General features: G+C 41.4%; 7 protein-coding genes across 12 annotated transcripts; 5 read left to right on the forward strand and 2 right to left on the reverse strand.

Moving 5' to 3' along the window:
* Positions 1–1,872: 1,872 nt before the first annotated feature.
* Positions 1,873–69,983, forward strand: LOC310987496 (rho family-interacting cell polarization regulator 1-like). 2 transcript variants are annotated; one of them, XM_083973784.1, is made up of 24 exons: positions 1,873–2,076; positions 32,456–32,579; positions 38,103–38,240; positions 39,466–39,544; positions 40,042–40,065; positions 40,505–40,558; positions 43,026–43,175; positions 44,206–44,269; positions 44,781–44,824; positions 46,158–46,283; positions 46,599–46,747; positions 46,888–47,020; positions 51,206–51,331; positions 53,143–53,318; positions 54,721–55,399; positions 57,308–57,444; positions 59,154–59,274; positions 60,093–60,228; positions 61,294–61,455; positions 61,546–61,704; positions 61,805–62,001; positions 63,569–63,652; positions 64,005–64,095; positions 64,753–69,983. In XM_083973784.1, exons 2-24 carry the CDS (start codon positions 32,482–32,484, stop codon positions 64,848–64,850), a joined length of 3,225 nt encoding a protein of 1,074 aa, XP_083829910.1. In that variant the 5' UTR covers positions 1,873–2,076; positions 32,456–32,481; the 3' UTR covers positions 64,851–69,983. The 2 variants fall into 2 exon arrangements, with proteins under 2 accessions (XP_083829910.1, XP_083829909.1); XM_083973783.1 differs by lacking the exon at positions 1,873–2,076 and adding an exon at positions 17,046–17,354.
* A 5,073-nt stretch (positions 69,984–75,056) lies between these two features.
* Positions 75,057–84,295, forward strand: ctcf (CCCTC-binding factor (zinc finger protein)). Of its 2 annotated transcripts, XM_083973797.1 has the most exons (15): positions 75,057–75,234; positions 75,339–75,496; positions 75,689–75,799; positions 75,900–76,079; positions 77,315–77,518; positions 77,656–77,818; positions 78,114–78,284; positions 78,424–78,557; positions 78,749–78,869; positions 79,012–79,161; positions 79,254–79,414; positions 79,957–80,139; positions 80,242–80,374; positions 80,462–80,701; positions 81,378–84,295. In XM_083973797.1, exons 1-15 carry the CDS (start codon positions 75,069–75,071, stop codon positions 81,620–81,622), a joined length of 2,520 nt encoding a protein of 839 aa, XP_083829923.1. In that variant the 5' UTR covers positions 75,057–75,068; the 3' UTR covers positions 81,623–84,295. The 2 variants fall into 2 exon arrangements, with proteins under 2 accessions (XP_083829923.1, XP_083829922.1); XM_083973796.1 differs by lacking the exon at positions 75,057–75,234 and having other exon boundaries at positions 75,361–75,496.
* Positions 84,296–86,101: 1,806 nt separating this feature from the next.
* carmil2 (capping protein regulator and myosin 1 linker 2) lies at positions 86,102–149,796 on the forward strand (the record flags this gene model as incomplete). Its single annotated transcript, XM_083973462.1, has 41 exons — positions 86,102–86,129; positions 92,593–92,696; positions 93,164–93,214; positions 95,231–95,290; positions 95,376–95,497; positions 95,817–95,914; positions 97,062–97,132; positions 97,371–97,444; positions 97,599–97,674; positions 98,541–98,629; positions 98,843–98,937; positions 99,870–99,956; positions 101,920–102,029; positions 102,528–102,605; positions 103,529–103,605; positions 103,898–104,002; positions 104,703–104,772; positions 105,668–105,749; positions 106,090–106,186; positions 106,904–106,958; positions 108,190–108,362; positions 108,630–108,698; positions 110,306–110,399; positions 110,629–110,715; positions 111,314–111,442; positions 112,561–112,677; positions 113,828–114,003; positions 114,765–114,852; positions 117,701–117,784; positions 117,865–117,931; positions 119,091–119,581; positions 131,650–131,753; positions 137,912–138,836; positions 142,159–142,263; positions 143,921–143,957; positions 144,485–144,553; positions 145,554–145,816; positions 146,814–146,949; positions 148,190–148,279; positions 148,399–148,512; positions 149,297–149,796. The coding sequence occupies 41 exons, from the start codon at positions 86,102–86,104 to the stop codon at positions 149,794–149,796; spliced, it is 5,547 nt and encodes a 1,848-aa protein (XP_083829588.1).
* A 10,259-nt stretch (positions 149,797–160,055) lies between these two features.
* ric8a (RIC8 guanine nucleotide exchange factor A) lies at positions 160,056–179,786 on the reverse strand (the record flags this gene model as incomplete). The annotated part of the gene is made up of 14 exons (XM_083973463.1): positions 160,056–160,197; positions 161,082–161,201; positions 164,152–164,296; positions 165,087–165,231; positions 165,334–165,429; positions 166,270–166,420; positions 166,520–166,614; positions 167,782–167,969; positions 168,173–168,272; positions 169,320–169,400; positions 169,505–169,656; positions 172,641–172,854; positions 174,672–174,719; positions 179,691–179,786. The coding sequence occupies 14 exons, from the start codon at positions 179,784–179,786 to the stop codon at positions 160,056–160,058; spliced, it is 1,773 nt and encodes a 590-aa protein (XP_083829589.1).
* A 1,928-nt stretch (positions 179,787–181,714) lies between these two features.
* ppp6r3 (protein phosphatase 6, regulatory subunit 3) lies at positions 181,715–210,748 on the forward strand. Of its 4 annotated transcripts, none has more exons than XM_083973791.1 (25): positions 181,715–181,910; positions 185,937–186,103; positions 186,254–186,487; positions 187,258–187,444; positions 187,672–187,809; positions 188,291–188,356; positions 188,716–188,828; positions 190,277–190,390; positions 190,912–191,038; positions 191,360–191,512; positions 193,266–193,415; positions 193,801–193,865; positions 194,056–194,171; positions 194,429–194,514; positions 194,834–194,920; positions 196,457–196,554; positions 200,452–200,506; positions 200,910–201,040; positions 201,578–201,693; positions 201,977–202,193; positions 202,322–202,419; positions 203,182–203,377; positions 206,289–206,396; positions 207,899–207,970; positions 208,543–210,748. In XM_083973791.1, the coding sequence occupies exons 3-25, from the start codon at positions 186,261–186,263 to the stop codon at positions 208,592–208,594; spliced, it is 2,772 nt and encodes a 923-aa protein (XP_083829917.1). In that variant the 5' UTR covers positions 181,715–181,910; positions 185,937–186,103; positions 186,254–186,260; the 3' UTR covers positions 208,595–210,748. The 4 variants fall into 4 exon arrangements, with proteins under 4 accessions (XP_083829917.1, XP_083829919.1, XP_083829918.1 ...); XM_083973793.1 differs by having other exon boundaries at positions 196,508–196,554; XM_083973792.1 differs by having other exon boundaries at positions 191,363–191,512.
* Positions 210,749–216,235: 5,487 nt separating this feature from the next.
* LOC310987509 (carbohydrate sulfotransferase 1-like) lies at positions 216,236–227,749 on the forward strand (the record flags this gene model as incomplete). Its single annotated transcript, XM_083973810.1, has 5 exons — positions 216,236–216,586; positions 218,913–219,126; positions 219,212–219,438; positions 223,497–223,714; positions 227,413–227,749. The coding sequence occupies 5 exons, from the start codon at positions 216,236–216,238 to the stop codon at positions 227,747–227,749; spliced, it is 1,347 nt and encodes a 448-aa protein (XP_083829936.1).
* Positions 227,750–231,962: 4,213 nt separating this feature from the next.
* On the reverse strand, positions 231,963–236,690 carry LOC310987087 (transmembrane protein 263). The gene is made up of 3 exons (XM_083973257.1): positions 236,610–236,690; positions 234,774–234,903; positions 231,963–233,121 (listed from the first exon to the last, which is right to left on the reverse strand). The coding sequence occupies exons 1-3, from the start codon at positions 236,613–236,615 to the stop codon at positions 232,841–232,843; spliced, it is 417 nt and encodes a 138-aa protein (XP_083829383.1). The 5' UTR covers positions 236,616–236,690; the 3' UTR covers positions 231,963–232,840.
* Positions 236,691–240,475: the final 3,785 nt, after the last annotated feature.

The raw sequence follows: 240,475 nt of genomic DNA on the forward strand, positions 1-240,475 counted from the left end.
CTGGAGCCTATCTCAGCTAACTTCGGGCGAGAGGCGGGGTACATGCTGGACAGGTCGCAGGGCAAATTAAATTAAATTAAATTAAATTCAATTCAATTCAATTCAATTCAATTCAATTCAATTCAATACAATGTTTATTGTTATTAAAAGTACAATGTAGCTACAACTTGCAATGAAATGCAACATCTTCCCCCGGCCCTCAGCTACAATAAATGATAATAAATAAATATGAGAATAATTCCATTGTACAATTATCCTATGTGTCATAAATAAATAAATCAAGTAAGTAAAATAAATAACTGTTGTAGTGCAAACATCTAAGTGCTGCTTTTCAAAATAGGCCCCACAGTAAAAACTATTTGCTGGGTTCAGAGTTCTTGCACATTCTGTGTTTTGTAGTTCTATGGTGCTGTAAAGCTTAAAACGTGCAATGTGTAAGATTTGCCAGAATTTCAAGTTTAAAATGTTGGGGGGAAAAAATGAATAAACACTATTTATAGCATGTGAAAGAGTTACAATGATTATGTCATGACCAAGACCTCTAATGATAGATATCTAATGAAAGGAGCATGCTAACCAGCTAGCCCGACCTGTTCTGTGTTGTAGTACCACTCTGTGACACTGGATTCTTTGGGAGTCAGTGTAGTCTGCCCCCAGGCTGGCAATAGCTACCTCCCTCCTATAAGCCCTAAACCCTGAACCCTCACAGATTTAAGTGAATCCAGCTGGTAAGTGATTGAGTGTGAGAGGCTCCAAGGGCTTGAAATGGCATAAATAGGGTTAGGACAGCAGTTTGTTACTTTGACGTCACAAAATACTGAGAATGATTGTAGGTTTGGGACTTTTCATTTCATATCATATTGAATAAGTATTTTTTGAAATGGTTTATGATGAAAGTTGGTTTCTCTTATTTCATTATGCCAGGCTGAACATCTGGTCATTAGGGTGCTCTCAATGGTCTTTTGAATATTCCACACTAGGACAGGGATCATGGCTGAGGACATCACTTGGAGGCCCTATTTCTCTTTACTGTGTTAAGGCTCATAAGGTGTTATGCATCATCGCCTGTTTTTAGGGCTGTTCACAGGATTACTGGGGAGGTTTGCAAGATGCAAGTCCAAGGTCATCCGAGTCCCATCACTTCGGAGGAAGTTGGCCAAGTATGTGCACAGCTGGCATGAGGCCTAAGTTAATAAAGCTGTGAGAGTCGTAGATGAATGTCACCTGAGAATCAAACTCTCAAATATACAAGTTGGACAATTAACAGTATCACTCCACTTAACTGCAAGGTAAGGTAAACTGAGGTAAAACTTTAAGGTATCTGTGTCTCTGTGAGATTTCTAGTCATTTTGGAGGTTCAGTACACAACACTTCCTTGGACTCAAAAATGAACTAACTAGGCCCTATATTTTATTAGTCAAAGGTCAAAGGTCAAGAGGTCAGTGTAACCATTATTATTAAGTCTTCATTAAATAATTTTGATTTCACTTAAATGGTTCATTTCATATTTGGGATGTAGCCTAACCTGAACAGCTAGGCTGCTTTGCACATGCATGTGACCACCAGTAGCTAATAGTTGGAATTAACAGCTTGAAATCACATAAGAAAATAGACCCACCTCATCATAGCACTGGATTTTGGACTTAACAAATCACATTAAACCACTTGCCGAAAGGTAAAGTTGAGGTGGTGTTTGCCGGATGTGAGCAGACTACCACAGTAAAACACCTCCGCCTGCAGCGCGCACGAGCGGTGTTTGACTTTGAAAGAGCCGACCGGAAGTGTTGACATAGCGGCGGCGCCATTGACGACGCTGGTGGTGGTGAAGTGAGCGATGCACTGCTGCTGGGCTGGCTGCATGGAGGAGAGCTGCTCTCTGAACCAGCAAACTGGACCTTATTTTATTTTATTTTTGTCAGCGGACAGGAGCCTGTTAACTGGAGCTTAATGGACTGAGAGAAGAGCCGGAGCGGGAGTCGTCTGCCCGTCTGTTCCTCTCCGGGTTTCTCATTTTGGATAAAGGAAGATTTGAGTGAGCTGTCCGGGGGAGACGAGCCAGGACACCGCAGCAAACATGTATGTTGAATGTTCCCTCCTATTGGTGTTTGTCTGTCTGTTTGTTTGCTTTATGCTTGTCGAAGTAGCGGGAGCTCTTGTCTCCGGCTGAGACATTGTAGTCTGGTGTGTCCGCCGTCCTGTCCTCTGTGTCTGTGAACTAACTGCTGCTGCAGTCTCAGACTCGTCCAGCTCTCACCTGCACGGTGAGACCGACCCGTGCCAAACGCTCTTTGCAAATCTCTTAATTCTGCAGAACTTCCCGGCTGAGCTCCAGCCTCAGCCTCACAGCCAAGCGGCTTCAGTAGCACAGCACCTCCGATGCTGCTGTTGTTGTTGTTTTGCTCGTTGGCTGACGGAGGAGCAGAGCTAGAAACCCCCGCATAGTCTCTATCTACGCCGTTATCACGCTGTATGGACCTTAAGTTTTCGACGGGTTTCACTTGAATGTGTCACTTCATGAATGTGTCGGTGCCTGTATGTGTGAGGGAGGTGAGGTAGAGGACATGATGAATTCAGCTGGGCCCAGTTTCCCCCTCTCAGTTTTATTCTGAGGGTGATGAAGTAGTGTCCTAAGAAGAGCAGCATTTAATTAGAGACTCTGACTCAACAAATCCCCACTGGTGAATAACATGAGGTGACTAATTTAATCTCTAATTGAATTATCTGTAAAATGGTCAAATCTTCTGGTTCCAGCTGCTCAGACATGAACATTGGCATGTATGGCTACATCTCTTCCGCTTTCCTATCCCATGATAGATTTGTTTTATTTCTACTTTTTCAGACTTAATCTCAATATAATTGAAATCTCTATGCAAGCAAGGTGCTATATAACCATGCACCTGCTGTTTTGTGATGAAGGTAAAATGTGTCTCAACATTGTTGTGCATGACAAGAACTGTGGTGCTACAGAGACCCCCCCAAAATACAAATCTTGTAAAGGAAGTGGAACATGCCCAATATCCAACAAAAATAGTGAAAAGGAACTGCATAAATGACCATTCACAAGTGAAACTGTATTTGCACACTGTCCAGTCCTAGAAGTGAATCATTTATTAATTATCTGGGAATGAAACAGACTCATTTGCAGCCCTTTTGCATCCCCCATCCATCCCCAGTGGTATGACAACTGACAGGCTGTCTGTCTCCAGATGGAGTGACAACATTCCTGGCATAACTTTGAAACACACATACTGTAGTAGCTCTCTGCCTGCACACACACACACACACACACACACACACACACACACACACACACACACACACACACACACACACACACACACACACACACACACACACACACACACACACACACACACACACACAGTCCCAAAGGAGGAAGGTCATGCAACCCAAATGTTGGTGTAATAGGTGACAGAATCAGACTCGGTCAGGCCGACTATGGGAATGCAGCTTGGAAACGACAAGCTCCCTCTGTGTGCCACTCTCCCAGAGCCAAGTGAACAGTGCAGCCATTGTGCCATGCCAGGTCTCACTGTTAGAAGACCTAATTCAGCTAATGATCAGGCCTGAGCTAACAAGTGGGTGAAACAGATACAGAGCAGAGGGCAGACACTGTGCTCACTCATTTGATTCTCATGTCATTCAACATTTATTGTGTTCAATGCACAAAGCAAGATGCGCCGTTGTCCTTGAACACATTTCACTTCCAGCTGATGTTGGTTGCGGTGCAGTAATAAAAACTGGTTAAATCTGGAAAGTGCTCTTCAAGGAAGACGAGCTGACAGGCCTTTCCTCCGCTTACAGTGAAGGCACATTTCAGTCATACTGGCTCATGCCCACAGTTCCTGAAGCTCAGACAAGTCACTGCAAATTACAGCTTCATGTTGTTTTGGCCTGAGTGAAAATGAAAAATAAGGATGGCAGGCTGCAGTCTCATGACTCATTTTCTAAAAACTCCTTCAGTTTCTACTCTAATGCATTAGGACTGCATGCAAACAAACAAAAACATTTTTCACAGATCTTGGAATTTCTGTAAATGATTTTTTAAAAATTGAATTCTCTTCAAATCATCTTCAATCAAACAGATGTTCCTTTCACATCTGGAAAATATGATTTGTAGTCCAGGGTGTCTCTGAAGCATAAACAAAAACGGGGCCATTGGCATTTTTTCAGAAGTCTCCTTTTCTGAAACAGTCTGGATGAAAGAAGACTGCAGAGCAAAAGAGATCAGTCACAAGCTGCAGGTTGCTTTGGGAAATAGTAAAACTGTCAGTGAGTGTTTCCCCCGCGGCCACACTGATGAGTTTGTCTGGTTTGTTTGGTTCATTGATGCTCGTGTGTGTCGAAGCTGCCGGTCTAGTGGACAACTGATTGCAACACACAGGATGATGCCAGTGTGCTTTTCCTTAATGTGGCGTTTCTATGTTGATGTTCTGTGTTTGTGTTGTCAGTCGTCTTTGATTATTTTTCTGCACGTACATGTGTTGGTGGGCAGTGAACTTGCTCTGAGGCAGTTTTTTTTTTCTAGTGTCCTGGGTGTCTCAGCCAAAGTCCTTTGTAGTTAATGACTTCCTGTGCTGGAGCAGACTTCCTTGAAAAACTGGACAAACAGCCAATTAACACACACGGACTCAAAAACATGGACATGCACACACACACACACTACATGCTCGCGCACACGCATGCCAGCACTGACCATTAAATTCAGAAGGAGAGTGAATGTTTTCGACTCCTCAGACAGACGGTGGTGTGAAGCAGCAAGACTCTGTTGTATTTTGTTGAGGTTCAGTTCTTCAAAAATAAAAGTTGTATTTTCTGGCCTGGGACATGTTTGGACTCCTGGTGGTGGGTCTTGGAGCAGTCATGGTTCATTTAGGTTTTGGAAAAGATCCTGATATAATTAAAGCTCAAGGTCTTCGTTGTCGGAACAGTCTGTGGTCAAGGTTGATGAACGGATGCTAAACAATTTAAAGCAGAAGTAAGCGATCCGGTCGTTTGGGCTAATGCTGCGTTCCAGGCAGGCTTTTGAAACCGTAAGTTACAGCTTCAAGTCACGACTTACGACTTTGTAGCGTTCCAGGCAACCCTTAACTCGTGTTTTTCCGACCTGTTTTACTTGTGAAAGTCACTATAACGGCCACTCGTAACTTCCGACCCGTGAACTCGTACCAGATCGAACTGGTACGACTTCACAGGTCGGAAAAACACGAGTTACGGGTTGCCTTGAACGCACTATAACTTCTTGTCCCCGCCCTCGTCATGAATCTATTGGTCCTCGTCCCTACGTCACTCACCACATTCACGCGCATCCCTTGGCTGCACACACAGCCCTGCATGCCGTTCTCTCTCCTCATTGGATAAAACTTGTAGGATACAAGAAAAGTTTTCTCCTCGGCTTACAGCAGAGCAGAGTGACTGACAGACCCGTGTTTCAGACCAAACACTCTATATAAGTGATTACTGTCGGAAGATATAACTATTTAAGACTTATATATTAACACAAAAATATCGCTTACTTCTGCTTTAAAAAATAATGTGAGCAGTTGATCCACACAGAAATGAAGGACAATCTGACTCTCCTTTCTAACAGTTGTGGTTGGTTGGCTCATCCGCCCCACGTTGCTCTTAGCACTGAAGTAACTAGCTGATCTGAATAGCAACATCAGTGAAAGTCTCTCTAAGCAGTGAGAGTGCTGGAGCAGAACTAGTGTATGTAACAGCAGGTAGGCTAGTGAGTCATTGTTTAGATTAAAGGAGCAACATTAAAGGAGACATATTATGCCCCCTTTCCACAAATTAAAATAATTCCCAAGTGTCTTAAAGACATGTCTGTGACATGCTGTGGTCAAAATCCCCCAAGGATCAAACATCACAGCTCTTTTCATCCTCTCAAAACAAGCCTGTTCAGAACGGCTGGTTTCAGTGCCTGTCCCTTTAAATGCAAATTAATGAACAACTGCTTGTCCAGCCCCACCCCTTCTACCGATACCAGGTAGAGGTGGTATTAAGCAAATTCGAAACCGAGTTACGTCACTGGAAGACAACTGAGGGAACAGCTTGTAAAACCACATGGATTTCAACCTAGGGAGCCTGTGTATATTAGATATTTTTTTGTCAATTCTCACATTTTGGGGGGCGGAAGGCAAGACAACATCCAAATATCAAAAAGTGATATTTCCATAATATGTCCCCTTTAACTGTGGCAGGACAGAGCAGAAATATACTGTACCAGTAACTCCAGAGACCGGAGATGAGACACTATCACTGATCAGAATATTGACCAGTGTCAGTTTTAGACAGTTGTTGACTCAACTGATCATTGTGGATAATGTAGTTTTAGAGCTCTTGAACTGTATTACATTATATGTTTTGTTTTAGCCTGTGTTTATTTCTATCGGTGATGTGGACAAATCACCTGGACAGCAACAGTCCTCATAGTAGTCTTGTGTTGGCGCACCAGTTTCAATTATTGACATTATTGTCTGGCAGCACAGAAGCAGAATGAGGTGAGATTAAGTCTGATTCATAAGCATTTCAGAAGGAGCTCTAAAGATTTTCCCAGGAAACTGTCAAACTGAAATGACGGAGAGAAGAATTTAGATCGATATTAGAGCTTTTAGTCAGTGGTCAACAACACTGGGTTTAGATGATTATAGTTGTGGGAGCAGTCATCAGTCATGAACACATGGGTGGAGCCCTAAAACAGCCAGACTGAAGCTGGATCACTGTTATTATCAAACCTCACAGCTCTACCTGGCATGACCTCTGACTCAGCCGAGTGTGTGTCCACGCAGCGTGGAGTCCTGCACACTCTGACTCCTGACTCACTCTAATAACAGAGCTGCTGCAGTAATCGTATATTGCACTGACTAGAACAGCTATTTAGCCCCTTGCTGACCTCCAGTCTGTGCCCTTATGGAGGGAGCTTTAATCGCTGGTCAGTCGGTCGCTGTTATTTTCAGCACTGGTCCTGGCCAGATGGCTTTTTACATTAACTACAGGTTTACATCACACGATCTCTGCTTTTATGTCTGTCCCTGCTCAATCTCACGAAGCTCAAGCTCAAAATGCCCCAAACTGCAAAAGATGGAGGAGATGTAGCAAAGTGTGAGTGAAGACACACACTCTTAAAGGGATAGTTCTACATTTTGGCAAATTGGCCCATTGCCATAATCCCTATAGTCAAAGCAGTAGGTACGTTACCTTTAATTGTCGGTGTAAGCTTTTTTTTAGAATGGCGGAGCAGAGCCGCGAGCTGCTCAGAGCTACGCTACGGAGGCTAATGTGATTTCATGGTTTCCCTCATCAAACTCATCAAATACACAATCACACAACTCCACAACGCTCTGGTGGACAAGTTATGACCTGCACATTCACCACGCTATGAGATAATAACGGAACGTTATGAGACAGAGTTGTTTTTGAGGTAAATTCATGCAAAACCACTGATGTGCATTCCCGTCGGGGGCAGTTTTTCAGCAAGCAGTCTCTGAATTTGCCTCCTTTGATGATGGAAACCAAGAAATCCCATGAGCCTCCGTAGCGTAGCTCTGAGCAGCTCGCGGCTCTGCTCCATCGTTCTAAAAATAGCTTGCACCGACAATTAAAGGTAACAAACCTACTGCTATTATAGGGATTATGGCAATGGGCTGATTTGCCAAAATGTTGAACTATCCCTTTAAGTTTGCTTACATTACATTCCGAGTGAGTGATCACTGTGTAAATGAGGGAAAAGTTGCATCGTAAAAATAGTTGTAATCATTTTTCTAAAATAAGATTTGTGCAGACTTCTAAATCTGACCCTGTCGCCCCCAGTAGACCAGTAAATCTAGATGAAATACTGATCCCCTTCATAAAAAGGGATTTATTACTGCACTGTTGTGTTACACTGTATTAATCTTAGCTGGGGTTCTTAATGGCGAACTGAGTGTATCATGATGATTGTCCCCCTCTCTCTTAGTCTCTGTCCTCCTCTCCACCTCTGGTGGTGTCTGCAGATGGTCCAGGTAAGAGAGATTATAAGAGGATTACCCATTAGGCCTTTTGCTTGTAAGACCAAAGCCATGGCAACAGATAGCGAGAGGAAAGATATTGAGCATATACGTACGTGCATCCGTGTGTGTGTGAGCACTGAAACAAGGAGATTAGTGGGGCACATGAATATGTTATGATTAGGTGAACTATATACGGTAACTGCAGTGATAATACAGCTGCAGTCATGTTGCCTTTGTGTCAGTGATTGTAATGTAATCAGTAAATATAAATATGTCTGTGTTCTGGCTGATGTTCGTTGACCTAGATCATGCAGTGTGTAGGACTATCCACGACCATGTTTTGAGTCAGGGTCCACAATGGGTTTGCAGTGGTTTAGGCCCATACAGTAGAGGAGCCTGTCTGTCTGAAAGGTTCATAAATACTAAACAGAGATGTTTAGTTATCTCTGGAAAGCTCTGAAGCTGCTCATGTATGTGGAGGTTTAACAATAAGGCCAAAAACACTGAGGAGCGACGTTGCTCTGGCTCACATTATAAACACGGTGAAGGAACTTGACATTTCATACTGAGGTTTTCATGTGAGCCATTACTTTCTCTTCTGACTCTAATCCATAACAACTGACTGAATGTATCCAACTTATTAATAATACATTTATTGAAATATTCCTCTAAATCACTGACAATGAGATGTGGTAACATAATGACATTTGGGTTTATATTGCCCGTGAGTTTGATAGAGCTGTTACAGACCATTTAGAGACACAGCTCACAGTTTTGTAGTTCTATCCATAAGAGGATTATTATACCCTGTATAGTGTTCTCGTTATAACCCACAATGCACCATGAAAAGTGCACAATCAATATCATGCTTTGCACACTGAAAGAAAGGAGGAAAGGCGGAAGGAGTGAAAGAGTGAGTGATTTCAGACACAACCTTAGTCTTATGAATCCTCAGTGGTGGTCTAAGATGTACTAATATTATGTGAACATAATATGGCACACAAAACAATGATCAATAAGTCTATAGAATTGCTCTTCTGAAAGTTGGATAGGAGGAAACTGTCACATCTGGGGCATTAGCAGCCTCAGTGAAAGAGATGACTTCAATCCTCCAGTCTATTTTAGCTAGAGTATTAATGTACGGGTTATTTTCAGGATGGTTATGTGTCACTCTGAACCATATTAGACTAGCTACAAACTAGTAATTAGCCTGCTGCACTCCAGTGACAGTTAAGCTGCTTATTGGCCAGCTGGAGATTAACCAGAAAGTCCCCACTTCACAGGGGTCCACACATACACACATACACACATGCACACACACGCGCGCGCACACACACATACACACACGCACACACACGCGCACACACGCACACACACACACAGCCAGTCATGCGGTGCTTAGTGAAGTAGGAACAGTCTGTCAGCTCATTACCAACCTCATTCTACTTCACCAGAATGAAACATGATTAAAATGATTTAGTTCAGGATCGTGCAGGTCTCGGTCCTACTGGACTAAATCTAAAGCGGGGCCACTGAGACCACAGAGACTGGCAGAAAAAAACACATGAGGATGGAGTTACTGGAAAACACAACTAAGGAGGAGCTAACCTTTGACAATTTTAAGTATGCTCGTTAAAGCAAAACCAACGCTTCCTCTTGCTACTTCACAATAAAAGCCGTTAAGGAAAGAAAACTTTGCTGACAGGTTTGGAGATATGAAATGTTTCGTTAGCTGGACAGAAGAACATGTTTGTGCTGAGCTGTGACTGTGGCACCATCTATAAGGGAATAACATGCCTGTGTGGCTGCTTACAGGAAAATTACACCTGCACAGTCATCACAGAGCAGTCAGGGTTTTTGGAAGAAAAGAAAGAAAGACATTGAGAATGATAGCTTGGCATGTTTATGGGTTAACTATCTCAGGTGACTCTCCAAATCCAGTCAAGTAACAGGACAGAACCTCTAAAGAAGCCTTAGGTTATGTTGTAACTGTGGGTGATGAGCCTGACATGGTGACATCTTCTTTTAAATAAGGTAAATATACACATCCCAGAGCCAAACAGTGGATCTGGTGAACTGTTCCTTTTACAAAGTGAGAGTGATTCTCTGGACGAGAGGTGACACACCTCCTGGTTGTGGTTGCTGAGCTCTAATCCTGTAGGAGGAAGGGTTTAGAAACTGATCAGGTGACGGTGAATGAAATGCACGAGATACATGTGAGTAGGGATGTCACGATTGGTATGATTATTGTCAGATAAATAATCGCGGTATTACGATTATTATGCATCAATACATTCCACAACACTATGAATGTGTAAAATCAAATTTAGTCAAAATATAATTACATTAGGCTACTAATCTCTTAATATATTAATCCCCCGGGGGAAGTGTTTGAAATATTTAAGTCATTAATTAATTGTCATCTATACCAAATGTTTAACCAAAAGTTAATTTTAATCATTTTTCTAAATTACAAATGACACGCTAACATTTGAATTCCTACCAATTCAGCGCTACGTTAGATAAATGGACCAGTATCTGTGCATTTTCCTTTACTTTGGTGCACATCTGTCGACTGTGTTTAGGAATCTTTAGATCAATCAATTGTGGTGTTTAATACCGCGATTGATTGTGAAAACAAGTAATCGTACATGTGATGACTCCTGGTCAGACTTTCTGAATTTGTATTCTGATGTGTAGGTTTGCACAGCTGCAGGAATCAGCTGTGGAGAAAGGAGCAGGTGCAGGCTGGTGATCTGAACACAATTTCAAGTTATTTTACTTTACCCCTTGATTTTTCCTCACTCAACATGACAAGCTGTCATAGAGGAACATGCCCTCTGTAAATTGTAACTGCGTAGTAGGCCGGAGTCTCAGGCAGTGTCGTCCTAACCTCCAGGCAGACACTAGTTTGAGTTTATTTCTGTGCAATATAAAAATCTTGCAGAGGCTTGAATGTTCCAGCAGATAGTAAATCCATTATGGTGAAATATTGCTGTAGCTACAGTACATTCTTGTCCAAGCGGAGAGTTTCATCCTGTGGTATCACACTGGTGAGTACAGACAGTTTTGAGGCCTCCCTCTGCTGGTGCATTCAAGGTCAATCCACTTCCTGAAACTCCAGCTGTTTTGAGGAAAACAAGGCACATTATAATGAGACTAATTAAGTGGCATCATTTTTAGTGCCTTGGACTTTTTAACCTTGGTAACATCATGTTTTATGATGTTATAATGTCATATATGAATATATGATGAATGAAAAAGAGTGTTTCAACAACAGTGAACCAATGACAGCCTCACCCACCTGCTCCACCTGAAGGTGGGCGGGGCTCAAGGCCTAATCCAGATGATTCAGGAAGTAAAGGTAGATGATCTTCAGACTCAGACCTCTAGTAGATCTTTTTTTTTTTTTTCAAAGTATATTTTTTGGCGTTTTTGCCTTTATTTGATAGTACATAGTGAGATAGACAGGAAAGGGGGAGGCAGAGAGAGGGGGAATGACATGCAGGAAAGGTCTGCCCGACGCGGGATTCGAACCGGGGACGCCTGCGACGAGGACTGTAGCCTCTACATGGGGCGGCCGCCTTAACCACTGCGCCATGTACCGCCCCCTAGTAGATAATTTTTACTTTTGCGCGACTTTGTATTACAGCTCAGTCTCTTGAAGTAAACAAACCCCTCGGTGTATGTTTGAATAGCCTGATGTTGTCTGTGGGAAAGAAATAGCGGTTTTGTGGGGTGTAAACAGCCTAAGATCTACTGCATAACAGGAGACATTAAAAGGAAAATCTTCAGATTCATTCTTTTCGACCTAAAATATTAGGAAACTACAGCCCCAGGTTGAATTTGCCTGGAATTTCCCTTCAAATTATTTCTACTAAAAGAAAGCTACATACACAACTTAAGTAAGTAAGAATGCCAACATCTGTCACTGACTGACTGACGACTGAAGTTACACTAGCTGAAGCTGGATGATGCCTCCGGGGCATCCCCTGAGGGAGGTGTTCCTGGCACTTCCAGCTGGGAGGAGGCCACAGGGCAGACCGAGGACTAGGTGGAGAGATTATATCTCCGGCCGGGGCTGGAAACGCCTCGGGATCCCACAGCCAGAGCTGGCCAATGTAGCCAGGGAGAGGGAAGTCTGGGATCGCTGGTGGATCTACTGCTCCTGTGACGGATAAACGGTAGAAGGTGAATGGATGGATGGTATTGTAATAATGTGGTATAAGCTCTTTCTGTTATGTCACCAGGGAGGCGTTAACAGACAGTGCTCTCGACTTAATGTCTTTCCTCTTAAAGGGACATTGTGTAACTTCTCCTGTTATCTATTCACCAAAATTGATTATTTCATTCAAAAGTCTGTTTCTCATTAATCAGTAATCCCCCCCATCAACAAAGTGAAGTGTTCCTTTCAGCTCTGAATTATCCGTTCATATCATTCATATCTCCATGGAGCGGGTAAGCTCGGTGCTGGCTGCCATGTGGTGTCTCCATGTTTTTACGTTCAGTGGCAGCGTGACGGTAGGAAACCACGGAAACTCAGCGGAGACACCGGAGCTGTCGGCTCAGGTCGAGGTGGCGTCTGTGAAAAGTCACCGCGGTAACGCAGTGAGGAGGAATGGAGCATTACACTGATGCTGCACTCACCTGCAGTCGGGCAGACGGCCGTCGGTAACAAACCAGATGTCATTTTAGTCACAGAAGTCCAGAGAAAGACGGTAAAACGTGGGTCAGGTAAACAATACCACATCGCCATGACAACATATTGTCACGTGTATTGTTTTGCCTCGTGCTGACGGACCACTTGTTTACATAGAGGCTTGTTTATGCCGTTACGTGCAGCAGCTGTCGTCCGTCTGCCGTCTGCCCAATTTCACGTGAATGCAGCATGAAAAATACGATTTAGTTGCTTGTGATATACAACCACAACGCTAGATGGGAGGAATTCCTACACAATGTACCTTTAACATCAGCTGACTTTACTCATTTAGCTCAGATGCACACCCTGTGAATCAATGGCCTCGATCTGACTGTTAATATGGATTCTTAATAGGCTGTTTTTCACCATTTCATTGTGTGACAGTCAGACCATCCAAAGCTCGACCTCTGAACATATTCCATTAGTTTCTGTGCTGATGTTGCACTTCATTTCTAGGGGTGGGGGGTTATCTTTAAAACACTGACATAAGAAGAAAGCAGCAGTTTTTCATTGTGCTTTTGACAGTTCACAGATGTATAAAAACAGACCTGCAAAAACAACACAGTAAACTTTTTCTTGACTTAACAATTTGAAACTAAAGGATTTTGATACCAGCATCAACATCATATAGTACTGTGGCTGGTAAGAGAAAAAAAAACTGAGAGAGAGGAAGATGCAGAGGGGAGGATTTCATAAAGAAAAAAAATCCCGAAAATGTCCAAGTGAGGAGTCATGGAGGCTGGCACAGCATGAGACTGAGATGAAACACAGACACACTGTCCATACCACAGCAGAGCCTTCCTGGCCTCACGTGTGGCCCACATTCTTTCAGCTGTGTGAACAGGGAGCAGTGAAGGGCGGCCTACTCTACTGACGTCTGACGACACAATGAGATTAGTCCAAACACAATTTATTGTTGTATTATTTCAAATGAGTTTAATCTTATTTGACTAAAGCTGGGTATTTATTCACTCAACCCCCCTCCCTCCTTGCATCTCTCTCTTTCTCTTTCTCTTTCTCTTTCTCTCGCTCTTTTTCTCACTCATACAACGACATTAACGATAGACCTGTCTTATTGGCTAAATACAACAACATACTTGTTTGTGGAGACATGTTTTACAGCAGGTGTGGACAGGGGGTCTTGGAGCTGAACATGTTATTTGATCACTGTAGATGCATGATAATACCTGTCTGACCGGAGCCTGAGAACCCGAATCCTGCAAAGAGGGGGAAAGAGCGAGTCTGCCTCTGTTTGACGGTTTCAATCCACCTATCAGAACCTCTAAAGCTCACTTCTGTGCAAAACCACACTGCAAAAGGGACAATTCACCTTTTTTTCAGGAGCTTCTGTGAAAAGCCATTTGTTTGCAAGGACCACCAGAGATTCCAGGAAGTCACTCATCTAATTTTAGTCAAAAAGGTCAAGTGACTTGAGAATAGTGGCAAAGCCTGTCTATCTGGAGTCCGTATGACCTGTTTTTCATTGTAGGGTTAAAAATACCCACTCTCTAGAGAATGTGAAGAGAGCTCCACTATGACCTGCTTCATATAAATCAGACGATTTTACTACCTACCTGTACAAGCACTGATGAGTGATGACTCTATTATTACTGTTATTATCATTATTATAACGTGCAATTTCTTGCTGGTAAAAAGCTACAAGTTAGGATGTGACATCTGATTGTGAATCATCATCAGTGACTGTCTTCCATCCTATTTATATACTTTTTTTTACTTGTTAACTTTTACTGCTGTAATCATTTAAACAATTGTTTGCTCATATGTGAAGAAGATTATGGTATTGGATATGATGAATTGTGTACTGATGTTATAATAACGTGTCTGGAGTGTGATAGTGTGATATAGTCTTGTCTATAGTTTATAGCAGTTGATAGATGCATCAAGGTCTGAACTAACATGGATGTAAATAAAAAGTTGTGTGTTTCTTTGAATTCTGAAACATTGAGGCATAAAGATCAACTGAGCAGGAAAAGAACAAGAAAAGGAGGCAGAGGAAAATGAGATGGTTGACAAGCATACCTGGTCAGCCAGGATATTAGAAATATGATGGGAATAAAAAGAATGTGGCTTCATTTCAGCACCGTGTGTGTGTGTGTGTGCGCGGATGATGATGCAGAAAATGTCTTTTGAGGGGGTGTAGACGCGTAACTAAATCTTTTAGAGCTGTCGGTGTGAGTTGACAAGCTAGATGTGTTGGTGTGTGTGTGGTGGCTGTGCACATGTCAACATGTTACAGCTGACACACTGCAGAGATTTGACCTTTGACCTATTTTTTTGCATGTGAGAAAAATAGACAGAGGAAACACCTGTTGATGTCATAATGACATCATAGCAGCAACATTGCATCAAACCGACATCTGGCAGTATCATTTCTATGTCCAGGCTGAATCTGAATATACCACTTGCCAATATGTATATTTATATATATGCAATATATATACATATTATTTTAACCATTTTATCAGCTGCATTTGTAGATGGTGGTTCTTTGAGTAAAGCTGTAGTGAAACTGGACTAAAATACAATACAAATACTGTGCAATTTTAAACTGTGAACAAATAGCAAAACATGTCAGTTGTGCGACTATATAAGAGGAACTGAACTGCAGCGGTCTGTGTTGGTGTGGACGTCCTGTTTCCTGGAGGTCAAGTTTGAGTGATAGAATCACCGCACAGTGGGTTAGAACGGTTTAGGACAGGATTTCAGTGTGGCAGTGGTTTTAATGGTCTGCTTTGTTTTAGCAACCACAATGCCATGACTGGACATGGACTAGTGAGAACCAGTGTTGATGCACACTAGCATAGCTTTCATTAGAGGGCAAGAAGCACTACAGTTACCCTGTTTGTTACATGCAAGTACCGGTAAGTAAACAGTGGTTAATAGGGCTCACTCACTATAATGGAAACTTTAAGAGGAGGAAGGCACATTTTAAACTTTCATGTTTTGTTTACACATAAAAAATGGCACACAAAAAAAATCAAACTTAATTAAAGGTACATTGTGTAGGAATTACTCCCATCTAGCGCTGCATTGTATATCGCAAGCAACTCAATCGTATTTTTCATGCTGCATTCACGTGAAATTGGGCAGACGGCAGACGGACGACAGCCGCTGCACGTAACGGCATAAACAAGCCTCTATGTTAACAAGTGGTCCGTCAGCACGAGGCAAAACAATACACCTGACAATATGTTGTCATGGCGATGTGGTATTGTTTACCTGACCCACGTTTTACCGGCTTTCTCTGGACTTCTGTGACTAAAATGACATCTGGTTTGTTACCGACGGCCGTCTGGATGGCTTTTTATGAAATAATCTATTCATGTCCGTTGATCTCATATTGTTATTCGAATGAAACCATATGACATCTGAAGTGTGGAAAAGGCCCAAAGCAAACACTGTTTTGATTGATTGGTCTTAAAATGTTGGATTTAAAATTTTTAAATCTGTGTGCCATCTGTGAAATATAACTATGTGGTACATATGAAAGATGAAGTGAAGATGAAATACAAGCAGAAAGACATTTCTCAAAAGTACTTGATGGCGGTAATTAGTTACAGCAGCCAGCACAATAAAAGCCTGTAGTTTTTTGTTGCCTGAGCTTGTCACAGGCCATGGTTTCTGTGACTGACTGACTGACTGACTGACTGACTGACTGAATTATAGTTATGTGAGGTGCTGCCAAGTGTTGGACTTTCCTATTGGAAGCTGCTTTTTCAGAATGAAAGCGGTGGGGGTAACGAGTCATTGTGTCTAATTCCTTCTGTGCGATATGTATCTCGTTTGGATCTGTTCCCGTTTGCCCTAGTTAAAGTTACTGTATTATGTACTAATACAAACTCAGCACTTCCTGTGATTGTTCAAATTAAAGGCTCTTTACTGTTTACCTGATTGAGTTTCCTTAAATCCCGTGAAACTGCCACTTGACCAAAACAGTGATTTATCTTGTTGTCAGGGGCAGGTGGTGTTTTCATAACTCTTTAAAAAAATCCAGTATGTTATTATATTATCCATTTAGACGACTGTTTGGAAGCATGTGCATATTGTAATGTATTAATTTCATCATGTTTGGCATTTAAGTCTTGCAGTGATTCCTTACAATGAGTTATGTTTGAAAAAAATACACATTGATTCAGTGATGGGAGGATGTTGGGTTAAGAATTATGTAGTGAGTGTGTGTGTGGTCAAAAACAATATGTTCAACAGGAAGAAGGAGGAGCAGGAAAACTGGTGATGTCAGCAGAAGAGATGGGAGCACTGCCTTTTCCTCCCCCCCGCCCTCTTCTTCTTATCACCGCGGTAGAGCGAGAGCAAAAGAGGGGATCAGTAGCATTAACAACTGTGTCAGTGGAGATGGGGGGAGAGAGAAAGGGAAACAGGTCAGGAAAGAGAAAATAGAAGTAAAAGAAGTAAAAGAAAAGAAGGACTCTGAGTTATCGGTACTGTCAGAGGAACAAATGCCACAAAGAGAAAGGAAAGCAAGAGATCAGAAAGTACAGCAACTCAGCACCAGTCCTCTTGGAGTGAGGACAGAGAACCTATTTCTGGAATCGATCGGACCCATCACAAGGAAGAGTCGACATCCACCACCACAGCTACCATGTACAGTGGATATGGAGGTATGAAGCAGAGCAGCTCAGTGAGGCGAACTCATCTCTAATCATTAACTCTGTGTTTATCTGGATGTTGCTGGTTAACGGGTTTGTAACTTATTATGTCCAGAAGAGAGGAACCAACCAAACCTGAAACCTGTTTGGAGCTGTTTATCTCTCTTTACCACAAAGTGTCTAAAATGTTTTGCACAGAATGAGGAGAACAGGTGTCTGTTTCGATATCTAAACAAGGGCATTAGTGGGGTTGCTCCACCTTAAATGACCATGCGCCACTGCCACTTAGCCTACTGTATCAGCTACAGTATAGCCAGAGTTGTGTTTTAAAACTTCCATTTGCCATTTGGTTTATAAATATTCAGATTTTAAACTGAGGATGGGTTTTAGTTTACTTTTCATTTCCCTTTCGTAAGAAAACCTATTTATACACTGACAGGATTTGATCGCTGTAATAAATGGCTACCAATCTCCACTAAACTCCATTGTGACGATCCACTTATCTTTTGTTATGGAGGGGGAAAAAAAGTTTCCACTCTATTGTGACAAAGTGTTCACAGTTAGTTTCCGTTAACTAAATGAACACTGTTCAGAGTCCAGAAGATGGTGCCAGTATTTACACTGCTGACAGATGAAGACATCGCTTTACTGTATAGTACATGGCCATATGAAAAAGAGTCTGTCTATGAGAGGTTACCATGACAACAAGTACTAGGTGAGACCAGGGCATCTTGTCACAGGTTGTCACAAAGGAGGGAGTTATGTAGAAAATCCAGCAGTTCGATGTCACTCATTGTTTAAAAGGTATTTAGCTCTTTACAAGTGGCATGAGTCACTGTTGTCTCAGGTGAAAACAATTTTCCAATCTCGAGCCTAAAAGTAACAAATTGCTCACATTGCTGTTTATGTAGGCTAACAAAAATTGTAACAATGTAAAGGTGTTATCTTGCAGAATACAGGAGATTACAGGGGTATTTTGATACGTAAACCCAAAGTCTTGTAGCCTACTTAAACTAGCAATACCAAAAACGTCACACAATTATTTATTTATTTATCATTATATTTGTCCAACAGAAGGAAGGAAATAAAGAGGGAAAGAAAGTCAAAGTGAAGATTAAGTTTAAATGATTTGATGACTATAACAGAAGGACAGAAAAGGGCCTCACGCCACCTGACAAAATGCTGAATGCACTGGTAAAACTTCACAATAAATCCACAAGGTGCACTGCAAAAGATACTTTTCATTTAATAATTAATTTTCATTGTGGTTGAAGTTTGATATTTCCAGGATGGCCGGCATCAGCAAAAGTCCTTGAGCTGTTTCTTCTAAGAAATATAATGTGACAACTTACACTGCATATTTGTGACAGCTATTAAAGTAAGGAGGGAAAATCAATAAGTAATTCTACAATATAATATGGAAATTGAGTGACTGGAACCTGAAACCAAGAAGTTGAAGTGAAAGCAGGAAGTGTGACAAGATGCCCCAGCCCCCCCCCCCCCCCCCCCCTACGCAGTAAATTAGCCCCAGAGATCTGGATTATGCAGCACCACCTGTTTTTACCAGTTCATTCAGTCAGTCGGTCCTGGCCGTCTCTCTGCTCACTCAATTAGTCCACGTCTGAATGTCTGTCCTATTCTGACCATCTCCACAGCTAGCTCCTAATTTACCTGCTCCTCATCCAACTCTATTGATACGAGTATGTTGTGGAATATTTTCTGCCACTGGAATGAAAGACTTCCATGTCACTTCCCCTCCCCTCAGCCACGCTGTCAGGCAGCGACAGAAGGCCAGGCTGCTCATTCCTCCTGCTAATCCTCAAACTAACACTCTCTGTTAGCATGTTAGCAAATACCATCACCACCTCCCCTCCTCTCTATTTCTTTGATGATTGGCTTGAATGAGCCACATTTTACATTTTACATTTACAGAACCAGGGTTGTGCAGGAACATAGTATTTTTTTGCTGATAACGAGGAACTACGAACTGAATTTCATAGAATGTGAATTCAATTGCTCACTCGACCTTTAGGATTAGTATGATGTTTCATACAGTCAAGGTAGATGTCCATGTGCAGGTTCTATGTTGTGAAAGTATCACAGCCTCAGTCCTGTGTAGCCTGAGATTAGAGATGTAAAACTACACACAGATGGTTTCTTGTTCTCAAAACCACAGATATGGATCTCAAAACTTCAAAATATAGAAACAAAATACAGAAACATAGCACCTTCTAATGGTATCATTACTCAGTGTGAGTTGTTAGCAGCTATAGTAAGAAAATCACACTTGAATCAACTTTCAAATCAGCTTCCCGTATTGGTTGTGTTTCCTTATGTTTGTGTGTGATCTCTATGTCACACATGGAACCACAGTGGACAAAATGTTCTGTCCTATTTTCACTACGTGTTCAGTTTCATAGCAAATAAATGTGTATTTTGAGTGAAGAGCTACAAACATTTTCACATGCACTCTCTCATTACCACTGGTCAGTGAGTTGGTTTGAGTTGGCGTGGTTTTAACATATTAACCTTAAAGCTATCATAGCAGTGAATCAGAATATCATGGGCTGCAGATAGTAAGATACAGCAAAACCCCATTTACTTGGTTGTTGTTTGGTCATTTTCATAGCAGGATTTGATGATGGTGATTTAGCTGTTCCTTCCTCAATTCCAATTCCTCAATTCTCCATCTAAATACTCACTATTCTGTTTTTGTGCAGATGAAATACACAGAATACAAAATGTTTGTTATTAAAGGGATAGTAGCAGTACTTTAATTGCAGTAGAAGACTCTCTGCACTCCTCCCGTTAGCAATGCCAGCCCATAGCCCTGCCCAGAGATTTACAACATACAGTGTTGTGAACAGACCCAAAGAAACGGCCTATTTTCACGGCCTAAAAGAGGTTTTACCTGAAAAAAAAATACACAGTTCCATTGTTCGCTATAATATCATTTTTTCCAGCCCCTCAAAGTGCAGGAAAAACGCGGTTTTTATTTGGACCTAACCAACTGCTGATCGGCGGGCGCTAAGCCTGGGCCGAGGGATACGTGATATGTGAGTTCCTGCACTTTGAAGGGCTGGAAAAAATTATGTTATAGCGAACAATGGAACTGTGTATTTTTTTTTCAGGTAAAACCTCTTTTAGGCCGCAAAAATAGGCCGTTTCTCTGTTCACAACACTGTATGTTGTAAATCTCTGGGCAGGGCTATGGGCTGGCGTTGCTAACGGGAGGAGTGCAGAGAGTCTTCTACTGCAATTAAAGTACTTAGGGGCTATTTGTAGATCATACAACCCCACTTTAAAAAAAAAAAATGATACTATCCCTTTAAGATCAAGAGGCCTGTTTCCTCCAGCTTCTTTATGCTAAGCTAGGCTAACCACATCCTTACTCCAGGTCTGTACAACAACAGAAATCACCTCATTTTTCATTTTCCTTTGTGAAAACCTGACATCTACCCACAGACGGGCCAGCTGTGTTTTGCTAAGAGAATGTGGTGTAGCCTTGAACTGCTGGTCTGGAGCAGAGTTGAGGAGCAGGCCTCAGACGCCTGGGAAGTCTTTCAGACATAATGTAGTAGTATGTGTGAAATCACCACAGCACCTTTCATTCACAGAAAAGAGACTTTCATCTCAGTCTTGTGAAGAAAACAATGAAGACTTGTGGATTATTTTCAAACAGTCCAGACTGACATTACTGCTTTGACCGATGTCAAAGTGGCATCATTTTTGCTTTGTAAAGCAGCTGTGAGTTATCAGACTGTGCTTCTGCACAATAGCAACGTGTCTGCGACTAAAGATAGGCATTATGCTCTTTTAGCCTTATAATAATTTTTCAGACACTTGTATCCTTTTCCTGGAAATGAGCAAGCATGGCTCTACAGTAAAGCTGGTGGGATATTCCTGTGACTCAGTATGGCCATAAACTGTGCTAGTCTCTTCCTGACCCTGCCCTCCGTGCAGGATGTTACTCCCTCCAGGGATTTTCTTTTCTTAAAGACAGTCGTATGAGGGAGGCAAGGCCCTGGAGTCATGGAATGAAACGCTATGTATGTTAGACAACAAGCAGTGTATGAAATAATGATGTTGTGAGGGGAGGAAGCAATTAACATCAAATGAAGCGTTAATGATCCCAAGAGGAATACTAAGGACTGACCCACTTTCTTACCTTGCTCTGTATATGATATCATCAGTTCAGCATTTACTCACTTATTATGTCACTGACTGTAGTCGGATCCTTCAGGTTCTTATCTTAAATATATAAACCCTGACAGGTAGAAGACGTAGGTAACCTTTCTGCTTTAAAAGGTCTAAAAACAACTTGACCTTCACAATGGCGACGGTCTGGGCTGGAGGGCTGTACGCTCTGACTTTCTATAATAATATCTAATCTAATATCTCAATAACACACTTTAACTTGAACTAATTAGATTTTTAACACAGCCCTAATTTTGTCATATTTTTATTTACTGCACTGCTGCAGGCAATAATAGGCGGTAATGGACAGAGTTGGAGGTAGTTGACTTGTCTCTGTTCTCTGCTGAAACTTTTCCAACTACAGAACTGAAAGTACAGACACAAACTCCCCTGCTGTGATATCAGTGCTATAGGATTTATTTACTGAGCAGTTGACTCACAGTTAAATAGTTGAGGGTCAGTAGTATTATGGCCTGTTTGTAATTATGCTATATTTTTAGGCAGTATCACAAAACATTATAAATAGCTCAGTATTTTATCCTCTATAGAACTTAAAGCAGAAGTAAGCGGAATGTTTGTGTTAATATAAGTCTTAAATAGTTCTATCTTCTGACAGCAATCACTTACATAGAGTGTTTGGTCTGAAACACGGGTCTGTCAGTCACAGCTGAGGAGAAAACGTCTTGTATACTTCCTTGTATCCTACAAGCTTTATCCAATGAGGAGAGAGAACGGAATGAAGGGCTGTGTGTGCAGCCAAGGGATGCGCGTGAATGTGGTGACGTAGGGACGAGGACCAATAGATCCATGACGAGGGCGGGGACTGCTAACTAACGAAGTCAGCCAAAACGACCGTATCGCTTACTTCTGCTTTAATAAACGCAACATTTCAGCCTCTGATGCATCAAGGCTCATCCGTCACTCTGCTGCTTTGTGCGATATATAAAGAGCTGTACTCAGCAAAAATAGACATGAAAATGTTTGTTGATAGTTAACAAAATATACATACAATGCTGTATAGGGATGTCACGATTATAGATTTTCTTTGTACGATTATTGTCATAGAAATAATCACGGTATTACGATTATCATGATTATTATGCATTAATTAATTTCACAACATATGAAAGTGTAAAATCAAATACTGTCAAAATATACTTATATTAATAATTATTTACACAAAATATTTGAAGTAGCTACTGTTAATATGAATACCGCGATTAATTGTGAAAACAAGTAATCGTGACATCCCTCCCCTAACCCTAACCCTAACCCTATACCTGGAACAGAGAAGCAGACTCTGTTGGCAGAGTGAATGAGTCAATCAATCATCCTCTTAGCAGACTTGCAGTTAAAAAAAACACATACTTTGGTGTAAACAAGTTTGAGCATCACTGTCACTGACCTCCGCCATGTTCTGGGGTTCTGACTGACACACAACAAGCCCATTTGGAGAAGGGGCTGTAGCCAGATCAGTAACCACAGTCCCACTGGTTCCTACCACTAGGGGCGCTGAAGATGGTTCTGACTCCTGACCAGTTAGTGAGTGGTTCTAATCCACCTTTTCTCTTTTCTGGACATGTCGGCACTGTTAGCTAAATAAATATCAGACATCACAATGCTATACTGATGAATTGTATTATTGATTAGGCTCAGCAGGAATTGTTATCTGGTTAGGGTCGTATTGCAGTTTTTATAATGTGTTTATAATGTGGTCCTGGCCAGTTGCCCATTGGTCCATATTGTTGCCCCTATGTTACATTGTTACACAGAGAGTGTGTGTGTGTGTGTGTTAACAAAGTGTCACTTTCAATACAGGCAACTTTAAACTTGTTCTCAAGTGAACACAATTTAAGCTTAAACTCCTACAATGTAAAAGCACAGAGCCAACCTCCTCTCCGATATTTAGTTGTATTTCCTGTCTTTGTTGGCCCAGTTTTCTAAAGGTTCTCGAAGCAGCTTGTTCATCCACTGTGTAGCCTATAAAAGCAGCTGTGAGTCTTTCTCACACCCAGCTCAGTGTACAAATATTGGATTACAAGTAAACATATGAGTAGTCCTATAGGAACCACGATTATACATTATCTCTATCATAACTGGTTAGTAAGTGTTGAGACAGCTCAGATATCTCTGACCTCCATCATCAACATTCTAGATATCACCAGATTATAGTGACACATAGTGTAATTATACATTCAGGTTTCTATTTGTGTTGTAATACAGCTTTTATACAACAGTAATTGGTGAACAGTAGCAACAACAGGTCAGATACTGTAATGGACTGTTGCCAGTCTTTTCTTCATCCTCTCGTGACAACCATTGAATCAAATGTTATTTTTTTATTTTTATCTTTGCAGCATTTAAGAGATAGGTAACAGTTTTTAATGTAACACTAAATAACGGTTAATAAAGCCCCTGTAAAGCAGACTGATACATGTAAAGTCAAAGTCTCAGTGCTGTTGTTCTCAGCTCTCATTGAATGACTCCTGTCCAATCAGATTATTTGGTCGGGCTGTATAGTATAATCGGTAACACTTTACTTGAAGGTCTGATCATAAGAGTGACATGACACTGTCATAACAACATGTCATAAACATTATGTCAATGTCATAACATTGTTATTAAGTGTCATTCAGTTAACCCTAACCCTACAAACCCAGGTGTTATGACATTGACATAATGTTATGACATGTTCATGACTGTGACTTATGACGGTGTCATGTCACTCTTATGATCAGACCTTCACGTAAAGTGTTACCATATAATCTTATCATTTTACTTCATGTTTATGATATTTTATATACAATAAATGTTTCTGGTATAAGTGATGTTGCCACTTAAAGGGACAACGAGGAGTTTCTCCATCGGCAGAACGAAAAATTCCGCAACAATATAAAAGTCTCATAATATTAATGTGGATGAATCTACGTTACCCACACTTGTTAATGGCTCCATTTTTGATAAATATATCGTTTTGTCTCTATTGTTATTTTGTCATTATTAGTGGTGGCAGAAATGCTGGGCGAGCCGATCAGTTTTCTTTACTTTCAGTTTCACGGCGAGTTATGAGAATAACGCCGCCGAATCACCGTTTATGGTCGGAACTACGACGGTATCTGATCGTCTTCGAACTTCTGACTTTAATTCTTGATGAATGAAAACATGAGTCTGTCTTGCGCCGGTCAAAGAATTTCATGGTGCGCGCGGATGTAGTGTGAAAACGCTTCGCTTTTCCAAAACTCCTCGTTGTCCCTTTAACAGCAGTTCTATTTGGCAGATGCTAAGTTATAATATATGTTAAGTAAAGCAGTGGAATGAGTATTTATTTACCCAGCAGCCTGTAAAAAAACACATTTTAATTATTTATTTTTATACAAAATTATTTTGTGTATGGCAGGAAACATTTTTTTACTGATATATTTGCCCCTCACTCATCACACACAGCACAGTCCTGTGTTGTGTGTGTGTGTGTGTGTGTGTGTCTGGGTGCAGGCTGCATTTTTCCAGAACGGTCTGGTAGAGCAAGGCCAGAGAGCATCAGACAATAGGTGCGGTGTCACACGCTCTCTTTCCACTTCCACTGGAAGGCTGAGTGTGTGGCACAGAGCCACGGCCCCCAGTGTTTATACCAGAACATCAATAGCAGAGGAGATGGTGTGACTGGACTGTTATTATCACTGGGCAGGACTGCACCACTGTTTGGATCAGGTAGGGAACGCACTGATCCACCTCTGGATGAACCAGCTCCAGTTTGAGCGGAGCTGATGGAGGTCTAATAATAATAATAATAAGGCCGGAGATTACAGAGGAGACAGGACAGTGGGGTGTGACAGGGAGAAATGTGCCGACTATCACTGCCCTGTCTGAACGGGAACTCTGACAGAGACACGGAGCCCGGTCAAGGTTGGTGTTTGGTTTTATTAGCTTGAAGTGGTTGTTAACAGTACTTCAGCTCCACTCCTTCCTTTTTTGGTTTTATGGCTCAGTAAATTTGGCACAGGAAAACAGGAGAGGTACAGATGATGATGTCATTTGTTTTGAAACTGTAAGTCAAGTCATTTTTTTGTTTATATTGTGCTAATTCACAACAGAAGTTATCTGAGGGCAGTTTTACACTAAAGCAGGTCTAGACCTCTTTATAATATTACTGAGACTAATGCTGCGTTCAAGACAACTCGGAAGTCGGAAAAAAACGAGCTCCGAGTTGTAAAAAATGAATTGAACGGCGTCGAAAAAACAGGAAAACAGGAAATTACAGGTCGGAAACTCGGGTATCATATCAGAGCTCCGACTTTCCGACTTGACGTCACGAAAACATGGCAGCCCTCGTCCTAAACGGTTAGAATTTAGACATTTTAATTTATTTGTTGAGGTTTGAATGCATATTTTTGTGTATTATTGCAGTAGCCTATATGGAATACGTTTATATTAAGCTGTGATTGTTGTATGGTGTGAAACTGCGGTCCTCGTAGGCCTATGTGACAGAAATAACGGTTAACTGTTATCAAGGCTGTAACATTATATGTGCACTCATCTGCAGCGTCTCCTCTCCTCCAAAATAAACATAATTTACTGCTGCATTGATTTTTCGTATTCAGCTATGAGCCACAATACGCCAAATTTCCTTCAGGTATCCATGTTTTTTTTCTCCCAAGTTCCTGCAGCCTGAACGCAATGATGTCGGAAGTCGGACATTTTCGAGTTGGGAATTCCGACCTCCGAGTTGTCTTGAACGCAGCATAACACAATAATTCCCACTTGCTGACAGTGGTGATGGGAAACTTCACAGCCTCAGTTGGTTAGTAAACACTGAATGGAGGCTTACAACTCTTGGAAAGTTGAGTATCATGTTTCTCATTGGCTTATTGTAGATAACCAAATACTGAGGAGGATGACACTCCATCCACCATCTGCTCTGTGGGTGAACATGTGAAGTGTGAACTGTTCATAACAATTAAAATCCACTGCATCAGCCCTGAGGAGAGTCTCTGACAGCTGCAAACACTATAACTAATGTGACAACCTGCTTTTTTGGTCATTGTTAGTTTGCTGTTTGTCTGATCATTGATAAGAGACCACAGACCAACAGGCCAATAATTAAAGGGATAGTTCACCCAAAATTGAAATTTCACTCATTATCTACTCACCCTCATGTGGACTAAGGGCTGGGAGAAGTTTCAGAGTCCTCCGTGGCTTCTCTGAGTTACAGGGGGTCTCGGCGTAGCAGTGCATGTCCATATAACGGTTGCAAATGGATACCAACTGTCTTCGTAACAAAAAGACACACCAAAAAACATCCAAATACCTCCATGCTGCTCGTATGTAATGTCCGTCTTGTATTGAAGCCCCGAAATGCGAAATTGTCCCGAAAAATATTGAATAAGTCTATATTTCAAGCTTGTTTTGTAGCGGAAGCTTCTCGAAGCTCCTCTTCCCGGTTCGTCAAATTTGGACGAACCATTGTCCGTCCTCTTCCCAGTTCGTCCAAAATTGACGGACCAGGAAGAGAAGCTTCCGCTACAAAACAAGCTTGAAATATAGACTTATTTAATATTTTTCGGGACAATTTCGCATTTCAGGGCTTTAATACAAGACGGACATTACATACGAGCAGCATGGAGGTATTTGGATGTTTTTAGGTTTTAGGTTATATGGACATGCACTGCTATGCCGAGACCCCCTGTAACTCAGAGAAGCCACGGAGGACTCTGAAACTTCTCCCAGCCCTTAGTCCACATGAGGGTGAGTAGATAATGAGTGAAATTTCAATTTTGGGTGAACTATCCCTTTAAAGAGCTGTGTGCAGATGATAACCGATAATTGTAGAGGTTTGTGGAGCTCAGAATGAGAACAATGCAGCAGGCCTCAGTCAGAGATGGATATTTCCACGTTGTCAGTGCATTATGAAATTGAAAACCACATTCAGTTTGCTGCTGATTGGACATGAAACAGTTACCAGATCCGTGTTGTATCATGGTAGAAATAGCAATAGCAATTTTAATCATCCCCATAATGATGGTTGATTACAGTGGTTAATTAGCACCAACCAGCAACAGTTTCTCTGATGCATGCTCAGCCAACAGCGTGGGTTTGTTGTGTATCAGTCAAAACACGGTGGAAGACAGTGAGTGATGCTCCAGAGATTTGTCAGCCTTCCCGTTTGTCACATGACCACAGAGCTCACACACACACACACACACACACACACACACACACACACACACACACACACACACACACACACACACACACACACACACACACACACACACACACACACACACACTCACATACACACAGCAGGCAGTGTGAGCTGTAGTCACTGAGCCTCCATGTGAAACGTTCAGTTGCTGATTATGTGTTTTTGAACAGAGCTGCTGCTCAGTGTTTCATCATAAAGCGGTGTAGAGACTGTGTTTCTGGTTTAAAGAGGGACTATGCAAGATGTTCACCTTAATTAAACAGCTTCAGAGTAATTGTGATGATTAAATGACTTGTTACAGGAAGAATGGAGGCTCTCTTGGCGAGATCAGCGCCTCCTTTATCTCTTGTTAGCATTACCCACGGTTTGCCTTCTCGTCAGCTTTGTTGAAAACAAATGCACATGGCCAGGGTGGGAGGGAGGAGGGTTAGCAGTGAGTTTTTTTATCACGGTGAAAATATACACTCCGAAACTGCGGGGGGAGCTCTGTCGAGAAAAAAGTGACCAAAACTGCGAAAAAGTGTTCTTGCCTGCATACTGCATAGTTCCCCTTTAACCCACAACACTGGGTAGGTGACAGGTGTGTCTACTGTCTGACATGTTACAGCACACACACAAGAAACTGTGAATCTGCCATTCTTTTGTTTACAGAGTGATTATTCAAACTCAGTACTGCTACTGGTTCCCTACCAGAGATGTTTTGGACATGTTATAATTTTAATTTTTAAATGCAGACATTCACTTGGTTAAAGTGATAGTTCACCCAAAATTCAAATTTCACTCATTATCTACTCGCCCTCATGTCAACTAAGAGCTGTGAGAATTTTCAGAGTCCTCCATCCCATCTCCAACTTTCTTCGTCCAAAAAGACACACCAAAAAACATCCAAATACCTCCATACTGCTCGTCTATAATGTCTCTCTTGCATTGAAGCCCCGACATGAGAAATTGTTCGAGAGATTTTCACTGACACAGGAAGAGCAGTGAACTGAGAAACTGGGAGCTTCCGCTACAAACAAGCTTAAAATATAGACTTATTTATTTTTTTTCGGAACAATTTCTCATGTCGGGGCTTCAATACAAGAGGGACATTACAGACGAGCAGTATGGAGGTATTTGGATGTTTTTTGGTGTGTCTTTTTGGACGAAGAAAGTTGGTATTCATTCACAACCATTATATGGACAAATACTGCTGCGCGGACCCCCCCGTAACTCAGAGAAGGCACGGAGGACTCTGAAAATTCTCACAGCTCTTAGTCAACATGAGGGTGAGTAGATAATGAGTGAAATTTCAATCTTGGGTGAACTATCCCTTTAAATGATTTCAGGTTGTACAGTATTTGATCACTTTATTGATAACTGTCTTCATTTTGGATCACTGTTAGACTTGATGCTGCTGATGTGATGGAGGTTTATCTGCTGTTATCAGCTGACGTCAGTGTAGATGCAGCTGCACCTCGCTCTGATTCGGTATGTGGGGGGGAGAGAATCTGATCCAGAATGAACTCATCATGTTCAAAGGGTTAATCATTGTTTCACTTTTCATCCATGTAAATGAAAGCAGCCTCACACCTGCTGTGGTTTGAGGAGTTAGTGTTTCTGTTTGTGACCAAGACGGCCGACATGAGCAGCACTGATGCTAAACACTTCAATTAAGAGGAAAGAGCTGTGAATTTAGAATCGATGCAACAGCAAAAACAAATGCAACAGAAAAAAAACACCGCATAGAACACACAACAGAAGTGCTCTCGGCCTCTAGGGGTTGGTTTTGTCTCTGTATTCGCTGAGTGTTGGTTGTTTTTTGTTTTTATTTGCAGTATGTTTCCATGCTTCATTATCTGTTGGTGAATCTGTAGCATCTCTGAACTTGCAGCTGCCGTTGTTGGCCACGATACTGATATCAGAGGAGCTGACATCACTGGATTGAAAGTGTCTGATTGGCTCCAACTACATAGCTCATTTATGTAACAATCAAAATGTTTCACAGAGGCCTGCGTGAAACTCTGTATAGCTTCTTGATTAAAACTATGTGTTTGCATAGTATGCCATTTTTTCAGTAGAATCATTGTTGACATGGTTCAACTATATTTTCAACTTAGTCAGAAATTAGTCAGAAAATGTAGACTCCCCTTCAATCAGGTCAATAAATAGCACAGTTTCCATAACCAATGATCAGACATAGTCAGAGGAGAAAGATGAGACATAAGAAGAATATCACTGATGGTGAAACAAAGGTAAAAAAAAAAAAAAACTGTAGTCCAATCACTGCAAATGTAAAGTCTTGTTTTACTATGAACTTCATTTATCAGGACTAGAAAGATATTAATTAGACTCAGATACTGTGGTGAGTAAATATTAAGATAGTGTGGAACACACAATGATCAATAAGGACATTAATGATGATTAAGGAAACACTGAACATAAACACAACCATCTCTGTTTATGAACTGTAAGATAGTCATGGTTTTTGACTGAGAGACTGAGTTATCACTTGTTAGCTCTCGATCCAGAGCCGTAGAGACGGCGGACTGTTACTGTCACAACAACCTCCGATGATTTAACTGGAAATCAAAGAGGAAGGTGTCTGCGTGAGACAAAACCCAGCGTGACCCGACTTTTCCACTGGGCTCTGTTTGTCCACTCAGCACCTCCATGTCTGCCCCAAAACTGTTTTCTTCCTTTATCACTCACTCCCCTTCAGCTCGTCTGTCTGTGTGAATACTTTAACTCTGTAAAGTCAACAAATGGTTGAGCACAGAGCCCGCCCACCGCCACCACTACACACACACACCCACACACACCACTTGTAATGAGTTTTGAGGGTGGAAGTTAGAACTAATTGGATTAGCTCTGCTGTTTTTGTATTGTCAGCACTTGTTTTAGGTCAAAAGTAAAATTAATCTTAAGAAGAAGATGTGAAGGTTGTACTATCACATTATCTCTACACTGTCGGGCTCTATTTCCATCCCTCGTGAGTTAAACTCCAGCAGAACTGACCTTTTCTGTGCTGCCCTCAGGACTATCTCCCTTTGTTCAATTTCCTGTCAGGAGAGGCAGTTGCATCTGACTTCCTGTAGGATTGTGACATTTCCTGTCCTGTGGGAGGGAGGGGTGTGTGTGTGTGTGTGTGTGTGTGTGTGTGTGTTTGGCAGTCGTCTTGTAAAGGCTTTTCAGCTGTTTGAAGAAACAGGATACAGGACACTGAAAGGCCACAGTAGGAAAACACTGCTTTAGCTGAAATCCACGACCGACTTTCAGCCACAATAACAAAATGCCGCTGCAGGTCACAGACACAGATGTTAGGGAGAGGACAGACTATGAAAAAAAAAGATTAACTCTCAGAGACAGTTTACTTCAAAGTGCTGCAGGGATTTAAGATGAAGCAAAAATGAGTTTAAACTTCAGAACTGATTCACATTAAGAGTTAGAGTCAGAAGGCAGACTGTCAGACAGCATCACCACACACACAGCTGGCAGTGTCAGTGTGTGAGCCGCAGCTACGGAGTTAAAGGGATACGGCAACATTTTTTTTCTGTGTCTTGCCTCACTCCCGAGTCCATGACCAGCAGATAGACACCATCCTTTCGACTGTGCGTGCAGTAACAAGGGAGATAGAGCCGTATCGCCGTAATTAGCTTAGCTCAAACACTGGAAGTGTATAGGTAGTGTTAGCCTGCCTCCTACCCGAGCCGAAATCAGCAGTCAGAAGCTGATTTCATTTTAGCTCTAAACTCTGTAAATATATCACTTTATCGACATTTCAAACATGTTTAGGTGAGAAAGTAGCCGTTTAGATCAGCAGTGTGTCGTTAATTTGTCTAAATACCAGCTGTTTACAATTTTGTTCGGACGAATTCGGCGCTACTCAAGCTAGCCGTTGTGACCAACGCACTTCCGGTTACTTTCACAAAATAAAACACCCGTTGCCCTTTACATACAGAAAACCATGACGATAGAATTTGTGTTTTTACGTTGAACTAGGAAGCTAACCTACCCTCGATGTAGCTAGCTTGAACCTAAATAAACCGTCTTTGCTTGAACTCTCCGTTTTGACCGATCTCGTCCCGTTAGCGGCATTTGACCGCTCAAGATGCCTTACCGGAGAGTTTTGTCAGCTCTCTGAGACGAAGATCGGCCCGCCGGTTTCCGTTTAGAGTTGCTGAAGAGTTTCTCTGATGACTTTAGGTGGAGGCAGGCTAACACTACCTATACACTTCCAGTGTTTGAGCTAAGCTAATTACGGGCGATACGGCTCTATCTCCCTTGTTGCTGCACGCACAGTCGAAAGGATGGTGTCTATCTGCTGGTCATGGACTTGGGAGTGAGGCAAGACACGGAATTAAAAAAAAGTTGGCGTATCCCTTTAAAGACAAAAAACAACAACACAAACTCTGAACAGCAAGTCTCTGACTCTTACTGTAACTAACTTACTGGTGTTCAGATGATGGTGGTGGTGAGATCACTTGCTTTATCATCATTCTTATTCTTATCATCATTTATCGTCATCTAGTTTCTTCTCATTCTTGTAAACAGCCCTCACACTTCAACATGGTCTAACTCTGTGTCATTTTATCTAAAAAACAAAAAAAGGCACAGAGTGAGTAAAACCAGGTGGGAATGGGTTGGAGTGAAAAGGATGACAGCCAGGCCACCATGGCTGCTCATGCTGTAGTATGAGCAGATGTTGATGTTTCTGTTCTTCTGTCCTCCACAGGGAGACCGTCCCGAACTCTCTCCACCATGTCGCTGTCCGTTCGCCCAGTCAGACGCCTCACCTCCAAATCCATCACTAGGAGCCAGAGTTTCACTGGAGTCAACACTTACGACAAGTCCTACAGGTATACACACACACACATAGACAGTACAAACTTGACAGGACATCTGACAGACAATTTGACTGTTCATACATTGTGGACATGGACTGATTGGTTTGTAATTTAAAGGGATAGTAGCATTTTTTAAAAGTGGGGTTGTATGATCTACAAATAGCCGCTAAGTAGCCTACTTTAATTGCAGTAGAAGACTCTCTGCACTCCTCCTGTTAGCAACGCCAGCCCATAGCCCTGCCCAGAGATTTACAACATACAGTGTTGTGAAAGAAACGGCCTAAAAGAGGTTTTACCTGAAAAAAAATACACAGTTCCATTGTTCACTATAATATAATTTTTTCCAGCCCCTCAAAGTGCAGGAAAAACGCAGTTTTTATTTGGACCCAACCAACTGCTGATCGGCGGGCGCTAACCCTGGGCGGAGGGATACGTGAGTTGGTTAGGTCCAAATAAAAACAGAGTTTTTCCTGCACTTTGAAGGGCTGGAAAAAATTATATTATAGTGAACAATGGAACTGTGTATTTTTTTTTCAGGTAAAACCTCTTTTAGGCCGTGAAAATAGGCCGTTTCTTTGGGTCTGTTCACAACACTGTATGTTGTAAATCTCTGGGCAGGGCTATGGGCTGGCGTTGCTAACGGGAGGAGTGCAGAGAGTCTTCTACTGCAATTAAAGTACTTAGGGGCTATTTGTAGATCATACAACCCCACTTTAAAAAAAATGCTACTATCCCTTTAATATTCAGATAATCAGTACAGTTACTGCAATATATATACAGTACAGGCCAAAAGTTTGGACACACTCAATGCATTTCCTTTATTTTCATAGTATTTACATTGTAGATTCTCACTGAAATTCCACTAATTAACCCTGACAAGGCACACCAGTGAAGTGAAAACCATCTTCAGGTCAGGTTCATCTCTTGAAGCTCATCAAGAGAATGCCAAGAGCAAAAAGCAGTAATCAGAGCAAAGGGTGGCTACTTTGACGAAACTAGAATTGGTGGGGGCAGAGATAGAGGAGGAGGAGGAAGAAGGAGAGGAAGAAGAAAAGAAGAAAGAGAAGACAAAGAAGAAAAGACATGTTTTCAGTTATTTCACACTTTTTTTGTTAGTTCCACATGTGTTAATTCATAGTTTTGGTGCCTTCAGTGAGAATAAAGGAAACACATCGAATGAGAAGGTGTGTCCAAACTTTTGGCCTGTACTGTATATGTATTTTTTTTTAAATTATTTTGTATGAGACAATCAACACAGACAAGATGATTACTCTACATACCCTACACTATGATCACAGGAAACTACAAATTGGCAAAAATATTTACAATAGTTGCAAAATACATTAAATAGTAGAGCTTTTCAATCTCTAAGGGAAATGTAAGACTGTGTGGCTGGATCTGTATCTTTCTACTCTTGTAGATGAACTGTTCACTTGTGTGATGATGTTATGTTTGGATTATGAGACTCCAGGCTGGACGGGATCATGGGCTCAGCTCAGATGATCACAGCTGAGGGGAATGGTGGTTCAGCTCTTCAGCTCTTCTTTGTTAACTTGCCAGATAAGGCTGTGTAACCACTGACGCTCAGGCCCGTGTATTGTCTTGACGTCAGTGTTGTTTCAGTCTCGACCATGACCTCACTGACATTCCTGACTGACTGTGAAAACCTGAGGCCTTTTGATTGACAGATGTGACCTTCTCTTACCATTTAATTACAAAGGTACCGTGTTAGTTGATTTGCATGAGATAAGGTCACTCAGGTAAGTGTGTGAGGAGTTGTGTGTAGACTTGTAGGATAAAGCAAGGCCTGAACAGGCCACACAATTGCGATTTTAAATCTGTTATTAGTTACAACAAAGAGACATTACAAATGAAGAGAAATTAGCTGAGGCTTTGTAATTATTCTTTGCATATGAAAAAGGACAGGAGCCTCCACATTGGGGTATACAGAAAACCCACACATACAGACCAATATCTACTTTTCGACTCTCACCACCCTCTGGAACATAAGCTTGGTGTTATCAGAACCTTGCAACACAGAGCTGATAACGTGCCCACCAGCTCACAGGCCCAAGGGGCAGAACACAAGCACCTGAGAGGCGCCCTCACAACTTGTGGTTACCCTAACTGGACCTTTGTGAAAACTGCAGCTGCTTCCAGAAAGAAAACCAGCAAAGTGGTTGAGAAAGAAAGACAAAACAAGAGAAACAACATAGTCATTCCATATGTGTCTGGAGTATCAGAAAAACTCAGGAGGATCTTTAACAAACACCGTATCCCTGTGTATTTCAAACCCAGCAACACACTCAGACAGAGACTGGTACATCCCAAGGACAGAACACCACACACCCACAAAAGCAACCTGGTGTATGCAGTCCAATGCAACGAGGAATGCAAAGACCTCTACATTGGAGAAACAAAACAACCACTGCATAAACGCATGGCCCAACACAGGAGAGCAAACTCCTCAGGACTGGACTCTGCTGTCCATTTACATCTCAAGGAGAAAGCCCACTCCTTTGAGGACGGCAATGTTCAAATCCTAGACAGAGAGGACAGATGGTTTGAAAGAGGAGTTAAAGAAGCCATTTTTGTAAAAATAGAGAAACCTTCCCTCAACAGGGGAGGTGGCCTCAGACACCACCTACCTCCAATTTACAATGCTGCCCTTTCATCCCTTCCCAGGAGACTCAGACCCCATCCACACGAAAACGCGGCTTCACTGAATCCGATCTTTTTCTTAATCGTTTTGAAAAAAATCTCCGTAAACACGGCATCGTTTTCAAAAATATCTGCGTCCACACGATCACCTGAAAACGACCCAAAACGCTGTAGTACCTACATACTGCAGGCGTGTGTGTGGAGTGTATGTGTCGCTGTAGCGCTGCCTGCCACACATAAGACAGCTGAAGAAGACGGGAAGTCCCCGCTGTAATTCAATAGAAGAAGTTCCCCGCTGTATTCAAACTCAAACATGGGATTAAATGTTGACAGGGAGTCGTGTCAGAGTAAATATGATGATCAGTGATGATTAAACAGGAGCGATTCAGCCGCAGCGTCTGAGCGACGCGACGTTAGTCGGCCGTTGTTGTTGTTACGTGCATAGACTGTCAGTGTGCAGCTGCTGCTGCAGCGGTGTGTGTGTGTGTGTGTCAGTGTGTGTGTGTGTGTGTGTGTGTGTCTCAGGTTACAGGTAGAGCGGCGGGGGGCATGACATCATCGTTTCAGAAAAAGTCCGTATTGGCCGTCCAGACGGATACGCTGGGGCGGCGTTTTCAAATTTTCCCACTCTGGGACCCGTTTTCAAAAAATACCGTTTTCACCCCCTGAAAACGCCGGATCCATGTGGACGCGAGGCCAATCCGATAAAGTATTTATCCGGATTTGAAAAAAAACGGCCTCGTCTGGACGGGGCCTCAACCATCTAGCCTCAAAGAACAACCACTGTTCACAAGTGGCAAGTGACTCCAATGACTGTCGTTAGAACACAATAGGGCACTAACGAAGTCAAAACCAACTTCCCACCAACGATTGTCACTCCAACGACTGTCGTTGGCACTTGGAGCACAAAAGGGAACCAGTGACATCATCACCCTTGTGAAACGCCCACACAAGAGGTTAAATAGTGAGTCTCCACACCAGATAGTTGGACCAGTCCCAGCCTGGTCAGCTGCTACATGAACTGATGAAGCCTCTTGGATGAGAGGTGAAACGTCTTCCTAGACAAATAACTAAGTCCAGTTGCTTTCGATTTAACCTCCTTTGAAATTTGCATAGTGTTGTTTTCAATAAAACTTTATTTTTTTGAGATATGTCTGTTTTGTTACATCTCAAAGTCACTCAACTTTGGTTTGACTGATATCACCGTATATAAATAAAAAATGAAGATTCTAGAATTTTTTAAAAATTGAGTTATCTGCTTTTGCAAATGAACTCTTCAAATACAATAGATGCACTACCATGCAACTACTTGATTTTTCACTGCTCTGTCCAGTGTGTGAGAACAGATTTGAGTCCAAGAGTCTGGACAAGAAAAGTGGTTCTAAAAGCTGAATAGACAGATTTAATCAACAGTTTGTACTGGTGCCACATGTTGTCACCTTGATCTCAAAGCCCACATCTGACTGCATGACAATACGCAGGCTGAATAATCAAAGCACTTTATAATTTAATGATAATGGTCAAACATTCAGTCCTGACTTAAAGCTTTTTTTTCTTGTTGTTATGGATATCACTTGTTGATTTACCATCTGTCTCTCGACCCTATTTCCTTTGAACGCTTCCTGTTTCTAATCGGCTATTCCAGATTCTCTAGTTTTTACAATATTTGTGGTCTTTTAGTGCACAATCCCACTGAGATAGGAAACAAGATATGGTCCGATGACATAAAACTACATATCACAGTCATTAATAAGTCTTTAAAACAAATTAATTCAAAATTCAACAAAACAGGAATGCTTTGCAAATGATTTGCTAGCCAACTTGCAAAAGCTTCATGGCCCTCAGGTTGCGAACCACTGGACATTAGTTTATTGAACAGTTTCTGGCCCTAAACTTCAGCATTGAGGCCACTATTTTACTTAGACCCTTTTTATGTGAACATGACATCCTTCTGCTATAATGACATTATGTTTTTGTTGTTGTACTCGTTCATCAAACTGTCTCCTCACTACACAACATTACTCTTAAATACGATGTGATTAGTAATATAATCTATTTTTTTGATGAATTGCCCTGCTGTTGATTCCACTGACTCTGAACTGATGCAGCTGGATGTTAAGTGTGTTTTACACATTTTGTTCACTTACTTCACTGAAATTCTATTTGGGGTGCTACCGAGCAATTTTCCCTCCTGCAGTCCTGAGACCCATGTCCCCTGTCCCCTTCTCAACAACAACTTATGGTTTAATGACAAAACATCATCTGTCTCCAGCGCAACGCTGTTCATTGAAAAACTTCAAAATAAAGCCTAAGTGAAAAAAAGAGAAAAGCTGTCCCTGTTGCCAGCAGGTGGCGCTATGACAGGATCAGACTTGTAAAGTATCCGGCAGGTATCATAAGGTATAACTGAATTACAACAGACTCCTGTTTTTAATTGCAAAACATGTATTAATCAGTCATATGATGTCTGAACCAAAAACGATGAATCAAGTGAGAGAACTGAGAATGAAACATTTTAAAAGCTGTAAAAACACTACCAAACATTAAAAAGTGAACGATAAAAGAAAAGAATGAAATAAAAGTGCCCACTATCTAAAACCATATTTAGTTGAAAGCCAGGCTGAAAAGGTTTTGAGTTTACATTTTATCATTTTAAAACGTCAGATTCCATCATATCACCAGTGAAACGCTGTTTAATGAATTCCCTGATGAACAAAGCCGTCTCATTAGGGTTCTCATTCAGGCTGGTGCTCAGTGGTATGCATGATGGAGGAGAGACAGACTGGGTCAAGGTCAGTGTGTCAGTCTGCTGTGACTGGTTCAAGCTGCTCCGTTGGAGGATGACGTTGACCTCGTGTTGCTGTGTTGTTGCAGGAACCTCTCGGTGTTCAGCACTCCGGGTCTCAGCAGGAAGCCCAGCAGAGCCAGCAGGATGTTCACCAACCAGCCGCCCAAAGTTCCTCAACCGGAGCGACTGGATCAGGTGTACGAGGCGCTGAAAAAAGGCCTCCAGTGAGTACGCTCATGTACACAGACGGCAGCTGTACACAGACAGTTGAATGAGAGCATCAGCAGATCAGCAGAGCCGACACTTCTAGAAACAGCCACTCAAACAATCCAACAATCCTTTCTACAGCGGTGGTTTAATATACTGCACCTGTGTGTAAGAATACACTAGTTCAGCAGTAAACCACTTCAAATATTCTACATGGAAATCAGAAATTTACCAATTCTAGGACTAATAGAGGAATGTCTTATCTTACATGAAGGAAACATTTAATTTGATATAATGAATACACTGCAAAAACTCAAAATCTTTCCAAGAATAAGTGTCTTATTTCTTGTCAAAATGTCTCATTTCTAGTCAAAACAACCCCTTTCCACTTAAAATAAGACTCATTACCTAAAAATTAACTTGTTTTTAGATCATTTTCACTTGAAATAAGTAGAAAAATCTGCCAGTGAAAGCAAGTTTTTTGTGCTTGTAATAAGGAAGAAAAATTTGCTCCACTATCAGATTATTTTAAGTGAAAATCTGCTTGAAAGAAGTAAAAAGTTTCTAAAAACAAGCTGCTTTTTAATGTGATGAGTCTTATTTTAAGTATAATTAGATTTGTTTTGACTAGAAATGACAGTTTGACTAAAAATAAGACAAATATTCTTGGTAAGATATTAGATTTTTTTTGCAGTGTAGGCATTTTTTGGTGGTCTGATGCCGTGTTAAAGTGAAACTAACTAATTTCATCTGTCTAATTCAAGTAAAATTATTTTCATACACCAGTATTTATTAATTAGTTGTTCAAATTCACAAAGAAACAATAATTGCATTGATGCTAACATGAAACGTAAAGATCTCATGGGATTGACAACTGATCCTCTAGGAAAAATGAAAAGTGAAAACATGTCATCACCACATTTTCTCCAGAAGCAACAGACTAGTGGTTTATCCTGACCACTAGGAAACACACACTGACATTTAGGAAGATAATCTTAGTCACTCTCCTGCTAAGAGTTAGATGAGAAGGTCAGTATCAGCAGCCAACAGTCTGTTATCTTCACTTAGCAGCACTAAGTGAGTCATTGTCTAAAGGCATTAACACATGTTTGTTTAACTACTGTACTGTTGTAACATCAGCTGCCAGTGGTAGAAAGACACAGCCTTCATCAGCTCACCAAACCAACATCATGGGTACAACCTACAGTGTGTGTGTGTGTGTGTGTGTGTGTGGTTTCTCAGGTCTTACCTCCAAGTTTATCAGATGGACTCGGACAGCCTGAGCAGACAGATGAAAGAATCCAAGAGGAACTCCAGACTGGTACGTCCTGACATGTTACCGTTTGATTTTACCCTCTACAACTAAATTTTACACTCATAAGACGATATACAGTAGTTGTGTTTTCAAAAACCAAAAAATCATCTTGGTGTAGTTTTTACATCTCCTCTCCCAGACTTCTCCTTGCAGCTCTAATAACAACAGATTGGGGAGCAAATCTGAAGAGATGAGACTCTCCTCTGATTGGTTGACTTGTTTTATGAGTGGTCAAATAAATAATTGAAATAAAAAAAAATAAGAAAAAAGATTTAAGCTGAGAGAAACCAAATCCTGCAAGGTTAGATGATGGGTCCAGGTGGGCGGGGCTTGGTTGTGGCTGAGGGCAGTGACTGCTTTGCTGTTAATGACAAAGTCACAAGTCCTGACAGCTGGTATCAATATGGCTAAATATTATAGATGGTAAAAATATCACTTAACATCAGAATTGTCACTCTCATTGTGATGTTCCTTCAATAAACACCCCTGTTCTCCCTTTTCAGGGGTTCCTGTATGAACTAGACAAGGTGAGTTACTTTTCCTTTGTTTCAAACATGTAGGAAGTCTTGATGGCAGCTTAACCCAAGCAACTATTTGTGTGTTCTGTGTTGTGTTGTATTTTGTTATGTGGATAAATGTTATTTCATTGGAGGTTATTTGACAAGCTTCAGTATTTTTGGAGGCTGCAGCTTTTAATTGTTGTACTGCCCTGATTTCACACAACTTTCTGCTTGAATATGACACTTAAATTTAACTGAGGAAGTTAATTTTCAATGTTCAATGTTGCAGTTAAGACAGAGTCAGAGCTAATTTGAAAAAGTCTTAAGTGATTCCTCAAGTATATGATCATTATGAACACATAACTGTGTTGTTTGCAAGCTTTAAAGTTTCCTGGGGTTGATGTACTGTCAACATATTTCAGTCTGAACAGTCGGACTAAATGGGTCCTGTGCTTTACTCCAACAGCAAGTCAAAGTGACTGAGCGGTATATAAGACGACTGGAGTTTCACCTGAGCAAGGTAAGACCATGATGGCACCTGTCAGACTACATTTATATTTAGACAAGATGTGTTTAGTACTTATAGTCATTTGTATTGTATCCATGTAATGTGTAGGGGTTACTCCATGAGAAACATCATACTGTAGTACATATTAGTCGTAAAATAAGACATTTCTGCTGCAGCTGCCAGATGTTCTTAGTCTGAATTTACTGACTGTCAGTTTATTAAGTCGACTCAACACAATGATGAACTGCACTTAATGATGAACTATGCAAGTCCGGTCATTTTCTGCTGATTTACTAACCCTCCTCCTGGCCGTGTGCATTTGTTTACAACAAAGCCGGTGAGAAATCAATCAATAGAGTGGTAGGCTACATAACATTTTATATATATAGGTATATTATCATCGATCTTGCAAGGCTGGTTTTCAGCAATGAGATGCAATAAGTGACACACAGAGCCTCCATTCTCCCTCGTAACAAGTTAAGCCATTTATTAAACCATCACAATCATCACAATTACTCCAAAGCTGTTTAATTAAGTTAAAAATGTAGCATAATTAAGTTACAAATCCTGCATAGTTCCTCTTTAAGTATTTAGAGCTTTTCTTGTTTTATAATCCCAGACATAGTGTTTTACATCACAAGCAACATTCAGTCACACACTCAAACAGACCAACTTCATGCATACATTAAGGACAAAGTGAGGTTCAGTGTCTCGACCCAGGATCAGGTATTTTTGTGGTCTGTTTGCACTGTTAATCAGCTTCTGTTCATGGCTTCCTATCTTTTCTCCACTAGCAGGGGAAACACTGGACCTTCCTCTACAAAATTCCTTTTGTCAGCAATATTTATAGACACGCACCATGAACATGCACGGAATGATCCTGCTGAGCTCCAAATCCATAAATATAGATTTTCTATTCATTAAGATGGCATCACAGAGAACAAACATATTGAATTTCCAGTTTCTAGTTAATCATCATAACAATAAGTAAACCGTCTCCCCTTGTGTGAAACATTTAAAATCTGTTTCTCTACTTAACAAATGCATTTAATTTAATGTCAAAAGTGTCTATGCCATGGAACAATGCATTTAAAGCCGTAGATAGTTCAGTCAGATCTATTGTTCAGTTCATTATTTCTTTTAAATTGTTATTTCTAATGATAACTTTCTTTTCTGTTATGTTATCTCATTACAACATTTTAATCGTTTTGTTTTTGTAGTTAGAAAAGGGGGATTTCTCATACAAGTCTTTTTTCCTTCCTCTACCTCATGATGTTTTCCATTGAGGATGAGGAAAGGATGTTCGAGATAAGATACTGACTTTTCCAGCACAGACCCTCTCTGACTATGTTTTTCGAGGGAAATCAGGGAGAAAGTGTTTGTGCTCAGCTGCTGGTAACTGCAGAGTCGCTGGGGTTATTCTGGGTCACAAAGTAGACAAGCCTCAATTTTACATGCTAATACATATCTACTTAACTGCATGGCCTCAGATTATGTACTTGTGTGGATTTAGAGACGCTATATGTGTAACATCACCAACTTTCTTGCATCTATAAGTAATATTTGACACATGACTCACCTGCTGAACAGGGAACTGTATGTCTTCTTGTCTCACACATGAGCACACTAAGTAGACATTAAAATAGAGAAATATACAACAAAGAACACATGAAGACAAAGTGACACATTAAGAAGAAAGCATTAAAAACAAGCAAAACCTGTAATAGTACAATGATTAAAATAGCAAAATGAGTATATGGTAGAAATTTGGGGTGGGAGAAAAAATCGATTCACATAAATATCGCGATATCTTTTTTGACGATTTTTAAATCGATTTTTTTTTTCAAAAATCGATTTTTTTTTTTGAAAAAAACATTTTTTTTTTGTTGTTGAATTTTTTAAAATATTGTGCAATGTGCATTTGTTAGCCTTTTTTACATACAGAGAGTACAGGTTTTGAAAAGGGTTATAAGGGTATAAAGTTCACTTTATAATGGAGTATGTTAATTTATAGGCTCCTACAGTATTTGTGTGCAGATAAATGTTAAAAATACAGACTAAAAATCGAGAGAATCTGCAATATCGTAGAATCGCAATTTGAATCGAATCGCCATCCAAAAAATCGTAGAAGAATCGAATCGGGAGAAAAGCATATTGTCCCAGCCCTAGTAGAAATTGTATAACTTATGTAATAAATAACAATAGACATAAATGACTGCATTACATATAGCCCTAGTTTAAGGGAAACTCATATTCCCACAGTATAGTGTGCATATGTCCTATGTGATAATATGAACATGGGTAGATAGCAGCAGGGTCTATGTGGAGGAGGTCACTGAATGAGTGTGTGTGATCGGGGAATGATGAAGTGTGAGTGTGTGATGATACTAGCAGCCTGGCTCTAAAATGCAGATGGTGCTTTGTCCTCTTTGCATAGTTGGACAGGATGAGATGTGTAATGTTTGGCCTCTTTTCCCAGATTGAGGAGCTGTATGAAGCCTACTGCCTGCAGAGGAGACTCAGGGATGGAGCCAACAAGATGGTGAAGGCGTACACTGCTTCTCCGGGCAGCAAGGAGGCCAGGGAGAGTTTAACAGAAGCTAATAAAGGATACAAAGAGTACACAGAGGTGAGACACTGAGGATAGGGGGTTGGAAGGTGGGATGGAGAAAAATGACACAAGTGTACTGTTGCATTAACTGGTCTGTTGCATAATAAGCATAATAGGATGTGCAGTAGGATGTTAGCACTATAGACCAGGAGCCCATTGGACAAAACACCTAAGTTTTCTACTGAAATATGGCACTTAAGGTTTAATTTCCCCATCGATGAGGGAGTTGATTTCCTTAATTTGGTCACTAAGGTCTGGTTGAAATGACTCCTTAAATTTCCTTCTTGTAACGTTCCATTATTATCTCATAGCGTGGTGAATGTGAAGGTCACAACAGCGTTTTGGAGTTGTTGGATTGTGTATTTGATGAGTTTGATGAGGGAAACCATCAAAGTTATCAAATACACAATCCAACAACTCCAAAAGTGGACAAGTTGTGACCTGCACATTCACCACGCTATGAGATAATAAGGGAACGCTAGAAACAGAGTTGTTTTCAAGGTAAATTCATGCAAAACCGCTGATGTGCGTTCCCGTCGGGGGCAGTTTTTCGGCAAACAGTCTCTGAATTTGCCTCGAAAACATCTCCGCCTCATAACGTTGTGTTATTATCTCATAGCGTGGTGAATGTGCAGGTCACAACTTGTCCACCAGATCGTTTTGGAGTTGTTGGATTGTGTATTTGATGAGTTTGATGAGGGAAACCAAGAAATCCCATTAGCCTCCGTAGTGTAGCTCTGAACAGCTCGCGGCTCTGCTCCGCCGTTCTAAAAATAGCTTGCACCGACAATTAAAGGTAACAACCTACTCCTAAAACTATAGGGATTATGGCGATGGGCCAATTTGCCAAAATGTTGAACTATGCCTTTAAGATATGGAGAAATAGAATAGTGAATAGTGTCAGTTTTAAGAAAACCTTAAGAAGAAGAATTACAAATGTTTGTGAAACCATTTTTATTTTTAAGAAAATCTTAACACAGACTTAAAGGAAAATGTGAGCATGTCTTATTCAGCAGCTCACTGAAGTCTCTCTCAATCTTCTCTGTAGAACATGTGTGTGTTGGAGAACGAGCTGGAGAATCAGCTGGGGGAGTTTCACATTAAGATGAAAGGTAAGAATGACACATCGATCAACTTTAACAATATGTCTTTACTCTTTCCTCTCCCTGGTATGATTCCTCCTTCTCTCCTCTCTGTGTCTTCTTGCCATTCTCCCCCTGAAATCACACACTGGTATAAACACACACTCTCTTTTGGCTCTGCTCTGGATCAACAGGAAATGAAATATGCCAAAACTTCTAGTATTAGTGTGATACATTTTTAATGGGTTTTTCCCCCGACAGTCAATCTGATGCCTGAACAAACATGGCTGCTGCTAAATACTGTAGTATTAAGTCACTTTACTTGTTGCAACAAGAAGGTAGAGTTAGTCCATGCACTTTGATTTAGTCAAAACCATCAAACCATCAAATGTACACAGAGCAGCAGCTCCTATGTGCTCATGATCTCATCATAGGTGATTAACATGTAATTAAGTGCTCTGTGGTATTTCCTGACACCTTTGATGCAGCTGGACCAGTTCAGCACGTTCACAGTTTTCTCCTGTTTCTGTTTGTCTTTCAGGTCTTGCTGGATTTGCTAGATTATGTGCTGGTGACCAGTATGAGGTTAGTTCATTTCTCTCACTCTCTCTGGATTTTTCCATCCTTGATTGATCCTTGAGCCTAATTTATTTTTGACGGAAAGCGTCGTTAAAAAGTCACAGAGAAACTATAGAGGACATGAGCACACTGGTTTTAGAGGAATGCAGAGGTTTTTAGAAAGTTTTCAGTAAACTTGGCAGGACAACATGAACTCTGCTGTACTAGAATTAGGTTTAATGGATTCTTTGAGATTGAGGCCGAGGCACTGGCGGGAGAACAGGGGCATAAAGGGACATGGCCTGAAATGAACTAAATGCTATGGACCATTGACCTGGACCTCTGAAAGCACTGTATTAGGGGTTCATTGAGTCCCATTGCTACAGGCATATACTGTAAAATCAAGCACCTGTCTTTGCAGTCTGACTTAAAAACACCTGTGAAAGAATGCATCATTCTAAAGAGTTGCTGGACTGAAATAATTACAACTACTTTGTTTGTGAAATTTAAAAAGTAAAGTGGAAGTGTTTAGGAACTACAGCAACTCAGCCCCAAAGTGGCCTGATCATGGAGAGTTGCAGAGCAGGGTCACTGAGTACTGAGACGAAGAGTGCGTGAAAGTCACAAATGCTCTGCTGACTCAGTTACTGCAGAGTTACTGCAGCCTTTTTGATCCAGTATGTGTGTATGATCATACAAGTGTGTCTCTCTCTGTGATCTAGCATCTAGCACCCATAGCTTAATGTTTAGGAAAGAAAATGAAAAAGGTATAAAAGAGAAGAGACAGAAAAGAAAAGGTTTAGATTAGGGATGTCACAATTACTTGTTTTCACAATTAATGGCGGTATTAAACGCCACAATTAATTGATCGTAAAGATTCCTAAATACCGTCACTTTCCAAAAAAGATTATGTTGATACCATATCGGCAGATGTGCGCCAAAGTACATGCACAAATACTGGTCCATTTATCTAAAGTAACACTGAATTGGTAGGAATTTAAATGTTGGCATGGAAATTATTAAAATGAACTTAAACATTTGGTATAGATGACAAATAATGACTTAAATATTTCAAACACTTCCCCCGGGAGATAAATAACTGGTCCTATATTAAGAGATTAGTAATGTAATTATATTGTGACTATATTTGATTTTACACATTCATAGTGTTGTGAAATGTATTGATGCATAATAATTGTGATAATTGTAATACCGTGATTATTTCTGTGACAATAATCGTACCAAGAAAATCTACTGTATAATCGTGGCATTCCTACCTTAGATGGTTGTTGTGCCACATATAATATAGACACAGCTCTGACTCAACATTGATGAAGTTTGTGTTTGTGTGTGTGTTCAGATCTTTATGAAGTACGGTCGTCAGCGATGGAAGCTGCGCGGCAGAATCGAGATCAATGCCAAACAGGTGTGGGACAGTGAGGACATGGTGTTTCTGCCACTCATCCATGACTTCCTCTCTGTGAAGGTCAGTTCCTCCTGGTGTCTCTTTTAACATCTTTGAATTTATTTCCACTGCTGCCTTAGACCTATCTGGCATCTGAAATAACTTTTTCCTGCAAGATCGTCTCCTTTTGTCTTACTCTGGTCAGTACACCTCTGGTTCCAGGCTAGTTGATCCTGTCTCTCACTGTTTTTGTCTGAAATGTAATGGGACAATAAAGTTATTACTTCCTCTGATTAATATGACAGTGTGTGTGTCAGTCTGGTTGAGACACTCTGTCTGGAGAAGGCAGGAGACAATGGTTGCATGATCAAATTATTTTTCTTTGCGGTCTCCTAGGTGACAGAGCTGAAGAGCTTAGCCAATCACGTGGTCGTTGGAAGTGTTTCCTGCGAGACCAAGGACCTGTTTGCCGCGCTGCCCCAGACGGTTGCCGTGGATATTAATGACCTTGGGACTATTAAGCTGAGCCTCGAAGTCACCTGGAAGTGAGTTTTTCCAACCATCCACTCCTGAGGTTGTACTGTTTGTCCCTTTAATCAGCCAGCTGTTATTCAGTAACAGAACATCACTTAAATATTATATGGAGTGGTTATTTATACACACTCATCCACTCTCCCTTCATCAGTCCATTTGACAAAGATGACCTGGGGTCAGTGGCCAGCACTGTCAACAAAGCCCCGACCGTCAGTAAGAGATTCTCAACAATCTTCAACCAGAGTCCACCCGACACGCCGTCTCTACGGGAACAAGCCTTCTATGTGAGTGTTTGACTAATGTTTTCTCAGAGCAGAGACACTCAAGTGTTTGTCTTCCAGTTGCTGACTGGTTGAACTTTGTGCTGATATTCACACAGTCACCTTCATATTAATGTCTTATAAAACACGAGAGAGTGTAGTTGTGCCCAACCTGTGGGCTGCAGCCCCCCGACGGGCCGTGTGGCAAGTGGGTCAATATATTTTTTGCAAAAGAATGCAGGTTTAGTGAATCGTTTTTTTTTAAGTTTAAAAAGCGTCCAGTGTTTAAAGGGATAGTTCAACATTTTGGCAAATTGGCCCATTGCCATAATCCCTATAGTCATAGCAGTAGGTTCGTTACCTTTAATTGGTGCAAGCTCTTTTTAGAACGGTGGAGCAGAGCCGTGAGCTGCTCAGAGCTACGCTACGGAGGCTAATGGGATTTCTTGGTTTCTCTCATCAAACTCATCAACGTTACGAAACTGAGCCGTTTTCGAGGTACATACAGAGACTGCTTGCTGAAAAACTGTCCCTGAAGGCAACGCGCATCAGCGGTTTTGCATGAATTTATCTCTAAAACAACTCTGTCTCGTAACGTTCTGTTATTATCTCATAGCGTGTTGAATGTGCAGGTCACAACTTGTCCACCAGAGCGTTTTGGAGTTGTTGGATTGTGTATTTGATGAGTTTGATGAGGGAAACCAAGAAATCCCATTAGCCTCCGTAGCGTAGCTCTGAGCAGCTCGCGGCTCTGCTCCACCGTTCTAAAAATAGCTTACACCGACAATTAAAGGTAATGAACCTACTGCTATGACTATATGGATTATGGCAATGGGCCAATTTGCCAAAATGTTGAACTATCCCTTTAAAACCTCCTTTTATTGCACTGGTTATTATGACTGTACGCACCACCAGACCCAGATGAGGTGTCATGGTGTAGAAAACACTGCAGAGGGAGTTCAGGGAAACAGCCTCTAACTGCTCCCACTGCGCTTTGCTCCACCTGCTGCTCCTCCCACTTCAGTCTCTGCCTCGGAGTCTGACCAGGCGGCAGCACTGGCCACTGCTGGACATCTTCAGAGACACACTTAGCCACAGCTGTTCCTGTAGTGACAACTCGCCAACAAGACACGTCACATCTGTAAGTCATGTTGGAGACGTAGATCCCCTGCAGATTGTAGAAGAGAGCCCCCTTGGACATGGACTAGTAGCAGTGATGACGGTGTAGAACGTCACAAACCTAGAACTGTAGTCTCCATTTGTGGAGCTATGATGTATGTAGATGATGTAGATGGTACTTTTAGCACTTTTTTAGTGAATTTATGATGATAGACTCTATCATCCACCAGTGAGTTTACCACCTAATTTAAAGGGATAGTTCAACATTTTGGCAAATTGCCATAATCCCTCCAGTCTAGGTTCGTTACATTTAATTGTCGGTGCAAGTTATTTTTAGAACCATGGAGCAGAGTTGCAAGCTGCTTCAGATGTTTTCGAGGCAAATGCAGAGACTGCTTGCCGAAAAACTGCCCCTGACGGGAACACGCATAAGAGGTCAACAACTCTGTCTCGTAACGTTGTGTTATTATCTCATAGTGTGGTGAATGTGCAGGTCACAATTTGTTCACAAGAGCATTTTAGAGTTGTTGGATTGTGTATTTGATGAGTTTGATGAGAGAAACCAAGAAATCCCATGAGCCTCGGTAGCGTAGCTCTGTTCCACCGTTCTAAAAATAGCTTGCACCGACAATTAAAGGTAACAACCTACTCCTGAAACTATAGGGATTATGGCAATGGGCCAAAATGTTGAACTATCCCTTAAAGTTATGACAGTGCAAAAATATAAATACCTGTTCCACTCTTCTAAAAACAGCTTGCACCGACATTTAAAGGTAACGAACCTAGTCGTAAAACTATAGGGATTATGGCAATGGGCCAAAATGTTGAACTATCCCTTAAAGTTATGACAGTGCAAAAATATAAATACCTGTTCCACTCTTCTAAAAACAGCTTGCACCGACATTTAAAGGTAACGAACCTAGTCGTAAAACTATAGGGATTATGGCAATGGGCCAAAATGTTGAACTATCCCTTTAAGTTATGACAGCGCAAAAATATTAATACCATTAAGACAATAAAGGCACTGTAATTGTGTGTCTGTATTTGCCTGATTTTTTGCAATTGCTATTGACAAGAAAAGTGAAAGGATTCATCCACTGTCATGTACAGTGAAAAGTGTGTGAAGTGTGTCAGTCTGGAGTGTGCTGCTGATCTCTATCAGCCTGTACGCTGTTGGACTATTGAAGCTCATGGATGCAGAATTGACACGAGGCCTTCAGATGAATCTTTCTGGCAGCTAGTTTCCACGATGTCCACATCTGGACGTGCAGTGTTCATGAAGGCAGCGGCAAAAACTCAACGATCATTCCAGCGTGTTGTAGCTCATGCACCTGCACCTCAGACTTCACAAGATCTAGTCTGTGAGGAGAAAGTGACCAGTCTCAATAGAGAGTTTCTATTGGCTGTTGTAAAACATATCTAATGTTTAAAGGGATAGTTCACCCAAAATTCAAATTTCACTCATTATCTACTCACCCTCATGTCAACTAAGGGTGTATTCACACCTGTTTAGTGCGCACCCTGGTGCGCACCAAATGTTAAAATGATACATTGTTTCATTTTTCAGTTAGTGCGGTTGCTTTCACACCTGCTTTTTGTCACTCGGGACCAAACTTGGAGAACGTCACGTCTCCATGACGACCGGTTGGAATCTCGAAGCGCTGATTGATAAAACTTTCCTGATGGAGACTCCAGTAGGGCCGGTTGTTAGTAGCTCTGGTCATTTATTTCTATATTGTTTGCATGTATAACTCTGTTTGGTACTTCCGGCTGGTTTCCGGTTGCGTTCACCCAGCTCGGTCCCGTTAGTTCCCGGTTAAACGTTAAACACGGACCTCCGCTGCTCGGTAATCAGCTGCTCCGCGGACCCGAGGGACGGACCCGCCGACCTGAGCGGACTCAGCGGACACGCACCGACCGGCTGCCCCGCTGCTGCTGCTGCTGCTGCTGCTTCGTTTGTGGGGACAGAGCTCCGCAGCACCGGAGCACCGGGCGATCTCCCCGCTGCGTTAACCCGTTGTCAGTGACTACGGGAGCCCTTTTAGCTCAAACTTGTTGAGTTCGCCTGGCAGTTGGCTCGCACCAGAGTGCGGTTGCTTTCACACCTAAACTAGTGCGCACCAGAGTTCGGCTGGAGCCGAACCGAGACCACCTCCTCAGGCCGCACTAGTTTTGGTGCATTAGAGTGCGATTTGCTTTCACACCAACCCAAACTGGACCAAATTTAGTGCGCACCAGATTTAGTGCGCACTAACACTGCAGGTGTGAATACACCCTAAGAGCCGTGAGAATTTTCAGAGTCCTCCGTTCCTTCTCTGAGTTATGGGGGGGTCCACGCAGCAGTATTTGTCCATATAATGGTTGTCAATGGATACCAACTTTCTTGGTCCAAAAAGACACACCAAAAAACATCCAAATACCTCCATACTGCTCGTCTGTAAAGTCCCTCTTGTATTGAAGCCCCGACATGAGAAATTGTTCCGAAAAAAATTAAATAAGTCTATATTTTAAGCTTGTTTGTAGCGGAAGCTCCCAGTGTCTCGGTTCACTGCTCTTCCTGTGTCTGTGCAAATCTCGCGTGATTTGCACTGACTGGCAGAACAATTTCTCATGTCGGGGCTTCAATACAAGAGGGACTTTACAGACGAGCAGTATGGAGGTATTTGGATGTTTTTTGGTGTGTCTTTTTGGACGAAGAAAGTTGGTATCCATTGACAACCATTATATGGACAAATACTGCTGCGCAGAGCCCCCGTAACTCAGAGAAGGAACGGAGGACTCACAATTCTCACGGCTCTTAGTCGACATGAGGGTGAGTAGATAATGAGTGAAATTTGAATTTTGGGTGAACTATCCCTTTAATTAATTTTTGTACAGTGAGTGTACAGCCTCCTGAGGTGAGGCAACCAGCCTGGCTACCATGATCATGTCTGTACAGTGAGCAAGAGCAAAGCCTGTGGTCACAGTCCACATTTGCATAGACATTACTGAGCGGATAGAAAACCGTTGTTGGTCAAGCAAAGACTCACACAGCCCTGTCTTGTGTGTATCCGTGTGTCAGTGTGTTTGATCGGTGCTCTTCCCTTGCAGAACATGCTCCGTCGACATGAAGAGCTGGAGAACGGAACGGCTTGGTCCAACTCGTCTGAGTCCTCTGACGACTCCTACAGTCCTCAGCTGTCTACAGGAGGGCAACACAACTCCACACAACATACGGTAACACACATCATACAATATGTGTGTCCAAGTATGTATTATATACAAAGAATGAATTTACCGAAGACCAAACTCTTCAACTGTCAGTCATAAATCTGTTGTTTGAAAGGCTTTCTCAGTCATTTCCTGAGCAGTTGGCGTTTAATGTGCGTTTGGTTTTTGTGCTGTTCTGTTACACTCTGTCTGTTATTGTGAACCTAAATCATAACAGTATTTTTTATATCAAAAAGTAATGGCTTTTAGATGAGTCTGTCACCTCCGTCCTTCCTGTCCTGCCGCCTCAGGAGATAACCTCTCCTGAAATAAGAGTTGACCCTTTTATTTTGGAACAGTGAAACTCCACTGACTTCAGGTTGATTTGAACCCGTGGGGGGGGCTGGGTCTATTTCCTGGTTAGAGAGAATCAGCACACTGGAGATAAAGGTGCTTCCTACATTGCTGTATCCTTAATACAGATGCAGCCAAATCCTCTTCTGAATAACTGCCATTTGATATGCAAACTATTTGGCAGGGCAAATTTATGAACTGCAATTACCCGACCAAGGTGTTCAAGGAAGGCTTAGTCGTAAGGTCGTACTCCTATTATGACAAATATAGTACATGAAGTATTGCTACACTTGCTGTCTTAAAGGGATAGTTCACCCAAAATTGAAATTTCACTCATTATCTACTCACCCTCATGTGGACTAAGGGCTGGGAGAAGTTTCAGAGTCCTCCGTGGCTTCTCTGAGTTACAGGGGGTCTCGGCGTAGCAGTGCATGTCCATATAACGGTTGCAAATGGATACCAACTTTCTTCGTAACAAAAAGACACACCAAAAAACATCCAAGTACCTCCATGCTACTCGTATGTAATGTCCGTCTTGTATTGAAGCCCCAAAATGCGAAATTGTCTCGAAAAAAATGAAATAAGTCTATATTTCAAGCTTGTTTTGTAGCGGAAGCTCCTCTTCCCGGTTCGTCAAATTTGGACGACCTGGAAAGAGGACAGACCCTGGTTCGTCCAAATTTGACGGCATAGAGGTATTTGGATGTTTTTTGGTGTGTCTTTTTGTTACCAAGACAGTTGGTATCCATTTGCAACCGTTATATAGACATGCACTGCTACGCCGAGACCCCCTGTAACTCAGAGAAGCCACGGAGGACTCGGAGGAAAATTTAATTTTGGGTGAACTATCCCTTTAAAACGCTAGAAATGATTGATTGATGACTTTATGAACTCAATACCTCTAACACAAAAATTGTTTAAAAAATCCTGTGTAAAGCAAGTTGTAAAATAAGTAAATCAAAAACATGTCACACACAAACACATTAAAACACATTAAACGAGTCACAATAGTGCTCACGGGAACACAACCAATGAAAAGAGAAGGACATCAATAGGGAGCATTAAACCCAGGTTTGCTGTCATGTTAAAGCACATTCAGGAAATTATTTTAGAATCTATTGTGAATAAAACAGCAGCAGGGCCATTTGACTGACTGAATATATTTCCACCACTGGTCAGGCTACTGAGCTCTGGTTTCCTGGCTGCTCGGGAATGGCAGGGAAGAGAAGGAGCACTTCCAATACACTGAGTCTTATTTCCATCACATCAGATAAACTACTCTCATTAACACGTATCATTATCACTAAAGGAGGTAGAGAGAGAACTAAACATAAGTCGATCTCGAGGCAGCTGATGTGTCTGCTCCACTCTGCATCAAACTGACTCGGCTTTTTGGACTGTAGAAAATTGTGTGTTTAAACTACGTTGTATGTAAGTGTTTTGGGTGCAACCCTCCTGATCAATAAGCATGTTCATGTCTCTAGGCCGGGGTGACGACCCCAGAGATCCAGCCCGCTGTAAAAGGAAGTCCCTCCACACAACCTAACATCTCATTTAGTCCCAGAGACTCCTCCTCCTCCTCAACTCCGAAGCCCACACACAGAGTCAGCGCCATCAGCGAGGTTCCTGATACGCCCGGACACCAGGCAGAGAGCAACAGGTGCTGCTTCATTCGCTTTCTCTATTCTTTTTTTTTTTTTTTTTTTTTATCCAGGAGAAACGTAGAAAGTCATTTCAGTACCATTACACCCATACAGAGCTAAACAAAAACATGTATTTGGACAATTGTGTTAACATATTCACCAAGCTATTACTGTACTCTCCCTTTCATTTTACAATGTTTTAAATAGGAACATTTGAACAAAAGAAGTCACTTACTAATTCTTCCATCAAGATTAATAGACTGGTACTTCAAGCCATGTAATAGTTACTTAAAGGTACATTGTGTAAGAATTACTCCCATCTAGCGGAGCAACTCAATCGTATTTTTCATGCTGCATTCACGTGAAATTGGGCAGACGGCAGACGGACGACAGCCGCTGCAGGTAACGGCTTAAACAAGCCTCTATGTAAACAAGTGGTCCGTCAGCACGAGGCAAAACAATACACGTGACAATATGTTGTCATGGCGATGTGGTATTGTTTACCTGACCCACGTTTTACCGGCTTTCTCTGGACTTCTGTGACTAAAATGACATCTGGTTTGTTACCGACGGCCGTTTTTCCTACTGCACCTGAATGCAGCATTCACGTGCAGTCCTCACAGTCCTCACTGCGTTACCACGGTGACTTTTCACAGACGCCACCTCGACCTGAGCCGACAGCTCCGGTGTCTCCGCTGAGTTTCCGTGGTTTCCTACCGTCACGCTGCCACTGAACGTAAAAACATGGAGACACCACATGGCAGCAGCACCGAGCTTACCCGCTCCATGTAGATATGAATGATATGAACGGCTCATTCAGAGCTGAAAGGAACACTTCAGTTTGTTGATGGGGGGATTACTGATTAATGAAAAACAGACTTTTGAATGAAATAATCAATTTTCGTGAATAGATAACAGAAGAAGTTACACAATGTCCCTTTAAAGCAGTTCAGGTCTCTGTGATTTTATATATCTGATCCACTTGGACCACCAACTCTTAAATTTCTCCGAATGCAGTTTTAGTCAGTCTCTCCATGATGTAGATTTCGTGAACAGTCCCTTGCCAGTCTTCCAGTGTCGGTGCGTTGGGTTGTAGCCATTTCCTTGTTATAGCTTTCTTTGCTCCAGTCAATAATATCTTCATTAGATATTTGTCTGCTATTGATTGGATATGTAATGCCATGGTACAAAAATACATTGAGCTGACATCAAATTGTATAGTCATTTGAAACATATACTCCAGACAATCAAGAATGTCATGCCAGAAAGATGTTTCGGAGTTTCGGACTCGGTTTCTCTATTCTATGTGCCGACCTTTTGACATTTGTTGACATTGCTATTCTCTTTATTACGTAATGTGGTATACACAGATGATGATTTTATATAATTAAACTAACACATACATGAACTCATTTACAGGAAAGAGGAGAAGGTGACAAAACCTGACAGTGAGGAAGACAATGCGATGCAACAGTCTCCGATAGCAACAGCGGATGGCGCGGCCACCAACAGCCACGCTTCGTGCAGTTACTTGCGCTCTCTGAGCCACATCAGTGAAAGCAGCGCCGACGGCGTCGTGTTGACGGACAAGTCAGCCGGCGAATCAGGGGAGGTGGTGTCTCTGGTTTCCCTCATCTCCATCAACGACATAGAGATGGAGATGCCCAGCAGAACTCCTGAGCCACCCAGCCCTGCCGCCGCGGACGCATCGCCAAGGAGACAAGCTGTCGCCGAGGAAAACACACCGACCGACGCCGTCGTAGATCAACAGCCGACAGAGGTGAGACAGGACACGCCCAGCCCCGTCCTCACGCACTCCTCTGCCAACACCGAAGAGACGGACGCTCCATCCAACCTGGAGTTTGACATCCTCCCAGAAAGCGGAGACGTGACGTACGTGGCCCGGCGCGTGGCCGTGGACGAGGAGGGATCCGCTGCGGGCGCAGACTGCCTGTCCATGGCGGACGATGGTCCAGTGGACTGTGGGCTGGAGGACGCCCTGGGAGCTGTAGTGTCCTCTCTGGATGATTACAGAGGACAGTTCCCAGAGTTACAGCTGCTGGAACAAGAGCTGAAGCTGCTGCAGGTCACACTGAAGGTGAGGACACGTGTGTGTGAGAAACAAAGGTACTCAGAGCATGGAATCACATAAAACAGTAAAAGTTATGTTTTAGTATAAAAACAAATGATTGCGATGGTTAGTGGACAGATATACAAACACTACTAGGGCTAATAATATACTTTAATATATTTTTATGATGCATGATGCTTCCAAAAAGACACATTTTTATTTCTCAGCTCCTGACAAAAACCATCTTCTGATCCAGTTCTGGGTTATTTCTCAATGTACGTTACACTAGCAACTTACATAGGACAGAGACTGTCTTAATATAATCAGGAGCGTTATCCTGCTGTCTGACACTCACATATCTTTAAAGGGGACATATTATGCAAAACTCACTTTTTCATTGCTTTAGTATGTGTATTTGCGTATCCGGAGTGCCTCCTCACCCCTTAAACGTAAGTTTTGACAACTACGTCAACATTTTGTAAACTGCATCTGAAAATGTGTCTCTTAACAAGCCGTTTTTCACCCGGCTTATTACATCACAAGCCGGGTGATGTGAATATTCAAGCCCTCGCTCCCATGGTTACCATGGTTACCTCAGCTACCAGAGCGAAGATTCTAAACCGACCGTTTAGAGCAGGGCTGTGAAACTGGTGTGTAGAGAACCCAGCTGTGCTCAATCTTTTGGTTTTTCTGACCAAAGCATGTTACTAACATTACTTTTAGACATCAAGGTACCATGTCAAGAAGCAAAAATGAGCGTAATATGTCCCCTTTAATTTATATCTGTAGAACTTCTTAAACTATACAGTCTTTTTGGTAATGGTTGCTTTACTATCAACCAGTCGATGATCATATTTATATATTTTATACTGTATAATACATTGTTTTGAAATCTTTTTGCATTGAATTGTATTTAAAGTTCAACAAATTCCCCTGTTATGTGTGTTATGTATGTGTATTTTCAAAGTTAGTGAGTAATTATGTAAATTATTTGCAACCTCAGCGCATTCATGAAAAATTGCAAAATTGCAAAATTTAAAATCAATATCACCCACAGACTCAAGCAATGTGAACATTGTTTGGATTAATGCAGCTCTATCATTCTACTAACACTCCCACCACTCCCAAAATGATCAGTTTCTCTGGTTTACTATTTATGTACAGTATGTGTAAAATTAACATTTTTTTTTTTTTATTCTATCAACTACCGACAACATTTCTCCCAGAATCGAAATAAAAATATTGTCATTTAGAGCTTTATTGGCTGAAAATGACAACTGGTCAAAATAACAAAAAATATCAAGTCTTTTCAGACCTTGAATAATAAAAATGCAAAGAAAACATGTTCATATTTATTCCTAAACAAAGCAGCAAGAATATTTTAACTCAGGAAGAGTTTATAAATCAGTTTTTGTGGGATAATGTCAATGTTTAATCCCAGCAGTGGTTTTTATAATCTTCCTATAAAACCAGATGTGGTTCAGGTGATGACCTCATCAGTGTCTCATTAAGTAGAATGAGTTGTGTTTGTGTTGGTGTTTAAAAAAGAAAAGAAAAGAATGACTGTCATACATGTAGAGATGCTTTTAAGAAACATTTGTGAAAGTGGTCTCTTAAAACTATTTTATTCTGAGCTCAGAGAGAAGAGAAGGTTGTATATACTGTAGGGTGTGTATGTTTCCTATTGTCTTTCCATTTTGTGTACAGAGATCTGCATATGCATGGACTGTGAATCTAAAGAGTGTGTGTGTGTGTGTGTGTGTGTGTGTGTGTGTGTGTGTGTGTGTGTGTGTGTGTGTGTGTGTGTGTGTGTGTGTGTGTGTGTGTGTGTGTGTGTGTGTGTGTGTGTGTGTGTGTGTGTGTGTGTGTGTGTGTGTGTGTGTGTGTGTGTGTGTGTGTGTGTGTGTGTGTGTGCGTGTGTGCGTGCGTGCGCAGGGTGGCAGGCACAGCCGTTCGCCCAGCATGGTCAGCCTCACCGTGGAAACGGCTCTGGGCAGCTTTGATTTCCTCAACACGTCTGACTGGGAGGAAGATGAGGAGGACAAGGGCGACAGTCGGAGCAGAAGTGTCCGGTCAGTGCTGCAACCCAAACAAACAAACATACATACATTCATAAGATCAGCTCGAAAACACACTCTTTTGTCAAGTAAATGACCTTGGTGTCAGTAATCTGCAGATATGGAGAACAGTCTGATATTGCAGGATGTTGCTGACATCTAGTGGATGTGTGTTATATCATCAATGTGGCGCAGATTCGTAAACTCATGCAAAGTGATGGTGGAAAAACAATTTTACAGTATACATGTAAGCTTAGAATCTTTCATTTTTAGTGCTTTACACATTAATCATGTCTCGGCAGCAGTTTTTTTTTATGATGATGTTATTGTTGACTATTAAAGGGATAGTTCACCCAAAATTGAAATTTCACTCATTATCTAGAGAAGTTTCAGAGTCCTCCGTGGCTTCTCTGAGTTACAGGGGGTCTCGGCGTAGCAGTGCATGTCCATATAACAGTTGCAAATGGATACCAACTGTCTTCGTAACAAAAAGACACACCAAAAAACATCCAAATACCTCCATGCTGCTCGTATGTAATGTCCGTCTTGTATTGAAGCCCCGAAATGCGAAATTGTCCCGAAAAAAATTAAATAAGTCTATATTTCAAGCTCGTTTGTAGCGGAAGCTTCTCGAAGCTCCTCTTCCCGGTTCGTCAAATTTGGACGGACCAGGAAGAGGAGCTTCCACTACAAACAAGTGGAAGCTCCTCTTTCGCATTTCGGGGCTTCAATACAAGACGGACATTATATACGAGCAGCATGGAGGTATTTGGATGTTTTTTGGTGTGTCTTTTTATTACGAAGACAGTTGGTATCCATTTGCAACCGTTATATGGACATGCACTGCTACGCCGAGACCCCCTGTAACTCAGAGAAGCCACGGAGGACTCTGAAACTTCTCCCAGTCCACATGAGGGTGAGTAGATAATGAGTGAAATTTCAATTTTGGGTGAACTATCCCTTTAATTCACCCTGCATGTTTTTCATAATAACTCCAGAGTTGACAGATCTGACAGAAAACAATTCTGTATTCATAGATTTGGGCTTCAGGCAATCAAACAAGGTCTTCTATCAGTACTGGATAATGTCATAAGTCTATAGCTTTCTACAGGCAGACAGGCAGGCAGATAGAGCTTCCTCTGTGATGATTCCTGCTGCAGTAGGTCTCCATGACCGCATTTGTATCATGATTAGACAAACAGACTCACAAGGTCAACTGCTCCATCAGATGGTCGACCAGCTGACCAACAGACAGACAGATATTGCCACCTCTGCAGCCATGAGTGAAGCTAAAAAGAAAGTCAAGGTTTTGACATAGGCTGAGGTTAACTGCTTGTAATTCAACAAACATCATGAAGCAGCAGCTACAGATGCCAGCTGATGAAAACAAAGAAAGCTCAGTAACTAATGATGCTGCACATGTCATCTAACATGTTATAACAGCTTATATATGTTAAGAAGCTAATAAAGTAGTTTTATAGGGGAGTTCTCATTGTAAAGTGGTACCTAGATAAAATAATTGCCAGTGATATTTCTCCCTCTTCAGAGAGAGTTGCATCTGACACCTCAATACTTTTCTTTATTTTATCAAATGATCTGTGCTGCTACTATAACAATGTGACACATTTCACTTTTATGATCGTGATCGCGCATTGCGCGTTTCATACAGCCTGTTGACCCATGTGTCTGTTCCTCTGGACACTCTTATGTGTGTGTTTGTGTAGGTCTCTGCAGGACAGAGGCTGGCACGGGCCCTCCTCTCCCCCCTCCCCCCTCACCACAGGCTGCGGCACGCTGGACTGCTCCTTGGTGGTCCATCTGAAGAACTGCAGCGCTCAGTTATTGGTAACCAAGCCATGACTTCTACAGCATCTACAGTGTATCCCCCACTTGTCAAAGACAATTAAATAAAACATAAAATACACAGAAATGGGACAAGATGGAAGATAATAACAAATAGAAAACAATTAATATACAAAGAGTTCATTTGAAAAAGCAGTTAACTGTTTTAAAAAAAAATTCAAAACAATTTTTTTGAATTAATTATTATTTACACCAGGTGATATCAGTCAAACCAAAGTTGAGTGGCTTTGACGAAGGAGATGAGATGTAACAAAACAGACGTAGCTCAAAAAAATAAAGCTTTATTGAAAACAACACTATGCAAAGAATAATTCAAAAGCATCAGTTCATCTTTTTCAAAATGGCATTTACCTGCTTTTGCAAATGAACTCTTTAAAGATATAATTTATAGTGGAAAACCAGAAAACAAATGGATAAAAAGGGAGAGGGAGTGATTTCCAGAAGAAGAATAAAAGTTTGTTACATAGAATTTAATCAGATTATTTTATGATCTCAAGTAGTGACATGCTCACATTCATCCTGAACAGCTGCCAAAAAAACCCTCTTTTGAAATTTGTTATAGTTTTCAGTATTGTAATCTGCTTCCACTTGGCACTTTAATCAAATAGCGAAATGTTGTTTTATGTATTTCTGTCCAAAACATATAAATAAAGGTTAAATGGAATAAGAAAAATAAACCTTCCTGCCGCCCATGAAGCTGTAGCAGCTTCATCAGTCAAAACTAAGTGTTCTGACCAGTCAGTTCTTGACTTGACATGCTGTAATAATGAACTCTCTCTGGTTTGCCATTGTGCGTGTAGCGTCTGGGTATGTTTGGTCCTCTGCGGTGTGGAGAGATGTATGCCTTAGACCGGCTCCTGAGGGAGGCCAGGGTGCTGGAAATCATCCGACGCATCACCAAAGACAACCCGAGACGCCTCAGACAGCCTGCTGAAGGTATGTCCATGTGAATATTACATGTTGCCATCACTGTTCCCCTGATAGCACATGAACATCTGCACCTCTTTTACACTGATTCCATGTTCTGTTAACTCAAGTTGAAAATATTTCAACTCATTCTCATTTACACTTTGTCTTCCATGATGACAAAGCCAAAACTGAATTTGTAATTGAGTTTCAGCTCAGTTTCTTGATCAGCTGTTGGATGTATTATTATTGATACAGTGAATGTGTTGACTGTACATTGAGAGACACATTATGCATCATCTGGCACCAAAACACCAGTCTTGTTCACAGTCATGCAAATACAGCTCTGGAAACAATTATGAGACCACTCCAATTTGTTCTTAAATAGCATCTCTACATGTTTGGCAGCCATTCCATTCAGGGTTCTATTGAATTCCAACATAAGCAAAGCTCATTCTTAGCTGATCACCTGAACCAAATCATATTTAATGAGGATGTGAAAGGATTAGTGAGGTTATTCCACCAATGCTGATTTCACAACTCTTCCTAAGTTTAAATAAAATGGACTAGTTGTAATTTTCTACAAATAAATGCTCTTACTGACAATATTTATATTTTGAATTTGGGAGAAATGCTTTCAGTAGTTTATAGAATAAAACAAAAGTGTTCATTTTACTCACACACATATCTATAAATAGTAAAACCAGAGAAACTGATCATTTTGAAGTGGTCTCTTCATTTTTTCCAGAGCCGTAGATTTGTCTTGTTTCCTTTTGAATCAAACCTGCTTCATTATGTGAAAGTGACAACAAGCTACATTATATCAGTACAGAACATTTTTTTCAGTTTTCATCTCATTTGACAGACAAACTTGGCTAGAAGGAAGAAGGCTGTGGTGGTGAGGTGCTGACACTGTGTCAGTGCAGTAGACTGAAGGTTTCTGTCACCACCAAGTCTCAAAATATGTGTTGATGTTCCTGTATGAATAATAACTAAAATCTCCAACTGCAGCTATGTCTCAATGCCCCAAGCTGGATATAAAGCTTAAACTTCAGAAGCCTGATTCTTAACCCTCCCACCCTCTTTCCATCACAGTGATACCTCAGCTGGGTTCGTGCCTTGGTGCTGAGTCACTATGGCAACAGTGTGTGGGGCAGGGGAGTGTCTACAGCGCCTCTGCTGAGAGCTTCCTGGTTGCGCTCTCCACGGCTTACACCAGATTACTGCCGGAGAAGGCCAGCGGCATGGCCGACACAGGTACATCAGCATCCACGAGTGTGCGTGTCTGTTTGTGTGTCGTTAAAGCAGGTGCCGTGTTAACATGTGTATTGATTTGTGTGTATCTAGTGTTCTTGTCTCTGATTGAGCGAGTACTGGATCAGAGGTTACCACGGCGAGGCACCAACAGAGGCACAGTGACGGGGACACTGTTCCAGCTGTGGACTTACTTAGATGCCAACGACATCAGTGACATAGAAACACACATCACAGAGCTCGCAGAAGAGGGTATCTATGTCTCACACACACACATTCAAAGCGAAATGACTGCAATAAATCCTCCTGTCCTGTGTGTGGTAATAAACAGCGCTAACCTTCCTTCCACCAGTGTGGCTGATGCAGAGGCTGGCGTCCTGTGACCAGGATGTGATGGTCCAGGCGCTGAAGCGGCCTGCAGAGTGCAGCCTGAGGAGAGCAGGACTTCACGCTGTAGCTAAACTACTGAGAGACCCACGAGGCAAAGTGTCAGCATCTGCCAGCTCCGTGCTGAGGAGTCTGGCTGCTCAGCCCCGGCAGAGAGAGCAGGTCAGAGGGGTCACTTCTTTTCTTAACCCTCCTGTTGTCCTTCTGAGTCAAATCGACCAATCTGTTCCCTTCCTCCATCCTTCCTTCTTTCCTTCTTTCCACAATCCTTTTCCCCTTCCTTCCTTCCTTCCTTCCTTGACCTAATCTGTTCCTTCCCTCCATTTTTCTTTCCTTCCTTTTCCCCTTCTTTCCATCCTTCCTTCTTTCCTTCCTTCCTTCCTTGACCTAATCTGTTCCTTCCCTCCGTTTTTCTTTCCTTCCTTTTCCCTTTCCTTCTGTTCTTCCTTCCTTCCTTGACCTAATCTGTTCCTTCCCTCCATTTTTCTTTCTTTCTTTCCTTCCTTCCTTCCTTCCTTCCCTTCGTCCTGACTTCTTCTTCCTTCCTCTTTTGATCCAATTGACCTAATCTGTTCCTCCCCTCCATTTTTCTTTCCTTCCTTTTCCCCTTCCTTCCGTCCTTCCTTCCTTCCTTCCTTCCTTCCTTCCTTCCTTCCTTCCTTCCTTCCTTCCTTCCTTCCTTCCTTCCTTCCTTCCTTCCTTCCTTCCTTCCTTCCTTCGTCCTGACTTCTTCTTCCTTCCTCTTTTGATCCAATTGACCCAATCTGTTCCCTCCCTCCATATTTCTTTCCTTCCTTCTTTCCACAATCATTTTCCCCTTCCTTCCTTCCCTTCGTCCTTACTTCTTCCTTCCTTTTTGACCCAATTGACCCAATCTGTTCAACTATCTTACCTTCCTTTTTCCCTTCCTTCTTTCCTCCCATCTCTCCCTTCGTCCTTCCTTCCTTCCTTCCTTCCTTCCTTCCTTCCTTCCTTCCTTCCTTCCTTCCTTCCTTCCTTCCTTCCTTCCTTACCTGACCCAGGAGGACAACAGGAGGGTTAAATATTGTTTTGGGCTAGAAGAGGGACCAGCCCTGTGATTGCTAATGTCACTGACTGACTGACTGACTGACTGACTGACTGACTGACTGACAATATTTGCACCACTGGTCAGTGGAGCTGCAGCGAAAAGGAGGAGTGCTTCCAATACAGTGAGCCTCATCTCCATGTTATTGGCTGTGAGGCTGAGTGCAAACATAAGACACACCGGACAGAGAGAGAAAGAAGTCATCCATAATGAGGCTTCGTAATAACTATGTCCAAATCAAACAGAGGGAGTTACATAAGGACCTGCCTCTATTCAAAGTGTTTTATGTTCTGGAGTTGAGTAACTAATCAATAAACTCTCTTTCTACTCATAAAGGCAAAAGCCTGAAAAGATCATTTATAAAGTCTGTCTCTTTTAACTTTTGAACTGTTGACCCACATCGTTCATGACTTTGTCTTTAAATGTGATCCTTTAGTCCGTTTAAAGTCTGCTGTAGCATATTTATGACACTATTTGAGTATTTTACTGTGAAGACACCATCTCATGACACGTTTATTGTTTATTTATGGACAGTGTGAGACTGCGACATGGTTTACTTATTATCTTCCTGCCTTTACTTTTTTAAAATAAGATATAGAATAAAAGTTATTGGACTCTAAGGCTTCAATTACACAAACACATGACATGTTGTGTTCTCCTCAGGCTTTGGTCAGCTGTCTGGAGCTGCTGGAAGACCAGAGTGTGGACACCAGAGTCTGTGGCTGCAAAGCCTTGGCTTGTCTCAAGGTACAAACACATATTTGAATGATCCAGTTGAAAGCGACACAGGCAGCAGCTCTGTGTGTCTGAGCGGCAAAGAAGGGCTGAGTGAATCAATGTGCTTCACACAGCAACACTACAGATCACATTAGACATTATTAATATAACGTTTATTATGTAGATAATGTTCACTCATCCAAACCTGTTCCATTCTGTCAGAAAACATTTAAAGGCAATGTTGGCTCGAGAGATTATAGCACAAAGATGATCAAATGAAATCACTGTCATACAATTACGTATGTTTGCATTTTGTTTGTTCTTCATAATACTGTCTGTCTTGGTGTTACTGACCACTGTCGTCCATCTGTTGCCTCCCCAGGCCAAAGAAAGCATTGACCAGTTAGTGTATCTCTGCCGGACGGACAAGGAGGAGGTCCGCGACGCTGCCAAACAAGCTCTGCTCGTGCTCGGTAATAACAACCTTCGTATTTGTCAGAGTGACAGAACAGGGCGTACAAAGAGAGTAAAATGAATGTTAAACTCATTAAACGTATCACTAGAAAGCAGCACTGCCTTCCTGACAGTAGTGAAGGGGCTGGTTTTTAAAGTTCAGGGGTTTACTGTATGACTTTGTTGTGACCTTTTAAATAATAAAAGATTTTCAAAGTAATTTTTTAAGCTGGAGCCAGTGTAATGAAGCTGACCCAAATCTGAGCATTAATGTCAGTTTGCATAACTTCACAATGTTGGCTTAAACCTATTAACTAAATAAGACCCATGTTAAGACATAATTAGCCTAAAATGGCATTTGTTGGGTAGGCTCACTTTGAATATGTTTTAAATTTGCACAGAATGCATTTGTTGCATATATTTGTGGCTATGGTGACTGAAACATGCTTTTTTGTTATTTCATCCATTTGTTTTTTATTCCATTTCTTTCATATGTTTGTGACATAAGGCCATAACTAGGCAGAAATAAGAAATGTACATCTTTCCTGTTATCTGCCTGATTTTTCTTTTTCCAACACATATGTCTCTGGGGAGTGTCGACACATTTGTTCATTTTTTCATTCATTCATTCATTTTCTTTTTTTCCATTTTTGTTCTCTATTCATTGTGTGGCACAGGGGAGGAGGGGAAGATGGCCCACAGGCATGTGGAGACATCTCAGGACAGCATACCGAGACTCTTCGCTCCAGGAAGCATGGCCAGCACAGCTTTCTAACAACACACACATGCTCACATGCACACACACACACACACAAATGAGAAGGTCAGTCGCACAATATGAATCCTGTGTATTGTGCGGTGCTTTGACATTTCTCCCATCCCATCATGAACCAATGCTGAAACTTACAAAGACAAAATATGATCTATAATACACATTATGTACACTGTCAGAGAGGTTACATTGACGTTCACATATAGGACAGTGCCTCTGCTTAACACTGGGCAAAACATTTAAAGTCAGTAAGCTACAAATCCACCAGTTCATGTGATAACTACTCTGAGAACATCAGCTGGAAAAGATGCTGGGAAGAATGTATAATGTGAGCAGGAATTATAGGCAGACGGATACTGAAGGAAGAAGATGTGGAGGAGATGAGAGGACAGGGAGTGTCTGTATGGACACAAAGCTGTTTAAAGGCACTTTTCATGGTATACTAAATGCCAAAAATGTACAAAATGTTATAGTTTCTTGTGATTGTTGCTATCAAAGCTTTTTTTTTATTTCACATGTTGAGCCAGAAGACTCTCTACAGAATAATACATCTTCAAACTCCAGCTCCTTTTCTTATAGTGGATACTGTTGACTCTGGCTCAGGCTTAAAGGCTGTTCGAAAAATCCTGTTTCAGATGGAAACGGCTGATTCTGTGACATGTTGTCAAACTTCAACAGTAAGAACACCAATTGGCTTCTCTCATACAGCTCTGCTCTGCACTGTAGCCACTGGCTCACTTTACACTTGTTGATTGCAGTTTTTGCCAGATTACCTTTCTGTAGGAGTTGCGCCGAGGCTGTTAGTCAAGATCACTGGTCCAGTCCACATCTGACTGGTCCCCAGAAGTCAGGATAGTCCCTCTGAGACCAGATTTGGACAGAAAAACAACAACAATGTAAAACCAACAAAGCTACACTGCACAGCGACAGCACAAGACTGAGGCCAGACTCAGACCAGACTACAGCCCTGACCTGCAACGTTGTGAAATGCACTCGCAGGCTGAGACTGTAGAGGAAGTTTCCGTAGAGACGGTGACTGGTTCTCTGACCTGGGATAAGTATTAGTTTGTGCTCAGAAGACAGATATTCAGAAAGGATTGATCTCGTTGTCATGAATTTCTTTTTCACTGCAGGAACAAACAGCAGATTATTGAGACAGTAAACTCATAAAGATCTACAGAAACATAACGAAGAAGTATTTTTGAGATTTTATTCTAATCTCTTTTATCTGACTTTAGTACTTGGTGGCTGTTTGTTGCTCCTGTGTGTTCCACCTCTGTTCCTTTGTAGCATGATTGCACTCACTTGTCAAAACAACAGCACATCATCTGGCAGTGTCAGCAGCAAAAGTGTTACTACCTGTTCTGAATGGCCTCGCCAGAAGGAGAAAAGCCTGTTGTCATAGCAGCCTCCTCGCTACATCCCTCTGCCTCCCTGATCCCTCTACAAGAGCTCTGTGTGTTTTGTGTGTGACAGATAGAATATTTTAAACCCTGCCTACAGGAGGTGTGATGAGTCCTGATGCTGAGGAGATTTTTATAGAAGCCAAGAAAGAACATATTTGCAATTTTTTTATCCCATAATTATAAAAATATTTTTAGTAGGAAACATTTTTTTATGTACGATGATGTATATCCTTAATTAACAGGAAAAAATATATATTTTTATCATCTTTTAGGAGGATTTTTCTTTAGGAGTTATTCAAATGCTGTGAAAGCTATTGCCCTATGGAGGCACATCAGAGTGAGGCGTTTGTTCCTGCATTGAAAAAGAAAGAACAAAATTGAAAACATCTTGAAGATTTTTATTTGGACTTGTCAGCCTCGTGCATGCTGAATCACGTGTATGAGCTTTAAAAAAAAATGTAGATGTAGAGTTTGGACTTTGGATTGTTATAGGAGAGCCGCAGCCCGGGAAGCGAAGAAATGAATGAGATTTTTATTGGATTGTATTGGTGGATTTGAGGACAGGATATATGTTGTGTTTTACGTTCTTCCTGGATCTTTCAGTGGAGCTGGAATCCTTTAGCCAAATGTATTTTAAAGCTGCTGGTGATGGGTGAGCAGTTAGGCCTTCACTGTATTAGCCAGCGTGACATGTTGTTTATGCATGCAGTAGTAGACTCAATCAGCTGTTAGTCAGGTAGCCACCGCCGCCACAGGTTTATCAACCATGAACCGTCTTCCACTTCAAAAGAGAAAATCAAAAGCTTTCCAATCTCTGTCTTGTAGCCTTGATGTTTTATGTTGTCGACACACTGGCAACAGGTTGAAGAGACGAGAAGTCAAACTGTTGCTCTGCACAAAGACTGAGAGACTGGAGAAAATAGAGAATAGTTGAAGCAATTCAGTGCCATCACTCTTTATAATTATGACATATCTTATTCTTAATGGAAATACATATAATATGATTGTAAATTGTTTTTATCTAGCACAGTCTTTGTAAATGTATAATTTGTTTTATCAAATGCATTTTTACTGTAAAATTATTTTTCATTCATTCATTCAATCAACCAATCAGTTTCACAAATTGATTTATTGAATGAACACTAATTTCTGTATCACGGTCACTGCTGTAAATGGGAGTGGAGTCAATGAAAGGTTGTGTTGCTGTCACAGACTGCTGGGGAGGAGCAGACATGTGGATCTAGTACTGACAGACTGGTCCATGGAGGTCTGGGGTCAGATGGAGGTCTGGGGTCAGATCAAACTATATAACATAACCTATGAGGATTTCTGGCTTCTAGAAAGAATAAGAATTTCTGTTTTTGTTGAACTATTTATATCCCTCAACATTTGATCAGGAATAACGAGAACAGAAGTGGGCTTCATTTCTGAGCCCAGACATGGGATCATGAATAATTAAAGGGCCATACCAGTGTTTCTGCAGGTTTATGCCATGGACTACAAAGCACCACTTAAATCTACTGATTATTTTGCAAAGAAAGCACAAGTACCGCACGCTGGATTCACCAAAGAAAAACACTGACAACCTTCTTACTGACCTCACAGTAACTCAGTATTTCAAACTTACATAACTGACTACCGGTATCTGTAACAATTAGATGTTGTAAGATCTTGTAATGTTTTGGGTTAACCGATTTCCATTTATTTAAACACTGTAGCTACTATCACACTACACATACAGTATGTACAACAATAATGTAACAACAATTTAAACACAACTGTTCTGTGAGGGATTTACCAAACTCAAACTGAAGCATGAAGTGAAGAATGTGCTTTTATTTTAGAAAATGGGTAACTAAATGTTGCAACAACACTGGTATCATTCTTTGAGCATTGGAAATATTATATAAAGATTTAACTAAAATCACACAATGTGTTGAAGCTTCATACATTTTTTATTTTTTCATAGTCCAGCAAGTATCCCCCACAAAGTTTGAGCAGCCCCGGTGACGCCAGTCTTTCCTGCTTCAGGACTTTCACAGTGACTCTGCTGACAGTGACGCTGCCACTCTGCCTTTTTCCTTTCCTGAGCACTATGACTTGAGGGTCATCTCAGTCCGATGACTGATGAGAGTTTATCAGTAGCATATTTACAGTATGTAGATGGGTGGCAGGTTGACCCTTTTCTAGTTTCATGCTGTAAACAGGATGTATTGATTTTGACTGCGCTGTTCTGACAGTAAAAAACTACAATCACAATCTTGTGGTTGTTTGCCAACCAATCACACTGCAAGAAATATGGTTACAGCCTCTTGTAGCAACAGGCATGTCACTCCTGGAGTGTTAGTGTTATAGATGGGGCTCTACTGATCAACATCAATATCTGTAACTCCTCAAGGGAAAAAAATGTTTTGCACAAATGTCCACTTGGACTTGAGGACAATCTGATAAGATTTTGTTGGTCAAAGGTCAAAAGCCATGGTCAACTCTTAAAAACACTTTCTAGCCATTTCTCAAAACTTCACACAGTAATTATGACAATATTTCACATAAATTGTTCATATTTCATATCACTGGAGAAATATGGATGGAACTTGGAACTATAGTTTGAGTGACAAAGGCAGACAACCACAAGGAAGTGATTCTAGTCTTTCAGTCTCTAGTCTGAGCTTTCATCCCACTGATCAGTGTCCATCAAAGTCACACCAACATGTTGCAGTTTTAGTTTTGACTGCTGACATAAACTTCACTGTATGATTCTTACCCAGCGTGTGAACTTCCTACATGCTCAGAACAGTAGTTTGAGTTCATGTAGAATATGCAAATGTGACACAGGTATTGTCTTTAAGTGTAAGGGTTCAGGTTCTTAATGTAGCTACAATGTGCCAACCCTGTTTACTCTGATGTTATCAGCACCACTGAAGTGGGAAGAGAATCGACTTCCAAAGACTGTTATGAGAAACAAATCAGTGCTTGCTGTGCTTGGAAAGACAAAATAATCTTTACAGAGGACTATTCTTTAAAAAAAAATCAAGTTATCACTTCTAAAATTAAATTAAATAGCTTTTAAATTATCTGAATTTGTCCGAAAGGTAAATTAAAACAAGAAATCAGAGGTTTTTTTTTCTATGAATCTAAGATTAATCTCAGAAATGTTTTTCCTAATACCCCAAATCCTCTCTTTGTATCCCAAATGTACAATTATTGAAAGCAATAATGCATTTTTGATGTACTGTGGTGGTTCAGATATGATTTTCAGGTGTTCAAGGAAGGTCTGATTGGACTACGAGCAGGTTGTGTGTTGTGTTCAGTTTGGATGTTTTCTTTGATAGAGCATATTATAAATGACAGGCTGCAGTGTCACTGGAGTCAAAATATAGGACTGATGTTTTGGGGGGGGACTTACTGTTTGTAAATATGATGGCTATCACTGTATGCAATGTATTTAACACTATTAATTTCTATAGGACAGCAGCAATCTGCAGATATACTTCTGCATCCATAAAGCATCTCACAGTGTTAAAGTGCCTCAAGGTTGGATAGTAACCGAGATGCAAGAAGACATAGATGAGATACTTTATTAAGAATGAAGAGAGGGTGAAGCTGTGGAAATCCACTGCAGCACATTATATATTTTTTCCATAAGCTTGATAAATTGTGCAGCATTGGACACAAAATGTTTTATTCTTTTTCTTTCTTTTTTTTCTAAAATACATTTCCAGGTATTCTGGTGTCAAATACATACAAACTATTAAAACTGTGTTTAAAAATCTCTTGTACCATTGTGTTTGTTTATTATATCATGACCTGCATACGCACATGAAAGGAACTCGCATATTCTGGCCGAGATCTGTCTTGTCATAAGTTTATAGACAGGTTGTGAAGCGGCATTAGTAGTAATCTTTTGTTTATTGTTTCTGGTTTCTGTAGCACTTTGAGATTACTTTATGAAAAGTGCTTTACAAATAAAATGTATTATTAGACTGCGTCTCCTACAACAGTGAAGGACAGCAGCTGTAAACAGCTCACTGGCCTCAGCGAGTTAATATGTTTTGCTGACAGTCACTTGTGCCGGTAGGATTTTGCCCAGGGAGCAGCAAATACTGTATGCTGCGTTCACTGCATTTGTGAAAGTTTGGATACCCAATTAAAACGGGATACCTCTTAGCTCAGCTCAGATATGAAGGTGAATCACAAATGATCAAGGCTAAAGTGATTCAGTCACTGAATGTCTGTGTCTGTGAACTTCACTTTATGCTTGTCACGTTTTACACACACATGCACAAACTGACGTAACTGCAAGCAAAACTCAACAGTGCACACACCACAATTTGAGCAATCTTGCATGACATTGAACAGATGCACTGACGTCATTTGAGTACATCAATGTACGTTTTATTTGAAATTAAATTACCATAATTCCATACACAAGTTTAACTGTTGTCCTTGCTCTCGTTGTACATGATGTTGCCCTTTCTAAATGTTTTTTTTCCCTCTGATAGTCATGGTAATCTCCGAGGTTCATGAAAGCAGCCCTATTCTCGCACATTGTGATAAATGGCCTTCAATGTATTCCAACGGGGCGCCCCTCCTGGCCAATCAGGGTGAGTGCAGCAGCTTCGACACCACCCCCCAGCGGCCGCACAGGCGCACTGAGCTCCCAACTGCCATTTTGTGGCAGAGGCTACTCTGCTAAAGCGGGAGAGGGATTAAAACAAACTGCGAAGAAGCCTGCATTTCTTTTAGGCCGCCAAACTTTGTAGCAGACACTCTGTGCTCTCGGTCGAGTTGAACAGGAGGGGAAACACACGAAAAAGAGGTAAAGTATCACTACTTTTCTGATAAGGGGGAGTTTGCAGGATCTTTAATCGGCCTCTAGGTGTCACGATGGGGCTCTGGGTCCGGGCAGCAGCTCGTCGAAGAGTGTTTGTCTCCCTCTATCGTTATTGAAAACCCCGTCAAAATACGTTTAAATAACCGAAGTTATCATAAATGTTCGTACAGCCTTCTGTATTTCACGCATATCTGTGAAAACGTCGTCGAGGATAAGTTACGAATACTTCGTCGATTTGGTTGGAGAGTTTAGGCCGAGGCGTCCATTTTCTCTCCTCTTTGTTTCTTTACAGGCTCGACGACATGGAAACTGGCGGGTTTAACTTATCGCCCACAGCTAACCTTAGCCTGGTAGTATTAGCATACGCAAAGTGTAGTCTCAAACGAGCATTCATCACATCACTACATTATTATACACATGACTTGGTCACATCTCCCAACAGATGCTTCTTTATTGTTTAGCATGTTACACCACGTTAACGCATCTTTATTTGAAGAAAGTAACGATAACGGAGTTAGCTCAGATTTAAGGCCTACCCCACCCACTGCCTTCCGTAACGTTATCTGTCCGATTCCCTAACGAAAACCTGTGCAATGAGTTGTTTTAGTGTGTCCTTTTGCAGACCCGGTGGTCATCGAGCTGTTGAATTGTAGCCGGTGTTAGATATTTTCCTTGTAGAGAGGCGCGCACACGGAAATGGCAACACGAAGGCCGACGCGGAAAAAGAGCATGACGCGGCATTCACAGCAAAACGATCCTCGGTGATCATCACTGCGGCCACTGATTCACTAAAACCAAACGCTTGATTTTGTGCTCCCCCAAACTCTGTCCTCCTCCGTAGAGTATAAAACGGCTCTTCTTTCCCCCCCCGGTCACCTCGGCCGTGGTTGGATTTGGCAGTTGTTGTTGTTGCACCCGCCGCCCGCTTGTCTCTTATTCTAAGCCCACCTAGAGAGTCACAGCCACAGATATATATTACAGCAGAGAGCTCCCTCTACGACTCGGCTTGGAGAGCTACAAAAATACCGCTGGATAAATGCTGTGCATGGAGGCGACAGTTGCCCCACTGGACGCTGATTACCTTCACCGTGTTGTGACAATTTTGTTTAACCATATGTTAGTCTGCGAGGGCCTGTACCAGAGCCTCTTCATCTATTTAGCGACATTAAGATAAGCATTATGTGAAAACCTAGACACAATCAGACGCTGGACATTGTTACAAACATGACTGTGCTGCTGTTAACTCCCCTTGTCAGTGTTTTTACACTCAGTTTGCATTTTCTAACTTGATTGTATCCAGTCTGTTCAGGCCAGGATGCAATTCTAATGTTTATTAGTCAGCTGAGCAAATATACAACCACCATTTGATATGCTCACAAGTGTCCATCTTATTAGGTGCTACTGATAGTCAATATAAATAAACTTCTACTGCTAAGTGCTAACTAATATTTTACTGGCACATGAAGTATATAGGGATGGTTTTTACTCAGTTATGTATACAGCTTTTAGATCTTAATGAAGACCAGTTTTGGGATAGTGGTGAATATGTCACAAATCAACATGGACTAAAATCTGGTTAAAATGACCCCTTAATTTTTTTAAATTCAAGTCTGAATAAAAAATGATAAAGTAATGAAGCTATTCATATGTTAATCTCCTCTTGAGAGAATCCTTCTTACTTCTTCCAGATACAAAAGGACTTGGTCTTACTGAATATAAACCTGTCTAGATCCAGAGGGCTAAAACAGAACTTGTCTGGTCTGCTCATGATTGCAATAATTTTAATCAATATTGTGGTTATTACACACAATTTCTCAATAACTTCGGCCACATGTTGCATGTATTGAAGTTTAGAAAGAGGAAAAAACAATACATTACAGAAGAAAGATCATTGTGTCCATGACGTTTTTCATGCACAATATAAGTAGGTTATAAGTTATCTGCGTAAGATATTGGCCCAGTACGCAGCATCTCCTGACTTTATATAGAAGAGCAAACCACTTAAATGTTGCACTTCTATTTACAGAGATGGGTATTGTCAAGATTTTACTACTAGTTTTATTGATCTGGTACTCAAAGCTACTGTTTGTTATTTTGCAAGTAGAAAAAGATATGACACAATTCCCATGCTCCAAGCGATTACTTCTCTCCACCCACCCCACCTACAGCAGGGTCACCCCATCTGACCACACTCGGTCAGAGAGGGAGTGAAAATGTATCACAGACATGTCATTCAAAAACAGTGTTGGCTTCATTTTGCAATAACAAACTCTTTCTTCAGCACTGAGAGTAGAACCGCTGACGTCTGGTGGAAAAGAAGGTGCGTCTCTGGGATGCATGGATAATGCATTAAGATGCAACAGAGACGTATGATGCATACCTAGCAAAATCGCTGCAGTGTATACGTTTAGCTGTGTAACCCTGTGTATCCCTTTCCCCCCCTTCAGGTTGGCAGGGACAGTCAGGTTACAGACAGTTGACCCAGCAAAGCTCAGGGCCGTCGGCAGCAGAGCAAGCCTGCAGGCCCCAGTGTACAGAAATCATGAAAACAGTCAGTTTGTCCTTGCTAGTCCAGGTAACGCCACCGTAGTAAGTGCTCACAATTTTACAACAATGGGTTGTTTGAAGTATGTGACACTGGAGTCAGACATTTCCTTAACTTTTCACCCTTTCATCAAACGTGTGGCTCAGGCATCAGTAAAGGTCAGTCACTTGACCTGCACTCAGCCAACTCACAGCAGGGTGTCACCACGGATGATTGGATCACTCAAGAGGCACAAAAGGTCGGACTGTCTTGACAAGCTTAATCACAACACGAGGGATTTCACATTTTCTTGTAACTTCAGAACAACCATTTGTTGGCAGATTACTTTTTTACAGGGAATCTGTGAAAAAACATTCAGCCCTGAACAAGGCCATGCAGGCTCTGCACTTGCTCCACTCACATAACGATGAATACCACTGCTGTGGGTTTGCTGACAGCACTTAGGTCACTGCCGGTAATGTAACCCAAGCTTAATCATGATGCCAGCGATTTCATGTTTTATTGTAACCTTAGAATAGCTAAGTGTTTGTTAGCAGTTCATTTCCAGCGGTTACGATAAGGTTCATTATTGAGCAGCTTATAGCTCGATTCACTAATACCCTCTTTGCCCCTCTCTCACACCAAGAGAGATCCCAGCACATCAGTGGGTTTTGAACTATTTAAATATTTGCAGTGGAGCAGCTTTTGTATAATAGTTTTAGCATCCCCTGTTAGCTACCACCACGTGGTGATAAGCTGGTTAGCTGTTTTCTTGTAAAGTTGCTGAGAAAATCTGCATATAGGCTTTATACACAGCTCTACTACTTCCTGAACTTAAAGCAGAAGTAAGCGGAATGTTTGTGTTAATATAAGTCTTAAATGGTTATATCTTCCAACAGCAATCACTTATATAGAGTGTTTAGTCTGAAACACGGGTCTGTCAGTCACTCTGCTCTGCTGTAAGCCGAGGAGAAAACTTTCCTTGTACCCTACAACCTTTATCCAATGAGGAGAGAGAACGGCATAAAGGGGCGGTCCTCTCTGTGTGTGCAGCCAAGGGATGCGCGTGAATGTGGTGACGTAGGGATGAGGGCGGGGACTGCTAACTCCATCTGACAAGAAGTTAGCCAAAACCACCGGATCGCTTACTTCTGCTTTAAACAAGCTCCTTTATTTCCTGTCTTTCATTTTTGGACAAACCGATTAATCCAGACCATTGTTGTGCCTACTGAGGCCAGAGTCAAACACACCTGGATTAATCAGTTTGTCCAATAATATAAGACAGGAAATAAAGGAGCTTGTTTAAGTTCAGGAAGTAGTAGAGCTGTGCATAAAGCCTATTCTCCTGCAGTGTAGGAATGAACACCACTGTCATAAAGACGACTGTGGATGGCTAAAAAACACCTGGGGGTGACTGACACTGCTACTCCCACTCTATGTTTCAGTTCCTACCCACCATGGACAGAGGGCCGACAGAGGGTGTAGGGGTGGTGGAGGTCCCTGCCAAAGACTACCCCTCCATCCAAGCTGTTCACAGCCAGGATGCCATGGTCGCCGACCTCCTCCAACAAGCCGCAGAGGCCGGAGGCGTTGTAGAGGGACAAGCTGGGGTCGTCCTTGAAGGTTTTTACTAACTGAACACAATGTTATCCCACAGTCCAACTGTAAAAAGACCACAGTCTTATAATTTTCTATCGCACGTGTTGTGCAGATGATTAATCCACCAGCAATGTTGTGTGTCTCAGGTCACGGGGAAGGACTGGTGTCGGCCACCCAGGCCCAGCAGCAGCTGATGGAAGCCGCGGTTGGAGTAGAGGGCGGAGGAGGAGTTGAAATGATGGTTATGGACTCGCTGGACCCCACCCTGTTGCAGATGAAGACAGAGGTACAGTCGCTGTTAAGAGCCAGTCTTAGCTGCAGGTTGGAGCTCACAAGAAGGCGTCACTGATGCTGATGTAGTTGTGATTTATAAAAGAAATCAGGTGGAAGTGAGAACAGCAAACCTGTCTGCTACGATCTGTTTCTTTGCGCCACTACTATTTAATTGAATGCAGTTTTCCATAACATGGTTTTGCAGGTGATAGATGCTGCAGTGGGGGGATCAACGACGACAGTGGGTGTCGTGGGAGGTGGCGCTCACCAAGCAACTGTAACAACAGTGGACCAGACCCAAATCATCACACTACAGGTCGGTGTCATTTTGAATTCTTGTGTTTGTTTCACAGAGGCCTTTTTTAAAAATTATTTCCCGGATGTGTACTCAACCATCAGCTTCTCTCTGTTTGCAGGTAGTAAACATGGAGGAGCAGGCAGCTCTGGGCCTCGGGGAGCTCCAGCTGGTCCAGGTACCTGTTTCTGCAACCACTGTGGAGGCTTTGCAGCAAGGCACTTTTGTGGACACCACTGCAATGCCAAAAGATGGAGACCCAGTCATCTGCCACACTCTGCCACTGCCTGAGGGCTTTCAGGTAGACAACAGCCCAACATGTCTCATACGACACTAATGCAAAACTGCTGTGGAATACCATGGACTGCATCGTCTGCTGTGTATTTCATTACACAAATCTACTTTTACTTTAAAGGGACAACGAGGAGTTTTGGAAAAGCGAAGCGTTTTCACACTACATTTATGAGCCTCCGTGCACCGTGAAATTCTTTGACCGGCGCAAGACAGACTCATGTTTCATTCATCAAGAATTAAAGTCAGAGGTTCGAAGACGATCAGATACCGTCGAGGTTCCGACCATAAACGGTGATTCAGCGGCGTTATTCTCATGACTCGCCCGGGCAGCGCCCGCGAAACCGAAAGTAAAGAAACGCTGGCCCAGCGTTTCCGCCACCACTAATAATAACAAAATAACGATAGAGACAAAACGATATATTTATCGAAAATGGGCCCATTAACAATTGTGGGTAACGTAGATTCATCCACATTAATATGATACTTTTTTATTGTCGCAGAATTTTTCGTTCTGCCGATGGAGAAACTCCTCGTTGTCCCTTTAAAATATTTCCAGTCAAACTTTTGTCTTAATCTTTCAGTTCAAACCTGGTTCTGTTGGTCAAACATCACAGACTTGATAATAATGTAATGCTTAGATATAGTCAAGTGTTACATACAGTACAGGCCAAAAGTTTGGACACACTCAATGCATTTCCTTTATTTTCATGACTATTTACACTGTCGATTCTCACTGAAATTCCACTAATGAACCCTGACAAGGCACACCAGTGAAGTGAAAACCATGTTCAGGTCAGGTTCACCTCTTGAAGCTCACCAAGAGAATGCCAAGAGCAAAAAGCAGTAATCAGAGCAAAGGGTGGCTACTTTGAAGAAACTAGAATTGGAGGGGTCAGAGATAGAGGAGGAGGAGGAAGAAGGAGAGGAAGAAGAAAAGAAGAAAGAGAAGACAAAGAAGAAAAGACATGTTTTTAGTTATTTCACACTTTTTTTGTTAATTCCACATGTGTTCATTCATAGTTTTGGTGCCTTCAGTGAGAGTAAAGGAAACACATTGAATGAGAAGGTGTGTCCAAACTTTTGGCCTGTACTGTATGTGCACAACTGGTTTTGTCGTGTCAACATTACATAAAAGGGCAAACTGCTGCTTTTAGCACATTGTTGATCTTTTTCAGAAGAAAAGCCCAAGCTATTTGTCAGGAGTGATTAACTAAAGAAGCAATTATTGTATTCAATCTGTAGGTGGTCAAGGTTGGTGCTAACGGGGAGGTGGAGACAGTGGAGCAGGAAGATGGAGGAGAAGCCCACCATGAAGTGGAAGACCATGTGGGTAACCAGCTGCTGGTGGAGGGGGATGAACCCATGCAACCTGTGACTGATGACACAATCTGGAATAAAGACCCAGACTATCAGCCTCCATGTGGAATAATCAAGAGGAGCAAAAAGGTGAGAGTGTGAGCTATGAACGACCTTTGTTACTGGGGGTGTGTCCCTGTATTTGAACTGGACCTGTCCAACGTGTTGAGTGTATTTTAAGTTTCTGTCCATTAAAGATGAGGTCTTAACACATGTTGTTTCTCCAGGGTAAGAAGAGTCGTCTACGTTACGCTGATGGAGACAAGGACATGGACGTCAGTGTGTATGACTTTGAAGAAGAACAGCAGGAGGGTCTTCTGTCTGAGGTCAATGCTGAGAAGGTGGTGGGCAACATGAAACCACCCAAACCCACAAAGATCAAGAAGAAAGGTGAGGTGCTTGACTCAGCGCACGATAGAAATGACTAGTCATTTAGCTTTGAACATGCTTGATACACACACACTTGAACACTTAAATGTTCTATTGAGATGATCTGATGTCATGTGAGTTCACCTGGAAGTGTGTTGCTAAAGTATTCAGGCCTATTTCCTTCACGTCAACTTCTGACAATCAGACATCATCAAGAGCTTCATCCTATCGGTGCTGATTGATAACGACCATTGTTTTCTGCTTAGACCGCGGCCGTGGGATTCTCATTCAAACCATGTTGAACGTTGTGTTTCAGGAGTGAAGAAGACATTTCAGTGTGAACTGTGCAGCTACACCTGCCCACGACGCTCCAACCTGGACAGACACATGAAGAGCCACACCGACGAGAGACCCCACAAGTGTCACTTGTGCGGAAGAGCCTTCAGGACGGTCACCTTGCTAAGAAACCATCTCAACACACACACCGGTACACACTACCCCAGATTCTCATAAAAGTATTAGACTGCAAAGAGACTAAAAAGATGAGTGAGGAATGTGAAGAGTGAGTGTGTTGTATACCATTTTGAAATCGAAGCTTACACAAGTTTTGCTCTGTATTAACGCAGGAACTCGTCCACACAAGTGCACAGACTGTGATATGGCCTTTGTGACCAGCGGAGAGCTGGTTCGTCATCGTCGCTACAAACACACACATGAAAAACCCTTTAAATGCTCCATGTGCGACTATGCCAGTGTGGAGGTAAGAGAAGCTCCTGTCTGCTTTATGTTTTTGATATTTTACTGAGATTAATGTCTAGTTTTGTTGTTGACGTATTACAACTGCGGCACTTTTCTGCATCCACATCTATTCATTCATGGCTGTAGAAGGGTCATTGTTTTCTTGCAGTGTTCTTTAATGTGACCATGTTTGTGTGTGTGGATTTTGTGTAGGTGAGCAAACTAAAGCGTCACATTCGTTCCCACACCGGTGAGCGTCCATTCCAGTGCAGTCTCTGCAGCTACGCCAGCAGAGACACGTACAAGCTGAAGAGACACATGAGGACACACTCGGGTAAATAAAACTGCTCTACATGCATGCAGCAGGATAGGGGACAAATGGATACCTCTCAACCTTATTTTGCCATTCAACTTGGATTATATTAGAAACATAAATTCAGCAGTGATGAACTTGTGTGTATTAAACCCTTTTGCAGGAGAGAAGCCTTATGAGTGCTACATCTGCCACGCCCGGTTCACCCAGAGTGGAACCATGAAGATGCACATCCTGCAGAAACACACAGAAAACGTGGCCAAATTCCACTGTCCACACTGCGACACTGTCATTGCACGCAAGAGCGACTTGGGTAAAAACAGACACACATGGACACACACATAGTACTTAACTTTGTCATCTTGTTTCATTCTTGTAATTTGTTGTTGTTTTGTGCGCCTGCAGGTGTTCACCTTCGCAAACAGCACTCGTTTATTGAGACTGGAAAGAAATGTCGTTACTGCGACGCCGTTTTCCACGAGCGCTACGCTCTGATCCAGCATCAGAAGTCCCATAAGAACGAGAAGAGGTTCAAATGTGACATGTGCGACTACTGCTGCCGCCAGGTCTGTACATTAATTTTCTCTGTGAAGACTAACCATTCAGGTGGCAAGTTGTTGTTGCAGTTTCACCAGAGTCAGTGTCTGATCAATGAAAACGTTCAGCCTTTTAGATTGATTATCGGTCCACCATCAGTGGTAGATTTAAGTTAACGTGTCGAGGCTGAAAATGCCTTGAAACCGAACTCCATCAGTCCGTGTTAATTTATTCACTGCTTCAATATTACTGATCACCACTGTCAAGTGATGCACTGTGGACACAAATTGCAAAATGGAGAAAAGGATCGAAAATGGTGGGGGGTGAAGAGACGGATCAGAACAGAGACAAGTGTCCACAGTGTCCACGGTTGGGATCATTTCAAACTGGGGGGAGCTGCTAATTCACCCTCTGATGACAACATCCATCCAATACTTCTGTTTCAACCAGGCCCAAAACACTGGGCAGGCAGATCTGACATCCACAGGGCTTTGTTGCTAGCATAATAAATCTGTGTAATGGTCTGTATACAGTCCTAATAACTGTGATATGTGCCGTGCTGCTTGTTCAGGAGCGCCACATGGTGATGCACCGTAGAACTCACACCGGAGAGAAACCGTACGCCTGCAGCCAGTGTGAGAAGACCTTCAGACAGAAGCAGCTGCTGGACATGCACTTCAAACGCTACCACGACCCCAACTTTGTGCCCACCGCCTTCGTCTGCCCCAAGTGCAGCAAGACCTTCACCAGGAGGGTGAGGAGGCTCTTCCACCTGTCATACACCTCAGTTAATTCTTAGCATGTTCAACACAGGCTACAGTTGATAGGTTATTAAAGTTTAACTGTATCCTTGTAGAACACCATGGCACGCCATGCGGAGAACTGCAGCGGTGAGGTGGAGGACGCTGAGAACGGAACTCCAACACCGAAGAAGGGAAGGAGAGGAAGGAAGAGGAAGATGAGGAGCAGGAGAGATGACGACGACAGCGGTGAGAACTTGTAGTTGTGTAGCCGATCTAATGCATTTGTTCAGCTTTGATTAGTGTGTCTGAACTCCGTCTTTGTTCCCTTCACAGAGGAGGATCACATGGAACCCGACGAGGAGGACGACGGCGAGGGCGAGGACGAAGCTTCGCTGCTACAAGAAGAGGAGGAGCCAGAAGGCATGGAACTGGATCAGGCCCCCGCCGCCATCCCCGTACCGGCCCCCGACGAGCCACCGGTCAAGAGGAAACGAGGCCGACCCCCGAAGAACGCCCCTAAGCCTCCGGCAGCCAGCAAGACGGTCAGGGTGGCTGCCAAGACGACCACTACAGGTGAGAATAACGACTGGGTTCAATAGAAACAGCAGACATAAGGGGGGGGGGGTCACATGCTGAGGTTGCAGAGGACTTCTTGTCCGTCAGTTTTGAAGGAGAGCTTGATAAACATGCAGTCACAATCTGTTATCATCTTTTTATATTCATTTTCAATGATAATGAGACATTCCTAGTTCAATAATGGGATTATTTATTCATAAAGACATAATGAGAAACAGTGAGTTGGACAATTTAAATATAAAGAAACTATTGACGAGACATTAAACTGAACTCAAATGACACACTGCTAACAATGACAACAATGTGGCACGTGATCTTACTTTTATTAAAAAGATTGCAGATTGCAGCTCCTGTGATTTAGATTTTTGCACCTGTCCAATAGATTGTGCAGCACATTTCATTGCAGATCTGACGATAAAGAAGATAAACATTAGAATAGGGGCTAGGGGCAAGGCTGTTGAAAGTGCTTCACACCACAGGGTGACGTAGTGTATTGCAAGACATAAAGATTTTTGGTTTGTATTGCCACTCAAATGTTTCCGCTGACACTAACACAGGTCCTCATGTGTTAGTGTCAGCGTAAACATTTGAGGAGTCGTCAAACAACAAAAACAAAATGAGCAGGATAAATGTCTGAGTTGTAACCTGACTGTCTTTGTCTTGTGCTGCACAGCTGCTGCCATCATCCAGGTGGAGGACGAGAGCACCGGAGCAGTGGAGAACATCATAGTGAAGAAGGAGGAGACCGACGTCTCCGCAGCAACGCCCTTGGAGGAAGGGGTTGCCCTGACTGTGGAGGGGGTGGGGCTGGACGGGGACGGGGTGGAGACTGTTGAGCTGGCCGTGAGCGAGGAGACGGCAGCGGCCGCGAACGGAGACCTGACGCCGGAGATGATCCTCAGCATGATGGACCGGTGAACACACCACAGCCGCGCGCACGCAGACGGACTTTCTCTCCAAATCGGCGAATTTACAAATTACCATTTCCACGTTTCCTCGGCCTTCACCTCCCGTTCCATCTGTGTGCACGCTTCAGCGGCAGCCACCTCCAGTGGCTGCAGAAAACGGCGACGGCAAAATCAACCATGCACAATAAAGGAAGCCACATGTAAATACTTAGGCAGCAACTTCACACCAACGTATGTCAACCCGCAGACTGACCTTTGTGGGTGTCATACACAAAATCCCCCCCTGCACATACCTGTGTCCTCTCCCACACCATATACAGATACTGTCCAAACTAATGACTGACTCTGCCCCGAATCGCTTTTTTCAATCTGAATGTCTTCGAATGAATCATTGTGTGTTTTGGTACTTTTGACTACCCAAAGCCACATCCTGTGTCAGCCCCCACCCACACCCGCTGCAGTCAATGTCTCTCTATGTTGCTCTGCCACAAGGAGTCATTATTTCGCCCTCCCTCCGTCTACGCTTGAGGTTCTTGAGCTGTGCCGATTTAGCAGATTCCAAGCTTTTATTTGTGTACGTATAGATCTAAATGTAGTTATTTCCTAATGAAGACGTATTGTACGGTACTTTAGTTTGCCTCTGAGATATCACCTGCTCTCAGTCATATGATCTGAATATTTCTCTCCCAGAGGTATGACTTTATTCCTCGGCCCGCGGAAAGTAAACACTCTGTTTATTGGTCGGCTGTTTGTTCATTTCTACTGGGGCAGGCGCCGTCTCTCAGCTTCCACATTGATCAGCTAACCTTGTTCTGATGGAGACCTTCCCTCAGTGCGCTCGTGTACATTAAATGCGTATGGTAGCTGCTACATTAGTTTCCCAGAGCCAACATAGTTTGAGATGAAGTTATTTTTTGTTTCCTGTTTTCTAAACCTGTCACTGGTAGATGATGCTCATCATCCACAGTATCCAGTGCCCCCCCCCCCCCCCCCCCCCTGTTTGAAAGAGTGCGTAGCTAATTTGCCATCACATAAATTCGCCGATCCCTGCTGGATGATGTAGAAGACACAGAGGATCCTGATGATAAACATGTTATGATTGTGAACATTCCAGATACTTCAGTCAATATTAAATTATGTCTGCATTACAGTCATCTCACCTGAAGAAGCAAAACTCAGCGTATTCACATCCCAGTTCACACTGTTATAAAAGACTCCCCTCACCCCCACCACAACACATCCAAACACACAATATTCAATGATCACTAATTGTGGCAGGTGATTTGCATGTATATACATATTTTAAACCCTTTTGCTATTTGATTTCTTGTGAACCTTTTTAATGTGTTTAAATGGCTGTTGGAGATGTGTTGGTTAAAAGGACATTGAGGTTTCACTGCGTGGTGAACTTGTCAGCACCGCACCGGGCCCTTGATGTCTTGAGCCTGTAAAGCTGGTCTCTCCATCATGTTTTTTTTCTTTCTCAGATGAACCCGTCTTAACCAAGCCGACTTGAACTAATCTGAATCACTATGCTTTTTCTGTCCGTCTTCTGTTGCTCATAGCCATTTTCTATCTGCTTTGATATTGTTTTTACAGTTTTCATTTGTAGCCATTTCTCTTGTAGTGTCACTGGGTTTCTCACCAGGCTGTTTGGTTTGGTTCAGTCCAATGACAGCAGCTTTGTCTCACTCTGTTCTCCTTAAGCCTTTGGCCCAAAGGTGTGAGGTTTTCATCCATGAAGGAAGGAGTGGCTTTTGAGCATCTGCCGAGAGACAAAACTGTCCGACTGAATGAAGTTCAGCTTGCAAATTGTTTGTAAATGACAACAGAGCAGCCTTCATTGTTCTCTGAGAGGTTTTAAAACTGTTTTTAGAAGGATGGCAGGCGACAGTGGAAGCTGTGTATTTCTTCTGTACTAAGTTTTAACTACGTAATCACGAGGGCTAATCCATACTGTTCTCAGCCTTGCACTTGCAAGGCCTCGTTAGCCAAGGTCTTGCAGTTCCCCTGGCATTTTCAATCCATTTGGCAGAACTTTACATTAATGTATGTCCTAATCCTGGCAGAGGCCAGGGGCTCCTGATCCCAGCTCCCCTAATATATATTTGATCAGAAACTGTTATTATCTCCCACTGTAATCCTCACAGTCCAGAGTTCACCAAATGGCGATTTGCAGACTCCAGCTAAACACTCTGCAGTTTGACCACTGTTTATGATGGTTGTTATGTGGCCTTCATTTCCTCCACCTGTTATTGTTGTCATACGACGCAGGTTAGATACCCAACATCGAATGGAAAAACGAGGATGTAAAAGGACCACGGCCATAAGATGCCTGAGGGAGTCAATGTTCATTCATCAAACTGACACTGTACATCTAAGAATCATCCAGAAACATCAGCTGTGCGACTGTACCGCTGTGGTCCGATAACAGTCAATCATGTTATTGTTATGCAGGTGGACAGGTGATGCTCCACTGTTCTCATAGCAACAGCATTGTTTTTTCTTCGCACACTGTGTGTTTGTTTGTTTGTTTGCTTTGGCAGAATTGAGAGAAGAGTTTTCGGATTTAAACATGTCCCTGTTTGAAGACGGAAGAACAACAGAAGAAACCTTTGTCATGTTATTTTGAAGCTGAGACACTGTACAGCTGATGAAAAATAAAATCATCCTAATGGGCCTATGACAGCTGCATGCTTTTCAATTCAAGTCTGTTTGTGTACTACCAAATTACAATGCACATTAAGGTTATTTTAGTGAGGAACCAACTGATCCAGCAAAACTCTTTTTAATAGGAAACCTCAAACAGAACCAGGCTTGATGGGTAAAAAATCCACCTCCAATACCTGGGAACGTCTTGATCTGCCAAATGTCAAATGAACTCATCTCTTCCTTCCTCATCACCAAGGAAAAATAGTTAAATGCTTGACCATGATTGACATCACAAAACCCAGCTGGTAAACGTTAAACCGGGCTGCTTAATGTGAAAACAGTCATGTAGTGAAATGTACTATTGTTATTATTGTGTTATTGCATGTCAACAGTCCAAAGGATCACCTCAGCGCCTCAGTCAGGACAGTGAGATGAGACGAGGCTGCTGCTGTAGCTGCTTCCACCATGTGAGATGCAGGGCATTTTAAAAACGTCCTGCATTTTACATTGGGTGTGTCTCTCAACAGCAGTGCTGCGCAAGGCCAGACAGACTCCTGCCTATCACAGTCCCAGCTTCGTATCCAGTCTCCTTATGAACCGGTACAGAACACATCTGCAGCAGAAGTCGACCTGAGCCTGCTGAGGAAAAAGAGCCTGCTCTGTTCCTTCCAGTAGATGGCATCTGTGCTAAAGGAGCACCTCTAGGTATTCACTAACATACTCTGCTCACACACACACCCCAGATAGGTTTAAAAAACGTAAGTGTTGAATGAAAAAGCTTGAATATCAGGTTTTTTGTCATAATCTTCCCATGATGTTAAATTTTACCCCAAATGAGGTGATCTTTAACATGTCATACCTTATGTTACAACATTTAGCAGCAGACATTATGTAGTTATTTTGTGTTAGATTTCTAACACACCAACCTCAAAGATACAGACAATAATGTTACAACCATCCCTGATCTACGGTAACGTTATATTGTGTTGCCATGAGTTGCCCCCCAAAAAAAGTATGAAATCTCAGCTGGAGGCATTTTGATGCTTGTTTTATTGCCCCCTGGTGGCCAGAGGATAAAGAAGCAGCCTGACCTGGCAGTGCATGTACAACAGTATAAACACCAGCTGTCAGTCTTAAAGATCAGACCTTCTCACATGAAGGTCTACTACCTCAGTGTTTTTCTTTGCATTTCAGCTTGCCACCATTGCTTCCTCCTCTCCTCTGTCGTCCCTCAGCAGCCTGACACGTCTTCGCAGGTTTCACACAGTTTGAACCTCGACTTAGTGAAACTGCGAGTTTCCTGGCTGTGGCTTTGGTGAGTTTGTGAGTGTGGGAGGTTATAGACCTGGGTTCCTGCCTGTTCACTCTCCTCTATCTTCACTATAATACTGACTCACAGCGTGGAACAGAACAGGATGTGTGTCGAAGTTCAGTAGCAGAAAATGTGCATGCATGCATGGGTGGAGAAAAGAAAGTGGGTTATATATGCAGACTGCATCTAAGAAAGAAATCCGATGGTGTGTGTGTGTATATTCTGATTTGTGCTGCCATTTAGAGACACCTTCCTCCTCTGGTCTCTACTCTTCAGCTCTGGATGATTTCTTCTTTTGATTGTTTTCCTCCAATAGGATTTATCTTTGTTTTTTTTTTTGTTTCTTGGACATATCAAACTCCATGTGTCCTTCCAGTGTTCATCCTGTTGTACTGACAGTGTCGTGTGAACCGCGTTTCAGTCGGTGTGGTTGATCATCAGGTGGGAAGCTTGAGGAACACTAGATGGTCACAGCTCCACCCTTTGTTCTCCTCTCCACCTACACTGACCTCAAGTCAATAGAGGATGGACTCGACCTCTCAGAACCTGCAAGGTAAGACCAACCAACTTCAACATCAGTGCTAAAGACCAATGTCTTTCAAAAGACCCTGTTGGAGTATTTTACACAGATTTACACATTATTTATTATTTTGTAGGTTGTGATGTTTAGTTTGTGTTGACCCCGTTGTTGAGACGAGATGACTTGTGGTACGGAGTGCGGTCATGTTGTTTTTTGTTTTGCCTTATAGCAACAGGTGTTCCTATTCTATATTATGCCATCCTATGTATATGATCGGTGCTAATATTAGAAGAATATGGTGTTTTGTAGTTTGTGGACTAAAACAAGTTGCAGGCTCATGTTAACGTGATTACCAAAAGGAAAGCGAAAGTCATCCAATATTTTCACCTGCAGTTCATTTGGATGTCCTCCGTTTGTCTCATTTAGCTGTTTTGCTATTTTGTGCTAAAAATCAGTTTTTCCCCTCAACAATCTACCATCAATCCTCCATTATGACAAAGTGAAAACAAGTTTGTTTTTGGTAATATATATTAAAAAGCTAAAACAAACACATCACATTGACAAAAGTATTCAGACGCTGAAGTCCAGGTTCCTCCATCTCTCTGTATCATCACTGAGATGTTCCTACATCTGGACTGAAGTCCACCGGTGGTAATCCCAGCTGATTGGACATGATGTAGAAAGACACACACCTGTCTGTGTAAAGTCTTGCAGCTGATCGGAGCAGAAACCGTGAGGAGGAGGAGGAGGAGGAGGAGGAGGAGGAGGCAGCTGCTGCAGCTCAGAGACAGGATTGTGTCCAGGCTCAAAAGCTTTTCTGCTACGTTGAAGATTCATAGAAGAATAGTGGTCTCTGTCTCCATCACTCTGACATGAGGGGATCTGGAACAACCAGCCTCCTCCTGAGGTGGTCCTGGGCTAACTGAGACAAGAGAAGTGAGGAGACCAAGGTCCTGATGGTGACCTGGCTCTGAGCTCCAGAGATCTGTCTGGAGATGGAGAAACCTCCATCACTGGAGCTGTCCACTGATCTGGGCGTCATGCAGTCAAAACCTCTCCACAGTCAAAGTTTGTAAAGAAGCAGCTGAAGGCGTCTGAAACCAGAGACTGCTCATCAGCTACCAAACAGTGAAGCATGTTGGAGGCAGCATCGCCATGTGGGTGGGTTAGGGAGACTGGTTAGGATAATGACCACAGCTCAGAGCCAAGACCACACAACTCTGTCAATGTCCTCATGTGGACCAGCCAGAGTCCTGATCAAAAGCCAATCTAACATCTGGAGAGACCTGAAAACATCTGTCCACTGATATCCCCATCCAAGCTGACAGAGCCTGAGGGGATCTGCAGAGAAGAACAGTGTGAAAAGCTTGTTGTTGGTGTCTGAATACTTATGTCAATGTGATATTTCAGAGCTGGAGAAACAATTGTACTTAGGTTGTCCATCTGTCCCACTGTCATGGACACATGGACCATATCTTAGTAACGCCTTGATGGAGCTGCTTCAAATTTGGTACGAACATTCACCAGGGATGTGTCCAAAACCACTCACTAACTCACTCCTGCTACTCACTAGTAAGGGAGTGAATTGTACAGTGAGCTCATTGAAAATATGAAAAAACAAACAAACATGATAAAAACACTTATGGACGTTACTAATGTCATTTTCATGCATGATGGAATCATTTGCTTGGTTAGTGATAGTAATTCTCACGTGATTTAGATTTGGTGTCAAAGGTTGAAGTCACAGTAACCTCATAGCCTACAACATGGATTTGGGTACAGTCACTCAGACTCATGAAGTCTGACTGATTTTCCATAATAATAATAATAATAATAATTAGGGCTGGGACTCGATTAAAAAAAATAATCAAATTAATTAGAGGCTTTGTAATTAATTAATCGCAATTAATCGCATATAAATATTTGACCTGAGAACAGTGAGAAGCCTTTTTTTTCACATGGATTTTAGTATACCATTGAATGACTGAATACATAAGCTTAAGCATTCAAGGTGGTACAAAGGGATGCAAATTATCGATTAATTCATTAATCGATATTTGATACATACAGATTAAATGGTCTTTCCTTCCAATACACTATGATGATTACTGTAGTTTAGTTTAGTTTATTTCAACCAGAAAGAAAAAAGTAAATAAAGAAAAAACATCAATAAGTAAACAGAAAAAGAAAATTTGGACCGAAAAGGCATAGGCTGAAGCATAGCTTATTACGCCTACCCTGTTACAACTCTGATTAATTAAAAAATAAAAAATAAAGTAAGTATTAAGTAAATAAGTATTTAACTAGGCTACTTAAATCACAGTAGCATAAACTGATTTGTTGAACTCAGCCTGATGTAAACATTAATAAAACTCAGTAACCAATCACACAGCTCCATGTTGTCCCTGTGTGATGTTCAGGGACAGGTCAGGACAGTCTGAAGACAGACAGCTCTGAGGATGAAGTCCTATCATAATGAGATGAGATGCACCTGTGACAGTGACAGGTCATAGATATAGCGCTGCAGCTGAGCAATTAGCGCTGTATAGCGCATTTAGCGTGCGCCTGTGTCTGTGTATCTATTTGCAGGCAGAGATCAGAGATGGTGTTTTAAATAGCCATGCTAGCGTTTCACCAGCTCTCATCTCTGCCAGTCAGCCTCTCAAACTGCCGCCTCTCTCGCGTGTGGGCGCACCGCACGTAGACACACGTGAGAATTTTTTTTTTTTTTTTAATAAGTGCGGTTAAAATGCGTTAATTTTTTTAACGCGTTAATTTTTTGTTGTTAATCGTAATTAACGCGTTAAAGTCCCGGCCCTAATAATAATACATCTTATTCAAAGGTGCCTTTCTGACACTCATGGACACTGTACAGAGAATAGAGAAATGTGTGAAGCAAACAAACAAAGAAAGCAATCTTAATCAGATGGGGTTTGAGTGTCGATTCAAAGGGGATATATAATGGAAATATAACTTTCTGAAGGCTCTTTAACATATTTGGGTGTTTGTGTTGCCTTCCGGCCTCCAAAATGCGAGAATTGACAAAAAAAAATCTATAATTTACAGGCTCCCTAGGTTGTAATCCATGTGGTTTTATGAGCTGTCCCTCAGATGTCTCTCCAGTAATGTAACTAGCTTTCAAATTTGCATAACCCCACCCCTACCTGGTACCAGTACAAGGGGCGGAGTGAGCAGTGGCTGATTTGCATTTAAAGGGACAGGCACTGGAACCAGCTGTCTGAACAGGGATGTTTGATCTTTGGGGTATTTTGACCACAGCATGTCACAGACATGTCTTTAAGACACCTGGGAACTATTTTAATTTGTGGAAAGGGGGCATCATATGTCTCCTTTAAAGAGTGGGAGTGAATGGATATTTCTGAGCTCAGGTGGCAGTGAGTTCCAGAGCCAAGATTTCACACATTTGACAATCATTTTTCATATTTTCTATGACTCTGTGACCTGACACAAATCTGTATGGAGGAAGCAGCAACATTTCTAAGATTCTTGTCGTCATTATGTTGTGTAGTGTTGATAGTGAGTGCGATATAAACTGGGGATTAAAGGGGTCTGAAAACTTTCTGATCACTCTGCAAATGGAAACAAATTTGAAACAAAACAGTCAGAGTAGTTAGTCATCTGGAGAACAGATATGTAAATAAATCTAACTTCTGCTTCACGTGTTGTATCAGAGAGACCACACACTTCCCTGCACTGGCGTCACAAACAGTAGTCGACTGTTACAGAGTTGCAGAGTTTACACTGCCACGCTCAGTTTTTGCCGTAATAAAGGTCAAACCTGACTGAATCAGCTTCGCAGAAGTCAGTTTGTGCGTGCAGCGTCGCCTCCCTGCCCTCGGCTAACAGCTGTGTTTCCACTGTGACAGTCAATGACTCTAACTGACAACATGAAGGAATCGTGACTCAGACTGTGCTTTGTCAAAATTGTCCGGGCAGACACCACACCACCAGATTATTTGAAATTACAGTTGCTGCTTCAGCCCTAAAGTGTATATCTTTAAATCTGACCTTTGATACAGAGGTCGGCTGTGATTGAATTCTGACCATCACCATTCCCACGATGAGTGTCTCTGTTTACCATGTATACAAACATTTATTAAATCATTTATGATTAAGCAATACCACATAATAGGGAGTGATGTACTGCATATTAGCCCTGTGCTAATATGCAGTACATCACTCCCTATTATGTGGTTGTAAATTGTAAGTGGAGGCTGAGACTGACCAAAGACAGTCTCAATTGTGTTGACATTCAGTAATAATGTACAGGAACATCAGATTATGATTTGTTTTTTGTTTTTTTTCATCATTTATTTGCTTACATTAACACAAATAGTTCTGCAACTGGAGCGACACTGAACTGTTCTGCCCTACAACACGTCCGTTGTAGGGCACTGTTGCCAACAGCGACACAAACATTTCAAATGTTATTTCTGGGCGTTTTTTTTTTTTTAATCCAGGTGAATTTTGTTATAATCAAAGACAGATCCAAAGTAATGTAACACTGATAGACAGATAATAGAGCACCAGTAAAGCTGTGTGGTTGAAAGTGCCAGTGCTGTTGTTCTCTATATCAACAGTCACTGAATGACTCATCCAGTCAGATTACAGAGCTACATGTTGTGTAAGGTGCTCTGATGCACTTATAGCAAGTGTGAGGAGAGTGTTCATTAATCTAAAGTACCTGAAGACAGGTGACAAATGAAATATTCTTACTATCTCCCTGTGTTTTATCTGAAGTGGTGATCCATAATAAATGATAAGAACCATGTCAGTGTAGTTTGACACCTCCTCTTCCAGGCTTCTCTCTGCAGCTCTAGTGACAAGAGGTCAGTGAACTAAGAGACTCAGAACCAGGGACTGTAATTGTTGTGACATCACAAAGTCACAGACGTCCTGACAATGTGTTTCTCTGTGGACTGAGGCGTGATACTTTGACAGTGTTAATATGAATTTAAAATCTATACATAAGAGAAATAAACAGCACCTTAAGACAGCCTGAGTGCACCGAAAATGAAAAAAAAACTTCATCATGAGGTCAAAAGTTCTATCTGTTATTTGTAATATTTATATGTTCGATCTGTGTTTTCTATCAGCTCTGTGATCACACATGTTGTAACCAATCAGGAAGACTTTACTGCGGTTTAAAATGATTTATTCAGAGAGAAGGATGAAAGCTGGGTAGTATGTAACTGACAAGGGTGTGGTTCATTTCAGTTTCCATCTACAGTTAGTATGGCCACAGTAGCGTCTATGTCACCTGATGGCCAGAACTACAGAAACAAAGAAATTCTCTTACAGCAGGTGCTGGAGCGTAATCACACCAGATAAGAAACACAACATCTCATACTCTCTGTTCTGCATCAATTTACTCAGCTGAGGACATTTAAATCAGCTGATTCTTTTGATAACAATATTTGTTTGAACACGTCTGACAAACCAAGCTACTGTATATCTAGTCCATACAAGTTCATAGCCAGGGCCGTTGCTAGGAATTCTGGGCCCCCTGAAAGAATACTAAAGTGGGCCCCTGCTCCCTGACTTTTCCCCTTCTTTCTTGGAATGACCCAGATGCGAGGAAATGCAGAGATATAAGAGCTTTAGCCCTGGCAGGTATTCAATCAATAAAAGAAAAAAAGCGGTGCCAGACAATACTTGTCTTTCAAACGTACTAAATAAAGACGCAAAAACTTCCACCGCAAGCTGTTTCAGGTTTGATAAATCATGCTGTGTGTGCTAAATAAATCTGTTTGCATCTACTCCTCCCAATATTTTGCACGTTCTGGCCGAAACGCCCATATTTGCATATTCATCAAGGCAAACGCGCTAAATGCATCGTGCATGCTTTTTTGCCCGTTTGAGAGACGCAATCCTCAGTGCACCCGGTTTGTAGATCAGCTTGCACATTTTTTTGCGGGACATCAAGTTTGCACACGTTCTTCTTTGTACAAGCAAACCTTTAGTAGATCAGGCCCTATGAGTATTAGTCAGGGTCATATTATGCAGAATAATTCAAAGATTAGACTACTGGGGTTTTTTGTGGGCCCCACTGGGCGCTGGGCCCCTAGAATTATCATCACCTTTCTCCCCTATACAACGGCCCTGGTCATAGCTAAAAAAAAAAGTTCTCTTTGATATCATCATGATCTTGACCTTTGATAACTTGACTAATCTTGAACCATATGAACCATCTGTGTGAAATTTGCCTTGTTTAATTACTGTTACTGTTGTTTAATTGTTTAATTACTGTTTTCTGAGGCTACACTGATCCCGACCTTATGCCTATTACCACTAAAATCAAAAAAAAAAAAAAAAAGCAAAAACATAATTAATTCAGGTTACTTTTCCATTGAATTACTCAATGACAAACAATGTCTGGTATGAATGCAGAAAGGTGGGTCACAGGATGATGATGAAGGTCCGGCTGGGTTCAGTCAGCCTCACGGTGACACCGCTGCTTCTTGTGTGTGAACAGATCAGATCTCGGAGCTGCTGAGGCCTCACAGAGTGTGTCTGGTGACCCCTGTGGTTCTCAACCACTCCAGTCAGCCATGTGGGCGGGCGGCCAACAGGTTTGTGGTGAGTGATGGACGATACAAACATGTTTACTGTGCTCACTGGCCGATCGATTGTTTGATCGCAAATAAAATCTCGCTACGATAAATCCTGCTATGCTGTAGCCGTCTGTGTTACCAGTCTGATCAGTCCCAGCAGGCACCGACAGCTGTCTGTGGTTAAAGTGATCACAGCTTTCAACCAGACTGTGACTTGTGTTCTGAGGGGAGGAGAACCGAAACCTTGTGACATCATTAAAACATCATTAAAGATTGTGGTTTTTGATAAGCTCTGACATTATTGATTTTGCTCTCTGTCTGGCACATCTCATCTCACCAATACTTCTCTGATTAAGACTTTTGTCTGGTGCATTTCCGCTGCAACCAACACAAGACAGACCTCTCTCTCTCTCTCTCTCTCTCTCTCTCTCTCTCTCTCTCTCTCTCTCTCTCTCTCTCTCTCTCTCTTCTAATCATGTCTTTCTGTCTTAGGTTCTGAGTCTGTGGAGAGGTTACCTGGTTATAAACAAGCAACCTGTCAGGGTAAATCACACTCAAGAGTTAAAACATGTCATGAACCAAACATGTATCTTTGAAGTGCTTTTGTTCAACTTTTCAATCTGAGCTAATTATCAAATCCCTTAAATTGTGATGCTGTCTGGTCTGACGTTTTTTTCAAACTTATCCTTTTAATGTGAAATAATCAGTTTAACATCTTTAACTCTCACACATTATTCTAACAAATTAAGAAAAACTAATCTACAGACTTTTTAAAGGGGCTGTTCAAACTTGCTACACGGCTAATGTTAGCTGTTAACTTAACATTAATTAGAAATGTTGAGGTTCATCATCAAACTTCAGTTGTTTACTCAACTGCCTTCAGAGGTGGTGAACAACTCTATGTAGCTTGTATTTCCATCACTCCTTTTCTACTGAAATGTGCTTACTAACTAGCTAGCCCTGGCTCATTTGACACGTCTCATCACTCTCTGATAATGAGTCATAGTATCTTATTTTATAGTATCTTATATATAAATGTAATAGTGTATGAGTCTCTTGGCAAGACTCGTACAGTAAGTAAAAAGCTTCTAATTTATGGTTAAGTGAAAAGCAACGGCTCCTTCAAAGCTGTGATTAGGTTTGTAGTCAGACACTGCTTGTGTTGTAGGCCTATGTTTTATAGGAAAATTTTAATTTCACACCACGGCAGTGAAGATGTGCTGTTGTGTTCTCACTCACTATTTCAAAGGACTGTTTGAAGGTTTGAAGGTAGTAAACCTTTATTTTACCAGGCAAGAATTGCTAAGAATACATTCTTATTAAGGCAATGGCCTGGTAGGAGGTGAAATACCTCCTAAGGGGAAGGGAGAGGGGGAGTAACATTAAAATATAGACATTTTTATAGACAAGGTCCCTGATTAACATTAAAAGCTCCATAATGTTCCTCCTCTCCTTTTTTTTTAGTTGTTTTGATCCCCAAGAAAATATATCTGTGGTTTTAGGAAACACTTTTTAAGAAAGTATCTCAGTATAGTTTTACTTCTCCTCTCTGGAGCCCTAGCAACAACAGGTCCATGAAGTCCAGAGGAGCAGGAACTCTGAGCTGGTTACTGCTTTGTTGTGACATCACAAAGTTACTGTCCTGAGCCCTGAGCACTGGCTTTAAGACAACACTTTTTGCATTTGGCTCTGTTACTCAGAGACGGTTTGGATTAGACAAACCAAATTTTTATACAATAAACTTACATTTGTCTGTTAATAGTCAACACAATTTAAAGATGATTACAGAATCCACATTCTTCACAATTTGCATTTGAATGTAAGGAGTCAGATGTTGCAACTGACCCCGGGCCCGGGGATGGTTGCAACATGTTACAAATACAATATATTTCATGTCTAGTAAAAGAAAAAATGTAAGTTCTAATAATATTACAGTGTTATTTATTCATCAGCTTTGATCAGATGGCAATTACAGTATAGATTTGTCTAGATGAGGAGGAATTACTGTATGTAAAAGACTTTCAGTGACATAGGATGAATGGAACAATTTGTGAGGGAATAACTTATTTTGCCTCATTCTCATTTATTCTCTCATCATTTTAACATTAGCAATACAACGGTAAAAAAAAAAAAAAAAGTAATGTCAAAATACTGTTTTGTGTCTGCTTTTATATTCATATATTGCACAGGGACAGCGGTCAGCCATGATTAAACCCCATGTGCTAGCTAAACAAAGTGCTCTTGATACATGCTAATCATATCATCTTAAAGTTAACATATCACAATTCTGAGCAGAATCACAAAAAGAGTGACAACAGTTTTAACAAAAACAAAGCTCAAGAAAAAAAATACTTTAATACCTCAAAAACAGTTTTTTGCAATAAATTCCTGATTGGAGAGAAATGACATGTTGCAACCATCCCCTGTTGCTACTGTCCTCTCCCCTACAGTCTGTCATGTGTTTATACTGTATGGACTTTATCCTAAAGGTTAGAATTATAGATTAGTGTACATGTGCATTTTGTGTTTTCATGTACATTTGTATGTCCATGTGTGCAGGTGGAAAGCACATTCAGCTACCTGGAGATTTGCGCCATCAACATTTACAGCCTCACCCAGGTACGGGAAAACTGAGAATTTACTGTGCCTTGTGTGTTTTTGTAGATGGTGATAAAGTATGTATTATGTAATGTGTGTGTTGCAGATTGTGTTGGAGACAGACAGGCAAACTTTGTCTTTTAGTGTGCTGCACGTTGAGGATCTTGAGGCCATGGTCAGTCACATGACCGCCTCATTGAAGAGGATCTTCCCTGATTCATCTCCAGGGTGGGTCTCACTCCACAAAGATGTCTGAATCCACAGCGATGAGTTCATGGTCTCCAAGTAGAGTTGGAAATATTTGCTGCAAAAAAAAAAAACTGACCATCAGAGACATACTGGACATCAACTAGCCTACTGGATAGATCCACACCACATCTGCATACATCATTCCCCTTTGGATGAGTTGTTGTAACTTTGATTTTGATTTGTCCAATAATAGTTGCATAGACTTGTTAGATAGATGTTACTAGCTTTGAGCCTCATAGAGCTCCTATCATGGTCACTGCTGACCATGTTTACAGTGTGTTCCCCCTTTGCTCCTCAGAAAGCTGCTCAAGACAGTTCCTCCAGACCTGCAGCAGAGACTCCTCACACTGACGGGAGTGATAGAGGAGCAGCTCAACAATCAGCCCAGCTCCTGTGGTACGACTGGATGTTTGATCAGTGTTGACATCTGAGAAGCTATTTTGTTAATGTGCCACAAATCTGGAAACTTTCACCCTGTGACACGAGGGTCAACTATGTGTCTCATCACCTCTTCAGAAAGTCCTATTTACAGGGATAGTTCAACATTTTGGCAAATTGGCTCATAGCCATAATCCCTATAGTCATAGCAGTAGGTTCGTTACCTTTAATTGTCGGTGCAAGCTATTTTTAGAACAGCGGAGCAGAGCCGTGAGCTGCTCAGAGCTACGCTACAGAGGCTAATGGGATTTCTTGGTTTCCCTCATCAAACTCATCAAATACACAACCCAACAACTCCAAAACGCTCTGGTGGACAAGTTGTGACCTGCACATTCACCACACTATGAGATAATAACAGAACATTACGAGACGGAGTTGTTTTAGAGGGAAATGCAGAGACTGCTTGCCGAAAAACTGCCCCTGATAGGAACGAGCATCAGCTGTTTTGCATGAATTTACCTCACAAACAGCTCTGTCTGGTAACGTTCTGTTATTATCTCATAGCGTGGTGAATGTGCAGGTCACAACTTGTCCACCAGAGCGTTTGGAGTTGTTGGATTGTGTATTTGATGAGTTTGATGCGGGAAACCAAGAAATCCCATTAGCCTCCGTAGCGTAGCTCTGAGCAGCTCACGGCTCTGCTCCGCCATTCTCAAAATAGCTTGCACCGAGCATTAAAGGTAACGAACCTACTCCTAGTAGGTAATGGGCCAATTTTCCAAAATGTTGAACTATCCCTTTAAGCTCATTTGAACACAAAGTGTAAATGATGTTCATTAATGATTAGATCAATAGTAAAGTTAGTTGATAAGTTTGAACTTTTGACCCTAGCTTGAGTCTACACTGCTGGGCCAGTGAACGACATGTCTTAGATGTTTACATTGTCAATGACCATGTAACAGAGCAATACAGTTCAGGATTCTATTATTTTCTGCATGCACATAAACATTTAAAGTTTAAAGTGACGCAAGTATCTGGTGTCAGATAGAGGTAGACATACTGTATGTTTTGCTGTCTTTACCTGAGTGATACTGGTCCACTCCCTCTTGGGGCTCATGTATGTACGTACAGACAGACAGCATGTGTGTGAATGTGTGTTCTTCAGGAGGATTCTCTGACACCTACGCTGCTTTGTGTGATTTCAATGAGATGCCATTCAGAGAGGAGATTCAATGGGTAAGTCATTGCAACATAAACCACTCAATTTAAAACGTAAAGCTGATTCTCCCCTTCTGTCACCAGCCTTACATTATTATATTATAACATTAATACTGGATTAGCAGGATTTCACTGCTATAGCTGCTCAAGGTGGAGCTGCTTTTAAATGTGAGATCAGGGAGAAAAAGGGGGAACTGCAGTAAATGAGTGTAAGCATCTGTGGATCCAAGTGAAGTATGGCTAACTGCTTTGGCAGGATGTCGATAACATCTACCACGTTCACAAATGGAGACAGTTCAACCTGCACGACTTCAGCCACTTAGACAGCAGGTGAGATTCTGCACACAGCTGCCTCAACCACTCTTAGCTCTCTCTCACACACACACACACACACACACACACACACACACACACACACACACACACACACACACACACACACTGTTGAACTCATCCTCCCTGTCTTCATCTCCTCTCCTCTCAGAGACTTGGCATTAGCAGTTGCAGCGCTGTCCTTCAACCAGTGGTTCACCAAGATCTGCTGCAAAGACCTCAAACTGGTAAAGTGTCTCTTTAAATAATCACTCAGTCATGTGGCAAAGGTGACACAATGTGAAAATTAATATATGTTGAAAACTTAATTGTATATTGAATAACAGCACATATTTATTAGAAATTGGAGCAATTTTATATATTGAATTGTATCTCTTGCCCATATCAACAAAGCCTGCCAGTATATGTTTATATTACTTTAGTAGAGTCCAAAAGACTGAGATCAAGTTTCCAAATATAGGAAGATAGAAGTGGACTATATGAAACATATTCATATATTTATAATATTTGTACATATAGAAAAATTTTAATTAAAATTGAAAAGTCTTAAAATATCACAAGAGAACTGGATCTTTTCTTTAGAGACAGTTTTATATCAGATGAGGAGTTAGTATGAATCTGTCAGAGACCAGAACCATGGACAGCGTCATGGTTCTGTCAATACACAGCAACACAGTTATGTTAGATAACGACTTCTTGTGCAGACAAATTGACAAGTATCCTTAACCAATCTATTCATAATCAATAAAGCTACTGATGGTTTAACTTGATTTAATGTTGAAGAGCCACATATCCTCACCCAAATCACAATGGTCTCCCAAACCTAACCAAGCCACGACCCCTCTTATTGTAACCATGGTGACAAGTGTAGGTGTGCCGCTGACAACCAAGGTCCACCAAATCTCTCAGGTGGGATGTGGACCAGGACCAGGATCCTGCAAAATCTCTCATATGGTCGTGATTCCTGCAGAATATGTGGTTAACCATTGAGAGATGCATCACAACATTTCTCTGTCCGGAGCAGCTGAATCATAAAAAATAAACTAGACTTTTACTTTGGACCCTGTCTGTCTCCCTGTCCTTGTCCCTCCAGTCTGTAGATGTCCAGCAGCAGTTGACGTTCCTGTTGTCCAGGTCTCCTGGCCTGGAGGAGCTCTCCCTGGAGGCCAGTGGACTCAGACTGTGAGTGTGTGCAGATACATATTTGAGTAAATACTCTCTTTACTTTGGCTTTGCTATAAGTCCCTCAGCTAATGGGGCATATCTGGGCAATAATTTCCAGCTCTGTGTCAGCTGATGTTTGAATGTACACAATAACTGTAACTCTAAAGAGACAATATTTAATTGAGGTATTGATTGAGATTTGGAAGCTTTTACTTTTTTATTCTGCTTCAGGGACTTTGCAATAAAAATGGCGGCCGCCCTGCGAGAGCACACCTCCTCCACCCTGCACTCCATCAACCTCTCTGGGAATCCAATTGAAGACAAAGGTGGGTTTCAGAGTGGTGTCAGCATGGTGGCAGAATAGTGCAGCTGTTTCCTCCATCTTGACCCTAGTTGCCAGTTTCATTGTTCTTTCTGCTGTGTGTAACTTTTGTTTAGCCTTGAGTGTGCAGCACAGGGTCCGTTCATCCAAATTGCTTAACCATGTGATAGTGAATCACCTGCTCATTGTCATCTGTCTCCTCCACTCAGACTAGTTTCCAGTTGCAGCTCTTTTCATTCAGAGTGAAGGAAAATATGAAAATTAGTTTTGACCATCAAAATCTATACTGCTCATCCTTGTGTCCTTGTGTCCTTGTGTCCTTGTGTCCTTGTGTCCTTGTGTCCTTGTGTCCTTGTGTCCTTGTGTTTGTGCCAGATGTGAAGAAGTTCCCATGTTTCCCAAAAAATAACATACCTCTGTCTCTCACTGTCACCAGAGCAAAATCATAAAATCACCTTTGACAGGATAATCCCTATAGTTTTAGGAGTAGGTTCGTTACCTTTAATTGTCGGTGCAAGTTACTTTTAGAACGGTGGAGCAGAGCCGCAAGCTGCTATTATCTCATAGCGTGGTGAATGTGCAGGTCACAACTTGTCCACCAGAGCGTTGTGGAGTTGTTGGATTGTGTATTTGATTAGTTTGATGAGGGAAACCAAGAAATCCCATGAACCTCCGTAGCGTAGCTCTGAGCAGCTCACGGCTCTACTCCACCATTCTAAAAATAGCTTACACCGACAATTAAAGGTAATGAACCTACTCCTAAAACTATTGGGATTATGGCAATGGGCCACTTTGCTAAAATGTTGAACTATCCCTTTAAGATGATACATTTCAAGGCCTCACATCCACATTTATAGATGCAAGCACAGACAGGCAAGATGAATCATGGTTGTCATGTTGTAACGTTGTGTGTGTATGTGGTGTTTTCATTCCTAGGTGTAATAGCACTTTGTCAGGAGCTGCCAAATCTATCTGAAGGTCTCAAGCACCTTTCTCTGTCAAGGGTATCAATGACTGCAAGAGGTACACACACACACACACACACACCTTACTCAAACTCTAATCCAAGGGTCTATAAAGAGGAGGTGGATGTCCAACACTGTTATCCACCTCCATCCATTCATTTTCTATATAGCCTATCTGTGTAGGATCCTGTGTAGAGCCAATCACAGCTGATACAGGGTGAAGGTGTGGCACAATTGGAATTGAGAATTGCACCAACAGGACTAACCACTGTACCGCTGTTCCAACCTCCACGTTGCTTCTCCTCCTCAAACCTTTCAGTCTTTTACTCTCCATCCGGCTCCACCCTCTCAGAACGAAGGGGCCAGTTGTTCAAAATCTAGATAAGGGATTAAGCCGGAATATGTTGGTTATCCTGGTTTAATTTAGCCTCAAATCGGTTGTTCGAAAGCAGGTTAGATTTATCCTGGTCAAGTTACCATGGTGATTTATTCTCTGGAGCTAGCCTGCTCCAGACCAGGCTAACAGCCAGGTTAAAGCAGATATCAGCTTCACGGCCGTTTCGGCTAATGCTGCGTTCAAGGCAGGCTTTTGAAACCATAAGTTACAGCTTCAAGTCACAACTACGACTTGGTAGCGTTCCAGGTAACCCGTAGCTCGTGTTTTTACCATCCTGTTGTCTGTGAAAGTTCCCTATAACGGCCACTCGTAACTTCCGACCCGTGAACTCGTACCAGATCGAACTGGTATGACTTCACAGGAAGGAAAAACACAAAGTACGAGTTTCTTTGAACGCACCATGAGTTAGCAGCCCCCGCCCTTGTCAGGCATCAATTGGTCCTCGTGCTACGTCACCACATTCACGCGCATCCCTTGGCTGCACACACAGCCCTTCATGCCGTTCTCTCTCCTCATTGGATAACACTTGTATCCCACAAGGAAAATTTTCTCCTCGGGTTACAGCAGAGCAGAGTGACGGAGAGACTCGTGTTTAGGCTGAAATACTTCATGTAAGTGATTGCTGACGGAAAATAGGACTATTTAGGACTTATATTAACAAAAACATTCCACTGATATCTGCTTTAAGTTGATTCTGTTGTCTTTATCTGTGAAGTCAGCAGTCACTCTGATCAGAAATCAACGTGTTTCATACAGTTATTATTCATATATATATATATACAGTTATTATATTATTATTCCATGTTCTTATGTACATATTGACCTGATTTCTAAACAAATAAAATGCATTAACAATACTCAAAAAACATGAAACATTTACAATATTTATTATCCTTTTTTTTCATAATTAGGCCTTCAAAATTATTTTTTTATAAAATATGTTACAAAATATTGGCCTAAATATTGGTTGAGGTAAGAAAATAAGAATAAAATTGAGTGAGTGTGGCAGGCACCTTCCAAATAATTTATAGACTTCATCATTGTTATCGGCAATTTATTGAAGCACCAAACTGCATAATGTTCTAATATTTAATTAATTTTCACCTGTTGCACTTTTGGCCATGTGCTGTACATACTTTACTTTAGATTTGTGCAATGAATCAATTTGCTGCTCATCATTAAACCAGGATGGACTTATGAGACTTTGTCTAACCTGTCTAACCACTTATCCTGGATATGTTTATTCTACTTTCGAACAACAGGCCCCAGCTGTCTTTCCCTGTCAGCTTTAGAGAAGAAACAGAAATGGAAAAAAAAACTTTATCGTCCAGCCGAGGCAGGACATTTTTCTTTGGTCTCACCCAGTTACATACAAACAGGGTTTACACAAAACAAATGTGTCGACAAGGAGTACATCAAACAAACAGAGCATGTACACAGAGCATCTGCATGGGTTACAGACAGACACACATCACACCTAGGTTCCTCATCATCTTGATTTATTAATTACTGTATGTTGATTATCAATCATTGTTATGGTAAACTAAATACAATTTCTATCTAAACTGCCTTTTCATTCAGTTTTCCTTCTCCAACACTATTTGGTCTCGTGTGTCTGTTTCAGGTCTTGGCTGTCTGAGTCAGTTGTTATCCTCCAGTCAGCTCTTCTCCGTCTCTCTCACCCACCTGGACCTGTCGGGTAACCCCAGCAGCCTGGTTACTGAAGAGGCCACGGTACGCTGCTCACATGATGCTGATTCATACAGACATATATATGTTACACAGGCAGTAACTGGGATGGGGGGAGATTTCAATGGGCCAGTGCGGTTATGACCTAGTGACTGGGTTAACTCACTCACAGAGCTAGAGTATTCAACCGATGTGTTGAAGATGATGACGGTGTAAAAAGCAGCAGGAACTGAGAACTATCCTGCAGGTGTGTGCAGTGCAAAACTGCACAATGCTGTAAAATTGAAAAGTTGTCTCTCACTTTATATAAAATCTGATTTAATTAATGTGTTTTTGCAAATCTAGGGTTTTATTTTTGTAACTGAACTGCAGCTTCTATACTTTTCCAAAAAACTGGATGTCATGACCTGCAGCTGTAATAATTGCACAGTATTTAAAGAGTCTCTAAATTATTCAGCTCCACAGCTGAAGGTTCTGCTGTAGCTATGGGATGTTACGGAGATGGACCTCATTCATATGTGTGTCTGTCTGTCTTTCTTACAGTTTCTCTTCAAGTTCTTGTCCAGGACTAACTCTCTGTCTCATCTGGACCTCAGTGATACCAACTGTCCTCTGGACACGGTCAGTGAGAGTCCGTTCATATGATCCTTGTGTGTCTGGCACAGATCCAGGACATGTTAGCCTAGCTTAGCAGGAAGGCTGAAAGTAGAGGTTAACAATAAAAGTGAAACAGCTTTCACCATAATGAAAAAAAAGGAATTCTATTGTTATATTGTATCATTTTAAGACAGGTGCAAAAACACCATTGAGAGGCTGTGTTTCAGGTGAAGACCTGCAGCGACAGGAGCTCTCACTCCCTCATGTTTTCAGAACATGTGGAGCTGGTGAAAACAACTGATGGTGAAATACAGTTTTATTAGTCACTTTGATGCAACTCACACATCAGAAACATGATACTCACAAGTACAGAAACACAGTAAAGCAGTGCTGAAACAGAACATGTTACTGATGTAACTGTAGTACAGTTTTCACTCTTTTTATGAAGTCATGTTTATAAATGTGTTTGGTAACACTTTACAATAAGGGTCCCTTTATTAACGTTAGTTAGTACATTATTATGCATTAATTAACTGTTTACAGATATATTAACAATCATTATTATCTATTACTTAGGATTTGAAAACACATTAATTAATGAAGCCTATTAGTAAGCAGTTAATTAATGTTTACTACTCAAAGTTAGTAAAAAAAAAAGTAAGTAATAATAAAAGTTGAATAATGTAATTAGTTATCATTATGTTTGTATTACCCAGCATTAATTAACACATTAGTTTATATATTAATGCTTAATAATGTACTAACTAACGTTAATTAAGGGACCCTTATTGTAAAGTGTTACCGTGTGTTTTAACAACTGTTAAAAAAAACAAAATGAAAAACACTCCTGTAAAACGGGAAAGGAGTCCAGCCTCAGGTGTTTGGTATGCCTGTGCTGCTCTGTCTATGTGTGTTAACACTGCCTGTTGTCATGCTTTGTCTTGCAGTTATTTGTGTCCCTGTCAGCTGGATGTTGTTATAAGATGATTTACTTGAACCTGGCCAGGAACCCATTCAGCCACAGGTCAGCCTCACCGCTCCGCTGCTGCTCTGCATGTAAATGTGTGAACATACATCACCACAACACTTAGGTCACCCTGAGTGTTGGACCACATGTACCTGTGCCATATATACACTCGCTTCTCAGTTACATTTCCTGAATGCCTCCATTTTTATGTGTCCATTTATCCAGTTATTACAAAACAATGAACCTTAATCTGTCTGATTCGGTTAAAGACATGATCCAGTTGTTCTGTATCTGACATGATTCATTATTGACTCCCCTTTTGTGTGTGTGTGTGTGTGTGTGTGTGTAGGAAGGTGCAGAAGGTGACCAGAAGCATTCTAGAGTTTTTCGGTCAGAGCTATGAGCTGAAGTATGTTGGTCTGTCTGCAACCAAACTGCCTCCGCAAGCTCTCAGGTGTGTTTATCTCCAGTACATGCAAATCATTTTTTATTCAGTGATTCATTTATTTTAAAATGAAAGCAAGTAGAGTTTGTGTTTTCTCCTATAGTTTTGGTGTTTAAGACACACCAGGTATCATTCCATTCATTCATAATAAGCACATTTCCAAGAGCATCTAATAAAAAAATCTACACATGTACCAATTATACATCAAACGTATTAATGATTATCTTGATCAAATCAAGTATTATCTTGGGAGTATTCATAGATCTGCTGGAGGTTTCTTCCTGTTTAGGCCCTGTCACCAAGTGCTGCTTCCTGTGAGAATTGTTGGCTTCTCTGTCACTTCACCTTTCTCTGTGAAGAGGCTTGAGATAATACAATTGAGTTTAGCATAGCACTTATAGCGATACATGTTTGCCAACTTAACTACCAGGGCAGCTATTAATAATAAACAATGCCACCAGACAGCATAAAAACAGTGCAGCTGCTAATGTTAGTCTGCTCTGTGGTTTGTATAAACAGCAACCACAGTCACACATCAGTTTGGTGACTGGCTGACAAAGCACACTTCCCTTTAAACAACACATTTTTTTTAATATAGTGCGATCACACCTCTGCAAACTCTCCTCACAGAACAGAACACACTTCAAACATGCAAGAAAAACCACCATCAGCTGTGTGGTTCATGAGTCTCTCATCACATGTGTCACAGGTTGTTGCTACAGGGTCTGGCAACCAACACTCGCCTCTTTGGGCTGGAGCTGGACCTGAGTAGCTGTGAGGTAAAGTACACACACACACACACACACACACACACACACACACTGGCTGCTGCTATTCATATACAGGTGTACCTCAATAAATGAGAATATGATGGAGGTCAACAGTCTTCCTCATGATACTGAGCCAGACACCATTTAATCAATCAATCAATCAATCAATCAATCAATCAATCAATCAATCAATCAATCAATCAATCAATCAATCAATCAATCAATCAATCAATCAATCAATCAATCAATCAATCAATCAATCAATCAATCAACCAATCAATCAATCAATCAGACTTTATTTATAGAGCAAAATTAAATGTAGCACAAAGTGCTTTACACCATAAAAGCAGACAAAACAAAGCAAAAATAAAACCCAAAGTCACACAACTACACACACACACACACACACACACACACACACACACACACACACACACACACACACACACACACACACACACACACACACACACACACACACACACACACACACATTCTTTTGTAGAGCTTGAAAGAAGGCAACTGAAGCTTTATCTTACTCTCAACAATTTGCTGTGAGGAAACACCAGGGACTGGATAAAACCAAATAAATAAAATGAACTAAGATTAAGCATAAGTACAAGGACATAATACAAATAACTAAAATTATACAATAAATAGGCTAAGACTAAAAAATAATTAGCTAATTGAGTTGAGAGTGAGAGTGTGGCACTATTAGGTTACAATAGTGAACTTTTCCCACTACATTGAAATGTTTTTATTTACTGAATTTGGGTTTTTTGTTAAATAAGGCCGTAATCATTACAATTTAAAGAAATAAAGACATGAAATATTTCAGACGGTGTGCAATGAATCTAATAGAATATCTAAAAGTGAAGTCTGCTTTTTGTGCGTGTGTGTGTAGCTCCGTTCAGCTGGGGCCCAGGTGATACAGGAGCACATCTCTGAAACTACAGCTGTCAAGAGTCTGGATATCTCTGACAACGGTATGGGATTCAAACCTCAACCTGCTCTCGATAAAACTATATAAAGCAGGTTATGTCACATGTTAATGTTACATCTCATTGTTTCATCCATATGAAAGTGAACGTAGTGTGATGTGGTATAATGAGACTGTTTCCTTTGGTGATGAAACAAACTCAACCAGGCAAGAAAGTGGTTTAATGAAATGTAGCCTCTTTAATTTACCTCAATAAACTTTTATGCTGCTCAGATACGGTCACAGACAGTTTACCTGAGGAAGTGAAATGGATCTGTGTAATATTTATTAAATGACTGTTAACCTCTGACCTCCTCTCTGTCCTTCCTGCCCCCGCTGGGCTGCAGGTTTTGAGAATGACATGGTGACTCTGGTGTTGTCAGTCAGTCGATGTCACTCTCTACGACGCCTCGCACTGGGGAGGAACTTTGCCATGAAGTCCAGGTCTGTCAATCACACTGTCTTCTCCTGACTGCATTTCATGTATCTACCCACACTCAGCTGGAGGAAGTAGTCCATCATTGTTGCTCTGTGAACTTGTGGGCAGTGACTAAAAAGGTGTTTTGTAGGGTCACAATGACCTTTGACCTTCGATCACAATAAATATCCTTGAGTTCAGGTGAAAGTTTGAATTTGAAGGAAATATTATGCGTTAGAGAATTATTGAGCTACACAAGAAGTTGCAGCCCGTCATGGTGCAGAGGAATAAAAATGATGAGAGTCTGACACCAGACGGAGCTCTGCATGGAACCAGGAGCATCGAGACCTTTCAATGTTTCATTTTTTACGATTTAACTTTGAAAAATCAAAGTGGTTTGATTTAAAGGAGCGTCCTCTGACTGTCCAGCTGGCGGCTCTGAGGTGGTCTCAGTGTCCTTCAGACAAAGTACTTCAGTCTGAAGTCCCACTTGTGTGATTTATTACATGAAAACTGCTCAAGGTGCAGTCACATCAGGACACAGTCAGGAGCCCAACTGGAACGTTTCTCAGTCAAACTTTGTAGATTTACCTGAGTGTTTAGAACCCTGATCTATTCTTGTTTTTTTGCTGAAATGTATCTCTCTTTTTTCTGTCCTTTTTTTCCTTTTATCCATAATTTCATCCCATCTGTGTCATATTTCTTGATCTCTTTGATTGATCCGTCCTCTCTCTGTCTACCAGAGCTCTCACCGATGTTCTTCAACGTATAGCTCATCTGATTCAGGATGAAGAGTGTGTGAGTAGCAATTTATTTCATTTCAGTTCCTCTCAGGCAGATTAGCATCCTCATTTCAGTAAAGTATACAGTGCATGGCAGCACACGGGTGCAGTGGTTTGCAGTGTCACCTTTCTGAACAACATTTACAGGCTACATTGACATCCATCTACTCAGAGTCAGTGCTTTTCCCAGTGCTGGACAGTTTATTAGTTTATTATGTCGAAGACAATCCCAATTAATCAACTTTATCAATAACAGTAAAAACATGGCTAATATCCTGCTGCAGTCCCAGATGACAATAGGCACCCTAAAAAGCAAAACAAAAAACAACATATTACAGCACATTGATTAAAAAGAGAGCTTTAGGACAGCTAGGAGACAAGATAAGATATGATAGGAGAGAACAGTGAAACATCAGTACAATCATGCAGAGACAACACATAATCAAAACATACAGAAGCAGCACATAAAACATAATACAATCATATTCAGGAGTACAGACAGACATCACGTACTGTAGACAGGCAGCATCCATGATCATGACGCAAATAACACAGCCATATGTTAGTGTGTGCAGGTAGAATTGTCAGCAAGCCATGTTTTTAACTTGGCTGTGAAAGTGGAGTATGTGTATGTGTATCTTTGATATGGGTGGGAAGTGAGTTCCAATTATGTATTCTTCTAGTGATCTGACCAGTGTTATTGTGTTGGTTTATGAGTGAGTTCAGTGGAGGGGGGGCTAAACCATGCAGGAATTTAAAGACCAGACAGATGTTCCTATATTTTATGACATCTTCCCAACTCAGAAGCTTGTGTTTGTGTAGGATGGTACAGTGATGTGAGCTGCTCGCTTTCTGGTGCTTGTACAGGATTTCCAATGGCTTCAATGTTGAGCCATTGCTTTGTCCCCAGCTTGTGAGGCAGTATGTTAGATGCAACATGATCATGGCATTCACATATAATTTGGCAGCATTAAAAGTCATTGTGTTTCTTATATATTTAAAGGGACAACGAGGAGTTTTGGAAAAGCGAAGCGTTTTCACACTACATTCATGAGCCTCCGCGCACACCGTGAAATTCTGGAGAAACTCCTCGTTGTCCCTTTAAAGTTTGCTAAACTGAACCTAACTCTTTGACTTACTTTTTTTATGTGCTTTTTGAACATTAGATTTGAGTCAATAACAATTCCCAGAAGAGAAAACTGCACTGTCTTATGTGTGTAAGTCTGTGTGTGTTTGTGTGTTTATAGCCATTGCAGTCTTTATCAGTGTGTGACTCGAAGCTGAAGACTGGGATGTACATCCTGCTGAGCGCTCTGGGCAGCCATGCTGCTCTGACTGAGCTGGACATCAGTGGAAACAACATTGGGGACACTGGAGCCAAAATGCTGGCTAAAGCACTGATAAACAACACCAGACTGAGGTACACACACACACACACACACACACACACACAGGGGTCACATCTGTCACTTTGAGGCGTCATGCTCAACTGTTCACCACTAGATGTCACCATTTTATTATCTGGAACTAGCATTTGACTTTTGATTGGCTGCAGTAGAATGTGGTTTGGTATTGCCTGGTCGATACTACATCATCGCCAACTGTGTGCACCCAGTGTGTGTGTGTGTGTGTGTCATCTTGTACCAGGTATAGCTTCACTAGACTTGACCTTTCTCCCTCTCTCAAGGACTCTAACATGGGACAGAAACAATGTGACTGCCAGAGGGTTCCAGGACGTGGCTGATGCCTTGGAAAGGTCATAGACACACACACACACACACACACACACACACACACACACACACACACACACATACACACACACACACACACACACACACACACACACACACACACACACACACACACACACACACACACAGTTATCAGAGCTAACTGACTGAATTTGATAATAACATTTTTGCCAATATGCACCTTTTAAAAACTGCAGTGCTAATTATAGTCACCATTAAGCACTCAGTGAAGAGAAGTCCTCAGGTCCTAATAGATTTAATTTGTGCATTCAACATAAAAAGTTGTCTGCCAGGACTCTCGGGGTAGTGGACGCGTTTCGGCTTGTGGCCTTCATCAGGGCCATAGAGAAACACATTATACACATCATTTACTGTAAATAGACACAGCTGAGAACATGTTTTCATGTATTTGACCAATCCTCTGCATCCACATATATGTCTCAACCAATGGGGAGTTGGTGCTGGTTAGTGAGTTGGAAGCACCTGTGACACATACACCAGCACTGGTATGACAAGCACCTTATTTGGTCATGGACCAGAGAGCAGTGAGGTGATCACATGAGGTGGCCCACAACACCACACACACAAAACCCATCAAATATATATAAACACATTCATGTATTAAAAGGGATCAGCAGAGAAACAGCAAAGCATAAAATATTGAAAAAGGAAAAAACAAATTAAAAAGTAGTGTCACACTAATTATTGTGAAAAATACATTATACACGCATTAGATAATGCACAGAAAACCCACTATAGAAATTCACTAATTGAAAAATCCTCATTCATACCCTCTGGGGTGAGGACTCTGGTTGGCCATAGTGAACGTCTTAAAGCAGAAGTAAGCGGAATATTTATGTTAATATAAGTCTTAAATAGTTCTATCTTCCGACAGCAATCACTTATATAGAGTGTTTGGTCTGAAACACGGGTCTCTCAGTCACTCTGCTCTGCTGTAAGCCGAAGAGAAAACTTTCCTTGTATCCTACAACCTTTATCCAATGAGGAGAGAGAACGGCATAAAGGGGCGGTCCTCTCTGTGTGTGCAGCCAAGGGATGCGCATGAATGTGGTGACGTAGGGACGAGGGCGGGGACTGTAAACTCCATCTGCTGACAGGAAGTTAGCCAAAACCACCGGATCGCTTACTTCTGCTTTAATGTGAAGAACAATCTGAAGTTGATCATGACTGAGCCAGCCGCTCTGTGAGGCTGCAGCATGGATCTATAAGTACATCCATGGGCTGCAGCTGTACTGTAGACTGTCAGCATGCTAACATGACAGTTTATTACACAATCACTACCCGGAGTATGAGACTTTATCCTGAGGAGATATGAACAGAGATGGACAGTAGTAGAGTTTACATTTACTTGCATAGTTATGCATGTTTGGACTCAGATTAAAGTCAGTGAACCACTGCTCGATGGGGTTCATCGTGTTGGACCATGTGTCTGTGATATTTTAAGACAACCAACCCGGTCCACCCAACAGACCAGTGGACTTTTATTGCCGTCCTCAGAGTTTGCTGTTGTGACTAAAAGTCTGTAGGAAAGTGAACTTTGCTGCGTGGGTCGATGTGGATTTTGATGGTGAGCTTCTTTTCTGTGCAGGAACTTCACTCTACAGCAGATGTCTCTGCCCATGGCTGACATCACACAGAGTTACCGCAGCAACCCAGACAAGACAAAAGAAGCTCTGCACAAGGTCTGTGTTCACAACCTGGAGAAGATTTAAAACCCTCAATATATACTCAGTGTATTTGTCATCTCTCATGTCTTTCACATGCAATAAATGTCCACTTTAAATATAGCAGGGTTATGAAGATGCTTTTGTAATCTCACACTGGACTCTACAGTCAGTGTCTCTGTTTTTATTGTCAATGTGTCACTGTGTTCTGTTTTTGAAATGAGCTTTTTCTTCTTTCTGTGAACAGATTCAACAGTGCTTAGACAGAAACAACCAGAGACAGTCTGACAGAGTGGAACTTCAGCAAGTGTTTAGGACTCATCAATCTGAAAAGGTAAGAAATACCATAATGATAACAATAACAGCAACAACAACACAAATAGGCTAATAATCAGAAACAGTGAAAGTCATAATCAGTTAAGAAGGGGGACAACAAATTTGTATCAGTATAAATAAGTACATTTAGAGGGAGCAATATGTAGAAATACATAGATGTAGCATGTAGATGGAAAATAAAATTGGGCCTGGTAAATGACCTTGTGGTACACCGCAGGGAATGCAAGTTGTTGAATATGTATGATGACTTCTGGTGACTGTATAGGGTCTATCGGAAAAGGAATAAAACCAAATTGCAGGATGGCAAATGACAAATCAGCTTCTCAGGCATCCACATGTCCACAAGAATGGGACAGATGGACATATTGAATATGGATTGAAGATGGAATATTAATATTCTAATCTGGGAACCCTGCACACAAACATAGCATGAGCATAGCAAAGAGTGAAACATTAATTTCACGTTACTCATGCAATGATAAATATGTGATACATTCAATTGAATCTCGTCTTCAAAGATGAGTTCTTCTCTCTAGTTGTAGACCAGCGGCACCAGCTTCTGTACCTTCAGGCTCTGTATGTCTCTTGTTTGTCAGCTGGTCCAAGGAATGTGTCGGCAGCTGGAGAACAGCCTTCAGCGTTTAAGCCACTGCAGCAACCCGGACGTCCAAACCGACATCCTGACAGCACAGGACGTGTTGGACAATGCCAGAGAGTCCTTCAAGGTACAGACTGCTCCACCGGCTTCACCATGATATAAATAACTACACCCCCAACCCACACTCTGTTGAACTGAGGGACTGAGTTGCAGTCAGCTATTAGAAAAGTACATGAAAGTCAATTTGGTATTGATGTGTAATATATAAAATCAGTGGTCACTTTATTTAATAACCATGTAAAACCTAATGCCAAACCCATAAATCCTGCTCAAGCTAATGCTGTCAGAGAGGCTCCTTTCAAGGTGTGATGTGTAAGATTGTGTTACTTGCTCCACATCCATAGGGGGCAGAATTTCATCTCTTCACTCCCACTGAGTTAATCATATTGTTGTTTCCTAATAAGAAAATACAACAATATGATTAGAAACTTCTGAATGTCCCGCTCTCTCCATATCCCACATCCTTACTCTGTCTTTTTATTATTTCAATCTATGAATTTTTTGTACCTTATTTCTATTGTCTCTACTTGTTACTGATCACTTTGTTCTTTATCTCTTCATTTTTTCTCATTTTTTCTCATTTTGCTCATATAACGTTGATTATGTATGCACTTTATCTCCTTTTTTTTCTCTCTATGTTTATTTGTTAGCCATAGAAATTTGTTTTGTTGTAATTTGTGACAGGGGTGGAACTTGTGTACAAGCCAATCGGCTTGGTTCCCTCCTTGCACCATTGAATATGAATGTGTGCTAAATAAATAAACCTAAACCTAAACCTAAACTTCCTATTTCTGCTTTAAACCACAAAGGCCAGGAAGGCAACAGCCTGTTTACTTATTAATATCAGTATTTAATTACCGTAATGTTTTTATTAGTTATCATTAAGTGTTACTGAGAGCTTTTACAAACTCAAGAGAGGAGAATATTACAACACATTTCTATATATTGCAGCCACTAATGCTAATTAGAGGTTAGAGTCTCTGCCCGAGCCCAGACCTGGTCCAAGCTGCAGGCCGAGGTCAGATAAAGCTGGAATGAGCTGTTGTGTGATCATTTGAAAGGTCACATGTATTAACAGCGTAATTGCAGATTACACATTTTGACTAACTGTCTTATATTGTAGGAAATGAAGTGTCGAGGAGTGTAACTGTAACTGAAGCCTCTCTTGTTTTGTTGCGTGTGCAGCTCCTTCCCTCTCTGTATGAGGCGGGCAGGAAGTGCGCCTCTGATGGAGTCTCAGTGAACTGCATCCTCACAGACGCTGCTACGGCACTCACCAACGAGTTCACTCGGAGTATTCAGGTAGGCTACACATTGAAACGCTGAACTCAGCCACTGTCCTCATCACAGAGGAGCATACTGATAAATGTTTACGTGCCAGTTCAGCTTTTTTTTTTAGGAATTGCAGTTTGTTGAATGACGAGGCACATTTAAGACTCTGGCTGGAGTTCCTGTGTTTTCTGTTTTCTGTTTTCCAAGCCCACTAATCAGCTAGTGGACATTGTTCATCACTAGTTATGAATCAATGTATGAATCATGATGTACTAAAGCTTTTTTAATTATGCAATAATCAGTGCATCTTTACTTCGCCATTAGGAGAAATTCACATCTAGCTACACATTAAAGGGATAGTTCACCCAAAATTCAAATTTCACTCATTATCTACTCACCCTCATGTCAACTAAGAGCTGTGAGAATTTTCAGAGTCCTCCGTTCCTTCTCTGAGTTACGGGGGGGTCCGCACAGCAGTATTTGTCCATATAATGGTTGTGAATGGATACCAACTTTCTTCGTCCAAAAAGACACACCAAAAAACATCCAAATACCTCCATAGTGCTCGTCTGTAATGTCCCTCTTGTATTGAAGCCCTGACATGAGAAATTGTTCCGAAAAAAATGAAATAAGTCTATATTTTAAGCTTGTTTGTAGCGGAAGCTCCCAGTGTCTCAGTTCACTGCTCTTCCTGTGTCAGTGCAAATCTCGCGTGATTGCACTGACCGGCGGAACAATTTCTCATGTTGGGGCTTCAATACAAGAGGGACATTACAGACGAGCAGTATGGAGGTATTTGGATGTTTTTTGGTGTGTCTTTTTGGATGAAGAAAGTTGGTATCCATTCACAACCATTATATGGACAAATACTGCTGCACGGACCCCCCCGTAACTCAGAGAAGGCACGGAGGACTCACAGCTCTTAGTCGACATCAGGGTGAGTAGATAATGAGTGAAATTTGAATTTTGGGTGAACTATCCCTTTAATAATAACAATCCTGCATCTTACACTACATGTATCTCTTAACAACAGTCCTGACTCAATCTCCAAAAAACAGGCTGGGTATAAGTTAATGGAAGCTGGGTAGAGCCCAGTTCAGGGGTCTTAGCAGTGGACTCTGTCCTCTGGGTCTCAGTCTTGACTCAGACGTTGGGTTTTGTGTCACCCTGTGTGTTACAGGAGATGGCTCAAGGCCTGATGAGGAGCGCAGAGGCAGTGTGTCCGCGGCTGGTCCAGCGATCAAGTGTGTGCGAGTGTGTGTCAGAGTGTGTGTCCAAAAGAAGCAGACAGACACACACGTTCCTGAGAAGCAGTCTGGTGGAGAACACGGGGCAGATCATCAACGACAGACTGCGGTAATGACACTTACATAAGACAGCGTCATTTCTGCCTTTTTAATGAACCTCGTTTATTCTGTACAGTCACCTTAGAGACTGTGTGAAGTAACAGATCACTGTGAAGAAGAAAGAAACTGCTTTTGTGAAAATATTTCTGTGGTAGAGGCAAGAATTATGAAATAGTCATCAGCACTTCACGTAGGTCGATTCCCTTTCCAGCAACATCATTTTTCTGTACCGCAAAAATGTGGAAATAAATGAATTAATGCATAAATAAATAAATAAATAAATACTGTATGTAAAAACAGAAAGAACATTTTTCATGACCAAAATGATTTTTCTGTGTATTTAGGCATTTATTTATAATTTAGGCAATTATTTATTTCTGTAGGCCTATTTATTCATTTATTTATGAAATTACAGTGTGTATTCATATTTTGGTGATTTTGGCAATTCGCTAGCTTTTCATATAGTGCCATTATCTTGTCAAAATGTTATGTCCAATACATTGATTTTTGATCAAGGGGCTTGAAAAATTGAATAACACTCCTGTCAGCATAGAGACATAAAGATGCAGTAACTTAGAGCCGGTCTGAGCTGATTCACTATAGTTACATAAAGCTTAATACGTCATGGATGTGACAGACACATAGACATGTTTCTAAAATACTGGAGAATCAAACTATTTGGATATTGATAATGAATATGATTTTATTACTGTTAATAACTGATTTATGATCACTTGTGTCTTTTATGATTTCCACTTTTTATCCATCCAGTGAACTAAGACAAACACTGAGTGTCTCTTTGGCTGAAAGCATCATAGAACAAGTTCTTCAGGATCTGACAATGGCACAGGACAAACTGGTGAGTGAGTGAGTGAGTGAGTGAGTGAGTGAGTGAGTGAGTGAGTGAGTGAGTGAGTGAGTGAGTGAGTGAGTGAGTGAGTGAGTGAGTGAGTGAGTGAGTGAGTGAGTGAGTGAGTGAGTGAGTGAGTGAGTGAGTGAGTGAATTTTTTTTATTCTCGTGTCATGCCACCACTGTGGCCCACCCCATATGAAATCACAAGACACATTTAATGACAAATACAACAAAAAGACTAGACAGTCCTTCCTGTTGGTGTTACATAAATAAACAATTTCAGATCACTTTCAGTACTCAACTATATATCGCTCTTCGTCTCATTGCACCAAGCCTTTTCAAGAAATAAAGAAAATGCAAATATATTCAACTGAAAAAGATGTTTTAGCTTCTCAGCATCGTCTAACCACACAAATTTGTTATTTGAATCTACTTTACTAAACAATTTTTGTCTTATAGAGTCATAGAAAGGACAGTAGAACACAAAATGAATTCCATTCTCCACCTCTTGGATGTCACATAAGTTACAAATTCTATGGTCTTCTGCTGTGCCAACATATCTGCCTGCCTCGATATGAAGACCAAGAATACCAGCTCTCAATTGAGCACAGGGATCTTTTCTTTTTAGAAAAATTATACAAAACATAGTTTTCTGGGCCAAATACCTGTTTTATTTCACAGTAAGTACACAGTTTTGGTTTACCCCAAGTATCTAATGCCCATCTATCTTTACTTTGTTGAAAAATAATTTCTTTTGATAAGTTAATCTCCACTTTCTCTTTGTTATAATAATGGTCTTCATATCCAGCTCTCAGCAAGATGTCATATATTTCCCTATCCCATGCCCCATTGGTCAGAGTGTCCCACTCAAAGATTTTTCTTGCAATCCTGTTACGATTTAATCCTAGTATCCTATAAATGCACCATATGTACACTCCACCGTACCTCACTGGGTTCCCAGCCCATATCTCCCATCACAGCTAGGGTCGGTGTGAATTTATGTACGCCAAGAAAATACCGCATGGCTCAATTTTGCACCGCATCGTGTGTGTGTGTGTGTGTGTGTGTGTGTGTGTGTGTGTGTGTGTGTGTGTGTGTGTGTGTGTGTGTGTGTGTGTGTGTGTGTGTGTGTGTGTGTGTGTGTGTGTGTGTGTGTGTGTGTGTGTGTGTTTATGGAAGAAGATGAACTATAGCAAAGCTAACCCAGGGAAGATATAGTTAATCATAACTCCTCAGAGAATAGTTGACAGACATCACTGACAGTATGACACAATAAAAAACAAAAAAATCACACACTGGCCAAGAATGTTACTAATTTTAATGCAAAACGTTCAGGTTATCCATAAAACAAAGAATACAATACTCTACTGTTTAAAACATCAGTTGTGGTAATCATTTCTTTTGGTCAGGGTGATAAGCTTCCTCAGGCTCAGACAGGAGGTTTATCTGTGACGATGTTGTTGCTGTGTGAACACTGAGCAGCATATGCCTTTGGCTTTTGAACATGCATAACACAAAGGTCAAGTGGTGGTGGCTGCCTTGGTTTCATGGCTTCACAGCAGTCTGGATGAAAGAAAAATGTTGTGAGGCTGCTCAAAGGAGATTCACATCCAGTGGTGGAGCAATGATAATGTAAAAAAAAAAAGAATATACTGTCCCTGCTTGTGTAACTAGTTTAATTATATGGTGCACTGCACTACTCCTTATAAGAACAACTGTGCTATGCTATGCTATGCTATGCTATGCTATGCTAGGCTATGCTAGGCTATGCTTATTCCAGTCATTGTTACTCTGTCAATGGTAAGATAGAGGTGTTTTCCAGTGAGCTGCTTTGTGATGCTTGTTAGCTTGATGCTAACTCTGCCTGATGTTTCCCTGTGGCTTGTAAACATCATTAGCTGGCTTACTGACTGCTTTAGTCACAGTTACTGTGTTGGTGACCCAGTATCCAGGCTGAAGCAGAGAGAGACAAAAGGGTCTCTAGTTGCCACACAGTGACCAGTTAACAGCTGGGAACTGGTTCCATCAGGTTTCAGACCCAGGTATGAGAAGGTGAAGGATATCTGGGTCTCTTCTCTTCTTCTATGTAACCAAAGAGCTCTAACATCCATGTAGAGATTGTTGTGGCCCTTCAACATAATGTTTTTAAGTGGGTTTGGCAATTTATGAACATATCGGTTCAGACTTGTTTGTTTTCCACACACAAAAATCTGATTTTTGCAGCACAGCTAACGTAGTCCTGCATAGTTTTTATGGTTCTCTTTAGCTGATCTCGGACAAATATAGAAGAAAGTTCACAGTTCAATGAAGTGCTTTTGTTGCCTAAACCACGGACAGGAATGTGGATGTGAAGCCCACTCTCTGGTAACACCCACCACCACCATCCACCCCAAGCACCTCTTGAGAACTTTGCAGCCCTTATAAAATGTACTGCTTTAGTTATTCAAAAAATATGCTGCCTAAATGTAAGCCAGATGGTAGTGTGTTTTCTTACACACAATCAGATTCATTTATAAATGAATATTAGTTTTGTCTGTGGGTGTCCACCCCAGAGATGAGTTCAGGATGTGTTTAGCCTAGCTTAGTGCAAAGCTTGCAAATGTTCTACTAACTCAATCAAAATCCTGTTGTTTAATTAATCCACCAATTTTTGTCAGTGTGTAAGACAGTACACATAGCTCATTGAATGTTGTCTGTTGTACAGTATACAAAACACAAATGGTTATTATTATGCAAATTAAACAAAATTGTCACTGATTTATTATATACTTAGAAAATATGAAATGCACATATTGTGTGTGAAAATAGGTCAAGTATGTTGTACTGACTGGAGATGTCTTTGTGTTTTGTGTAGGACTGCGTTATAAAAGAAAATCCCTGCAATGCTCTGAACATCCCAGAGCTCCGTGTGGCTGAGGGTGACTTCCCAACTGATGATGTAAGGAACATGCCATCTTTCTCCCTATGCATTCAGTTATTCATGCTTTCATCTATGTATTTCTTACTTCTACTCACCAGTACAGTCCAGCATTTTGGAGAAACAGTTTCCACTGCAAGAGCCTGAGGCCGGCCCCTTCAATTAAGAGTAAGACACTGTTACTATTACCACCTCAATGTGTCTCTGACATGTGTGATTGCTCTATTTGCAAAGTACATTCAGTTCAAGTTTGTGGTCAAAACTCAAAAGAATGGGGAATATAAATCCGTGTTAATATGACAAATATGTTCATCTTGTGCAGCTTTACAACAAACACAGTGCAACATTAATTTAGAGTCATGTTTGGTGTGTCACCTTTTACCTCTGCTTTGGTCTCCACCAGCTCCTCAAATAATATATGTCTCTTCATCAGGCTATGTACATATGCCTATGTTGTAAACATATGTTGATATTATATACACAAGGGTACAAAATGCATTTAACCCACAACATAATAGAATAATAGTGGTGTAATTACCACAATATAAGACGTGTAAATATATTACATTAGTCATTTAGAAATGATAAACTGTTTAACAACAGTGTGTTCCCAACAAATAATTGTAATTTAATTCATTAATGTCATTGAATTACATTATGAACATGTTTATTTCTCGGCTGCTGTGACATCGGCATGATTATTAGCACTGTGTTTCTGTGTATTTGTGTTTGCTAGATGAATGTCATAACATGTATTGCCTTATTTATTTTTTTATTTTCATAAAATGGAGGGGACCATGAAACTGAAATACTACTCATAATAATATCAGTGTAACCATGGGTTATGTGTGTATGAGTGAGTGTGTGACAGGCTGATGACTGTGTTCCTCCATGTAATGCACAGCAACTGCAGCATTCATCTGCTGCTCTGCCTCTCTCCTCTCCGTTTCCTCTCTGCATGGCTATGCTTAACTGATTATTTCTCTCTCCTCTGCTCCGCTCTGCCATCCTTTGTTCCCCCCTTTTTATTGCTCAGTCTCTCCTTCCCCCAAGTCTGACTTTCCTCACACCCCCCTTCCCTTCCTCTCCGTTGTAACACTTTTCTTGTCTGTTCACTCCCCCATGCTTTTCCTTTTCTGCCTGCCCTAGATACACATACATATGGTGCATTCCTGCAAAAAGCATGCTTGCTGCATGGGCTGGATTCCCCATCTTTCCCTCCCTCCTTCTCTCCCTCCCTCCCTCCTTCCCTCCCTCCATCCTCCGCTCTTTCATTACCTCTCTTTGTGCCTCTCTCCTCATCATTCATTCTGCCTCTCTCTCTCAGGTCTCCTGGATGTAGACTGGGAGCAGGAAGGAGGAGGAGAGGGAAGATGTGGCCTCCCCCGGTTGCCATCAGCAACCCCTCTGTCAGTCATGGCCTCAAGCCCCTCCCCTTCCCCTACCACTTCCCCGTCCCCCTCCCCCCCGGGACAGAGGGGTAGGAGGTGGAGGGAGGGGGAGGTGGCAGTGGTGGATGCTGCAGCAGCGCTATCAAGACCGAGAAGAGCATCGTTCATTCCTCCTCCCAGTCTCCCCCTCCTTTACTCCGTCTCTGCTCCGGTGTCAGAGGAAGAGGCTGCTGGCCACAGAGGCTTACCCAGACCAGAGGCTCCCTTCCCCGGCCGCGGCCCCAGCCAAGGCGCCCTCCCCGGCTCTGGATCCCCCGCTTCTCCCATGGAGCCTCTACCCAGCCAGGGACAGACTCTAAGGCACTACACCGCCTCTCGACCACGGCCACGACGCACACATACACAGCCCCCCTCCTCCAGGCCTCAGGTAGGAACACACATTTACCCATAGATATTTACCGATGACCATACACACATATACACATACACATATACATGCACATAAACATACACATACACAAGTATGTCAGTGGGCATGCAGAAATTATAGTGCATTTGTATTAGCACAAACACATGCACACACGTATACAGCCGTGACTAAATTACACATCATTTGCATTTATATACACACACACACACACACACACACACACACAACATATGCATGCGCATATAAAATGTGTTCAGTGAAATATAGCCATAGACAGGTAGACAGCAGGATGCAGGGACGGTAAGATGAAAGATAGCAGGAAAGGAGAGATGGACGAAGCACAGAGGGAAGGGTAGATGAAGTGGTAAGCTAATTGCATGACTACAGAGGGATCCCCGAGGAGAAAAGGATGGAAAACCAGAAAATGAAAACAACAAGATGGGGGAAAAAAGGGAAATACAGGAGGACAGGGGAGGAATGAAAGGAATGGAGGGCATATTGCTTATATGACAAGCATCCTTATGTTGATGCAACAAATCTATCTATCTATCTATCTATCTATCTATCTATCTATCTATCTATCTATCTATCTATCTATCTATCTATCTATCTATCTATCTATCTATCTATCTATCTATCTATCTATCTATCTATCTATCTATCTATCTATCTATCTATCTATCTATCTATCCATCTGTCTATCTATCTGTCCAGCTACTGTATTTAGCTATCCAGCTATCTATCTTTTCTTCATTGCTGTCATTCTTATCATTCTGTGATGCTCTAGTAATAATGGTAGCCATCTTTTTCTTTGCATTCTCTTGCTCCATGTAGACGTGCTCAGTGTGTATGTGTGAGTGGGTGAGTGGGTGTGTGTGTGTGTGGGAGAGAGAGAAACAGAGAGAGAGAGAGAGAGAGAGAGAGAGAGAGAGAAGGCACATGCATTTTGGGAGTGGTGTTCCCTGGGTTGTTCCCAGTGCTGATTTCTCTCTCTCTCTCTCTCTCTCTCTCTCTCTCTCTCTCTCTCTCTCTCTCTCTCTCTCTCTCTCTCTCTCTCTCTCTCTCTCTCTCTCTCTCCTGGGAATGCTTTCACTAACTCAATTATTCATGTTTTCACATTAATGGGGGGTATGTGCTGTCACCGTGTTAATGGAAAAAACGTGGAATTCTCTTCATCTACGTTGACCTTGTGTGTGTAAATTGTGTCTTGTGTGTGATTTCTCTTTTAGAAAGAGACATATTTGCTGTTTTGTAGGTGTCACTGTCACTGTGAGCTGCTGTTACTGTTAGAGACTAACAACACTGCACTGGGTGACGTGAACTCTCTGATTCAGATCGGTGGTGAAATGTTGCTCTTCAGTGGTCAGACTTCATTGATGCGTTTAACAATTTATTGGCCAACAACAACAAATGCTGTGAGAAATAGCAGCCATTACCAACACTGGTAGTAACCAGCAGACTACATAAAGATGGTCAGTAAATGAGGTGAAGATTTTTTACCTGTAGCAGACTAACGCCGGTAAATAGTTTATTCAATTAGGATGTGTAGTTAATGGCTTCAGTGGAAAGTAAGAGTTAAAGGGATAGTTCACTCAAAATTTAAATTTCACTCATTATCTACTCACCCTCATGTGGACTAAGGGCTGGGAGAAGTTTCAGAGTCCTCCGTGGCTTCTCTGAGTTACAGGGGGTCTCAGCGTAGCAGTGCATGTCTATATAACGGTTGCAAATGGATACCACTTTTCTTCGTAACAAAAAGACACACCAAAAAACATCCAAATACCTCCATGCTGCTCGTATGTAATGTCCGTCTTGTATTGAAGCCCCGAAATGCGAAATTGTTCTGAAAAAAATGAAATAAGTCTATATTTCAAGCTTGTTTGTAGCGGAAGATCCCCTTCCTGGTCCGTCCAAATCTTGCGAGATTTGCGCCGGCGTCAGTGCGATTACTGATTACTTTCGGAACAATTTCGCATTTCGGGGCTTCAATACGAGACGGACATTACATACGAGCAGCATGGAGGTATTAGGATGTTTTTTGGTGTGTCTTTTTGTTACGAAGACAGTTGGTATCCATTTGCAACCGTTATATGGACATGCACTGCTACGCCGAGACCCCTGTAACTCAGAGAAGCCACGGAGGACTCTGAAACTTCTCCCAGCTCTTAGTCGACATGAGGGTGAGTAGATAATGAGTGAAATTTCAATTTTTGGTGAACTATTCTTTTAATGTTTGCGAGTCGACCTGCTGGTTTGAATTTTTGCTTCATTTATTCTAACTGGGAGTTAACATTACCATGTTACTGTGCTAGCTTTAGTTAGCATTAGGATGCTAGCTTGTAGGTTTGAGTTCCTTGATTTCCTCCAATAAGAGGCCGAGCTCGGTGTTCTACATTGAATTACAGGCAGTTCTTGTCAACATCCACATCGACGTTGCATCCGTTTGACAGCTGTGATATAAAGTTCACCGCTGGATCTGTCTGAAAAATGTATGATATGACACTATGAATTACACGTTACCATAATGAAACAGTCATATTTGACGTTAAATTTATTTAAGGAGGCTGTTTCTGTAAAACGATTATTTTTCCTGCAGAAATTCTGGTCATTCATTTACAGTTTAAAGAGTTTCATTATCAAAGAAATACAGTCATAGGCCAAAATACAATTTAAAAAAATTTGTAGGCTACTGTTTCACCTGGCTGGGTTGATGGTGATAGTTTCTGCTCCGTGTGCAAGATCCTGGATGTACAGCGAACAAACTGTCACTGGATACTGTCCATGGCTGCCATCATTTTACAAATCAAATAACTTCACTAAACCACTGACGAGGACACATTAGATTTCCATTACTCTTTACCCATTCAACATTCAAAACGTAACCAGAGAGATGAGAAAAAAAGGCAGAAGTCATTTTAAAGACAATGACAAACAACCTTCCTTAAAGATGTTGAGGTGTGAGTTTTATCTGTAGTGCTGCAGATAAACCATGCTCCTTATCTGCAGCAGTAAGTGACATGTCACATATAACTTAGCTTGCTCTGAGCTCTAAGCTATTGCCTCTGGGAACTAAGACCTCTCCTGCAGAAAACAGTGTTTTTCATCATATTATTCACCAGATGAAACATCCTCTTCCCTGATGAAAAAGCAGCAGCACACGTTACATTTACTCAGCAAATGACACCAGAAGAAAATGGCTACAAAGCTGTTTATGCTCGGTTTGTGTTTTTAGACGTACTGCATGCATTAAACAATCATGTATTTTAAATGATAAAAACTAAAGCCAGCATGATGAACTGCTGTTAGTAAAAAAAAAAAAAAGATTTTCTGTGGATTTCTTTCTTTAGCAGAACCTCTTGAGCTGCTAAAAGCCCCACTTTTACAGAGGTTCTCTATAGCATCATGCTCAGATGGGTCTACATAAAACATTTATGGTTCCATGAAGAACACAGTTTCACAATGACACAATTTTCAAGATGTTTTTTTGTTCCATGTAGCCAGGCTTAAAGACCACCCAAATCTGTTATTGACAGCATTATTCCTGCTTGCAGTTTAGATCTGTAGAAATGTCATATTCCACTGGGTTTCCTCTCATGGTCATAGGTAAACTCTATTTAAATACAAGAGCTGTCTCCAGTATCGCTGTGGTGGACTAGAGATCAATCACTGGTGTCTCCGTATATTCTACCCACGAACACTTGGAAGGACTCAGTTACAATTCCTTATCGCATAAGAGTGACACTAGTTCAACCAAGCAGCAGTCACTACTGTCAATTCAATGACAATAAGAATGATTTATTTGGTATTTTAACAACGGGGAACAGGCAGGCGAACAGGATCCAGAACGAGGAAACAGGGCGGGTGAGGTAACAGATGGCTAGAACACAAGGAGGCATAGGAGGATCTGGCAAATGCATCAGGAAACCTTCCACTGTGCTGTCAAGTAAAGGACCATAAACAAATGAGCAGCAGCCATGAGGGATGTCCTTGATCACAGGGCAGGCAGGTGATGCACAGAGGTGGGGAACAGTGAGGGCATCTCATGGAGAGGAGGAGTACAACACAAGAAAGTCCTGTCTTTTATTCTGAAGTAGCTAGAGTCCCCTGTCATTACTGTGGCTTAAAGGGATAGTTCACCCAAAATTCAAATTTCACTCATTATCTACTCACCCTCATGTCGACTAAGAGCTGTGAGAATTTTCAGAGTCCTCCGTGCCTTCTCTGAGTTACGGGGGGGTCCGCGCAGCAGTATTTGTCCATATAATGGTTGTCAATGGATACCAACTTTCTTCGTCCAAAAAGACACACCAAAAAACATCCAAACACCTCCATACTGCTCGTGTGTAATGTCCCTCTGGTATCGAAGCCCCGACATGAGAAATGTAGCTTCCGCTACAAACAAGCTTAAAACATAGACTTATTTAATTTTTTTCGGAACAATTTCTCATGTCGAGGCTTCAATACAAGACGGACATTACAGACGAGCAGTATGGAGGTATTTGGATGTTTTTTGGTGTGTCTTTTTGGACGAAGAAAGTTGGTATCCATTCACAACCATTATATGGACAAATACTGCTACGCGGACCCCCCCGTAACTCAGAGAAGCCACAGTTAACTCTGAAAGTTATCACAGCTCTTAGTCGACATGAGGGTGAGTAGATAATGAGTGAAATTTGAATTTTGGGTGAACTATCCCTTTAAGGATCCCCTGCTCGTGGTCGCCTGTTCGATAGCGGGCTAACTGTCAAGCTCAGTGTGACTGTTTCTAGACACAGAATCCAAAACAACACTTCAATCAAGTGGTTTTTTTTTGTTTTTCATGTGTTAGTGAGAGAGAGGATTTATGAGTAAACTGTAGTGATATCAGGAAGCTAAACTGTGTCTGCCTGTGTGTGCGCATAATGACAGAGGAGGAAGATAATGCAGCTTGTTTGAAAGTCGATCTCCTCTGCAGCGTTGATGGAACACTGTCTTGGTGTCCAAAAGTCACACCAACAAAAAAAAAACATAGGCACAGGACAGGGAAGGTCTGAGGAAAGTGCTACTGGAGATGATCCCGAAAAATAAGAAGCAAAAGTCAGTATGTTGCAATTTATTTCCATAAGAAAATAGTTGTAATGAAGTCCTCTTACATAATTTCCTGCATCAGCAGCTTCTCCAGCCCCATCTGCTGCCTGGTAAAGCTTCATCTCCACCTGGTCTAGTCTGTCCAATCAGGCCCGTGCAGCCATGGGAAGCATCAGCATTTGCTCCCCTGCTTGCTGGGTAAGCAGAGAGCAGCACGGCGCAGAGCAGTAGATCTAGAGCCAATGTATCTGCATCAACATTTGTTGTGGTAAAAACTGTGAAAACATTTGACAGGATGTCAAATGTTTGATGGACACAGATTAAAGTGAACGTAGCGGCTTGTGACTTCCAGAGCTGCTCTAATGTGCAGAGGCGGCTTTTATTTACTGACCTACTACATCAACATCGTCAATATCATTGTGGCATTGTACAGACAGCACCAATTCCCCATGGTAACAAGTGTACGTTACTCGGTGCCAAGATGGCATGTAGCACACGGAGACAGGTGGTTGTAAAGGAGGTGGCAGAAAAGGAGAGACAGGCACATTATTTTCATTGGACAATTAAAAGAGATGGAGGAGGAGAGGGAGAAATGCTGCATTTACAAACAGGGAAGTATCCCATTGAGATGACTTTTGAGCATTTGGTTTTGTTGTATTTTAGTCATAGTTATTTTTAACAAAACAAGGATCTTTGTTTGTTTTTCATCTGTGAGATTTCTGTCCTTTGCATTTTTTATTTGCTGTTGTCACCATTCTGAGGCCACAGCCGCCCACACAGAACGTAATATATGACGTACCCTACTTTATGACACTGTATCAGTGTAATGTTGTCATATGTCACCTATGACATATTTACATCCTCTATATGAATGTGTAGGTCTCTAAAATATTGAAGCACTCATTGTAAAATGTGTATATTAAAATTATCAATATGATAAATCTTTACATAGTATAAGTTGCTGCTAAAATATGTTGATGATATAAATATTTATTTACATAGCTCATTAATTTTAAACGTGATTTTGCTTTTTTTTCATATGAACAGAAGCAGTAAATGATCATGTTTGAGAAGCAGAGACCAATACAATATTTGACATTTTCCATGGAAAAGTCACCACACACTGTGCACACTACAGCTTCAGTAAGCTAATATGAGCAAGTTTCTGCAGACTGGGCTTGACCCAGTTAGAATAATGCTTACACATGACAGCTATCCTGTACTGGAGCTGCTTTTTGCTTCATCCACAACAGCCTGAGCCTGAGGTCCACTCCAAATTTTAACAGAACACCTTTAATCCATGTCCGCCATTGATGAAAACTGCTTGAATGGGGTAAAAATCTAATGTAATAGTGTGTAATAAAATACAATTATTATGTATGTTATATTCCAGTTATTTATTTTTTATTTGTTTAGTTTATATGTGTAATTTCTTATCATCTGAATAGTAATCCAGCACTAATATTAATCTTACAAATTGTTCCCACTCTGACATAATGGGGACTTGCTGTTTGTTGCCATAAGTTGTATTGTGTAAAACACACACACACAGTCTCCCTGATGTCTCAGTAGAAATGAGATAAAACTGAGAAGAGCAGCATCACATTCCCAATTCTGGCCTCCATTCGCTGTTAAGATCCAGGCTGTTCTGCACCTTAAAACCACTTCACCGTCTGTGAAAGACACTAAAAACAATGAAAAATGTGAAACTATCTCAGTGATGTAGAATAATATCAATATTATAAGTATAATAAGTACATTCATGAACCGCTTTTGTCTTCGGTGTTGTGAGAGAGTGGAGACAGAGGATCTCCTGAACCTCTCAGTCCTGCAGTGCAGTGAGATGAGATGTTGCTGCTGCTTCTCTGACCTGCCAGACTGTGGGGAAATGTTGTTGCTGTTGTCTAAGAAGTCCTGAATTTTACATCTCACTCAACTTAGCGAGTCTAGACTCCTGTCAATCACAGTCCCGGGGTTTTTAACCAGCTTGTTCAGGTCAGACATGATGCTGCTCCAGCAGACTGCAGCATGGAACAGTGCATTGGCCACTAGTGACTGATAAAACATGCAGCATTACACTGCAGACAACATGGAGCCCTAGTGCTGCTCAGACACAGTTACCCAGCCTGACCTACTCCGGTCGTCTTGTCGGGTAATCCACAATCCAGGACGTGAAGCAGGGATCCACCCCCAACCCTTTGAGCTTGTCTTAAAGGGATACTTCAACATTTTGGCAAATTGGCTCATTGCCATAATCCCTATCATAGCAGTAGGTTCGTTACCTTTAATTGTTGGTGCACGCAGAGCCGTGAGCTGCGAACGTTACCCGACAGAGTTGTTTGCCGAAAAACTGCCCTCAATGGGAACGCGCATCAGCGGTTTTGCATAAATTTACCTCTAAAACAACTCTGTCTGGTAACGTTCTGTTATTATCTCATAGTGTGGTGAATGTGCAGCTCACAACTTGTCCACCAGAGCGTTGTGGAGTTGTTGGATTGTGTTTTTGATGAGTTTGATGAGGGAAACCAAAAAATCCCATTAGCCTCCATAGCGTAGCTCTGAGCAGCTCGCGGCTCTGCTCCGCCGTTCTAAAAACAGCTTACACCGACAATTAAAGGTAACGAACCTACTCCTAAAACTATGTGGATTATGCCAATGGGCCAATTTGCCAAGATGTTGAACTATCCCTTTAAAGATTGGGCGTTGGATGGCAACGACCTGGCTCATCCCAGCAGGAATGGGCCTGTTGGAGGATATAAAGGACAACATCATCCACTCCAACATGTTCCTTGTAGGCAAAATGCAGTGTAGAGGGTCTAGTGCAGGCATGGACACAAAGTTTGACCAATCAACTGTCTGAAGTCTGGTGTGCTGCTGCTTGGTTGGAAATAAAACCTGCACTCTTTGTGGACCATCTTCTAGTCTAGTGCACGATCAACCTGTTGCTGCGGAAGAAGATTCTCCAGAAAACCTGTACTGGATCAGGTTGAAATCTGAGGCCTCATCCACATCACCTAACGTTTTCTGGCTGTTCTTCTCTTTATAGCTGGTGATGGTCCTCATTTCCTTTCACACCTCTCTGGTGTTTTTGTGCTGCAGTTTCCTCTCTACTTGTCTTTTGCTCTCTGTCTCCATCCCTGGAGACCTCCTGTTTCTGGTTGAGGAGCGTCTTGATGTTACTGCTGATCTGGGGTTTGATGTTAAGAAAGCAAAGCAGAGTACAGTGTGTGCTGGTAATACAGTGTCCACACAGAAGTTACTGTAATCTGTGGTGCAATCAACCAACCTGTCAAGGTCGTAGAGTTATCATTTTCCTGTGACTTCAGCAGGATATTCCTATCTATGTCCTCAAAACTGTCCTTTAGAGACTCACTGGTCTCTCTGTCTGGGATCCAGTTTCTGAATGAGCTGATGGTTGCAGCCTGCCTCAGGACACAGGATTTATAGGAAGGCCGAAGAAAACCAGATAATGATCTGATCTGCCGAGTGATGATAGAGCTGAAGCAGTCTAAGCCTCCTTGACATTTATACAGATCAAGTGTCTTTTTTTTCCTTTGTGGCAGAGTCGACATAATGAGTAAATCAAGAAGTAAGAGGGTTAAAATGGCCTTGCAGTGGATCAGGGTGTTGTAGCTGTACTCTTGCAACAGTCATTAATAACACATAACAACAGACTCCAGTTGTGATCAAATAGAAACAACAAGCGATGATGTGAAGGGACTCCCTTGAAACATGATTGACAGTAAGGTGCCAACAGTTCTATATTCTCACAAAAGAGCTGTGATGTAAACAGGGTTGCTTTTTATATCATTCTGTTGTTACTATGCCACCTGCCTCTAAATATATAATATTTTGCATTATGTTACCACAAAAAAATCAAGATTACAGTCAATATTTCATTCTGTATTACAAGATTTTGCCATGATATTCAGTAACAATTAAAATTTGGAGCTTACCATGGTTCTGTAGGCAACTAAACGCCGCCTTAAGCCTGTCAAGGGCTGGCTCCTCAGATGTTGCAAAAACAAGGTCATCTCGGTAGCAGGGGAGACTGGTGTAGTTCTGGACACCAAAGATGGATGAAATCAGCGCCGTGAAATAGCCTGGACTGGTGCAGAGGCCCCGTGGCAGTCTGTTATACTCACAGAGGCCAACAAAGGTTGTGCACATGGTGAACATTTTCATTAAGTGGAACATTATATGAGCCAGAGGTCAGATCCATGGAGATAAAAAAAACAGCGAGGGCATCGTAGTGGTGAGGCGGAGGAAACGCATCCTTAAAGGGATAGTTCACCCTAAATTCAAATTGCACTGATTATCTACTCACCCTCATGTCCACTAAGGGCTGGGAGAAGTTTCAGAGTCCTCCGTGGCTTCTCTGAGTTACAGGGGGTCTCGGCGTAGCAGTGCATGTCCATATAACGGTTGCAAATGGATACCAACTGTCTTCGTAACAAAAAGACACACCAAAAAACATCCAAATACCTCCATGCTGCTCGTATGTAATGTCCGTCTTGTATTGAAGCCCCGAAATGTGAAATTGTTCCAAAAAAAATTAAATAAGTCTATATTTCAAGTTTGTTTGTAGCGGAAGCTCCTCTTCCCGGTTTTTCCAAATTGGACGGACCAGGAAGAGGACAGACCCAGTGAAATAAAGACCCTGGTCCAGGGTCCGTCCTCTTCCTGGTCCGTCCAATTTCGGGGCTTCAATACAAGACGTACATTACATACGAGCAGCATGGAGGTATTTGGATGTTTTTTGGTGTGTCTTTTTGTTACGAAGACAGTTGGTATCCATTTGCAACCGTTATATGGACATGCACTGCTACGCCGAGACCCCCTGTAACTCAGAGAAGCCACGGAGGACTCTGAAACTTCTCCCAGCTCTTAGTCGACATGAGGGTGAGTAGACAATGAGTGCAACTATGCAAGTGCAACTATCCCTTTAACGGTACATGTCTGTTTAGCTCCATAAAATGAGTGCACACTCGATTCTTCTTCCAGTCTAGCACCCGTCCACTGCAGGACTTCCCGGTAACACCCTTTTCCTCCATCTCATCGAGATCCACTCCTGTATTGGGGAGATGGAAGGACCACGACCACTCATCTTTGACTTCAAGTTATTTCCTGGAAAACAATCCATTGAACTTGTCTAACAGAGCTCTGACTCTCACTCTCCATTACGCACTCGCATCACAGGAGCTGAGATCCAACTCAGCATAGCACCACCATAAACCATCTGTTGGGTCTGTTGCCAGCACAAGTCAAGCTCTTCCAGGGTGATACAATGGGATCCATCAACCAAGTCTGAGTTACACTCATCCAAAGAGTGCAAGACTTTGATGTTCTTTCCGACGTTCCCAGTAAACATTGTCAGTTTTTATTCCAGTGAAGAAGCGTATTGTATTGTCTGCCATTGGCGCCGCCGGTGAAAGCATCAAATTGGCCCCTGCATCACAAGTACAGGAATTATCATCTGAATGCCATACACAGTCATTTTCAAGTCATAACAGCACTTGGATTTCACTCCCAACACCTCCACAGCCCATGACAATTGCATTCGTGCCTCTGCTGCTAGAAATGTCTAATGCATTGCACTCAGTGAGGATACATCTGTCTCTACATTTAGAGTGCAGGCCATGGAGCTGCAATCTAAAAGTCCGCACAACTGTCTACCTGCTGTCTCTACTGTTGTATAAAAAAGGACATGTGGTCATTAACACTGTGTTTCTGCACTATGACTACTTCTATCACACACGACACAGGTCTAATGTTAGTCTAGGGTACTGGGATTGACAGTTAAAGGGATAGTTCACCCAGAATTGAAATTTCACTCATTATCTACTCACCCTCATGTCGACTAAGGGCTGGGAGAAGTTTCAGAGTTATCCGTGGCTTCGCTGAGTTACAGCAGTGCATGTCCATAAAACGGTTGCAAATGGATACCAACTGTCTTCGTAACAAAAAGACACACCAAAAAACATCCAAAAATACCTCCATGCTGCTCGTATGTAATGTGCGTTTTGTATTGAAGCCCCGAAATGCAAAATTGTCCCTAAAAAAAATTTAATAAGTCTATATTTCAAGCTTGTTTTGTAGCGAAAGCTTCTCGAAACTCCTCTTCCTGGTTCGTCAAATTTGGACGAACTGGAAAGAGGACAGACCCTGGTTCGTCCAAATTTGACGAACCGGGAAGAGAAGCTTCCGCTCCAAACAAGCTTGAAATATAGATAAATTATATAAATTTTTTTCGGGACAATTTCGCATTTCGGGGCTTCAATACAAGACGGACATTACATATGAGCAGCATGGAGGTATTTTGATGTTTTTTGGTGTGTCTTTTTGTTACGAAGACAGTTGGTATCCATTTGCAACCGTTATATGGACATGCACTGCTACGCCGAGACCCCCTGTAACTCAGAGAAGCCACGGAGGACTCTGAAACTTCTCCCAGCCCTTAGTCCACATGAGGGTGAGTAGATAATGAGTGCAATTTGAATTTTGGGTGAACTATCCCTTTAAAGGAGGGTTTGTATCTGTTGCACTGAACCTGCTGATCATGGAAGAGTCTGTCAGATGAGACAGCGCTGTAGCATCTGGGTGGCTGCAAAGATGGACAGGTTGTGACATGAGACTCAACAGATTCAGGCTTGGTTTTGAGTCTTTGCATTCATGGGATGCACTGGCTCTAACATGCAATGCAGTGAGATTGTGTTTTCTTCTTTTTGCAGTTAGTTATGAAGGATGTGGCAAGGTGCTGACCAGAAACAAAATTAACTGCATTGATACTTTAAGGCCACTGAGCAACCCCATTATGTAAATGACTTTCTAATACAAAGAAGGCCAGTGTTAGTTAATTTGAAAGTTGTTATGAACAAGAAAGTTGTTTAATTAAAAGTTGTTGAGGAGCCTTACACACAAAGTGCTTTACACCACAAAGTATTAAGGTGTTGATCCTCTGTACCTAATGTGTGTTACACTGTGTGTTTCTGTTACAGGAGCCAGTATCAAAAGTAGAGAATGAGGCCGCTGAGGGGATGGGCCGAGTGGATGAAGGAGTAGAGGAGTTCTTCACCAAGAAAATCCTCCCTGACTATGCACTGTGAGTTGAATAATACATGCACATGCTTGCTCTCATTCATATTCACACCTCAGGAAGCAGGACACTGGAAATTAAATCTCTAATACGTACAGCTCTTGTAATTACTTTAATATTGATATCAGTTTAATTTCATATATATTGACTCAAAGCCGTAACTGAGTGACATTGCTGCTCTCTTCCTCTGCTCACCTGTGTCGAACAGTAATTGACAGAGGTGTGAAACGAACCTTTCTTGGAAAGATATTCTCTTTATTTCACTGGGACGCTCCGCTAAACTGTGTTCCTTTGTTCAGTGAGAAATGGGCTCTACAGCCTCAGAATATTCAATTTCAATATTTAGAATTTAATATTTCAGATGTAATTACTGGTCTACTCTCACACCGAACTGATTTGATCCACAGTCACAAAGGGCCTTAAAGGGATAGTTCAACATTTTGGCAAATTGGCCCATTTCCATAATGGCTATACTTTTAGGAGTAGGTTCGTTACCTTCAATTGTCGGTGCAAGCTGTTTTTAGAACGGCGGAGCAAAGCTGCTCAGAGCTACGCTAGGAGGCTAATGGGATTTCTTGGTTTAACTCATCAAACTCAGCAAATACACAATCCAACAACTCCAAAACGCTCTGATGGACAAGTTGTGACCTGCACATTCACCACGCTATGAGATAATAATGGAACATTACAAGACAGAGTTGTTTTAGAGGTAAATACAGAGTCTGCTTGCTGAAAAACTGCCTCTGAAGGCAACATGCATCAGCGGTTTTGCATGAATTTACCTAAAACAACTCTGTCTGGTAACGTTGTGTTATTATCTCATAGCGTGGTGAATGTGCAGCTCACAACTTGTCCACCAGAGCGTTTTGGAGTTGTTGGATTGTGTATTTGATGAGTTTGATGAGGGAAACCAAGAAATCCCATTAGCCTCCATAGCGTAGCTCTGAGCAGCTTGCGGCTCTTCTCCACCGTTCTAAAAATAGCTTGCACCGACAATTAAAGGTAACAAACCTACTCCTAAGACTATGGGCATTATGGCAATTGGCCAATTTGCCAAAATGTTGAACTATCCCTTTAAGGAACATGTGGAAAAAAGAGGCACCAGTTCCACACATACAAAAAATGAAATGAATGCATCTGCATCATCAGTCTGTGCACACACGCAGTTTTAGTTGTTTTTAATGGGTTTTGTGCATCTAGAAGTTATAAATAGTTGAGTGTCTCATGGTGTCACAGTTTTTTATTTCTCAGTCGGCACTACACAATGATGATACAGTATGATGACATTTAATATTTCTGCATATATTAATACTATTCTATCTAATCCTAGAATTATTAAGAAGTCTGTTTCTTTCTTTTTTTTGACATTCAATATTTTGACATTTACATCACACAGACCAACAGACTGACCAACAGATAAGTCAGGCTATGGGTGGTCACAAATATTTTTAATACACAGTTCAAACATACGAACTGTGGTGTATTCTGTACCCACCTTCTTCTTGTTATGGACACACACAAGTTTGGCCAACCCTGGTCTGTCCATCTGTCAGAGAAGATTACACAGGACCGGTCTGGACTCTGTGGAGATCAAAGCCACAGTGTCATGGTGAACAAGCCAGGTTTGCTGTGTGACCACTGACCAGACCAGCTCTGATTTTATTTCTAGTATACTGCCACCTTTATAGTTATATACATGACATCTGAACATAAAAACAGGAGTTACACACTGAGAATTTGGATCCCTGATAATGTCCACCAGCTTCCATTCATTAAAATGAGGAGTTGCTTTTTCTCTTAACTGCTGACTGAATAGAGAGTTTCTACTATCTTTTTTGCATTTTTAAGAAAGCAGAAGCTAAACCTCTCCTAAAAACCGATGATAACTGCTTAGACGAGACTGCGTTGTTATGTAATAGACGCATTTGTGATGTCAGTCTCGTAACTGTCTCTGTAGACTGCATGCTGGATGTTTTGTAGTGTTCAGTGGGGATAACAGCACAGAAACACACTCTCCCTGTCTGTGTTTCCTCAGTTCACTGTGTCGGTTCATTGAACAAATGATTAGTGTGTTTGTATTTGTGTGTGAGCCGCATATTGTATTCATATGAGAGGCTGCTGGAGAGACAATGTGTGCTTTCTGTCACACGTATCATCACACTAACCATACTCTCACACATGGTATGGTAGCGTGTGTGTGTAGTGTGTGTGTGTGAGTGTGTGTGACATGACATGTGAAGTCATGTATGAATCACCTCTCATATGAATTGTTGTTCTGGTCTCCTTTGCTCTCTGATGTTGGAGTCACTGATGCATCTGTCCTCTAGATGTCATGTCCAGTCAGCACCAAAGCTGCATTAGCTGCAGCTAACAGCAGTTAGCTTGCTGAGTGACAGAATAATCTTAATTCAAATGCTCCTTTTCCAGGACTTTCCCACCAAATGTCACGATCCTCATCAGTGAATGTAACTTATAGTTTTTCTCATTCGTTTAGTCTCTTTTTGAGAAACAGCCTTGACATCGTTTGCCAGTGCAGCGTCCAGCAGTGGCTGTGACGTGCAGCTGTGTTGACAGGCTGCCAACTGCCACCAACGCTGCTTGCAGCTTTAAAGGGACATTGTGTAACTTCTCCTGTTATCTCTTCACGAAAATCGATTATTTGGTTCAAAAGTCTGTTTTTCATTAACCAGTAATCCCCCCCATCAACAAAGTGAAGTGTTCCTTTCAGCTCTGAATGAGCCGTTCATATCATTCATATCTCCATGGAGCGGGTAAGCTCGGTGCTGGCTGCCATGTGGTGTCTCCATGTTTTTACGTTCAGTGGCAGCGTGACGGTAGGAAACCACGGAAACTCAGCGGAGACACCGGAGCTGTCGGCTCAGGTGGAGGTGGCGTCTGTGAAAAGTCACCGTGGTAACGCAGTGAGGAGGAATGGAGCGTTACACTGATGCTGCATTCACCTGCAGTCGGGCAGACGGCCGTCGCTAACAAACCAGATGTCATTTTAGTCACAGAAGTCGAAGGAAAGCCGGTAAAACATACAACATCGCCATGACAACATATTGTCACATGTATTGTTTTGCCTCGTGCTGACGGACCACTTGTTTACATAGAGGCTTGTTTATGCTGTTACGTGCAGCGGCTGTCGTCCGTCTGCCGTCTGCCCAATTTCACGTGAATGCAGCATGAAAAATACGATTCAGTTGCATGTGGTATACAACCACATCGCTAGATGGGAGCAATTCCTACACAATGTACCTTTAATTTACAGTCACTCTTTAACTAATTGGCTGGTACCACCGTCAGTAGGTATGGGAGTCTGGGCATCGGTGGTCAAGATGTATCGCATGATGTAGGCCTACTGTAGGTTAAGTACAGACAAAACCTTGAAAAGTCACATGATATGACCATTGTTTCTTGTAGATGACTTCCTGGTGATAAAGAGGGATGTTATCATATTGCACGTAGAAGTCATTTGAAGTTTCTAACCTTATCTGTTTGTGAGTTTTTCTCATTCTCTGCAGCTGTATTTATGAGCGTCTGCTCCTGGAAAAAGCAGCTGCAAACCCTCTGCTTTAAAAAATCATGTTACTAGTCTGCCCTCTCTCTCTCATCTCTCTCCCTCTCTTAGGTCAATCTAAGTTCACAGTAAAACAGCACATTCTTCTTCTAATGTGGTATAAAGCTAAGCCTCTGTTGTACAAGGAAATGCATCAGATGTGATGACAAAATCTCTGGCCAGACCTAAAAAGTTGTTTTGTATTCGGTTATACTGTAATCATACTATAATTTCTGACCGTCATGGTGAAAAAGCATCTACATTCAAACGATAACAACTTTTCATTTTGGTAGCACTGGCCAATTAACTGACAAAAACAACAAACAAGATTTTGAAATGTAAATGAAATGGTTTGAGTGACTTATAACCTTTAGCAAAACATGCAATCGAGTTTTGGCGAACCATGAAACTGTTGTGGCAATTGCACACCGTGCTTCAACTGCTGCCTCCAGCAAGTGTCACGCTGCGGCATGTCAAGAGAACAAGCCAGTTTGGGTGCTGAACGGGGGGCTAAAGGGAAAAAATATAGGGGCAGCGCGGCTGGAAATGGAACGATGACGTGGAGCGGCGCAGTGCGGCAACAAACGCCAGTGTGCGTCAATGTGGGTTGCACTTGCACTGCAGGTCAGCGACTGTTTCAAAAAAATGAACCAAACGATTGAGAAAAACTGTAATGACTATGAACTGCACTATGGCTGCTCTGGAGACTCATGAAGGAACAACAGCTCACTGACACACATTATGATGAGGTTTCCCTTTATTTTTCATATATCTGTCCAACAGTTCTTTAAAGGGATGGTTCACCCAAAATTCAAATTTCACTCATTATCTACTCACCCTCATGTCGACTAAGAGCTGTGAGATTTTTCAGAGTCCTCCGTGCCTTCTCTGAGTTACGGGGGGGTCCGTGCAGCAGTATTTGTCCATATAATGGTTGTCAATGGATACCAACTTTCTTTTTCCAAAAAGACACACCAAAAAACATCTAAATACCTCAATACTGCTCGTCTGTAATGTCCCTCTTGTACTGAAGCCCCGACATGAGAAATTGTTCCGCCGGTCAGTGCAAATCTCGCGTGATTTGCACTGACACAGGAAGAGCAGTGAACTGAGACACTGGGAGCTTCCGCTACAAACAAGCTTAAAATATAGACTTATGTAATTTTTTTCGGAACAATTTCTCATGTTGGGGCTTCAATACAAGAGGGACATTACAGACGAGCACTATGGAGGTATTTGGATGTTTTTTGGTGTGTCTTTTTGGACAAAGAAAGTTGGTATCCATTGACAACCATTATATGGACATGTACTGCTGCGCGGACCCCCCCGTAACTCAGAGAAGGAACGGAGGACTCTGAAAATTCTCACAGCTTAGTTGACATGAGGGTGAGTAGATAATGAGTGAAATTTGAATTTTGGGTGAACTATCCCTTTAAAGCTTGGACTAAATGGGCAGCAGACAAATACAAGGCATCAGTTACTGACAGAAAACAACCCGTGCATGATGCATACACAGCTATGTAGCTGTGAACACACTTCCTGTCTGCAGCACACTAAGCTCACATCTCTCATGGTCGTTAATGCAGGTTGACCTGACCTGGCAGAGAAGTGTGACAGCTTAGTTCAAATGGAATTCCATGTAGTATGAAGAGAATCACTATCCGCTGATGTTAGCTTCCATTTTACATTTTCATCCTCACCCCTTGTCTTCCCCAGACACAAACCAAAAGCAGTTGGCAGCTCAATACATGATCCCATAGCACCGACCAGTGCAGGCAGCAGCTGTGTTCATGGATAGAGAAACTGTGATGCTTCTTTTGGTTCATTTGAGCCAAAATTGCATCACGTCCCAGAGTAATTTTAATGTGTTTTGGTTCATTGAGACAGACAACACGGCTGGTCTGGGCGCTGAGAAGTCAGTACAGGTCACTGCTTTTTCAAATTACTGAAATCCAGCGGGTTGGGTCAGTTTAAAGCAGTGTTTCTCAACCTTGGGGTCGGGACCCCACGTGAGGTCGCCTGGAATTCAAATGAGGTCGCCTGAAATGTCTAGTAATTGAAAAAAAAAATTACTGATAAAAATATTTTTTAAATTATGATTAAAAACACCACGCACAATCTTAAACAGCTGTATTCTATACTTTCACTTTCTCGGATATAAATCGAGTTCAAATAAAATGCAGCATATAAAAGCTGGCGCATCTTGATTGACGGCCGTGATCGCGGGGTCACCAGGAATTTGTGATGTCAAAATGGGGTCAGGAGCCAAAAAAGGTTGGGAACCACTGGTTTAAAAGGTGAATAAATTCAACAAATACCACAGAGGTTTGGATTTAGAGATGCCGTGTGGGCAGAGTTCATATTTCTGCCTAATTCTGGATGAACCAAAATGTCATCATCCAGAACAAATGAGCAGGTTGACACGCTGACAGACTGAGCGGTGAGAGTGGGAGCCAGTGAGAGATGTCTGCCGTCTGTGGGCTGTTTGCATGACCTCTGTCGTTGTGTACCTGAACTGAGCATGTGTCTTGAGTCCTGTAGCAGTAGCTGTAGTACTGAGTGTCTCTTCTTGTCTGTTGCTCTTTCTGCTGTCTCCCTGCTGCAGAAAAGGCCGGTGGGAGGAGTCAAACCCTGCCCAAGCCACTCCCTCAGAGTCAAGCTCCACCCCCTCTGCCTCAACCCCATTTTCCTCCTCGTCTGAGAATATCACCTCCTCTACCACCACCACTGTCACCTCTTCCTCTGTCCCATCTACTGACACATCCCTCACATCCACTGATCCACCTCTCTCCACATCCTCCACTCCCCCCGCCCCTTCTTCTGTCACCACCACCACCACCACCACCACCACCACCACACTTCCCACCAAAAACATCAAGAAAAAGTTTGGCGACTTCTTTGCCTTCAAGAGGGCTCGCGCCGGCCGAGCCACCAAGGCCGGAGGGGGAGAGGGAGGAGGAGGAGGAGGAGGAGGAGAGGGGGTGAAGGTCAAAAGGACCTCCATTGCAGACCTTATCCGACCCCTCCGGGAGGCCAAAGAAAGGGAGAGAGAGAGGGAGAGGGACAAGGAGAGAGAGAAGGAGAGAGGGGCAAGGTCAGTGGAGGATGCTAACGTTTCTAATGATGCCGCCACCACAGAAGGAACCGTTGCCACCAACGACCACCTTGCAGCCCATGCAAGGGAAGCCATGGCGCCCGCCAATGCATTAACCATGACAACAACACCTCCCAGTGAGACCACACCCCCCCGCCCCACCGTCGCCACAAGCCCCGACCCCGTTACCGCCACGCTCTCCAACCTGGAGGAAGAGGCGGCTCCGGCGCTGCCGGGCCGCAGCCCCAGCCCGGTGGTGGTCACCTCCCCCCTAACGGAGCCGGAGTGGAGCGGAGCGCCCATGAAGCTGGGAGGGACTCCCTATGGTGAGAGGAGACTGAATGTGACTAAGAGGTCTCTGAGGGAGGGCAAGAGTCAGAGTCTCATACTGCTGACCGGCCCAGAGTCTGAAGACAAGGATAACGCACACAGTAAGGTCAGTCTGACGCCACAATGAACACACACTCACACACAGTTACACACAGAGGGTTAGGGTAGAGAGAGAGAGAACCACTAAGTACCAGGCTTTTAGCATCATATCATTCACATCTGTCTAATTAGTTAAGATTTATTTATTTATTTAAAAGGATCCCCATTAGCTGATGCCAATGGCACAAGCTATAGTCTTCCTGGGGTCCGAAGAATCTTACATCGAAAAGAGAGAAAAAAAACCCAGATCATATTTTCAATATCACGTCAGTCAAGTAGACATCTTAAAGGGACAACAAGTAGTTTTGGAAAGCTAAGTGTTTTCACACTACATTTACTATGAGCCTCCGCGCGCACGGTGAAATTCTTGGACCGTCGCAAGATGGACGTCTTGCCAAGAATGTTTTCATTCATCAAGAATTAAAATCAGAGGTTCGAAGACGATCAGATACCGTCGTAGTTCCGACCATAAACGGCGTTATTCTCATGACCCACCGGGCAGCGTCCGCGAAACCGAAAGTAAGGAAACGCTGGTCGGCTCGCTCAGCATTTCCACCACCACTAATAATAACAAAATAACAATAGAGACAAAACGATATATTTATCGAAAATGGGCCCATTAACAAGTGTGGGTAACGTAGGTTCGTCTACATTAATATGAGACTTTTTTATAACCAAATACAAACTCCTTGTTGTCCCTTTAATATGTCATGTTTGCAGTAATACTAACAACTGCACATTGGTAGCCTACTGTGAAATCATACATTTTACGCCTTACATTTGATTGCATTTAAACAAGTTGGTAGAAGTCTTAATATCAGCCATTCATTTAACAGGAACAAAACAGACAGGGGCGAAACAGGGATAAGATGTTATACTTGCCAGACTGGATTATTGCTCAGCTGTTAAATAGTGCTTTCTTAGATGGTATTTGAATGAAGACTTGCTGTTAGATTGTCGTATATGGATCTCCAGAGACTTTTCTCATGTTCCAGCAAAGTTGTGTCCACCATCAACCTGAGCAGAGGTCTGATCAGCCAAAATGAGTAAAAGCACATGTGGAGGGAGAGCTCGCCCTCTAACTCAGCAACAGAGGTTTAAAAAGACTTTTGTTGTGACAGCTTTCACGCTGTGGGAGTGTGTCTGATGCAGATTACATAATGTGAGACATTATAATCCAGGCACCATGATAAACATCAACACAATCAAGCTAACAACCTAATAACAGACATTATTATTTGGTAATTGGTTGGTATTAGTCCATCACAGGTGTTGAGTTTAACTTCAGCAATTGAAAATGATTTTCTCTAAAGAAAAAGCTGCTTTGTTCAGCTGACAAGTCAATGGACACAGTGTCAGACTGCACCAGCGCCAGTCTGGTTATCCTCCTCCTTTTACGTCCGTGCAGGTTCTCAGTCATCCAGGTCATCTTATTCTTGTGGAGTTGTAGTAAAAAAGCAACTGCACAACTGGAGTTGCTTTTTTACTACAACTCCACTCCTCCTTTTACGTCTTTTCCTGTTTTTGGACAAATGAAGAGGCACTAAAGCGAAGAACTGTGAAGTCATATTAAACTCAGAATCAGGAAGTCAATATAACGTTGAACAATAAGTTTAAGTTTAAATGTGTTCTATTGAAAGGCCTCTGGTGATTTCTCTATGTGAATGACAACCGCTCAACTACACTATTATTAGGTACACATCTCCAATTAAAGGGATAGTTCACCCAAAATTGAAATTTCAGTCCTCCGTGGCTTCTCTGAGTTACAGGGGGTCTCGTTGTAGCAGTGCATGTCCATATAACGGTTACAAATGGATACCAACTGTCTTCGTAACAAAAAGACACATCAAAAAACATCCAAATACCTCCATGCTGCTTGTATGCAATGTCCGTCTTGTATTATTCGTCAAATTTGACGAACTGGGAAGAGGAGCTTCCGCTACAAAACAAGCTTGAAAAATAGACTTACTATTTAATTTTTTTCGGGACAATTTCGCATTTCGGGGCTTCAATACAAGACGGACATTACATACGAGCAGCATGGAGGTATTTGGATGTTTTTTGGTGTGTCTTTTTGTTACGAAGACAGTTGGTATCCATTTGCAACAGTTATATGGACATGCACTGCTACGCCGAGACCCCCTGTAACTCAGAGAAGCCACGGAGGACTCTGAAACTTCTCCCAGCCCTTAGTCCACATGAGGGTGAGTAGATAATGAGTGAAATTTCAATTTTGGGTGAACTATCCCTTTAATTAATTATATAATTATTAATAATAGTAATAATAACTTAATTCTTATAGCATCTTTCACAAGACCCAACCCAAGGTCTCTTTACAACAACAACAGACAAACTGAGACTCTTCAGACCAGGCTGTGTTTCTCCTTCCTCTGCCGTCTAGTGTTGGTGCTCATGTGAATCGTAGCCTCAGTTTCCTGTTGTTAGCTGACAGGACTGACACCTGCTGTGATGGTCTGCTGCTGCAGCCCATCTGCTACAAGGTTCACCGTGCTGTGCCTTCAGAGATGTTCCTCTGCAGACCTGTAGTTGTAATGTGTGGATTACTGTTGCCCTTCTATCAGCTCCATCCAGTCTGACTCTTCTCCTCTAACAGAGACAACAGGGAGGGTAACCTCCTGCCAGGCTCTGAACACACACACTGTCTCCACTCACCTCTATGTTTGCATAAACAGTCTGCTGCTTACTGAGGTCCCATGAGAGCACAGCAGCCAGGGGGGTGGGGGTGGGCTGGTCTGGTCTGGGCTGGTCCAAAATAACTCAGTAGGACTGGTATATAAATCTAAATACAGCTTCCTTCGCCTGTCACACTCGCCAGACCACAAATTGTCATTTAATTGAAAATCATTTTGTCACCGTGTCTTTATTTTATTTTAGTTTGACTTGGTCACTGATGTGTTCAAATATGATTTATTATTTTCTCCATACTTTAATTATTGATGGATCTGTGTTGCCCCAGTCCTGTTGTAGTCACGTAGCTGCTCTGAGACACATTCAGAAATCTGGCGTGTTGTTGTTAATGTTATTAATACAGTTAAATAGTAATAAAAAGGTACAACATGAAAAGCACAGAAACTGTCCTTGAAGTCTAGACTGAGGATTGAACAGGATCCAAATCAGGAAAGAGTGAGAGATGAGAGTTTACAAAGTCTGTATCTGTAAATGTGTGAGCACAGCAGCAGCTCAGGCCTTGGCTGCTGGATGGAGAGTTTGATGATGTAATCTTAACCTGATGATGGTCACCGTATTTTTTCTTTTTACACTTTTATGCCATGTCTGTGTGTGTGTTTGTGTGTTACACTGTCTTCCAGAAACATGTGTCTGAGAGCACATCCAGCTTCGAACAGAGGCTTCAGGTGATGCTGCACAGGATGGGCGTGGCCAAGACTCCGCCTGCTGAGACCAAGGCCAGCCAGGTAGGATGAGCGTGCATGTGTGTGAGTGAGTGAACACACAGGTTGTCAGGTTAATGTTGGTCCGGGCGCATGACGACTGTCCCACTACCTACTGTATTTCTCCGACTTCCTTTTCTCCGACCATATATTTCTTTTTTTTGTGTCCATTAGTCCGACCTCCCATTTCTCCAACTTAAAGGGATAGTTCACCCAAAATTGAAATTTCACTCATTATCTACTCACCCTCATGTCGACTAAGGGCTGGCTAACGGTTGCAAATGGATACCAATTGTCTCCATGCTGCTCGTATGTAATGTCCGTCTTGTATTGAAGCCCCGAAATGCAAAATTGTCCCGAAAAAAGTCTATATTTAAAGCTTGTTTGTAGCGGAAGCTCCTCTTCCCGGTTCGTCCAATTTGGATTTCGGGGCTTCAATACAAGACAGACATTATATACGAGCAGCATGGAGGTATTTGGATGTTTTTTGGTGTGTCTTTTTGTTACGAAGACAATTGGTATCCATTTGCAACCGTTATATGGACATGCACTGCTACGCCGAGACCCCCTGTAACTCAGAGAAGCCACGGAGGACTCTCAAATTTCAAATTTCAATTTTGGGCGAACTATCCCTTTAAGTAACCCTAACCATAAACCTAACCATAACATTGTAGAATAACTTGGATTAATGGGTAGTCAGAGAAATGAGCGGTCAGACTGACGTATGCTCCCCTGTTGGTCCAGCCTGGGCCTCAACATCAACACAGAGAAGAGGTTGTAATAAAGAAGAACTATCCTCAGCATTTTGTCCTCCTGTAATTACTCCTGTATTACTACTATTACTACCCAGTATGTAACTTATTTTGCTTTTTATTATCAAAAATCCAATCTGTCTTTCATAAATATGTATTTCACTGAAGTGGAATCACACCCGCATACAAATGAAAGCTTTCTGGTACCTTAGAATGAGTTGTTACAAGTCGTTACAAATACATAAGTGGGCGACGCACCGAACCGAGGCGGCCATGTTGCATCGCCATTTTTTACGTTGAGTGGCAGCGTGACCGTAGGTAACCATAGAAACTGAGCGGAGCTGTGGGCTCGGCCTGTTAAAACTGTCACCACTGTGTAGTGTGAGGAAGGACGGAGGCACTGGTGTTGCATTCAGGTGCAGTCAGGCAGACGGCCGTCGGCAAACCAACCGGATGTCATTTTACTCCACCAGAGAAAGACGGTAAAACGTGGGTCAGGTAAACAATACAACATCACCATGACAACATATTGTCACGCCTCGTGCTGGCGGACCACTTGTTTACATAGACGCTTGTTTATCCTGTTACATGCAGCGTCTGTTGTCTGTCTGACGTCTGCCCCATTTCACGTGAATGCAACATCAAGAATACGTTCTGATATGCAACCGCACCGCTAGATGGGGGGAATTCCTACATACTATACCTTTAAGATCAGTGTTTATTCATGGTGGAAAATGTATAATCCGTTAATGCTCTGAGTCAAGAGGTGTGATGTGGTATTTTCTTCAGACGTCAGTACATGAGTGCACCAGCGTCACATTACAAATGTTCTGCTTGTGAGTGCGTCATTAGGGAGTGAAGAGCTTTCTGTGCTTTTGTTGCTTTTGTGTGTTGTGTTAGTTTAACATTGGCCAATGTGTTTGTTGTAGAATAAAGACGAGGAGCTGAGAAAGGCCAATTCTGAAGGTGAGTGTGTGTATATGTGTGTGTGCGCTAGCAACTCACAAACATATATTTCAAATTTAAAACAATTTTCAAATATACAAACAAATTCCATAAATAAAAATGTATCTTATATATTTGTTTCAGATCAATAGTTACACATTTCAAACAGACACAGAATCAATTTTCTATTTGTGAATCAAAAATGTGTGCATATCTGTTCTACATGTTGATTTGTATTTAACACACAGACACATTAACACAAATAAGCAGTGTGAAAATGCATAAAATATTTAAACTGTGTGTTTAAAAGAGATTTGTCCAACGCTTTATGAAGTGACAGGTCACTTTAAGCCTGCTCATCATGTCCAGTTTCTACTGTGTCTGACTTTGACGTTGCAGTGATGGACAACAAATTCCTTCAGTTGTGCCTACATCACCAATATTTGCTCAGATACTGTCACACACTTCCAGCTGTGTGACAGTCCTCACATTGTTGCCATTACATGTGAAGCTTGAATTTAAGCTGTACCTCTGTCTCTGTCCCTCAGGTGCTATCCTGGACAAACCTCAACCACCTCCCACTTACATGAAGCCCAGAACCATGTCCACTTCATCAGGTAGCGGCATTAGCAACCACATTCATATTTACTATAACAACCCTCTTCGGTAACACTTTTTATGAGCACATTCATAGTGAATTATAATGCTCATCATAATCAATCATAAGGCACTATGACTACATTCATAAACACACATAAAGCACTATATCAACTGTTGTGAATAACTGTAAGTCTAGCTTATAATGACTTATAAATCCAAGTGTCTTATGAGTGCTCTTGACTGGCTATAAACTACAGGCTGACTACTTATATATATACATACACACACCTAACAATCAACTGTTATAAGGACTCATATGATGCTATAATACTCCATGAAGGATCATAAGTTATCAATGTATGCTTTAAGTAAAGTGAAGTTCATATGGATGCATCTATAATGCAGCATACCTCACCATAATGTTTCATTGTTGGTGTTAAGTAAAGTGTAACACATTTGCATACATTTAAAAGAATCTATGCTGCATCAAATAGCATTATGTCAGATACCAAAATATAGATAATTACATTAAGATTTGTCTGCTTAGGAATATGACATTAAAGACAGGTTTCAACTTCCTTGAAATGACAATAACTCATCCAGAGATGAATATCAAAGCTTGTGCACTCTATACATTGATCATGAGATTACCTGAAATCACAGATTCTTTTAAATGCATGCAAATGTGTTATAACAGTTGATTGTTAGGTGTGTGTATAGAGGGGTATAAGTAGTCAGCCTGTAGTTTATAACCGGTCAAGAGCACTCATAAGACACTTGGATTTATAAGTCATTATAAGCTAGATTTATAGTTATTCATAACAGTTGATATAGTGCTTTATGTGTGTTTATGAATGTAGTCATAGTGCATTATGATTGATCATGATGAGCATTATAATTCACTATGAATGCGCTCATAATGCACTATAGATGTGGTCTTCATAGAAAGTAATTTACAACACACTGTCATCCTGTGCACCGGTCGCTTAAACCGTCCTTGTCACCCTCTCCTCTCAGCAGACCCAAGGCATCCCATCAGAGCCCTGGACCCCTTCCGACCGGACCCTCCCCTCTACCCGAAGCCCACGCTCCCCGACCGCCCCGTTGGCCCCCTGCCGCCCAAACCTGCTATCGCCGCCAAGCCTCCTCTCCCCACACCAGCTGCTCCTGCAGGGGGAGGAGCTCGCCCGTCCTCTGCTCCTCCTGCCAGCAGCTCAGCAGAGAGAGTCCAGCTCAGAGCACACACACATGACGGCCGGCCGGGGGAGACTCCAGCACAGGTACTGTAACCCAGGACCACAGAAAGAAAGAAAGAAAGAAAGAAAGAAAGAAAGAAAGAAAGAAAGAAGAATTTCTAATGAAATATACTCTGCTGCCATTTTATTACTTCAGTCTTGATTCTAATATTTTCCCATCACAGAGCAGAGTAAACATTCACTCAACAGCAAATAAACTAATTCTGCCCTACAAAGGCAAAGTGCAGGAGCTGCATTTTTTCAATTTGTTTTTGACCAATCAAAAGTGTGGCATATTCTCTTCAATCTGGTAGAATTTGATATTGCTACTGCTAAAATTTAGAGTTATTGGGCTTTTTATTTTGCTGTCCATCCAAAAAAAGCACTGTGAAACCAAGGCAAAGTGCAGTATCTGCAAAGAGAACTGTACTCCCTACATTCTATCATTTACTCTATAATTCCATTGTCCAAAACCAAGGCAAAGTGCAGTATCTGTAGCTAATACCAAGCCAAGGTGCAGTATCTGCCATAAAACGGTCGAAATTGGTCAGAAAGACAAACTACAAAATACATTTAATTCAGTCCACCTTTATCTAATCAATTATAGACTTAGTTAGTTGGCATTTTTACAGATACTGCACTTTGCCTTTGTAGGGCAGAATAGCTCTAACACATCTAATAATTCTCACTTACTTCATTAAGTGGTTCGTTTTCATTAAATATGAATAGGAGTTTGTTTAGGTTGTGAGATTTCCACAGGACACAACTGATTGAATGAATTATCCTGAAAAGTTGTCACAGACTGATTAAATGTAATAACTACAATACTTTCATAAGGTAATTAGAACATTGCCATTATATAGTAATTAATTAAATAATTCATAATCAATAAGTAATCTGTTTGAGTGTTGGCCAATGTGTGTGTGTGATTACTGTGTTTGTTGTATTTAGTTACTGCTGCCCTGTGAACCTGTTACATTTCAAAAGAAACTTTCCCAAAACCGGTCATGACACAGCGGAAACTTCTGATGTTCATCCACAGAACGGAAGCCAGGAGGCTCCTCAGAGCGCCGCCTCAGCTCTGTCCCCCAGGAGAGAGCTGGTCCCTCCGGTCCCGTCTCCACGGAGGGGTCCCAGTGCACCGGACCGCTCTGAGAGAGCACAATCAGTGACAGACGGTACGGCACACTCACCCCGTCTTAATCACAGAATTGATCCAGGATAACTGGCTGATAGATTATCAGAGTTTATGTGACATCAGGTGTTGGCCTGTGTGATGCGTTTAAAAGGAGTGGGGGGGGGGGGGTTAGCGAAGCGGCAGGTGTTGATTGGTGGTAATCCGCCCCTCCGTGTGCTAACGAACCCACTCATTTAACGTCTCTGTGGCTTTATCACCCAACATGAGTCATCAAAGTCACATGTGAGTCACAAAAATACAGTCTGTCATTTCAGGTCTGTTTTCTTCTGTCTGTCTTAATCTCACATTATTAATTGATACATTCATCATTCATTAGCATTATAAGTTAGATTTATCAAGTCACACGTTTGCATTTACAAAAAAAATTCATGTCAGTACATCTAAGATTTAAACTTTTTAAACAGTTTATTTGACGCCTATCTCTATAACGCATTATAACCATACTTATAATGAGTTATAATGCAGTTATAACACTGTATAACTATAGCTATAAACAACATTGCTTTATAACAATAATCATAACACACTATCATGACTTATAAGGTCAGTTATTATAATATGTTATAATTGTTAGTGTTTCGCTGACAATGCCCACATCGATAATGCATTAGAAATATAGTTATAATGTGTTATAAACACATAAACATCATAAGGCTTTACAGGCTTACATTATAACTATATTTATAATGCATTATCGATGTGGGCATTGTCAGCGAGTTACTAACAGTTATAACCTATTATAATACCTGACCTTATAGGTCATGATAAAATGCTTTATAGTGTGTTACGGCTTATAAACGTGTATAACTATCATTATAAACACTCATAAATTATCATAAGGCTTTATAACAATAAGCATAACACATTATAGTGCATTATAACTCTTTTATAATACTTGACCTTATAAAATGCGCTATGATGTGTTATACTTATTGTTATAAAGCCTTATGATAATTTATGAGTGTTTATAATGATAGTTATACACAATTATAAGACAATTATAACACATTATAACTATATTTATAATGTATTATCGATGTGGGGTTATTTATGAGCGTTTTATGAGCGTTTATAATTGTAGTTATACAGTGCTGTAACTGCATTATAACTCATTATAAGTATGGTTATAATGTGTTATAGAGATAGGCATCAAATAAAGTGTTAACTAATTTTTTTAATTAATTTAAAACCCTGTGTGTGAATATGTGTGTGTGTTTCAGAGAGTCTTCCTCAGCCACGACATCACATGAAGCCCCCCCCACAACGCAGAGCCGTGTCTGTGCATGAAGACACTCTGGCCATGACGCAGGGTGAGGCTTCCACATGAAGTAACCGCATCCTGCAGACGCTGAAGATGAAATATAAAAACAAAGTTAGAATGAATGTATTAAATCTGAACCCTGTCTTTGTCTGTCTCCGCCCCTCTCAGAGCTGAAGGCGGTGCTACAGAGGTCACCCATCCGTTTCAGGGGCAACAGAGGAGACCTGCCCACCTGCACTGAAGACCCATGCAGTGGGGAGGAAGCACAAAGAGCTCAGGAGGGTGAGGTCTTCATCGTCTCATGTTCACAACGTCCCTCCTGTCTGTCTTTCACTTTGTTCTTGTTGTCTTTTGGCAATCCAACACACTAGGGATGCACATGATTAACCGTTTAACCGTTAACCGATAACAAGAACTTTGACCGATTAATACTATCGGTTATTTATTTTTTTATTAGCTCCTTATGTCGTCAACTCATGGGGGCGTGTCGACACGTGCAGAGTTCCACGTGCCTTCAGTCATATTTCGCAGCAAAAAGTTACACAGAAGGACTGACAGTATGTGCAGCAGCCCCCATGAAGGAAGGTCAGACAATAAATGTAGCCTATATGGACATAGATGTGCATCACCTGTAACAACGGCGCTGAAAATAAATAAATAAATAAAAGAGGACGTCGCTGCTCTCCAGCCTGTTCACCTGCAGCTCTCCTGCAGCTCCACAGAGGAGCTGTCAGAGGAGCTCTGCTGTTCCTCAGTCTGGTGTTTGGCTGCACTTTGTATAAACACAGTTCTACATTGCACGATCTAACCTCCATACGACGCTGAGACAGAGCGCACTGATCAGCTGTCGCAGTGCACGTGTGTATTTAACGGCAAAAAAAAAATTGGAGCGATCAAATTTTTTTTTTGCCCTTAAATACACACGTGCGCCGCCAGCGTCGTAATCTTATCGGTTAACGGTTAATAATCGGTTAACGAGCGTCGGTTATCGGTCAGAAAAGAAATTCAAAATGTGCATCCCTACAACACACTCATCCACCTTTCTGCATGTCCCTCATCCACCCAGCCAGTGACACAGGGAGACAGACGGCTGGAGACAAGAGGGAGTCTGTCCACAGGGAGGAGCTGAAGGATACAAAGCGGCCCGCTCCAGGAGAAGAGGGAGGCCCAGGCTCAGGCTGTCCCTCCTCCTCCTCCACAGCTCAGGCTCATCAAACAGCATCAGCACCCCGACTCTTCAGTCCGGTGGCAGCCCTCAGTAAAGCTCTGGAGACCAGGCCTCCTGTAACCCCTACGGCTCAGAAGAAGAGCGCCAGCACAGCCCAAACTCTAGAAAAACTGCTGGTGTCCCCACCGCCCCAAGACAAGACCCCCAGCACAATCCTGGCTGCGTCAGAATCTCCAGAAAAAAACCTCCAAGTGAGTCCTGCGTCCCACAAGAAGAAGAGCCCAGGCGCAGTGGATCTAAGAGTGAGCACACAGGAGAGGAGAGAGGCGGCGTCTCAACAGCACACGGCGAAGGCAGAGCCAGTAGACCAAAGAACTGAGCCTCCTCTGTCTGAATAACACACACATACACACACACACTGACTTACACTGAGGAGAAAAGACACACCTGGGAGGGAGAGAAGGGAGGGCTCTGTGACATCATTGAGATCAGGAACTGGAGGTCTGAGAGTGGCCTCCTGTGGAAAACGTCTCTATCAGAGTCTGCAAGAGGAATAATATTAACACACACGGCTGGTGCTTATTTCTATGGGTAGCTAACAGCTGACAGACTGCACAGACACCCAGTGGTCCAACAACAACATGCTCACGGACAAGTTCTTCATCTGCCGACCTTCACTTATTTGAAAATAAGTCTGAATTTATTTGTGACTTCCTGAGTTCGGTTAATGCAGTGTTTTTCAACCTTGCGGTCGGGACCCCACGTGGGGTCGCCTGGAATTCAAAAGGGGTCACCTGAAATGTCTAGTAATTGATAGAAAAAACATTTTTTTTCTAATTATTATTCTTTTTAAAATTATGATTAAAAACACCACACACAATCTTAAAGCCCCAGTATGTAACTTATTTGGCTTTTTATTAGCAAAAATCAAATATGTCTTAAATAAATACGTATTTCACTGAAGTCGAATCACAGCCGCATACAAATGAAAGCTTTCTGGTACCTTAGAATGAGTTGTTACAAGTCGTTACAAATACATAAGTGGGTGACGCACCGAACCAAGGCGGCCATGTTGCATCGCCATTTTTTACGTTGAGTGGCAGCGTGACCGTAGGTAACCACGGAAACTCATGGAGCTGTGGGCTCGGGGAGAAAGTTTTCCAGGTAGCGCCTGTTAAAACTGTCACCACTGTGTAGTGTGAGGAAGGACGGAGGCACTGATGTTGCATTCAGGTGCAGTCAGACAGACGGCCGTCGGCAAACCAACCGGATGTCATTTTACTCCACCAGAGAAAGACGGTAAAACGTGGGTCAGATAAACAATACGACATCACCATGACAACATATTGTCACGCAGTGGCGAAAGTTGTCTGCTACGGGCCCTAATGCAAAAAAAAAAATTGCGGGCCCTATAATAATAAGGGGGGGGGGGTGTTAGACTGTAGTATAGGCTACTCCAGGCGTGTGTGGCGCTATAGCGCTGCCACACATAAACACTAAAGACAGAGAAGAAGATGGAAAGTCCCCCGCTGTATTCAAACTCAAATTTGGGATTAAATGTTGACAGGGAGTTGTGTCAGAGTAAATATCACTGATGATTAAACAGGTGTGATTCAGCCGCAGCGTCTGAGCGACCCGACGGCAGTCGGCCGCTGTTGTTACGTCCAATGTGTCGCCTGCTGCAGCGGTGTGTGTCTCAGGTTACAGGTAGGCTACAGTGGTGGGGGGCATGACATTATCGTTTTAGAAAAAATCTGTTTTGGGCGTCCAGACGGATACGCTGGGGCGGCGTTTTTCAGATTTTCCCACTCTGGGACACGTTTTAAAAAATACCGTTTTCACCCCCCGAAAACGCCGTCCGCCTGGACACGATGCCGATCTGATAACGTATTTATCCAGATTCAAAAAAGCCGCTTCCATCTGGACCGGGGCCCTGAGTGAGTGACAGCGCTGTCCCTGTCTCGGTGCTGAACGTGTCACTGCTCGTGAGAGACAGAGAGAGAAAGAGTCAGGGAGAGACGGTCAGGGACGCGCTGCCGACAACAGGAGAACTGTCACCTGTTATGCCCGCGCGCATGTTCATAATCCAGAATAACGTTAATGAATTAATGTAATGATGTAAAAGCCAAGATGATTTAATACAGTAGCCTATACCACCAATTGATACTTTTTTTTGTTTTATTAATTTTTTTTTTTTACCGTTCACCGCGGGCCTTTTTTGGCCACGGGCCCTAATGCAACGGCATTACTTGCATTAATGGTACTTTCGCCACTGTTGTCACGCCTCGTGCTGGCGGACCACTTGTTAACATAGACGCTTGTTTATCCTGTTACATGCAGCGTCTGTTGTCTGTCTGACGTCTGCCCCATTTCACGTGAATGCAACATCAAGAATACGTTCCGATATGCAACCGCACTGCTAGATGGGGGGAATTCCTACATATTATACCTTTAAACAACTGTATTCTATACTTTCACTTCCTCGAATATAAATCGAGTTCAAACAAAAGGCAGCATATAAAAATCACAAATTTGTCACATGATCGTGGGGTCGCCAGGAGTTTGTGATGTCAAAATGGGGTCATGAGCCAAAAAAGGTTGGGAACCACTGGGTTAATGTGAGTCTCTGACAGCTGGGTGGTTTTTGCAGTCTGTGTCTGTTGTTTACCCTGATCAGTAAATACACAGACATTAGCTGTAGCTAGTTAGCAACATACACACCAACCGTGCATCTTCAGAGTGTGTGTGTGTGTGTGTGCGTGTGTGTGTTGACAGTTCATCCTCTGTCTGATCTCAGTTAATGGACTTCATCCTGTCACTTTGCTCCAGGCGTGTTTTTTTTTTTTCTCATCTGAAGATAAACCAATACAGAAAACTGCTGGAGAAGCAGGGTTATACTTTCTTTTTCTTTCTTTTTGGAAGCATTGAACTTGTTAAACTCTCAGCTCGATCCCACAGGGTGAAGCTGCATCCATTTAAATGCAACTGTGCCACCTCTAAAAGTCACTTTGTTTTCTGTCTGGATGCACCTTTAAGATTTGGTGCAGCAGCGTCAGGCAGGTGAGTAAACGGATGAGAGATTGGGGCAGGCGGATGTGAAGTCCTCATTGTGTTTGCTCCACATTTAACAACACTTTAGTGTGTGTCACTCATGGACGTGTTAGCTTTCAGCACATTATATCGAATTCACATTTTCATCACCTGCTGCCGGGCGTACGAACATTATCAATTATCATCATGTAGTTTCTGTCTTTTCACTTTTCCTTCCTAAGTGATTTACATTCCTCTATATAACCAGGTTTTGACTACACCAACACACATAGTTAAGTGATCAATCTCCATTAACACACAGCAAGCTCATTTTTAATTGTGGATTTTTTTGTACATTTTTGAATTTAAGACCTTTATTGCATGATGATTTGAATCCTACTTTAATGCCTTCATAATTTAGCCTGATATTCAGACTGAATTGCTTTTTTTTATTTTTATTTTTTTAAAGCTGTTTGGAGACAATTTCTTTTTCTTGTCCCAAACATCCATCCACTCACAGAGGCTGTTAGTGATTATGATTTTTGGAGAATATCTGTTTTGCAACATATCAGTGTCAGGGATGTTCCTTGAACTACTCACTGTAACTACTAATGTTCTGCAGTTCAGGAGTACGTTTCATGAAGACAGATACACACTGTATGAACCAGGTCTGACTCTAGACATGAGCACAGTGACCACTGCACCTCATTTTCAATGATCTGATCAATAGTTATGACCATTTACAAACTGGATACATTGGGGACGGCAGCTACTTTACGTAACATCACTTTGATTCAGATTCCTCACCCAGTTGCACACCCCCACTTTTAAATTCTGACGTTGCCAATTCAACTGTAGCCTCTCATTGAAACAGAAAATATGTATTTAAGGCAGATATCTTACTTTTGATACACTAGTCCATGCAAGAATTGTCAATAAATAAAGTTGTCCGCCTATGACAGGGTTGGAGGTGGATTTAAAACTAAAAACATTATGTGCTCATGTGTTACAGATTCTATGGCTTTAGGTTTAGATAACCTTCAACATGTTTTAGTTTACAGTCCTAAAGCATACTCCCCACATAAAGAGTTGTTTGGAACGGGACCTGGTGAATGTATCGAAGCACAGCAACAAACTTTGTATTTCATTTTCATCTCACTAAACATCAGTGAGAGTTCTGGATAGTGGGCATAAAGGCGAGAGCCGGCAGAATCCATCTTTTATACACACTGAGTTTTTAATGCCCCAGTATTATTATACTGTAAACTAAAGCCTGTGTGGGATGAACCTAAAGTCATATATGAAGAGCAAGCACATCAGCCCCATCTCATTTATTTCATGATGCAGTTTTTGTTGTGTTTTTTTTTCATACATTACTTTGGCACCAACCTCTGAGCAGGGGCAGTGATTCCCTTTCATCCCTCTCACTCTCTCTCACTCCCCGGTTGTGTGGAGCTCAGGTGAGATGCAGTAGAAATACACATTATGAATTATTGGTGTTTATGGACCCACACTGCTTTGCTGCAGCCCCTGAATGCAGCACACTGTGCTAGACGGTTGCAGCACTGCAGGACCTCAGTCGTGCCCAGTGACAATCTCCTGAACACAAACCTCTGTCTCTTTGACTTCATCCTCCAATCCAGTCATTTCTACCATGAATTCCTCATGTATCAGAGCAGCCAAAAAAAAAAACTAAATTTAAAGGGATACGCCAACATTTTTTTTCCTGTTTTGTCTCACTCCCGAGTCCATGACCAGCAGATAGACACCATCCTTTCGACTGTGCGTGCAGTAACAAGGGAGATAGAGCCCGTATCGCCTGTAATTAGCAGGCTATCATTACCGATGCACTTCCAGCGTTTGAGCTAAGCTAATTACGAGCGATACAGGCTCTATCTCCCTTGTTACTGCACGCACAGTCGAAAGGATGGTGTCTATCTGCTGGTCATGGACTCGGGAGTGAGGCAAGACTGTCAAAAAAAAAAGTTGCCGTATCCTTTAAGGTTCTTCAAAATGAGCGGATAAATGTATCTTGTTTTTAAGGAAAAGGCCTGAGTGCAGCATGTTCATTTTAAGGCAGATGTGTTTGGATTCTGCCTCTGCCTCACACGTCTCATTAGAAGCACCAGACCCCTGAATCTCTCAGTAACATTTTAAGTTTGGAGCCAAGGAAACATTAACAAGGCTTAATCTTAATTGGATGTTTATGAACTTTTTCAGTGACACGTCCCATTTTTTTCTTACCAATGCTGCTTCTACCACAAAGCTGCAAAAACATTTATGAGTCAAGAAGTAGAAGTAGTTTCACGTTCTGGTTATTTTATCATCAAATAATTTCCCACCATGCCATCCCCGAGGGAAAACTACCCACTTTTTATTGTTATTGCCTCGTTAACATGAATTCAGATTCAGTCATTCCGTTCATCATAATCACTATGTCCGTCATATCACAGGAGGACCAGATAGGAGACCAATGTATGATCAGATATTATATGAGATAACAACATGAGTGTATCCAGTCAAACTCTCAGGGTGGTGGTGAAGAGTGGTGTGTGTTTTGTGAGAACAAACCTCAGTTCAGCTCCCTCTGCTGTCGGTGACCTGAGCCTCTGTCTCACCCTGAGGTAGAGTTTATTTTATACTGTCATGTTTATCTTTGCCTTGCACGCACAGAATATGTACAAAACTACATAAAGCAAACAAAAACAAAGTTATGAACAGAGTCTAAATCCATACCTATACTTGTTAATAATTATTAAAAAGTTGATTGAGTTGTGTCATAAATTTGTACTCTCTCGTTTTTATTCTGGTTCAGTTGTTTAATGTTGGCGGTACGGTGGCCCCGAGGGCTCAACACACTGCGACTGGAGAAAACATGCAAACAATAAATAAAAAAAAACACAAGAGTTGCAAAGATTCACAACACATCCCAAGTGTTTTAGGAGGAGGAGTAATGGCTGAAAAGTGTCATGTGAGGTCATCATGATCTTGACCTATGACCTCTGACCATTGACTGTTGACTGCCAGAGGCAAATCACTTTTTTTTTTTTTTAGTCCCATTGGACTTTTGTGTCAAATGTGAAGGGATTCCCATAAAATACAAAGGATAAAATGTGTGAAACAAATAAGAAAAACATTTATAACGTTTAAAATTATAATGTTGATTGCTATTTAACCCTCCTGGAAGGAAGGGAGGCAGGAAGGAAGGAGAAAGGGAAGGAAGGAAGGCTGGAAGGACAAAGGGAAAGAAGGAAGGAAGGACAAAGGGAAAAGGGAGAGAAAGAGATGGAGGGAGGGAGGGAAAAGGGATTGTGGACAGAAGGAAGGGAAAAGGGAAGGACAGAAAGATGGAGGGAGGGAACAGATTCGTCCTAGAAAGAAAGAAGGGAGGAAAGAGAGATGGAGGGTCAATTGGATCAAAAGAGGAAGGAAGGGAAAAAGGATTGTGGAAAGAAGGAAGAGAGAAAGGAAGGATGGAGGTCAATTTGACCCAGAAGGACAACAGGATGATTAGATATACCAACAGATGACTAATGACAACTAAACACACCTTCAGCTGATGAAGACAGTAAAATGTGAGTGAAAGCTCTGGAAAGCTGCTGAGTGGATCTTCAGTCGAGATTACGTCAAACCACTACAGATCCATGAACACCCATTTCAGCAACACAATGACATGATGTTTCACAACTACTACTACTTGTGTTGATGTTGAAATATTAACGAGATGTCAAACTGTTTGCTAGAGATGAAATAGCTGAAGAAGCTGGAGATACGAGACTGAGCTGAAACAGGAGGAGTTGGTGTCAGGATGAAGAACAGGAGAGGTAATCCGTCACAGCTTCTTCTCATCCTTTCTCCGTAATATACCCCTAAAGTTGTTATTCATTTTCCTCGGCTCTGAATACTTTGTTTTTATTCATGTTGTTAGAGTTAGTCTCAGGATGCTCCACATCTCCTCAGTGCCACCACATAATGATCTCCTTTGTTTTATTCTTAGTTAAGCTTCATTCCTTCCCTCATTTCTCCCACCGGGAGTTCTTGTGTCAAGGAGCAGTCAGGCAGCTCCCAGCTGGAGAATCACAGCTGTTAAATACACTGGGATCACAGTGGAAGACAAAGTCTGCAGGTGTGGGATACACATGTACTATGTAGTTGTATGTGCAACTCAGAAGTTCACATCTTCCCCTCTGCTCCCTACCTATAGATAAACACACACTTGCATTTACAGAAAATAAAACATCCACAAGTCTGAACCGTTGTTGTTCAGTTAGTAAGATGATGCATTGCTGCACTTGTGTTTCACTGATAGATTACTGTTGTGTTTTCTGTTTTTTTCTTATTGGTTGGTCTGCAGATTTGAGCCCAGAGGAAAACCACTACACAACATCAATATGAGCCATCAGACAGTTCACATTTAAAACTGTAATATCCACCTCAAATCATCATGGGAAAGTGAAAGTCAGTGGATTCAATGTGGGTAACATAGCAACAGAGTTAAAAATGAAAAAGTGAAGTTTCATAGGGACCAAAATATCCCGGTCCTTAATGTGGAGGCTGGTTTGCGTTCTGAGTGCAGCATGTTCATTTTAAGGCAGATGTGTTTGGATTCTGCCTCTGCCTCACACGTCTCATTAGAAGCACCAGACCTCTGAATCTCTCTGTAACATTTTAAGTTTGGAGCCAAGGAAACATTAACAAGGTTTAATCTTAATTGGATGTGTATGAACTTTTTCAGTGACACGTCCCATTTTTTTCTTACCAACGCTGCTTCTACCACAAAGCTGCAAAAACATTTATGAGTCAAGAAGTAGAAGTAGTTTCACGTTCTGGTTATTTTATCATGAAATAATTTCCCATCATGCCATCCCCGTGGGAAAACTACCCACTTTTTATTGTTATTGCCTCGTTAACATGAATTCAGATTCAGTCATTCTGTACATCATAATCACTATGTCCGTCATATCACAGGAGGACCAGATAGGAGACCAATGTATGATCAGATATTATAGATAACAACATGTGTATAAACCTCAGTTCAGCTCCCTCTGCTGTCGGTGACCTGAGCCTCTGTCTCACCCTGAGGTAGAGTTTATTTTATACTGTCATGTTTATCTTTGCCTTGCACGCACAGAAGAGAAGGATTCACTGTCAGTAACATGGCTACAGAGTATCTCAAATTAGAAAGACCCGTTTTGGTAACACTTTACTTGATGCTATCTCTATAACGCATTATAACGGATACTTATAATGAGTTATTATGCAGTTATATCACTGTATAACTATAGTTAAAAACACTCATAAAGCTTTATAACAATAATCATAACACAATATAAAGCATTTTATCATGACTTATAAGGTCAGGTATTATAATACGTTATAATTGTTTGTGTTTCACTGTGTTTCGCATTGTCAATGCCCACATTGACAATGCTTTATAGTGTGTTAAACACACTATAAAGCATTTTATCATGACTTATAAGGTTAGGTATTATAATATGTTATAATTGTTAGTAACTCACTGACAATGCCCACATCGATAATGCATTATAAATATAGTTATAATGTGTTATAATTGGTTTATGAACGTGTATAACTATCATTATAAACACTCATAGATTAGCATAAGGCTTTATAACAATAAGCATAATCATAGAGTATTATAATACTTGACCTTATAAGCCATTATACAGTAAAATGCTCTATAATGTGTTATGCTTATTGTTATAAAGTCTTATGGTAATCTATAAGTGTTTATAACTATAGTTATATTTAAATCCATAATTACATATTTTACCTCTAACTGCTCCTGCTTTTAATTACACGTATGTATTCAAGTTATGCTTATGTATGTTTGTTATGTCTGAATAGTTATGTATGTCTCAATTGTTTTGTCTTCTGTCTTTATATGTTCTGTGTTTCATCTCGGCTATATTGTAAATGAGGTTGCTCCTCAATATATCTCCGAGTTTAAATAAAGGTTATGAATGAATGAATACAGTGCTATAACTGCATTATAACTCATTATAAGTATGGTTATAATGTGTTATAGAGATAGGCGTCAAATAAAGTGTTACCCAAGTTTCAAAGGGACCAATGATGATGATGGTGCAACACTTCCCCCTTTTTGAAAATCAACATTAACACTGCATCAATAATGAGACGAGACAACTACGTCATTCAAACACATTTAATGTATATTAAGTCCATGCTAGTTGGCAGCTATACAATAACAATATAAACACATTCAATATGGAATGTCTCTCAGATTATAGACTCTCTCTTTGCACAAGAATATTTCATCTAACTCACCTCTCTGCAGTTTCACATTTCACATCTAAAAATAGAGCATCTGCAGAGCTTCATGAAAAACAGCAGGCATCTAAAATTCCTCTTGTTTAAGTCTTTTCAAAAAATACAGCTGGATCTATTGTTGCAAACTGATCAACATCTCTTTGGCTAGCTTTCATAATTCTCCTCATGTTCTCATGACAAGTAGAAATGACACATTGTCTGATCACGAAGCGCTCAAACACAGACAAGACCCTCTTCCCTGCTGTAGTAGCTCTAAATGCAAACTGTGGTCAGGAGGCTGGTGGAGTGTCCTGCTCGTAATAAGGACCTAGTGACGTGAGCTGCCCTGAACCACACGGAGGTTCAGGTTCTGACAGAAAGAACACGCAGAGCTCAGCCACACACACACACAAACACACACACCAGAACAGAAACGCTCAACTTTAACATCAGCAGATCACATCACATGATTGTCAACCACCTCCTAAAGCCGACCTGACTGATTCTCCAACCATTAGGTTTAAGTCCGTCATAATATAGAGATAAAACTGGTTGCAAACTAGTTTTTCACTTTAGTTTGTCAGAAGTAATGTGTTGACATGTAGTCATGGAGCTATAAGCAGACTTTTTCCCTTGTGGTGCATTCAGAGGCACTCTGAAATCAGGGATTTGGAAGTTGCACAGTCTGAACATTTTTCATACAATAAATGATAAAACTGATGTTGTGTATTAATGTGTGTGTGATTTGAGCGACAAAACATATTTTTTGGAATCTGAGCAATCAGCCAAGCGAAGGCCATGTACAATTTTCAAGATTTATAAGCATTTTAAGTCAAAGGGACCAGAATTTCCTTAACCACGATGAATTCAGCAGCTGTCAATCAAAAGAAAGAGCATCTTGTTTATATAAGTTGACTGAAAAACAACTTTGCATCTTGACCGTTCAAACCTACATGAACATCCTCTTTATGCAGCTCTGATGCTCTGCCACTGGAAGATGTTTCATATTTCAGTCCAATTATCATTTTAATATTTTCCTTTACACTGGTCTCCATACAGTCCTGAAATGGACTGAAACTAATGAGTGGAAGGAAATAGATTAGTGCTAAACCTTGGAAAACAGTAAAACAGTGGTGTTTTGGTACACATAAAAAACAGTGATATGATCCTTCAAACTGCCTAAACTAATCCCACCTGTTCACACTTCACACCCCCCATCAGAACATCAAACAAACAGGAAGAGGCTGGACCCTGTGGCATGTGAATATTGTAGATAACAAGTTGTGACTGTTACAGGGTTTAAATCTGTCTGTCTCTGCATTTCAAACTTCTGTCTTTAACCCTCATTTTCACTGTCTGAGTTCCTCGGTTCCTCTTGCTGGAACAAAGGATTGTGGGCCAGTTTACACATGTCCTCTGCAGTCATCTCTCGCATCTTCCCGTCCATACCAAGCTGCATGGGCTGGATCAGGTTGGTCCTGCAGAGAAGGATGGTTCAAATCCAGTGAGTGCAGGTTTGAAGGAGCTAAAAGCTGTGGAGGAATAACTCCTGAAAACACAATCCTGTTTAAAACACTGACAAACACACAAAATACTGATTTATACAGTGAATCAGAACCAAACAACACAGTGTCTGTACTGTGTTAGCCCTGGCCTTAATCCCTGCAACATGACAGTAAATTACAAAAAACACCGTTGTCTTTTGATGAATGATATGATAGCTTTGATAAGCTGCACTCACTGACAAACACATTGCATTTCCTCTGATTTCATCATAAAAAATAGCCTTTCAGGAACGACATCACACTCTCAGCTCATAATACCACAAATTCATCATAAATATAGAAATATTTTTTAATGCAATAGATACTGAATTAACATATTTTCAGTGAAAGGATTTCAGTGCCATAGGGGCAGTACTGATTGCTGTATATTTTAGTGTTATACTCGGCTTCTGAAATAACATAAAAAACATGGAGTTGGTTTGTGTCTCTCGTTCCCGGTTGAATTTTGGTTTTATTTTGAAGTTTCTGTCTTGTCTTCCTGTCCTTTCCCTCCAGTGATGACCTCATGCGTCTCACCTGTGTCTGATTGCACCACCTGTGTCTCTAGTTTGTCCCTCGTGTATTTCACCTGAGTGTTTTCCTGTTGCCCTTTGTTGGATCGTCTACATTCGTCCCTTGTGTTGGTGCTCAGTTGGTGCTTTTCTCCATGAGTTTAATAAATGACCTTGCCATACCAGTTTCTGTGTCTCGGTCCAGTTATTCCAAACTCTGACAAATGTGGGAGTTTGAACCAGTGCATGTGTCCTGTACTGTATGTATGTGTTTGTGTTTGTGTGTGTTGTGCTGTGCTCATTAACCTGGACAGTTTGTCAAACATCTGGACCAGCTTCATGGCTTCATATTCCTTCTGCTCCTCTGTCATTCCCTCCATGGGATTAGGTTGATCCTCTTGCACGATTCCTGTTATTGGGTTTATACTGGAGACAAAAGACAAACAGAAAATGGCAACATTTTACAAAAACTAGATCAAAAATAATCTTTAGTTCCAAAGTTAATTAATTTAATGTCATCTCTGCTCTCAACCCAGCTGAGCTGTGTTAACAGCTCAACATGTGACTGGTGCAGAGAATGTCGGAGCTAGTGCAAAAAGGATCTAAATTCTGGGGCGCCGAGTGGTGCAGTGGGTTAAGCAGGCGCCCCATGTGTTGAGGCTATAGTCCTCATGCAGGCGGCCCCGGTTCGAGTCCCGCATCGGACGGCCCTTTCCTGCGTGTCATTCCCCCTCTCTCTGCCTCCCCATTTCCTGTCACTCTCGACTGTACTGTCAAATAAAGGCATGAAAAAGCCAAAAAAAAAGAGGATCCAAACTCTATTGCAGTGGTTCTCAACTGGTGGGTCAGGACCCAAAAGGATGGATGGGTCGCGGACAGCTGGTCAAAAAAGTAAATAATATTTAATAGCCTATGTCTTTTATTTTGAAAAATCACTTATTTTGAAAGGCACGCGTCACGTGAACACATGCAGTTGTAATGGTCCTCAGTTTCTTATTATTTGCTCCATTTGCTCTGAATGCAAAGATATGAGTTTCTTATTAATGTGGCCTGAATGCAGTGAATCTTGTTTTGTTTTGTGGGTCTTTATTTTGTGCAATTTGATATTTATTCACTTTTGTGAATATGCTCTGAATGCAGAGATGCATTAGAAGTCAAATATATTGTTTTGTTGGTCTCCATTTTGTGCAGTTTGATTTTTTTTTATTCACTTCCGTACATGCAGTTGTCATGGTCCTCCTCAGTTTCATTCATGTGCTCTGAAATGCACTTTGCTCAATAAAGAGCAAAATGAGTTTTTAAAGGCTTAAAAAAAATTCTTGGTTTGAATTCTATAAAAGTGGGTCGCGACTTAATGACCATGGGAAAATGTGGGTCCCAGAGTGAGACTAGTTGAGAACCCCTGGTCTATTGGATGTGAGGGTATAGACAGTTCTGTGATGCACATAATGACCTCACTTGATGCATCTAAGTATGTTGGAACAGAGGCATCTACTTGAGAGGAGACCAATGACTGGTGACTGGAACTGGAACAGATCAGGGTTTCTGGTCTCTGGAGAGAAGATGGGACTCCTTCGAGCAGACTGTCCACTAATCAAATGGTCAGTGCACATTTGAATGTGTGTGTGTAGGATTTTTTTTTCCATTGTAAAGCACATTTAGTGGTTGATAAGACTAAGAAAAGCTCCATATACAGTCTATTTACCATACAGGCATCAATAGAGGAACCTGCAATGGAAGGAACGACCTGGTCTGTTTTCATTGGACCTATCAACAATAAAGGCTATCTTCAAGCTGGTAAGTATACCTGGTCTCCTTAACTGATAATTCCTTAACTGATGACTTTGCTGTTGCAAACCTCATGTCTTGGAGACTCAGGTGAGGAGCAAATGGAAGCTGTCAGCTGGCAGTGAATTGAATCAGGGGTTGGAGGGCTGATAGTAAATCCAATCATGAGGTTCTGTTTACACTATCTTCAGCTCACACCTCTCCATGGTGTTCTCCTGAATCCTCAGAAAGCTTGAGCTCAAAAACTCTGATTGGACCACTCTCTAGTGCCTCACAGGGTCCTACTGTTATGTAGCTGCTGTGGAAGCAAGTGTGAAGAGGTGATAAAATCTTGGGGCTTGGTTGGTTCAGGTGTGTCTTGAAATTGCAGACAGGTATTAGGAGGTCAGACAGACTGTGGCTAGTGTGGTCACAGTTATCCAATTACCAAGATGTTTAAGTGCTTAGTTCCCTGGGAGAGCTCTCAGACAGATTCCTGTGAAACCTCTCACTCTGGAAGAACAGCTCTTCACCCAGTCTATGTGTGTGTGTGGTGGATGGTCACATTTGTTTTCTCCAGGGAGGAGAGCCTGAAGAGAAAGCTCTATGTTTACCTTTCAGTTCATGTCCAAACTCTTATTTGATCATCACCTTTGATTAGTGGTACAATTTCAGTTTCAAGAGGCCAAAATGAGATTCAAGGAGGATGAGCTCAGAGTGTACGCAAGACTCTGGTGTAGGCGTACCAGTCAATATGTTACCTGAATACCTTGGCACTAATTTACTAGGGTACAGACTGCACAGGAACTGGAAAACAGGCGGGGCGGGACGGGGCAGGGCAGGGCAGGGCGGGGCAGGACGGGGCAAGCAGTGGTTCATTTGCAATTAAAGGGACAGGCACTGGAACCAGCCGTTGTGAACAGGGCTGTTTTGAGCGGATGAAAAGAGCTGTGATGTTTGATCCTTGGGGTATTTTGACCAAAGCAAGTCACAGACATGTCTTTAAGACACCTGGGAACTATTTTAATTTGTGGAAAAGGGGCATAATATGTCTCCTTTAACTTTCATTTGCACAGAGCACTTTATTGACTGACCGACCTCACTTGTCTTGTTTTTAATTTATTTATATTTATATATATACATATTTTTTGTTTTGTGCCAAGAGTCAGTGAAACGAAATTTCGTTCTATTATGCACACTGTGTATTTGAATGACAATAAAGTACTTATTCTACTCTATTCTATTCTTAAGGACTGTGACTGACTGTGAGGTCTGCCTCTATCCACCTTGATTCATAGTGCATATCCATAGAATACACAGATGATATAAAATGTATTAAAAGTTTAAATGAAAATAAGTATGAGTCTGTGGGAGTCTACAGGTGTCCATGTGTTAGTTAACCAAAGCTTTAGAGATGAGGTAAGAAGCGGAGAGGAGAGCAGCTGCTCCTTAGTGTTAAAAGGAGTCAGGTGAGCTGCTTCAGGCCTCTCATCATGATGCTTCCCAAGCTCATTTAAAAACTACCAAATGTTGTTTTTGGAAAAGGTGCAATTAAACGCAACATATCAGACAGTGAGTTAGTGTGACACAGAGTTGAGGTGGTACTGACTGGTCCTTGGCTTCTCTGTACTCCTCAGTCTCAGAGTCTTCATCTTCAGAGTAGACTCCAGAGTCTCTGCCTCCCCTCAGCAGTCCTCTAGCAGCCAGCAGACCTGCAGCGTTACCGTACCCAGTGTACTTAATAAACCTTGAAACTGGATAGAAAACATATTGATATTACTGTTAATATAGCAGCGGCATTTGGACACATTAAGAGACACAACTTAATCCAGTGCAGGCTGGTGTAAAGGTCTCTGAATATTAAAGTGAAAGCTGTACCAAACTGTATCAAGATTTGGGTTTAGGACCAAGGTTTTATTATCCACACGGTCAAAGTCAAATCTTTATACTTTGGACAAGATTTATTTCTCTAAAGGAGGGGCAATCATTTTAACATGTGCACTGGTGAGTGATTTTAAACATGGCGAGGGTTTCAAATCACAACATGTTTGTTCAATCATAGCTAATTGTACATTTGATCAGTTGTGATGGTCAATGTCTTAAAGGGATAGTATCATTTTTTTTAAAAGTGGGGTTGTATGATCTACAAATAGCCCCTAAGTACTTTAATTGCAGTAGAAGACTCTCTGCACTCCTCCCGTTAGCAACGCCAGCCCATAGCCCTGCCCAGAGATTTACAACATACAAAATTATATTATAGCGAACAATGGAACTGTGTATTTTTTTTTCAGGTAAAACCTCTTTTAGGCTGCGAAAATAGGCCGTTTCTTTGGGTCTGTTCACAACACTGTATGTTGTAAATCTCTGGGCAGGGCTATGGGCTGGCGTTGCTAACGGGAGGAGTGCAGAGAGTCTTCTACTGCAATTAAAGTACTCAGGGGATATTTGTAGATCATACAACCCCACTTTTAAAAAAATGATACTATCCCTTTAAAGTCAGTCACAGAAATCAACATGATTTGTCAAGATATATATTTTCCTCACCACTTTCTTTGCACAGAACAAAGAGGAATTCTGCAGCACAGTCCTTGACGTCAGTGTCGATGCTTGTCATGAGGCGGACTAGTTTATTCCTCAGGGCGTTGCCCACCTCTGGTTTGTTCTTCACATCACGCAGTGGGGGCAGCACCTGAACACAAACATACACACATGGGGATACCTGAGCCATCAAAAAGCAAGGAGCATTGATAATTAATCTCTTGATGATGGATTTTATTTGCCTGGCACTGACCTTTGTCCTCAGGAACTTCCTGGTCTCTCGGTGGATGCGGCAGCTCTCAGTCAGTAAGTTCAGTGATGGGAGAAGGGTCTCCTTCAGCTTATGTCCCTTTTGAAATTACCAGCAAACTTTTACATTCAAACAATTTCACAACAAATGCGAGCAGTCAACTGGACTACAACAGCAAGCCGAGCTCCGGCATCTTGGTTTGAAGATAGTATCATCTGCTGATTCCTGCATTAGATTGAAAAACTCATTCATAACACAAGCCATTACCCAACTTAATTCAAATTCTAAACAGTTATGATACACTCCACTTATTTATTGATTGATTTATTTCCTCGATTGTATGGAACAGCTCCCAGTTTGCCCTCTGGGGTACTTGCCATTTCAATGTTGTGCAGTTTGTGTGGATGTGCTCTATATGTTCTGTGTTTTTTGCCTTCCTGCAACATGAATTTCCCTTTGGGGACAATAAAGTTGAAAGTTGAAGTTGTCCAAGTGGTTTCATCAGTTAAGTATTTAAATATTTATTTAGCTGAGACAGTGGACAGGAAGAGGACATGGATGGAGGGCTGGGCGGAGCACCACAGCAGTTTTGTTTCCGGTCTCACGCTAGCGTTATCTTAACCAAAATTATATATGACCTTATTTATAATAAACCAGAATTATTCTTATCAATGTGAATGTAATTTGTTACATGCTCCATTGAATCTTAGTGTGGAGCCACTGATTACAGTGAATTAGTTCACCAATCTCTTTTTGTGGACTTTTCACAGAGGATATTTTCATAGAGCATCTTTGCTGCTTTTACATGAGCTTTTCATCCAGCAGTTAGCACACACCTCCACCTAGTGGTGAAACATATTACTGTGGTCAATTTTAATAATTTTACATCCATTAAAATGTAGGCAAACAACAGAGGTCATGGTGGAGGACTTGTCTTACCCGGTCAAGTTTTTTCTCCATGAACTCCAGCAGCATGTTGACAGCATCCATGTTGACCCCCATGTACTCGATGGAGCCTTGTTGCACCTTGGGCATCAACAGCACATCCAAACAGGGCAGAGGGAGGTTACCCAGCAAATTAACAGTATGGCTGAGAAAAAGAGGTGGGGGGAGGGGCAATGACTGTATCATTCATGTAATCAATGAGCAGAGAAAAAAGGCAACAGAAGCAAAGTGCGTGTTGTCCTACCTGTGGAACTCCTCGGTGCGCTCGTCTCCGTCTGCGCTGCTCATCAGACAGTGCCTCAGGATGGCTACCAGACGTCTGTACTCTGCTGCCTCTTCCTTCACATACACATGTTGCAGTTACATGCATGTTAAGGTGTTCTCTAAATATTTTATGTATGTCCCTAATTTTTTGTATTGCAAGTTTTCCTGTTGCTATAGTGACCATTTGATCTTCTCCAGTCAGTGTATCAATAACGATTTGAACCTGACTGATGGTCTCAAGAAAGAAAGTCACCTCACGTATGACATTTTTGGCAGCATTAAATGTCTCAACAGCCATTGGGTGGACTGTGATGACATTGGGTGACGAATGGATTCTGGACTCTGTTCCATGAAATATCTCAAAATCTACTGGATTGATTGGCATAAAACATGGTTCAGACATTCATGCCCACCTCAATATAAATTGTATTACCTCTAGACCTTTCCTTCAGGGATAGTAGCATTTTTTTTTAAAGTGGGGTTGTATGATCTACAAATAACCCGTAAGTAGCCTACTTTAATTGAAGTAGCAGACTCTCTACACTCCTCCCGTTAGCAACGCCAGCCCATAGCCCTGCCCAGAGATTTACAACATACAGTGTTGTGAACAGCCAAAAAACACAGTTCCATTGTTCACTATAATATAATTTCTTCCAGCCCCTCAAAGTGCAGGAAAAACGCAGTTTTTATTTGGACCTAACCAACTACTGATCGGCGGGCGCTAACCCTGGGCCGGAGGGATAGGTGAGTTGGTTAGGTCCAAATAAAAACTGCGTTTTTCCTGCACTTTGAAGGGCTGGAAAAAATTATATTATAGCGAACAATGGAACTGTGTATTTTTTTTCAGGTAAAACCTCTTTTAGGCCGTTTCTTTGGGTCTGTTCACAACACTGTATGTTGTAAATCTCTGGGCAGGGCTATTATGGGCTGGTGTTGCTAACGGGAGGAGTGCAGAGAGTCTTCTACTGCAATTAAAGTACTTAGGGGCTATTTGTAGATCATACAACCCCACTTTTAAAAAAAATACTACTATCCCTTTAATTATCTGGCCAAAGTTATATATTTTCAAATATTTTGATTAAATTAGACAGTGTTGTATTGTTACAAATTCATACACAGAAAGTGTTTTTTAACATACATAAACTTGGTTATTAGAATTAAGGACTTTTAACAATGTAATTCACAATGATCAGTATAACATTGATAACGACATGCCTGAAATGATTAGATTATCTTTGGTACCTCGTCAATCTTGCGCCTCGCTGTGTCGAACGTGACATTGAACAATATTTTCAGTATCTCCATAGCTAGTTCTGTCTGCTGCCGACTCAGTGGGGGAAGCTCTTCAGGTGGGACGTCCTCTAATCCTGCCCTCGCAGTCTCCAACGTGTCTGGCCAAGACAGACCCAGCGTGGCGTCCAGCTGGTTGCCTAGGACACACAGCACAGGAGGTACAGACTGATTCTTTGTCCCGTTTGTCTACAAAATCCTTTACTTCTTATAAAAGATTGTCAAGTGATGTTTGATCATTGTATTGTTTTACATGTATGTGTTGCTGAATTTAGAGTCTTGTAACGTATAACTTGTGTTAGTTAACCAGGTCACTGTGGTAACAGACAGTTAGTGTGGTTACCTAGCAGATTGACGCCGTGGAGCTGCCGGGCCAGCTCTGCCCTGACGTCCACTCTCAGGGCAGTCAGCAGGAAGGTGAGACGCAAGTCAAAGAAACGCACCTGGACAGAGACAGCAGAGACACAGACAGTCCATCTTCAGAGTGGGGCTAAATATAGAACAGACTACTTCCTGTTTTACAGTTGTTGACTCATTCGGGGCCAAATCATGCACCATTCAGCTGCTTTGGTCTGAGACATGTATGAATGTATTTGTTGTTGCTCCTCCGCAGTTACTGTAGATGTCTACCCGGACTAATTGAAATTGTAACAAAATATTTTGTTAGGTCACTTTAACCTTTGACCAACACAGTCTCATCAGTTCACCCTTGAGTCCAAGTGAACCTGTCAAAGTTAAAGCTGTACAGAAAAGAAAAATGAATTTGATTCCACTCTGGGTCATAAATTTAGTGTAATAATCATCTATCAGACGATGTAGCCCAAACTTTATGCAAAATTCTATTTTCGTAAATAACGTAAATCCGTGATGAAAGTAGAGTAGTTTTTTTTTCGCATTGGATAATGCAGGCACATGAATTATGCGTCACGCTGCTCCCGATTCATCAGCCAGTGATATTGGATCCGTCATCCGTCAATCAAACGTCTGAGACACACACACACACACACACACACACACACACACACACACACACACACACACACACACACACACACACACACACACACACACACACACCGAGCTCGGCCCTGCCCCAAACATTGAATATCCCGCCCGCTCGATAACGACCAATCAAATTTGTTTTCCTTACTCGGGTAAACTTGTGGAAACTCGTAAAAGGAGGCGCGACAAACAGGACAAACGGCCATTTCTGAACACCTTTAAAATTTGCTCAGAGCCTTCCTGGGGTGCTGAGTTCATGAAAATGGGACAGATGGACAATCCAGTGACATGTTTCCTGCCATAACAACCATCAGTGTGGATGTATAAAAACATTTGTACCTGGGTTAAAAATTGGACCCATGATCGTACAGCTCAAGAAAACTAAGGACTTAGGACAATAGTGGGAAAACATGCAAACACACTAAAATACATGGGAACAACACACTGCCATGGATGATTCTCTTGCTTTGAGGCACCAATGTCCATACCTCATGGTTCCAGGTGGGATCATGACACTGCTTCAGCCTCTCTGCCACGCCATTTATCAACTGGAGATCTGCAGCTACCACCTGTCATCCATCCATCAGAGGTAGATATCATAGATTAGCATCAACACAGTCTGAGGATTTCATGTAAATAGGCATAAAGAGACACAGAGCAGAGAGAGACTGACCTGTCCCGTCTGATTGTGTAGCAGGATGTTACAAATGGACTTGAGAGCCTCGACAATCACTTCCTGGTCAGGGTTTTCTGAAGGAGGGGAGGCTTCTTTCACCTCACTGGATTCATCAGCTGCCTCCCCCTCTTCTCCCTCCTCCCCCTCCACTAGGAAGAGAAATCCAGCGAAAGTCAAGTTCAACTTATATTTAGACTGCTTTTAGGATAAAGGTCTCATGAGAAGAAGAGACAGACGATAAACATAGCTGCTGGTAGAAGAGTGGGTAGACACAAAAATGAGCAGTTTTGTGCATGAACTGTGAGCAACATATAAAACAGAAATCCAAACACAGAATCACTGTGATTCAGCTGCAAATACTCACAATACAATTGAAAGGGACACAAAAACTGATGACCTTGGCTTTGTAACTTCTAAATGTAAAACACACTATTTTCTGCCTTTATTCCAACAGCAACAGAGAGGATGACATGCAGGACCACAGGCTGACCTTGAACACACATCACTATGGTGAGGACCACCCTGACCAGACTCTCCTGGAAACACTTCTGTTGTGAGTATTTCTAGCTCATGTGTAGTTACACTGATGTTTTCTGATATTTTGTTAGTGTCTGTTCACATGTGTTTTCTCTCAGGGCCACTGTATAAAAGACTGAATTAAATATTACAGTTGCAAACTAGAAAATTTCCTCTCGGGAAATTTTGAAAGGCCCACGGGGCTACTGCCGGTTTTGCCATCTCTGTCAACATGGGAATCAAACCCACGATCTTAAGGTCAAGACAGAGCTGATCAGACAGACACATGATCATCTTTCTATAAGCACTGATATGGAGGAGCTGTAACCACATTAGGTTACCTGTGTGTGTGTGTGTGTGTGTGTGTGTGTGTGTGTGTGTGTGTGTGTGTGTGTGTGTGTGTGTGTGTGTGTGTGTGTGTGTGTGTGTGTGTGTGTGTGCGTGTGTGTGTAACTGTAATCACATGAAGCTGGTTCTAGAGTCTCTGTGTGTGTGTGACTATGAGCTGCATCCTGTGTCAGTCTGATTTAGCTGTGTCTGTGTTTATAAACATTTAAACGAGCGCCAGGTGGATTGTTTATGAAGTTAACGAGCTCTGGCCTGAGAATCACAGAGGTTACCACGGCGATAGGGCCCCCCCCAGGCTGAGACAGACAGAAACGTGGAGAAAAAGAGCGATTTTCTGCCTCTGCACCGGTCTCACATTTAGGCTTAGCGTGAGAAAACGGTAACTCCTATCAGAACAAAACACAGATCACATTGCTCTAAGGACTTACTGAAAATTTTGGTACGATTTGGTGTTTCTACAGTAAATATTTTGGAGAGGATGGCAGTTTTAAAACATCAGGCCGTTCTGCTTCTCTCAGAAAATATTTGTATTGGAGTCAATGAGGAGCAGAGACAGACGTGGCCGCACTAAGAGGCTCCGAGTTTAAATTCTGTAAGTCTCTCTGATATTTTGAGCAGATGATGAGTGACAGAACAAGTTTGTCTACAAATTCTGAAAAAATTATGTGTGTGGAGTGTAAATTGTGGCCGTTTGGAGTTTGGAAAGAGAATAAATCTGGAGTTTTTCTGGCATCTCTCCCACTCTAACCGATGATGTCATGCGCTCTGACACGAACATTCCGTGCAATACACAACCATTATAATCTCATAATTTCTCCAAAAATGATCATGGTCATTGAACAGGGATTGATCAAAAACTATATGACCTATCAAAACGTGGAGTAATACGACAATACACAAGACTTGTGTCTACTGTTTAAAGTTTAAATGGAGTCTCTAGGTGAAAGTATGCCTGAGCAGTAGACGTTTGTTAAACTCCAATGATTGGTCTTTTTCGCTCTTTTTTTCCCGCCCGTCCCATTGACTTCAATGCAAAATTTTGCGCAGTTTTTAGCACACCGATCCCGATCAGGACGCACGTTTTGATATATAATTTGTTATAACTAGTAGCGAACCGAAAGTTGGCCGGAAGTGGAAAAATAATAACTAGGAAAAAATCCACACAATAACAGTAGTGCCCGGGCTATTTCATAGCTGTTGGGACCAGTGCCCGGTGCGATTGCCCGTGGCCCTAATTAGAAATGTCAATTTTAAAACTATACTACAAGCCAACCATCTTACAGATATACAGTATATTCAATTTCAACAACATTTAATTAGGATTATATATTTTTTGGTAACAAATTTTATTTGAAGCCTATCTCTATAACACATCATTTACATCATACTTATAATGAGTTATAATGCAGTTATAGCACTGTATAACTATAGTTATAAACACTCATAAATGATCATATGATGCTTTATAACAATAATCGTAACACACTATAAAGCATTTTATCATGACTCATAAGGTCAGGTATTATAATACGTTATAATTGTTAGTAACGCGCTGACAATGCCCACATCGATAATGCATTATAAATATAGTTATAATGTGTTATTGTCTTCGTGTATAACTATCATTATAAACACATAAATTATCATAAGACTTTATAACATTAAGCACAACACATCATAGAGTATTATAATACTTAATTATTATAATACTTGATCTTATAAGCCATTATAAAATGCTCTATGATGTGTTATGCTTAATGTTATAAAGTCCTGTTATGATAATTTATGGGTGTTTATAATAGTTTTACACATTTATAAGCCAATTATAACACATAACTATATTTATAATGCATTATTGATGTGGGCATTGTCAGCAAGTTACTAACAATTATAACATATTATAATACCTGACCTTATAAGTCATGATAAAATGTTTTATAGTGTGTTATGATTATTGTTATAAAGTATTATGATCATTTATGAGTGTTTATAACTATAGTTATACAGTGCTATAACTGCATTATAACTCAATGTAAGTATGGTTTTAATGCGTTACAGATAGACGTCAAATAAAGTGTTACCTTTTAACCACCTCTAAATGCAATCTCTGCATGCAGCATGAACCTGAACACTGACTAAACTAATGGGACTTGTTTATTTCTTTAAGTGTCAGGGGACTTGGGGAGTTTTGTAAGAGACACAACACAACAGAAACACCAGGATGGCATTCTTTAAATGTGGCAAAATGAAAATGTTTGACAGGAATTACCTTGGCACTCCTCCGGCTTGTTGTGGGTGGGAGTGGAGGGGCCAGCCACGGCGATGCCAGCGTAGCGGGCCAGAGTCGACATGGCGGAGCGGTTGATGAAGGGGTCCAGGCAGTGTTTGTCTCTGGACAGGATACGAACTGTTTCTAGACATGCCAGCAAACAGGAAGGCTGCAACTCCCTATTCAGGAAACCCAGCACCAACTCACCCAGATGCTGTCACACAACAGATGTGTCAGTGGTGGAGAGGTTAGTACTGATTTTTCTAAGGTTCACACATTCAGAAAGAAAACAAGTGTCCAGCTCAGCTTAACATGTGTGGCTGTATGTGTAATTCATGCTGTGACATATACAAATCACAAAGGAACCAGGTTACAGCTTTGATTGCTCAGTAAATCTGAACGGTGACGTTTTTAGTGAACCTGACAGCAGAATATTTCAACTACTGCCAAATCTGTGAGAGGGAACGGGATTTTTAATGCATGTGATATATAGACGTCTGGATCTATGCTGCTGCTGCCTTGCAGTTTAATGTATGCTGAACTGAGATATTTCTGTTCTGACAGTTCTTCAGAAACATAGCCTATGTCGTCCGGCTGACGAAGCGGCCCAATGCAGGCAGCTAATACTGGCTCTGATAAATGCGTCTGCTAAGCTGTCTTGCATAATATCTTTGTGCATTCTGAGTGAAGGTGAATGCTCAAAGCGTGCACGTGTCAGTTGGATAACGAAGGCATGTGAAAGCATGTGATCTGCACCTGAACCTGAACCTGAACCTGAACACTGAACTAACTCGACTTTCTTTTCCCCCCCTCATTGTTTCATCCTCTGCTGTCTGGGTAAACTACACTGAACAATAATTTAACACACATTGTCAGTTTGTTAAGTTGTTGTTTTGCTAGTCTCAGACTTGTGTCACTATGTAGTGGATGTAAACAAGCCAAACAGGTGTTTGCTGCTCTGGAGGTTGCAAAAAACATCACATAGCATGATAAAATAAAAAAAAATAAAAGATATTCTTCTCAGAGATTTATACAAGATTTGAAAGCAGTAACAAATGTCTGAATGTGTTGAGTATTGGACATTTCTAAAACACTCTTCTAATGCTCATTGCTCTAGACTACCAGTGACTCACTTTCATCAGTTCAGAGATCAAATTTCATCAAAACTTAATATAGCCCATACACTGTGTCTCAGGGCTGTATCTTACACTCTGTTTAAAGTGATATCAAGAGAATAATATGCACCTACATAAGTAGGTGTAAGGTGCTGAGAATGCATTTAGATCAGGTGGAACATGATACAGCCTCAGAAGATAAGTTCTGCATTGTGCTGTGTTGCAATCTTTTCTTTTCTTTTTTCTTTTTTAAATGAGCCTCTGAACTGATTAAGAGGAAAGCAAACTAATCCAGCATGTCTACTCACAAACACTCACATTTTATCTTGGATCAATCTCTCACTGAGAGATAAAACACCCACTGTCAGTTCAAAACCAGTGAAATTTCCTTCCATGATTTAACTTCTGCAATTAATTCCTTTCATTAGGACCAATTCACCTCCTCATTTTTTGGTTGTAGGGACTTTAAAAAGGTTTGGAGTTAACTGTGGGCTCTGTTTCTCTAAGGGAGAGGTGTAACGTTGATTTCTTATTCATACCTTTTGTAACTTTTCTTCCTAGACAACAGACATTCACACACAGGGAGAGACAGCATGTTAGAAAAGGTGTCGGTGTAAATGTGTATCTGCACCGATGTTAAGGAAAGTGCAGTTGCAAGTTACGAGATTTTTCTTACATATTTTTAGGTTTTTAGATAAATATTTTATGAACTTCAAAACCTGACAGTAAAACCTCAAATAAATACAGTGCATGTTGAAGCTATGGAATCTTTCCTTTGAATCTTCTTTGTGTGACAAAACTAGAATGAGTGGTAATGTTTGTGAAACCATTAAGAGAATTGTGATTATTTTTCCATTCACTAGCAGTGAGTACATGTATATGCACAGAGTCAGTGTTGAGTGGGAAGTGTCAGTACCTCTCGTTCCTGCTGTTCTTCTCTGCTGAATGTAAAGCACTGGTTCATCTGAAGAACACAAAGGCATAGGTGGGATCATGAGAGATGAGAGAAAGGACGAAGAGGCAAGAAAACAGAAGAAACCAGATGAAGAGGATAAAAAGGAAGAGAAGGAAAGAGAGGAGAAGAAACAGAAAACATAACACGTGAATCTTAAAGCTCTGATAACAATTAAAGATAGAAGAAGTAACCGCAAGGTCTTCATTTATAATTCCTTTGCTGACATCTGTCAGATTTATATTTTAGTACAAACTCTCATTTTGGACTGCTCCTGTTTGAACCTCTACCCATTTCAAATTAAAAGCCCTATAGTTTCAAGAGAGAGAAATACTTTATTTCTTATCAGACTTTTTTTTTTTTTTGCTGTGCCTGCTGCTATTGTCTCTCATCTGTCTGGTTACTGGCTACTTGTTTCTTTCTACAACAATGGGTTGAACATAGCATGAACATATTGCTAAATTAAAGCAGAAGTAAGCGATCCGGTGGTTTTGGCTAACTTCCTGTCGGCAGATGGAGTTAGCAGTCCCCGCCCTCGTCCCTACGTCACCACATTCACGCGCATCCCTTGGCTGCACACACAGAGAGGACCGCCCCTTTATGCCGTTCTCTCTCCTCATTGGATAAAGGTTGTAGGATACAAGGAAAGTTTTCTCCTCGGCTTACAGCACAGCAGATTGACTGACAGACCCGTGTTTCAGACCAAACACTCTATATAAGTGATTGCTGTCGGAAGATAGAACTATTTAAGACTTATAATAACACAAACATTCCGCTTACTTCTGCTTTAAAGCAGTAGGACATGATGCATAACAGGCAGAGGTGGGAGAAAGTCCCTATGTTGCAAGTCCAAGTAGAGTCTCAAGTCTTTGCTCTCAAGTCTCGAGTAGAGTCTCAAGTCTTTGCTCTCAAGTCCCAAGTCAAGTCCAAGTCCTAAGATTTTTGTTTCGAGTCCCAACCAAGTCCTACGATTTTTTTCCAAGTCCCAACCAAGTCCTAAGATTTTTTTTCTAGTCCCAACCAAGTCCTAAGATTTTTGTTTCGAGTCCCAAACAAATCAATTATAATTAATGATAAGTAAAGATCATGATCACGCCTCAATTGTTTATATTTTCTTGTTTATGTTCTGCCACTTATTCATCTATTTATTTTTATTAATATTCTATTGTGATATGCTTTGTCAATATAAGCACTGCCTTCTCATGCCAATAAAGCTATTTAAAATTGACGTACAGTAACACGCCAGAAATCTTGTGTGATCAAACGTGATCTGACGTACTCTGTTGATGGTAGCCATGGTGCATGGATGTATTATATAGATCCATGCCATGGAGCCGTTAGCCACACTGGTTTGTTATGCTACGTGTGCTGCAGTCAGCTGCTTCTTTATTGGTTACATTAAATTTCACGTCACATTCCGCAGAGCCGGTGACTCGAGATGGTCGGCTTCCCCCCACACACAAGCCGACTTTTGATCCAAACGGTCACGATTGTTGCGACCAACAATCGTACTGGACATGTTCAATATTTACGATTGTCGCCGCAGACCATTTTATGAGCCGATCGTTGGGAGAATTTAAATCTTAACACACCACACACTACAGGAGAATCTCATAAAATACTCTTAAGAGCCAAGATAATCGGGCGATTTTTGTCTTTGGTCCGAAGGGGGGAAATCGGGGCAAAATCAGCCAGATTATCTTTATGTGTGTGGTAGGAATTGTCGGCATTAATTATAGCCTACACAGCCAAGACTGATAACAGGAGTGGGTTCTATATAGAACATCTCTGGCTGGCTGCTGCAGTATAACATCGATGTGACACCTTTTTAAATATTTTAATATTTGTGCTTGCTGCTTGTGACTTGACTTGAATTCAAGTCAAGAGGGTTAAGTCCAAGTAGAGTCTCAAGTCTTTGCTCTCAAGTCCAAGTAGAGTCTCAAGTCTTTGCTCTCAAGTCCCAAGCGAGTCCAAGTCTTTTTTTGATTTGATCAAGCAAGTCTTAAGTCATCAAAATCGGGACTCGAGTCCAAGTCAAGTCTCAAGTCTCAAGTCCAAGTCCACACCTCTGATAACAGGTGTGCACATTGTATGACCAGTGGTTTCTCCTTGGTTTGTGTTGAAGGTCAATTTCACATATGCTTCTCCTGAATATTCAAATGTTTAATTTACATTTGAATATTGAGAGAGAACAGGATGAGGAGAGAACAAGGCACATGGTTGGACAAGGACATGAAGTCTGCCCAGGACCGATACATGTTCCACCAGGTTTATACTCTTGTTTTATCATTTTGTTCATACAAGATCTTTGTTTACAAGTTGACAAGGTCTCACACCTGAGTTCATAATGATTTTTCCCAAGGTTGACACCCATGTCTTAATCTGACACTGGCGACTGAATCTGAATCTGACAGCCTATCTCCTTTTATAGATTCTCTCAGTCACTTTGAAGCCATTCACACTTCAGAAATATCTTTCTCACAACTCTCAGAAGAGTTCATGCATAACAACTAAATCAATAGTGTCAAATGCCAGACATTTTGTTTCTACAGTACAATTTTTGGGATAAAAATGTTCTAAACCTAAAGCTCCCCTGTCCTCTCTCTCGTCCACATGTCCATTGTGTTGTAAAATGCCAGTGATCTATGAGAGGAGTGATATGCAGTGCTGAAACAGAATATAATTTAGTTATTTTCCCAACATAATACTGTTGGGAATAAGTTTTAATTTAGAGAGCAATTTGCAACTCAACTGAGTGAACAAAAGGCCACATACTGTATGTGAACAGTGGGCGAGCTGTTCACAAAGTAGAGGGAGGCTAACTACGTATAAGTGGAAGGCTAAAGTCCTTAAGAAGAAGCCAACCAGCAGAAACAGGCATCTCTAAGTCAATATCCACTCTGCAGAACAATCTGACCAACCCCTGGGATTATAATGAGGATGAAGCTGCTGACAGCATGTCAATGTGAACAATACTGACAAGGCTTCAGGGTATGAATGTGGTCATTTGATATGATCATTCGATAAGTCAGATGGATGGATGGATGGATGGATGGATGGATGGATGGATGGATGGATGGATGGATAGGTGGATAGATAGATACTATTAGACACAGCTGGTTGCTTCATTCTTTTTTCATGAATTATCCCCCAACACACACATTTGTACACATGAATTCTATTGAATGTTTTATTTGAAAAAAGGCCATGCATTTAATTTGCCAAATTATTCTACAGTAAGCTTTATTTCTGTAACAAATAAAATTTTCTCAACTCTCCACTTCATAAAGTATTGGAAAAACAGGTTCATCTTCTCCCCTAGCCAATCAGAATCAATAATTCTCAACTATGGAATGAAAAAATATGATATAATAATAAAGGAAGTAAAACAATTCTCTTGTTGTGCATGTGATACTTCCCCTCTGGTGTTAGGACTGTGTAGTCATAGCTAAGAAATGATCCTGAAGCATCTGGCTAACAGCACATACTGAAGAAAGTGTAGAGCGAATCAAGCAGCTTATATGGCAGAGTCTGTCGCCTGCAGCACTAAGCTCCTCTTCTCTGAGAGCGCTTTAGTAGAGTAGGATCTGACCGGGCTGGAGGAATCCCTATTTGTGTATCAGAGAATCTAATCCTATTGCCTTTGAGATCAACTCCCACATGGTTAAAGGCTCTGTGTCTGAGAGAAGCATGCAGCGCTGCTAACCCCGCAGGTAAGCAGCACTGCATGTCCTTAAGCCTGGGACACATGCAGCTGCTCTTTAGCATACCCGGGGAAGTTAAAGGCAAGCGTGTCAGTCAAATCAACCACTCCTTGAATCTTCTCTTCCTGTGAAAATGAAAAACACTGTTTGGAAATACAAATATAAGTGATAACTGATCAAGCGTAAATCATTTGTGTACGGTGTCAATGTCTGTTTTTATAAGGTCATGTTTCCCACTGTGGCCTCCTCGTCATTACTGCCCCCTGAGGCTGGAGGCACAAAAACATCCAGTGGTGCATAACAGCTGAAGAGAGCAGCAGATGTAGTCACTGTTTTTTCGCCCACGGTCATATAGGCTGTGATGATGAACCAGTTTGACACAATAAACTTTAACGAGACACAAAGGAGATGTATTTGTTATTGTGAAGTGTTTCAAAGGGTAGGGGAAAATGACAGAAATGCTGGTCAGAGTGGACATTTTCTCTCAGCGAATGAGTTTAGTGTTGAGTGGTACAGGAAGTGGTATTTTAAATTATATAGGAGGTTATTATGATCAGGTTACAGAGTGTGTATGGGATGTAAGGTCCCTTCAGAGGCCAACTGGGAGCTAAGATGTTTTAAACTTTGCCATCCAGTCACTTTTAAGAGCAGAAGTTGAACTTTGGGATTTTTCCTATTTTGGAACAGTCAGCTGTAGCCTAATGACAAAATCCACTGTCCACTCAGTAAACAGTAGCCTATCCACCACACACACACACACAGTCAGAGAGCAGCTGGTGAGCAAATTGAGGTATTAGCAGCTAAAGAGACATTTTCTCACAAGTTGATGAAAACCAATCTGCACTTCATTATAGCCTACTGGACTTATATTTATTATGTGTTTCTTTTTATACGGTTAAGAGTTTTGTCGGCTGCCCCCTAGCGGCCACAAACATGAATCAATTAAGCCCTCTAACTGGTTTAGTGTATCTTACAGGAGACAATATAAACCTTGATTTGTATTTCAGTGGTTAAGACTCAGTGGTGGAAACACAAAAGCAAACTGTGTCGCTCATGTTGTCACTGCATTTAACACGTCATAAAGAGCGTTTGATCAAAGATGGTGCAATAAGATTTCCAGGGATGATGATGTTGATGATGATGATAACATCGTAGTGTTAAAACCCCTAGGCTACAGTCATCCCATGTCTCCTGCGATCGAGCTAATATCATCTGGTAGCTGACATAAAGTTTGAACGTGTGTTAGGTGTTGTCCTTTGACTGTCGTGCTCATGTTTACCTCCTTGTTGTAGCTCTGTAGAGCCAGCAGCGCAGCGTCCTGCTCCCCCGTCTCCATCTGCTCTATGATGCTACTCAAATCCATTTTCGTCGCCATCGGGACTAGCTGGAGATTCCTCCTGGATCCACCGTCAGAGAGGGACTGTCTGTGTGTGTGTGTCTGTGTCTGTATCTTTGTTTCTCAGATTAAACACGCTATGGTCTGTCACCGCCCACAGATGACTGCATGATGTCTCTTCGCTGACTCCCTGACAGCCGGCGAGAGGCGATTAAGAGAGGAGAGGATTTGTGCAGGATAAATGCTGCGTTTAGTGTCCCCACACGACGGAACGAATTTGCTGAGTTCACGAAGGGCTATTATTATTTTATATTTATTAGGCTATTCTTATTATTGCCATTATTATTATGAAGAAGGTAGATATGTTTGATCACACAGTCTGAACATCAGGCTATGTTTCTCTCTAAACTGCCTTTAGGTGTGAAAGTGAGCGTGATTGTGTCTGTGCGTGGATGAGCGCCTAGTGGATGGATGGATGGATTAACATTGTGTCATTTGTATTCCCTTTTATTTATTACTACTTACTGTCAGTTATAATGGAGTGTAAATGTGGTGAGGATTCTTAAAGTTGGCCTATTCTTTATGGCATAACTGCTGTACAAATTAAGTTTCATTTAGCCTGATTGATTTAGTAGGCTATTTATGTCTGATCTCCATCACTGCAGATATTTTCTCCCCTGGTCTGGGATTTATGGCAAAGTGTGTGGAGGAAGTTTCTCCATCTCCATCTCCACACTGCTGTCCAATCAACTGAGTAGCCCCTGGTCAAGGTATAGAAAAAAGAGAATGAGGAACCTGGGTCAATCCCTATACAGTCTATGGTCAATCCTCAAGAGTCACAGTGGTCTCGATATGATAGCTCTTTCTTGTTTGAACAAATTTGTTTTGGCTTTCATATTGAGTTTATTTTGGGCCTTGGTGTGAATGTGTTGCAAGTAGCCTATAGTCTGAAGAAGAAGAAGAAGAAGAAGAAGAAGAAGAAGAAGAAGAAGACATTTCCTGCTAGATGTGTTTGTCTTGACATTTCCTAAATGTTCATGAGTCAATACAAATACAGATACAGGCTACTTTATGAATAAAGTTTAAATATTTTGTTTACACTGTGGATATCTTTGTTACATTCTTTATAGTGAACTTATAGGCTACTGTACATTCTATATACTGATGAGCATGGAAGTGTGTGCATGTATGACAGGGAGTGTCAACACATTTTACAGTTATCATCAGAAAATAGACCAAAATTATTTTTGTTGTATGCCTTGTTTATTGTTTAATTTGTTTATTGTTCAGCATTGAACCGTATAGCCTACAGTTATATCATTATAAAGCCAAACAATTCGTTCAACATTATTAGTTTAACATCAGTGAAAAAAGACAGTGTGACCATTCAATTTGCCCTATGTCCTTATGGGACATGCATATAGGCTAATTACGAATAGGCTTCAGCTGTTAATTTTAATTATGGTTTTGAGTATTGATCAGGGCAAGAAAAAAATATCCATGTTCACTTGGTGACTTGCCTTTTCATATATCTAGCAAAGGTGAAAATCGTTTCATTCACCACCACTCTCAGTACTTGGGCGTTTCTCAACGAACTAAGGGCGTGCACGAACTGTGCGAGTATGTTCGATTTATAATTCAGAGAAAACGTGCGGGTGGGACTAATGTTGAACTTTCCCCCGATTTCACCCAAATAGGATTTAACAACAAATGAAGATACTGAACGGAATTCTTAACTTCTCATATTACCGCATTTTATTATTAGAGAAATACAGTAAACGAAACATTATAAACTCCGCTCTTCCGGTACACACGGCATTCGAGCTTCACTAAAATGACGTCTTGAACTGACACACCCTGTAACCAATGAAAGTTCGAGAATTGGTTTGATCGATAGGCTCGCAGCCAATCGCTGAGCAGCGACTGTTTGAGTGACAGACGCTGCAGTTGTGGTGGGGGAAGGGGTCGCTGAAGTTGACGGAACCGCCATCTTGAAAAGTGCCCTCCGATGATCTACCTTTTCGCGCCTGTCACAATCCGTTTTAAACGTACTATTTCCCCCACCGGGTTTTCGTGTTATCTCCGCGTTCGTTTTGTCAAGGCCCAGGGCTGATGGCAAGTTAAGGTACATGCTGGAGACTCGCCGTTTACCGTTGTATATCGGTAAGTACACTTGGCAGCCCCATGCACTTGGTTGGTGCTGAAGAGACGATTAGCCAGCAGTCTCTTCTGGTAGCCGGCTAACGTTAGCTGGTTAGCGAGAAGCAGACTTGGCCATCTTAACACTGCTGTCAGACACTCTTGGTGAACCTCTAGCAAGAATATGGGTGACGTTAACGTTACATTGCAGCTCTATTAGGTATCATGAAGCCGAATAGTTATTTAGCTAGCCAACGTGTCAGCCAGTTAACGTTAGCCTTTAAACTCACCGATACCGTTTTACCAGACGTCGCCTCCGACGTTAGTTTGATCCCGACTTTAGGTGGCCAGGTTAGCTAACAATAGCTAACGGTGGCTAGTGACGTTAGCTTGTTTGCCTGAGCCGGTGTGTCTCTGTTGCGTTAGCGGTAACTGTTAGTGTGTTTTGGGCCCTGGTGTATGTAAATGGACTGACGTTGCTGCAAACGTAGCACTTAGCCAGCTAAACGCAAGAAACATTAGCCAGTCGCACCTTATGTAAGGGAGAGAGCAGCTTCAATTATCCACTGCTCGCCTGGCCTTTCAGCCCACGTATATCTGGGATAAATATACGAAAGAAAGCAACACTATATAGCAGGGCCATCGTGTGTTTTTCCATGAATGCTGACTTTGCGTGCGGTTGTGGGATAGCAGGAAAATGGTCTAACTATTGGTCATGACTTAAGGCGACTACTGTATACTGAGAGAAAGCTGTGCCGTAGCGTGGCCTAGTCTGCTGGTTTGAGGCTGTTACCTGAAAATGGACGTATATTAACGCACATTTTGGTGTCAGTGTTTAGGCAACTGTTGATTTGGTAAAGAAACGTTGTTGTCTGTCCTTTAGGGCATCCGCACACTGCGTACTTTGGGAACTTAACACTAGCCAAGTTTGACTTATCTGTCAGTGGCTGCTCGGAGCGATGTTGTTTGGCTCTTACAGCGGCGGCATCAGGCAGTCAAGGTTTGTTTTCTTGAGGTTTTACTTGGTTGCTGAGGGTATTTTATTATTTCTGGCCTTTAGTACACGTGTCACTGTTATTCTGTTGCGTTTTGGGGCTAATTAAGGTTTAAACATTATAAGGGGAAAGTAGCTAAAGTTTTCTTACTTAGAGTACCCAGACTTTGTACAATTCTCGGCGTATTTTATTGTTGTGAAACGCAGCTACAGTTACATAGTGGTAGTAGAAGTAGTAATAACATTGATAATATATGAATAATAGGCATTTAATAATAATTTATAACATTTACAATAGTTTATAATGAATATAAATCGTAGTAGCTGTTTGTTAAGCATGATTGCTGCAGGCTCTTAGTTGATATACCTTCTATTTTTTCTTCAGTGTAAGTGAAGAGTTATGCTAATGCAGTTGTGCACACAAACCCCATATTTTCCAAGCAAGAAAATAATTTATCTGTTCAGCAGATTAACGAACACTATGATATCATGGTTGGTGTAAAAGCCGTGGCAGCTGGTCAGTTGTCAGAATTTCATTTTCATTATCCAGTTTCTAAATTACAACTGTGATAACTGATGAATGAAGTTGCAGAGATTTCTTTTGAAAATTCCAGTGCAGTGATAGAACTGGTGGCATACTGAAAGTGAATGTGTCTCCCACACAAATACTTTATTACAAAGCAACACCAAATTATAATTAGACTTATTTATCTGAATTTCATTTGGAGTTTGGGTTGTAATAATTACATGATTAAAGTTGCTGGTAACAATTTGTCTCTCCTATAGCATTGCCTTCACTGTACTGTTTATTTTTTATGCTGTTTTAAAGAATATCCTATAAGAAAATTACTTGAAATGGAAGGGTTAGTCCCCCCCTGAAGTAAGGAACATTTGTGATGTGCAAGTACACTGTCCAATATTGTGAAGATAAAGAAGACATGCATTTGAAAAACAAAAACCAAAACAAATATTGAGGTGTGTAAATACAGTAAAGCTGAACGAAGAACACAGACAAAGGTCACTGTCTGCCATTTCTCTCCTTTTCTGCTGTCTCAGGCTGTAGTTATAATTTTACAGATGTTTGTGGCAAATGAAACTGAAGTCTACACACAGATAATTTCCTTTTTAACACATCTTTATATTGCAATGACAGTAAAAATGCAATTTATCGGTCTGCACCACTCGGCATGTACATGGCCAAGGAATCCAGAAGAATCCATTAGTTGTGTTAACTAGGATAAAGGATAATGCTTTAAGGAATCCATGCTTGGTTTTGAAGTGTTGACCCCTTTTATACACATGTCCCCCTACACACTAACCAATGCAAGATGGCATGTTGCCACCCCAATATGTTAATATGTTTTTAAGTAGCCTGCAGGTGGTCTGGAATCAGGCCTTTCATAAGTAAATGAGGTAAATTCGTTTATTTACGTGTGTTGAGCAAATGAGGCCACAGTTGGAGGTAAAGAGGATAGGTTGCAGTGGTGTTAGAGGTCAGGAGGAGCTACAGAAAATGTAGCTAAGCCAGCTTTCATATCCAGCAGCACACACTATGTCCAACTTCAACAGACTGACTTTTCCATGCATCTCACTCATTAATGATTTAATCACAGTGCAGCTCAGAGGCTACCAGCAGCATGTACGGTTGCCATTTGGAAATCAATCAATACACCTTAAATGTCAATATTTTAACTTTTAGCAGCTCTCTACACAACATGTTTTACAGGTGATCAGACCTGTGTCCCAGACTCAGTTCAGTTTATTTACAAATCATTTAAAATACAGATACAATGCATAATCTCCAGCAAGATAAAGACTGTGTGAGTCAACAGTGCATATAAAGATAACGTAGGTCATAAAGAGCTGCTCCTCAAGGTAATTATATCTTAAATATGACCAAACACTCCTTTCAGTGAAACAAGAACAGGTTGAATTACTTTTTTCTGTGCTGTTTTAGGACCAAAAAAATATAAATCTCTTTTTGTGTGTGTGTGTGTGTGTGTGTGTGTGTGTGTGTGTGTGTGTGTGTGTGTGTGTGTGTGTGTGTGTGTGTGTGTGTGTGTGTGTGTGTGTGTGTGTGTGTGTGTGTGTGTGTGTGTGTGTGTGTGTGTGTGTGTGTGTGTGTGTGTGTGTGTGTGTGTGTGTGTGTGTGAATTTATGGATCTATCCTGAATCTATGTATTACATGTTAGTTTAACACAACACTCTTGTCTCACTGTGCGAGTTCTCTCTTTTTTTGACACTTGAATTTTTATTGAAATTTTATTTACAGTGTGTCTTTTTTTAAAGCATTGATCTGGATTTGTGACTAAGTTGTCAGTGGAGGCACTAACAACTTAAATGCCCCAACAATTCCCCTGTTTTCCGTATTTGTACTTTTTTTTTTTTCACAGTATGGCAAGCCAGAATAAGACTGCAACATTCACACCTTGAGCAGGCTATATAAAGGTGCTATAGTCTCAACTAATGCTTCACTGTGACATCATTTCAGAAGTCATGCATTTATTGTATCTCGTATAGCACTGACCAAAATCATATTTTCATCATCATTATGGTAATACAAACATGTCCAATAAAAACATAAAAAGAGGACTGGCAGAAATGCGATAAATTAGAAGAAAAAAAATCTATTTACACAAAATAAAGGGGCAGCACGAGAGCCTAATGAACCAGAAAAAAACAACCGCATTTTAGTGTCTCCTTACTTACAAATTGTTACTAGACTGCAGCGCTCCCTCTTGTGCATTGAGATGACCAGTAGTGACCTTTGACTGTGTTCCTCTTTGAGCAAAGCGATATACACATATTTATTTGTTTATTGCAAGTCATATCATCATAACAACACTGAACAGTGTTATTGCTCATTGCAAATTTTCCTCATTTTGCGCTGTCAAGTCTTTTGTACAAACATGTGAAGGAGCTATGTCTTGTGAGCTATAGACACACATTTGTACCTATTTTGTTATTACATGTAGATGTCAGAATTGCTGTAATGTCCAAATGTGAAGTATTTTTTTAAACTTGTCTAATTGTGTTTCTGTTTCTCTGCCCCACAGGTGTGTGCTGTTGAACTGCTGTATGCGTGCTCTCTGTCACTCTGTCCATAACCGCTGTCTGCCTGTCTGTCCATTTGGCTAGCCTGGAATGGGCCACAACTCCCAAAGACTAGAACACACCTCTTTTTAACCTGAGCTCTGCCGTCTGGACTCCAACATAATCACAGGTAAACAGAAAAGACAGCTCCTTCACGCTCCATCAGATAATCGCTGTATTACATTCCAGACCTCTCTGATGGAAGGATCCCATCTGCAGTTTAATTTAAATTTGTGACAGTTGCACAAAATTCATGTTATTGGCTGTGTGATCTTTTCAGAGCCAACATGTTCTGGAAATTTGACCTCCACACCACATCCCACATTGACACGCTGCTAGAGAAGGAGGATGTGACGCTGACGGAGGTGATGGATGAGGATGACGTCCTGCAGGAGTGCAAGGCCCAGAACCATAAACTGGTTGACTTCCTGTTGAGACCACAGTGCATGGAGGACCTGGTCACCTTCATCACCCAGGAACCCAATACTGATGTTGAGGAGAAGGTTAAATACAAGTAAGAGACAATGATGCAAAGAGGAAGGTGGCGCAATATGAAGGGCAATTTCACAAACACATGTAAACACCATTCTCAGGCCCTCCTCTCCTGCTGTTATTGCAATAGAGCACAGGAATGTTTGTTCAAGCTTTTTAAAAGATATAAAAGATCATAAAATCATCTCATCTGATCTGAATGAGACGTGTGCATGTTCACAAACACAGGATGTCACCAGTGAGTTTTATCAGAGTAATGAGCAAATATATGATGGGCCACTCCCACTTGAAACAATCATTGATCATGGCAGTTGGCATATTGGTCGACCCAGAGCGTGCATACAGAAATGGGTGAAATTCTGTCAACTAAAATTGGAGGTACTTGTTTATGGTGTTTGGGGGGGCCTACCATCCTTTTCCCTGATTGAATCAATAATTAATCCATAGTTTATTATCTTGGAAAACTAAGTAGGATATCAATAAGTGTAATACAGATTTTGATTCACAGGCCAGGATCAGTTAGATCTAGGTTCAGGAGATGTCAGAAAAAATATCAAGGAAGGCTTAATGGTCCAGGAGGTTTTTTTGTGAGTAAATGTGAGTCATTTGCCAAGTCCATGGGATTTACAGTGTGACCTTTTAAAGACAAACGTAGTTTACAATAGTTTAATGCAGTTTACTCTTTAGGCATCCAAGCTAATCAGGCCCCATTATTCTTTCTAAAAACTAACTTGCTGACTATCTATTACAACACTGTATTCAACATTAACAATCACATTTTGTTTTTTCCAGGTATCCCAACATATCATGTGAGCTGCTTACGTCAGATGTGAGCCAGATAAACGAGAGACTGGGAGAAGATGAAAAACTGCTGATGAAACTTTATGGCTTCCTCCAGAGCGAGCCACCTCTCAACCCGCTCCTGGCCAGCTTCTTCTCCAAGGTCCTGTCAATTCTTATAGGACGCAAGCCAGAACAGGTAGGTTTGTCATAACGGCGTCTCGTATTTGAGAATGGGATGCTCGTTGTTACCATATAGATCTTTCCAGAAAATAATACAAAAACATCAAACAATTATCAAGAGTGATCAGTTGAAATGATTGTCACTGTTAAAATTCAGCCAAGGACATAATAACATACAGGGGGCCAAAGCAACCTTTGGTATGTAAAGATTGTAAGGCTTGTGTGCTTTGCTTGTGTTTACAGATTGTGGAATTTCTGCGGAAGCGGGATGACTTTGTAGACTTGATGATCAAACACATTGGGACATCTGCCATCATGGACCTGCTGCTCAGGATGCTCACCTGCATTGAACCACAACAGCTACGACAGGATGTTCTCAATGTGGGTAGCACTCACTTATTTGTGCCAAGAATGATCTCCAACATCTGTTTTCACTCATCAAATCATTTAAATTGGACCACAACAAAACACACACACAACAGCTTAACATATTTTGCTCACTGTGAAGTAGTATGGCTCAGTTAACATTTGTTTATGATTACTGTGTTGGTGTCAGTCATTTGCAATACAAACAGTATTTCTACTTGGACAATCCTGACAGGTCTTGAGATGCCATTAGTCCTTGTGATGTAAAATAATTCAACTGAAATTGTTGCCAAATAAATTTCAAGGCTTAAATGAAGATGAAGGTTTAGATTTAGAGAGTGTTGTATTGGTTGGATCTGTCATTGTGTCTGCTCTCGTTACAGCCATGTCCTTTGTGTCTCATTATACGTTTAGAACAACATCGATTACCAGCAGTTGTTGTTGAATGTCTTATTTGATTCACATGCTCCGTCTGTCTCTCTCCGTCTTCTTCTAGTGGCTAAATGAGGAGAAGGTAATTCAGAGGCTGGTGGACATGGTGCAGCCTTCTCAAGACGAGGATGTGAGTTTATTCCTTTGGTCATCACAATATTGTCATCCTCTGTGGGCTGTTGGTGAAATTGGGAACATTGTTTTTGCTTTTTTTTTTTAAAGTTTACATTACGCATCAAAATTGATGAGAGAGACAATTTGCATGCACTTTGCATCCGGTGTGAACGCACTGTAAGGATTAGTTCGCTTAAATTAGGAAAACATGATATAGCTACTGAATCCTGCAGATAAATTCCATTTTATTGTGTTTGCTCAGGAAATATTCAGACTTTGATTTGGGTATTAGAGCTACTTAGTTCCAATTGAGTAACACTTGAGCTCATGGATTTACAGTTCATTTTCTCACTTCTTCTTTTTGTCTTGGCACAGAGACACTCCAATGCCTCCCAGTCGCTGTGTGAGATCATCAGACTGAGCAGAGATCAGATGTTCCAGGTTCAAGGCTGCTCAGAGCCTGACCCACTTCTGGCCACACTTGAAAAGTATGTACCGTTTAACCACAACAACTCTTATTGTCATGATGGTTTTCTCTAGTGTGTTGGACTGTGACCTGACCTTTGATCCCCGCTAAGGTACTGAGGCTGGTTAATTGAAAAGCAGGGCTCCACATCAACACCCAGTTGCCCACACTCCTGTTTCCAAAGGGCAATAAACTCTGTTTGGGCGAGTAAAATATGAAATGTAGTTAAAAAAAAAAAAAAAACGAATTTGAAAATAATCTGAGTACAATTAAGACTGCCTCTTACAGTGCAGCTTTCTACAGCTTAGCCGCCTGCATAGTCATGGTCTTCAACAGGAGACAGCTGGGGACAAAATGGGTTATTATGATTAAAAACGTGTTGCGTCACTCGCATGCTGGCTTACTGCACCGACTCTCACCAAGCTGCAAAGTTCCTCCAGCAGCACGACTGCAGCCAAAGAGATTGTACATGCGAGTGTGTGAATTGCACATGTTGCATTTATGAGAGTGCATGATCATCATTGGTCTGATCCCTGCTCCTTTTTTTTTTACATTCCCTGTGTTTATCTGTGTGAGTGGTGTTAGCAGTGGCCTGTAAATTGCAGACAACTCTAAACTTATTACCAAGTTAACTCAATTTCAGCTTTAACTCCGACAATTTAAGCACTAACCTTGGCAGGGGGACCGACTGACAGACTTAGACCCTCAACACTTCAGGGGGAGAATGAAATGGTCAGATTCAACAGAGCCAGGGGTTTCATTTGGCTAGGGCCCATCAGAGCTGAGCTCCAACTCCTCCTTTTTTTAGGCCTCCCAATAAATCTAATTGCACGGAGTGCAAGTAACACTGTTTGACAGAGTTCAATCCCCCTGTTTTGTGTAAGTGTGAGGTTGCAGTGTGATCAGATGTTCACAGCACCAGGACAGAGTAACAGTGAGTTCCTGGAGCGTGAGTGAGAAATCTCCGTAAATTTGTTATTGCCACTTATTCCCAGTCTGCTGCTCTTCAGCCGTGTGCAGGCATGCTGCAGGTGTCTTGAGTGTGTCAACGTGGTTACCGTGATGCTCTATTTCTGTTTTCTGCAACAAAAACAGGTTTTTACCTTCGAATGCTGTTATGAATATCATGGATGCTGGATTAAATCGGTTGGCACAATTTTACATTTTCGTTTAACATGATCAAGAAGGAAGCCTCAGAGCATCTGTAAAAAAAAAAATGTCTACTATAGCCCTTTAAAAAACCAGGCGCAAACAAATTATGTGCTGGTGCAACAAACTGAGAAAGTTGTCAGTAGCATTGCAAATAACGATAAAGTGAGCTTGTCCAGCCTCCTAAAACAGGCCACGGGCCAGGCAAAAGTAATAAAACTAAAAGGAGGATACCTGAGAGCTTTTCCCTGTATATCTGTTGTAGCCACTGACTTTTCGTCTGCCTTCCTTCATCTTTGTGACTGTTTTTTTTCTTCTCAGACAAGAAACGGTGGAGCAACTGCTGTCAAATATCTTCGATAAGGAGAAAAGTGAATCTGCAATTGTCAGTGTTATCCAGATCCTCCTCACGTTGTTTGAGACACGGAGACCAGCGTATGTCATGTTAACTATCTCAAATATTTTATTTTGCCATTCAGTTCATCGTGTTCATTCATGCAGAGTACAGTCCAGTAATGTAACTGGCAGATATTAGTTTACATAAGATGATTTTGGTTTAATACAGGTGGATTTTATTTTTATTTTTTGTATCAGCAATGATAACTACTCACCAAACCTATGGATACTGAGAACATGGCAACATCACTACAAAAGTATCAAATGGGTTGTAATTAAGCAATCAACAGTTAATTCAAGTTAAAATTTAAAGCACTGCGATCATAGCACCACCAAACACAGTTACAGTTACATGGACCATATATTCCTATACAGTGAACTAATAACACCAGTCTAAGGACCCCTACCTCCATCATTACCAGTGTGTAAACATTACTGTGTCGGTGGAGAAAGTGTGTATGTTATACTTCAGTATCAGATTTTTAACTCAAAATGATTTCTTAATTCTGTGACCGTAGTGTTTGAGCTGTGTCATAAGATGTTGGCTTTCCATGTTGTAGGTTTGAGGGCCATATGGATTGTCCCCCAGGGATGTCCCATCCTTCATTCTCAGTCAACCACAGCATCCTGGAGGCTGTGAGACCCCGACTTAAAGACTTTCATCAGCTGCTACTGGAACCCCCAAAGGTTAGGGAGAACTTGACCAATGACTGTATAGTTGTAAAATAAGTTTGCAGCATGTATAGGAAATCTCTATAGTTCTATCCATTGTCAGCTCTGTTTAGTTTTAAATTGGTACATTTAATCCAACATTTGTAAAGACACTGATGTTCCTAAAAGTGCAGAATTGTAATTGATAGCAGAGCGAAGACTTTTCATGAATCAGATGAAACATGGGCTAGTCACAGAGGTGGTACAGTATTTTCAGAGTTTTCTACGTCAAGTGCATAAGTATGAATGTATCCAAGTCAGATGTGTATATTGAGCATTGGTCTCCTCTTCCAACAGAAGAATGTGATGAAGACAACGTGGGGAGTGCTGGACCCCCCAGTGGGCAACACCAGGCTTAATGTGGTCAGACTGGTGGCCAGTCTTTTGCAGAGCAACACACACAGCATCAACACAGAACTTATTAACCTCAACACGCTGGAAGTCATACTAGTGAGTACTGTTTCTGTCTGCAACATGCAACATTTCACAATGTTTTTTGTTTTCTCATTGTTCTCATTGTCTTATTATCAGGGCTATCATAGTTAATGTGTTAATCATGATGCGATTAATTAAAAAAAAAAACGCGTTAATTTCTTTTAATCGCAGCCCATTTTGTCCTCTACTGTCCCACACTCCAGTCCAGTAGGTGGCAGTAAGGCACCTTCAAGTTGGTTGCCAACCACCAATAAATTCCATAGAAAAAGAAGCAAAATGTTAAGTATCCATAGATCTGTTATTGTCATTTAGTCCCATTCTGCTGTTGCTGCTCCTCGTGTTCCTACACTAGAGAACTTGTTCTTCTTGTCACCAAACGCGGCTGCTCCCTCTCTGACAACCTCACTCCGGCTGATTTTTAAATACCACCTGTATTCTGGATGTTACTTATGCTTTCCATTCATATTGCTGTTATTTCAAGCTAAAAAAAAAGTAATCTTTTAACCTGTAACCCACAACAGAACTGACATGTTAGAGGAGATTGATTGATCCAAGACTGAACATATATATATACTATATACCGTAATTTCCGGACTATAAGCCGCTACTTTTTTCTCACGCTTTGAACCCTGCGGCCTGTACAACGATGCGGCTAATTTATAGATTAGACACTAGCTTTGAGTTTTGGTGCAGTGTTTTATTTTCTAACCAGACATGTTACTGTCTGTTGGTGCTGTGTTGATGCCGTGTTGGTGCCTCCGGAGTAATTGTGATGGTTTAACTCGCTACATGACTTGTGACTTGTTACGAGTGAGAACGGAGGCTCTCTGTCTTCACCTGGCGTCTCACAGCTGAAAACCAACCTTGCAACATCACTACAGCACCTGGTCGCCGCCCCGTGTCCCAGCTCTCGTCTCTGCAGCACCGCAACACAAACGCGCTCCGTAACCCATAATCTTTTGTTCATGACGGTTAAGACTACACAAACACACACGCAGTAACATCGTATGTTATGTAGCATTATCCACCGCTCCATTTATTGATTTTTCTACGGCTTCGTTGTCAACAAATGCACATGGCTTCATTGTCAACAAATGCACATGGCTAGGAGCGTAACCAAAACAGCGGAAAAGCGAGCTGACTTGCATAGTTCCACACATATTCTTCCGTGCACTGTCTTTCTGTGTAAATATATCATGTTACAACACGAAAAAGCTGTGGCTTATATTCAGGTGCGGCCTATATATGTACAAAATCTATTTTATTTTAAAATTTAGCTGGTGCGGCTTATATTCAGGTGCGCTTAATAGTCCGGAATTTACGGTATATAATCTGTAATATTTTTGTGGTGTTCATGGATAGACAGACTTTGTTTATCACCTTTTGAGTAATAATAAAGAACAATAATAATTCAGCAAGTCCAATGGGCTGAGGTGTCAGTCACACAACAGCTATGTCATCCAAGTATTTCTGGATGTGGCAAGGCTTCGAGAGAGTTGTTTGAAAAGTCCTCTGTATGCAGAGTGAACAGGAACAATGCCAGAACAGTCACCTGTGGAGCCCCAGTGCTGCTCATCACTGTCCCCCGAGACACAGAAACCCAGCCTAGGTCTAAGGTCAGAGACCGACTGCCAACAGCTCAGTATCCTGAAGGCAGATCCTCTCTGTCACCGCGATATAACTGGGACAAAACCATCTGTCACTGAAGTCTGAGGGGAAAAACAAGGCAACGTTTTAACTGATTTTTCTGTTTTGTTTTGCTCTACAGGACATGTATTTCAAATACATCTGGAACAACTTCCTCCACATTCAAGTGGAGATCTGCACAGCCATGATTCTGGCTATGCCCCCCGCCCCCACTGACATCCAGCCAGACACAGAGCAGGAACATGCCAGAGAGAGCATCCTTATCAAACATGTAAGATCAGAAAAGAAAAGATAAAGACATTTTTGTCAGAGTATGACCTTTGTTGCAAAATTGTAAAAGTTGACTTTCAGTTCAGCTGTATCGTTAACATGTTCCGAAATGTTGCTGTTTATTCAGTTTGAGTTGTAGGCCAACATAATGCAACTATTGGTACCATGTACCAAATATCAGGTGTTGTGACATTTACAATTAATATTAAATTAATACTTACAGTTGTACAAATGATAGTGAAGATGGTTGACAAGTAAATACTACATAACTGTACACTTCAATTTGTGTGTGACAGTTTGTGTATGTCAACATGTGCATGGCAGCAGTATGTGTTTTATTGTAGGTGTACTAAAGGAGTGTTTCATTTCCTTTTTTCCTCTACCAGCTGTTTCAAAAGTGCCAGTTTATACAGAGAATTATAGAAGCCTGGGGCTCCAATGAGAAGGAACAGTGAGTATCCTACGTTGCTGCAACTGACACCATATTTAACCTTGTAAATATGTTTTTGTTGTGCTAGAATAATACACAACACACTGTCTGCAAACCCACCTGTGCTCTGTCCTTTACCATGAAGTGTAACAATTAAGAGAGTGACAGTTGGTTTGACAATGGGATGTTTTCTTGTCCTTGTGTTTCTTAGGGCGGAAGGTGGTCGGCGGCGAGGCTACATGGGTCACCTCACCAGAATAGCCAACTCTATAGTTCATAACTGTGACAAAGGCCCTAATGGACCGCAGATACAACAGCTCATCTCAGGTAAGGGCTTGTATCCTTCTAACGTCATCTGTCCTGCCTATAACCTTTATTCTCAGCCCTCAAACATTGTGCTACTGTATATTTTGTGTTGTGTAAAGTCCTCATTTTGCTGTAGGTGGATGGAGGTTCTCCTTTCATGTCACTTGAGCAGTATTTAGGCTGTTTATCTGAAAAGAAGCACCCTTTAACAGTTTTGTTTAACATGGAGTGTATAAGGACGGAGTATGTATATGCTGTGTGTGTGTGTGTTGACACAGAGCTACCAGCAGAGGACAGAGACAAATGGGAGGCCTTTATTTCTGGGCAGCTGGCTGACACAAACAAGAGAAACACTGTCGACCTGGTGAGCAACTACGAGATGAACTCTCGATGTCAACCTTTCATTCCACTACAAGCTGGCTGTACAATACAGTTATTCAGACAGTGAGAGATTTTCTTATTGTGTCGGCTGTTTAGATCAACACATACATTTAAAATGAAACAGTGAGTAATCCACCTCAACACTTGTCCAAGCTTTTATTAGCACAGCACAGTAGATTTAGAAGAAAGGCTTAGACCAGAGTGGACTGCAGCACAGCAGCAGTTATTTTATTACAGCATGCATGGACAACGAGCTGTTGGACAAATTTCTTCACTTTAAGCTAAAATGAAATTCTCTTTAGGTGAACACACACCACATCCATTCTTCCAGTGATGACGAAGTGGACTTTAAAGACAGTGGCTTTCACCAGGACTCCTCTTTACAACAAGTAAGACACACATACACGCATACGAACATACACACATATATGCATACAAAGCAGACCCATAGCCACGCAGACTTAGATAGATGAATTTGGATATTTTTTTTAGCCTTTCTGTGTTAGTCTTACACAACACCTCTGTTCAATAGATGCAGACATCATCTACTTCTAATGCATGGAAGCATCCAGGAATCAGTCTGATGTTTTACAAAATCACTTTTAACTCAGTTTGCATAGGAAGGAAAAAGCTCACAATTTAATTTGATTTAGATTCTTATATGATTCGATTGAAAAATTCAATTCTCGCCTCACAACAATTGTCAGTTAGTATATGACATTATATACCTCATATATGTAATTTGGTCAGATGTGCAGTGCTCTTTGTTTCAGTACTGGAGCGCACCAGTGATGTGCACATATGAAGGCTTTATGCTGTGACTTGTTTCCAAGGTTATGTATCTCTATGGTGACAAGTTTACATGTATCAGTCAACTAGCAAAATGTAGCTGTAATGAAAAGATCCATTCAGAAGAGAAGCTGCAGTGCAGGCCGACGACAAGAGAAGCTAACAGGCTACACTGTGAAAATGTAGCATGCATTTCCAGCAGCACAGTATGTCCAAGTTTATCAGGCCGACTTTTAAGGTAGAAGTTTAGAAATCAATACACCTTGAATGCCAAAATGAAAACTTTGAGCATTTCATGTGTTTGTCCGCTGACATACACTTAATAGATGATCAGGTCTCTCCCCAATGGTGGGAATGAAATGTGCCCGAACACTGCCTTCAATGAAGTGAGAGCGAGTTCAATTACTTTTTCCTTTATGTTTTCCATTACTCATACTGTGCTCAGGCCACGGAGGAATACCTGGGCAGAAAACCAATGCGACACCATCTCACAGGCTGGCGAGTTTAACACTAATCAGGAAAAATGTAAACAAGTGCCATCACAAGATTGAAAAATGTGTATCATGCCTTTATTTTAAAACTTCACAAATTTTTTAAAAATCATGATCATACATAGATGCCCTGGTTTTGTTAGTCTACTTCCCGTTCCCACAGTTAGAGAGTGACTGCCACTGATACATGATATTAACTATAGCAATCCTGAACAGCAACAGCCTGAAGGAAATTCTGCATGGGAATCGCCTTATAAATTGTAGCCCCTCCTGATAGTCTGCATGTGAGGCGTTTAAGGGACTTCTGGCCTCAAGCTTTGTGACTATGGGTCATGCACAGTAACGAGCTACAAAAACATCTCTCTACCCTGTTTTCAATTAATCCACTTAACTACTAATGTGATTTAGGAAAGTTCAGATTAATGGTGAATTGAATAGAATAGAATTCACCTTTTTCCTCAAGTAATGATAAAGTTTTTTGGCATCTGACTGTAAATGCATGTTTGTGCTTTTTAACCTGTGTAGCATACATGTTATACATTCTTTGTTGGTGTATATATTTGCTATGTATCTGTACTGAAAGTAATGACCAGCTTTGTATAGAGCCAAGACTATATCATTATCGTTGGTCTTGGGTTTTGCCAGGCCTTTTCTGATTATCAGATGCAACAAATGACGTCCAATTTTATTGAGCAGTTCGGCTTCAATGATGAAGAGTTTGCTGATCAGGACGATGTTGTGGAGTGAGTACTCATCCTGCATGACTAGACTTACTGTTATAATATTACTGTGTAACACTAAAGGGACAGGACATTCACAACATTAAAAAGCTGGCAGCATGGATTTATTTAATTGCATATCACTTCAAAAGGAAAGGAAAAAAATTACACAAATTGCGTTTGATGCCATACTTGGCTTTAAAATCTAAATACCATTGCCACTGATTTAAATTAAAGCTTAATTAAAAGAGAAAATCATATCCAGCTTTTTTGTTGTCGTGTGCTGTCCCTTTCTACCTTCTTCAGGGCAAGCTGGTTGTGGGGGTGTAATCTTCTGCAAAGGTTATGGGTTGCTGGAAAGATGGTAGCTGCTCAATGATTTGAAATGTCTGGGTTCACTAGAAACAAACAGCTTGTGGGATGAAATAGAGCATTTTTCTCTTGACAAATTTGGGGTTTTACATCAAAGAGTCCAATTTCTTTCTCTGTCACAAAAAGAAAGTTGTTTGACAAAATAAGTTCAAAATACCAGTCCTAATTGTGTCAGCAGTGCAAACAATTGTCTAATATATTTATAAATTGAAACTTCAAATAAAATTTTCTCAGCATGTTGACAATATCCGTTCTCAGTGAGAGAATAATGTTGCCACAACTGGCAGATTAAACACACATCAACATTTCTACCTGCCTTCAATTCAGTTCTAGATGGTAATGAAGGCCAAAAAATGATGTCGTATAAATGGATTAATGTTGAAATTGATAATTAAATACACAATTAAATGCAAAATAATGTCGTTTTGGTAATGACTTTTGTTTTTATATTTATTTCTACATTAATTTATGCATTTCTAAATTAATTAATCAATTAATGCTTAATTTATTGAGTTTCCACTCAGATTTTATTCTGTCTAATCCAGACATTGTTGTTCACTCGATACAACTCTGCCATTTAACAAACTGTCACAACCAGTCCCACTTTTTGGTCAGTCCCCAAGACGTCCTGCAGCAGGTCTCTAACCCCATGGACTGTACACCCAGATGTCTTGGGCTGCAGCTACTGATGGTTCTGCTTCTGCTCAGGTTGAGATTAGTCCATGTCCGACCTTGAGAGCTAGCTGTTAACAGTTAAGTCTCTGCTGACCAGCCTGCTAAATGTTAAAGTTCTTCATATAGCACCTTTTAGTGATGTGACCTGTTGGTTGTCACCAAGTTGGCAGCACCAAAAAGACAAAGCTCCTGGTATCCAGTCAAGGTAGTGGTAGCACATCAATCCACTCCATCAGACTGCTATAACCAATCCAGTTTAAGACTGAAGTAGGACTGCCTACTTACATAGATGAACAAATGCATAAATAAATGAATAATACCACATAGAAATAAATAAATGCATACATTTTTGAATGCATAAATAAACATAAACATATAGAAAGGGCACAAATGTTTCATTTTGCATTTATTTATGTATTTATACCTACTTCTGTCATTTTTTGTCCTTCAAAAATGTTACCATGTGATGCCACTTTAGGAAAAAAAAATGCATGAGTGACTAAATCTCTGTTGAGAAAATGTAACATGTAAAACTTGTGAATAATTGACAGAACTGCTCTATTGGTGCTACGCTGCCATTCCAGTTTAAGTGTAAGGTCTTTCTGGTGTTCCTCTCACCTGTGCAGTCTTGATACCTGGAAAGTATCTGACATTATTGTGGAATGTACTCTGGATATCTTTTGCAACCCTGCTGTGCCTAAAAACAACGACCAAAAAAAAAAAAAAAAAAATGTTGTGTACTGGTCAGATACCCACCAGTTGTCACGAATGCACAAGTTGGAAGGCAAAGTGGGATTAGGTGACATGCCATTTGGGAAATGATGATTGTCCTGACTGTACTAAATGCTGATATTAAATTGCAAGTGGTGGGTAAAAGTAATGAGTGGTTAGATGAATGAATTCCAGAGTGTGAGGTTTGTAGGCTGGTAAAAGCTCTTGTCCACTTACTGTCGTTGTGCTGTTTGGTGGAAAGTCTAATAGCTGAGATTAAAAAGGAAGAAGATATTTAAGTATAAGTATTTTAGTAGAGTTAGTTAACAAGCTGAAGATTAGTTTAGTCAAATAGTTTCCAGCATTGAAAGAGTCCCAGGTGTGTTTAGCTCCCAGGCCAAAAACCTGAAGCAAAGAGGGAAACTATTAGTCTGCCTTAGTTAAACGTGAGTAACACACATTGTTCATTTAATTGTTCAATTATATTGTTTTCCATCAATGTTGTCACATAGAAAATATCTGATATAACAGAAACTGATTTCACTGAAATATATTTGCACCTGTTCTGTTACAAGACTGTGGGCCGGATTTACTAAAGGTTGGTGTGTATTAAAACGTGTGCAAACGTGATTGCACGCGCAAACACATGTGGAACCTGATCTACTAACCGGACGCACCGAGGATTGCGTCCCTCACACGGGCAGAATAGCACGTGCGATCCATTTAGCGTGTTTGCCTTGATGCATATGTAAATATGGGCGTTTCAGCCAGAACGTGCAGAATACTGGGAGGAGTAGATGCAAATAGATTTATTTAGCGCGGGCAATGTGATTTACCAAACCAGGAAGAGATTGCGGTGGCTGTTTTTGCGTCTTTATTCACCACGTCTGAAAACCATGTACTAACTGATACAACTTTGCCAAAACTTATGCGTTTATTGATTTGATACCTGTCAGAGCCTCATGATCTTACATCTCTGCATTTCCTCACGTCTGGGTAATTCTGTAACAGTTTTTCAGCCGTGTTAAAAGTCATTTACGCGCCGTTACGCACGGGGCACGTCTGTCCTGCAGTGCGCTCCTCTCCTCTCCTCTCACCTGGCTGCTCAGCTCCGTCTCTCAGTCCCGGTCCCGGACTGAGACACGTCACCGCTGCCTTCACCCGTCTTTGATCCCTCTGGTCAGTGGTCAGAGCGTTTAGATCCGTGTGTCGCACCTGAGCTCTCTATTAATCCACTGGATCATGGGCGGCACACACACACATATTACAGGTGTGTGATTGTCGCTGCAGCTGCTGCCTGTTCGTCACTATATGACGAGTTGGGCCCTGTAGCGATTTGTGTTTATTTATCTAAACAGAGCGCGAGAGAGATGAACACACATGCTGTCATTATGCATCGGATCAAATGTCATTATGTCCCTTCGTCCGTCCAGCTCTCTGTCCAGTCTCTCCATGGCGGAAACGATTACCACGCGCAAAACCCTCATTTACATATTGCGGTTTGCACGTGTTTTCATTTAGCGGGTTACTCTTAGTAGATCACCTGTTTTGCGTGCACTAACCAAACTCGCAATATTATAGCGGGCGCAAACAATATAGCGCCCGCTATCTGGGATCTTAGTAAATCCGGCCCTGTGTGTATATGACAGGCACTGCTGGAAGGTGCGTTACTCACCCCTGACTGGGTGAAGATAACAGTTTCCTTCTGTACCCAGTCTGTGCTGAGCAATACTAAGATCTGATCTCATATTAATGCCATGGGACTCTGTTTAAGATGGACAGCTCCGCCTCCTCCAGATGACTGACCCCTCCTCAAACCATTTATATAATTTCTCCAATTTTGGATACAGAAATATATTTTAGGAAACCACTGTGCCTTCTACTATTGCTTCCCTATGTACGACTGTGCTTTTCCTAGTTTGATTGGTTCACAATCCAAAACATGCATGTACAGAACAAAAGTGTCTATCAAGTTGTTCCCTCAGCAGTGTCTTAACATCACCATGAATCTGGCATGGGACAAGAAAAGTTGCAGTTCTTGTTGCAGTAATGAATATGAAGTATTAGAGCTGTGTGCTAGAGCTTGTCTGCCTGTGTGTAGCCATATATGTGGATGTCTAACGACCCTAACTAAACTAAACTCTGTTCTCTTTAACATTGCAGTATTCCCTTTGATAGAATATCAGACATCAATTTTTCACTGAATACAAATGAAAGTGTAAGTACTTTGATTATTAATCTTGAATTCATACACAGTCATTGAATGAGAAGAGAACGTGAAATTCCCAACAAATAAAAGTGTTGTTGTTTATATTTTGTGATATCACTCTTAACATTCATAAGCAGATACCACAGAGTGAGATAAGGAATTCAGAAATGTATTGGCAACTGTATAGAGTGTGAGGATCCATCTTGATAGGGATGAAATTGAACAAAAAGCTTGGAGCAACAGTGTGAATACAGACATGGATGTACTGTAATTTATCTCCAGGGAGAAGTGAACACATTAATGTCTGCTTCACGGCTGATTGGCTTTTGTTCTGTACCATCTAACTGTGATCTACATATATATGTGATATGAACTGCTTTTCTGAGTATGTGTCCCTTGTGTGTTTCTCCAGGCGAACATAGCTTTGTTTGAGGCTCGCTGCAAGGAGAAAATCCAGCAGTTTGAGGATGCTGGTTCAGATGACGAAGATATCTGGGATGAAAAAGATGTCACCTTCGCACCAGAGGCCCAGAGACGCCCCAGGTCAGTTAAAAACACACAGATGTTTGTCTTTATAATGTCACAATGAATGAGCTTCTGTTGTGACTTTTACAGCTTCGAGGCCAGCATCCCTCCTGGTTAAAATTGCCTGCGCGACCAAATATACAGGACTTATAATAGTATAAACATCTGCAGCCATTTTGCTGTAAAGCATCACACTAGTAAACATGGGCATTGTTCTTTAGTCCTTCTGGGTTTTTAAGTGGGGGCTTTTCTCTGTTGGATATTCATGTAAATCAAGTCTTCTACTATTCTAGTGGAAGAAACTCAGACGAGTGAGTGAGGAGAAATTGGGTAGATAAAACACTCACACTGACCAACTTTCTGTTGATTATTTGATGAACAACTGTCGACAACACTACATACTTTTTGTCATTTTTATTGTATATTGTGATTTTAGGGTTTTTATTGCCACTCAGTCTGATTGTGGAGTTTATAGCACGTCTGAGTATAAAGAAAGGAGGAACTTAAATGCGGATGAGGTCTGTAAATAACCGCCCGTCTGTGTGTCCATGTCAGGAGTTCAGGCAGCACAGACAGTGAGGAGAGCACAGACTCGGAGGACGAGGATGGGAAGAGAGATCCATTTGAAGCCTCCAATCCCAGCACCGATGACCGAATGGAAGTTGACACAGGTTAGTGTACTTTTGATAAGGACACATCAACCTAACGACATGACCATATCAAATAGGTCCAAACAAGGAAAGTGTCACCAGTTGAACTGGTTCTAGGATTTAAGTTGTGCTCAGATGCAGCCAGTTCAAGATCGTTTGTGATAAATTCCACTTAATACTTTAAGGTAGATCAGCCGGGCTCATGTAAGAAACATAACTAGGTTTGTTTTCAGTTGAGATGTTTGCATACATTTCTAATGGTGAGGCTGTTACGTGACTGTGTTTTAACATAATTACATTGCAGGGCCAGTGTGGACAGCCAACTTTGATGACATCCCCATGGACACAGGGACATCCACAGCTTCTGCCGCCAGCCCCAACAACCCCGCTGCCTCCTCCCCTCTGTCGTCCCCCCCCTCTTCAACAGACGCCATCCCTGACGCAACATGGAGCGCCTCTCCTCCTGCCAACACCAACTCTGAAACCGGCTGGGCTGACTTCTCCAACTTCACCCCCGTTAGGTAGGACATCCTGACAGGATTTGCTACATTTTCTCCGTTAGTGTTGGCAGAGCTGCATGAACAGCAGAACATTGCTGGCTTCTGGCTGTCATAGTCTTCATAATAAAATAGAAATTGCTCTTTTTCAGCCCTAAAGACCCACTGAGGTGCAACTCTCCAGTTGCTATGGAGACCAGCATAGAGACAGTGGACCCTCTTGGGGTCAATGCACCGATGCAGCCTGAAGGTGAGATGTGTTTGCATGCATTTTAATCCACAGTGTGACTTGTATAGATATAATAGGATTTTGGAACAAACACTAAACCTGGACACACTGAATATTTAGCTGCGTTTCTACTACGCGGTACCGGCTCGAATCTGATACCCGGTACTGTTTTTTAGTATCTGCTCGGCCGAGGTTCCAGAATGGATGAAGAGGTACTAAAATAACACTGCAGACCACTGATTGGTCAGGCTGATAAAGTTACCTTCAGCTCTCTGCAGATTTACCGCTAGCTGATATAATTCCTTCTGGCAGATAAATGTTAGTTTTCTACAACTGTATCATCCACATTAGTTTGTAAAGTGAAGCTTCAGATGTGAACTGGACAGAAGAGCAGCGCTGCCTCAGGGCTCCATGTACAGATATCACCACATTTCAACAGATAAATGTTTTAAAATGAACAGATAAGTCTATATTAAATTTCACCTTACTTTATTAAGTGCCGTCACTATGACGACCGGCTACTCTAAAGGCGGTACTATCCTGTAATGGAAACGCTCTCCTAGAATAATACCTGGTACCAGAGTCGAGTCGAGCCGGTACCACGTAGTGGAAACACGGCTTTTAACACTTCACAATGTCTGTAATTTCACATTAAACTGTTTACATTCAGTCACCATACTTGTGAATATGAAAATGTTTTCTATCACGGTCACAGTGAGTTCTCAAGTGTTAAAGAAGCTTAAATGACAAAATTGTATTGTCACCTCTCTTAACACCCCTCAGAGTGTGACGGCTGGTTGGGAAACAATGCGGCTTGTCCCTCCCCCACTTCACCTAAGGATTGTGGGAGATCCAAAGCAGAGGAGGAAACGGCTTGTTGTGAGCAGCGCAGCATCACAGAGACGGTCATCAACGGCTCTATGAAAGAAACCGTGAGCCTCACTGTTGATGCGAAGACCGAGACCGCCGTCTTCAAGAGGTTCGCCAAACGCATCCACACAAAAACACACACAGCCGTGCTAAAAGACGAAATGCCCTCAGTAATAATTCGAGTGCTAAGGTTGTGACTGGCATGCTCTTTGATGATGGTGTCTTTGCCAGAATGGAACCCTCACACCATCACTTGGTCACAGTTTCTGTTGTTGCAGCGTTGAATTTACCATTTTGGCACAGTCCTCTATGAAGTTCCCAAAAAACTACAATCTTATTAACAAGTTCATTTGTTGCTCCAAGAGTGACTGAGCAAGAGAGAGCAGTAGATAGAGAAGCAGAGAGACAAGCTCATGTAATTATTGGATCTAAAGATCAAAAACAAAATGAGAAAGACACTAAAAAAACAAAGCAGAGAAATCTGCCCTCTGGAGCAGCAGCAGGGTATGTTAAAATGTGCAGTTTTAATCGATCACTGTAATGAGGAAAATAACAAATAAGGGTGAGAGAAAGCAGCAAAAAATCTCAGTAGTGCACACTTTTACACGTATACACACTACAGTTGTATTTGTGTTAATAGTAAACACGACGAGTCCCTTGCCAATGTGTTGGTGTGTAAGAGGAAATGTAATATGGTGTGGTTGAGAAATCATTGCTCTGCTCACAGCTTTATGATGATGTTTTAGCCTATTCAAATAGTGAAGCCAAAAAGAAGTACCCACGTGTGGGGCTGGACCAACTCTGAATGTGCACGTACACACTATATATAGCTCAGCTTGTTACGACCATATAGACTTAAAAGGTGCATTCAAGTATGAGACACATGTCGACATTTCAGTCCTGTTTCAACCATCAAAAGGTTTAAAATCCATTCTCCATGGTCAGATCTACAGTGGGTGATGTTTCATATTCAAGCGTCTGTGTCTCCACAGTTGAATACTTACCTGCCTGATATCCACAGGTCCTACAGTTGGTTGTCCTCTGTCCTTCTGTCCCCTTGTTGATGTTGCATTATACTGTCTGTCTGTCTGGATTAATAACAACTGTCTGATGAACTGAGCGACACTTACAACCTGAGCTTCCCCTCTCTCTCTTGCTGTGCGTTGTGGGTGTGGTCTTCTTCAGAGTGTTGAAATCTTATCGGTATGTACAGCCAATCAGAGATCAGCCTGCAGCCGTGATGTAGTCTTGTTGTCACGTCAACCACCAACTTTTCTTTCCCAGTTTTGATCTTCTTTGGTTTCAGCTCCTTGTTTGTTTATTTCATTATCTCCATTCTGCATGTGTTTCTACCAAAGGTGTTGTCCAAGTGCAGTTTAGTTTTCAGACGCCTCGTGTCATAATCCAATTTAAAACCAAATAAGAATTTCAAAATTTATATCACAGGAAGCGAGATTTACCTGGCTGAAATGTTTTCATATTTTCCACAATTGGATTTTATTATTCATATAATTTATTTAATTGTCATGGTTCAGCCATTAAAACTAAAGTTAAAAGTGCACAATCTCTAATGTGCGACCAGTCAAATGCTTGACATTGATGTGCACCTAGATGTTAAATCATACATTAGTCATCCGTTCACAGCAGGACCAGTTGAAAAAGAAAGCTTGTCATTAAGGCTCTGACACAACTTATTACGACATAGTTGATTCAAAGGTTAATGGTGCAATGTGTTGGAGCCACACATTGCATAATAGTGAAAAATGTCAAACGTTCTCCATCAATCTTTTGTTATTTGTGGAAACAGTCCATTCACAGGCACAGTAGAACAGATAATACACCCAGAGTGGCCTGTGGTACACATCCAATAAAACAACACAGTAATCTTAAATTAGAGGGATGTATGTACATTTACATTTCAATTGGTACTAAATTGAATCAATTTACAAAAGTGAAATGCTCCATTAACACAACCTCAGAAATAAGAGTTGCTCATAGGTGCTACAGATGCAGGAAGGAGGAAGATTTTACTTTAATCCTGACTTTGTCATATCTAAGAAATATTGATTTTCTTTCCCCTATTTCTATTTCCCTCACTTCTCTGCACGGCACAAACTGGAGATGTTGTTTCTTAATTCCCTCAGTCTGTATGTGCCCATACTGATTTACTTTCATCCACGAGAAGCTAGTACACCACGCCAATATTTTTGTCCTTCTGATTTATCCACTGGGCTCTGGCTGACATGAAATATTATTACTTTAGGATCTGTGTGGAAAAATGTTTAGGAAAAATAAAAATAAAAAAACAAACAAACTTGGGGACACAAACATAAAACTCAATGTTTTATGCAGGACGGAACTTTTCTCTTAGTATTGAAATTTTAAATGAAGACTTGTTTCCTTTTTGTACATGAACTTACACTAAGGATGAAAATGATTTTTGTTGCTCTGCAGCTTATTAAACACGAAGATAATTGTGTGGATGTTTCCACAAATGTTGCAATAACTCACATAGTCTTCACACAGCTTGTTGTCTGAAATAACACCATGATAATAATTCCTATATAAAATAGGTAATAATTGCTATGCGTCTCCTCAAATGTTGGATTATATTTGAATGTTTCTGGGTGTTTTGCTTTGCGGCCTCATTGAGATTATTGGTGGTTCTCTGAGACAAAGCAAGACTGACGGCTGGCACAATTTTGGTCTAATCAGTGTCCAAATCCGTTTGTAGGCCTGCCTACTATTCGCTGGCTCTGTAGCTACAAAGTAAGCAGTATTGTAGCTCAACACTCAAAACAGACGACTTTCTCCATTTGCTGTACATTTTGATGCTTTTCCTTCATACTATTCAGTTTCCCCCATTTCAACACCTCCATCCTTTGTTTTACTGTGTGCTGTCAGTCAGTTCAGCATGCATCACTGTTCACATCTCAATGTGCTCTGTGTGTTTGTGCGGGGAAAGTCGGCACCTCTTTGTATTGATGTATATTTGTGTGTTTTTTACATGTGTGTTCCAGTGATGAAGAGAAGAGCGCGTCTTCGGAGAAATACTCAGTAGGGGAGGGTGTGGATTTGGAGAGAACAGATGTCAACAGCTCAGCCACAGCTTGCTGTCCCAAAACAGGGTCAGACACAACACACACCACTTACCTGAAGGCAGCCAGAATGTGTCCACACCTCTGCACCATTCAGCACTTTGAACACATTAGCACGATTTAGCGCATTTGTTTATTACCGTTACAACGCAACCTGTCCATGTGCATGTGTTTGTGTGTGTGTGTGTAAGTGCGTGCACCAGAGAGAGAGAGAGTGTGGCAGGCCGCAATCAATGGGAAACGCTGGATGTGTTGGTTGATAAGTTTCATTTTTATACGAAACAGTACCCATCCCTAGACATGAAGAAGTACAGACTAGGCTTGGGCGGTATTGCGGTAATACCGTATACTGCAGGTATTTAAAAATAGCAACGGTATCAGTTTCAATACCGTCATGAAAAAATGCAATGCACTTATACAGGAGATAAGGATTAAATATTAAATAAAAGTAATTTAATGTCTAAAATTAATTATATGTCCAGTGGCACTTATGTGTGGTTGAATTTTAAGTTAGTTTAATATGTTTTAGCCTACTTTTAAACACCCCCCCCCCCCCCCCCCCCCCCTCCACTGTCCGCTCCCCCGTCGGACACGTTCCTCACTCTCACTCACACACACACCACACAGCCAGATCGCTCTGCGCACAGTTTATGAACTTGATTAGTTTCAAAAAGTCGGTCGGGTTTTACCGTTATGCCTGTTATTTCACCAATAAACACAGTAGATGAGCGTGAGTGACTGAGCTGCGGCGGGTGGGGTGGGGGGTCCGCGGCGTGGAGCGGTGCGGGACTCTGACTGCAGCGGGGACTATCATGTCTCTGCTCCGTGACACTGTGAGACAGACCGCCGGTGAGCCTGTGGGACGGTCCCGCTAATCGTTGAAAACACCAGTGATACAACATCGGAAAAAGTCGCTCTTGACAAAAAAAAAAAAAAAAACTGACAGCGAGTGCGTGTCATGACTTCCTGTATCTGCCCTTCAAAATAAAAGCCCTATATTCATATACAGTTCGGTCATATTGATTTTGACTTAATTTTGACAAGACAGGGCTCCAAATGTTTTTTTTTTTTCCTGCGACCAATCGACCATTGAGATTTTGGTCTGCTAATGTTTAGCCCTAGTATTCAGTTTCTGAATGGTGAATACACAAGCCAATGTTTGGTAATGCCACTTACGTCATCATTTTTTATTAGTCACGGTAATACCGTATACCGTGGTAAAATGTGGAGGAAGTTTGACGGTATCAAAATTTGGATACCGCCCAAGCCTAGTACAGACTGCATCTCTGTTCAGACAACCATTTTAGCAAGGTGTCGGAGATAATCTCACACATACCACATGACTATTCTCATATACACTGGCCTTGCACTTGCTTGTGCAAACAGGAAGTAGATTATTTACATTTACCATTGTCAGGACTGCTGTGACCCATTCAGACTGGTGTGGACACCAGGTGTAAACATTTTTGTGTAGATGTTGAATGAGCATTCAGTGACGTTTTCTTCCTCTCTCCTGTGTCTCCTGTGAGCAGTGAGAAGTGCCGGTCCAACGTGGAGCTTCCCAACGGTCCTCTAGAGGAAATGTCCGCTGTAGAGGAGGCCAAGTAAGTCTCTGCTTCTTGAGTCTTTCTCGGCTGCGCTGCTGAACCAAGAAAGTGCCAGTTCTACTCACAGTATAGATTCAGTGGAGAAAGCTAATTGTTTTGAAACATATTCAAGGGACAATGAGGAGTTTGTATTTGGTTATAAAAAAGTATCATATTAATGTGGATGAATCTACGTTACCCAATTGTTAATGGTTCCATTTTCGATAAATATAACGTTTTGTCTTTATTGTTATTTTGTCATTATTATTAGTGGTCGGCTCGCCCAGCATTTCCTACTTTCATTTTCAGTCATGAGAATAACGCCACCGAATCGCTGTTAATGTCGGAACTACGACGGTATCTGATCGTCTTCCAACCTCCGATTTTCATTCTTGATTTGAAAACATTCTTTTCGCATTCGTCCATCTTGCGCCAGTCCAAGAATTTCACCGTGTGTGCGGAGGCTCATGGGAAATGTAGTGTGAAAACACTTTGCTTTCCAAAACTCCTCGTTGTCCCTTTAAATATTAAATGATTTCCACCTTTTTCCAAAAAATGGTCCATAACCATCTCTCTTCCTTTGTCCTCAGACTGGACCAGAGTGCCGTCTCCACAGAGCCAGCTGTGAATGGGCCGGCGTGAAGGTTCTCTAACGCCAGCCAATGGCCAGCCTGTTCTGCCACGCAGGGCCCTCCTCCTGGCTAGCCAGCCTAGGCCACTGCTCAGAGCTGTACCAATCACACGCCCCCACCAGGACCAGCAATACTCCCATCGGCTCATCACTGACAGTCAGACAGACAGGTGTACAGACACAGGATGAACTGAAAAGCAAAATAAGAGACGTACTCAAATGGATACAGAATAGTTTTTTTCTGCATTTGTTTATATACTATTGTTCTTATGAGGTGATGTGCGACTGATATCTTGCCACTCAAAATTAAATAGTAATGTTGCTATAGTTAAAGAAATGATTGTATGAATAAAATATTTTATAAAAAGAAAAATGTATACAGAAACATAAGATGAATGACCACAGAAACAGGAAAAGCTGATTGGTGAGCCAGCCAATCATTAAGCTGTTGTTACTAGCTGGATCCTGCGTAGCAGTCTGACACTTAATAACAGTTGCTATATTTAAAATTCTCACCCACTATTGGTCTGTGTCTCTGAGCAGAGCTGCTCCTGCCAATTGAAACACGTTTTAAAAACCACACTTAAAAGTTTTATTTTGCTGCAGGTATTCTTTGTAAATGTTTTTCTCTTCTTCTGCATTGAGTCAGATTTGACAAGCTTCTTGGTATAATTTTTTTAATTTATTATGAAAGTAAAAATGATAGTCATGTTTTGTTACTTAAGAGCCATACAAACACACTCTCTCCCCTTCTGGCGAGCTGCATTCATGCTAACTGGGTTCCTACCTCGCAGCTGGAAGGCTAAACAGGAGAGGTACAGTCTGTTGTCACCGCAGCCTAAACTGGGAGCTGTTTATGCATTAGCTCCAGCTAAACTTCTTCTGAACCACTGTCCCTCTTCTTTGGCCCAACACTGCTATTTTTTTAAGTCTCAAATGCTTTTCAGACCACCGGTTCTCAACCAAGTGGTCTTTCTTTTTATTGCTTTTTTACATTCAACAAGCTGCATCAAATGAGAACTTTGACTTTGCAGCATTTTAGTGAAATTGGGGGAATGAATGTGCTTTTAAAGACAAACTACTGGAAGGAATATGAAACGAAAAGAAAATGCTGTGATTCACTTAGTTCACCGGTTTATTTTTGAAGACAATGATTTGAAACTGTAAATTTGGTCTTTTCAGTTCCAACTGCAGGTGTCTACTCTTGGACTGTGTTCAGACTGGCGACAGCGCTGTTGGCTAAGTGTACCGTGAACGGTGAAATTTCAGCCGGTTACCTGCCAAGTGTTGAGGTGGAGGATAAGATGACTGCCACTGTGGTGACTTCCCACAGTTGTGAAGTCTTTCCTCATAGCGTGCTGTGCAGTGTTTCTAGTGTCTGAAACGCCTTCACGTGTGAATCTATTACTCAAGCTTCTATCTCCCTACCTGAGTTGTATTTTACTCCTCAGCAGCAACCAAAGTAACACGCCGCCTCCAACGCAGCCTTGTCTTGGAGTGATCTTTAAACCAGTTTGAGTAAAGCCTCTTCTGAGCGCGCGCTGTCTTCAGTCTGAACGCACCATTGTTCCACCTAGATTTTTATTTTTCGATTTCAAAAGTCACTTCGACACCTCATGAAGGTGGATTATTTATTTATGTTTTTAAAAGTTGGGTTCAAACCTGCCATGGTTGTGTTCACACACTGTAGTTGCCTCTGTGTATATATATGGCCTTTTAGCTTTGGTTTGCTCCACCAACACCAACCAATGGCTTTTGAGGTGCCTGGTGCATCATAGATGATGACCAACTTTTGCATTGGGCCTGTTGCCAGCCTAGTGAGCAAAATGACAAAGATGGGACACCAGGTAATATTGAAATGTGTTGCAGCGTTTCTACTGAGTATATATGTCCACTGAGCCTGACATAGACCAATCACCGATGCATCTGCCTGAAGCCAGGATGAAATGATATATATTTTGCTAGAGATCACACTCTTCTGCTGCCTTCCTTCTTTCCCTGAAAACCCAGTCCTCTCCACACCAAACGGGACGGTTTTCAGTCGTCTTGGCAACACATGATTCACTGTTTGGCATTTGGTTCCAAAAGAAAATGGATTTGTAACTCAGTTTTCTGTACCAGCATTGGAAAGGGAATAAGCTATTTACAGATGATAGTACAACTTAACCCCCACTTTTTTGTCTGATAATTAATTAAATTTCATCTTAATTTCTGAAGCTATGTGTTTGCAGATGGTTTATTGGTTTGTCTAACATGGCTGAGTGATAATAGGTCTGTTGTCTTTTTAACGCTTTGAACACTCACTTTTTTTTCACAAGAGGTTTTTTTGATTGGATTTAATCTTTCACCGGAATCTAAAGTTGTATTGAATGTGACACCGTGCATCAGATGGTGGTTATCAGTGGATGTCCTGGGGTGTTTAACCTCGGTTTAAAGATTGTAGCAAGATCTTCTTTGGTTTTGATAGTGGGAAGAGGAAAAAACTAGGATATGGAGAAGTGTGGATTTTGATGTTGGCCAGACTTCAGGAGCGCTGATGTCCTGGAGCTACAGAAAACCTGGACAAGGTAAGTACTTGATTTTTTGTTGTTGAACACTGGAAGGGGTGGTTGTGTATAGAAACAACACAGTTGCTGGAAAGGCATTTCATTGTTAAACATCAAAATTTGTTACAACAGTTTTCTAAGTTGCAATTCATTGGAGTAAAATGTCATACTTTAAGCATTGCCTTTATACCATGTTACCACAGATCTCTTCCAAAGTGGTACTAGAAATAACATAAAGTTAACATTTAGCTAATTTGTGCAGCAGCTATCCAACACACTGAATTTATTATCAGAATCCAAAGCAGTTTAGCTCCAATAGACCCAAGAGAAACTACACAGGAAGTGTTAAAATACCATGGTGGCATTCAACATGACGTCTTTTTAAACGAGAAGTAAAAAGTTGAGCACAGTGTCCTGATGCAACCACAAACTGTGTCCACTTTTACACAAAGATCCATAATTATTCCACTCCATTTGTTTTCTATGATTAATCGATAGCGGCATATAATGCCACCCAGGTTGTGACCTTCAACTCTCACCAGATGGGGATTACCAGCTGCTATCTGAACTATATGGATGTGTGTTTGCATGATTTGGAAGAGCTCACCGCAACATCAAGTTACAATGGGCCGTGAATCAAGACTGTTGAAATGAAATTTAATGTCACTTTTCTAGTTGTTTTCTTTTCTTTCTTTCTTTCTTTTTTTAAAGTTAAACAATTAGTTTGCCTAATCTGTCAATAGATTAAGGGATACAGTCTCAACATTTTACTGTATCATTGTCCTTAGGAGACTTTCAGAAACTGATATTAAATCACCCTCAGAACATAAGAACAGGATTAGTAGATAGGTGGTCTGAATGAGAGAACCCTTTAACTCTCTCATCCTCTTTAGGACATGGTTAGGGTTCGGATGAGGAGCTCGCCTGTGATGAGAAAAGAAAATGTGACAAACTTTGCCCCCGACACTTAAGTGTGGTTTTGTAAATCCACTGGTAACTTATCTTGCTGTTTATTTTAAATCAATCAGCCTTAATGTTCATTAATGAACTGGAGAAGTAAATGCAGACTCACCTCCCCAAAACACAGTCTTTGTCTCCCTCAGGTGATCAAATCGTATATTGACACAAAAGTCTTGACATTTCTTACAAACCAGAAGCTCCTACAGGGCTGTCCATGGGGCCAAAGTGACCAATTACTGACCCTCTGGACAAACTGGTCTTTATACACCGACCAGTTTTTGGAACTACCAACTCAAAACAAATGTTTTTCTGATTTGGTTTTGAAACTGAAAAATCAAAGAAAGAACCATATTTACACATTTTAGTTGAGATTGCCTAATTTAAAGGGATAGTTTGGCTGGATTTTTTCAAGAATTTCTCAGTACATCGCATCATTCATTGTAGGCTACCTTCAATAACTTATTTGTGTCCATATGGTAATCATATAGGCGGTCCGACCATATCAGTCTAAGGCCGGATTGAACCAGAAGCAGGCCACATGAACATCCTAAATAAACAAATGCAGAAATCACTTAATAAGAAACTGCATTTTTCAGTAGGCCTACCAAAATGCTTTAATTTAGCAGCTATCAGTTCAATTCTGCATTTATTTTTTACTAAATGTCATTTTTTTGTCCTTTAAGAGAGCAAAACATGACTGTGGAGTGTCCACGGGAGACATAGACACGGGGACTGACAGATCAATAGTGATCAGGCTGTAAATTTGCACGTATGCATGATTTTGCGACTTAGACGTTGAAAAAAAAGTGAAGCCTAAGGAGGGAGGGAGGGGGTGAGTGGGGTGGGGGCAGACAGAGGGGGGAGGAGGCAGCGTGGTAACAGAGACCTGCACCCTCCTCGTGTCATGTCGCCCACCGCTCCAGCTCCAGCTCCAGCCGCCTGTTGATGTGGATGTGACGGCGCCGCGCGTCATCTTTTCTCAGACACTCGTTTATTCGTCGAGGCTTTATTTGGATCAGGACCGTCTCTCCTCCGCAGCGTCATGTCTTCTTCCTCCTCCTCCTCCTCCTCCTCCTTCCTCCTGAGTGGACCACAAACAGGCGCAGGTTGGTGCTCGCCCTCACCGTGGAGGAACACAGCAGCATCAGCAGCATCAGCAGCCTCAGCATCAGCACCATGTCTCCATCACCACAGCCGGCCTGCCGCCTCCTGTTGACGGCTCCAACACACCACACAGGTAACCATGCTCACCGTCCGAGACCGCGGGGCCGGGCAACGCGTTTAGTGTTCGCTGCGTCTGGGAGGTGTGTGTGTGTGTGGGGGGGGGGGGGGGGGGGGGGGGGGGGGGGGGGTTGTGAAGGGACCGACGGTCGGTGGAGCTGGAGGAGAGCCAGCCCTCAGTAATTATCGGGGGCGATGAAAATCTATGAAAGATAACGGTGCATGCATCATAACAGGAACATATGAAGGCTGGGTTAGCCCGGGAGGTGCCATACAGACTAGACTGTTATCAGATAGATAGATAGATAGATAGATAGATAGATAGATAGATAGATAGATAGATAGATAGATAGATAGATAGATAGATAGATAGATAGATAGATAGAAAGAAAGAAAGAAGCCAGGACCAGTGGCACAGACAGTGCTTCTCTTCAGATGGGTGGGGGTCAGGGGAGAAGTGTTATTTCAAACTGAGACCATTTCAAATTCAGACAACTTAATTCATTCGCAGATACAGCTCATGCAGTCAGTCATTTATATAGCATTAAACCTATGCTGATACTGATCAATTTACACATTTATCAATGTTTAATGTGATTGACAGGCTCAGTCCATAGGCACATGGAAAAAAAAAACTCACAGGCAAAGTGCATGTCAGAGGCAACACATCGGCCAATAGAGAAGAAGAATGAATATAGGCCTAAATAAACAAGTAAAATCGATTAAAAAAGGAACATACAGTTCCTAGAACTATGAGTAACAAAAGTACACAAATGACTAATCAAAATAGAAATGAAAGGCAACAGTCATTTAGGGATGAACACAGATTCTGTTGCCAGGATTTTATTTACACTTGTCATGAGGGTAAAAAGTCTGACACCTAGACATACACCTATAGTCTTACAGTCTCTATGCTTGTCAGTGATGATGCAAATATTGACGATTCAGAAGCGTCCAAACAGCTGTTTACCAGTTAAAACCACTGAGTGACTTGAGTGTGGGACATCAGGAGTGACCAGTGTCTTAACAGTGCTAGTAGTGGATGTGACTTTCCACAGTGTTTGTGTCATAATTCTGTTAATTGCATCTGCATCACATTTAACCCAGATGAATATTAATGTGGCCAATGTGTTAAAGTCATTTGTTTTGCAGGTCAAGCAATGGTCAACAGTGACTGTCTGTGCACACAAAGAGACATGCACACACACTCTGCTCTGTGATGAGCTGTCACAACACAAATAGCTACAAATAACCCAAATCCAGCCAGCCTCCGGCTATGTTCCTTTAATCACTTCTTTTCTCATACACACACACATTTATGTTAGAGTGCGAGTGTAACCTAGATATTAAGAAGCCGAAAACTTAACCGTCGTCCTCTCAGCGTGATTTAATACTCACCCCTCTATTCACAAACTCCTCAGAAAAATACAGACAATGTTCACCAGACTGGTCTCTAATGTGGTCTGTCAGCTGTTTGGTGCTGGGCAGATCATCTAGTAAACATATACAGTAAAAAGAATAACAAGATCTAAAATGTGTATAATATAAATGTGGGTTAAAACTGGATAAAAAGACAGTTGTGCTGCTCCTGGCAGACTGTGACAACAGGATGTTGCACCGGTGCCTGATAATCGAATGACACAGCCCATTACCATGATTAAAACCCTGACTGATTTCTCTGGTTTAAGGCATTTTCATTTATTCCCAGAGTGAACTTTAGACTTTTAGACTTTAGACTTTATTATCCCTTATTAGGGAAATTATTTTTTCACATAACCTCTTTATTCCACCACGAGGACAAAGCAAGCTGCTAACATTGGGGCAGGATTTGATTTTGATTTTGATTTGAATGATTTATTCGTCCATTCCACAAAACATAAACATACACAAACAAGTCAAAATTTCATGATCAATATCGGCGAAAGGGCGAAGGCAGAAGCAAAGCTTATTAATGCCTACCCTGTTTACAGGAAGAAGAATTACAATAACAAAACAAAACAAAATTTGTAGGAAGATTACACTCGAAGAGTAGAGTAAGTAAAGTGAATAGAATCAAAACAAAACAAGCAGAACCATCATTTAGTAATAATAATTAACTTACTTTAATACATTGATTTTAAACATCCTTTTAAATTGGGTAATAGTTGTACATAATTTTAATTCATTGTCAAGGCTATTCCATAATTTTACTCCAATAACAGAAATGCATTTGGCTTTAGTATTTGTCCTTGCTGTAGGTTTGTTTAAAATGCAGGTCCCCCTCAGGTCATACTGGGACTCTCTAGTTGAGAACAGCTTTTGTATGCAGGGTGGAAGTAGGTTGTTTATTGGACACACATAGTACAGCATATAGACATGAGTGAACTGCAGCTCACTGGGTATTTTCTCTTTTTCTGATCGGTCTCTGTTCAACCTTTCTGAATCACTTTTGTCTTTTTTTTTATCCACACTCTGATGCTCAGTTTGAACTTCAGCAGATGGTCTTGACCTTGTCTATATGCCTATTAGGTATTATGGTTGTGTATATAGGCCTATCTATACTAAATGATTAGTAATCTATTTAGATGTCCACATCGTTGTATATAGAAGTGCCTGTATAAGTGTACATGCACTAATGGTTAGTGAGAGCGTCAACTGATGTTTTAAAAACACTTATTGATGCTTATTGAATTCATCATTAATTCATGCAGTCATTACTTGTTAGTTAAGCACTCAATGTTGGAGAAATGCTTTATAAATAATGACTGTGTGGTGTATTTTCTACCTCCTAAGTTGTTAAGCAATTACCGAAGCATTTAATAATGCTTGGCTAATGCTTAATGAATTAGAACTTTTAATATATTTGTTTTCTGCCCTCCACATGTCTCTCTGTCCCATTGTCTGGCAGACAGCGCTGCAGCTCCCTGATCCAGCTGTTCAGCCACCATGCAGTGTTCCTGGAAATCCATGGTGCTGCTGGCGTTAGCCTCCATAGCCATCCAGTACACGGCCATCCGCACTTTCTCCACCAAGCCCCTGAGCCTGCTGTGCTCCGTGGGCCTGGCACCCACCAGTCACGCTGTCAACTGCAGCCTCAAAGATCTGACACGTTTGGGACAGGAAGCGCCGGAGGCCTCCGACCAAAAATGCGACGAGGCCCCCTCCCATACCCCGTCCAACCCCTCCTCCCCCCTCTCGCCCTCCCATAACGCCAGCAGAAGGACACACATCCTCATTCTCGCCACCACCCGGAGCGGATCTTCTTTTGTGGGCCAGCTGTTCAACCAGCATCCAGAGGTTAGAATGTAACAAACTGTGGTCTGTCTCATATCAAATTATCATCAACCATCAAAATATACACGCACGACTGAAAAATATCAGCTGTGGGAGGTCAGATGATTCACAGAAATGCAGTTAAGAATATTAAAGGGATAGTTCACCCAAAATCCAAATTTCACAACTCACACTCATGTCGACTAAGAGCTGTGAGAATTTTCAGAGTCCTCTGTCCCATCTCTGAGTTACGAGGGGGGTCCACGCAGCAGTATTTGTCCATATAATGGTTGTCAATGGATACCAACTTTCTTCGTCCAAAAAGACACACCAAAAAACATCCAAATACCTCCATACTGCTCGTCTGTAATGTCCCTCTTTATTGAAGCCCCGACATGAGAAATTGTTCCGCCGGTCAGTGCAAATCACGAGAGATTTGCACTGACACAGGAAGAGCAGTGAACCGAGACACTGGGAGCTTCCGCTACAAACAAGCTTAAAATATAGACTTATTTAATTTTTTTCTGAACAATTTCTCATGTCGGGGCTTCAATACAAGAGGGACATTACAGACGAGCAGTATGGAGGTATTTGGATGTTTTTTGGTGTGTCTTTTTGGACGAAGAAAGTTGGTATCCATTCACAACCATTATATGGACAAATACTGCTGCACGGACCCCCCTGTAACTCAGAGAAGGAACGGAGGACTCTGAAAATTCTCACAGCTCTTAGTCGACATGAGGGTGAGTAGATAATGAGTGAAATTTGAATTTTGGGTGAACTATCCCTTTAAGTGAATGTGAAGCCCTAAAAGCCACATATCAAAGCCACACCTGCTTCCAGAACAGTGAGTCCAGACTCCTGCCTCAGCCTTTTAACCAGCTTGTCCAGTCTCCTTGTGTTCAGGTCAGACATGCTGCTGCTCCGGCAGCAGACTGCAGCATAAAACACTTGACTGGCCACCGCTGACTGATAAAACATGAGGTGCATTTCACTGCAGACGTCAAAGGACCTGAGCCTCCTGAGGAAAAAACCAAACAGACAGCCGGCTCTGCCTCTTCCAGTAGATGGCATCTGTGCTCAGAGACCAGTCCAGTTGACTTTGTCCAAAAAACAAAACAACTGTGGCAATGATGTGACCATGTGAGAGTGTGATGATCATGATGACTTTCTGTCCATGTCCAGAGGCGGACACCCTGTGGTGTTTGACACCGGTCACCATTTTTCTCCTTTTTTAGTTTTTTTTTTTTTGTCATTAATTTACTCTAATGTGTCCCAAAGCTCTGTGTGAAAGTGTCCCTGAAGTGAAGATGGTAAATGGACTTGCACTTAGCTATATAGTGCTACTCGGAACAGCCTTTAACACTGTTTTTTTGTCACCCTTTTCACAGACACATTCATACAGCTCTGTTCACAGACAGGCTTTTTAGAGGCTAATCATTCACACATTCATCCATCCCATGATGCATCGGAGGGCAAGTGCGAGCTCAGTGTCTTGCGCAAGGACACTTTGACATAGAGACTTGAGGAGCCGGGAATCGAATCCTCTGGTTAATGAGCGACCCCCTCTCCCTCCTGAGCCTCCTGAGCCACGGCCAACATCCTCCTTTTGTGGTGTTCTGAAGTTGGTGTTGTAGTGTATTATCCACCTGAGCTTTTTTGCTTTAATATCTTGAATTATCTTATGTTCTTCATGGTGTTTTCTTAGCCTAAAAGTTAAGGTATATGTCAGAGGTCATTCACTATTTGGATAAGAACTTCATTTGTGATGAGTAACAGTTTATATTCAAATAGAATAAATATAAATAATGTAGATCATATAAGAGAGAAAGGCACACACATACATTTACAGCATATGTTTAGATTAGGTGTCTAGTAGTAGTGTGGAATGGAACCCTGAGAAATGTCATCTACCCATCTCTGTGGGTCATTGTTTTTGGGGATACTTGACACTGTATCTATGTTTAAGTTAGCTTGGTCAAGAGGTTAAATGTCAGAAGGCATAGGTTAGGTTAGGTTTTTGTTTTTAGAACCTGTCTTTGTCTGACCATCCTGGTCAGTTATATCCTTCTGTGGGAGAAGGTGGAGAATTAGAAAACGTATATAAGGTTTGGGGTTTAGGCCAAGAGAGAGAGATCTCATATTGGCACCAGAGATGCTCCACGATTCGGCATTTTTAGACACTGTTCATTTTTCTTGTAATAAAACTCCTTTTTGAATGCAAGTGAAGACGTGTCAGCGGTGATCCCTTCTTTTCATCAACACATCAATATACCACAGTGTTTTCTCTTTGTATGTGTAAAAGTAAAATTGCAACTATATGTTGACCTTTTTTTTTCTCTTATCCCAGGTCTTCTACCTGTTTGAGCCGCTGTACCACGTCCAGTTGGCTCTGCTCCCTCGGCTGGCACAGAGTCGGAACCTGGCTGAGAGGAGGGTGATGCTGGGCGCCGCCAGAGACCTGCTCAAATCCCTGTTCCACTGTCACCTCAGCAGCCTGGAGAGCTACATACGACCTCGTCCAACCAACCACTCTACTGACAAGCTGTTCAGAAGAGGAGCCAGTAAGGGACATGGGACTCTTTTTTTCCATGCTGTTTTTGCCATGTGTTACCTTCTGTTCCTTTATCCTCTGTGTCCTGTCTTTAGGTCGGTGTCTGTGCTCCCCTCCTGTGTGCGAGGCCCCTCTGGGACCGGAGGAACAGAACCTGGTGCTGACTGATGAAGGCGAGTGTGCGAGGAGATGCGGGCCGCTTAATGTGACGCTGGCTGCTAATGCCTGCAGAGCAAAGCGCCATGCAGCGTTCAAGACGGTCCGGATTCCCCAAATCAGTGACCTTAGAGCGCTGATTGAGGACCCACGACTCAACCTGAAGGTAAAGGATCAGTTGCAACAATTGTTTTTATTCACTTTTATTTTAGAGAGATTAAAAAGACATCATTTGTCCAAGTTAACAGTGCAAATCTGTGAAAACCTGTGGTACATAAAGAAACAAGAAGAGGCTAGTTTGCCCAGCATCAGCCTCACTTTGTAGATAAAAATATACGAGTGTTGTTGGCAAGACTGCAGTGGTGAGACTTTGCATTTGTGATAAAAACATGTTGATGCATGGTACACTGAATCAAGGCCCTGTGTCACAGAGGAGGCTGCAGGAAGATACAAGGTTTTTCACAAGGTTTTTCTGAATGTTAAATTTAAAACCAGGCGTATTTCTGAAGCAAAAACCTTCACCTTGAGCTTCCTCACTATTTGTCGATTGAAAAAAGTATTTGTACCAAGTAAGATTTTCGGTGGATTTGCCTTCAGGTTAAAATGTTTAAGAAGAACAACTGTAATACAGCCCAAAGCTGTTTTATTGCTTTTCCGCATTACTTATAAATGACAGTGTCATGAGCAGTCAAAATAGAGGATAAAATAGGCCCTGTGGTAGATCCCTGAACGCCTTCAGTTGTTTCAAGAAAATCTCATTTATAACCTTCTGCATTAACACACCGGATTCAATCAATAAAAGGCTTTGTGAACCAATTAGCAGCCTTTGGACTGAGGCCAGCATTTCTAAGTTTGTTCAGCATCAGCAGCACTTCATAATCAACTCAATCGAATGACAGGCAGCCCAGTCTGTCCAATGTACGGTGGCCCTGATGGCCCAACACACTGCAACTTAAGAAAATATACCCACACACACAAATGTATGAAATATTCAGAAAAGAGCTTCAACACTACTGCACAACACGAGTGTTTCTAGGGACACAACAAGTATTTTTTCTTTTGGTGCAAACACAAATTCTCTTTATATACAATAAACTGACAGTGTATAGCTTTACTACACAATCTCTTAGCAACAGTAGCATAACATTTTACAAGTGATTTCTTGACAGCAGGCATTTTATGTTTAAGTTGCAACACATCCACCTCTACTGTCTCTATAGAAACGTCTCCATGTACACATTATAAAAGACTAGATCCAGAATCATCCAGTGTCACACAAGAAGCAGGTAGTGGGCGTAATATTTGATGGACAGGGACATTCTGCTGTGATAAGGTTTGTACAGTTTTTAGAAATGTACTTTAAGGAATCGTTTAGAAGAATTTGAAAAATCAATGAAAAACAAATCACTGTTCAGCCTGGTCACAGACCACCACCAATGAAAACTGACTTGTATTTTCTCCCTCTGCGTGTTAGTACTTCTCAGTCAGGCGGTTGCATTTAACAGCCCCTCAGCAGCTGAGACTATGGTGGACTGGATGATGGGAGGTTAGATGATCAATCAATGCGGCTCTAAATTGGTATTGATTGAACATGTGGGGACAACAGCTGCAGCCCCTCAGAGACACATGTCCAACACAGACGTCCAGAGCAGTGGGAGTGTTTGGCCAGTAGCCTCTGTCACACTCACTCTGATGTGATAGCCTGGATTATATAATGAGTGTGACTGCGCTGGCCTACAGTACCTTCCTGCCTGTGCAGCGCTCCATCGTTGGACTTTATTTCTCTAAACAAGCTGACACAGACATCCTGCTTAGAACACTCACTGTTACTGTTTTTGCTCATTCTTGACACTTGGGCAACAACAGTGGCCGATATATATAGTCAGTAGCAAAAAACAGACATTGCATTAGATAATATCCTGCAATTAGCCAAAAATATACAGGTTATAGTTGTGGTTCGCAGACAGATCTCAGGTCAGAGGGTAAGGGACGACTGGGAGCAGGAATGTCTTTCCTGTCAAAGATCCTTTATTATAACAAAAGAAGCTTCCAAGCAGTGCCACTGGTAAGAAACAGTGTGGTTATAATGTTTGTTCATGTCAAAACATAACAACAACACTAAATACAGTTTTTTTTTTTAATCTGATTTTGCAGCTTCTTTTTATCTGCTTGCTTATATCCAATAATATCTTATTATAAAACTCAAGTTTTATTGTTTCAACAATAATGGGTGGAAAGTAGCCTTGTGCGATTTCTGGCACTTCTCTGTTTATTTAGACAGGACAGAGCAAATTTATGAACACGTTGACCATGGTTACATGACAAACTCAAACACAATTTAAACTTTTATTCCATGGTCCCTGTACGTTTCTGTATTTGGGAAGAGACCAAAATCTGTGGGGGAAAAGAGCAACAAGATCTCACAACATCAACACAGAGACAAGCCTCGAATGAAATTTGATTCTAATCTCTGGATCTGTCTGAAAAATGCTATTTTAATGTTCAGATGATCTGATGAAAAGTTGATCTAGTTTTACCCTAACCCTATTTATTATGGGCTGTCTGCACTGTTTTTCTCACCCTTTTCCTTAATTTGGATCAAAGTACTGTTTAATTAGCATGAGTTAATTTGAATGAAATTGAATTTAGTTTAATGAAATTTAATGAAAATACACCTGATGCAGGATATAAATCCTCTACATCAGACTCAAAATAATGACAACATACAAAAAATAAACACAAATATTCCATTAAAAACTTCAATAACCCATACATAATATCACTTAAAGCAGAAGTGAGTGATATATTTGTGTTAATATAAGTCTTAAATAGTTATATCTTCCGACAGCAATCACTTACATAGAGTGTTTGGTCTGAAACACGGGTCTCTCAGTCCCTCTGCTCTGCTCTGAGCCGAAGAGAAAACATTTATCGTATCCTACAGTTTTTATCCAATGAGGAGAGAGAACGGCATGCAGGGCTGTGTGTGCAGCCAAGGAACGCCGTGAATGTGGTGACGTAGCGACGAGGACTGTTATGGTGCGTTCAAGGAAACTCGTATTTTTCCGACCGTGAAGTGGTACCAGTTCGATCTGGTACGAGTTCACGGGTCGGAAGTTACGAGTGGCCGTTATAGTGACTTTCACCGGTAAAACAGGTCGGAAAAACATGAGTGGGTTGCCTGGAACGCTACAAAGTCGTAAGTTGTGACTTGAAGCTGTAATTTACGATTTCAAAAGCCTGCCTGGAACGCAGCATTAGCGAAAACGACCGGATCACTCACTTCTGCTTTAAATACATATAACAAGAATAATCCCAAAAGAATCTCCCACATTACCTCAAAGAAAAACAACAACAAATAATAAATAACTTACTTACACTTACTTTGGAATATTGTTATATAAATGGTCACTTTACATTACAATATTCTTATTTCATGCACACCTGCAGTAGTAGTATTTATATTATCTATACTTACTGTATATTTATATCATTGTCACTTACGTTGCAATATTTTTACACCATAGTCACTTTACCTATCAATACTTTTATACCAGGCCACCTTATATCCTTATATCATCAGTACTTGTTTTTGCACATTGCCTGGTTGAAGGTTGATTTGTTTTATTGTTTATTGTGTCTATATTTTCTGTCTGTTGAGTTGTGTTGTGTTTGTGTTTTTTTTTTTGTGTGTGTGTTTTTTTTTAGCCCTCTCTACTTTCTTCTTAACTGGCTGATGTAACCACTGAATTTCCCCGTTGTGGGATGAATAAAGTAGCTACATCTAATCTAATAAAAATTTTGGTAGAAAAGTAAAAACTGGTGGGAAGCACCCGTGGCTCCCACAGTAAGGCAGACTCCATTCACAAAATCTACTGTCCTCTAAGTAAAAAATCTATGATTCCATAGCACACGATAAACTCATTCTGCTGGATGGGATGATCAAAAGCTCCAGTTACTAATGGAGCATGTAGAGAAATTATGAGGTTGAAAGACCCAGGCATTAATAAACTGTAAATGAATTATACTCTTCCTATTACTCCCACTATCCCACCGCTGTAGTACTAGTACTGCAGCTTTACCTCTGCTGCTGCTGGTACTAGCAGTCAGCAAGACATTCAGAGACATTTGTCCTGACATTCTGATCTCAGTGTGTTTTCAGCTGAATGCTTCATCATTATTCATCATTATTCATCATTATTCATCATTATTCATCATCATCAGGTGGTCCAGCTCGTTCGAGATCCACGCGGCATCCTGGCGTCTCGTATTGAGACGTTTCGAGACACTTACCGGCTGTGGCGTCTGTGGAGAGCGACCGGGCGTCGACCCCACAACCTGGACCTGGGACAGATTAACACAGTATGTGAGGACTTTCTCAGGTCTGTGTCCGTGGGCCTGGCCAGACCCGCCTGGCTTAGAGGGAGGTACATGCTGCTCAGGTGAGAAGGACATGGATAATATTTGGACATACAGTCTGAACTAGCCCAATCCAGTCATCTTCACCAGCAGGGTTGTTTTGTAAGGTCAGACAGGGATGACTCGTCAGTTTTGAGCACATCTGATTCTCCTTAGGTCAGTGTATCTTTTGGTCATTGGATTTTCTTTTGATGAATTGGAATTAAAAAGCAAAAGATCATTGGTTTATTCTGTTTTAATTTTGAAATACAAAAAATAAAATTGAAACACAAAGCGTTCTTGTTTTTGAGAGTCAAAGAACAATTAACTACAATTGAAAAACAGTTTGATTTTCATGCAAAAAATAAAATCACCAGTCAACAGAAACAAATAAACAGACCTTTCCTCCATATTTTGACACCGGATGTTGTCTTTTCAAGGCATAAGTGCCAATGAGCTTATGGTTCTGTAGGCCAAAGTGTCTTTGGAGCCCTACTCGGATATGATTTCAGACATAGCAAAACAAGGCCTGACATCTACAGAAATCTGTGCGCATATCACATGTAAAGTGGGGGCAGAAGAGGATTTTCTGCAAAAGGTTTGAGGAGATTCTGAGCTGAAAATGGCATAAACTTGAGAACCCAATGTACACAATTGTTCTTTGACACTCAAAAAGAAGAATTCTTTGTGTTTCAATAAAAATTTTGTATTTCAAAATGAAAATCCAACAAACCAACCAGTTTTTGTTTTTTATTTCCCATTCATCAAAAAAGAATCCAATGACCAAAAGATACACTGACCTTCCTTACACAGATATTAAGAACCTCACATGACACAACGAAGGGGCTCAAAGGAAGTTTGTTTTTGAACTGATACAATTCAAACCGCTATAATCAGTACAGGAGTGGAGAGTTTGGCCTTTCCTACATAGAAAAGCACTGATCCCACAGGGGATGAAAATGGGCAGATGACTCCCGCAGCAGGGAATCAGTATGTTGTTCCATCGCTTCTTTTTCTGGGCATGATGGGATGTACAGGTGGCCTCACCATGACGGTGATCTACAGCCCAGTCATGAGGTCAGTGTTGTGGCCGGCCTGGAGCTTCTCCTAGGTGACGGTCGTCAGATGGAACTAACGTGGGAACAGGAGGTTCAGGTTGTGGTGTAGTGTAGTAGTGGAGGTTAGAGTGGATTGGACACAGTCTGGATTTGCTGTCACTAATCAGTTCTGGCCACAGTAAATAATAGGCCAGCTTTAACACAGTGCTGGTGTTAAGCTGAGATGCAGTCTACAGTACAAGTTCCTCACTATTAAAGAGAGAGGGTGACCTGAATGGATGATTAAAGGTGACATATTATGGAAATAAAACTTTTTGAAGGCTTTATATTTGGGTGTTTTTCTTGCCTTCCAGCCCCCAAAATGTGAGAATTGTAATGTGCAGGCTCCCTAGGTTGAAATAGATATTAGACAGCTATCCAACTCTGCGGACAGAAGTGATGGGGCCTCAACAAGCTTGTGTTGAAGAGAGCCGAGTGGCTACTTGAGCCATTGGGCTCGTCCACCATAACTTAGTCATGTTGACCCACTGCTCTAGGAGCTGGCAGAGCACATCTGCATCTGCTGGGTCTACGGTCATGTTAAGATTCTTCTGTGATGGGTTTTGTCAGGATACTGGACCTGAAAGCAGGCACGGACAGATGTGAGGAGGGAAAAGGGGGTTGTTAGAGACGGGCGGAGGGTGGGTTAAAGAGTGAGAGGCACCTGGAGGAAGAGGGACTTCTGTTGAGGTGATGTGGAAAACCAGAACTGGTCCAAGAGATATAAGAAAAAAAGAGAGAGAGAAAGTGGGATTCAATTAGCCTAGAAATCTAGCTGCACCCTAGCGGCAGCAAATTTTCTCCGTAGGTGGGTCTAGAAACGAGCCATAGGAACTTTTTGAGTCTCGAACACCGTTTGTGTTCACCAATCACAGCGCTCTATCTGTTTAGAGAGTCGTTGGGTGGGCTTAACGCGATGACGACATACATTTTAATTGGCTTGTCAGGCTAACGTCATCCTGCTCTTTGCTCTGATTGGTCGTAGCGCTACCCTATTGGTGCAGAGGCAGTTTGAAAGACAGCCTTCATCCCGCCCCCTGGATTGAGGCGATGTCTACCGGTCGTTGCCAGACTAGACATGTTAATTATATAGTCTGGCTTGTCAGGCTAGGATTCAATAGATTACACTGTAGACTTGATGAAGAGATGTATAGGTGTAGATATGAGCCAGGAGAGGGAAGCCACGCCCACACACACACACACACACACACACACACACACACACACACACACACACACACACACACACACACACAGTAGACACAACAGAGTAGGAGGAAAACAATCCTCGAGCCCCAGCAGGGCCTTGAATTGTAGCCTGCAGACATAGTGTGTAGTTGTTGGGGTTTTTTTGACAGTTTTATGTGGAAAGGTCCCAGATTATAACAGACAGATTATCATAAAGACCATTAGCTACACACTTTGACACACTCCAGTCTGTGATGTGCTGTGGAAATTGACAGCAGGCCTCACTGTGTCCCACTTCAGGAGCCGCATCCTTCAGAAGACATCACAGGCCTCTGAGGATAAAATGAAATGAGACGGTCTGGTCTACAGAGGATTTACACTGTGCCCCTGTTGCCTAGCAACCATGACAACACAACCTCTGTGGTTTTAAAGGGATAGTTCACCCAAGATTGAAATTTCAACTCATTATCTCCTCACCCTCATGTCGACTAAGGGCTGGGAGAAGTTTCAGAGTCCTCCGTGGCTTCTCTGAGTTACAGGGGGTCTCGGCGTAGCAGTGCATGTCCATACAGTATAACAGTTGCAAATGGATACCAACTGTCTTGGTAACAAAAAGACACACCAAAAAACATCCAAATACCTCCATGCTGCTCGTATGTAATGTCCGTCTTGTATTGAAGCCCCGAAATGCGAAATTGTCCCGAAAAAAATTAAATAAGTCTATATTTCAAGCTTGTTTTGTAGCGGAAGCTCCTCTTCCCGGTTCGTCAAATTTGGACGAACTGGGAAGAGGAGCTTCGAGAAGCTTCCGCTACAAACAAGCTTGAAAAATAGACTTATTTAATTTTTTTCGGGACAATTTCGCATTTCGGGGCTTCAATACTTTTAGCACTCCCCTCCCCCTTCCCCTTCAGGCTGCACTTGAAAATAAGAATTTTGTTCTTAATTTGCTTGCCTGGTTAAATAAAGGTTAAATAAAATAAAATAAAAAATACAAGACGGGCATTACATAAGAGCAGCATGGAGGTATCTGGATGTTTTTTGGTGTGTCTTTTTGTTACGAAGACAGTTGGTATCCATTTGCAACCGTTATATGGACATGCACTGCTACGCCGAGACCCCCTGTAACTCAGAGAAGCCACGGAGGACTCTGAAACTTCTCCCAGCCCTTAGTCCACATGAAGGTGAGTAGATAATGAGTGAAATTTCAATCTTGGGTGAACTATCCCTTTAAGGCCCCTGATTTTATCACTTGTACCCTTACTGTTGAATTAAAGCATAATCCCTGCAAATAAAGTAAAGATGAAAGTAAGAGAAAAAAGTAGTTGGCTCCCTCAAATGTGTAATTTTAGTTGCTTTAGCCCAAATTGAACTCATGTTTGTGATGGCAGCAGATTACTGACCAACTCTTCTCTGACTGAATGATCGTCTCTCTCCTGCTCCTTCTTCCTGCTCAGGTATGAAGATCTGGCCCGGTTTCCTCTCCAGAAGGCCAGGGAGCTCTACAGTTTCCTGGGCCTGACGCTGGATCACAGCGTGGTGGACTGGATCATCAACAACACCCGCGGCGGCAGCGATCAGTCATCCCGGCAGAAGTTTGCCACGGCTCGAGACTCTGCTGCTAACGCAGAGAACTGGAGGGTGAAGCTGTCCTTTGACATGGTGGTTTACACCCAGACTGTCTGCCAGCCACTTCTGCAGATGCTGGGATACAAGACAGTCTTCCACCCAAAAGAACTGAGGAACCTCTCCCACTCTTTGGTGGAGGACAGGACGTTTCTGCCATTTCTTTAAACGGGTGATAACATACGGAGTGTGTTAGGATTTAAGAAACAATCACGACAGGAGAGAACTGCAGTTAATGGAGCAGGGATTATTCAGAGGAAGCTGTTTGGTCAAGGACGTCCTCAATGTGTCTCTGATGGAGGAAGGTCTACATCATTTTCCAATAGTATCCATTTTCCCTGGGAGTGTCAGATAACCTTGTATTTATTTATTAATTCATTCATTTATTTATCCCTTCAGCAATCGACTACCTCAGTTCCAGCCCTCTTTCCCCTTAGGTACGACTCATCATATTCAAGACACTTCATGGTTATTCAAACTTTACAGTTAATCACATTTCAATTTTCGAATGTAGATTTACAGATGAGCCACAGCATAACCACTCACAGATGAAGAGAATAACACTGTTTATCTTGTAACAACAGTAGATGTCACAGTCTGGGATTATTATTTCATTGTTTTATATTTATTATATTATTAGCAGGTAAGTAAACATTGTGTTGGATTTAGGTGAAAATGACAGTAAGGACTGAGCAACTCTCAAGGTCATCCTGACAAGTCTAAACCACCAGAGAGGCAGCTAGTGCAGACAGCAACGAGCAGTGCAGTGATATTGCAAATGTGCATAATAAGCATCAAAACTGATATGTGTATCCTGTGGAGGTCATTGATATGAAATAACTCCTTAGCCATTTGGAATTTCAGAACATACTGTACACATACATATTATTTCTATATTTTAAACGGAACATCCTCCAGTGATTTTTTTCCAATGTAATCTTATGTGTTAGATTATGAGGATGTCAAATTCACAACGGATTAATTTCCTCAGCTTTGTACAATTTCTAATACAGAATTTGAAAAATGATGCCAAAAACACAAGACATTTGCAAACCATTTATGATGAGCAATGTCTCAGTCTACTTGTTTATCATCTTTACATTAGCTTGCTTAGCCAACTTGCAAGTGTCAGGCTAGTTAGTGAGCTTTTTTAGTAGTAGCCTATTTTTTGTGAGTAATATGAAATATATTTTGTGTCATTTTTTACAGTGTGCATTTCCACCTTGGCCATCGTTCATGGCCACCTTTCCATTTTCAGTTGGCCAACATGTTTTATGAAAAGAGCAAGGCCCAAGAAGGGATTTATGACAAGGTTAGCACCACAGTTGAGAGAGTTCCTAGAAAAAAAATGCAGATTATTTGCTGCACTTAATATTGAGACATGTGGCAGACGTTTTTAATGAAGGTTATGGGATATTTGCAACATAGAGGGCCAGTCAAACTGCTCAGACTGGTCATGTTTGTTCTTCTCATTCTAGTCTAGATCATTGATTTTAGCAATTATGTTTCACTGTGTGAGTTTTTCCTTCAGTTTGTCATTTTAACAAAACATTATCATCATAACAAGATTTTATCATGATAGCAAGACATCACAGTAGTGACATTTTTATTCATGACATATGGACAACATATCACTATCATTATCAAGAAATATCCTCATACAAAACTGAATTCATCAAAACAAGATTTATTTGAACTTTTTTTTATTGCAAATTGCTACACATAGAAATGTAACTGTAATGTTTCACTGTACCGGTCACTTGGCCCTCACTGTAGACTAAAATGCTGTTTCCCCATTTGATTGTTGATCATTTCATTTTAGAAATGGCACTGAACTGACTAAGTTGTCATCATAGCTACGTATATTACATCATTTCTTTGTAGTTTTTTGTTGTCTAATTGAAATGTGTTTTGAGTTTCTCTGGTACACAGATCAGTCTCACACAGAACAGTAGAGAACAACATGTAGGCCTACAGTACATTATTAATTCAGGTTCAAAGTTAGACCAGAAAATGATTAAAGGTTTTCTTCATTCAGACATAGAAATAACAACATTTCAGCCACCGCCTACATTTTTCAATAACAGCATGTTTTACTTAGTAAATACAGAGTGATGGTGATTATTAATATGTTTTTGTACATATTAAAAAGATGTGAAACTAATCGTTTGCAGGATTGAGTTGTCAAGGCAATCTGACGACCTTATTATCAGCACATTTCAAGTCATGGTTCATTTCCTTAATATCCATGCATTTTGACAACTCCACCCAGACTCACCCAAAGACAGAAATAAAACTTCAAAACAGTTCAAACTATAACTACTCATTGTCTGTTTTTCTAGCTGATATATGGTCTTGTTTTGACAACATACTGAAGATTCAGCCCGGTGAAAGAAGCAGAAAGGCTTTAAAAAAAAGAAAAAACAGAGTAATTTTTTATCACATCCAATCTTAGGTCATTGTGTGTGAAGTAAGGAGGGTAGCTGAATAAATTCACAATCAATAAGTGAAAAGACAACTAAGGGCGGTGAACAGGGCAAAGTGGATACTGCTCAAATCAAGAAACAGAATAAAATCAAAAGAGGTCTCTACCTCACAGGGAGTTAATTCATAGTCATCCCCCCAGAGTTAGGATCAACAGTATTAAAGGTTCATCCAATTTGGACGAACCAGGGTCCATCCTCTTCCCGGTTCATCCAAATTTGACGAACCGGGAAGAGGAGCTTCGAGAAGCTTCCGCTACAAACAAGCTTGAAATATAGACTTATTTAATTTTTTTCGGGACAATTTCGCATTTCGGGGCTTCAATACAAGACGGACATTACATACGAGCAGCATGGAGGTATTTGGATGTTTTTTGGTGTGTCTTTTTGTTACGAAGACAGTTGGTATCCATTTGCAACCGTTATATTGACATGCACTGCTACGCCGAGACCCCCTGTAACTCAGAGAAGCCACGGATAACTCTGAAACTTCTCCCAGCCCTTAGTCCACATGAGGGTGAGTAGATAATGAGTGAAATTTCAATTTTGGGTGAACTATCCCTTTAACTCCTTGCCTACCATCACTGACCAAGTTCTAAGATTTAATGAAAACTATAAGAGTTTCTGGAGAGTTTAATCAGGAAGTTGAGGAGCCTTAGTGTCAGTGGAGACAGCGTACAGATGCTAGAGTGTCCACATGTTGTCATGTGGTATAATGTCGTCATGTATCATGGATGTCTTTAGCATGTAGCTGCAGAGAAGCGTTGTCTCACCAGGTAAATCCTCTATTCCTCGTTCATCAGCTACATTTATCACTGCAGTTTGATAACAAACTGAAGATCTGATTACACGTTTTTACATTTACACACAGACTGCTCAGTGCTCTAATGTCTGCCTCCTTTTTGGTCAACAGTTACAACAGCAATATGTTTGAGCAGAAACTAAGTGACACATTTCTATAAATAAAACTTCAAAAATTTAATAGAATTAAAACACTGTGTCTGGAAACCGTCAGATCTGAGTCCGACTCCACTGGGTTCAGACTCTACCTTGGTAACACTAAGGATTCGGAATTACAATGAGCTCATTACAAATACTAAAGGAGAATGACGACCCCTAACTCTGGTAGACAATCTACACCTCTGCAATAACTGTACAGAAATGTTCTAATCTAGTTCCACACTATGGAAATCTATAGGGGACTAATATTCAAATGATAGTGTAACTCTGATAGATGATGGATGGTAGAACAATAGGGAACATTTCAAAGTAATTAAGCTAATTTCAATTAACCAACCTGTGTCTGTGTGGTCATGAAGAGAGCTACATACACTATACAGTGGACTCAAAGTATCCCACAATGCATCATGATAAGTAATGTACAATGAATGGTCACTTGCCAACTATATACCATCATGCATTGTGCTTGCACTGAAATACAGAAAAATGCTGTAGAGAATAACCCAAAATAGATTTTTCCTATTTTACAGATGAGCTTACTGTCCAGTCCTCTACAGAGGACACACTGAAGGACACTGTCCAATCCCCGGCCCCTCCAGCAGCCCACATGTCCAAGTGTCCATGGGCGAGGTATACAGTAGTGAATCCCAAATCGTCCCTGGTCACTGGTGTGTGAATGTGTGTGTAATAAAGTGCTATTATGATTGTGTGTGTGTAAATGAGTGGGTGTAACTAATGGTGTTGTAGTGGTTGTTAAGACTAGAAAAGTGGCATAAGAACTGCTTAGAGTCAGGGAGGAGTGAATGAAGGAGTGGTTACACACACACACACACACACACACACACACACACACACACACACACACACACACACACACACACACACACACACACACACACACACACACACACACACACACACACACACACACACACACACACACACACACACATCCTTGTAAATATATCTTTGTGAGGACATGTCATTGACATAATGTATTCCCTAGCCCCTTACCCTAACCTTAACCATCCAAAACAAATGCCTAAACTTAACCATTACTCTAGACCTAATTTAAACCTAATTATAATCTAACGTCTTAATCCAAGTCTTAACCCTCAAAAAGCCCTTTGAAAAAGTGAGGACCTGCCAAAATGTCCTCACTTCCCAAAAATGTCCTCAGTCTCGTTCCGGTCCTCACAATGTAGCATGTACAAGAACACACACACACACACACACAGTTTCTGGATTCATCTTTTCACCACAGCCTCCACAGGAACCTCTGGATCAAAACACCTCGTCACATGATACTGCTGACAGTATTCCCACATCAAATTGTCTTTCTTGAAGCATGTGCTTTCAATATCAACCACTGCTCTGTAAACTTGTTCAGCTCATTCCTATCAGATCCCAATTTCAGCAATGAAGGATTCATCAGATTCAACAAAAAGTCTTTAAATAAATACATAAATAAATAAATACAAATTTGCTCATGTTCTGTCAACACTTTCAAAAGGTTTTTTCTGTTCAGACTAGCATCAGGAAGAAACACTCCCAAACACTCAGCAGGTCTGATCGGCAGCTAGTGGAAGAGGTTTCAGGTTATTGTTGTCAGAGGATGTTCGAGCAGTTACCGAACCCACGGGTTCTGTGAGTGTTTAACAAAGAGTAACAAATCAATTGTGTAATCTAATCTTACAGACACTGTTTTTCAATGACTCTTTCTTAATCACCGTATGATAGAAATCCATTCAAAGCTTTTGAGGTATTTTTGCTCTGTTTCATTTCACACAAACACACTCACATCTTTTCAGTCCCATCAGTCAGCTTTGTCCTTCTTCCTCGGTGTGACTTTACTCGCCACTACATATCCCACTGCACTGACACTTCCTGTAACCATGGAGACGCTCCCTTTAACCAGCTCCACACTGGCTGCCGGCACGTTGGTCACAGCTGACTTGGTGAGCTCGAAACTCTTCGTTCCTACCCACGCGACGCTCCCAAGGGTCGCACCCACCACGTTTCGTGTCATGCTGAACAGGCCGCCGCCCACTTTCCACATGACTCCACTCTCCGGTCTGGGGTGGTCCTTATCTGTGTCTGAGACAGAGACACAGAGATCCACATTTAACATTGAGAGGCACTGAGAAAGAGACAGGTGAATTTAGTTGAAAACTAGAATGCCTGCTTCATGGTTTTATTCTTAAAGGAATAGTTCACCCAAAATTCAAATTTCACTCATTATCTACTCACCCTCATGTCGACTAAGAGCTGTGAGAATTTTCAGAGTCCTCCGTTCCTTCTCTGAGTTACGGGGGGGTCCGTGCAGCAGTATTAGTCCATATAATGGTTGTCAATGGATACCAACTTTCTTCGTCCAAAAAGACACACCAAAAAACATCCAAATACCTCCATACTGCTCGTCTGTAATGTCCCTCTTGTATTGAAGCCCGACATGAGAAATTGTTCCGCCGGTCACACAGGAAGAGCAGTGAACCGAGACACTGGGAGCTTCCGCTACAAACAAGCTTAAAATATAGACTTATTTAAGTTTTTTCAGAACAATTTCTCATGTCGGGCTTCAATACAAGACGGACATTACACACGAGCAGAATGGAGGTATTTTGATGTTTTTTGGTGTGTCTTTTTGGACGAAGAAAGATGGTATCCATTGACAACCATTATATGGACAAATACTGCTGCACGGACCCCCCCGTAACTCAGAGAAGGAACGGAGGACTCTGAAAATTCTCACAGCTCTTAGTTGACATGAGGGTGAGTAGATAATGAGAAAGAGAAATTTCAATTTTGGGTGAACTATCCCTTTAAGTCACAGGGAAGTTGATCTGTGACCTTTTGGATATTAAGGAACTCTACTTTGGCTCAAATGCAGAGGACTATTATGTTGGGCAGCTTTTGTTTATCAATGTGTTGGCTGTCTTAAATTCATGACATATTAGAAAATATTCTATAAAATAATGACAAAAAAACAATGAATGTTCCTCAGGGGGATCAGCCTGAAATATGTGGGGATAGCCAATATTTGAGTCTCAAATTATTAAAAATAAATTTGGAACTTAATAGCTAAAGGGATAGTTCAATATTTTGGCATATTGGCCCATTGCCATAATCCGTATAGTCATAGCAGTTCATTACCTTTAATTGTCGGTGCAAGCTATTTTTAGAAAGGCGGAGCAGAGCCGTGAGCTGCTCAGAGCTATGCTACGGAGGCTAATGGGATTTCTTGGTTTCCCTCATCAAACTCATCAAATACACCAGAGCGTTTTGGAGTTGTTGGATTGTGTATTTGATGAGTTTGATGAGGGAAACCAAGAAATCCCATTTGCCTCATAGTGTAGCTCTGAGCAGCTCGCGGCTCTGCTCCGCCGTTCTAAAAATAGCTTGCACCGACAATTAAAGGTAACGAACCTACTGCTATGACTATACGGATTATGGCAATGGGCCAATTTGCCAAAATGTTGAACTATCCCTTTAACTTAACTATAAACAAAATGACCAAACCAGCAGGACAACCTGTTTCTAAAAAAAAAAAAGTTGGGACACTGCGTAAATATAAACAGAATGAGAAGATCTGAAATAAAAAATAAAACAAAATAAATAGACAAATGTTGAAATTGAGAAATTCCATTGTTTTCTTCTTTTTACATTGACAGACTGATCTAAGATATCTTAGAGAAACCAGCCACAGTAATCACTGGTGTGAGCAGATGTGTGAAGATGTGACCCCTCACCAGGTGAGTCTTCCTCTTGGGGGTCTGGGGGAACTTCCTCCTGGTCTCTGTCCTCACAGCTGCTCTGGATGTTGGAGTCCACAGGAGACAAGTGTTTCTCCTCCTCCACCTCCTGCTGCAAAGTTGGCACCTGAAATACAACATGAGCTATTAATATTACAAGCAGTTCTGAATTATTTAAAGTGCCACCGAAAGAGAAGCTGGCGTTCCACAAACTCTGGTATGTTTTCACATATTATAACACTTGAACCTGAAACTTCATTTAGTCCTTCAGTTCAAATGCTCAGCAATCAGTGTTTCTTTTCAGACTGATGACTGTCCTGAGAGCAACAGAAAGGAGCAAGTTAACAGAGAGAGTGGAGGAAGTGGTATTGGAGAAGGAGGTTGTGCTGTGGAGGGCAAAGAAGACAGTGAGTAGACACTGACTCCAACTGTGACTCTGTATGTAGGATGATATTAATCTGTTCTTTAATTAAGACTTGTCTGCCATGCAAGATGGATCAGATTTTGTTGTGATCATCCTCATCATGAAACTCAAGCCGGAGTCTGTCTGTTAAACTTCCTCAAATGGTGGTTTGAAATTAGATCAGTTTAAATTTGAGTTTTAAAACTTCGGTGCAACAGAATTAATTGGTTTGAAGTAAAAACAAAACTGAGTTTAAAGAGAGAGATTTAAATAGATTTTTTCGAAATTCAAAACATTTGGTGAAACAGAATTTAAATCTTATTGGTTCAATCCAGCTTTAATAGTTGCACCTTTTGTCTCTTTATTCCTTTATTGTAAATCTGTATCATTTCTTCTTCTTTTTTTATTCCATTGCTCTGTAAAGGTAAAGCACTTCAATTTGATGAACTGCCTTGCCTATCAGAGAAGTTAGTACATGTTAGACAGCAATCATGTCACATCCATATAGGCCTACATCTACTGATCTCTTTTCTTTCCTTTTTGGGGGGGTATTAGATCTGTTCTCTGTGACCAAATAGCCTACTTGAGTCCAGAGGAAACAGGATAGTAAATTTGATACTGAACATTACCATGGTTTCTGATCTCGATCATGGTTATCATGGTTGCATGGTTACTGATGAGTAACATTTGACCAGAGTTACATTTTTAAATGTCTGTTTACTGTAGTGTTGTATTCACTATTTCACTCCAAAACATTAGAGGAGAGCTAAAACAATAATAATAATAATAATAATAATAATAATAATAATAATATGTACTATTTTTTCTCAGGGGTGTCCAACCATTGTTAAATTGTCACCCACCTGAACTATGTGGAAATAGTGAATCCTTTGAAATTACAAAAAAAAAAGAATTCTTCACATAAAATATCAATGAAAGGAGCATACGAATTAAACAGCAGACAATATTCGATTTGCTTATAGATATTATAGGAGTTGCATCTAACGTCAGCTGCCTATATCTGTGACTGTGCTGTAGCCGCACCATGTTTCTGCTCAGCAGGGTTGTTTTTACCAAACAGCATCACTTTCCCCAGCCTCTCTGCAGCCACTCACAGCTCGGTGGGAGTTTGATTTTGCTAAAATAACCAGAAATGATTACAGAGGAGAGAACAGAGGGTGAAAAACATCTGTGTTCCCGAAGCTTGGATGTGTAACACATATAAAAAAAACTTAACAAAACCAGAAAAAGCAAAAAATAAAAAATAAAAATCGATATCAATAACACACAGCGACATCTGTGACTTTTGTTGTGACGGGCTGTAGCCTATCGTTGGTGAATGTGAGTGCGGAGCAGCAGCATCTGTCAGGTGTCATGACCAGAGCAGGAGTCATGTCTGTGCCCCTGTCTGTGCCCCTGCTGTCTCTTACCTTCATCCTCAGACTGGACTGTTTGACTGATGCTCCTCCGCTGGATGCTTTTTTTTATTCCTCTTTCTTCTCCTGTTTTGCTGTCAACCTGAAAGCGGAAGTGACGTCGACTTGTTTATTATGAGCTGCTGCTGGTCGCTGTAATGGCAGCGCGCGGCCGCAGACTGTCAGTAAAGACACGCGCTCAGCCTCCTCGTCACAGACGCGGATTTATCAATGTAACAACATCCCAACAGTTTAGAAAACAGTGTTTTGTGTTTTCATGAAAGAACTGGGGGTGTATTTCAAGTCAATATTCTCTGCTAATAACAAGAAAGCTATCAAAACTATAAATCTGTGCTCCCACTTTAATATCTTTAATTCAATTTAATTCTGGTGTATCTTACTTTTTTTTTTTATTGTAGGCCTCACTGCATGCAGGTATGGGCTTCCTGTTCTAGGTTGATGTGAAATTATCCTCTGCATAACTTTGGAGGGCATAGGCAATAGTTTGGTGATTCTAATATTTAATTAAAAAAAATCTGTGAGTGTGATAGTCATTAAAAGTTTACGCTAATGCACTTCTTCTGTTTGATTCAGTTAACTTCTGACAGTGTATAGGCCAAAAAGAAAAGATTGTGCCTGTTACAATTACATGGAGCATGTGGCAAAGAAAGAACAAAAAAACATGGATATGGATATGATCATGTACAAACACGGCCAGTAAAGCAAGATGTCAAAAGCTTGAGCGTGGCCAAGAACAGAGAGATTAGAGCACTGCAGAGAGCCTTGGCGAGGAAGAAGCCTTGATAATAGCATCGCAAAGCACTTTGGCTAAGAAGCGTATAGTGTTAGATGATCACAACAGTTTTATTCTCCGGGGGCTGCGCACAATATTTCAGGGTTATGTCCGTGTTCTCCTTTGTTTCAACTAAAGAGAGTAATTTTCCATGGAACTAATTTAGATTTCTACTTATAAAACTGGCTCAGGAAAAACACAGAAAGCCAGCCCTCATACTGTAGGTAGGGGCCCACGACGTAGCTACGTTTCAGCAACACAGCTTTCTTCAGCGTACTTATAAATCTGGCACATCTGTCTTCAGATATGAAATGAAATAACATATAAACCTAATGGCACTAATAATGACAGAAAGGAACAATATATGTTCCAGATGTTTCAGCTTTTCTTGAGGATAGAAATCTGGCTTCAGAGAAACAACAGATAAGTTAAGTGCTCTGCTGGTCACCACTCAGGAATGGGATGTAGGCCATAGTTTATGACACTGTTATCTAAAGAGGGAGAAGGGGAGAGTAAATTATGTTTGTATGTTTGTAGGACAGGATTCACACCTTAATCAGAATCAAAGTCCATTTGGATGTTATATTTATTATATAAGAGTTGTTGCTATACGGCTCTATGCGCACTTTTGCCGAAGACAAATTTCCCCTTTTCAGGACAATAAAGTTTATCTAATCTAATCTAATATCAATATATAAAGTCCTGTTGCTACAAAATTTTGATTTCGTTTGTTTTCTCCAATTTGCCTGGTGTCCGTTGGTTAATCTTTCTGGAGCTGACCAGTTGACCTATTATCTGGTTGTACATCTCTCTGACGTGATGAAAATCCGGTCTGTTTGTGAGAGGAGGGACCTTCAGTCTCTGTCTCCCGAAAAATGTAATAGTTTGATGGTGGGAAGAGCAACAAAGTGTCAGTGTTGGCTCCATATAACTCTGCATGTACTCAGGATGAACTTCTTTAATGGTTTGTGGCTGATGCCAGACCGCCTCTCAGTGTGCTCTGACCCAGTTTATTTGCTATTATGTAGGCTACTACGCTGTCTCAGGGGCATCTTTACATAGTCTGCATCTAGGATTTGTCTGCTTGTCTGCTGGATTGCGGCCGTTTTTCTTTTCTTGCTCATCAGGGTGCTGAACTGGAAAGGTGACAGCAGACTCATCATGTCACCCATTGATATGATTGTAAAATATAAGGTCGGCCGGTGTCAAACAGATTTAGTGCATTTGTATTTGAGTGATGTCTGTCACTCACTGAGACACCTTTTTTTGTTGTTGTATTATCGTTCAGGTTACACTGCAAAAACTCTAAATCTTTCCAAGAATATTTGTCTCATTTCGAGTCAAAATGTCTAATTTCTAGTCAAAACTAATCTCTTTTCACTTAAAATAAGACTCATCACCTAATAATCTACCTGTTTTTTGATAATTTTCACTTGTTTCAAACAAATTCTCACTTGAAATAAGTAGAAAAATCTGCCAGTGAAAGCAGGTTTTTTGTGCTTGTAATAAGAAAGAAAAACTTGCTCCACTATCAGATTATTTTAAGTGAAAATCTGCTTGAAAGATGTAAAAAGTGTCTAAAAACAAGCTACTTTTTATATGATGAGTCTTATTTTAAGTAGAATGAGATTGTTTTTGACTAGAAATAAGACAAATATTCTTGGTAAGATATAGAGTTTTTGCAGTGTAAATCAAAATCTGGAACCCTCTGATCCAGACAGTGTCAGTCTCTATTAACCCCTAAAATAAGATCCTTAAAATCTCCATAAAATCAAAAATAACACTGAGGCAGTCAAAGGAAAGCACTGTGCTCCACCAGGCCAGATGAAGTGGTTCTAAAGCTTGGAGACAAATACACAAAGCTGCTCTCCATCACAACTGTAAATGGTTTTAAAGATTTTTCTTAATGGTCTTTGTTTGTTGATTTAAAGTTATCTATGAACTCTATCCCTTAATAAATCATCAATGCACCATAACATCTCCCCTTCTGTTCTCTTACAGCCCATCATCATTTCCTGTACAGTCCTCAGTGTCTATACTCATCAATAAGCAAAGTTAATTATCCGGCTCCTCAAGTAGCAGCTCCATTTTTTTTTGTGTGCCAAACTGTGAAGTGGTGCATAGTTGTTTTTGTAATCAGCCTTGTTGAGAGCCTCTTCTGCGAGCCCCCCCTGAGTAAACACTCAACCACTGAAGAGCTGTCCAAAGATCACAATCAGTCAGAGCTTCATTTGATTGATCTAACATAAAGTTTAGGCCGTTTTATTGAGCAGCTGAGTTACAGTATGTGAACACAAACACCACTTCCTTCTATTTCCTGTGAGAACTGACCTTTGACCAAAACATCTTGCTCCCAGCATCGAGTCAGACACATGATCTCCCCCGGGAGCCCGTGCTCTACAAGGTCCCTGCTTTCCTTTGCTCGATTCTCTGTATATTTTTTAACTCTTAAAATCTAAAAATACACTTGAGTGCGGATGTTGCCGCTGTGTTACATAAGCTTGTGGGATTGAAGTGTCAGGAATGAGAGGTTGTACAGAAAGTTTCTGGATCTTAGCTCTCAAAAAGTAAACAATCGTGGAAGAAAGAACAGTTTCCTGGAAGGGCTTCACACAGGAAAGTCGACACAGAATTCACTTGGAGCCTCGTGTTTTGGCCAATTTTTATTATGCTTGAGGAAAAATGTCACAGGTTTTCTGAGCTCCACTTTAAAAGCCAACACTAACAGCAACGAAGTCAATTACCGAAACTGTATTTACTCTACATCCCAGAGTGTTATCTACGAAAGCAATGCGACGTGTTCCCTCAGTAAAGAAGAATGTGTCTTAGATAATGACTCTGTACATTCACTATGTAACTGATAATACAGATAATACAGCATTTTTCTGGTAAAAGAAAACAGTTCAAGAATTTCATATCGATTTAGGGTCAGGGTTCTCCGTGCCAGTTGTTCTACCAAGACCTACTCAGATTGTTCTGTTCCGGTTCCTAAAACAGTGCACACACATTGCTGCATGCTGATTTCCTTTTATGAATTACAGTAAACAACACAACGTGCAGACAAGCCACGTACATGCCACTAATACAC

Source organism: Trachurus trachurus (assembly GCF_905171665.1).
Source record: "Trachurus trachurus genome assembly, chromosome: 6".
NCBI classification, from domain to species: domain Eukaryota; kingdom Metazoa; phylum Chordata; class Actinopteri; order Carangiformes; family Carangidae; genus Trachurus; species Trachurus trachurus.

Excerpts from the sequence above, each read along its gene's own strand:
- LOC310987496 (XM_083973783.1), top strand. Across the intron at positions 38,241-39,465 it reads GCGCTGAAAAAAGGCCTCCA|GTCTTACCTCCAAGTTTATC; the intron begins GTGAGTACGCTC and ends GTGGTTTCTCAG. Across the intron at positions 63,653-64,004 it reads AAGCCTTGGCTTGTCTCAAG|GCCAAAGAAAGCATTGACCA; the intron begins GTACAAACACAT and ends TTGCCTCCCCAG.
- ctcf (XM_083973797.1), top strand. The coding sequence starts at position 75,069 with ATGGACAGAGGGCCGACAGAGGGTGTAGGGGTGGTGGAGGTCCCTGCC. Across the intron at positions 75,800-75,899 it reads CCCAAATCATCACACTACAG|GTAGTAAACATGGAGGAGCA; the intron begins GTCGGTGTCATT and ends CTCTGTTTGCAG. Across the intron at positions 80,375-80,461 it reads GAGAGATGACGACGACAGCG|AGGAGGATCACATGGAACCC; the intron begins GTGAGAACTTGT and ends TTCCCTTCACAG.
- ppp6r3 (XM_083973791.1), top strand. The coding sequence starts at position 186,261 with ATGTTCTGGAAATTTGACCTCCACACCACATCCCACATTGACACGCTG. Across the intron at positions 194,172-194,428 it reads GATACAACAGCTCATCTCAG|AGCTACCAGCAGAGGACAGA; the intron begins GTAAGGGCTTGT and ends GTGTTGACACAG. Across the intron at positions 202,194-202,321 it reads TCCAACTTCACCCCCGTTAG|CCCTAAAGACCCACTGAGGT; the intron begins GTAGGACATCCT and ends GCTCTTTTTCAG.
- LOC310987087 (XM_083973257.1), bottom strand. Across the intron at positions 233,122-234,773 it reads CCAAGAGGAAGACTCACCTG|ACACAGATAAGGACCACCCC; the intron begins GTGAGGGGTCAC and ends TCTCTGTCTCAG.